The sequence below is a fragment of the Schistocerca piceifrons genome, chromosome X (genome assembly GCF_021461385.2).
Source record: "Schistocerca piceifrons isolate TAMUIC-IGC-003096 chromosome X, iqSchPice1.1, whole genome shotgun sequence".
In the NCBI taxonomy this organism is placed as follows: domain Eukaryota; kingdom Metazoa; phylum Arthropoda; class Insecta; order Orthoptera; family Acrididae; genus Schistocerca; species Schistocerca piceifrons.
In genome coordinates this window covers 760,575,475-760,863,832 of record NC_060149.1, presented here as the reverse complement: position 1 = coordinate 760,863,832, position 288,358 = coordinate 760,575,475, and the positions used below count along the sequence as shown (strand labels likewise).

Genomic DNA, 288,358 nt, shown 5'->3' with positions numbered 1-288,358 from the left:
TGAGGTTCTTGCTGTGGATATAATGTTGGTTGTCTTGATGAGGAATATGGTGAATGTTACCTCACCATGCTCATACTGACAAAGACTTTATGTACTACACTACTGGCCATTAACATTGCTACACCATGAAGATGACGTGCTACATACACGAAATTTAACTGACAGGAAGAAGATGCTATGATATGCAAATGATTAGCTTTTCAGAGCATTCACACAAGGTTGGCTCCGGTGGCAACACCTACAATGTGTTGACATGAGGAACGTTTCCAGCCAATTTCTCATACACAAACAGCAGTTGACCGGCGTTACCTGGTGAAACATTGTTGTGATGCCTCGTGTAAGGAGGAAGCCTATCGTGATTGCAGTTTATCATATTGTGACATTGCTGCTCGTGTTGGTCAAGATACAATAACTGTTAGCAGAACATGGGATCGGTGGGTTCAGGAGGGTAATACAGAATGCCGCGCTGGATCTTAACGGCCTTGTATCACTAGTAGTTGAGATGACAGGCATCTTATCCACATGGCTGTAATGGATTGTGCAGCCACATTGAGATCCCAGTGTCAATATATGGGGATGTTTGCAAGACAACAACCATCTGCACGAACAGTTTGACGATGTTTGCAGCAGCATGGACTATCAGCTTGGAGACTGTGGCTGCGGTAACCCTTGACGCTGCATCACAGACAGGAGTGCCTGCGATGGTGTACTCAACGACGAACCTGGGTGCACAAATGGCAAGACGTCATTTTTTTGGATGAATCCAGGTTCTGTTTACAGTATCATGATTTTCGCATAAATGTTTGGCGACATCGCAGTGAACGCACATTGGAAGTATGTATTCATCATAGCCCTACTAGCGTATCACCCGGCGTGATGGTATGGGGTGCCATTGGTTACACATCTCAGTCACCTCTTGTTTGCATTGACGGCACTTTGAACAGTGGACGTTACATTTCAGATGTGTTATGACCCGTGGCTCTAGCCTTCATTTGATCCCTGCGAAACCCTACATTTCAGCAGGATAATGCACGACCGCATGTTGCAGGTCCTGTACGGGCCTTTCTGGGTACAGAAAATGTTCGACTGCGGCCCTGGCCAGCACATTCTCCAGATCTCTCACCAATTGAAAACGTCTGGTCAATGGTGGCCGAACAACTGGCTTGTCACAATAAGCCATCCAGTACTCTTGATGAACTGTTGCATCGTGTTGAAACTGCATGGGCAGCTGTACCTGTACAAGCCATCCAACCTCTTTTTGACTGAATGCCCAGGCTTATCATGGCCGTTATTACGGCCAGAGGTGGTTGTTCTGGGTACTGATTTCTCAGGATCTATGCACCCAAACTGCATGGAAATGTAATCACATGTCAGTTCTAGTATAATATATTTGTCCAATGAATACCCGTTTATCATCTGCATTTCTTCTTGGTGTAGCAATTTTAATAGCCAGTAGTGTAGATATTTCAGTCTCACAGTGAGTGTGCCCTATATGTTCCTTGGATGCTTGTCATGCCAAAGTTAACATTAAAATAATAAGGCACAGCAAGATATGCAGTCAAGTTAGTCATATTTTAGAAGCATTTCAGCATTGTAGTTTGACATTTTCTTCAGTTTTATAATTTAAAAAATGTAATAAGATTATTCTTGGTGTGCAGTCATAAACAATGAACGATTCAGAAAGCACTGCTGCAGCAGAGACTACAGTGTTCAATAGTTCTTCAGTTGCACCTGTTTACTTGGAACCTCAGATATAATTTACACATGATCATTACAAATGATAACTGACTCTTGCGGTAGCATTCTAGCTTCCCGAGCTCGGGGTCCCGGGTCCCGGCGGGTTCAGGGATTTTCCCTGCTTCGAGATGACTGGGTGTTGTTGTGTCATCTTCATCATCATCATTCATCCTCATTATGGTTGGAGGAATGCAATGGCAAACCACCTCCACTAGGACCTTGCCTAGTACGGTGGTCTCCCGCATCGTTCCCCTACACGCAAGACTTCGACTTACCAACTTCATATATCCTGGAGCACCAGACTCTGAGAAATGAGAAACATGTTCTTAACTCTTGTACCTCCTACTTTCTCTTCTACTGCATATTATGATTAATTTTATAGCTATGAAGAAGGAAATTTCATAAAGTGCTCCAAGTGTGCATTTCAGTAAGCTGTACAATCATTTGATCCAATACTCAGCTGAGTTGATAATGTCAGAGATTTCCAGAAAACCGTAGATAATCTTAGGCCAGTTTAAAAATCTGAAACTTATAACAAGGCTTTATTCAGCAATATTTGGTTCATTGAATCTCCACTTCAGTCTTGTCACTTAGTAAAAATTTATATGTCTGTATGGCATGTTTAAGTGAACAACAGCAAGGTATTGCAACACCAAATTCATATTTCTCTTCTCTTCTAAGGTGGTTCTAGTTTGTAAATAGGTATTCATTTCTAGAATAGAAGTAGAGGAAGCAATTTCAGTTTATATTGACACTTGATATACCTGTTGTTCTGGTGTAAGTGGTGAAATAGTTTTATGGCAGCATATTTCAAACATTTCTGAAATGTTGAAAGCTTTAGCTGTCAGTAATAAAGTTGTACTGCTTCTAGTGGTGATGAAGATCTGAGTATTAATATCCTTCCCAACAGTGGTGGATTACTGAAGACAGATGTCATTAGTGAATATATGTTATGAAGAGATACCAACAAAATGACAGTTTGTGATCATCATGTATTATATTCACCATTTGCATTAAAGTAATAAACACTTTTATTCTTAAGATATAACTCCGTGTGACATGAGTGCAAAAAATGAAAGATTGTTTATTAAAACACGTGCCCCATGTGCTTTGTTAATTTGGAAACAGTATACACTACCTGACAGAAGGTGTAAAGCACCCAGAATGGGAGAAAGAAACAAAATAAAACTTCAAAAAACCTGTTACATCCTCTCCTGGGGATGACTGGACAACAGTTGTAACTAGCCTTTGGTATCGTTGATACTGGAACTGGTATGGAACTGATGTCCAAGCTGATCCCACACTTGTTCATTGGGGAGAGATCTGGAATCTTGCTGGCCAAAAGAGTAGCCTACCTCAACATCATGCAGACAGTTCATTGAGACATATTCCATGTGTGAGTGGTGAATGTCCTGTTGAAAATGGGCACCACAATAGTGTTGCCTGAGAAATAACACATGAAGAGGCAGGAAGTTCTTGATGAAATATTGTGACATAAGAATTCCCTCACTTACTACCAGCTGTAACCAGAAGTCATACCTAATGGCCCTCCAGACCGTGATGCAAGGAATAACACTGCTGTGGCTCTATAAAACATCATAAGAAAATGACCTCTCTCCGGGTTGCCACCATACTCAGTAACAGTGATAATCTAGGTTAGTGCAGAACCACAATTCATTGCTGAACACAATGCAATGCCATTCATCAGTACTCCAGTCTTCCTGTGCACAGCATCATTCCAAATGCAGCTGTTTGTGTTGTTATGTTTATTGATAGCCTAAAAATGGGACAGTAATTGCCTAATCCAGCTGCTACTAGTCTCTGATCAATGGTGCAGGATAACACAGGATGTTGTAGGTAGGCACTTGTTTTGTTCTCAAATGGCAGGTGCAAATGTGACAGGGTTATGAAGTGCTTCATGTACAATATGGTGATATTCCCTTGTGGTGGTCACATGCGGTTGACAGGAACCTTGATGATGAGTATGCTTTCCCTTACACTCCCATGCAGTGCAACAATGGCCCATTGCAACATCCAAATGCCCCACAAATCTGGATTCTGCTCAGTTCACTGAGCTGGCTGGATGAGAACCCACATTGAGATCACTTTCTAACTCTGTCAGGTGCTGACAATTCTGTCTCATGTAAGTGGCATCTCCATGTCCTTCACAGGAATAACTAAACATCTGATGCTGTTCACTCCCACGTATATACCCTACCAGTCAAAGTAACAACGCTAAACGTGACAAAAACTAATGCACTCTAATGGCCTTTCTGCCTATTACAGAGAACTTCAACTCTTATCACTTACATACCTGCCAATGGTGTCTGCGCATATGAAATTACATTTACATCTGACCATATCCTCTGGGTGCTTCACTTTTGTTTTGTCAGACTGGGTATTTGGTCCACTGTTGCTTTATTCATTTCAAGGTGAATTGAGATCTGTGTCACTGTGGTCACATCGCTGGATTCATATTTAGTAGAAGTGCCATTCATATGCTAGTCAATCTAACCTAGTTTAGGTTTATCTAATTTACTTTTCAGGATTGTCAAGATATTCCTTTCAGTGAGGCAACTGCTGATTCCTCCTTTCTTTTTGTCCTGTCTAGCATGCGTATCCAGTGACTCTTATGTTGTTAGGCATTAACATAGAGTGATATTTTTTTGTTGTTGCTGTTTTTTTTGTATTATTAGAATCTGCAAAATAAATCATCTTGCTTGGAACTGCAAGGTTACCATTTACAACCCAGTTTATAATTTTAATTTCTGGAAACAATGTTATTGTGGTCTTACAATAAAATATTCATAATGCAATTCAATAGCAATTCTCCGGCAAATTATTTCTACGTAGTTTGTCAGGAAAGAAGTGACAGTTAACTAAACATAATTCAAATAGTTGTCTGACTGGTAATATTCACTATGATTCACAGTAAAATCAAGAAGAAAGATGATTTAATATTAATTGGGCATCAAATATTGTCTATCATAATTATTTCTCTGTTTATCAGCCTCCTGCTTTTTTGAAATAGAGCTCAAAACCTAATGCATATTTCTATAAACTATCCTCCTTTGGCTTTCATTTGCCAAATTGCTTCTTAAGCTATGCTAGTTTGAGTAAACTAGGAAACCTTAATATGCAAAATGTTTTCAAGAGTGGGTTCCAACTATTGTGAACCCCCATTCCTACTTTTGCTCACCAGGCTATAGGACCACCTGTTTGAAAATGGAAGAGCACATATTGGATTATCTTTTGTAAGTGGATTTAAGTTAAAAGTAAGATAAAAGTTTAGAATTTATTGGAAAATTGTTACACATTTCCATAAATAGAGGAGCTTAATTATGTCAGAATTATGTAAAACAAATTTAAGAGCTAGTTATTCAGACAGAAAGTACATGTGTAGCATTTCCATTCACTATTCACTGCATCACAAAATTTGTGATTGTAGTTGAAACACAAAGAGCACATAAGTCATTGTTCTCCAGTGAAATTGTCAGAAAACTGCTTATGACAAAATGCACAAATAGTATCCACAGAATCGTTATCAAGAAACAGATTGATATCATCTTCGGTGTCTACTTGTGAAGGTTCATGAGCAAAATCATTGTTAGAACTTGAGCTTTTACACATTCTTTTAACTTTCATTTTAGTGTTGGCAGAATTACTCTTTCATGTTGCTCCACATCTTGAAGCCTCATTTGAATTGTTTGTGCCTTTAGAAGCGTAAAAGTTTTCCAGCTTTTTCTTACAAGAAGAATTATTCAACACCATATTCTCGGGACCCTCCAGTTTTGAGACACTGATTGAAATTTTGACACAGCTATTACATCCTTGGGCAAGTTTATAGGATAGAGCGATGGCATCAGATGTGGAATGCAACGTGGGTTGAGGTTGATACTCACCAATAGACTGAATCTGGCTGTCAGTGCTATGTGATATAATCCTAAGTGCTAGGTCAACTGTGTCTGTATTTGCAAGTATTTAAGGCCCACATTGAGCTTCAGAAATAGGCAAATAGGCTTTGGTTGGTTATCATTCAGTTCATGAACACAGTCAGTTTCAGTAAATATTGAGTCATTATAAGGACAGATACCATTGTCCTGAAAACCATTCAGTGCATTTCTCACAATTGCTGCTCTAATGTATGCTTTGCCCATGAGTTCAGCTACTTCACACTGTGTCACAACTCTACCCTAATTACTGTAAATCCACCTCTCAATTTCTTGAATTTAAAGTTGTAAATGGCTTCATGAAAGCAATATCTAGAGGCTACCTCCTATGCATGCTATGAGTTGTAATACAGATATGGACAAAATTTTGGGATAGCTCCAGGAGGAACTCCCTTCATTAGCTTCAAGTCCTGCTTTTTTCTGGAGAAAGCTATATTGGAGTGACATACTAGCTGGCACCTGACATGACAGTGTTCAGATATCCCCTTTCTGCCAATGAAAGATTGTAAATAGCCCATTTTCCTTTCACACAAATAAGTTTCACATTTTTGCTTTGGACAGTTGTGATTCCAGTTTTGTGTATGTTAAATGTTCTAGTAAGGTTGAACTTGATTTTAGCAGCTCTGCTTTTAGAATACAGAAAAATGACTTCACATTATCTTGAATAAAGCCTACTTTACCAGCTCTTGTCAATGATTGTGATGTTCCTATTGTTAGCTGGGAACAATTTCTTTTCAAAAACAAGTTAATCCACTTTTAATGTGCCATATTTTCTGGTTCAGAAGAGGGGTGAGGCAGATTGTTCCTTAAGGCAATCTCAAACACCATCTGCTTTAACTACTTATGTGCCAAGCCAAAAATAATCTTTTCCCCTTCTGTATAGTACTAGATCAGTCCTTTCTCTACCTCACATGTTGGCATATGTTTCCTTCCAAGTGTCCACCCCCATTAGCTGAGTGGTCAATGCGGTGGAATGCCATGCCAGGGAGCCCGGGTTTCATTCCTGGCTGCGGCTGGAGATTTTTCTCCACTCAGGGACTGTGTGTTGTGTTATCTTCATCATCATTTCATCCCCATCTCTGTCACACGAGTTGCCCAGTGTGGCATCAAATGCAATGAGTACTTGCCCTCTGCAGCTGAACTTCCCCGAATGGGGGACTCCCGGACCACAATGCTGTGTGCTCATTTCCATTTTTCCTTCCAAGTTTCTGTCTTACAACTGTAGTATCCTTTTCAGTTTGTCCTTTTGAACATCTTTCAATGTACTCTCAACTTGTTGATCTGTGTACTTCATACATCTTCAATTCTCTCATCATTCCCATTTCTTTTTTTCTGGACAGCCAGACAGAAGTAACTATGTCATTTATTGGTTAACAAAGTAAAACAATTGATCCTAATATCGCCTGGAGGTAATATCAGTATCCATTTGATGGGTGATATTGGGAACACAATTCATTAACACCAATATACACATGACAGCTCTTCAAAACACTTTTCCTGATTTTTAATAATATGACTGGAATCCTTATTTAATATACTTTCCAATGGTTTAAATGAAATGTAAATATTTACCTAGTAGTTTCCTTTTTTTATTGCAGTCAATAAAAGTGTTGGACACAGCTTCAAACACTAAAGATGCCATACTGTTTCCTCAATCACTCTGTGGAAGCTTGCAACTAGCACTGGCCATTGCAAAATTGCAGAAATTCAAGGTTATCACAGAAACTCACAGATGACATGTGTAGGAGCTTCAAAATACAAGTAGGTGATAGTGGCGTAGGGGCTATATCATTTAACTTTAGACTGTTACAGGTATCTTATTCATAACATTAATTGAACACTACTGTCAGTATTTCATGAAATGATACCATAAATTATATAAGATAATTATTTATCCATGATATGTGTGTGTTGCAGACTAACTAAGTACTTCTAAACAGTGACAGGCTACACATTGTACAGTACTTCATCCAATACTTGAAACTCCATACTCACCCTTAATACATATGTGGTTCTAGGCGCTTCAGTCCGGAATCGCGTGACTGCTATGGTCACCGGTTCAAATCCTGCTTCGGGCATGGATGTGTGTGTCATCCTTAGGTTAGTTAGGTTTAAGTAGTTCCAAGTTCTAGGGGACTGATGACCTCAGATGTTAAGTCCCATAGTGCTCAGAGCCATTTTGAACCCTTGACACACAACATACCTTCTCATTTGACAAACATAGAAATAAAACTGCAAGAAATGCCCTACGCCGATGTAAATTTAAATTTTCAAAATGGCTACAGAATATTCACATATCATTGTTACTTATAGCGCTATGTATCATTGACTCTTACATAAAAATTTCTGAAAATTGCATCATCATAAAGGATGGAGACGCTGAAATGGACGTTATGCTATAGATTATCAAAACACCATAAATCAACAGTTATGGGTACATGATTATACATTCTGTTTCACTTATAGAATTCATATACTGAGAAGCCTTCACTTATTGCAGTCAAGACCTTTAAATATTGTAGTACAAATGAAAGAGGACTTTGATATGGTCCTAGCGTAGAGAATCTCCCTCCAGAGTTTGGTACATAATTGTATTCAAAACAATATTCATTCAAAGATAACAGCAGATGTTTCACTTTCTTTACGTAGCTTCATAATTCTATGAGTAATATAGCTTATTGATATTATGGAAAACATTCCCCACAACTCAGGTGGTGCGCAAATTTTTATTTTCTTTTAAAATATATGTGAAACTGTTGATGCAAAGAATTGTTGATCTTTAAACAGTGGAATATCCAGGATGGAGTGTAACAATATTATGAAAAGGATAGTCGGTACTCACCTTATAGTGGAGATGCTGAGTCGCAGATAGGCACAGCAAAGAGACTGCCTGAAAGTGAGCTTTCAGCAGATTAGGCCTTCAATGGAAACAGACAACATGAACACACAGACCCTAACCTCTGCCAGAGTCTGGCTTCAGTAGTCAGAGACTGCAGTAATGTATGTGTGAGTTGCAAATGCCTATCTGCGACTCAGCATCTCAGCTGAATGGGGTGTAGCAACTAACCTTTTCAGTTACTAATCTTTCTTACACAGTCAGTAAAAATGAAGAGTTTACAGAAATGCATTGCCTTGATTAGGAGCAGTTGTTATGTGTAGTAAGAGAAGTAATAGTTTTGATCTAATGAAACTATGTGGTTCCAGAGACCATTTCAATTCTCAGTCATCTATCAAATAATGAAACTCCAGGTTGGAACATCAACAATTTTAGGAAAAGTACAGATTGCTACTTGCTGTTAAGATGACCCATTCAGTTCCAGACAGACACAACAACACACCACTGCTTTTGGCCAAAGCCTTCTTCATCAAAGTAAACACACACAACCACACTCCCACAAGCAAGCACACCATATACACACATGACCACTACCACCACCAGCACCTCACACCAGAATCACATCTATGAAATTCATATACATACCGAAGTGACAAATGAAAATTTGTACTGAGGCCAGGATTCAAACCTGGGTCTCCTCCTCACTATGCAGATGTACTTACCGCTACACCACACTGGTACAGTGCCTTTGCACAGCTGCTCACCCAACCCTTGTGTGCCTCCCTCCTCAATCGCAAATCTCTTTCATGCCTCAGACCACTTAGTGTTCCCCCGAAACTAGGAAAACCAAGTTAGCTGAGGAGTGAACGGGAATTTGGATTGAGGAGGGAGGCTTGCAGGGTTGTCCACACAGTTGGGTGAGCTCACTGTGCCAGGGTGGTGAAGTGGTAGCATGTCTGCCTAGTGAGCAGGTGATCTGGGTTCAAATCTGCGCCTTGGTACAAATGAATTAATATATTTTTAGAGTAAGAAAGAAAATTATAATTAGGTGACTTATCTTTCAAATGAACCAGTATGTGCAGTGTGGCACTTAATAGTCATATTCTTCTGTGCAGTATGCTTACCCTAAGACAGCAGATTTCTAGAGGGAGGGGGGGAAGGGGGGGGGGGGAGGAAAGACAAAGAGAGATAAGAAATGCAAAAGCATAGTATTCTATAACAACAAATTCAATGAGTAACAACTGAAACCACTCACATATATGAGGGAATACAGACTGTATACAGAGAAGGACAGCATGAATTGGGACAGGTATTTTTGACTTACATGAGAGAATCATAAAAAGTTCTTAAAATTAAACTTAAACAGTTTTGATCCCAATAGAACATTTATTAAAAGACTGCAACTCATTTCAGCCAAAAAATGAGCATCTTCAGACCACATACACTGATACGTAAGTACAATTCAGACATAGAAGGAAATATACATTGTGCTTATCTTATTGTATCTGTAGGTGATTGCTATTTGACCGGAACTGTCTGAAATTTGTTAGTAAATGTTCAGTTATGATCTAAACTGTTTTAATTTTAATTTTAAAGTGCTCCATGAAGATCACTGTTCTATTCTCCATTAAGATGCTTTCTAAAGTTACATAATAGAAATGCTGTAAAACCTGACCTGACAGATGCCTGAAGATAGACATCAACTATCCTATAAAAGCCTACTTATCATGTTTCAGGCAACAGTATTAAATGAAAAATGTAGAGATATAGTTCAGGGCCTTTGTATTGTTCCTGTGGGGCTCTATAGCCCAAATGAGACTTATTACAGAGCAGACAGAGACATAAGTGAATGGAATCCTAGGAGAATCTAGTACGGGGAATATAGGAGTACCTTCTGGTATGCTCTTTGCACACACACACACACACACACACACACACACACATACATACACACACACACACACACATCTGCACATATACAGACACAAGCATACATATGTAAAGGCAAAGGCAAACTCTTTGCCTTTGCCTTTACATATGTCAGCTTGTGCCTGTATATGTGCCTTTGCCTTTACATATGTATGCTTGTGTCTGTATATGTGCAGATGGATATGTGTGTGTGTGTGAGTGTATACCTGACCCTTTTTCCCCCTAATGTAAGTTATTCCACTCCCGGGATTCGAATGACTCCTTACCCTCTCCCTTAAAACCCACATCCTTTCATCTTTCCCTCTCCTTCCCTCTTTCCTGATAAAGCAACCATGGGTTGTGAAGGCTTGAAATTTGTGTGTGTGTTTGTGTGTTTTTTATTGTGTGTATCAGCCAGCGCTTTCTTGTTTAGAAGGAAACATTCCACGTGGGAAAAATTATATATAAAAACAAAGATGAGGTGACTTACCGAACGAAAGCGCTGGCAGGTCGATAGACACACAAACAAACACAAACATACACACAAAATTCAAGCTTTCGCAACAAACTGTTGCCTCATCAGGAAAGAGGGAAGGAGAGGGGAAGACGAAAGGAAGTGGGTTTTAAGGGAGAGGGTAAGGAGTCATTCCAATCCCGGGAGCGGAAAGACTTACCTTTGGGGGAAAAAAGGACAGGTATACACTCGCACACACGCACATATCCATCCACACATACAGACACAAGCAGACATATTTAAAGACAAACAGTTTGGGCAGAGATGTCAGTCGAAGCAGAAGTGTAGAGGCAAAGAAGTTGTTGAAAGACAGGTGACGTATGAGTGGCGGCAACTTGAAATTAGCGGAGATTGAGGCCTGGCGGATGACGAGAAGAGAGGATATACTGAAGGGCAAGTTCCCATCTCCGGAGTTCGGATAGGTTGGTGTTGGTGGGAGGTATCCAGATAACCCGGGCGGTGTAACACTGTGCCAAGATGTGCTGGCTGTGCACCAAGGCATGTTTAGCCACAGGGTGATCCTCATTACCAACAAACACTGTCTGCCTGTGTCCATTCATGCGAATGGACAGTTTGTTGCTGGTCATTCCCACATAGAATGCATCACAGTGTAGGCAGGTCAGTTGGTAAATCACGTGGGTGCTTTCACACGTGGCTCTGCCTTTGATCGTGTACACCTTCCGGGTTACAGGACTGGAGTAGGTGGTGGTGGGAGGGTGCATGGGACAGGTTTTGCATCGGGGGCAGTTACAAGGATAGGAGCCAGAGGGTAGGGAAGGTGGTTTGGGGATTTCATAGGGATGAACTAACAGGTTACGAAGGTTAGGTGGACGGCGGAAAGACACTCTTGGCGGAGTGGGGAGGATGTCATGAAGGATGGATCTTGTTTCAGGGCAGGATTTGAGGAAGTCGTATCCCTGCTGGAGAGCCACATTCAGAGTCTGGTCCAGTCCCGGAAAGTATCCTGTCACAAGTGGGGCACTTTTGTGGTTCTTCTGTGGGGGATTCTGGGTTCGAGGGGACGAGGAAGTGGCTCTGGTTATTTGCTTCTGTACCAGGTCGGGAGGGTAGTTGCGGGATGCGAAAGCTGTTTTCAGGTTGTTGGTGTAATGATTCAGGGATTCCGGACTGGAGCAGATTCGTTTGCCACGAAGACCTAGGCTGTAGGGAAGGGACCGTTTGATGTGGAATGGGTGGCAGCTGTCATAATGGAGGTACTGTTGCTTGTTGGTGGGTTTGATGTGGACGGACGTGTGAAGTTGGCCATTGGACAGGTGGAGGTCAACGTCAAGGAAAGTGGCATGGGATTTGGAGTAGGACCAGGTGAATCTGATGGAACCAAAGGAGTTGAGATTGGAGAGGAAATTCTGGAGTTCTTCTTCACTGTGAGTCCAGATCATGAAGATGTCATCAATAAATCTGTACCAAACTTTGGGTTGGCAGACTTGGGTAACCAAGAAGGCTTCCTCTAAGCGACCCTTGAATAGGTTGGCGTACGAGGGGGCCATCGTGATACCCATGGCTGTTCCCTTTAATTGTTGGTATGTCTGGCCTTCAAAAGTGAAGAAGTTGTGGGTCAGGATGAAGCTGGCTAAGGTAATTAGGAAAGAGGTTTTAGGTAGGGTGGCAGGTGATCAGCGTGAAAGGAAATGCTCCAGCGCAGCGAGGCCCTGGACGTGCAGAATATTAGTGTATAAGGACGTGGCATCAATGGTTACAAGGATGGTTTCCGGGGCTGACAGATTGGGTAAGGATTCCAGGCGTTCAAGGAAGTGGTTGGTGTCTTTGATGAAGGATGGGAGACTGCATGTAATGGGTTGAAGGTGTTGATCTACGTAGGCAGAGATACGTTCTGTGGGGGCTTGGTAACCAGCTACAATGGGGCGGCCGGGATGATTGGATTTGTGGATTTTCGGAAGAAGGTAGAAGGTAGGGGTGCTGGGTGTCAGTGGGGTCAGGAGGTTGGTGGAGTCAGGTGAAAGGTTTTGCAGGGGGCCTAAGGTTCTGAGGATTCCTTGAAGCTCTGCCTGGACATCGGGAATGGGGTTACCTTGGCAAACTTTGTATGTGGTGTTGTCTGAAAGCTGACGCAGTCCCTCAGCCACATACTCCTGACAATCAAGTACCACGGTCGTGGAACCCTTGTCCGCCGGAAGAATGACGATGGATTGGTCAGCCTTCAGATCACGGATAGCCTGGGCTTCAGCAGTGGTGATGTTGGGTGTAGGATTAAGGTTTTTTAAGAAGGATTGAGATGCAAGGCTGGAAGTCAGAAATTCCTGGAAGGTTTGGAGAGGGTGATTTTGGGGAAGAGGAGGTGGGTCCCGCTGTGACGGAGGACGGAACTGTTACAGGCAGGGTTCAATTTGGATGGTGTCTTGAGGAGTTGGATCATTAGGAGTAGGATTAGGATCATTTTTCTTCGTGGCAAAGTGATACTTCCAGCAGAGAGTACGAGTGTAGGACAGTAAATCTTTGATGAGGGCTGTTTGGTTGAATCTGGGAGTGGGGCTGAAGGTGAGGCCTTTGGATAGGACAGAGGTTTCGGATTGGGAGAGAGGTTTGGAGGAAAGGTTAACTACTGAATTAGGGTGTTGTGGTTCCAGATTGTGTTGCTTGGAATTTTGAGGTTTTGGAGGGAGTGGTGCTGGAAGTGGGAGATTGAGTAGATGGGAGAGACTGGGTTTGTGTGCAATGAGAGGAGGTTGAGGTTTGCTGGAAAGGTTGTGAAGGGTGAGTGAGTTGCCTTTCCGGAGGTGGGAAACCAGGAGATTGGATAGTTTTTTGAGGTGGAGGGTGGCATGCTGTTCTAATTTACGGTTGGCCTGTAGGAGGATGCTCTGAACAGCCGGTGTGGATGTGGGAGAGGAAAGATTAAGGACTTTTATTAAGGATAGGAGTTGACGGGTGTGTTCATTGGCTGAGTTGATGTGTAGGTGAAGGATTAGGTGGGTGAGGGCAATGGATTGTTCAGTTTGGAACTGGTATAGGGACTGGTGGAAGGAAGGGTTGCAGCCAGAGATGGGAACTTTAAGTGTGAGGCCTTTGGGGGTGATGCCAAATGTCAGACAAGCTTGAGAAAATAGAATATGGGAGCGTAATCTGGCTAGGGCGAAGGCATGTTTGCGGAGGGAATGTAAATAAAACTTAATGGGGTCGTTGTGGGGGTGTTGTGAGGGTGACATGGTATTAGAAGGTGGAAAGTGTAACATGAGGTGAAATGAAAATGAAAATAAAAATATATGGGGAGAGATAAAAGTGAACCGGAAAGTAACTGGAGATCTGGAATGAAAAAAGGCGGAAAGGTGTTGGTTACAGCTGGGCTATGTTGGACTTGGGTTGGTAGACAACGATGTGCATAAAGGTTAGGTGGTTGTGTTGCCGCCAAAACACGTTAAAGGACGGAGAAATTCGGGAAAATTTCGAAAAAACTGCGTGTAGTATATTAAAAGGAGTGGTATTGTGGTGGCAGATTATGAAAATGAGGCTAACAATTGTCTGACGAAGAAATAATGGCGTTAAAACCCGTGGGAAGCGGCTAAAAATGATCAGTGATGTGGGAAAAACGGAAATGGAAATAAAGCGAAAGTTATTAGAACTGGCCGAAATGGTTGTTTAAAAGGTGAAAGGAGCTGTTTGTGAACTAGAAACGGTGGATATTATAGCGGCGGTAGTGCTGAAAGCGGCAAAAAAAAAATTTTTTTTGGTTATGGTTTGGAAGTGGGTTACGTATTATTGAGTATATATATATATAGGCGGGATAAAATAGTATAGCAGATTACGGTAAAAAGGAGAAGATGAATACAAAGTGAAACTACTGGCAAAAACAGAAAGAGGAAAATAAGACGACAGAAAAGATTTCGAAATGCAACAGTGACAATAACAAACGTAATTGTTGGATTCAAATTAATGATATCAATATAATAGAAGGAAACATTCCACGTGGGAAAAATTATATATAAAAACAAAGATGAGGTGACTTACCGAACGAAAGCGCTGGCAGGTCGATAGACACACAAACAAACACAAACATACACACAAAATTCAAGCTTTCGCAACAAACTGTTGCCTCATCAGGAAAGAGGGAAGGAGAGGGGAAGACGAAAGGAAGTGGGTTTTAAGGGAGAGGGTAAGGAGTCATTCCAATCCCGGGAGCGGAAAGACTTACCTTTGGGGGAAAAAAGGACAGGTATACGCTCGCACACACGCACATATCCATCCACACATACAGACACAAGCAGACATATTTAAAGACAAACAGTTTGGGCAGAGATGTCAGTCGAGGCAGAAGTGTAGAGGCAAAGAAGTTGTTGAAAGACAGGTGACGTATGAGTGGCGGCAACTTGAAATTAGCGGAGATTGAGGCCTGGCGGATGACGAGAAGAGAGGATATACTGAAGGGCAAGTTCCCATCTCCGGAGTTCGGATAGGTTGGTGTTGGTGGGAGGTATCCAGATAACCCGGGCGGTGTAACACTGTGCCAAGATGTGCTGGCTGTGCACCAAGGCATGTTTAGCCACAGGGTGATCCTCATTACCAACAAACACTGTCTGCCTGTGTCCATTCATGCGAATGGACAGTTTGTTGCTGGTCATTCCCACATAGAATGCATCACAGTGTAGGCAGGTCAGTTGGTAAATCACGTGGGTGCTTTCACACGTGGCTCTGCCTTTGATCGTGTACACCTTCCGGGTTACAGGACTGGAGTAGGTGGTGGTGGGAGGGTGCATGGGACAGGTTTTGCATCGGGGGCGGTTACAAGGATAGGAGCCAGAGGGTAGGAAAGGTGGTTTGGGGATTTCATAGGGATGAACTAACAGGTTACGAAAATTAGGTGGACGGCGGAAAGACACTCTTGGCGGAGTGGGGAGGATTTCATGAAGGATGGATCTCGTTTCAGGGCAGGATTTGAGGAAGTCGTATCCCTGCTGGAGAGCCACATTCAGAGTCTGGTCCAGTCCCGGAAAGTATCCTGTCACAAGTGGGGCACTTTTGTGGTTCTTCTGTGGGCGATTCTGGGTTCGAGGGGACGAGGAAGTGGCTCTGGTTATTTGCTTCTGTACCAGGTCGGGAGGGTAGTTGCGGGATGCGAAAGCTGTTTTCAGATTGTTGGTGTAATGATTCAGGGATTCCGGACTGGAGCAGATTCGTTTGCCACGAAGACCTAGGCTGTAGGGAAGGGACTGTTTGATGTGGAATGGGTGGCAGCTGTCATAATGGAGGTACTGTTGCTTGTTGGTGGGTTTGATGTGGACGGACGTGTGAAGTTGGCCATTGGACAGGTGGAGGTCAATGTCAAGGAAAGTGGCATGGGATTTGGAGTAGGACCAGGTGAATCTGATGGAACCAAAGGAGTTGAGGTTGGAGAGGAAATTCTGGAGTTCTTCTTCACTGTGAGTCCATATCATGAAGATGTCATCAATAAATCTGTACCAAATTTTGGGTTGGCAGACTTGGGTAACCAAGAAGGCTTCCTCTAAGTGACCTTACTGAAATTATGCTGGCTGAAGTAAATTAGCCAAAGAATTATACAGTCACTATTAATTCTGTAGACCATGAGCACTGGAGAAGAGCAATGTGCTCATTTCTTCCTCCATTACCCTTCCCCAGCGTTCATGGTCTGCAGAATTAATAGCCTCTGTATCATACTTTGACTCATTTATTTTAGGCAGTATAATTTCAATAAGGTGCTCTGGTTTCTTCAGTTGTTGCCTTTTCTCAATTCTTGTGTTTCTAAAAATGAAATATAGAACAAGTGCTTTGTGTATGAGAAAGTTCCAATATTGTTTCATGTTTCAGGTACACAGCAAGCTATCTACTTACTGGTGGATTAGTACAGGTCAACAGTTCAATGGCAAAGAGATTCCCCTTGATGTCATTTCTTTGTAATTTGTGTTGAAAGGTGGTTTAATGTTATGTAAAGAAAATGTATTAATTAAATAAATGAGTTTGTCATAAGGACAATGTCAATTCATTGAATGATGATTTCACTGTGTGGAGTATCAGTGGTTTGTTATAATCAGAACATTCAGCATTTCAAATTGTAACACTTAAATATAATTATGTGACATATAGTTGTTCATCCTATGCTTATGAAATTTCTCTATGGCTTCTTTGTCAGGAAGCTGATTAAGGTTTACATTGCAAACAAAATAATTTCCTTCAGCTATTCATATCTACATCACTTGTTGTTACCCATCATTCCTTTATAAAATTTAAAAGAGAACTGTGTATAATATACATTTTCTTCACAGGGTCTACACACACACACACACACACACACACACACAAAAATTCTCTGTATAATTAACACACATGAATTCCAGATGAGAATTGTAATGATACTGTGTACCATATCCCACATTTGATACTGTACCTCGCAGAGTGCTGAGTAGAAAACCATGTTACCATAAACTGTGAAGACTCGTCTTAGATTTTGAACCCGCTACTGAATACGAGTTTGGTATTGTGTTATGAGTAATATGACAGCTGGTTTCGAATGACCATTTTTAGAGGTAGTGATGAATGCAGCTTTTATTACTAGAAATTCTGATGCTGTGAGACTTTCCTCATCATCCATTGCTGTGCATAGCTGAGTGCCCCACAAAGTCCACTTTATAGTTTTTCAGACATTAGTAATCATGCAAAGTGATTAAAAAAATAATACAGAGTGATTTTGAGCATATTTCTTAGTAATTGTAAATTTATACATTATACGAGTAATTAGTTACATTATATCAATGTGTTTGTGTCACTATGTGCTTTCCCAGTATAAGAGAAGCAACAGTTTGTATGTGAACTATAATGTTTTGTATATATCTGTTGAGTAAAAGGAACTGTTTACAGTTCCATACTACTCAATTAGTCACAGCATTATCATCAGTAATATAACCAGCTCTGTTGTACATCTCACTGCTGAATTGGTACAATTCACTGTCTGCATGGCACTGTGATTCACTGTTACGTGTGCACTGGATGAGATGAAAAGAAGTCATTCTGCATTTAGTGAAGATGCTCGTTGTTATGGCATAAATTTAGTGCCAGCGCATCAGTCTGAAATGACAGAGAAGAGAAGGCTCTGAGAAGAGGTCAGCCAATCGCATGCTGACTGACCTCACTCTAGGAAGACAACGCAACAGCTGCGGCTCCTAGGTGAAGAAAACATAAGCGCCGCACCTGACTGGTGTCAACTACTTTGATAGCAGCTTCAACATTAGCCACTTCGGAGGCCATCACAATGTAGCCTCTTTATTAGCAGACTCTGTGTAGCACAGTTAGAGATCAGCAGTCACTACAAGCATTCTCAGATCAAAGTTAAGTATTTGTACTTGTCTTGTTGTAAATAAAATTCATTAATACGAGTTGTCTGATTGTTTGTCTAGTGAACCGAATATGCAGGATCACTAGACACAACACTCGTAACATGTAACTCTGTCACTGTGCATGCCAGAGTTAGATTTAATTGAAGTACTCTTGCTGCTCGTCTTACAGAAGGAACATCTGGATGAACTATACTTCTGCCCAAACTCTACTTAATCAAATTTTATTCCCTCGATATTCTCTCTGAACAAGTGGATGCAGTATGAGAAGAAGAGCAGGTTCCTTCTGGTTTCCAACTGCATTTTGTGATTGAAAACTTACAGTATGTTCTGTTATATGCCCTTGTTGTTACTGTCAAAACATTTTAAGAGGACAGTAATGTGATAACTGATACTTTTTTCCAACTGTTCAGATTTCAGATTAGTCATTTGGGATAAGTATTATTTCATGTAACTGTGCAGCATTTTCTTTAACAGTTTTATTGGCATTCTTTGCGTTTAGAGAAAGTGGTTAATGAACTGTTTCAGTTGCCATAAGAATTCTGCTGTTGTTACACATTGCTAATATTTTCTGCGGTAAGAGTAGAGATGTACATGATCTGCCACTGTACTCATGTCTTTCAATTGTTACATTTATGTTAGGTAGTTCAGGATACATGTAATTAACACTCCCAAGATGTATAAATTGATCACTATTAAGATTTTATATTAATGAACAAAATCATACACTTTATAATATTATCAGCCCTTGTCATTACTCTGACTGTCTTATTCCGAATTATAAGAATATCAATTACTTTTTTGCTGTATGCCAAGAGCATGATAAAAAAAATCAGCTCCTCAGCCAGGCTCTGGGGTCCAAAGGATATTAACCAGCTTCTGTAACTGTCTCTGTAATGCAGTGTCATGTGGATGCTGTGCAGACAGGCATGCAATTAGCATTACTGCCCTCTCTGCCAGTTTGCTGACTTTCCAGACTGTTGTAACTGACAATTACAAAGTTTTTCGTGAGTCTACATGGAAATGACTGAATAACAATGAAAAGTCACAATCACAAAGGCAGCAAGTATTTCCTATTAGACGCAACAAAAGATATCTTCTAAGTATTCTACAAGAGTCCGCGGTTACAAACATACAGTTAGTTCCAAGTCCTGTTCCAATGGAGAAGACGTAGTCTTCCATGGAGACATTCTTGAGGTCAGTATTCAGTGCGAACTGATGCCTGGTGCTCGTTCTAGCCTTTAAATAGTATTGACCAGCCAATCAGATGTTAGTGTAGTAATACTTGCTGCAGGCCATCTTGAACTCCCTCTGCAGGATGTAGTATGCGGAATGTCTGTTTCCAAAACAGCCAATGTTTACCACTGCTTACCCCTTGGGCATAGACAACCTCAGTCCTGTGTGGTGTTAGATGTGTTGCCAGCCTGCACAGGCTACCTTGGCGACGGCGTAACACCCCTCCCCCCTTGGAAGGTCTGGAGTGGCACGGGCGACTATTGGGGAGAGAGCAACAATGTAGCCTGGTGCCGTAGGCTGATTGGCAGCTAAGTTGTCCTGAAGGAGGTAGTGAAAACCGGCCACTGGTCAGTAGGGCGCCGCCTTCCACATGATGCGGAGGGAACGTCAAAGCAGTGGTGGTCGCGAGGCGTCAGTGGGTTGGGCAAGTGGCATGGGAACGTCTGTGTTATCCAACCAGGATGGTGCCGAAGAGGGGCTGGGAAGTGGATCCCGAGTTGGGGTGACGCAAAACCACCCTGTCATCCAGACAGACATCAAACAGTTGTCGACTACAATGCCAGAGAATGACCTCCGGCAGCCAGCGGGGCTGGGACCCGAAACCGCCCTCCCACGCCTTGGAGCTGGATGAATATCTGGAAGCGCCAGGTCTGGTGCGAGGCAGGAGGAGATGGAGTAGGGTCCGTGGCTGGTGACAATGGAACAGTTCAGCTGGACTGTCATCACCCACCGGCGTTGTCGTGATGTTAGTGTAGTAATACTTGCTGCAGGCCATCTTGAACTCCCTCTGCAGGATGTAGTATGCGGAATGTCTGTTTCCAAAACAGCCAATGTTTACCACTGCTTACACCTTGGGCATAGACAACCTCAGTCCTGTGTGGTGTTAGATGTGTTGCCAGCCTGCACAGGCTACCTTGGCGACGGCGTAACGCCCCTCCCCCCTTGGAAGGTCTGGAGTGGCACGGGCGACTATTGGGGAGAGAGCAACAATGTAGCCTGGTGCCGTAGGCTGATTGGCAGCTAAGTTGTCCTGAAGGAGGTAGTGAAAACTGGCCACTGGTCAGTAGGGCGCCGCCTTCCACATGATGCGGAGGGAACGTCAAAGCAGTGGCGGTCGCGAGGCGTCAGTGGGTTGGGCAAGTGGCATGGGAACGTCTGTGTTATCCAACCAGGACGGTGCCGAAGAGGGGCTGGGAAGTGGATCCCGGGGATGGTGAGAGCATGGGGCTAACATTCGGTGGCTGTTGGCCATTTCCTCAAAGATCGTCCACTAACTGAGGAGAGGGCAGCAACATAGGCCTCACAGAAGGGGCCGGCAATGGGAGAGAGAGAGAAGCGGACAATTGGGGCTGTGGCTGGTCGAGGAAACGAGGACGGAATTGGTTGGAGTGACGCAAAACCACCCTGTCATCCAGACAGACATCAAACAGTTGTCGACTACAATGCCAGAGAATGACCTCCGGCAGCCAGCGGGGCTGGGACCCGAAACCGCCCTCTCACGCTTTGGAGCTGGATGAATATCTGGAAGCGCCAGGTCTGGTGCGAGGCAGGAGGAGATGGAGTAGGGTCCGTGGCTGGTGACAATGGAACAGTTCAGCTGGACTGTCATCACCCACCGGCGTTGTCCTGTAGGAACTGAGAAATAACGTATGAGCGTCTTCCGGAGAACGGTCCTCCATGTTCTTCTGCATCTGAGTTTAAAGGTGCGAAAAAGGTGCTCTGCCCGCCTTTGGTTTGTGGATTAAAAGCGAGGTAAAGACGTGGTGGGTACCATTATCGTGGCAGAATCTGTCGAATTCTTGACTGCGAAATTGCGGGCCGTTATCAGTAACCAAGGTGACTGGTAGGCCTTCAATGGGAAATATTTTGGACAGGGCCATGATAGTAGTCTCTGTGGTGATAGAGGAGCATTGGACAGTGAAAGGTAAGTGGGAGTAGACATCCGTGACGAGCACCCAGTAAACACCGAGGAAGGGTCACGCAAAATCTACATGGATGCATTCCCATGGGAGGGAAGCTGCAGGTCAGGATTGGAAGGACTAGTGCAGAGCGGGAAGGACCTTGGTACACTGCTGACAACCCCAAACGATGCGCTCCACGTCCGCTGTCATGCCGACCCAGAAGACACGGTGGGGTGTTAGGGTTTTCGTTTGGGCAATACCCCATTGACCTTGATGTAAGACACTGAGAATCTGGGACTGCAGGGATGTTGATACGATGACTCATGGATTGGTGTCATGTTCCACATGGAGGAGCACCCCATCGATGGCTACCAATTGATGGCGGTTGGATTAAAAGAATTGGAGGTCAGCCTGGGCACAAGTCGCAGGAAGCATAGGCCGGCCGCAGAAAATATAGCGGTGCACCAGTTGCAGGAGCGAATTTGCGGCCGTCGCTGTGGCCACCTGCGCAGCTGTGACGGGCAATGCCGCCAACGCTGCCTGTATGTCTTCATCAACCTCAGCGATACACCATAGGTGCAACCACAACGGAGGGGTATCTGTTGAGAGGCCAGACAAACATGTGGTTCCTGAAGAGGGGCAGCAGCCTTTTCAGTAGTTGCAGGGGCAACAGTCTGGATGATTGACTGATCTGGCCTTGCAACATTAACCAAAACGGCCTTGCTGTGCTGGTACTGCGAACGGCTGAAAGCAAGGGGAAACTACAGCCGTATTTTTCCCCGAGGACATGCAGCTTTACTGTATGATTAAATGATGATGGCGTCCTCTTGGGTAAAATATTCCGGAGGTAAAATAGTCCCCCATTTGGATCTCCGGGCGGGGACTACTCAGGAGTACGTCGTTATCAGGAGAAAGAAAACTGGCGTTCTACGGATCGGAGCGTGGAATGTCAGATCCCTTAATCGGGCAGGTAGGTTAGAAAATTTAAAATGGGAAATGGATAGGTTAAAGTTAGATATAGTGGGAATTAGTGAAGTTCGGTGGCAGGAGGGATAAGACTTTTGGTCTGGTGATTACAGGGTTATAAATACAAAATCAAATAGGGGTAATGCAGGAGTAAGTTTAATAATGAATAAAAAAAATAGGAGTCCGGGTTAGCTACTACAAACAGCATAGTGAACGCATTATTGTGGCCAAGTTGGACACGAAGCCCACGCCCACTACAGTAGTACAAGTTTATATGCCAACTAGCTCTGCAGATGATGAAGAAATAGATGAAATGTATGACAAGGTAAAAGAAATTATTCAGGTAGTGAAGGGAGACCAAAATTTAATAGTCATGAGTGACTGGAATTCGTCAGTAGGAAAAGGGAGAGAAGGAAACATAGTAGGTGAATATGGATTGGGGGGAAGAAATGAAAGAGGAAGCCACCTTGTAGAATTTTGCACAGAGCATAACTTAATCATAACTAACACTTGGTTCAAGAATCATAAAAGAAGGTTGTATACCTGGAAGAATCCTGGAGATACTAAAAGGTATCAGATAGATTATATAGTGGCAAGACAGAGATTTAGGAACCAGGTTTTAAATTGTAAGACATTTCCAGGGGCAGATGTGGATTCTGACCACAATCTATTGGTTATGAACTGCAGATTGAAACTGAAGAAACTGCAAAAAGGTGGGAATTTAAGGAGATGCGACCTGGATAAACTGAAAGAACCAGAGGTTGTAGAGAGTTTCAGGGAGAGCATAAGGGAACAATTGACAGGAATGGGGGAAAGAAATACAGTAGAAGAAGAATGGGTAGCTTTGAGGGATGAAGTAGTGAAGGCAGCAGACGATCAAGTCGGTAAAAAGACGAGGGCTAATAGAAATCTTTGGGTAACAGAAGAAATATTGAATTTAATTGATGAAAGGAGAAAATATAAAAATGCAGTAAATGAAGCAGGCAAAAAGGAATACAAACGTCTCAAAAATGAGATCGACAGGAAGTGCAAAATGGCTAAGCAGGGATGGCTAGAGGACAAATGTAAGGATGTAGAGTCTTGTCTCACTGGGGGTAAGATAGATACTGCCTACAGGAAAATTAAAGAGACCTTTGGAGAGAAGAGAACCACTTGTATGAATATCAAGAGCTCAGATGGCAACCCAGTTCTGAGCAAAGAAGGGAAGGCAGAAAGGTGGAAGGAGTATATAGAGGGTTTATACAAGGGCAATGTACTTGAGGACAATATTATGGAAATGGAAGAGGATGTAGATGAAGATGAAATGGGAGATATGATACTGCGTGAAGAGTTTGACAGAACGCTGAAAGATCTGAGTCGAAACAAGGCCCCAGGAGTAGACAACATTCCATTAGAATTACAAATGGCCTTGGGAGAGCCAGTCATGGCAAAACTCTACCATCTGGTGAGCAAGATGTATGAGACAGGCGAAATACCCTCAGACTTCAAGAAGAATATAATAATTCCAATCTTAAAGAAAGCAGGTGTTGACAGATGTGAAAATTACCGAACTATCAGTTTAATAAGTCACAGCTGCAAAATACTAACGCGAATTCTTTACAGACGAATGGAAAAACTGGTAGAAGCGGACCTCGGGGAAGATCAGTTTGGATTCCGTAGAAATGTTGGAACACGTGAGGCAATACTAACCTTACGACTTATCTTAGAAGAAAGATTAAGAATAGGCAAACCTACGTTTCTAGCATTTGTAGACTTAGAGAAAGCTTTTTACATTGTTAACTGGAATACTCTCTTTCAAATTCTGAAGGTGGCAGGGGTAAAATACAGGGAGTGAAAGGTTATTTACAATTTGTACAGGAACCAGAGGGCAGTTATAAGAGTCGAGGGGCATGAAAGGGAAGTAGTGGTTGGAAAGGGAGTGAGACAGGGTTGTAGCCTCTCCCGATGTTATTCAATCTGTATATTGAGCAAGCAGTAAAGGAAACAAAAGAAAAATTCGGAGTAGGCATTAAAATTCACGGAGAAGAAGTAAAAACTTTGAGGTTCGCCGATGACATTGTAATTCTGTCAGAGACAGCAAAGGACTTCGAAGAGCAGTTGAACAGAATGGACAGTGTCTTGAAAGGAGGATATAAGATGAACATCAACAAAAGCAAAACGAGGATAATGGAATGTAGTCAAATTAAATCGGGTGATGCTGAGGCAATTAGATTAGGAAATGAGACACTTAAAGTAGTAAAGGAGTTTAGCTATTTAGGGAGTAAAATAACTGATGATGGTCAAAGTAGAGAGGATATAAAATGTACACTGGCAATGGCAAGGAAATCGTTTCTGAAGAAGAAAAATTTGTTAACATCGAGTATAGATTTAAGTGCCAGGAAGTCGTTTCTGAAAGTACTTGTATGGAGTGTAGCCATGTATGGAAGTGAAACATGGACGATAAATAGTTCAGACAGGAGGAGAATAGAAGCTTTCGAAATGTGGTGCTACAGAAGAATGCTGAAGATTAGATGGGTAGATCACATAACTAATGAGGAGGTATTGAATAGAATTGGGGAGAACAGGAGTTTGTGGCACAACTTGACGAGAAGAAGGGACAGGTTGGTAGGACATGTTCTGAGGCATCAAGGGATCACAAATTTAGCATTGGAGGGCAGCGTGGGGGGTAAAAATCGTAGAGGGAGACCAAGAGATGAATACACTAAGCAGATTCAGAAGGATGTAGGTTGCAGTAGGTACTGGGAGATGAAGAAGCTTGCACAGGATAGAGTAGCATGGAGAGCTGCATCAAACCAGTCTCAGGACTGAAGACCACAACAACAACAACAACCTAAAATGTGAAAGGAATAGGGCCCATCGCTGCAGGTGGTGGGAACTCTTCGTGGGTAACGGGGCTGCTGGTGAAAATAAGGCCAGGGGGGGTTTATGGTCAGTGATTAAACGACAAGACGTACCATAAAGGTACAGGAGGAATTTGGTACAGGCAAACAGGATAACGAGGGCCTCCTCCTCAATTTGGGAATATTTGGTTTGGGCCTTGGTGAGGGATTTAGATATGTACGCAACCGGGTGTTCCAATCCAGCAGTGGAGGGAATGAACTCTCGATAGTACACAATTTTACCTAGGAAAGACCACAATTGGTGGATGTTGCTTGGACAAGGAAGGGCCTCTATAGTGGCGACATGGGAGGAGGTAGGCGATATTCCATTTCGGAAAATGGTGTGAGCCAGGCAGGAGATACCAGGTTGAAAAAAGGAGCATTTAACAATGTTGCATTTTATGCCCGCAGTCCACAGGTGCAGGAACAATTGTCACAAATGACTGTGATGCTCATCCGCAGTACAGCCGGTGACGATGATGTCGAGGTTTTTGATACATCTGGGCACATCTCGCAAGAGCTGTTCCAAGTAAAGCTGAAAGATGGCCGTTGCACTAGTGATGCCATACATGAGGCGGTTCAACCGGAACAGTCCAAATGGTGTGTTGACGACGGCCAAGTGAGTAGAAGGCTCATAAAAAGCTATTTGGAAGTAGGCCTTGGCAAGATTGATCTTCGAAAAACGTTGTCCCCCAGCGAGCTTGGAGAACAGGTCCTTGGGATGGGTAAGGGGATAATCATCAACCTGTAGCTGAGGGTTTAGCGTAGCCTTGAAGTCGCAACAAACCCGAACATGCCCATCTAGTTTCTTGAGGACGACCAAGGGCGTCGCCCAGGAACTGCAACGGACCGGAGTGACGACTCCCTCCGTGGTGAGACGGTCCAGTTCCTGTTTAAGAGGATGCTGGAGAGCGAGGGAAAATTGCCGAGCCTGGAAGTACTTTTGGTGGGCAGACGGTTTCAGCTGGAGTGACACCTGAAAATCTTGAGCACAGCTGACTCCCAGTGAGAAGAGGTCCAGGAATTCTGTGCGCAAGGTATCGAGTGCCGGAAACGAAACCTGGGAAGGCACCAGATGATCACTGTCGTCGATTGCGAAGCCAAAGGCACTGAAGGCTTCCAACCCAAAGAGGTCTGCAGTGGCTGCATTGTTGACCACAAGGAAGGTAACTTCCTGGCGAACCAATTTAAATAGGACGGAAGCTGTGAACTGACCCAAGAGAGCAATCAGTTGCTTATTATAAGTAAGGAGGCGTCGAGGTATGGGCGCCAGGGGGGATGCCCAGTCTTTGCATAAGAGGAATAGTTGATCAGTGAGACCACTGCTCCGGTATCCACCTGCATGTGCAAGAGCCGACCGTTGATCTGAACGTTGATCATCAGCTTGGAAGAACCAAAGAATACACCTGGTTATGTCCATGGGTAGCGGCCCCCACAGTCATTGGCCGGAGGAGGAGGAGGATGCTGGCGAGAGTGGCAGACCGTACCCACATGTCTGTTACGGGTACACAACTGTACAATATGCCCACCTAGCAGGGCAGTCTTCCCGTGCATGGTCCTGAAAGCATGCTGGGCATGACGGAATCCAGAGGGGCTGGTGGTACTGGCGAGGGCACAGGGGCCTCTGTGTACCAACAGTCTGCACTGGACCCGCGGAGCCAGCCGAGGGTGCGAAGTCCTGGATGGGCGGCTGCCCTGCCGACGCTGTGCTGAACCTGGAGGCCGGCGCCAGTCATCGGAACGGACGTCAGCAACGTCTTCGACCTCCGCCAGCTGTGCGACGAGCTCCGATGCTTCGTGGTCTCAGAGGGACGCCACTTCCGCCCAGGATTCCAAACGCTTGTCGGCTACCGTAGGGACTTCGCACTTGAATACCAAATCAATGATATGGTCCAGAGTAGGATCGTCGAGTCTGAGGGCGTCGCATCGGAAAGTAGCGTCAGGGGCGGCCTGGATGAGGTGGTAGGACTCTTTGGAGACCCGTGTGGTGAATTGACACTTCCGGCTGAGACCTTGCAGTTCCGCTGTCCACTGGCGATAAGATTGTCCTGCCTTCTTGCGACACTGGTAAAATTCGACCTGGGCAGCCAACAAGTGGAACCCTCGTCGGTAGCAGGCCACAAGAAACTCACAAACGTGTGAGGAAGTCAAAGAATCCGGAGGTCGAGGTTGTAGTTTCCTCAAGAGAACATACACTTTTGACTGGTTCCAGGACAAAAAGTAGGAACGACGAGCAGCCTCTTGGACAACCTGATGGATGTGAAAATGCTGCAGGAGCTGCTTCTTGTATGTTTCCCAGTCTTCAGTATCATCGTTGAAAGCGGGAAACGGAGGGGGAGGCGGAACCGGTTGGTTTTTCAAGAGATTCTTAAAGCAACGTTCCTGTGTATCCTGAGATTTCTGGCAAAACTATTGAAAACCTTGTAGTAAGTCGTGCACACTTTGAATTAGCTGCTGAAGCACTATTTACGCCATGATGAAGACACACACTGGTACAAACTCGTCGCCACTTGTGTTGTAACTGACAATTCGAAAGTTCTTACAAAACAACTTTTATTAACGTGAGTCTGCATGGAAATGACTGAATAACAACGAAAAGTCACAATCACAAAGCCAGTAAGAATTTCCTACTAAAGGCAATAAAAGGTAACTTCTAAGTTTCCCACAAGAGTCCGCGGTTACAAACATACAGTTAATTCCAAGTCCTATTCCGATTGCGAAGACGCAGTCTTCCGTGGAGACGTTCTTGAGGTCGGTATTTGGCGTGAACTGATGTTCGGTGCTGTTTCTATCCTTTAAATAATATTGACCAGCCAGTCAGATGTTGGTGTAGTAATACTTGCTGCAGGCCATCTCGAACTCCCTCTGCAGGACGTAGCCCGCGGAATGTCTGTTTTCAAAACAGCTTTGGTTTACCATTGCTCACGTCTTGGGCATAGACAACCTCGGTCCTGTGTGGTGTTAGATGTGTTGCCGGTCCGCAGGTGCTACCTTGGCGACGGCATAACACAGACCTTATAGTCGTAACTATCCATTGAAGTAGCTCCTGAATTGGCATCACATACAGTGTGTACCCCATACCAGTTCCCGTACTAAGGAATTGAACCTGGGTCCACAACAAGGCAGACATATAATGCACATTGATGTGGCTACTTTCCTTCATACTTGTCGAGCAGAGCCGGAAAATGAGTTCCTGAAATCATCAGTGCCAAGGGGTATCCTGCGATCAGGTGCACAGCTGTTCTGTGCTGTGAGATGACACCCCTCCACCCCCATCCCCCCCCCCCCCCCCCATGACCCCCAAAAAAGTAATACAGAGAAAAGGATTAACGAAAACTGGGGGAAAGATACTGTAGTAGAAAGCTATGCGTCGAAGAAAATTGACATCCAAAACATTTAATAAATATTTGTGAACGTGTCTCAGTATATACCTTTAGGAATTTATGGTCAATTTTGACTCTTTCACCACAGATTCTGAAAACCCACCCAGTGTCAGGTACACTTGACGAAAAAGATCCAAAAATTCATCAGAAAACATGATGTTGTCAAATGTCAGATTTTAGTAACAAAAAAGAGAAATCAACATGAACGAAAAATAATCGTCGTTGTTTTAAAGCATTTTAACCGTTTTTTGAACATTTTCACTGTTTTCTAATGCATTTTCATTTCTTTTTCGAATATTTATTGTATGTGTCTGTGAAAAAAATATTTCTGCATATCATTATAAGAATAATTTAAAACAAAATTAAAGTAATGAACATTCGAAGATATATTGGAAAATATTGTTGTTGATGAACTATAATGACAATGTAGAGAAAACACACTGGTTGTAAAATGTATTAATTGCAAAGAAATTAAAAACTGAAATTATTTTCATCAAAATGTTGTGCAAAGAGAAACATTGAGGAAAATGTAAAAAGTTTACAGAATAATACATCGGAAATAAAAATTTTGGTGATAAAAATAGCTGCTTTAGCCTAACAAAAAATCTATCTTTTTCTTGAACTCAGCTCATTTTCTTAACTTCAAATAAACTGTATTTATCTTGAACACATTTAAATTTATCTTCAATTTCAACTCTCTAAATTTATCATATATTCATTTCAGTTTCAATAATTTTTTAATTCTTTGTTTTTTATTTTTTTATTTTCTAACTTTGCACTTATTTATACATTATTACCTTAATTTTCTATCATAATTACTTTTCATTTACTTTATTAAAGTTGTTTTTCCTATAAATGGAGACAAATTGTGATGCCTGACTACCATTAATGCTCATGATTATTGTGAATTAAATCTATTTACTGGGTAGAGTAATTCTGTAAAAGAATTATTAATTGCTTTATTAAACATCTTAATATGAAGTTCATTATTTCGAAACAGTAACCTTATTTTGAACTTGAAAATGACGATAATTTGTTAAAAATGATGAAAAGAAGCATATTGAAGAAATGTTTCTATTTTCTACTAATTTATAACAGAAACAGAAAATACGGAAACAGTTAATTAATATCTAGTTAACAAAGCATTTGAAAACAGATTATATATTACAAATTTAGAGAACAATCCAAACTTGCTTGGTCCAAATTTTTGTTAATGTTTCGAAACAAGAAATTATGGAAGCAGTGAAGAAAAATTTAAAATTACATAAGGGGTTGTTAGTAAATTTTCTAATTTTTGTGGTTATATGAGGAAATAATCTGATTCTGAAGAGACAATGGGTACTAAATTTCAACACATAATTATAGAACAATGAATGATAGTGATTTGATTAAACGTTATGAAGCTGGAAAAAAAGAATTTACATAATGAATGTCTGAATTTCAAACTCAATGATCTGGTTGGAGTCTGGATCACATTTTTGGATTACAGTTAGCAATTAACAAGGTTTATCTTACATCGAATTACCAAAAAAATAAAAAATAAGTGTTTGTGTTAATGTTCAAAATGATTATCAAAACTATATTTTGTTGCCAATAAAATTAGTATTATATCCTGTAGATAAAAATGTAGAGGTTGTAAAAAATATAAAAATGTAGAAGTCATTATTGATGATAAATTTCACAAATTTACATTTCCAACTGCAGCTGAAGGTATTTATAATACTGGGAGTAAAATTAATGTATCTATTAACGTTTACTCGTCTGATGAAAAGTATTAGATGTCTCCATTAAAAGTTGCTAGTCGTCAGAAAGAAAAACATATTACTCTATCAGATTTTAAAGATAAAAGTAACTGTAACAGGCTGGGAACTATGTTCACATAATAGTTAGATTAAAGATTCATCTTGGCTCAGTTCAGTTGAGATCTCAAAACATAAAGAAATGAAATATTTTGTGATATGTGTTCATTAGATTTTAACTATAAAGAAAAATTAAATATCCACATTCCAAACTGTTTGGCAAATATGCCTCTAAAAGTGGAATTACCAGAGAAAAATTGATATATAAGTTTTAAAAGCTATCAATAGACAATGAAAGTTTCTTCTGTTCTTATGCTGATTTTGGAAGGTTACTTATTAAAAACTGATAACTGTGAGCCTGATCCACAGAAGTCATATAAAGTCAAAAATCAAAAAACATGAATGAAGAAGTTTCTGTTATTACATAATCATATGAATTGATATAATAGAAATGTATAGAGAGGACCAAATTGTCATAAAAATTTATCGAATGTAAGTAAAAAGAAGTTGAAGAAATTGGTAGTTTATATCCTGAAGCAGAAGAAATGATATCATAACATTTGAAGAACAATCAAGACATAAAAAATAAGTTCATTATGTAGAAGCCATTATTCACAATAAAACCAAAAGTTCATCCTCATCATCATTTAACTGGAAAGTATATAAATCTGTTATCTAATAATCGTGATTAACAACTGAAACTTCCATGTGCACCAGCTTATTTACATAACCTCTCGGAATATGATACTCATTTGTTCATAAAAGAACTCAGTTCTGAGGAAAAAGAAATAGATTTGATATGTAACAATGAAGATACATATACTAGTTTTGGTAAAAAGAGAGCAAAATTGAAAATGAGGTTATGATATATTTAAATTAAGGCTTCTTCACATGATAATTTATCATCAAAAGTAAGAAAGAGTCGTACAAAAAAGTTAGAAAACTTTTACAAAAGACCTACTAAATTTTGTAATTAAAATGATGTTTATGCTCATGACTGTATGGATAGTTCAAAAAATTTAAAGAAAGATTTCTTCCAGGAAAACAAACATTTTATTATAAGTTAAATGAATGTGCTATTACTGATGAAGATTACAAATGTACTGAATTAATTTGGAGAAATTTAATGCAAAAAAATCTTGCTGACTATCGTGATATATATATTAAAACTAGTGTTTCGTTTCTGTGTGACATTTTTGAAAATTTTATGAAAATTTGTATAAAACTTATGATTTGAATCCATCTTGGTGTTTTACAGTGTTAGTTTTAAATTGGAATTCGATTTTAATGTGAAAAAAATTATTTACCGTTCCTAGCTGATTATGACATGATACTAATGTTTTGAAGAAGGTATCAGAGGCGGTATACCTGAATACAGGAGTGAGAAATAAAGCGACAAATGATACTAAAAACGAAACCGATATGTTAAACCTTATGAATAATTCAGTATTTGGAAAATCGATTGAAAATATTAGAAACAGCATACATGTAAAATTAATTACTGATGCAAATAGAGTGTGAAAAACTTTTAACAAAACAGAATTTCACAGAAAGAACAATATTTTGTTGTGTGTTGAGAGGGAGTAAGAGTGATATTCGCTGCATGAGACAGAGGAACTTATCTCAGTCGGCGATTCTGATGAGACATTCGTTGTGAGCCGCGTACTGTAGCCGCAACCTTGGCTGAAAACTAAACTATTCACTAGTGTAGAGTGTGGAACTGGGTAGGAATCTGGTCAGTTAGCGGTTACAAGTCATCTACTCGTAGACAAGTAGTTATTTCCCAGGAAGTACCTCAAAAATGGTTCGAATGGCTCTGAGCACTATGGGACTTACCATGTATGGTCATCAGTCCCCTAGAACATAGAACTACTTAAACCTGACTAACCTAAGGACATCACACTCATCCATGCCCGAGGTAAGATTCGAACGTGCTACCGTAGTGGTCTCGCGGTTCCAGACTGAAGCACCTAGAACAGCTCGGCCACTCGCCCGGCCATCTATTATACAATGACATGGTCAGCTTGCAACCTTACATGTGCACCATAACCCATACACCTACTTAAGAGATTAAATCTACAAGTCCCTCCCACAATGATGTTGCTGAGTGGTGTATCATTACATAGTCTGGATACTTTCGTTTAATATGATGTATTTAAGATTGCATTCTTGAACTGGTTGTAACGTAAGAGCTTCACATCGCTCGTGATCGTTAAGTGGTCAATAGGGGGAAATATTGTTTACAGATGTGTTTTCTCATCGTGACTCTTTTACAAGGTAACTAATCACTAGACAGTTGCGCATACTGTCGCTTCATTTCATCTATTATGAGGAATTCCTTCTACCGGCATCGGTGGCCGAGCGGTTCTATGAGCTTCAGTCTGGACCGCTCGATTGCTACGGTCACAGGTTCGAATCCTGCCTCGGGCATGGATGTGTGTGATGTCGTTAGGTTAGTTAGGTTTGAATAGTTCTAGATGCTAAGGGACTGATGACCTCAGATGTTAAGTCCCATACTGCTCAGAGCCATTTGAACCATTTGAATTCCTTCTCTGGTACTATATAAGAGAATAATGTCTTCACCAGACCGTACTCAGTTGGTAGTGGCCATACCTTATACAGTGTATATACATAACTATCAACAGAAAGTGCATTTAATAGATAATTTAAGGTGTCACCTGCTAAAAATACGTCTAAATCTATTATTCCTAACAACAGGTATCCTTGACCTTCGTGAGTTCCACAGGACACCTTTTGTGTTTTAGTTCTCCTTTGATTAGTTCCAAATACTTAACTACCTGCACATAATTTATCAACTGCGGTTCTAGGAGACCCTTCTGCCCATTCATTATGGCGGAAATCAAGAAGTCATACTCTCGCTCTAATATATTAAACGTGGCCCTAAGTTGCTCTAACTCTTCCGTGATGGTTATCACAATCAAGGCCTGTTGTACCTTTCTGTACGTTTCGCTATTCTATCTGCAATAATTTGAGCTTTCTTAATTACCCTGTTTAGTGTCTGATTAATCCCTGTCAATGACGCCCTGACTATCGTCAATTACTCCTTGGACAATCGCAACAGCTCTCTCTGTTAATCCTCTAATGCGTCTATTTTTGCACTGAAAATGTCGCATCATCTTCGTCTAGTGTGCCAAATAGTATCTTTCTAGTCTCCACATTAAAGTATAATATAACCCATTTAGGTCTGGGTGTTTCATGCCAGGCTAACTGCTCAAATAAACCTCTTGTCTCTGTAATTTTTCCAACATGCCATGGTGTTGTCTTTTGAACGTTCTCACACTCCTCAACGTTCACCTTTGCCTGGTGCAACCTATGGAGGCAATGCGCTACTTCGCTATCAGCTAATGCTTGCGTCTGCCCGAAATTTTCGTGTAGTTCCTTCAATCGAAAACAACTTACAATTCTTGCCACTGACTGTCCAGCTTCTGACTGCGTCCTCTTCGCACGCTTCTATCATACAACAACATCCAGTCATGCCTTCTAAATTCTTTTGGGTTCTGCGTCCGGTCATAGTTAACCTTTTTCTTCTCCTTGCTTTCGTGGGTCGCCTCGCGGGCAGCTTGATGCAGCAGTTGCATCCGTCGTCGAACCTCAGTCACGTAATCCTCGTACTTATAAACTACGTTTGCTGATTTCCTCAGTAACCACCCCAAAAAAATTCGAAAAGTGTGTACGCAGACGTACAGTGCGGAGTTGTGTATTACACAAATGTCACAAAAGAAATCCATTGGTCCCAATCGTCCTGAACTCGGCTAATGTAGTGCCATAACATTTCGGTTAGCGCACGATGTGAACGCTCCAGTGAACCATTTGTTTGTAGATGGTAAGCTGTCGTCTGTATTTTATATATTCTCAATAGTTTACATAAACGCTTCGTAGTATAGTTTATAAAATTACTTCCCATTTCACTAAGTAAACTGCAGGGATCCGAAACTTCAGAATTATGTTATCTACCAACTTACGCGCGACAGTGTCAGTGGCTTGGCGGTCAATTGGCTCGGCTATAACAAACTTTGTGATTACCGAACTGGATTAATGGTGAGGGACCTATGATGTCAATAACGCATCTTTCAAAAATAAACTCTGGGATTGGTGTTAATTCCATTGGCTGCTTCGTCTTTATCTACGGTATTTTGTTTTTATGGCATTTCCTTATGAAATTCTCTATGTCTAACTTCATCCCAGGCCAAGTACAGTATTGTTTTACTAATCATATATCCTCCCCATTCCCTGATTTCCGCCGAAAGTGGATATGTGCATTTGCCTTAGCACTGCCAGCTTTTCTTTGGTACTCGCTTGTTTCCAGTGATTCTTCTCCTACGTCACTGGTTTGTTCTTCAGCGCTCTGTGTCGGAGCCGTTATCTCTGCTCTAGCTAGCTCGGCTTGCGTCTCCACGGACGTGGCCTCGGCCGGCTTATCTTTACTCTTGTCACTGTTCCTGGCTGGCTCCTCACAAGGGAACCTCCCCATAGCACCCCCCTCAGATTTAGTTATAAGTTGGTACAGTGAATAGGCCTTGAAAAACTGAACACAGATCAATCGAGAAAACAGGAAGAAGTTGTGTGGAACTATGAAAAAAATAAGCAAAATGTACAAACTGAGTAGTCCATGCGCAATATAGGCAACATCAAGGAGGGTGCGAGGTCATGAGCGCCTTGGTCACGTGATTAGCGTGAGCAGCTGTGATACGCGAAGTCCTTAGTTCAAGTCTTCCCTCGAGTGAAAAGTTTAATTTTTTATTTTCAGACAATTATTATCTGTCCGTCCGTCTGTCCGATGCGAAGTAACTGCGCCGTAGTATGGGGACGCTAGACACGGAAAAATTTGAAAACGTTAAAACCATATGTTTTGACAGAGCACAGGCAAAACTGTGCGACTTTGAAACTGTTGCATTCATTAGTTGCAGTTTATGTGACAAACTCTTATGTTTTCATCACTTTTTTGGGAGTAATTATCAGATCCACAAGAAAACCTAAATGGGGAAAGATAGAAGAATCTTTTTATCCATTCGCCAAGTGTACAAGTTAGGTGGGTCGACAACATATTCCTGTCATGTGACGCACATGCCGTCACCAGTGTCGTATAGAATATATGAGACGTGTTTTCCTGTGGAGGAATCGGTTAACCTATGACCTTGCGATCAAATGTTTTCGGTTCCCATTGGAGAGGCACGTCCTTTCGTCTACTAATCGCACGATTTTGCGGTGCGGTCGCAAAACACAGACGCTAAACTTATTACAGTGAACAGAGACATCAGTGAACGAACGGACTTTGCGAAAATAAGGGAAGTAAACATTTCACTCGAGGGAAGACTTGAACCAAGGACCTCTCGTTCCCCAGCGGCTCACGCTAACCACGGGACCACGGCGCTCATGAACTCAGACTTTCCTTGATGTTGCTTATCTTACCCACGGACTACTCAGTTTGTATATTTTGCTTATTTTTTCATAGTTCCACATAACTTCTTCCTGTTTTCTCGATTGATCTGTGTTCAGTTTTTCAAGGCCTATCCACTGTGCCAACTTATAACTAAATCTGAGGGGGGTGCGATGTGGAGGTTCCCTTGTCAGTACTCTCTGTTGTGCGTCCCCACCTAACACGCTACGGATACAGGAAAGCGCATTGGCTAGTCGATTCTGTTTACCTTCTTTGTACAGTATCTGGTAGTCATACTCCTCTAGCTTTAGGCGGAGTTTTAACAACCTAGACGACGGATCAGATATACTGCCCAACAACACCAGTGGTTTATGCCCCATGATTATCTTAAATTGTCGTCCGAATAAGTATGGCCGAAAATATGTGACAGCCCATACTACTGTCAGAAACTCACGCTCTACTGTACTGAACTGTATTGTAATAATCGAGAGGTCGGTTCGTGCACAAGATCCTGCACAGGTATCACTTCCGCGTTTATGGACGGCTATAAAGGCAATGTGGATCAATATTTCTGCAGGGGGCTTCCAACGACTTGTTGAGTTCACGTTATTTGGAGTGGCTGCTCTACGCTGGGCGAAAGGAGGTCTCACACAATATCTGGAAATATCCCACGGCCTTTGTCACTCAGTGTAGCCAGTGCCGCTAGGAAATAAACTCCAGTGTACAGGGGATAGGCAAAATAATGTGAACACCTGTACCTACTTGGGAATGGTTTATTAACAAGGTATTGTACCCCATTTGCCTGTAATACAGCTGTGATCCTTCTTGTATTACTGGGATATAATGATTAATCTCCAGTGGAATGTTATGCCACTCTTTGATCAGAACCTCTTCTAACTATCTGCGCTCCAATGCCGCCCACAAGGGTTCGATAATGTTCAAGTTCGGGAACTGTGCTGGCCCAGGAAGACTCTTCAGTTCAGTTGCAGGCTCCTCATACCACGATTGTACTGTCCTGGCTGTGTGAATGGGTGCATTATAGTCCTGAAAAATGGCGTCACTGTTGGGGAACAACATCTGCATCATGAGGAGCACCTAATCACCTAAAATGTTCATATAATCGTTGGCTGTAACAGGGCCTTTGAGAATAGTGACAGGACCAGTAGAATACCATAATATAGCTGCCCACACTATCACACTTCCACATCCATGCTAAACGGCTGGAATCAAGCAATCAGGACTGTAGGCTTCTTTTGGCGTTCTGCAGACATAAACCCATTCCGATGTTGGAAATAACGAATGCTGACTCGTCAGACCATACGATTTGTTTCTACTGATCAGCCATCCAGGATTTATGCTCCTGACGCCATGCTTTACGCTTCTTTGCGTTGTTTGTCGTCTCTGATGGTTTCGTTATTACAGCTCGTCCGTGAATATTCACTTTATCAAGTTCTCGGCAGAAAGTGTCGATAGTATGGAGTCCCGAGGAAGGCTATTGAGCTCTGCAGTCACCTAGCCGCCGCAGTTTTATGTTGTTTTGACACAATTCGTGTTAGGGTACAATGATCTCTGTCGTTTGGTTTTAATTTGCGCCCACTATTACGTTTACACGATGATGTCTTTCCATGTTTCGTGTAGGCTGTCATGACTGTTGAAACAGTTGCCCTTGAAACACTCAATAATTTCGCTATCTTGGCTGCTGATACCCCAGCTAATCAGGCCCCCACAATCTACCCTCTTTGGAACTCTATTAGGTCTTTCATTGCACGTCGAACTCGGCCTCTGAATGCAAATACGAAGTGTGCATTATTCGTAAACAACCTGCACTGATGCATAGCCGGTACTGAACAAGCACAGTTCAGTGTGACAGGTGCCTTACATGTGTTGTTGACCGTCAAACAAAACCATCTAATTACTACCACTGTTCACATTATTTTGCCTATACCCTGTAGCCCCATTGCACACTTTCACCGGCAAAGACGACTACCAGTATTGTGATTAGCCAGCAGCTACGAGGAAAACTGTCCATAGTCGGGAACTTCTTTCACATCGCCAGCGGTGGCCAGGCTGGTCGAAGAAATCTCTGAGCAAAGATAGGTGAGCGTCATAATTATTGATATGTGCACTCGCATGGATCATTATTCGTCGTCTTATAATGCTGCTAGTATTACATACTGATAGTATCAATATCGCATTATAGTAATTTGGAACCTTTTTATCAATGAGCATGAAAAATTTCGCTTTAAAAATCATTTTTTTTTTTTTGCAATGGGAAATAAACCGACGCTATCCGTCGACGCTTGGCATCACATGGTTGATGTGATGAGCAGAATTTTTTGTGCTGAGTCCAGCTACACATTGCCAAAATGAAATAGCAAATATCCCCCAAAGCGCCGTAGACAATGTGTCTGACAACTATTAGGAGGGACACATAGTACCCATTAGTGCTAACAAAGATATTTAGGTAGCTGTTTGCTATAGACATTGTTATGTCGTATTAACGAACTCAACTATTTCCCAAAACAGGGAAACATAGCACCACAGAGAAATGTAGCTTGGCAACGCCAACACTTTCACATAAATAGCCCTACTCTAAATACGACCTAATCCTTACTATGTAACTAGCTTCTTCAGCAAATTCTATGAACTCTAAAATATTGAGGCACCCAAAAACGCCATAATTTCATTGATATGTCATAGATATTACGTAAATTGAAGGTGGATGGGGAAGAACGGAAAGAAAAGGTGACGAGCCACTGATGTCACCTGCATCAGGACTTCATACGGAATCAGTAGCAACGAATGAAGACATGTGCCAGATCAGGATTTGAACCTGTGCTCTCTTGATTATGAGGTAGTTTCATTAACCACTGCACCAACCAGACACACTGTTTAACACAACTGTACGGACTGTCTCGCCATGCCTCCCATCTGACCAAAACCCCTGCCCATGTCTGAAAGAACAGACACCATGCGGAATATGCCGCTATGATACATATTATGTAAACTGAAGGTAGAGGGAGAGGAAGGGAAAGGAAAGGAAAGGAACTATTGATGTCAGCTGCACCGGGAGTTCATGCAGAATCGGCAGCGACAAGTGAAAATGTGTGTCACACCGAGATTCGATCAGGGATCTACTGTTTGCTAGGAAGTTGCATTAACCACTGCACCACCTGTACACAGTGTTTCTGGCAACTGGGCGAACTATCTTGCCCCCCTCCCCCTCCACCGCGACTGACCCACACTCGCACCAGAACAATCCTATCAGAAGTCACTGTTTGTGTCCTCCACACTCTCTATCTCTACTTTGAGATTTTTGCAGGACAAATGTAATTGTGCATCCACACTGAAGATGTGGATTCATTCTCCATTGAGGTAAATAAGTTAAACGAATGTATGGTGTCTATTCTTTTGGCATCTGTATAATTGATTCACCTTGATGGGCAACCAATTCACCACATTCAGAGCAGATGCACAATTATGTTCAAGCTTCTGCAGGAATCTCAAGGTAATGAGCATGGAGGATATGATGGGCTGTGGATAGATGTGTGTGTGGGTTAGCTATGAGATATTGTGAGATAGTCATGATGCTGCAATAAACACTGTGATAAACACTTTGTCCAGGTGTTCAGTGGCAACCAACAGTAGACGTCTCATCCAAATGATCAGGGCTATCCTCGTGGACCACTGGTTTAGATTCCTCGACATTGTACAGCATGGGAAGTATGTAAATGTTTACCATGCCTCACGCATCCCCCATGTGGCACAAGTGTTCCTGGTCCTGATTACCCTCACACGTCATAAGTTGATGGTGATGGGATCCTTTGTCTGTATAAGGATGTTATTTAAAGTTCAGTATCCCTCCTTGACCTCCCACAGGAGCATGGTGGAGTGGGCTTATTCCATGTGCCAGACAGAGTTATGGCACTTTTTGTTAACTCCCGACTGAAAGTCTGGCATCGCTGCCTGACGAGCCTGACGTTACTACTTTTGCATGTATGCACACTGGTCTCCATGTCAGCCCCAGTCATGTTATCAGACATTCCACCCCCTTTTATCACTTTCGGCACTTTATTCTTGAATTAAGTTACACCCTACACTCCTTACCCCTTTTACGTATACTCCGGACAAAGACTGTGGACGACACATTACAAATTTGTCGATCCCCCAATTTCATTGAACACATTTCCCCAGATCACGTGGCGTAGTGTGTGGTAAGCACAACATGCTGGTTATCTTGATATCAGCGTCCAGTCCACCTGGTATATCACCATCAATGGCAAACAGGTCAACCAGTTTCATTTGCACCACATCCGCCTCACTGCACACCCACCTGCGTTCACTGTGGTGTGGAGGACACAGACGCTCATCAGTTCTCATGTGGTCCATTGTCTGATGTCTGGAGGCTCGTGCAGCATATATTAGCTTTCCTTACCCAACAGACACCTGCTCAGATCATTTTCCTGATGCTTTTATTCCTGGATGTGATTCACTACCCTGCACCAAACTCCAAAAACTATTGCTGTGAATTGGATACACAGCCATTCGGACCGCTACCTTTTTGGCCCCGACGAGGAAACAGAACTAGGTTACTGGACGTACCTTAACGATCGACACTGTACACATGTTTACAACCCCAGATACAAGCAGTTCTTTTCCAGTTTTCTAGAGAGCGCTTTTCATGACCCGCCTTCCAGCTGAAACGTCCAAGCCATGAGATACTGATACCTTTTTCCCGACATGATGTTCTGAAACCACTACAAACAGAATCTCCATTAAATTTTCGAGAAGACACATGTGGACGTTCCGCCAATCAGAAGGCGTTAGTGACTTCTGGAATGCTGGTACATACCAATTTAAGATAAAAAATTTAAAAATTAAAAAAAAATAGTAAATAAGTAAAAGAAAATAAAAATATATATACAGGGTTTTCCATTGATCGTGATCGGTCCAAATATCTCACGAAATAAGCGTCAAACGAAACAACTACACAGAACGAAACTTGTCTAGCTTGAAGGGAGAAACCAGATGCACTATGGTTGGCCCACTAGATGACGCTGCCATAGGTGAAACGGATATCAACTGCGTTTGTTTAAATAGGAACCCCCATTATTTTATTACATATTCGTGTAGTATGTAAAGAGATATGAATGTTTTAGTTGGACGACTTTTTTCGCTTTGTGATAGATGGTGCTGTAATAGTCACAAACATATGGCTCACAATTTTAGACGAACAGTTGATAACAGGTAGGTTTTTTAAATTAAAATACATAACGTAGGTACGTTTGAACATTTTATTTCGGTTGTTCCAATGTGATACATGTACCTTTGCAAACTTATCGTTTCTGAGAATGCATGCTGTTACAGCGTAATTACATATAAATATCACATTAATGCAATAAATCTTCAAAATGATGTCTATCAACCTCAATGCATTGGGAATACGTGTAACGACATTCCTCTCAACAGCGAGTAGTTCGCCTTCCGTAATTTTCGCACATGCATTGACAATGCGCTGACGCATGTTGTCAGGCGTTAACGGTGGATAACGATAGCAAATACCCTTCAACTTTCCCCACAGAATGAAATCCGGGGACGTCAGATCTGGTGAACGTGCGGGCCATGGTATGGTGCTTCGACGACCAATTGACCTGTCATGAAATATGTTATTCAATACCACTTCAATCGCACGCGAGCTATGTGCCGGACATCCATCATGTTGGAAGTACATCGTCATTCTGTCATGCAGTGAAACATCTTGTAGTAACATCGGTAGAACATTATATAGGAAATCAGCATAAATTGCACCATTTAGATTGCCATCGATAAAATAGGGGCCAATTATCCTTCCTCCCATAATGCCACACCATACATTAACCCGCCAAGGTCACTAATGTTCCACTTGTCACAGCCATCGTGGATTTTCTGTTGCCCAGTAGTGTATATTATGCCGATTTACGTTACCTCTGTTGGTGAATGACGCTTCGTCGCTAAATAGAACGCGTGCAAAAAATCTGTCATCGTCCCGTAATTTCTCTTGTACCCAGTTGCAGAACTGTACACGACGTTCAAAGTCGTCACCAGGCAATTCCTGGTGCACAGAAATATGGTACGGGTGCAATCGATGTTGATGTAGCATTCTCAACACCGACGTTTTTGAGATTCCCGATTCTCGCGCAATTTGTCTGCTACTCATGTGCAGATTAGCAAAATCACTCTGAGCACTATGGGACTTAACTTCTGAGGTCATCAGTCCCCTAGAACTTAGAACTACTTAAACCTAACTAACCTAAGGACACCACACGCATCCATGCCTGAAGCAGGATTCGAACCTGCGACCGTAGCGGTTGCGCGGCTCCAGACTGTAGCACCTAGAACTACTCTGCCAACTCGGCCGGCGCGGATTAGCCACAACAGCAGCTAAAACACCTACTTGGGCATCATAATTTATTGCAGGTCGTGATTGACGTTTCACATGTGGCTGAACACTTCCTGTTTCAAAAAATGGTTCAAATGGCTCTGAATACTATGAGGCTTAATTTCTGAGGTCATCAGTCGCCTAGAACTTAGAACTACTTAAACCTAACTAACCTAAGGACATCACACACATCCATGCCCGGGGCAGGATTCGAACCTGCGACCGTAGCGGTCGCGCGGTTCCAGACTGAAGCGCCTAGAACCGCTCGGTACTTCCTCTTTCCTTAAATAACGTAACTATCCGGCGAACGGTCCGGACACTTGGATGAAGTCGTCCAGGATACTGAGCAGTATACATAGCACACGCCCGTTGGGCATTTTGTTCACAAAAGCTATACATCAACACGATATCGACCTTTTCTGCAATTGGTAAACGGTCCACTTCAACGCGGGTAATGTATCACGAAGCAAATACCGTACACACTGGCAGAATGTTATGTGATACCATGTACTCATACATTTGTAACTATTACAATGCCATCTATCACAAAGCGAATAAAGTGGTCCAACTAAAACATTCGTAATTCCTTATGTACTACACGAATATGTAATAAAAATGGGGGTTCCTATTTAAAAAAAATAAACGCAGTTGATATCCGTTTGACCTAGGGCAGCACCATCTAGCGGGCCAACCATAGCGCCACCTGGTTTCCCCCTTCAAGCTAGACGAGTTTCGTTCTTTGTAGTTTTTTCGTTTGACGCTTATTTCGTGAGATATTTGGCCCAGTCACTATCAATGGACCACCCTGTATATAAACGCAAAGAAAACCAAAAAAAAACATAAAAATGCAATAAAAGAAACTAAACAAAAACAAGCCCATACACAACTACTTTCATTTTCATCGCTACTCTCTATGTTCATCCCCCTTACTTTCTTCTTTTCCTACACCCTTCTAAGAATAGGTTAGCTGTTTTGGGATAGGCCTAGATAGGCGCCAACGCCTGAAGAGGTGCATTTTTTTATTTTTTTTATTTTATTTTTTTTTATTTTTTATTAGGACACAAGTGGCGATGGCAAGTAGATTTTTTTTGTAGTTTTCCCTTTCTTGTCTAGGGGCGAAAAAGAAAGCAAAAAAGAAGGTGGCCCAGTTGTTACCACAACAGCCTAGTAAGCAGGAGATCCATTGTCGAATCTCAGTCTGGCACACATTTTTGCTCATTGCCTCTGATTCCACATAAAGTCCCAATTCAGCTGACAACAATAGCTCCTTTCCTTTTCTTTCTTTCTACCCCCTCCACCTTCAGTTTACATAATATTTGTCACAGCTGCGGATTCCACTTAGTGTCTGTCATCTTTGTCATTTCTGAATGAACAGACACCATGCGTTCATATAACTGATTCGCATCCATCACCTTCAGTGCACATACACAATTACGCTCAACCTTCTGCAGGAATCTCAAAATAGCGAGCGTGGAGGACATGGACGGGGACTGCATATAGGTGGCACTGGGTGGGAGTGTGGTTTGGCCAGAAGGTGTGCCGAGATAGTCTGTGCAGCTGTGATAAACACAGTGTGTGTGGGGTGCAGTTGTTAATGCACCTGCCTAGTAAGCAGGACATTCCATGTTGAACTTTTCAGCACACATTTTCGCTCATCGCCTCTGATTCCACATAAATTCCCAATGCAGCTGACATCAATAGTTCCTCATTTTCCTTTTTGTTCTCCTCCCTTTACCTTCAATTCCCGCTTGGTGTCTGTCGTTTTCAATGTGACCGACAGAATGGACACTATGCATTCATCATTCATATAACTGACTCACTTGATGCATAATGAATCTTCTACCTTCAGTGTGGATGCACAATTACGTTCAACCTTCTGCAGAAATCTAAGAGTAGTGAGCATGGATGACATGGAGGAGGACTGCAGTAAGGTAGCACTCCATGGCAGTGTGGGTCAGCCAGTATATGTGCTGAAACAGCCAGGCAATCGCGATGAACAATGTGTCTGGGTGGCGCAATTTCTAAAGCAAGAGCCTAGTAAGCAATAGATCCTGTGTTTGAGTCTTGGATTGGCACACATTTTCTTTCATCACTGCTAATTCCGCATAAAGCCCTAATGCAGCTGCCACCAATAGTTCCTTTCCTTTCTCTTCTACATAATGTGTATCACAGCGGCGAATCCTATGTGGTGTCAGTTCTTTCAGACATGTCCAAAGGAACAGACACCACTCATTCATATTAACGTCGTACATATCCGTAACGAAAAATGTGACACTAAATGACAGATTGTGTACCGATAATTCTAATTTTCGGTTGCGGGATAAAATTTGCGCCGTATCATTACTGCATGATGATTTGAGTCTTGTTTCATGAATTACGGCTACAGTGCTGTATGTGACATTTGATTCATATTCATGTGGGACAATTGTGCATGAATTAAAGCTGAATGGCCATGGAAGCAAGCTGTATAGACAAAACAGCTGCTTCAGGAAGATGGCTACAATTACTATGTTACCGGTACATCAAAAGAGAGATGGGTCTGCACTAATAAAACAATTAATTGCTCCATGTTCGGAAGATGTGCTGAATCCGCAACCCTCTTCCTTTTTTAATGAAGATCGCTCAAGTTGGCATTGAGAACTTTATTGCGTCCACTACCGGTTTCGTATTTTGCATCAGGCCATTTTTAAGTTCTTCGGAAAAATTTTGTGCAGTGCGGCAACGTGGACGCAATAGTTTCCAATAGCAACTGGAGTGGTTTTCATTAAATGAATAAGAAAACTGTATTTTCTTTCGAGTCCAACCATCGCGCAAAATGTTTTTACTTCTCTGACCCTTCACTATCGCAGACTGCTGTCAACTGTTTCAAAATTCCAACCGACATTCACCACTCCAGCGGTAGGCCTTAGGTACTCGTGCTGGGACAGGTGCTACTTACGTAACGTAGAATCATGTTTATGGAAATAACTATGTACGCAATGGCTTTGTTTGTCACTGCTTGGGGAGTTTTCTTCTCGCGCAGAAGATTTAAAATCGTTCTCCAATATTTCTTGGGTCAGCCAAGGGACCAAAAGCCTCAAGAAGACACACATCCAAATGAAGAAGAAAAAAGGGAATGAGTTTTTCCTTTACTACTATGCTATGCAAGGTACGTAGGTCTATAAAAAACCGCACAATTGACGCAGTCCTATCAGTAAAGCATTCTCTGCTGTAATTCTCACCCACATTCAAGTTCTCTTCCTATTTGAAATAGGGCCAGGTAAGTTCACCTAGTTGCAGAAGCGTCAAGGATATGTATTTATGGGATTTCTGTTTACTGCAGTTGTTTATGTGTAGTCCCATCATGTATTCGTCATGATCTTGGAAGCAGTTTATGACACTAACATTCTTGAGTAAAAGTTGGAATCCGTGAATTCATACAAATACTTGGGTATAGCTCTTTGTAGGTACATGAAATTAAACGATCACATAAGCTCAGTCATGGGTAAAGCGGGTGGCAGACTTTTGGTTATTGGTAGAATACTAGGGAAATGCAGTCAGTCTACAAAGGAAACACTAATAGCTTGTAAAGTACTCGTGCAACCCATCACAGAATATTACTCATGTGTATGGAACCTGTATACCAAACAGGACTAACAGGCGATAGTGAATGTATACAGATATTGGCAGCAGGAATGGTCACAGATTTGCTTTATCTCTGGACGAATGTCACAGAGATGTTGAAAGGACTGAACTGGCAGATCCTTGAGGATAGACATCAAGTAGCCCACAGAAGTCTGCTTGCAAAGTTTTGAGAAGATGCTTTAAATGATGGCCTGAAGAATATACTAAAATCCCTTGCTTATCACTTGTATAGTGATCGTGAGGAGAAACTTATCGATTAAGCACGGCACACACAGTTGCATTTCAAGAGTCATTCTTCCCACATTACATGTGTGAGTGGAACAGTCAAAAGCCCTAGTAACTGGTGTTGGTATGTTGGGACATACCCTCTGCCATGCAGTTAGCAGTGGCTTACAGAGTATGAATATAGATTTTACTACCATACAATTCCACTGCCCATACCTAGGTGCAAATTTTAATCTAACTACAGATATTAAATACTGTGCCACACTAGGCTCACAGCCAGTTAGATGCAGTGCATCAAAATCAGAAGAGAACATCATGCAGGTGTTTTTACACATATTTGTTTAATTTTTCAGTAATATAAAAAAATTATTTTCATTGCTGTCTCTGACATGGAACTTAATACTATTTGATCGTGCCAACGGCCACTTCTTGTCATAACAGTACTGCTTCCAACACACCAGGATCCTGCTGCCATTATTATTTAAAGTTATGATTTACTTTAACTGCCTTGAAATGTTTTAATTTATTATTGGTATCCAATATCTGTTATGATATTTCATCCCTTATTTACTCTCCAAGCAGTGTGTGAGCTTTACAGAGGTAACCAATATGGATCATCCAGATCAACATACAGGGTATTTTTAGATCATGAGACTCTACCTTCTGTGAGGGGATAAATGTTATATAAAGTTTTCTCTCACCATACACTACCACCACGCATCCTGTCCCAGCTGGCCAATGCGGCTGAGCAGTTCTAAGCACTTCAGTGCGGAACCGCGCTGCTGCTAAGGTCACAGGTCCGAATCCTGCCTCGGGCATGGATGTGTGTGATGTCCTTAGGTTAGTTAGGTTTAAGTAGTTCTGAGATTAGGGGACTGATGGCCTCATATGCTAAGTCCCGTAGTGCTCACAACCATTTGAACTATATTTGAACCATCCAGTCCCACACACTTACAAACAAACACACATATTCATTTCTGTTTAAGAAATACACTTTTACGTGATAACTCCCTGGCAGACACCATCTCTAATATGCACCACCATACCATCCAGAATTGTAACACTCCATTTTAGGAATCTGATATGTGTCATTTACTTCAAAACATTGCTAAAATCGTCTTCAAGAGCGTTTCAGCTAACACTGAGAAGCTAATTTAGCATCCCACTGTCATTGAGTTCATTAGAAAAGGAGTCATGGCTTGGTTGTAGAAGCGTGGAGAAAGGGAAAAACTATAGCTTAGATGAAGGATTTCTCAGTGTGAGATACTGACATAGATGTTTCCCCCTAAGTTTAGCAACAGTTATGTGTTCTGTCATGTTTTAACCACTCGTTGTGGGGAAATGAATGCTAGAAATGCGATTTTATGCCACTCAAAGCTGATAGAAAACCAGATGCTCTCTAATTTGTGTCTTCATAATTGATTTTATAGGCCTAATGGTAATGATAAAGGCTACTTTCAACAATAATAGTAGTGGGAATGAGAGAATTCTAACCAATTTTAGCTATAAGTAGCCTCTAATAAAACCCCATTATTATATACTATTGAACAAGTGCACTTCTGACCTAGTGTAGGTGCTGCTCAAGCAAGTAATGCAATGTGTTGATGACGCTGCCCAAGGAAATGTTCAGAATCTCTGTCAGTTTATTTACTGATCAACAGTTTTAACTTATATATTTTTGATGCGACAGATTAATTAAACCCTGTAAATGGAGTTTTCACTGCAGTTGGGTTACATTCATGCTGCTACACGCTCCTTAAGTAGTCCTTCCTAAATAAACTATTGCTGTGACACAGTTATGTGCCTTTTACGTTTGGGTATGACATTATACTTTAATAGGTGTAGACTTCAACATTTCACTGTAGGAATTATGACGTCTGAATATCTTCCTAACGATAAATGCCCTTCTTTATCCAGCGAAGGGCAGATTATGAAAGAAATGAATGAGTATATGCATCAGTTCAAAGATTAATTAAAATAATTTTATGTTCACATCCCCCACTGATGTGTATTGTGAGGAACTTACGGATGTTATTGGCATATTCAGCGGAAATTAGATTTAGAATTTACTGAAACAGATTTTTTTATAGACAGATAATTGGTCACCTTTTCATGCATCTAGTACTTGATATGTTTTTTTTTCTGCAGGGAAACAAAAGTATCACAACTAAAACAACCTTTCTTCCCATTTCATCTATCCATTGTCAGCCTCATCTGGATACATTGGACACTCTGCATTAACCTGGTAGAGGCTTCATTATAATTTTCTGAGCAACTTTTCTAATGAAGGATGTTAAAGTAAATAAAAACTGCTTTACAACTTTTAATATGAACATGACGAATTTGAGAGTGTATAAAATGCTGCAGATTCTTCAAAACTTTCACAAGTACATAGGTTTTCATCATTTCTTTTAACTGTGACTGACCGTAGAAAACCAACTTTATGTGTCAACTTAAAGTAAGTTATTTCGTTTTTATTGGTACTCCAAATTGAGAGTCATTTTTATGAAGTGTTCAGTTGAAGTGCGTCCTATGATGGAAGTTACTTTTACAGTAGTGGATTTTGTTAGGCACCCATTTTGTAAGTAAATTGACATTACTGACATATACTGATCAGTCAGAACATTATGACCACCTACATAAAAGCCGGTATGTCCACTTTTGGCACTGATAACAACAATGATGCATTGTGGTACGGAATCAACGAGGCCTTGCTAGATCGTTGGAGGGAGCTGACACCATGTCTGCACACACAAGTCACCTAATTCCCATAAATTACTGGGAGGGGGTGGGGTGATGTCCTCCGATGCCACATTCAATAATATCCTGGATGTCTTTGTTCCGGCTCAGATCTGGCAAGTTGGGGGCCGGCATGCTAACTGGAAATCGCTATGTGTTCCTCAGACAACTCTGTCACACTCCTAGCTTTGTGACATGGCACATTATCGTGCTGCAAGATGCCACTGCTGTCAGGAAACATGATCCTTATCAATCAGTGTGCATGGTCTGCAACCAGTGTACGTTAATCTTTGGCCATCATGGACCCATGGATGGCCACGTGAATGTTCCCCGGAGCATAATGGAGCTGTCACCGCCCTGTCTTGATCCTGCAATACAGCTGTCAAGAAGCTGTTCCCCTGGAAGATGACTGATTTGCACCCTCCTTTGACATGATGAAGAAGGTATCAGGATTCATCAGCATCAGACCTTGTGGCACCCTGCCACTGCCCCTCCATCCAGTACCAATGATCCCTTATCTATTTCAGTTTCAATTGTCGACATCATGATGTTAACATTGGCACATGTATGTGTCGTTGCCTGCAGACTCCCATCATTAGGAGTGTCCAGTCCACTGTGTGTTCAGACACACTTGTATTCTGCCCAGTATTAAAGTCTGATGTTAGTTCCACCACAGTCCACCATGTGTCCTATTTTCCCAGTATGCCACTGCTGTCAGGAAACATGATCCTTATCAATCAGTGCGCATGGTCTGCAACCAGTGTACTTTAATCTTTGGCCATCATGGACCCATGGATGCCCACGTGAATGTTCCCCTGCAGACTCCCATCATTAGGAGTGTCCAGTCCACTGTGTGTTCAGACACACTTGTATTCTGCCCAGTATTAAAGTCTGATGTTAGTTCCGCCACAGTCCACCATGTGTCCTATTTTCCCAGTATGCCACTGCTGTCAGGAAACATGATCCTTATCAATCAGTGTGCATGGTCTGCAACCAGCGTACGTTAATCTTTGGCCATCATGGACCCATGGATGCCCATGAAGTCTGACACCTGTAATGAGGGGTGGTCGCACAACCACACAGTGTCTGGACGTGAATTTACCTTGGTTTTGCCACATTTTGAAGCACTCCTCAAACACCTGGCAAGTTATGCAGTTTCTGAAAGGCTCATGCTGAGCTTCCAGGCTATCACAATCTGCCCTTGGTCAAACTCAGACAGGTGGTGTGCCTTACTCAGTCTGAACATATTCAGCACACTCACTGATACTACATGAACTGTGTGTATGTCTGACTAGTAGTCTTTCCTTGCACATCACTCTGCTGTCACCTGGAAGGGTTTATATAGATAGTGGGTTATTGGTCATAATGTTCTGGCTAATCAGTGTTAAGGAATTATGTAAACGTTATTCTGGTGCACCATTTGCACTCAATACTTGATAAAAAAATAGATTTTTAACTGCAGAAGAATAATGAAAGTATTTTATGACTAGCGTTTCCCCTGTGGCCTTGACCATATACGCATTTTACACATACAGGGTGATACAAAAAGGTACAGCCAAACTTTCAGGAAACATTTCTCACACACAAATAAAGGAAAGATGTTATGTGGACACATGTCCGGAATCGCTTGATTTCCATGTTAGAGCTCATTTTAGTTTCGTCCACCTACGCTCAATGGAGCACGTTATCATGATTTCATACGGGGTTACTCTACCTATGCTGCTAGAACATGTGCCTTTACAAGTACGACACAACATGTGGTTCATGCACGATGGAGCTCTTGCACATTTCAGTCGAAGTGTTCGTACGCTTCTCAACAACAGATTCGGTGACCGATGGATTGGTAGAGGTGGACCAATCCCATGGACTCCATGCTCTTCTGACCTCAACCCTCTTGACTTTCATTTATGGGGGAAATTTAAAAGCTCTTGTCTACGCAACCCCGGTACCAAATGTAGAGACTCTTCGTGCTCGTATTGTGGACGGCTGTGATACAATCCGCCATTCTCCAGGGCTGCATCAGCGCATCAGGGATTCCATGCGATGGAGGGTGGATGCTTGTATCCTCGCTAACGGAGGACATTTTGAACATTTCCTGCAACAGAGTGTTTGAAGTCACACTGGTACGTTTTGTTGCTGCGTGTTTCCATTCCATGATTAATGTGATTTGAAGAGAAGTAATAAATTGAGCTCTAACATGGAAAGTAAGCGTTTCCGGACACATGTCAACATAACATATTTTCTTTCTTTGTGTGTGAGGAATGTTTCCTGAAAGTTTGGCTGTACCTTTTTGTAACACCCTGTATATTGTATATATTTCTTCCACCTCCCTTCCCATCTCTAACTCTTCATCCTGCTGTCCTTGTGTCCACCTCATTCTCCCTTCCTGCTCACTCTGTCCTTACCTATTCTCTCCTGCTATCTATCTCTGTCCATCTCCTGCTCTATTCATTTCAACATTCCCTCATGTGTGCCCATACGCCTGTATGGCTCCTGTATAACAGGTCAAAAAAGCAGGTCAATACTACTCCCACAAAACACTTCTCACGTGTGAGTGAGACAGCCTACATATCTGGGGCTTGGGAAACCTTTTCTTGCCTCTGACTTATAGGCTGTCATGAAAATGATGTTGATAACACAGGCCAAAATTACCCCTACACAACATGCCTGTCTTGCAGGGTAGCCTGTAAGGCATAGTCTAAAAAATAGTAGATTAGACTGAAAAACATTCGTGGAGAATCGCTGTTATTCATCTTCTGGTCTGGTTGGACCAGATCTGTAGCATTATTAGTCTCTTGAGCGAGCTGACAAGAATAGTCGAAGGTGTTACATAAGGAGCAAGCATGAGGGAGAACCACAGCAGAAGTATCACTTATCTCCTAGCTCATATGGAATTCTTCAAATTTACCCTTATTTTCATGGAACTGGAAATCAAATTATTTGATGGTAATAATAGTAGCTTATGCACCACTCCCTCTTCTCCACTATATATATAAAATGATAATTAAATAGACACCCTAGCTGCAAGCAGGCGTTGATACACTTCATTGCAGCTAGGGTGTCTATTTAATTATCATTTCATTTCTAGCAAAGCTGCATGGTCATCCACGGTAACTGTTCTTTCGGGAACAGATACTACCGTCATATATATAGTTATATATATAAAAAAAGATGTAAACATTTTCTTTTCTTACAGCATTGTATTACATTCTCGAGTAACACTTAATTTAACAACATCTGAGAACTCTATGTTCCGTTAGATTATAAATCTTGTCAGGCCAAATTTCCAAAACATACCCACCGCACATTATGGCATAGACCTACACACAAAACCTGTGATTTCCAGTGCCTACCAGGCTACTCTGGACACTGCAATATTTCTCATGATGGCACACCTGGAGCTCTAATGTGGTTCTGGGATGAACCTTGGATACCCCTTAACCAATTAGATCAAGAACTGAGAGAAAAACTTAGGAATTCCATTAATGTACAAAAGTTTTTTGTGAAATTTTCATGTTGTATGAATATTGTAAATCGAAATCAAAACTGGAAAGGGAAGTAGTATATTCATTAGCAAGAAAATGGAACGGATATTTGTAAGAGTTATTACTTTTTGCTGCTTGTATTTAACAAAAAGAAAAAGTGAGACTAACCTTTAATTAATGCTCCAGGGTGGAAATCTTTCTACTACTCACGCTGAAAAATTCTGCAGCTGCAAATTCACAGAATCATACTTATTTCATCTTATTAACTGACAGTGAGTTTCTTTTCAACATTGCTGTAATAACAATAAAATTAATGAAATATGAGCAGTAAGCACATCATGTAAAAAATATGACGTAACTGTACATTCATATCACAACATCTGAGCATATCGTGGGTAGTAGATAACAGTATGTGTTAGATCAGTGTATATTGTGTTGTACATAGAGGTGACTAAAGTCATGGGATAGTGATATGGAAATGTAAAGATGGCAGTAGAATCGTGTACACAAGGTATAAAAGGGCAGTATATTGGTGGAGTTGTCATATGTACTCAGGTAATTCGAATGAAAAGGTTTCCGACATGATTATGGCTGAATGATTGGATTTAAGAGACTGAACATAGAACAGTAGTTAGAGCTAGACTCATAGGATATTCCATTTCAGAAATCATTATGGACTTCAATATTCCAAGATCCGCAGTGTCAAGCGTTTGCTGGCAATACCAAATTTCAGGCATCACCTTTCACAACAGACAATTCAATTTCCAATGGCCTTCACTTAATGACGGAGAGCAGTGGCATTTGGGTAGAGTGTCAGTGCTAACCTGACAAGCAACACTGCATTAAAAAAAAAAAAAAAAAAAAAAAAAAAACAACGCAGAAATCAATGTGGAGTATATGACGAACATATCTGTTAGGACAGTGTGATGAAATTTGCTATTATTGGGCTGTGGGAGAGATGACAAATGCGAATACCTTTGCTGACAGCACTAAATCACCTGCAGTGCCTCTTCTGAGCTCTTAATCACATCGTTTGGACACTATATGACTGGAAAACCAAGGCTTGGTCAGATAAGTCCCAATTTTACTTTTTAAGAGCTGATGGTAGGGATCGAGTGTGTCACAGACTCCACAAAGCCATGGACCAAAGTTGTCAACATGGCACTGTGCAAGCTGTTGGCAGCTCCATAAAGGTGTGGGCTGGGTGTACATGGAACGGACTGGGTCCTCTGATACAACTGAACCAGTTATTGAATGTAAATGGTTTTGTTTGGCTATTTGGAGACCATTTGCAGCCATTTATGGACTTCATGTTCCCAAACAATGATAAAATTTTTATGGATGAAAATGCACCATGTCACTGGGCCCCAGTTGTTTGTGATTCATTTGAAGATCATTATGGATGATTTGACCAAATCATTTAGCCACCCAGACTGCCTGACATGAAACCTGTCAAACATTTATGGGACATAATTGAGAGGTCAGTTCATGTACAAAAATCCTGCATCAGCAACTCTTTCACAATTAAGAATGGATATAGAGGCAGGATGGCTCAGTATTTCTGCATGCGACTTCCAATGACTTGTTGAATACCTATCCTCAGTGCTGGCAATTTTCTGGAGGGAAAACTATGTTCTTGTCATGAAACAATTATTGAAAAAAAATTAGAGAATAAGCCCCTGTGACAGACCACAGAACAATTTTACTGCCACAATAAAGATCATAAAGAGAAGAAAAAAGAAATTAGTGCTCAGATTTAAGCAAACAGACAGTCATTTCTCCCTTCTTTGTTTTGTGAGTGGGATAGGAAAGGGAATTATTAGTTGTGGTACAAGGTACCTTCCACCATAGTGGATTGTGAAATAAAAGTAGATGTAGAAGGTTAGAAAGTAAACACAGGTCACTATGACCTGATGATGAGGATCTCCTACAGGTGAATTAATCTGATGTTGGGGCCTGGGTGAACTGCCTTCCTTTTTTACCTTCAGTGCCCAAATCTGTCTCTCTTCCTGGAGTTTGCTATAACACTTGGTTTTATTTTGGTTTTGAATGCCAGAAGACAAAATAATGTATTTCTGACAACTTATACACTAGAGTAAAATGTTAGAGAAGAATCAGACAAAGTATATTTGGAAATTGTGTTTGTGTTTAATTTCATGATTCATAAAACTGTGTTATTTCAGAAACTAATTTCTTTATTAACTCTATATTTTGTTGAAGATAAATGCACAAGCACCTAAATGTTGAATGTTAATGTCTCTTTTAGCTCACTTAAATGTATCAAAGGCAACAACCTCATCAACCTTAGGATCCAACAAATATGATCAAAGTGCAAGTAAATACTTATTCTGTCTAATATTATGGGATAAACAAAAAGAAAAACTGGAATTACTTTTTAGAAACTATATATTTTCAAATTGGGTACAAAATAACCTGATCCCTTATAAAATACTTTCCATTATAACTAATACTTTTCTCCCACTGTCGCTTCCAATGTTCGAAACATTTTTTGTAGTCATCTTTAGAAATGGCTGACAGCTCCTACCCCCTTCTTTGACTTCTTTAATGTTGTCAGATTGGTGTCTTTCATGCGCCTTTTCATGCGTGGAAATAAGAAAAAGTTGAAGAGAACCAAGTCAGGTGAGTAAGGTGCAAGCTGTTTTTACCCAAAAACTGTCTAACAGAGATGGCTGTGTGTGCAGGTGCATTGTCGTGTTGGAAGAACCATTTCCTTTCTTCCACAAATCAAGTCTTTTTTGACAAACACTTTTGTGTTTAAAACTTAGAAGTAAAGGTTTAATTGATGGTCTGACCTGATGGCATAAACTATCATTGATTTGGGCAGTTGACTGATGTCCAGAAAAAGGTTTAACATCAATTGACATGTAACCAGTTTTAAATTGAGCAAACTACTTGTACGCATGACTTTTTCCCATAGCTTCATCTTGGTAAACTGTTTTCAACATTAAAACACTTTCAGCAACATATTTACCAAGTAGAAAATAAAATTTCATATTTATTTATTTAGTCCTTCAAATCCTATATGTATAGAATATATACAAGGATATTGGACATGGTTAGGTATTTACAAGATAAAATACCGTTTGTATTGTAATCCTATGGACTAGATACTGAAGTTATGTAGCACAGATTCATAAATACAACAAACATTACAGGCAACATACAAAGTAGAATATTAATAATGCATCTTTATTTTTGTTGTTTGGCTTTTATATATTCTGTCAGACTGTAAAAGCAATGATCAATTAAATATGCCTTTACTTCAGCCTTAAAACTACAGAGTTTACCTATTGATTTAATATGTTTAGGTAGGTTATTGAAATTCTTTATCTCAGTATGTAGTGTGCCTTTTTGGCACAATGATGTTCTCACCTGTTTCACATGAAGGTCAGATTTTTGCCTTGTATTGTGTGCATGTATATCTTAATTTTTTAATAAGATATCTGGGTGTATATCGATATATTGTTTGATGAAAACTGATGTTTCGTAGATAAAAATGCGAGGAAGAGGAAGAACTGACAGTTTTTATAATATGGGACTGCACAATTTCGTGTTGTTTACCCCTTCAATAATTCTTAGTATTCTCTTTTTCATCCTGAAAAGTTTAATATTTGTTGTAGTATTGCCCCAGAAGATTATGCCATATTTAATTACAGAATGCACATAGGAGTAGTATACATTTAACAGGCTGGCTTTGCTGCAACAAGTTTCTAAGATCTGTATCATGTAACAGGTTTTGCTTAGTTTTCTTTGCAAATATTCAATATGTACCTCCCATTTTGTGTTGTTCTGGAGCCAGAGTCCCAGAAATTTAGTGCTGTCAACAGTTTCAAGAACTCTGTCCCTAAGTTCTATTTCTATGTTTGGGTGGTGTCAGCATTTTACATTATAGAAGTTCAGTGCTACTGTCTTTTCTTTGTTTATAATTAGCTTGTTGTAGCTGAACCACTGTTCTACAGTGTTCATTGTTTGCATAGCGGAGTCTTTTAGTTTTTCTTCTGTTTTACCACTAATAAGGAATCTTGTATCGTCTGCAAACTGGAGGGTAGTTTGGCAATACTTGTTGTACATAAGATCATTGACATAGAGGAGAAACAGAATGGGTCCTAATATTGAACCTTGAGGGATACCATATTTCACATTTTCATATCCCGTATAGTAGTAGCTGATTTTGTTATGGTCAGTATATTGCACTTCAACCACCTGTTTGCGACCACATAGGTATGTCTTGAGCCACTCATTGGATATACCTCTAATTCCTAACTGGTCAAGCTTCTGCAGTAGGGCAGTATGGTCAATGACGTCAAAAGCTTTAGATAAATCAAGACATATGCCTGTCACATACTCACTTGCATCCATTTTAGTATAGATTTCATTAAGAAGTTCAAATATTGCACTTTCAGTTGAATAGCCTTTCCTGAAGCCATGCTGTGAAGGAGAGAGAATTTTATTTTTATTTAGGAAATCAGACAATCTCTTATAAAAAACTTTTTCTAAAATTTTAGAAAATACAGGCAGTAGGGCTATTGGTCTATAATTTGAAAGACATTCTGGATTTCCTTTTTTGAACAGTGGTTTCAGCTTTGCTGTTTTTAAGCACGAAGGGAAGGTTCCTGATGCCAGTGAGCTGTTGCACAAATGTGTCAAGGGTTCAGCTAAGGCAAGACAGCATTTTTTAATAATTGCATCTGGTATTCCATCAATTCCACATGAGTACCCTGTTTTCAAGGTTTTTATATCTGATAAAACTTCTTCAGAATTTGTGGGTGAAAGGAACAAAGATGTAGACACATTTCTCACACTATTGCATGGTGGAGGTGATATTTTGTTGTGTTCTTCCAGTCCACTTACCAACTGTTCACTTACGTTTGCAAAATATTTGTTGAAGTTCCCTGCAATTTCTGTTGGGCAAGAAATCATTTGTCCTTCATAACATAAGTTCATATTTTTATATTCTTTAGTTTCACTTGTTGTTTGATTTTTTATAACTTCACATATAGCTTTAGATTTGTTTTTTGAATTTTCAATGTATTTGTCATTTGCCATTGTTTTAGCTTTCCTTACAACATTTTTGAGGATCCTCTTGTAATTCTTCAGGTACAAATGAAACTCATGAGGCATGTTCTGTGTCTTTGCTATATCGTGTAATCTTCTTTTCTCTGCACAAGATATTCTATTACCTGTTGTAATCCATTTGTTCTTTTTGAAGTTAGGTTGACATTTTTGCTTTTTTAATGGAAATGCAGCTTCAAAGTATGACATGAAGATTTCCATGAATTTTTCAAACTTTTTGATAGTATTTTCACAAGTATACACTTCATACCAAGTTTCTTCACTTAGTCTCTGTACAAAAAGGTTTATTTGTTTGTTAGTGAATTTCCTTGCTTCTTTTACAAGTTCCTCTTTCTCAGTTGTTTCACTTGGGGTGTGCAAAGCAATAAACTGTGCATAGTGATCACTGAAGCCAGTATTAAGATTTCTAGCACAGAAATTGTGATTTACATTTGTGTTTATTAATATCTGATCAATTGTTGAGCTAGTTGTTGGTGTAACTCTTGTAGGAGAGTCTATGGTGGCTTTTATGTTATATGTTTCCAGTAGGGTCATCAAGCTTTGCTGGTCTTTTGAGATTTCTTGAAAATCAATATTAAAATCTCCACATATGATCACTGGTTTGTTGATGTTTTTTATAGTATTTAAAGCTGCTTCTAGTTGGTGACAGAAATCATTTAAGTTCCCATCAGGGCTCCAATATACACAGATGATTATTAATTTTAATGCAGAGAGTTCATCTGCGGATACTTCAAAAATTTTCTCTTCAGCTAACAGTTCAATGGGTTTTATGTTACAATAATCAATGCCACTTTTAACAAACATACATGACCCTCCATGACTGAATGTAATTCTAGAAAATGATGAAGAAAGATTGAAGTCTGGAAGTTTTGTGACTGACATTGCATCTTTAGGCAGCCAGTGTTCAGTTATACACACTACAGAAACGTTTTTAGCTCATCAGCACATAAAATTTCAACTTCACTTAATTTGTTTAGCAATGATTGGACATTTTGATGAATCAGCATGAAATTAAAGGGTTTGTTAGGCTTTGGCATATTGTTAGACTCTGGCATATTTAATTGATCACTTACCTTTACCTTGTCAATAAAAAATCATTCAGGTGTGCTGGAAGTACTGCTTTTCTTTTCCCGACTGCACCTATTCTTCTATTATCATCTGCAGCAGAATTTTCTTCTGTGTCTGGCTCCCCTGGTAGTTGTTCAGCTGCTGCTCCTACTGTTGATAATATTGCTGCTGGTGTTAGAGCTGGGTCTGCAATTGGTAGAGCTGTTACTGCATTCATTGTGCCTGAATATTGGAGGCACCTAGTTCCTTCTTTTGTTGTTGATGTTGGTGAGTGAGGTCTTTCTGGCATTGTTTCCTTCGAATATTTGGGGGGCCAATCCAGGATGATTTTGCTTTTTAGTGTTTGCTGCCTCTTGGTGATAATTTCTTCAATTTTTCCGACGAGCAGTTTTTTCCCCATGTTGTTAACGTGCAATCCATGTAATGTGTGGAATCTACGCCCAATATTATTAACATTTACGAGTTCTACATTTCTGAAATGATTGCAAAGTGTTGTTCACTTAAACTTGTCATCATAAAAATAAAACAAGAACAAAACAGTACCAGCAAAAACAATCACTGCAGATGAACAGAACAAGCCAAATGACAACACAGGTAGTACTGAACTGGCAATAAGCTCCACTATACATGCCTATTGGCAGAAATACATACTACACAAGGTCCACCCACAGCAACATTATTCTGATATTTAAGGGATCCCCTCGTATACCCATGAGTGTGAGCACTCATTTGCATGACATGATGTAAAACTCCAACTGTGCAAGAATGATAGCTGTAGTACTGTAACACAGAATTTTCTCTAGTCAAATGTTCACTATCCCAATTCTTGCTAAAATTTATAAAGGAAAGCTACTTGATCACTTTTTCTCCTTGAACTCTCTTAAAATTTCACAAATTAATAGAAATATAGGTTTTTTGTTGTGTAGCCCGTAATGTCTGATACCAGAAATGCCCATATCCTAACTCTCTTAATTGTTGTCATCCACCCGAATAGAATGGGATACTTACAAAATCACAGTTGGGATCTCAAAAGAATCACTCTACTGATAAAGTTGATAATATCTTCACTTAAAATTTTTAAACGGTAAAGGATCATCAGTTGAAAATGTCTCTGAGTTATTAAAGACATTTTATTGTTCAACCACAATGTACCGTAAGAGAAATTAAGTTTTTATGGGATAGCTTGTTCAGCACATGCCAGATTTAGTTCCTATTTATGAATCAGGATGAAAAATTTTACACTAGGCTTGTGGGTAATACAAAGAGGGACATAAGTTTCCAGCATGCTGGGTTGTTGAAGGGCCAGCAACTTGTGATACCATTTCCATATGACAAACAGCTAAAGTTGTAAAATGCTCTTTTTATTACTTGATGATTACCAGTTTTAGGTTTTTATTCATAACTCATTCTCAGATCATCCATCCAAGCAGAACGAATACCACTCCACAGAGCAACGAATCATGACAATTATTAGCAAAATGGAGTACAGTGCAAATGATCATGAAACATGTATCCAGTTTTCATTGTACTCCTGTGCAAACTGACTGTAATGAGTTTTTGGTGTCTTGAGTAACATTTATTCTGATTGGATGCATGATTTGACGATGGGTTATGCATAAAAACCCAAAACTAGCCATGATCAAGTAACAGAGATATTTTGCAATTTTGGTTATTTGTTGTATTGAAATTGCAAAGAGGGACAGCATATCACCTTCATGGGGAGAAATTACACTGATTAATCCAAAGACTTCTATTATGGGCCCATTGCTCTTCATGTTCAATGTTAGTGATTAATCAGTTTATCCCAGGATAACTCTCCACTTAGGCAAAAAGTATTCTCTACACAAAAGGAAGTAATTAGAATTAAATGTGAGGACAACACATTCAAATTTTTGAGGAATCTGTTAAGTAATAGGGAATTTTAAACACATCCTTCCAGCACATTTATTCACTCATTATATTTGTTCTCAACTCACTGTAGTTTGGAAGTAACAGAGATATTCGCCAATACAATCCTAGAATAAAAAGTGAGCTGCACTTCCCTTTGGTGAATCTAACTGTGTCACAGGAAGGAATGCAATTCTCAGCCATAAAACTCTTTGATATTCTATCCAAACATATAAAATGTCTGGCAGATAGCATAAGTGTTCTTAGATATATATTACAGTTGTTTATCCATAAAAACCCATTGTATACCACATTGATTTTCTTTTAAATGTGTAGGACTTTTTTTGTACATCATATGACATCCTGGCACCAGACATGTTCTGATTAGGAATGGCTCCAGTGACATAACATGAGGACTCTTTCAGAGTATCTTTTAGATGGGAATTGAAGAAGTATTTTGTAGTTATTTGCATGTTCTGGGAGTATATTGGTGACCATTTCCAATTATGTAGAAAGAGAAGTAGGTTTGTATAGTCGAAATATTGCTATATGCTCATCATTTACATAAGTCAATATTTACTTCAGGCTCAGTTATATGTGGTGTAGCAGAAGATTCCAAGTGAAAAATGAGTTTAATGTCTATTTCAGTCATTCATTAGCTGCCAGCACATTTCATTCAAAAAGGACTCTCTGATATATTTCTAGGGCTGTGCATTTCCCTCCTTCTGTCCTAGAGTAGGCAAATTTGCTTATAATAAGTGCTACTGGTACTTTTGATCCTACATTTATATTTAAGAATGCTGCCAATTTTTTTCCCAAAAGTGTTACTGGTTCCTCATACCAAACTTCATATGAGAGAGCAAATGTGTTGAGAGGGTGCCGTTAGTCTGCCCTATTTTCTTAAATGGTTTTATATACAAGCTAAAGTATGGAAACTGGCTAAAAATCATAGCCAGAATAGCCCATAAACCCCATTATTAATCTATGAGGTGGATTTGACATTTAGGTGATGTGCCTTCCTGTGTCCTGGAAGTGAGTGCTTTAACATGCTCATTTATCTCGACAGGTTACAGTGCTCTGAAATGTATTTTAAATGAGCTGTTTGAAGTTATGAAAACACTTTCTTATGTCTCACAACATAGTTTACCACTATCACTATCTGAAATCAAATTACTAACAAAATTTTAAGATTTCATTTAATTTATAGAATACTGACAATGCTTTAGACATTGTCTATTAATTCAGGATCCTTAACTATTTACAATAATGCAGTAGTTGTGCCAAATTTGTTGTAAGTAATAATTGCCACTTTAAGATTAATATCATAATAATATGTTAAAATAAAAGAAAACTGTTTTTTCTGGTTTTCTGATACAGAATAATAAACTGCATGTGGCAAGTATATTTTATCGTCTTCATGATAAAATTCTACAGCATTGTGACACTACTGTTTGCATTTTTTTCAGATGCAGTTTTCTTCTATTTTGTGTAAAGTTTCTTCTGTTTACTGATTAATGGACAGTCTAAGTATGAACCACTATGCAACAGAGGCCAGGCAAAACAAATTATTAAATGTAATGAGAAGAAAATTTTTAATTGAGTTCAGCTGCGTAGTGTATAAATTGTCACAACTTGCTATGTGAACATTGTATATTTTTCCAACTGTAAGGGCTTCACATTGCTCACATGTTCCCACTGAACAAATCACTACTCTACTCTTTAAGTGCTGAGACTGAGGATCCATTAGTGCTTTACATGGAGTAATACGTAAAATGTCAGAGTCTCTTATTGTTAGCACTACAGCACCACAAACTATACAGCTGCTAGATCTGTTTAGCAAGGAAGCCATTGGGAAAGAAACATTGATAAAGAAAAGTATGTACATAGAGGAGTCACTAAGTGACACACAAGCACAATGGGAAAGACTGCTAAAATATTAAGCTTTCAGACTGAGTCCATCTTCTGAAATAAAAACCAGGCACACTACCACAAGATTAGCGGAAGGCACAGACTGGGGAGGAGGAGAGATTGCAAGGAAAGGTTGGGGAAAGACACTTTGCTACCTGTAGGAGAGTGCAGGGATGTGGTGGGGACAGGATAGGGCTGCTAGCGTTTTGTGGCTGTGCTTTGTCAGGGGTGGGGGAGAGTGAGAGGGAAGAGTATGGCGAGAAATAGGGAAGGGGAAAAGACTGGAAGCTGCATTGGTGGATTAGGAAGCATGTGCAGTATTGGATTGGAAGCGGAGAAGTTAATTGCTAGGTTTAGGACAGGGACTACTGGAGACAGAGGCCAAGGAGTTTACGTGGAAAAGGGATATGTTTTAGGGGGAGGTTATGCTGCACAGTTCCAAAAAGCTGGAGTACGTGGAAATAATTCAAATGGTGCCAGCTGTGAAGTAGTCATTAAAGAAAAGAACATCATACTGAGTAGAACACTCAGCAGCTAAGTGATCCAGCTGCACCTTAGCCACAGATTGGCAGGGCCATTCATGCAGACAACTTGGTAGTTTCACGCCCATGCAGATAGCCGCAGAGTGGTTGCAGCATAGTTTGTAGATGACATGGGTGCTTTTACAAGTAGTCCTTACTTTTATGATGCAGAAGATGCCTGTGACCTGATTGGAGTAGGTTGTAGTGGGTGGATTTATGGGATAGGTTTTGCATTTAGGTCTATTGCAGGGATATGATCCTTGATGCAAGTGTTTGTGACAAGGGACGGAGTAGGGATGGGCAGAAGTACTGCGTGGGGTTGGCGGGCAGCAGGGTACCACTGTGCAAGGGGTGGTGAGTACAGTAGGTAGGCCATTTCTACTTTCCAGTCATGGCTAGAGGTATTCAGAACACTGGCAGAGAATGTGATTGACTTGCTCCAGCCCTTACTGGTATTGAGCCTCGAGGATAGCTCTCCATTATGGCCAGACAGTGGATATTTTTGTCTTCATAATTATAGTATATTACCTGAAAAACTCAAACAAGGCACACAAATCACATTTACTTCAATAGCAATATATTTATTAACTATGTATTTCTAGTACTTAATTCTTTTAGTACCACAACTAAATCTGCTAATAAAAAAACTGCAAAAAAATCTCTTAATGAGTTACCCAAAAAAATATACTACTTTAAACCCTACTGAATTTGTTGTCTGTTAATTAATTTATTTTGATGTGCTTAAGTTCTAGATGGTTATTTCCCACTATGGGATCCATCCTCTTATACAGTAGATATGTGTGAGATGTTATGTAAGTGGACAGACAACATATGGGAGATCTGTTTCTGGGCGAGGTTGAGAGATTAATTTCAGTCTGTGAAGACCTCAGTGAGATTCTTGGCATATTTGGAGAGGGACTGTATGACACAAAAATTGTGATGACCATTGGTACTGAAGCTGTATGGAAGGGACTTCTTGGTATGAAATGGATGTCAGCTGTCAGAATGGAGGTATTGTTTATCTGATGGAGACAGAAGTACTGATGTATCCTTGAGGTGAAGGTCAACATCAAGGAAGTTGGCATGTTGCATTGAGGAGGACCAGGTGAATGGACTGTACACTATACATTGTTGAATTTCTTTATACAATCCTTGGAATAATCAGACTTATCAGTCATGAAAGCTCAACAAAAATGTTCCATTCTTTAATGGAGATTTACCTGTCTTATCAAAAGACCCTCGTACTTAGTAGTTACCCGTCATATATATGACCAGAATGAAAAGGAACAGTTTACAGTGTTACTGAATCTGGTTTACGTAACACCTACTGTGATGGTGTTAGGGATGGTGACTTTCATGTAGTAAGCTTTTTTCTGAAATTAGTTATTTTATTCAAATTGCTAGTTACTTTTCAAATCTATGTTTGATGTCTCCTCAGGCAATGACAGGCTGTTAATTTTGTTATTTATTTCAATCACAAATGCTCCTTCAGTTTTTAGTCTCTTGTATAAGGCAAGACTCTGAGAAATGAGAAACATGTTCTTAACTCTTGTACCTCCTACTTTCTCTTCTACTGCATGTTACGATTAGTTTTAATGCTATTAAGAAGGAAATTTCATAAAGTGCTTCAAGTGTGCATTTCAGTAAGCTGTACAATCATTTGATCCAATACTCAGCTGAGTTGATAATGTCAGAAATTACCAGAAAACCTAAGATAATCTTAGGCCAGTTTCAAAATCTGAAACTTATAACAAGGCCTTATTCAGCAATATTTGGTTCATTGTATCTCCATTTCAGCCTCGTCACTTAGTAAAAATTTATATGTCTGTATGGCATGTTTAAGTGAACAACAGCAAGGTATTGCAACACCAAATTCATGTTTCTCTTGTCTTCTATGGTGGTTCTAGTTTGTAAATAGGTATTCATTTCTAGAATAGAAGGAGAAGAAACAATTTAAGTTTATATTGACACTTGATATACCTGTTGTTATGGAGTAATTGGTGAAATAGTTTTATGGCAGCATATTTCAAACGTTTCTGAGCTGTTGAAAGCTTTAACTGTCAGTAATAAAGTTATACAGTTTCTTGCAGTGATAAAGATGTCAGTTTTAATATTCATTTGAAACAGTGATGGATTACTTAAGACAGATGACATTAGTGAATATATGTTACAAGAGATACCAACAAAATGACAGTTTGTGATCATGTCATATTATATTCACCATTTGCATTAGAGTAATAAACACTTTTATTCTTAAGATATCACTCTGTGTGACATGAGTGCAAAAAATTAAAGATTGTTTATTAAAACACATGGCCCATGCGCTTTGTTAATTTGGAAACATTATACAATACCTGACAAAAAGTGTAAAGCACCCAGAATGGGAGAAAGAAACAAAATGAAACTTCATGGATTGATACAGTATGTGACGTTATTTCAGATATTACAATATGAGTTCAAATTGATTTTGAACTTGGCAGCATCAGCTCACTAATCAATATGATCTTATATCTCTTCTGGCCTGCATGTATGACTATGTTGAGAATAGTGCATAAAACCTGTTATATCCTCTCCTGGGGAGGGCTGGAAAACAGTTGTAACTAGCCTTTGGTATCATTGATACTGGAATTGGTGTGGGGCTGATGTCCAAGCTGATCCCACACTTGTTCGTTGGGGGAGATCTGGAATCTTGCTGGCCAAAAGAGTAGCCTACCTCAACATCATGCAGACAGTTCATTGAGACATGTTCCATGTGTGAGTGATGAGTGTCCTGTGGAAAATTGGCACCACAATAGTGTTGCCTGAGAAGTAACATATGAAGAGGCACTAAGTTCTTGATGAAATATTGTGACATCAGAAGTCCCTCACTGACTACCAGCTGTAACCAGAAGTCATACCTGGTGGCTCTCCAGACTGTGATGGCAGGAATAACACTGAAGTGGCTCTATAAAACATCGAAAGAATGTGACCTCTCTCCAGGTTGCCACCATACACAGTAACAGTGATCGTTTAGGTTAGTGCAGAACCACAATTCATTGTTGAACACAATGCAATGCCATTCATCAGTACTCCAGTCTTCCTGTGCACAGCATCATTCAAAATGTAGCTGTTTGTGTTGTGATGTTTAGTGATAGCCTAAAAAGGGACAGCAATTGCCTAATCCAACTGCTACTAGTCTCTGATCAATGGTGCAGGATAACACAGGATGTTGTAGGTAGGCCCTTGTTTGTTCTTAAATGGCAGGTGCAAATGTGGCAGGGTTATGAAGTGCTTCATGTACAATATGGTGATACTCCCTTGTGGTGGTTACATGTGGTTGACAGGAACCCTGATGCTGAGTATGCTTTCCCTTACACTCCCATGCAGTGCAACAATGGCCTATTGCCACATCCAAATGCCCCACAAATCTGGATACTGCTCAGCTCACTGAGCTGGCTGGATGAGAACCCACAATGAGATTACTTTCTAGCTCTATCAGGTACTGACAATTCTGTCTCGTGTAAGTGGCATCTCCAAGTCCTTCACAGGAATAACTAAACATCTGATACAGTTCACTCCCCTTATATACCCTACCAGTCCTGGTAACAACACTAAACGTGACAAAAAGTAATGCACTCTAATGGCCTTTCTGCCTGTTACAGAAAACTGCAACTCTGGTCACTTATGTACCTGCCAATGGTGTCTGCGCATATGAAATTACATTTACATTTGACCATACCCTCTGAGTGCTTCACTTTTGTTTTGTCAGATTGAGTATTTGGTCCACTGCCAATTTATTCATTTCAAGCTGAATTGAGATATGTGTCACTGTGGTCACATCACTGGATTCATATTTAGTAGAAGTGCAGTTCATATGCCAGTCGTTCCAAACCTTTCAGGAATTGTCAAGACGTTCCTTTCAGTGAGGCAATTGCTGATTCCTCCTTTCTTTTTGTCCTGCCTAGCATGGATATCCAGTGACTTTTATGTTGTTAGACATTAACCTATAGTGATCTTTTTTTAGTTGTTGCTGTTTATTGTTGTATTATTAGAACCCGCAAAATAAATCATCTTGCTTCGAACTGCAATGTTAGCATTCAAAACCCAGTTTATAAATTTAATTTCTGGAAACAATGTTATTGTTGTCTTACAATAAAATATTCATAATGCAATTCAAAAGCAATTCTCCGGCAAATTATTTCTACATAGCTTGTCAGGGAAGAAGTGACAGTAAACTAAACATCATTCAAATAGTTGTCTGACTGGTAATATTCACTATGATTCACAGTAAAATCAAGAAGAAAGAATATTTAAAAATGTAATGGGCCTCAAATATTGTCTATCATAAATATTTCTCTGTTTATCAGCCTCCTGGTTTGTGAAATAGACCTCGAAACCTAATGCATATTTCTATAAACGATGCTCCTTTGGCTTGAATTTGCCAAATTGATTCTTAAGCTATGCTAGTTTGAGTAAACTAGGAAACCTTAATAAGCGAAAATTTTTCAAGAGTGGGTTCAAAATATTGTGAATCCCCATTCCTACTTTTGCTCACCAGGCAATACAACCTCCTGTTTGAAAATGGAAGAGCACATATTGGATTAGCTTTTGTAACTGGATTTAAATTAAAAGGAAGTTAAAAGTTTAGAATTTGTTGGAAAATTGTTACACGTTTCCATATTTAGATGAGCTTATTTGTCAGAATTATGTAAAACAAATTTAAGAGCTAGTTATTCAGACAGAAAGAACTTCTTATGGCAAAATGTACAGATAGCAACCACCGAATAGTAATCAAGATCCAGATTGATATCACCTTTGGTGTCTACTTGTCAAGGTTCGTGAGCAAAATCATTGTTAGAACTTGAGCTTTTATACTTTCTTTTAACTTTCCTCTTAGTGTTGGCTGAATTACTCTTTCATGTTGCTCCACGTCTTGAAGCCTCATTTGAAGTGTTTGTGCCTTTAGAAGCATAAAAGGTTTTCAGGTTTTTCTTACAAGAAGTACTAGTCAACACCATTTTCTCAGGACTCCTCAGTTTTGAGACACTGGCTGAAATTTTGGCACATCTTTTACATCCATGGGCAAGTTTATAGGATATAGTGATGGCATCAGATGTAGAATGTGACATGATTTGAGGTTGATCTTCATCAATAGACTGAACCTGGCTGTCAGTGCAATGTGATACAGGCCTAAGTGCTAGATCAGCTGTGACTATATTTGCAAGTAGTTAAGGCCCACAATGATCTTCAGAAATAGGCTTTGGTTGGTTATCATTCAGTTCATGAATACAGTCAACTTCAGTAAATTCTGAGTCATTATAAGGACAGTTACCAGTGCCATGAGAACCATTCAGTGCATTTCTCACGATTGCTGCTCCATCGTATGCTTTGTCCATGAGTTCAGCTACTTCACACTGTGTCCCAACTCTACCCTAGTTACTGTAAATCCACGTCTCAATTTCTTGAATATAAAGTTTTAAATGGCTTCATGAAAGCAATATCTAGAGGGTGCATCCTATGCATGCTATGAGTTGTAATACAGACATGGACAAAATCTTGGAATAGCTCCTGGAGGAACTCCCGTCATTAGCTTCAAGTCCTGCTTTTTTCTGGGGTAAGCTATATTGGAGTGACATACTAGCTGGCACCTGACATGGTGTTCAGATATCCCCTCTCGGCCAATGACACTGCAAATTGCCAATTTTCCTTACACACAAATAAGTTTCACATTTTTGCTTTGGACAGTTGTGATTCCAGTTTTGTGTATGTTAAATGTTCTGGTAGGGTTGAACTTGATTTTAGCTGATCTGCTTTTAGAATACAGGAAAATGACTTCACATTGTCTTGAATAAAGCCTAAGTTTCCAGCTCTTGTCAATGATTGTGGTGTTCCTGTTGTTAACTGGGAACAATTTCTTTTCAAAAATAAGTTAATCCAATTTTAATGTGCCATATTTACTGGTATATAAGAGGGGTGAGGCAGATTGTTCTTTAAGGCAAGCTCAAACCCTATCTGCTTTAACTCCTTACACGTCAAACCAAAAATAATCTTTTCCCCTTCTGTATAGTACTAGATCAGTTCTTTCTCTACTTCACATGTCATCATGTGTTTCCTTCCAAGTGTCCACCCCCGTTAGCTGAGTGGTCAGTGTGGTGGAATGCCATACCAAGGGGCCCGGATTTGATTCCCGGCTGGGGTAGGAGATTTTTCTCTACTCAGGGTCTGGGTGTTGTGTTGTCTTCATCATCATTTCATTCCCATCTCTGACGCACAAGTTGCCCAGTGTGGCATCAAATGCAATAAGTACTTACCCTCTTTGCCGAACTTCCCCAAGTGAGGGACTCCTGGCCCACAATGCTGTATGCTCATTTCCATACTTCCTACCAAGTTTCTATCATACAACTGAGTTTCCTTTTCAGTTTGTCCTTTTGCATGTCTTACAATGTACTCTCAAATTGTTGATCTGGGTACTTCATACATCTTCAATGCTCTCATCATTCCCATTTCTTTTTTTCTGGACAGCCAGACAGAAGTAACTATGTCATTTATTGGTTACAAATTAAAACAATTGATCCTAATATCGCCTGGTGGTAATATCAGTATCCATTTGATGGATGATATTGGGAATGCAATTCATTCAACTCCAATATACACATGACAGATTTTCAAACACCTTTCCTGATTTTTAATAATATGACTGGAATCCTTATTTACTATAATTTCCAATGGTTTAAATGAAATGTAAACATGTACCTAGTAGTTTCCTTGATTTATTGCACTCAGTAAAAGTGCTTGACACAGCCTCAAACACTATAGATGCCATACTGTTTCCTCCATCACTCTTATAAAGCTTGCAACTAACATTGGCTATTGCAAAATTGCAGAAATTCAAGGTTATCACAAAACTCACAGATGACATGAGTAGCAGCTTCAAAATACAAGTAGGTGATAGTGGTGTAGGGGCAATACCATTTATCACCAGACTGTTACTGGTATCTTATTCATAACATTAATTAAACACTATTGTCAGTATTTCATGAAATGATAATATAAATTGTATGAGATAATTATTTATCCATGATATGTATGTGTTGCAGTCTGATTAAGTACTTCTAAACAGTTACAGGCTACACATTGTACAGTACTTCATCCTATACTTGAAACTTCATACTCACCCATAACACATAACATAACTTCTAATTCGACAAACATAGAAATAAAACTGCAAGAAATTTACAAAATGGCTGCAGTATATTCACATATCACTGTTCCTTATAGCACTATGTATCATTGACTGTTACATAAAAATTTGTGGAAATTACATCATCGTAAAGGATGGAAGGGCTGAAATGGACATTATGCTATAGATTATGTAAACCACCATAAATCAGCAGTTCTGGTTACATGATTATACATTCTATTTCACTTATAGAATTCATACACTGTGAAGCCTTCACTTATTGCAGTCAAGACCTTTAAATATTGTAGTACAAATGAAAGAGGACTTTGAAATAGTCGTACTGTAGAGAATCTCCCTCCAGAGTTTGGCACATAATTGTATTCAAAACAATATCCATTCAAAGATAATAGCAAATGTTTCACTTTCTTTACATAGCTTAATAATTCTATGAGTAACATAGCTTCTTGATATTATGAAAAACATTCCCCACAACACAGCTGATGTGCAAATTTTTATTTTCTTTTAAAATATATGTGGAACTGTTGATACAAATAATTGTTGATCTTTAAACAGTGGAATGTCCAGGATGGAATGTAACAATATTAGGAAAAGGATAGTCAGTACTCACCTTATAGTTGAGATGCTGAATCGCAGATAGGCACAGCAAAGAGACTGTCTGAAAGTGAGCTTTCAGCTGATTAGGCCTTCAATGGAAACAAACATGCACACACAGACCCTAACGTCTGCCAGCGTCTGGCTTCAGTAGCCAGAGACTGTGGTCATGTGTGTGTGTGAGTTGCAATTTCATAAGTGTGTGTGTGTGTATGTTTTCTATTTCCAACAAAGGGCTAGTTGTCCGAAAGCTCACTTCCTGACAGTCTTCTTCTTGTGCCTATCTGCGACTCGGCATCTCAGCTGAATGGGGTGCAAAAAATAACCTTTTCAGTTATTAATCTTTCTTACACAGTCAGTAAAAATGAAGAGTTTACAGAAATGCATTGCCTTGATTAGGGGCAGTTATTATGTGTAGTAAGAGAAGTAACAGTTTTGATCTAATGAAACTATGTGGTTCCAGAGACCATTTCAATTCTCAAACATCTATCAAACAATGAAACTCCAGGTTGGAATATCAACAATTGTAGGAAAAGTACTGATTGCTACTTGCTGTTAAGATGACCCATTCAGTTCCAGACAGACACAACAACACACCACTGCTTTTGGCCAAAGCCTTCTTCATCAAAGTAAACACACACAACCACACTCCCACAAGCAAGCACACCATATACACACATGACCACTACCACCACCAGCACCTCACACCAGAATAACATCTATGATATTCATATACATACCGAAGTGACAAATGAAAACTTCTCCTGAGGAAAGGGTTCGAACCTGGATCTCCTCCTCACTATGCAGATGTACTAAACACTATGCCACACTAGTACAGTGGCTTTGCACAACTACTCACCCAACCCTGGCATGCCTCCCTCCTCAATCCCAATTCTCTTTCATGCCTCAGCCCACTTAGTATTCCCCCTAAACTAGGAATGCCAAGTTAGCTGAGGAGTGAACAGGAATTTGGATCGAGGAGGGAGGCTTGCAGGTTTGTCCACGCAGTTGGGTAATCTCACTGTGCCAAGATGGTGAAGTGGTAGCATGTCTGCCTAGTGAGCAGTTGATCTGGGTTCGAATCTGCACCTTGGTACAAATGAATTAATATATTTTCAAATGAACCAGTATGTGCAGTGTGGCCCTTAATTGTCATTTTCTTCTGTGCAGTCTGCTTACCTTGAGACAGCAGCTTTCTAGGAGGAGAGGGGGTGGGGGAAGGAAAGAGAAAGAGAGATAAGAAATGCAAAAGCATAGTATCCTATAACAACAAATTCAATGAGTAACAACTGAGATCACTCACATATATGAGGGAATGCAGACTGTATACAGAGAAGGACAGCATGTATTTGGACAGGTATTTTTGACTTACAAGAGGAAATCATAAAAAGTTCTTAAAATTAAAGTTAAAACAGTTTTGATCCCAATAGAACATTGATTAAAAGACTGCAACTGATTTCAGCCAAAAAATGACCATCTTCAGACCATATACACTGATAGGTAAGTACAATTCCAATATGGAAGGAAATATACCTTGTACTTATCTTATTGTATCTGAAGGTGATTGCTATTTGTCTGAAACTGGTTGAAATTTGTTAGAAAATGTTCAGTTATGACCAAACTGTTTTAATTTTAATTTTAAAGTGCTCCATGAAGATTACTGTTCTATTCTCCTTATAATGCTTTCTAAAATTACATAATGAAATGCTGTAAAACCTGACCTGACAGATGCCTGAAGGTAGACATCAACTATCCTATAAAAGCCCACTTCTCATGGTTCAGGCAACAGTATTAAATGAAAAATGTAGAGATATAGTTCAGGGCCTGTGTATTGTTCCTGTGGGGCTCTATAGCCCAAATGAGACTTATTACAGAGCAGACAGACACATATGTGAAAGGAATGGTAGGAGAACCTAATATGGGGCATAATGGGAGTACCCTCTAGTATGTACTTCACAGTATTTTGGGGAGTGAGGTTATAGATGTAGAAATAGATCTCTTTATTTTAAAAACAATTGTTCGCCTTTAGTCTCATGCTTTCAGTTGCATAGTGTTTCAAAAAGATATTCCTGAGCCCATACCGTGAGAAGCTAACTACACTAAGGTGACAAAAGTCATGGGATACCTCCTAATATTGTGTTGGACCTCCATTTTCCCTGTTTAGTGCAGCAACTGAACACAACATTGAACTCAACAACTCGTAGGAAGTCCCCTGCAGAAATATTGAGCCTTGCTGCCTCTATAGCCATCCATATTATGATAATGTTGCCAGTGGAGGGCCTTATGCATGGTCTGCCCTCTTGATGATGTCCCATAAATATTTGATGGGATTAATGTTGAGGCATTGGGGTGGCAAAACCATTTGCTCAAATTGTCCAGAGTGTTCTTCCAACCAGTTGTGAGCAACTGTGGCCCAATTACATCGTGCATTATTACCCATAAAAATTCGGCCACAAATGGCAGAAAATGGCCTCCAAATAGCCAAACATAACCATTTACAGTGAATGATCAGTTCAGCTGTCCCAGAGGACACTGTCCATTCCATGTAAACACAGCACACATAATTGTGGAGTCGCCTCCAGCTTGCACAGTGCTTCATTGAGAACGGGGATCCATGGCTTCCATGGGATCTGTGCCACACTCAAACCCTACCATGAGCTCTTACCAACTTAAACCAGGACTCATCTGACCAGGTCATAGTTTTTATATTATCAGATGTGGTCACGAGCCAAGGAAAGGCACTGCAAGGGATGTCATGCTGTTAGCAAAGGCCCTCGCTTTGGTCGTCTGTTGCCATAATCCATTAGTGCCAAAATTCACTGCACTGTTCTAACAGATAAGTTTGTTGTACATGCCACAAACATTTCTGCAGTTATTTCACAGAGTGTTGCCTGTCTGTTAGCACTGACAACTGTAAGCAAACACTGCTGTTCTTGATTATTAAGTGAAGGCCGTGTTACCTTCAAGAAGAGCTTTCAGTTGCTGAATTTTGTATAGTTTCATGTGTAAACATCAACACAACACACGCTAGATGGACATTGGGGGCTGAAACTATGGGGGATGTGTTCGACATCTGTCTCAAACAATTGTGGATGGCCCAGCGATTTACCTTTACACAAACAACCTGTTCCTTGGAATTGTTCATGCCATCATCTAATGCTGTGTACTGTAGGAGGATTCACACCATCCCAGTACAAAAGTCATGCTGAACCATTATTATTGAACTGCACTGCATAAAACATAGAACAGGAAACCCTTTCTGTTGTTCTGACACCATTTCTGCAAGAACTAGACAGGGTGCACCCAGCTGGTACCTAGCAGGAATCATGTAAAACTCGAGAATTTGCTCCTTTCAACAGTACGTTGTTCATGCATACATCTCAAATAACATAAATCGGATGATTCTTTTTGACACATCCTGTATAATTTAAAACATCGGTAGACCATAGAATGTCTGCTTGTAGATCTGAAAAGGAAAGTTGCATTACATTGCTTCCTGGAGAAGATATATGTCTTTCAAATGACAGCAGCAAAGCACTGTGAATTATGGTACGATATGCTTATGATAATACATTTCACATCAACAGAGTCATGATAGTCAAGTATTTTATGTTAGAGGATGGTGCTTTAATTATTGAAACTAGTCATTTGCACCTTTTTAATTAATGTCAATATTGCAGTCACTACATGCCAGTGATGATACTATTTCAAAATCTCACACCTTTGACAGTGTGACAGCTTATGTTATATGGAACTATAGCCTGCACCCATCATTAACATTATTTCACTTTTTACCTTGACTTTGAACAAAACTCTGGAGACAATAGCTATACAGGCATGTAAATAATTGGAATGCTGCTTCTTTCATTTGTTACCGGTGTGTTCTCTCTCTCTCTCTCTCTCTCTCTTTCTCCCCCCCCCCCCCCCCCCCCCCCACGCCCTCCCACTCATCTATCACTCAGAGGAGCACCTTTCCCTTTCTGTCTTGCCTTCCTTACTTTCCTCCACAGTTTGCTCGCTCTGCTTCTGTGCTAACAAACCATGTCAGGTTTGATGTTGGCACCATTTACAGTCACTTAGTGAATGGGCCTCTTTATCCAGCTGGACCTCCCCCCATGAACCATAGACCTTGCCATTGGTGGGGAGCCTTGCGTGCCCCAGCGATACAGATAGCCGTACCGTAGGTGCAACCACAACGGAGGGGTATCTGTTGAGAGGCTAGACAAACATATGGTTCCTGAAGAGGGGCAGCAGCTTTTTCAGTAGTTGCAGGGGCAACAGTCTGGATGACTGACTGATCTGGCCTTGTGACACTAACCAAAACGGTCTTGCTGTGCTGGTACTGCGAACGGCTGAAAGCAAGGGGAAACTACGGTCATAATTTTTTCTCGAGGACATGCAGCTTTACTGTATGGATAAATGATGATGGCATCCTCTTGGGTAAAATATTCCGGAGGTAAAATAGTCCCCCATTCGGATCTCCAGGCGGGGACTACTCAGGAGGACATCGTTATCAGGAGAAAGAAAACTGGCATTCTACGGATCGGAACGTGGAATGTCAGATCCCTTAATCGGCAGGTAGGTTAGAAAATTTAAAAAGGGAAATGGATAGATTAAAGTTGGATATAGTGGAAATTAATGAAGTTCGGTGGCAGGAGGAACAAGACTTTTGGTCAGGTGAATACAGGGTTATAAATACAAAATCAAATAGGGGTAATGCAGGAGTAGGTTTAATATTGAATAAAGCAATAGGAATGCGGGTAAGCTACTACAAACAGCACAGCGAACGCATTGTTGTGGCCAAGATAGACACGAAGCTCACACCTACGACAGTAGCACAAATCTATATGCCTCCTAGCCCTGCAGATGCCGAAGAAATTGAAGAAATGTATGATGAGACAAAAGAAATTATTCAGATAGTGAAGGGAGACGAAAATTTAATAGTCATGGGTGACTGGAATTCGAGAGTAGGAAAAGGATGAGAAGGAAACGGAGTAGGTGAATATGGATTGGGGTTAAGAAATGAAAGAGGAAGCCGCCTGGTGGAATTTCGCACAGAGCACAACTTAATCATAGCTAACACTTGGTTCAAGAATCATAAAAGAAGGTTGTATACATGGAAGAAGCCTGGAGATACTGACAGGTTTCAGATAGATTATGTAATGGTAAGACAGAGATTTAGGAACCAGGTTTTAAATTGTGAGGTATTTCCAGGGGCAGATGTGGACTCTGACCACAATCTATTGGTTATAAACTGTAGATTAAAACTGAAGAAACTGCAAAAAGGTGGGAATCTAAGGAGATGGGACCTGGATAAACTGACTAAATCAGGGGTTGTACAGAGTTTCAGGGAGAGCATAAGGGAACAATTGACAAGAATGGGGGAAAGAAATACAGTAGAAGAAGAATGGGTAGCTTTGAAGGATGAAGTAGTGAAGGCAGCAGAGGATCAAGTAGGTAAAAAGACGAGGGCTAGTAGAAATCCTTGGGTGACAGAAGAAATATTGAATTTAATTGATCAAAGGAGAAAATAAAAAATGCAGTAAATCAAACAGACAAAAAGGAATACAAACGTCTCAAAAATGAGATCGACAGGAGGTGCAAAATGGCTTAGCAGGGATGGCTAGAGGACAAATGTAAGGATGTAGAAGCTTATCTCACTAGGGGTAAGATAGATACTGCCTACAGGAAAATTAAAGTGACCTTTGGAGAAAAGAGAATCACTTGTATGAATATCAAGAGCTCAGATGGAAACCCAGTTCTAAGCAAAGAAGGGAAAGCAGAAAGGTGGAAGGAGTATATAGAGTGTCTATACAAGGGCGATGTACTTGAGGGCAATGTTATAGAAATGGAAGAGGATGTAGATGAGGATGAAATGGGAGATATCACACTGCGTGAAGAATTTGATAGAGCACTGAAAGACCTAAGTCGAAACAAGGCCCCGGGAGTAGACAACATTCCATTAGAATTACTGACAGCCTTAGGAGAGCCAGTCCTGACAAAACTCTACCATCTGGTGAGCAAAATGTATGAGGCAGGCGAAATACCCTCGGACTTCAAGAAGAATATAATAATTCCAATCCCAAAGAAAGCAGGCGTTGACAGATGTGAAAATTACCGAACTATCAGTTTAATAAGTCACGGCTGCAAAATACTAATGCAAATTCTTTACAGGCGAATGGAAAAACTGGTAGGAGCTCACCTCAGGGAAGATCAGTTTGGATTCCGTAGAAATATGGGAACACATGATGCAATACTGACCCTACGATTTATCTTAGAAGCTAGATTAAGGAAGGGCAAACCTACGTTCCTAGCATTTGTAGACTTAGAGAAAGCTTTTGACAATGTTGACTGGAATACTCTCTTTCAAATCCTGAAGGTGGCAGGTGTAAAATACAGGGAGCGAAAGGCCATTTACAATTTGTACAGAAACCAGATGGCAGTTATAAGAGTCGAGGGACATGAAAGGGAAGCAGTGGTTGGAAAGGGAGTGAGACAGGGTTGTAGCCTCTCCCCGATGTTGTTCAATCTGTATATTGAGCAAGCAGTAAAAGAAACATAAGAAAAATTCGGAGTAGGTATTAAAATCGATGGAGAAGAAATAAAAAATTTGAGGTTCACTGATGACATTGTAATTCTGTCAGAGACAACAAAGGAGTTGGAAGAGCAGTTGAACGGAATGGACAGTGTCTTGAAAGGAGGATATAAGATGAACATCAACAAAAGCAAAACAAGGATAATGGAATGTAGTCAAATTAAGTTGGGTGATGCTGAGGGAATTAGATTGGGAAATGAGACACTTAAAGTAGTAAAGGAGCTTTGCTATTTGGAAAGCAAAATAACTGATAATGGTCAAAGTAGAGGGGATATAAAATGTAGAGTGGCAATGGCAAGGAAAGTGTTTTGAAGAAGAGAAATTTGTTAACATCGAGTGTAGATTTAAGTGTCAGGAAGTCGTTTCTGAAAGTATTTGTATGGAGTGTAGCCATGTATGGAAGTGAAACATGGACGATAAATAGTTTAGACAAGAAGAGAATAGAAGCTTTCGAAATATAGTGCTACAGAAGAATGCTGAAGATTAGATGGATAGATCACATAACTAATGAGGAAGTATTGAATAGAATTGGGGAGAAGAGGAATTTGTGGCACAACTTGACTAGAAAAAGGGATCGGTTGGTAGGACATGTTCTGAGGCATCAAAGGATCACCAATTTAATATTGGAGGGCAGCGTGGAGGGTAAAAATCGTAGAGGGAGACCAAGATTCAGATTCAGAAGGATGTAGGTTGCAGTATGTACTGGGAGATGAAAAAGCTTGCACAGGATAGAGTAGCATGGAGAGCTGCTTCAAACCAGTCTCAGGACTGAAGACCACACAACAACATCCAGCTGGAATGTTTTCTGCATCTGGTCAGACACCCATCCCATCTCTATAGGCTAGCAACAAAAGAGCAGCCTGTGTTAAATGTAGCTTGTTATTCGGTAGGCTTATTTGTCATTTTCATGGTGCTTGGTTGTCATTCTACTGTCTTCCCTGAAATTCACTGAGAAATTAAGAAATTAGTGTGTGTAAAAATATAAATGCTTTTACCAAACTATTTGTTGTTTGGGGGGGGGGGGGGGGGGGGGGATTTCATGATCTTATGATATTGTCTCACTTGGATCTGCAGCTACTAGACATTAGGAGAATGTTTGCCAAAGGTGTGCTACACAGACTACAAATCCATTGTTTATATACTCTTGATTACAGAGAAGAAAAATTTCTAAAGGTACAAAGCAGCAAATTTTCAAAACTCATTCTTGTGGATAGATAAAATCCGCATGGTACAGTAACACTAGATACCGATAGTAGTTTAAATTTAATGTGTGGATTGGAATTTTAAGTGCCTCTTTGATACATCCAAATTTCTAACTGGCACGTATTACAGATACTGTGTATACAATGTGTTTTTAAAAATAAAATATAGAACCACTGCTTTGTGTATGAGAAAGCTCCAATATTGTTTCAGGTACACAGGAACCTATCTGCAATTACTGGTGGACTAGTACAGACAAATCAGTTCCGTGGAAAACAGATTCCCCTTGACATCATTTCTTTTCAATATGTGTTGAAAGCCAGTTTAAACCTATGTAACAAAAATGTATTAATTAAATAAATGAGTTTTTCATAAGGACAATGTCAATTCATTGAATAATGATTATTGTATCACTGGGTGGAGTAGTAGTGTTTGCTATAATCAGAACACTCAACATTTCAAATTGTAACTCCTAAATATAATTATGTGATATATAGTTGTTCAACATGTGCTTCTGAAATTTCTCTATGGCTTCTTTGTCAGGAAGCTGATTAAGGTTTACATTGCAATCAAAATAACATTCCTTCAGCTACTCATATCTTCTTCACTTGTTGTTACCCGTCATTCCCTTGTAAAATTTAAAAGAGAACTGTGTATAATATACATTTTCTTCACAGGCTCTGATAAGGAATGGTAAAAGCAAGGTGAGTTCATCATACTCTTAAGATTGCTAATTCTTTTCTATGAGAGGACATCATAATATACAATGAACAGCCCACCCTCCCCTGACACACACACACCAGGGTGCGATTTATGCTTTAACAGTGGGGGAGGGGGGGGGGGGGGTTAGTAGAATTATATTTGTTACTAGCTTGGACTATGGCATTACGCATGGTTCAACAGCTATTTATAAACAGATGTTAATGCCGAAACTCACTATTCACGCGTATGCACTATCAGAAAAGCCATCCCTTGTTATTTCTTTAAAAGTACATTATAGATAAAGCTTATTTACAAAATCATCTACATACAGGTATACAAGGGGAATTCAGAAAGTAGAGGCAAATTTGTGAAATGCTGTACTTATTCTGATGATAGAAAACTGAAACATATTAATAGTATTAATAGTAAGACTTATTAAAAACTTTCAGTGTTCGGCTCCACAAATTTAAATTATATGTAAAGTTTTACTACAGTGTGTGGGAAACAAACATCCCAGGTTGGGATGCATAAACTAAAACCAGAGGAGGGGATGGTCTGATGCAGAGGGGGGGAAATCCCCCCCAACCCCTCCCCCCTGCAAATCGCAGACTGACACACACACACACACACACACACACACACACACACACACACACACACACACACACACATACATACAATCAGTAATGTGTAAGAAATGCTACACCGAATTTACCAACATTAGTGAATCCTTGTAAAGCTACAAGGAACAACTGGTAACTCTGTGTATAATTAACACACATAAGTGCAGAAGAGAATTGTAATGATACTGTGTACCATATCCCACATTCCATACTGTACCCTGCAGAGTGCTGAGTGGAAAACCATGTTACCATGAACTGTGAAGGCTGGTCTTAGAATTTGTCCCCTCTGCTGAATATGAGTTCAGTATTGTGTTATACTCAATGAATAATATATTAGCTCTTTTCAAATGACCATTTTTTTCAGAGATAGTGATCAATGCAGCTTTGATTACTAGAAATTCTGATGCTGTGAGACTTTCCTCATCATGCTTTGCTGTGGGTAGCTGAGGGCTCCGCAAAGTTACTTTAGTTTATAGTCTTTCAGACATTAGTAATCCTGCAAAGTGATTAATAAGATAATACAGAGCAATTTTGAGCATCTCTCTTAGTGATTGTTAATTTGATCATTATGCAAGTAATTAGTTATATTATGTCAATGTGTCTGTGTCACTATACGCTTTCCCAGTCAAAGAGAAGCAACAGTTTGTATGTGTGCTATAATGTCTTGTATATTTCTGTGGAGTAGGAGGAACTGTTTACAATTCCATACTACTCAATTAGTCACAGCATTGTCACCAGTAACGTATCCAGCTCTGTTGTGCATCTCACTGCATAATTGGTACAATTCATTATCTGCATGGCACTGTGATTTACTGTTATAATTGTGATTCACTGTTATATGTGCACTAGATGAGATGAAAATAAGCCATTCTACATTTAGAGAAGATGATCATTGCTATGGCATAAAGACAGTGATAGCATGCCAGTCGGAAACGACAGAGAAGAGAAGGCTGTGAGAAGAGGTCAGCCAATCGCATGCTGACTGACCTCCATCCAGGACGACAATGTGACAGCAGTGGCCCCTAGGTGAAGACAACATAAGTGCTGCACCCGACTGATGGCAACTACATTGATAGCAGCTTCAACATTAGCCACTTTGTTAACCATCGCATTGTAGCCTCTTCATCAGCAAACCCTGTGTAGCTCAGTTAGAGATCAGCAGTCACTACAAGAATTCTCAGACCAAAGTTAAGTATTTGTACTTGTCTTGTTGTAAATAACACTCATTGATATGAGTTGTTTGATTGTTTGTCTACCGAACCGAGTATGCAGGATTTCTAGACACAACACTCGTAACATGTAACCCTGTCACTGTGCATGCCAGAGTAAGATTTAAATGAAGTACTCTTGCTGCTTGTCTTACAAAAGGAACACCTGGGTGAACTATACTTCTGCCCAAACTCTACTTAATCAAATTTTGTTCCCTCTGTATAATTATCTCTGAACATACGGGCGCAGTACGAGAAGAACAGTAGGTTCCTTCGGGTTTCCAACTCAATTTAGTGAATGGAAACTTACAGTATGTTCTGTTATATGCCTTTGTTGTTACTCTCAGAACATTTAAGAAGACAGTAATGTGATAACTGATACTTTTTTCCAACTATTCAGATTACAGATTAGTCATTTGGAATAAGTATGATTTCATCTAAATGCTTGAAATATTAATTCTTTTTAATGCAGAGTTTTATGTAAATAGTTTGATGTGGTTATGTTCTATTGGGCATTTCTTGGAATTCTTCTAATGAATAGAGTGGAGTTCCTAACGAGAAACTGCGCAGCATTTTCTTTAACACTTGTTTTGTCATACTTTGTATTAAGAAAATGTGTTTTATGCACTATTTCAGTTGTCACATGAACCGTGCTGTTGTTAGGTCTTGCTAATATTTTCTATGGTGAGAGTAGAGATGTACATGATCTGCCACTGTACTCTTGTATTTGAATTACTAAAATTATGTTAGGTAATTCAGGACATATGTAGTTAACACTGCCCCAGGACATATGTAGTTAACACTGCCAAAATGTATAGATTGATTTCATATTAATGAACAAAATCATTCACTTTATAATATTATCAGCCCTTGTTGTTACTCTGACTCTCTTATTCTGAATTAGTAAACTATCAAATACTTTTTTGCTGGATGTCAAGAGCATGATAAAAAACAGCTCATCATCCAAGCCCTGGGAGCCAATGGAAATTGACCAGCTTCTGTAACAGTCTCTGTAATGCAGTGTCATGTGGATGCAGTACAGACAATCATGCATTCAGCAGAACTGCTCTCCCTGCTGGTTTTCTGACTTTCCAGACCTTATAGTCCTAAATTCCCATTGAGGAATTGGCATCACAAGGCAGAGTATACCCCATACCAGTTCCCCTACTGAGGAGAAATTCTTGCTAGTACAAGGAATTGAACCCGTGTCCACAACATGGCAGATATTTATGCACATTGATGTGGCTACTTTCCTTCATACTTGTCGAGCAGTGCTGGAAAAGGAGCTTCCTGAAATCATAACTGCCAAGGTGTATCCTGCCACCAGGTGCACAGCAGTTCTGTGCTGTGAGATGACACCCCCCCCCCCCCCCCATCCCCTCCATGCCACAAAGAAGACAGTATTAGTACAGAGAAAAGGATTAATGAAATCTGGGGGAAAGATGCTGTAGTAGAAAGCTATGTTTATAAGAAAAATGACTTCCAATACATTTAGTAAACACTTGTGAACGTTTATCAGTAGATACGTTTGGGGTTCCTGGTCTATTTTGGCTCTTTCATCACAAATTTTGAAAAGATCTAAAAATTCATAAAAAAAAACGAATTTGACTAATGTCAGATTTTGGTAACAAAAAACGTGAAATCGGCATGAACGAATAACAATCGCCATTGTTTTAGTGCATTTTAACCATTTTTCTGTATATATTTACTAGTTTATAGTGCATTTTGATCTCTTTTTCAAGTATTTATTGTTTGTGTATGAGAAAAAAACATATCTACATATTTTTATAAGAATAATTTAAATCGAAATTAAAGTGATGAACATTCGAAGATATATTTGAAAATATTACTGTTGTTGAAATACAATGACAATGATGAAAACAAACTGGATGTAAAATGTATTAATTGTAAAACAATTAAAGATTGAAGTTGTTTTTATCAAAATGTCATCCAAAGATAAAAATTGAGGCAAATGTAAAAAATGTACAGAATAATTTGTCGGAAACAAAAATTCTGTCGATAAAAAAATCTTCTTAAACCTGACTAAAAATCTGTCTTTATCTTGTACTCAGTTCATTTTCTTAACTTTAAATAAACTGCAACTATCTTGAACACAGTTAAATTTATCTTCAATTTGAACTCTCTAAATTTATCATATATTCATTTAAGTTTTAATAATTTCTTGATTCTTTTTTTGTATTTTTAAAATTTTTCTAACTTTGCCCTAATTTATACATTTTAACTTAATTTTCTGTCATAATTAATTTTCATGTACTTTAGTAAACTTATTTTTCTTATAAATGGAGACAAAATTGTGACGGATGAATATAATTAATGTTCATGATTATTGTAAAATTGTTAATTTACTAGGTACAGTAATTTCAGCAAAATAATTTCAATTGCATTTATTATTAAACATGTTAATATGAAGTTAATTATGTCAAAACATTTGCCTGAGTTTGAACTTGAAATGATGATAATTTGTTAAGGATGATGAAAATAAACATTTGAAAGAAATATTTCCATTTTCTGCTAATTTATTAGAGAAACAAAAAAATAAAGAAACAGTTAATTAACATCTAGTTAATAAAGCATTTGGAAACAGGTTATATATTATAAATTTAGAGAACAATCCAAACATGCTTGGTCCAAATTTTTTTAATGTATCAAAATGAGAAATTGTGGAAACAGTGATGAAAACTTTAAAATTACATAATGGTTCGAAAGTCAATTTTGTAATTTTTGTGATTATATGATGAAATAATCAGATTCTGAAGAGACAATGGATATTAAATTGCTACACATAATTATAGAACAATGAATGAAAGAGATTTGATTAAATGTTATGAATTTGGAAAAAAGAATTTACATGATGAATGTCTGAATTTCAAATTCAAGGATCTGGTTGGAGTCTGGATCATGTTATTGAATTACAGTTAGCGATTAATAAATATATTGAATTAAGAGGTTCAACTTACATCGAATTACCAGAAAAATATAAAAAGGCTTCTGTTTATGTTCAAAATTATGATCAAAAATATTTTTTGTTGCCAATAAAACCAGTATTATATCCTGTAGATAAAAATGTAGAGGCAGTTACAAAATATAAAAATGTTCAACTCATTATTGATCATATCTCAAAACATAAATAAATGAAATTTATTTGTGATATGTGTTCTTTACATTTTAACTATAAACAAATTTTAGATAGTCATATTTCAAACTGTTTAGTAAATATACCTCTAAAAGTGGAATTACCAGAGAAAAAGTCATATATAAGTTTTAAAAATTATCAATATACAATGAAAGTTTCTGATTTTGGAAGATTACTTTTTAAAAATGGATAACTGTGAGCCTGATCTAGAAAAGTCATATACGGTCAAATATCAAAAAAGTGAACCAATAGGTTTCTGTTATTACATTAAACATATGAATTGATATAATATGAGTACATAGAGAGGGCCAAATTGTCATAAAAATTTATCGAATGTAAGTAAAAATAAGTTGAAGAAATTGGAAGTTCATATTCTGAAATTGAAGAAATGAAATCGTTAGCATTTCAAAAACAATCAAGACATAACAAATTAAAAAAATATGTTCATTATGTAGAAGCCACTATTCACAATAAAGCAAAAAGTACATCCTCATCATCATTTAATTGGAAAGTACATAAAGCTGGTATCTAATAACTGTAATTGACAACAGAAACATCCATGTTTTGCACCAGCTTATTTACATAACCTCTTGGGATATGATACTGATTTGTCCATAAAGGAACTCAGTTGTGAGGAAAAAGAAGTAGATTTGATACATAACAATGAAGATAGATACATTAGTTTTGATAAAAAAAGAGCAAATTTGAAAATGAGGTTGTTCATATATTCAAATTTAAGGCTACTTCAACTGATATATTATCATCAAATTTAAGAAAGGATCAGGTGAAAGAAGTTACAAAACCTTTACAAAAGATCTACTAAATTTTGTAATTAAAATGGTGTTTATACTCATGACTGTATGGATAGTTCAAAAACTTTAAAGAAAGACTTCTTCCATGAAAACAAACATTCCATTATAAGTTAAATGAATGTGTTATTACTGATGAAGATTACGAATTTGCAGAATTAATTTGGGAAAAATTTAATACAAAAAGTCTTGCTGAATATCATGATATATATACTAAAACTATTGTATTGTTTTTGTCTATAGAGTTTTGAAAATTTTATGGAACTTTTTATAAAACTTATGATTTAAACCCATCTTGATGTTTTACAGCATTAGGTTTAGGTTGGAATTCGAGTTTAAAATGACAAAAGTTATATACAATTGTTAGCTGATTATGACATGATACTAATGGTTTGAAAAAGGTATCAGAGGCGGTATACCTCAATACAGAAATGAGAAATAAAGCAACAAATGATACTAAAAAGGTAACAATTTTTTCGTCTTCATGAATAAGTCAGTATCTGGAAAATCATTGAAAATATTAGAAACAGGATGGATATAAAATTAATTACTGATGCAAAAGTGTGAAGAACTTTTAAGAAAACTGAATTTCACAGGGAGAACAATATTTTGTCATGTAACGAGAGGGAGTAAGACCGACACTCACTGTGCAAGACAGAGTAACTTACCTCATTTGGCGATTCCGGCTACTTTCAATCAGGTACTGGAAGGTTTCTTGGGGAATGGCAGCCCATTCTTCATAGAGTGCTGCACTAAGGAGAGGTACTGATGTCGGTCAGTGAGACCTGGAAAGAAGTTGGTGCCAAAACATCCAAAAGGTGTTCTATTGGATTCAGGTCAGGCCTCTGTTTAGGCCAGGCCTCTACAGGGTTATTATTGTCATGTAACCACTCCACAGGCTGTGCATTATAAACAAATGCTCGATCATGCTGAAAGATGCAATCACCATCCTCGAATTGCTCCTCAACAGTGGGAAGCAAGAAGGTGCTTAAAACATCATTGAAGGCCTGTGCTGCGATAGTGCCATGCAAAACAAAGGCTGCAATCCCCCTCTATGAAGAACACGACCACACCATAACAGCACTACCTCCGAACTTTACTGTTGGAACTAGACACTCTGGCAGATGATGTTTGCTGGGCATTCGCCATACCCATACCCTGCCATTGGATCGCCACATTGTGTACCATGATTCGTCATTCCACACAATGTTTTCCCACCGTTAAATTGTCCAATGTTTTCACTCCGTACACCAAGCTAGGTGTCGTTTGACATCTACCAGCGTGATGTGTGGCTTATGAGCAGCCACTCAACCATGAAATCCAAGTTTTCTCACCTCCGGCCTAACTGTCATAGTACTTGCAGTGGATCCGGATGCAGTTTGGAATTCCTATGTGATGGTCTGGATAGATATCTGCCTATTATACATTACAATCCTCTTCAACTATCAGCAGTCTCTGTTAGTCAACAGACAAGGTTGGGCTGTACACTTTTGTGTTGTACATGTCCCTTCATGTTTCCACTTCGCTATCACATCAGAAACAGTAGATCTAGGAATGTTTAGGAGTGTGGAAATCTCGCGTACAGATGTATGACGTAAGTGACAACTAATCACCTGACCACGTTCGAAGTCCATGAGTTCTGCGGAGCACCCCATTTTGCTGTCTCACAACGTCTAATGACTACTGAGGTTGCTGATATGGAGTACCTGCCAGTAGGTGGCAGCATAATGCACCTAATATGAAAAATGGTTGTTTCTGGTGTGTCCGGATACTTTTGATCACATAGTGTACCTTGTTTCCTTGTACATCTATCACCACTGTGTTCATCAGTCACTGAAACATAGATGGAGCCGTCTTCAAGCCCATCACCATCATGTTCATAATGGCCTGATGGTGTACTGAACACAGTCTTCTCCCGGTCTTTATTGTCTATCAGTACTTGATAGTATCCTTTGGCAAGGTCTGACATGGAGAAGTACTTCACCTTTCCTATGCTGCTGAGTATCTAATCTGTTCTGGGTAATGGATATACCATAAATCTTGATATATCATTTAGTGTCCTGTGACCTGCCACTACCCACAATTCTGTTTGCTGCCCACATGTGGTTTTTTTGGTAAAACGATGAGAGCAAAATTCCAAGCAATGATGCTCACCGATATTATGGCCTTGGCTAATATCCCCTCTATTATGGTTCCTTCCGCTTCTGGGATTAGTGGGATCTTGTGTGTTACCAGTGTGATGTGCATGAGCATGTCTCCTAGTAAGTGGAATACATCGTTGTAAGCGACACGTAACTCTTCTGTTGCCCCTGATTCTTCGCCATTCAAATGCATGGTGCACACATTTTCTTTTAGCAAATTCTGCTATGATTTTACTTCCTCTTTCCGTGTGGGCATGGTGTGTCAGACTTTATAACCGCTCAGAGATGGAACCTTCTCTGCAAACACTTCAGGTGTGGGAAACCATACATCCTGTTCTCTGGTGTTCACTATACTTGTGATACACATCCTGTCCTTGACTGTTGCTGGTGCTACCAGTATGTAGACCACTGGTCTAATTTCTTGTCATGGAATTTTTACCAATGAGCCTAGACGGTGTGTCACCCGGACTATAGAATATTTTCTTCCCATGCTTTGTTGACTACTAATATTTCGGGTTGATTCCGGTTATTCCAGGACCATTAGTGCTCGGCTCCTGTTTGGATAATTTATCGTTGCTTCTGGAGCACATAGTTCATTGGCAGCTCCCTGTTCTCAGCTCACACAAGACGGCAAGTGATAGTAACTTCTGTGTTTGTTCAGTTACGGGACTCACTTGCTTGCTCTTAACTAAGACTCGTGGCGCGGTGTTACCTGTTGCCAGCTGCATTGCTACTGCTTCGGGTTCTGTGTGTCTCCTGTGACTTGCCTTTCCTTTGAAAGACATTGCCATACTTTCATTACAACTCGTTTTCGTTACCGCTGAACACTTTGGTTGTTTGGCCCCCTGGTTCCTGTTAGTTTGCACTGTAATTTGACCTATATTCACATCTTCCCTGGCTTCCCTTAATGCGATTCGTTCTCCATGTATCCACATTTTGCAGTGTGCATAGTTTAGTATGATCTTGTTCTTTTTCCAGAAATTCTCGCCCCAACAGTCCGTCAAACAGTAAATCGATCTGAGTGCCTACTGCTTGGAATTGAGAGATCCATTTGGCCCCTGTCTTTGTCTGGAGCCGTATAGATACTTGCCCTTCTGTTCGGATTTGTTCGTTCGGAATACTTTTTATAACTGCCATTCTGGTGTCCCATTGTACATGCTCTTCCAAGACCTTCGCCTTTATGAGATTCACATGAGCACGGCTATCAATTAATACCGTTGTTTCTGTTCCATTTACATCCCTACTTTGCAAACACACATAATCACTCTTTCCGGTGCAGTCAGTGGTTCGTACTATCCCTGACGCAGCATAATGAGACTGCTGCATTATGCCTGTTTTGCGTTTCTGTCTTGTTCCTTCTATGTATATTTGCCCACTTACTCTCTTCTCATTCCCAGGCAAAATGTCTGAACTGGTGACACATGAAGGATTCCACAGGCTTTGCCTTGAGGTACAGTGCAGAGTGTCCCATTACATTACACTGTGAACATTGTGCCAGTGCAGGACAATGGGATCATGACTCATTTCACTTGAATTCTTAAACATCTATCTCTTTAACTGGCAGCCTACCGTGATCAGGTCTATGTGGAGCTTCTTTTACTGTATCTGCCTTATGAACAGTATGCTTCTGTCTACAGTCTCACGCTATATGGTCCAGTCCTGCTGCAGTTGAGACATTTAGCAGCTACTTTTCATTCTAGCCAGGGCATGCCTACCACCTGGTGCTTCTTCTTGTCAGACAGAATAGTGCATTCTTCCAATGCCACCAAATCAGTGGCCTCCGATACAGTCAACTTTTTCCCTTGAGCCTTATTACTGTCTTTTTCTTGTCATCATAAAATCCTGGAACAAAGACTGCCTTGCTTAGTTTCCCAATTACATTGTTACTGCCTACCATTCCTCGTCCTTCAATACTCATTGTGCTGCCTTCCTGAAATGGAATTACATTGTGTCCACGTGAGAACCCCACTGAACAACACCTTCCTCTTTCCGTTGCCGACTGTTAAACATTTGACATGCAAAGAAATCGATAGTATGTTTATTCTCATAATTCTCTAATAACACAGCCCTCACTTTGGACCAAGTTTCTGTGTGATCTCTTACTAAGAGTTTACTGCAGGCAGACCCAGTTATCTGTCCAATGATATGTTTTGAGAATACTGTCCTACCATTAGGTTCTTTTAAAATATAGGCATTATCGCAGTTGTCTATAAATTCAGATAATTGGTCCCTATCTCCATCAAATTTTCTCAGAACTAATTTAGCTGCTTCACTGTACCTTAGGTACTCCTGACCCCTCTCAGTTGCTGAAGCACTATCAAGATAATTTTCATCTGTCACTTCCCTGCCAGTTGTGCTACTGGGATAAGCAATGTCTTCCACTGTCACTAACCTTGTCGATTGCGGTTGGTGGGATGGAATCAGTGATCACGTTGCTGGCGCGATGTGTGTCCTCTGCTGTGGCTAGCCGCCTGCTCAGTCATGTGATCGTGCCGGCGTGAAGCGATACCCCGGCAGCAGCGCAGTTCAGTGCCCTCTCACAGCTGCGCTGGCATGCTGCGACACCCCTGTGGTTCAGGGATGCTCGGCGACATCGCTATCGATTCTGTGATGGAGTGTTGCGGCACTCCTGTTATACCTATTCCTCCATTCTGAATTGCCTCTATTATTGATCAATTAACTAGTCACCACACATCTGACACCAAAATTTTTGCATCTCATCTTGGCCTGAGAGGGAGTAAGAGCAACACTCGCTGCGAAAGACAGGGGATCTTACGTCAGTTGGTGATTCTGATGAGGCACTGCTTGTGGGCCGCCATTTTTAGCCCCTACCTCAGCTGAAAAGTAGACTATTGACTAGTGCAGAGTGTGGGACTCCGTAGTAATCTGATCATTTAGCAGATGCAAGTCATTTACTCATAGACAAGTAGCTACTTTTCCTGGAAGTACCCCCTTGGCACATTCCATAACTATATAACATTACTATGTTCCAGTATCATAAGTATGTGACGTTAACATCCTGACTGCTGCGGAGAGGTGAGTGGAGTTTTACTAAGTACTTTCTTCTATGGATTATGACAACTGCTACTCCTGATACTGACCAACACAGAGGTAGTGTCCCTGATGTCTACCCAAATGCACTCCTCCTCCAGTTGGTGGGTCACCTGTTTATAAGGGGTGGTTGCACTTGACACCACTCTTCTGGAATTTTCCATGAGAGCTGTTTCATTCGTGAGCGTAATGAAGCTAACACATCATGTCTTGCTGCTACCATGTGATATTGCCCAATGTCTTCTGTAAGTGTTCCCCTTGTGCAAGTGCCTGTGCCGTCCAAGGATCAGGCGGTTGTGCTTTCTACAAATCTCATGGTGCTCCAGGGTAAACTCCTTGTTAGCAGAACAAGCTTTGCATAGCAGCTTCAAGCATATCAGACAAATATTTCACAGGCCTCTCGCTCAGCAGCAGTTTCTAAACTGTCTCTCTGATAAGATCTGAATACTTTCCACTTATCCATTTTGCTATTCTTAGGAGTGAATATTTTACTATATACAACAATTTAATGATAATCATTTTGCAATTAACACGAATAAAACTAAAATCAAGATATTGACTATTACATTTATAATATACAAATGCAAGATTTTTATGAAGATATGAATAAAATGTTTGATAAATTTGAAACAAGTGCTTATCCAAAAGATAATATTTACATTACTCAACTAAATAAAATGCATTAGGTAAATTGAAAGATGAATGTAATGGAAAAATAATGGAGGAATTTTGTGGCTTAAGAAAAAAATGCATGCTTATAATATTGGTGCTACTGGGGAGAAAAAAATCTAGAGGAATTAAGCCTTTAGTCTAGAGATTAGAAATTAAGGTGCTATTTTGTGCTTAAGAGATTCCCATTTTGATCAATCAAAAGAAAAAGTAACAAGATTCAGGCAACCTCTTTATTATTTTTTATCTTTCTCTTTGCAAGTGAACATTTCACCCCTACTATAATAACTAAAATGTCCCCAAGCAGCCCCCTCTGAAAGAGACTGTCAGAGTTTTGCCCGCCCACCCTGTTCTGCAATGCTGGCCTCGCTTAATTAATTCTTAGGTCTAACCAGTGTTTTATTGATTTTACTTTGATTATGTTATTTATGTGTTATGACATGGCTAGTGGTTGGACAGCAGGTCTACTCTCAGTACTAGTACAGTTAATTCCAAATAAGGGCATTATTTTATTGAGTAACTCTCTCATTTGAACATTGCTACTACAAAATTGTGAACTAGTGCACTCTGCCTGTCAAAATCAGCTGGTGCTGTCAACCAGGGAGCTGCACACGTGGCGGACATTGTGTAGAAGGGCGGAGACACATATCTGACACTGCAGTACCTCCACGCCCCTCCACCGACGCACGGCGACTCACTAGCCACGCACAGCTGTCGCCGCCCGAGGCCCCCCTTCCCCCTCCTGACCGTCTATCTGTTCACCATCTGCTGATCTTTCTTCCGCCGTTAGATTACGATACACAAACTAGAACCATCTTCGCTATCAATGCATAGCACAGAAAGGCACCACCTTTTTTTAAGCAATACCTATTTTAAACGTAACTTCTTCCATCCTTCCACCTCACTGCCTGAGTAACTTCAACCCATAAATTTATTTGCATTCCTAAGCCTCTAACATATCTCCTAATCAGGCTATACCTCCAAGGGAAGTTTAGAAACAAACGACCTCCAGCTGATGGATCGTGAAGCGGAAACACACCACAATAATGAATCACGCCGTTAAAGGGGTGCCTTCCAGTACATCAACATTTGGTTTGGTGGCGCTTTGTGGTTACATACCTCCCCTGAAGAATAGTATCACCCTCCCACCCTCCATTTAGTCTCACATACCTTCATAACCGACTACCTACTCTTTTTCCAAATTCATAGATGGCTTCACTATTATGTGCTCCTCACAGACTATTCGACCCTTCTTTATCATTTCATTGGTCAATACTATTCCCAGCAATCACTAAATATGCTATAATCTTACTAATTTTTATGGACTACATTTTGCAACTGGTTAGTTACAATGCAACACTCCTGGCTAGGCCAGTGTTACGCGTGCTTCGCAGCTGTTCCTCTATCTAAGCACTACACGTACGCAATGCTGCAGTCTCAGCACTAACTTGAAACCTGCTTCTGTGTCCTCTGTCTGTTTCTGCCTCCAGCCAGTTTCATAATGCTACCTGTTTTCCCCAGTACAGAGTCAGATAAATTGCATCACCACTCTGTATTCTATGCCTTTTGTATGCTTAACAGTGTTGAGTGAAGTCCGACCCACTACACATTGTCAGTTGATAGCTAGTTAATAATTGGTACCAATAACTTATATTTTTCTTTTATTTTTATTCCCTTATCGTTTTATGTTGGGATTAAACATTACATCATCATTTTACTGCGCAGGAATGGCCTTGATGTCCCATATGTTTTTACTTGCATGTATTTTTATAGTTTATGTGTTGTATAATATGTACTTGTACCTTACACCGCCAACCCCAGTATGTAAAGACCCACCACAGCCTGGATTTTATATATATTGCACTACAACAATACTCCCATAATGTAAGACTGCCCCTAAAGTCGTGATACATGACTTTTTTGAGTTATGGGTTCTGAAATCCTATTATGTGCCATGTTTGTGACCAGAGCCGGACTGGTATGTTTAGAAGTGAGTAAAGCACCTGAGTTATATAAAATACCCAATAGAGATGAGTTGAATGCGCCCTTGAAGTTGAAAAGAAGTACACAACCCTCTCACTGTAGAGCGGTAAGCAAGATAGAAATTGTGGTAGGAGAGATGTGAATAAGTTTCACTCAAGTAAATGAAGAATATCAGTTAGCATCCCACATGTGTGTTGCACATTTAAGAGTTCAGCCAGATGAATTAAGGTTTCGTTATTATTCACCCTACTTCTTACGAAGTAATTGATTGAGGAAGTGAAGTTGTTACAAGTGAGCATGAAAATCGACACTACTACCTTTTGGGTACAGTGCCCCACCATGCACTTAGGAAGTGAGAGACACCCGTTTGTTTATTCAAACACGCCCATGATGTTCCAAGATGGAAGCTCCCGTTGAAATAAGTACTTGTTTGTTAATGATTAGTGCCAATGACATGATGTCGTCACCCAAGAGCGGTAACATGCTATCTAGTTGAAAATATATTGTACACTATAGTAGATTATTGACCACTATTGCAGTACTTCACACCCCTCTTTTCATAACTCACCCTGTTACTTCAGCGAACTTATGTATTTTGTAGTAATTAACCCTCCCCCCCCTCCCCCCCCCCCCCCCTCCGAGATGTAATCACCCCATGTCTTCCTTGCCCATGTTTTGCACCGGGTTCCTACCTTTGCTTTGAGTTGCTCTTTCCCACCTCGACCATTACTTTCTACCTCCCTCCTCCAGGCCCGTGTGGCTTACACATTGCAGTTAGTGCCCACAGAGTGCCCAACTGATCAGTTTATTCTTTCAGTTTTCGGTTTTGCAAACCAATCGTCTACCTATCTCTTTCACCTGTTAGTCATTGTCTCCCCCCAGAGGAAGGAGAAAGGAAGCCTTTTACATTCCAATACAAGTACTACAGTTAGAATTTTGCTGTTGTTTCCGCGTTCAGCCTCCTGCTCCTCTAGCAGCATTCGTCCTGCACCCTACCTACTTTTAGGCTATTCACCACTGAATCAATTTTATTCTGAAACCCATTACCTGAGCCTGTTCCCTATTAAACTCAATTCCTTACTCTTTAATGTGAACACCTTCCCGGTTTGCCATGGGTTGGCCTCTCGGCCTAACTGGCAGTATGTCTTGTGACCTGGCATTGCAATTGCGGACGGCTGTACACAAATATATCCAGAACAAACTCCGCATTAATGCAACACACTTTTTCCCATTGGTCAAATCTCTTTTTTTCCCCAACATCCAATACTAAAGCTTCTGATTCAGCGAATCATTTATGAAACCACTACATACAGTGAATTCCACCTACAGATTGATTGCAGCCATTTATTAATGCAACCCCTCATTGTTGCACCCTTTCTGAGCTAGATGACAAGTAAGCACGACCATACTCCCCTCAGCACCTTATTACCCCATTGCTACTAATGTAGTTCTTTGGAATCTTCCCCAACCATTTATTCTTTTTCTGTCCATGCCTTCTGTTTTTTGTAAGTGGTAGTTCCTTGATTGGTTAACTCAATGCACGACACTATCAGATGACTTCTGGTTGTTGACCCCCAGAGGGCAGTGAAGTTTTGTTGGTGATGGAAAAGAATTGATTTGTTTTACTCCTGTAAGTTGATTTGTGTACAGGCAATAGTTCCTGTGTGTGTTGTTGTAGGTGATAAATGGTCTGTTTTATGCTGCCACCCTGAGGTCAGAGCAAAACCATTAGCCATGATTCACTTTACCATGCAGCAAGTTTCCAGTTGATACAAAGCTTTGGAGGCATTTAAATTGCATGTTATGCTACCAGTGAACGTTTACTCTAAGCAGAGCATGATGCAAACATGCGGACTGGCAGAGCTATCAACTTGCGTTAAGCCAGTCACGTCCCCGAACTCTACCACCTCCTCCTTATTCTTCGTCTTGTCTGCTGTAATTAATTCTAACTTTCATATGATTTATTCCTCATTCATTACATAAGTTTTGAGTGACAATCTACGGAGAGTGTTATATAGAGTACAACTCTGTTACGAATACTTTTGAGCAACCCAGCCCTACCGTGTGGTACTTAATGGTAGCAGTTCACTATTTAATAGCTCTCTCTGTAATATCACTTCCCTTCCTGAGGAGGTGTTGGCACACTTGTCCTAGTTCTGTATATACCCCTTTATAAATTATCTTTATTGGTTTATCACTATTAGTATCATTTAGAAAAGGACTTTTTGCGTGACTTCGATCACCCCCTTCTGTTGTCCCTGAAGAGCAATCTCCTGGGGAATGCCATGTTAAGTTGTGTAATGGGAGCAAGAGTTTTCCTTGCTGCCCCCATACCGTAGTAGTCAGTAAAAGGTAGTGGTGAGTAGAAAGGAATAGCAAATAAGTAAAATCTACCCAAAAGAAAAGGCATGGGCCGCCTTTACATGTGAGTAATGAAATATGTGTGTGAAGTGCTCCACCAGTGTTAACCACTTCCAGCCTCCCACTCTTGATCTGTGCATGGACCCTTCTGCAACCCACCGCTTATACACTCCGGTGGAAGTTGCGTGCTGCTGCCTGCCGCAGTCAGTGGCCTCTGCCACTGCCACTGCAAACAGCACACTACTCGCAGCTTCCCACACCACTGCTGCACAGTCCGCCGTCGTCCAAATTTTGTGGGGCAAGTATTCATCACCTAATTATTGTCATTTTTTAATACAAATTAACACAAAAACACAAATAATCAAGATGTATTGTTAAAAGTATGTAAGGCCTTCCTTTGCAGGAGCCCCTTAGTAACCGTCAATTTACCATCCCCCCATGCTTCACTCCTGTGGAGGGGAAAAGAGTGTACAGTGGGGGTCGTTACTGAATGTGTTTACTAGTATAAAAATTTGATTTTTATTTTTCACTTGATGTTTGTCTGTGCCTTCTCCCTGGCGGTAAGTTGCAGCGTCTCATTTACGTTGCCCAAAACTGGATAGTACCAACCTGAAACTCACGTGTTGAGCCATCAGCAGCTAAACTCACATGTTGCAGGTGAGGTAACACTACAGAACAAGTGGGGGTGGAACCACGGCTAGCTGCCGGGAGTAGACACACCATTCACTCTCTTCTGCTGGCAGCTTCCAAACCAACCAGATGCCCTCCTCTCCTGCCCTGCAGTCTCAGTTGTTTCTCGAGGCCTGCCTGTTTACAGCATTAAACTTTCATGCATGTAAAAATATTTTTTCTTTATGGGTGCCTACAGCTTTCCCCTCCTGGCCAATCCTGACGCTTTAACAGTTCTTATTTTATGAAGGAAGTTATTTTTTTGTTGATGATAAATTCATTGTGATGCACTGATGACTTTACATAAAATTTTACTGCACAAGTTTAATGTTATTAAACCCTGTCAACATTTGTGACACCACTGGTTAATTTCTTAGAAAAGAAGTTTTTAAAGTAGCCTATGATTATGTTACAGAACACATCATATTTTTCATGAATGGCAAGCAGCACATATTTCCAGTCTACATTACACAAGTTTTCCTTAAATTCCTCAATTCCTTTTTCATGTATCATGGCTGACAGATAAGTGAATCACCCAGAAGGGGATGAGAAAAAGGAACAAAACTTCATGGGCTGAGAGAGTTCATCATTTTATTGCAGTGATTCCAAGAAAAATTTTTTTTGCAGAACAAATCTGCCAGAAAGTTTCATACCAGCACACACTCCACTGCAGGGTGAAAATCTCATTCTGCAAACATCCCCCAGGCTGTGGCTAAGCCATGTCTCCACAATATCCTTTCTTTCAGGAGTGCTAGTTCTGCAAGGTTCGCAGGAGACCTTCTGTAAAGTTTGGAAGGTAGGAGATAAGGTACTGGCAGAAGTAAAGCTGTGAGGGCAGGGCGTGAGTTGTGCTTGGGTAGCTCAGTCAGTAGAGCACTCGCCCGCGAAAGGCAATGGTCCCAATTTCGAGTCTCGGTCTGGCACACAGTTTTAATCTGCCATGAAGTTTTATTCCATGATGTCTTAACAGATGTTCCATCATCTTGTCCATTCTTCTTGTCAGTGTTTTCCATATATTCCTCTCCTCACTAATTTTTTGGATAACCTCCTCATTCCTTATCTTACCAGCCCACCTAATTTATAATGTTCTTCTATAACAAAACATTTGAACTGCTTTGATGCTTTTCTGTTCCAGTTTTCCCACAGTCCATGTTTCACTACCATACAACACTGTGCTCCAAAAATACAGTCTCAGAAATTTATCCTTCAAATTAAGACCTATGTTTGATACTAGTAGATTTCTCTTAGCCAGGAATGTCCTTCATATAAGTGCCAGTCTGCTTTTTATGTCCTCATTGCTCAACCCATCATGGGTTATTAAATATGTTTCTGTTCTTATATAACTTACACTGTTCTTCTGCAGATAACATTGGTTCTTGTCACACTCTGAGTGTAAAACCATCTGAATCTGACACTTTGTCTACTACGATGGTCACTCCAAAAGAAAAGTGCCTGTACAACAAATGCACAGAGGAATAAGATTCAAAGAGCTAATAGCAGCATAAATAATTGTGGCCATATTTCACTAACAATATGTAGGGAGAAAATCTGCAGTGAGTGTAGTTTCTGATATCTAATGTGAGTTGTCACAAAGAAATTAAACCTACAGTGGCACAAGGGATATTAAAACAAACTATTGTAACTGACCAGGAATTATAATTATTATTAACTGCTGTGTGATTCTTCACTTTTCATGAAAAGCAACTTGTATTTATACATTATGGTTTGCATTGGGCTTAGTCGTTGTATTAAAGACTTTAAAAGGTTGATTATGAAATAGGTTCTGCTGGCTGGCACTTAATCAAACTCCATCAATTACACAATTACTCTTAGAGTCTAAATAATGAACAAGAATTATGCGAACATTTCAAGTAAGAAAGTCGATCCTACAATATATGGTTCTTGTCTAACAAATTTGTCTTTCACCCAGATAACATTATCTTAATGTGCTGCTCCAACTCTGTTTATAAGCAGACATTATGAAGTAGCTATGCTCAGCTTTGAAGGACAGACAGAGTACTGATTATTTACTCAATCAATGGTGGTGGAGTTAAATGTTCCGCTGCATGAGATGTATAGATCCATTCTAACAAAAGTCATTACTGTACAACATAGCAAAAGTGGTATTGACACACTCGTATATGATCACTATTAATCAATAAGCACATTAATACCTGAGGGATAAAAAATAAGTGTTTGCTAGAGTAAAATTTTTATCTTATCATGGTACTGAGAGAAATCCTTAGCATAGGTCCAAGCTGTTTAGAAATTTGTAGAAGTTCATTGACTGAACACTAATTTATGACATTCAGTCCTCCAGAATTAACTTCCCAACTTATTTATGTAAATAGCATTTAACTATTTAAGTATAGTATTGCAGTTTTAAGTGATGAATCTTAGAAAAGGGTGCAAATTCTGTGTAGGTACTATTTCTTCATTTTGCACTGCCATTCTGTATGTCATGTTTTCTCAAGAAGTAATGGTTTCAATTAGCTACAAGTGACCATATTAGTGAAAGATATTCTGATATGAATAATCACAATCTCCCAGATGTCTCACCAGCTGTGCATGAATATTTGCAAGTGACTTCACACAACTACTACTTACCATAGATTAAATTTAATTAATTAATACTGCATTATAAGGTTAAGTTATCCTGTTTATCTTGGAAACCTATCAGAAACTGTAATTCATTAGCAACAATTCAATTATAAGTCAATCTTTACTACAGCTACAGTTATCTAATAAGGACAGTGCATATATGTCTTATTCATTCCAGCCACCTTCCTTGTCTACAGAATTGTGTAATTCTAGAGAGGCTTCAACCTTGTTTTGCAGTACTTTTTTATGCTGCATTTAAATTTCAGATCAAAGCTGTATTATACATCTATGTTGACATAGCTGGTCCATTGGAAAGATTTTCTTTAAATGTAGAAGGAAAAGCTGGAGTGTTGAATGGTTACAATAGAGCACCAGTTATCCAACTAAAACCCCCTAAAGTATTTTAGAAAAAATTCCACTTTGGTATCTTAGAACAACCTGCTGTTCTTCACATACTACTTCCATGGCATTAAAGAGAATAAATTAGAGAGGGTAAAATTTGTTTAAGTAAAATTTCAAAATTTGAGTTAGGACCTTATGGGATCAAAATGCTGAGGTCATCAGTCTCTATGTTTAAGTAAAGTTTAGGCAGGAGCGTACATGCATCTTCCACCCATAAATGAAGTGCAAAGAACATATCATGTCAACCTAATTCAGGCATGTATATTTAAGTGATTCACAGATGTGATGTAGGCAGGGTCGCCCCTTGCATAGTTTGACCACCACACTTCTGTCTATGTTTAGGGGGTCAGGTGTGGCCCCTGCTCACCTACGAGGTTGTTAGTAAATGGAAGAGGAAAGGCACTGTATACAGTCCAGCTGCCACCAACTGCCACAGCATCCAGGGTCACCAGTTTCACCACTATATGACATGTCAGTTGTAACAGACAGTGCTGCAATCAGTGGTCACTATCTTACATCTGCATGTTCATATTCTCATGTGATACCATGCTGTATCCTTCCCCAGGTAGCTACATAGGTCTGTGCTCCACCCAGAGGAAGCCAGACGTGTCCCTGACTTTGACAGATTAAGGACTGCCTCATGTTGCCACAACAGATCCTGTCTGCCATGAATGCTCCCTCTCTACCTGCGCATTTTGACCCACATCCACTGCTGCATTTCCATCATCCACTTACGAGACATTGCTTCACCTTGAAGGACCATGCAGAATTCCCTACACTGCTCCTTGGGATATTGTCCAGGATAGACAGTTTTCCGTCATCAAGATGAGAAGATATTCTCTCTCAGATTTTTTAGTTAGTGTGGCAAACAGTTGTATCGTAAAAGTTTGTTTCATAACTCCTCAGCAGAGTATAGGATTACTAAGTTCCAAGAATCCTCACTAAATATAGAATGACTACTTTTCTTTCATGCAGTGTCCACACAACAAAGAATCAGTCCCATGAGGAAAACTGATTGAGAATGCAGTAATATCTTCCTGCAGATGAGATACACAACAGTCAGATGCATGAATAATGAGAGTTATGTAGCTAATTGAGTAGTATAGGATTAACTCCACAAAAATATATGGAATTTTGCAGCATACAAACATACCTTTAAAGCTTACAATCCCAATGACACAACCACATTGATAATAAAACCAATTAATAGTATAAAGACAGCCAAATTCACAACCACTAACAGAGATATTGAAAAGCGTCCAGTATTATGTGTTTTACCAATTTGCAGAATTACTAATGCCTGAAAGGAAGTAAGTAAGAATGGATCACAGTGAGACTTTCAGCTAACTGCAGCTGCAGCATCAAAACTGCTAGTAATAATCTCAGAAAACTGTCATTTGAAAACAAACTCAAAGTTACCTGTTGGATCACAGTGAATGTAAAAGTAATGTGAAAGCTATGAAACTGCCTTCTGACATAATGTCCCACACACCTCCCTTGTAAATGCTGTTTGAATGTATTAAGTTACAAAATCATGTTCTACATCTATCTCCTTGGCACACTTCTAATGCACATTCAGCCACTGCCAGTGGGAGAGGTGGTGCAATAACCAGGTTACGGGACTCATGTTTAGGAACTGGATCATAGTGCTTTATGTTTATATGGCTTTCAGTTCTATACCCTGCAAGATATTGTTTAGAGTATGGGATGTTGTGCATGATACCATCATAATTCTCTTTTATCTCTCCTGTGTATTAATTATATACACAGAATTAGTGACTATTCGTAGTAACTTTACATAGATTCACTATTGTTTATGATTTCAGTGTAGCTTGCCTAATGCATAATGGACTTTTGTGTGTGCGTGTGTATTTTGGGAGGAAGGAGGGGTGTTCTTACAGTCTCAAGAATATCTCTTACCATATTCAATGGAGAATATGTACACTAAATGCAGTCCACCTTGGAAACATAAGGGGGCGGGGGGGGGGGGGGGGGGGGGGGAGGCAACAACAGGTGAAGCTGCTACGAATAATCCAAGGAATTATGTTTATCATACAACGTACATCTCTGTTCAGCTTACAATGTACCCTTCAGCCAGCTTCCTGTGGAGAAAGTCATAGTGAAGTTCCATAATTACCATACATGATGAATAACAACATGCTGCTTACAGCTCTCACTGAGTAACAAGTAAATTATGAGTGACTTTTATCTCTCTTTAATGTCTCTCATAACACTCATTGCTATGCTATATCTGGTAAAAAATTTCAATTTATATTTACTAAGCTGGTCATGTCAGTCATTTCACACACAGTAATTTTAAAGTAGCATAACACTAAACGCTGAAAGTATCAGATGAAATCATAACCATCAATCATTCCTGCATCCAGTGATATAAGAATCACAATTTGAGGAAATGGGGTTGTTCATATGATAAACTGATTTACATTCTCACCACATAACATTAAAGACTCATTCATACATTGAAAATAAAAAGTTAATAATACCAAAGATATTTATACGGCAGTTTCTTAACAGAAGTTTATTTGTATTTTATTTACTAGTGAAATTTAACTTCATACAAATATATCCCTTGTATATGAACACCTGCATATACAATGAAGCAAATACAGTGGATGGATTCTAAGAAATATGTACTATATGTATTGATTTAATATATTTTCTATATTATGTAGGCTAATTCTGTAATTTATATGAATATTTCCTGTATATATAAGCATGCAAACATGCATTGAATGCAAACACAACAACCATTTTGAAGGATATACGTGCTAGACTGAGGAATGAAAATTAATTGTAGAGTGTTCAAGAGTTAGTAGTGCAAAATATACCTTACGTTTTACTTTATATGAACACTAAATTTGTATAAGGACACATACACAAGTACTGAATGCAAATACAGTATAACAATGTAGAAGAAAAATGCATTAAATACATAATTTATTTGTTCTACATAGAATAGTTAAATGAATATCATAGTATTTCATATGAACATTTCATTTATACATAAACATGTAAATATGCACTGAATGCAAATGCAACGACCATTGTAAAGGAAATATATGCTACATTCAGCAGTGAATCTTTTGTTAACTACATCTCAAGTTTGTTTTATACGAACATTTCTTTTATATATGAATATATATATATATAGCCACTATATTTTGCATTTTATATGAAAGTGGTGTTAGAAGTGCTAATTTGATCTATTTGTAGCATAAGCATTAGTAAAAACTGCAATGCTGTACTTCATAATAACATTTTGTATATATGTAAACTCATAAATAGAAACTAAATGGAATCACAGTCAACATCTCATAAGAAACATGTGCTTGATTCAGCAGCAAAATTTGTTTATAGTGCATCCAGCAGTTAAATGTTTAACCCATATGGTATTTAAAGAAACAACTTCCTTTGCTCGCAGTAAACTGTTGTATTCTCTGCATTAGCCTGAAGTCCCTTCTGGCTACATTAATCACCCATACAGACATTTTGTAGGACAGGTTTTCTGAAATAAGGAAGGATGTCACCACATTTTATTTTTAAAGGATATTGCAAAGAACAAAATAATAATTTTTTTTTAGAAAATAACACTTACCAGGAAATAAAATTATTGATTAACATATTCAGCTCAAAACAGAAAATGGATCAGAGCATTTATCTTCTCAGTGTAGAAAATTATTTATGATGGCAGTTTGAAGAATCATTTAGTTCATTACATACTGGAATTAATACAGTCCAAACACGTAATCTGAAGAATGAGTATTGCCTGAGAAAAAATGGGAGGAGGATAAAAAATGAAACTTTATGAGTTACGAGAGCATGTGAAATTATTTTAGTGACTATGAAAATGAGTCAAATTTACAAAGAACTTTGCGGTATGAGCCCCCTTATCAGTATGATAGTTCAGCTCCTTTGACCTGGCTGCATGCACTGATTCAGTTGGGAAGGTGTCATAAAACCATTCTACCTCTTCAATGGCAAGCTGGCTCACAACTGTTCTATGTGGTCATTGATATCCTGAATACTGGCATGGGGAAAAATTAATGGCCGAGCTGGTCCCATACAGGGGTTCCTGCTGTCCATGCGAGTACCTCAGCATCACACAGACAGTACCTTGAGGCCTGTGTAATTTGTGGATAAGCATTATTCTGCCAAAGAACTGGTATTGTGATACCGTCACATGAGACGTAACACATGATCTCACAGGATATCCACGACATACCGTACTGACAGAGTTCCCTCGATCACTAACAGCTATGACCTGAAGTCATAACAATGGCTTCCCACATAATGACACCAGAAGTAACACTGTTGTGCCTCTCCAAGGCATGGAAGAAAGATATCCCTCCCCACATCATTACAATATTCACCGACAATGGGAATCCAGGATAATGCAGAACCGCAATTCATCACTGAACACAATGTGACACCATTTGTTAGTAGTCTGTGCTCCCTGAACACAGTGACACTCTACACATCAGATTTTTGTGGTATTAACAGCGGCTTATGGCAAAATAATTCCGTAGTGTGGCTAGTAAAAACCTCCACACAATGGTGTGGGATGACAAAGAAAGTCACACACAGTTCATTTCCTGCTGTCAGATGGTAGGTACAGATGTGAAAGGATTATGATGCGCTTGGTGCACTATGCAGCTATCCTCTTCTGTGGTTGTTAGATATGGTCACATGAAACCTCGCTGATGAGTGTGGCTGCCCCCACATTTTCATACAGTCTAACATTGGGCCATTGTCACATTCAAATGCCCCACAAACCTTTGATGATTGCACAATTCAACTAGCTGGCCAAATGGACTTCCACAGTAAGGTCCTTTTCAAACTGTGTGAAGTACTGATAATGCTGTCTCAGATGAGTATGCAGCATCCCTGTACCCTTCACAGTGATCAATCAACTATTTAAAGTGTTCATACCCTAACAGTCATACTAACAACATTAAACATGAGAACATTAATGCACTCCAGAGGACATGAGAGTATTGCTGTGCTAATAATTTACATACCTGGTGATGGCATGAACATGTACAAAGTTACACTGACATCTGACCATGTCTTTTGAGTGCTTTACTTGTTTTGTCACCCATTTTATGGTTATGCAGACAGAGATCAAATTCAGTCATTTGTAATGTGCAGTGCAGGCAACAAGTAAAGTGATTCTGTACCTAAAATGTTATCAGATACTATATATTACTCTCAAATACGATTTTTTTCATCATGGTCTTCACTTTGAAGACTGTTTTGATGCAGCTTCTATCGAGCACAAGTATTTTCATCTTTGCATAGCTATTGCAACCTACTTCCACTTGAATCAGTTAATTGTAGTCAAGCCTTGGTCTTCTTCTATAATTTTTACCTCCTTTACTTCCCTCCATAACGAAATTGACTATTCCTTGATGCCTGAGGAAGAGTTTTGTTAGCTGATGCTTTCTTTTAGTCATTACATATTTTCCCTCCTGATTTAATGACGTACACCTTCGATATTTATCTGATGTTTTTATCATCTAGTGAAAGAAGCCTTGGATTGAACGCAAAACATACAGCAGATAGGAGTGATAAACTGAGACATCAGCCTCACAGTTTGCTGACCTTTCACAGTACTGTCATCACCCCTCATCCAATACGCATATTGCACGAAGAAAAATAAAACATAATAAAGTGAATAGAACCAAATTCTATTGTATTATTCACAGAAAATGTGTAAAGTGCTCAAGAATGTAACTGTATCAATAAATGTTCCTTTATTATATGCGATGCAGTATAAAATATAGATCCATACAACATTGTCTCATTTCAGGAATGTGTGTCAATTTTTACCTCTCTGCCTACATTATTCAGTGAATTACTGCATTTTCGAGAGGTAACGGACTTTTGGGTCACCCTGTGTATCTATGAACCCAACTGTTCACTGGGAGCTGGCGGCTCATACAAGCGGCTCAGACACTTAAGAACAATACTTCTGTTCATCCATGATGACACAGCAAACGGTAAGATTTAAAAGGCCGAGTAATAATGAAATGGATACACAAAAAACTTAAGAGCAATAATTTTGCGTAATTATTATACAAATCACATCGCGGATGAGGCCTAAGTCACGAGGAAAGCCGAAAACGTAGCCAACTGAAACGTCGCTCATGTAGCTTTTCTCTTGTAATCACACAAAATGCTTGCAGCTTTCGATCTTGAGTATGAGATGCTATTCCACATAGTACGCTTCATAGCCAGATGCACTCCAGTTTATATAGTAGCTTCTTATACGTACCTCGGAAATAAACAAGCAACGTATTAATTCCTCTTTGCCTCACACAAATACTTAATTCGGAGCACTTTGTATTGAATTTTCCTCGCTATCTTGTAGTTCCTGAATAATACAAAATAGCAGTATATGGTCCCAAAAATAAGCAGCGTAGTGAACAAAGTAGCACAAAATTCTTTCAGATTTCTACGAGTTTTTGGACCTCTGTGAGGCCTCCGAACTTTAGTGGTAAACGCGCGGGCGTTTTAGTTTGAATACCGAAACAACTGATAGCGGCAACCAACAGTATCAATCATTGCAATCAGAGATACGAAAATGAAAGATGTATGATCGGCGTTTTTTAATTGAACGATAGTTTGATTACAGTATTGGAACTAAGGTATATTGTATCTATCGATGTAATATGGAGCTAGTTGTTGAATGTGAAATGACGAAAAATTTACGCAGTCGTCTGTAAATGAAGACTATTTTTTGCAATTATATTGTTGTTTGAAACAATATTGGAGCTCAGATAGCTTATAACATTCTAGTAGATTTGAAATTACTTTCGTTGTCTCCTAATCCTATGTTGCTACTATGGCTTTTTGGTACCCTGTTTTTGTGTAAGCGCTGTTTGCGCGATTAACGTCACAATATAACCAATTACGAAAATGTTACTTCTAAGTAACTTAATAACTTCGTTTTTGAGAACTTTGAAATATTTATTTTTGTTTAGAACTTAATACTGGAGTATTATTAAATCAATTAATTACAGTATAACACTACACGCTAGGCAAAAAAAATCTGCCCTGCGTTCTTTGAATTACAATACCGTTGTTTCTGGAATAGAAGGCGACGGCGAAAAAATTAACGATATAAGTTCGGTTGTACTACAACTACCGATACGTCACTCATGAAACAACGGATATTTCACGGCACTACCCAATGCTAAAGAAAGCCCTAATGTTAAAGCGTCGAATCCTATAGGTATCTTACGTGTCTTCGGATCCTGTTTGCCTCAATATTTGGATGTTCCTTGAATATGATTTCAGGATACACATACAGTACGTACATTCGTAAAGAGACATGATCTCCCACGTTTCTAGTCAATGACATGTCAGTCCAACGGACAAATTAGGGGAGAAATGGAGTCTGCTGTACATCGAGAAAGGATTCATTCTTCTTTGGATGTTATCATTTCTAGCTAAGAGCGATCGTCCTGCAACTTCAGACGTAGCAACTGCTGACAAGAAAATCAGCAGTCCGTAGTAGCCGAAACCGCCTATGATATCCGAAGACACACTGCACCTTTGCGCTTGCCATATTTGTGGTACGACGATATAGAAGGACTCATAGAGACTGGTAATGCTATGAACCGCAATACGCATTGGTACCAACATCAGCTCTGTAGGATGCCGTGTTCAACAATGGTGCGCAGTTTAGAAGAGGTCAGTGTTTCTGCTGCACCCTGTAAAATTGCTCACATACATAGCTGAATAACGAAGTCACGTCGGGCTAGTTTTACTTGCTAACAGTATTTTATTCTGAGGGTATTAATTCGACGTGACTTAAAACGAGCTGAGTAACGCTGCAGTAAAGAAAGTTACATTCGTGCTATAAAACATGGGAACTGAGAGATGTCTGAAAGACACGTCGCAGACTCCAAATTGTGACAGGTTCCCCACTATGTGAGATACACAAAAGAAACTGAGCCAGTTACAGAATGTAATAAAGTACTTGGTGTCTATGTTGTCATACATTGAACACTGTCATAAGGGAATTCTTTTAAGATTTAATGTAAAAAACACTGGGTTATCGATTCTGCGAATGAAACCAAGCTCAGAAGTTCAATAACTATATAACGATTCATGTTGGCGATACACGGACAAGTACGTTTAAATTGTGTTGCTTCATAGATTCAGTTGTCACAGATTCGGTCTTTCACTATTTGGAATCAAACAACTATGGACGAAATATATTTTATGGTTACGACAGTAGCGACTCGTGTGTGGTACACACTATGGTGTCAACGCATTAGAAAGATTAGAGTAGTTGTGAATTCAATACACAAAGAACCCTATGTGACATCGCCAATGTAGTCGAGCATACGAAATCGGAATTAAAGCAAACAGCAAACGTTTTAGTTCTATTAGGAGGGCAACTATACCCCATAACATCAAGTTTTGATACCGATACGACAAAATTGGCAGTCCATAGCACCGACGCACCTATTGAAGTTCGACATTGGTTTGAACTGTTTAGTGTGTATCGGTGGACCATTCTCTGTCATACCAGCCTGAAGCGCGAAAAAAGAAATCTGTCTTTACTTTTCTAAATAAGATCTTAGTGGAGGTGGTTTGCAATTACTTCGTTCCGAACTGTAACAAATCGTGAAATGTGTATGCGTCGTTTGGATAACGATGAAGACTCCTTGGCGCATCTATTCGCTCCTGAAATGTAAAGGAAGCAATCCGCGCCGTGGCTCCAATCGATTGAATGGCTCCTGCTACCCGCTACGCGGCAGACGGCGCTAGAGTGCCGGTTTGGGTCGATCTGGGCCGAAGGTAACCGAAGTTTGTTGGCGCGCGCTAACTCGGGAACTACGAACGATGCGCAGTAATTGACGCAAAGTGAATCGACACCAAACCGTTTATTTACGGTTCAGAAGAGAACATGTGATATGATTTCTCAGAAAACAACTCACGGCAGTCACTAGCACTCTTCGTGGAGGCGGTGCGAGTGCGTATAAGAATATTATCAACAGATCGACATACAGATTAGGAGATTTTAGTGTCGTCAAATAGCTCTTTGACCTTTAAAGATAACAGCCGAAGTCCGGTGCAACAGAAATGAAGCTTTATAATAAGATCCTGACTAATAGTTTTCTCGTTTGCTCCTTACGCTTCTACAGTATCACAATTTAAGTCAGTGACTTTATTACTGCCAGCCAGTGAATTACTGGCAAAATAGATTTTTGGATCTGGACGTTCCATACAGCAATTACTGAAACAGGAATGGACAACAGATGATGAACAACAGAGATAATAGTAGGAGAAAATGGTGGATTTTCGTGTTTATTAGCCCTTTCAACGCTGAGTGCGTCATGACAGTGAGCGCATCCGTGTGCGGTAGGGAAGCTCCCAACGGCAACGCCCGCTTGGGCACTATACGGCGCTGAGCACTGCTGCGCTTAGTCGTTATCATCGCAGGTTCTTCCGTATTTATTCTCACCAATAAGTTCTTAAAACAAATTGTGATCTGAATATTCCTTATCGTCGATGTTCCTAATACTGGACAACAGTACAACGAAACACATACCAGAAAGATTTTTCGTGTAATATAGGCATATTTCGAAATAGACGCAAAATAGAGTCCCACGGCAAATTGTTTACAGCAGTAACGCAATTCCTTTCCTTTTTAGTTCTTGCTGCATATAAGGCATCTCCTTACAAGTCAGTGTTGTTTACTGACGGTGCTTGGAAAGTGTCTTTCTCGAAGAAAAAGGTTCAAATGGCTCTAAGCACTATGGGACTTAACATCTGAGGTCATCAGTCCCCTAGACTTACAACCACTTAAACCTAACTAACCTAAGGAAAGGCCAGGCCTTTCTCGAAGCCTCAGTAGACTTTCTTCGTCTGATCTACGACCTCCTGATGCTTTCTTTTCTTGGTGGTATGCCTCCAAAATCTCAAGAAAGCGGCCGAGTTGAAATTCGGTGACTGAAGTATGTTTCCGGCATGAATGTTGTAAATAACGCCAAATTTAGCACTCGCAGAAGTGAAAAAAGAGTTTTTCTACTATTTCAGTGTTTTGCGAGCAAATTCCGTTGAGTTAAGTAGTATGTCATATTTGTCCACTACACCCATAGACTAGTTGCAATTCAGCAACAGCACTGCTTAGGCGAGCGTTCTGATATACTCTCGGAGACATTCAGGACAACCACAGTAAACACGCTTGGGGGAAGCCACGCTTGCTGATTACAAGGTCTGCAGTTTTTCTGGATCCGAACTGCTAAGCCTGGACAGTCCTCTAGGACAACTCAGCTGAGTTAAACAAATAACAGGTAAAATGTATTAGTATACTCGGCGCAGAACTGTTCTCGAGTCCAGCTAGCGGTTTAGACGTACTGCACAAGAGGCACGAGTTCTGCCTGTTAGAGACGAATGGAGAAGACTAGCTGGATGGAACACGGAACTCATAGTTTAGGAATCTCCGACTGGGTGATGAAGGAAATTAATTTGTTGAAATGACATATACCTTACACATACAACATCTTATTGTAATCTCTGTAGGACAGTTCTTATGATAATTTTTTAATAATGTATATTGTAGTATCAACGAAACAGTTCCTTGTTTATTCCCCGTACTCGCCACAGTAAAGCTAAGTGTTGTTTGAAAGACGACAACAAACATTTTCCTTCCACCAGGCAAAACTGACAAAAGAAAAATTAATGCTTTCAGACACGTCACAGTAATTATTAGTTTTATTTAGAAAGAACCGAGGCAGAGTAAGCAACAGTCCTGGCGGGTCCGCAGCTCGTGGTCGTGCGGTAGCGTTCTCGCTCCCACGCCCGAGTTCCCGGGTTCGATTCCCGGCGGGGGCAGGCATTTTCTCTGCCTCGTGATGACTGGGTGTTGTGTGATGTCCTTAGGTTAGTTAGGTTTAAGTAGTTCTAAGTTCTAGGGGACTGATGACCATAGATGTTAAGTCCCATAGTGCTCAGAGCCATTTTTTTAGTCCTGGCAGTTGTTCTGCTTATTGTATTGTATACCGAGCATAGTTTTTACTACCGCATACTAATATGCCTTGAGGTCCCTGAAGACAGATATAAACTTGCGGAAAAGTTAATACACTCATACTTATCAGTGTCATTGTCGTATATAAATCTGTCGTAGCATTAATCGATTGGACAACAGACACTGTCTTTTTTCACCTCGAAATGATTAAGTGCAATTTGTTCACATTTCTTTCACGGAACGTGACTGTCAGCGTCAGACACAGCAGATATGGCGGTAACGCCAAGCTTCGTCTTCACGTCAGCTACGAATTAATGGCACCTCCTCTATACATTTACATGTAGTAAGGTTCAAATGGTTCTGAGCACTATGGGACTTAACATCTGTGGTCATCAGTCCCCTAGAACTTAGAACTACTTAAACCTAGCTAACCTAAGGACATCACACACATCCATGCCCGAGGCAGGATTCGAACCTGCGACCGTAGCAGGAGCGCGGTTCCGGACTGAGCGCCTGAACCGCTAGACCACCGCGGCCGGCACATGTAGTAAGGTTCATGGTCTTGTGACTTCCTATACTATGATTTTTTGATTCTGCTTAAACAGGTCGGAGAAGACCTGAAATCAGCAATGTTCATCTCAGCAGCGATTCGGAGGGCCCTGTCTCATAGATCTCCTCGGGTGACGAGCAGCTCTACATCGTTAGTATTTCTAGAAAACTCTTCTAAGCAAATGCTGTTCATGTTATTTATTCAACTTTAGGGGTTTATATTGTTATGAATGTGTGTGTGTGTGTGGTGGGGGGGGGGGGGGGGGATAACGCGGCTTTGTGGCCGCACTTAACAGTAAATCTTTCGGATAGGTTTCTTTTCACAGTTTTTCGAATTTCATTTTGGCGCGTATTTATTACTTCGTGTAAGTCTTTCTTCGATCTGCACAGTTCACAGTTAAATTTTACGAACCATCAAGGGATTTGCACACTGATTAACATTAAGAGTTAAACACAAAGAATATTTATTCAGTTTCATCTCCATTGTTAACACTTGTGCTAGCAAAAAAGCAACTGAGAATTATTATGGCCGGCCGGGGTGGCCGCGCGCTTCTAGTCGCTACAGTGTGGAACCGCGCGACCGCTACGGTTGCAGGTTCGAATCCTGCCTCGGGAATGGATGTGTGTGATGTCCTTAGGTTAGTTAGGTTTAAGTAGGTCTAAGTTCTAGGGGACTGATGACCTCCGAACTTAAGTCCCATAGTGCTTAGAGCCATTTGAACCAATTATTATGGATATTAAGTGAGTTGTAAATATGAGCGAACAATGACTGAAGACAATTATTTCAGAGAAACTATCAACAAAAACTAAAATTCGCTTTACAAATAACCATCGCGCCGAGTCGTGTTATCTGTTTACGGATACGCTGTCAACCAGCGCCTGCCGTGACGCGGATCGCAGTCCGCTACAGCCCCAGTAGTCGCCTGACGAACTACGAATTTGGCAGTTCCTCAGCATGTGTCCAGATTTCAAACTTTCCGGTTAAGACATGGTACGCAGATGTAATTGGAAGGCTAGGCGAGAGTGGCACAGCTCGGTTCGCGAGACGTGCCGACAAGCGATTGCTCGTAGCCACGGCATTGAAGCAACGTGTAAAGAACGCCGTGCGTGTTCTGACTCTTCCTGCTATGGGACTTACCATATCTGGCACCCAGAACATGACAACATATTGTGTGCAGCACCTTGGCTGTGCAGCTCTTCTAAAATAGATGGAGTATCACAATCCCCAAGCGTTTGGTCTCTCATACCAGTTCTACAGGATAACACCCCAGTTGCCTACCCGTAATTTTTTTTTGTGCCCAAAACTGCGGCTAGCGTCACTCTTATTACTGGATATTAGTTTCATTCTAATCAGTATTAATCGTAGTTTAATTAACTGGATGGTGACTATTAAAGATTACGACTCAAATGTCCAAGAAAGTTGAAGCTTAGACATGTCGATTTAATAAATGACGAAGTTCAATGAAAATCATCTTTTAACAAAACAACATGAAAGACAATACTATATATCGCACTAGAAGTACTTCCCTGACTAATACACTATATCAGATTTTAAAGTCAGCATCACTTTTAGAAACGCCAGTGATTTTGATTTTCTACCGCCTCGGTAGCAACTGCAGTCGTAATGTTATCGGCGGGTACGGATTTCGCAGGCGTGCTATTATTCTGCAGTGTTATGCCTGCCTAGGCGTACATTATCAGAGAATGAAATAAGCAATAAATAAAAGCTTCTGTAAGCATGTCTTGCACACAACAGCCTCAAATGCCCTAGAATGTGCAAATCCAGCATTCAAAGTCGACCGGAACCTGTTGCAAACCTGATTACCATTTTGCAGTGCCTTCACGTAAATCAAACGCAACTTGTGCTTCTTTTCAATATAAACAGCCACCGTTTAGTCTTGCCCTTTTGTCTGGAATATTGACCAGTCTTCTGTTCCAGACATTCTCATTAGACTTCACACAATGTGTTGCAACACGTCCCTCAATTACGTAAGTAGAGATTTGAGTTGATCTGTGGAATACTTTTGTTTTCTAGCCTTTTTTTAAGCAGTCGTATTGAGTGAGTTTCGTTCAAATGGACGAACTGGAATGCAGAGCATTCAGAATGTCTATCTCTCTTTTTTTCTAGAGACTGCTCCTACTGAACATGATTTACTAATACTCTCCGAAAATGGTAACCATAAAAGAAAACAATGAGGAAGTGAACGATATATTATTCGATGGCCGGCAATTAAAGATGAATGAAATTGCTGACACTATAGACCTATCAAAAGAAAGAGTGACATATATTTTACATGAAGAAATACCAACAAGAAAAATGTGTGGAAAGAAATTAGTAGCACATTTGTTCAAATGGTTCATATGGCTCTAAGCACTATGGGACCTAACATCTGAGGTCATCAGTCCCCTAGACTTAGAATTACTTAAACCTAACTAACCTACGGACATCACACATGTCCATGTCCGAGGCAGGATTCGAACCTGCGACCACTGCAGCCGCGTGGTTCCGGACTGAAGAGCCTAGAACCGCTCGGCCACAGCGGCCGGCAGCACATTTGTTGAATTATGGCTAAAAGTGTTCCGGCGTAACGACAGACGCCTGCACGAAGATGAAGAACGCAAGAGCAGAGAAGGCTGTGAGACGATGTCAGCCAATAGCCCGCTGACAAAAACCGCACCACGACAGGAGCGGCCTCTACAAGAAGAGAATATAAGCGCCGCCACTGCCATCCTCGGCCGGGCAATAGCAGACCCGGAGTAGGAACCGCGAGGTAGAAGACGCACGCTAGTAGAGCTGTCATCCTAACTGTTATACTGAGACCTGTGCCTTATATTAATAGCTTGTATGGACATTGTATTTAGAGGACACTGACTGTTTGCATGTCGCAAATCGCTTGCGACATGTTCTTGTAAACCAAAGTTAAGTATTCTAAATCTACACTACTAGACATTAAAATTGCTGCACCAAGAAGAAATGCAGGTGATAAACTGGTATTCATTGGAGAAATATATCATACTGGAACTGACATGTGATTACATTTTCACGCAATTTGGGTGCATAGGTCCTGAGAAATCAGTACGCAGAACAACCACCTCTGACCGTAATAACGGCATTGGTACGCCTGGGCATTGAGTCAAACAGAGCTTGGATGGCGTGGACAGGTACAGCTGCCCATGCGGCTTTAACACGGTACCACAGTTCATCAAGAGTAGTGACTGACGTATTGTGACGAGCCAGCTCCTCGGCCACCATTGACCAGACGTTTTCAGTTGGTGAGAAATCTGGAGAACGTGCTGGCCAGGGCAGCAGTCGAACATTTTCTGTATCCAGAAAGGACCGTACAGGACCTGCAACATGCGATCGTGCATTATCCCGCTGAAATGTAGGGTTTCGCAGGGATCGAATGAAGAGTACAGCCAAGGGTCGTAACACACCTGAAAAGTAACGTCCACTGTTCAAAGTGCCGTCAATGCGAACAAGAGGTGACCGAGACGTGTAACCAATGGCAGCCCATACCATCACGCCGGGTGATACGGCAGTATGGCGATGACGAATACACGCTTCCAATGTGCGTTCACCGCGGTGTCACCAAACACGGATGCGACCATCATGATGCTGTAAACAGAACCTGGATTCATCCGAAAAAATGACGTTCTGCCATTCGTGCACCCAGGATCGTCGTTGGGAACACCATCGCAGGCGCTCCTGTCTGTGATGCAGCGTCAAGGGTAGCCGCAGCCATGGTCCCTGAGCTGATAGTCCATTCTGTTGCAAACGTCGTCAAACTGTTCGTGCAGATGGATGTTGTCTTGCAAACGTCCCCATCTGTTGACTCAAGGATCGAGACGTGGCTGCACGATCCGTTACAGCCATGCGGATAAGAGGCCTGTCATCTCGACTGCTAGTGATACGAGGCTGTTGAGTTCGAGCATGGCGTTCCGTATTACCTCCTGAACCCACCGATTCAATATTCTGCTGACAGTCACTGGATCTCGACCAACGGGAGCAGCAATGTCGCGATACGATAAACCACAATCGTGATAGGCTACAATCCGACCTTTATCAAAGTCGGAAACGTGATGGTACGCATTTCTCCTCCTTAAACGAGGCGTGACAACAACATTTCACCAAGCAACGCCGGTCATCTGCTGTTTGTGTATGAGAAATCGGTTGCAAACTTTCCTCATGTCATCACGTTGTAGGTGTCGCCACCGGCGCCAGCCTTGTGTGAATGCTCTGAAAAGTTAATCATTTGCATATCACAGCATCTTCTTCCTGTTGGTAAAATTTCGCGTCTGTAGCACGTCATCTTCGTGGTGTATCAATTTTAATGGCCAGTGGTGTACTTTATTGTAATAAAAAACATTAATGTAATTTTTTTGAATCGTTGTGTAGCTATCCGAGTAAGTAGTATCCTTTAGGCACCCTATAGGAGACTAGTGGGCAGGATCCCACAAAAAGCGAATATGAAAACTAATTTTCCAGCAATGCCTGAAGCGTTTCAAACAGAGTCCAACTGATTTTGTATACCAGTTTATTGCTATGAGTGAGTTGCAGTTCCACCAGTTCAGAATCGAAACAATAATCACAGCTATGTGTCGAAGCCTGTGATCGGGCATAAAAACGGAATTAGATTTCATATGCCAGAAAAATTATGCAGAGTGGCATCTGGGATGTTTCTTGTTGATTACCTTTCAAAAGTGTTGAATAGGAGAATAGTATACTTGGTGCAGCTAGAAAAATTCAAAAGTTGTTTCCCTGAAATACTGGAGGCAGAGCAGCAAGGGTCAACAGCCAGGCGGAATACTAGCAAGAAGGGATCACCGATGGGGCAGCTGCAAAAACGGGAGCTATTTTGACAACCGGACTCTGACCACAATTTATTGGTTATGAATTAAAACTGAAGAAACTGCAAACAGGTGGGAATTTAAGGATATGGGACCTGGATAAACTGAAAGAACCAGAGGTTGTACAGAGTTTCAGGGAGAGCATAAGGGAACAATTGACAGGAATGGGGGAAAGAAATACAGTAGAAGAAGAATGGGAAGCTTTGAGGGATGAAGTAGTGAAGGCAACAGAGGATCAAGTAGGTAAAAAGACGAGGGCTAGTAGAAATCGTTGGGTAACAGAAGAAATATTGAATTTAATTGATGAAAGGAGAAAATATAAAAATGCAGTAAATGAAGCAGGCAAAAAGGAATACAAACGTCTCAAAAAAGAGATCGTCAGGAAGTGCAAAATGGCTAAGCAGGGATGGCTAGAGGACAAATGTAAGGATGTAGAGGCTTATCTCACTACGGGTAAGATAGATACTGCCTACAGGAAAATTAAAGAGACCTTTGGAGATAAGAGAACCACTTGTATGAACATCAAGAGTTCAGATGGAAACCCAGTTCTAAGCAAAGAAGGGAAAGCAGAAAGGTGGAAGGAGTATATAGAGGGTCTATACAAGGGCGATGAACTTGAGGACAATATTATGGAAATGGAAGAGGATGTAGATGAAGATGAAATGCGAGATATGATACTGCGTGAAGAGTTTGACAGAGCACTGAAAGACCTGAATCGAAACAAGGCCCCCGGAGTAGACAACATTCCATTAGAACTACTGACAGCCTTGGGAGCGCCAGTCCTGACAAAACTCTACCATCTGGTGAGCAAGATGTATGAAACAGGCGAAATACCCTCAGACTTCAAGAAGAATATAATAATTCCAATCCCAAAGAAAGCAGGTGTTGACAGATGTGAAAATTACCAAACTATCAGTTTAATAAGTCAGAGCTGCAAAATACTAACGCGAGTTCTTTGCAGACGAATGGAAAAACTAGTAGAAGCCGACCTTGGGGAAGATCAGTTTGGATTCCGTAGAAATGTTGGAACACGTGAAGCAATACTGACCCTACGACTTATCTTAGAAGCTAGATTAAGGAAGGGCAAACCTATGTTTCTAGCATTTGTAGACTTAGAGAAAGCTTTTGACAATGTTGACTGGAATACTCTCTTTCAAATTCTGAAGGTGGCACGGGTAAAATACAGGGAGCGAAAGGCTATTTACAATTTGTATAGAAACCAGATGGCAGTTATAAGAGTCGAGGGACATGAAAGGGAAGCAGTGGTTGGGAAGGGAGTGAGACAGGGTTGTAGTCTCTCCCCGATGTTATTCAATCTGTATATTGAGCAAGCAGTGAAGGAAACAAAAGAAAAATCGGTGTAGGTATTAAAATCCATGGAGAAGAAATAAAAACTTTGAGGTTCGCCGATGACATTATAATTCTGTCATAGACAGCAAAGGACTTGGAAGAGCAGTTGAACCCAATGGATAGTGTCTTGAAAGGAGGATATAAGATGAACATCAACAAAAGCAAAACGAGGATAGTGGAATGCAGTCGAATTAAGTCGGGTGATGTTGAGGGAATTAGATTAGGAAATGAGACACTTAAAGTAGTAAAGGAGTTTTGCTATTTGGGGAGCAAAATAACTGATGATGGTCGAAGTAGAGAGGATATAAAATGTAGACTGGCAATGGCAAGGAAAGCGTTTCTGAAGAAGAGAAATTTGTTAACATCGGGTACAGATTTAAGTGTCAGGAAATCATTCCTGAAAGTATTTGTATGGAGTGTAGCGATGTATGGAAGTGAAACATGGACGATAAATAGCTTGGACAAGAAGAGAATAGAAGCTTTCGAAATGTGATGCTACAGAAGAATGCTGAAGATTGGATGGGTAAATCACATAACTAATGAGGAAGTATTGAATAGGATTGGGGAGAAGAGAAGTTTGTGGCGCAACTTGACCAGAAGAAGGGATCGGTTGGTAGGACATGTTCTGAGGCATCAAGGGATCACCAATCTAGTATTAAAGGGCAGTGTGGAGGGTAAAAATCGTAGAGGGAGACCAAGAGATGAATACACTAAGCAGATTCAGAAGGATGTAGGTTGCAGTAGGTACTGGGATATGAAGAAGCTTGTACAGGATAGAGTAGCATGGAGAGCTGCATCAAACCAGTCTCAGGACTGAAGACCATAACAGCAATGAGCAGAGCACCTGATCTAGCAACTTAGCAAAATGACGTCATGTCGACATTTGATATCGTGACTGCATAAAGTGTCGCATGAAAGCTTACGTTGGGTACATGAGTAATTATTCACATTCCTGACACAGCAGAAAGAACATCTAAAAGCTGAAGTTGGGATATCCTGAAGTGACCAAGAGAGCTGACCAAACAGGAAAACTAGGATGTCATTGTTGCCCCATCATAGCAGCTCATATAAGCCTTTATACAAAGGCAATGCCACTCACGTGTGGTACTTGTAGAATGGTGGGCCATGAAAGAGAGCGACGTATTGAACCTCGGTGGACCATGATAAAACGTAAATATTTTTTTTTCTAGTCTCTCTGGATGTATGCTTATATTAGTAGTACCTCATCATATGTGTCAGATGGAGGCTACACAAATGACAGAAATATGTGCGCCAGACAATGCACGAAGCATTCGAGTATTTGAAGGGACAAGTAGTTGCATTGTCAGAAAGTAATGCCACGCTAGAGAACTACAGGTAGAAACCTTAGGAGCCATTGGTAGTCAAATACAATCCATCCGTGTCATTAGAGGCATAAACTTTGTTGAATGTATCCATCCCTTCTGTAGATGCTGCAGCAGGCAGTCTAGCGATTCTCTTTTCTGGAAAAACAACGGAAGATGTGTCTGTATTTATTAATTATTTGAAGGCAATCGCTAAATTAGGTCATAGGGCAGATGAAACTTGCTCGAATATGGCTCACTTACGGTTGAGTGGTGAGGTAAAAGCATATATCATTTACTACTAAGGATTAAATAAAGCACAGACTTTTGAACAGCTTGCTAACTACTCCGAGACGTTAACTGAAGTGATATATACAGCACTCATGGCATGAATGCAAAATACAACACTTTTATTGATAAAGTACTTACTGTATTTGAATACTGTTGTCTCCCAAAACTAACCCAGATTAGACCAAAGTCTACAAAGAAGCCACGGATTATTCAAGGAATAAAGGTATCTTGTAAAACAAACAGGAAACTGTATCTGTCAGTCAGTAACAGCTCTGATGTTGATGCTATAGCACATTACAAGACATACTGCAATACATTAAAGAGAGTAACATGGACATCAAAGCAAATACATTACAAGAAAAGGTTATCAAATGAGATAACAAAATAAAGACAAAATGGGATATAATGAAGGAGGAGCCTGCTAGAACCAGATACGAAGAGGGGCAGACAGCACTAAGAGTAAATGATGCATTGGTAATAGATGTGTGCAGTGTTGTAAAACTTTTTAACAAGTGTTTCGTAACTGTTACTGAAAAGATGGGATTTTCAGGTTCAGTAGATGCTGACGAAACTGACTCTCACTACCCCAGTAGAAGTAATGTCTGTCATAAAACCCTTAAAATAAAATAAAAATTTCTAGGGATTATGACAAAATATCAACGAAGTCGATTGAAGGGTGCGCTCCTGAGTTTAGTAATATATCAAACTATCTGTGTACCTAATCGTTCACCAGTGAAACATTTCCTGAATGGTTGAAATATGCTGAACTTAAGCTTGTGTTTAATGAAAGAAGGTAATGAAATACCATGAAATTTCTGTCCACTTTCACTTTTGCCAGCATTTTCAAAAATTTTAGAAAAGGATCTATACAATCGACTTCTTAACCATCTGACGACAAATAATGTATTGTCAGATTTACAGTCTGGATTTCTAAAGGATTCTGATACAGAGAAAGCTATCTGTTAAGATTATTTATTTAGAACAGACTACGAAGTGCATATGATTGACAAAAAGGTGGTTCCTCATAGATAACCGTTACACACACATACAAAGTTTCAGTTTTGTGACAAAGACGAGCACCCTCCATTCTACTGTCCAAAGATTCAATTGTACACATATAAGAAAGATAGCCGGCCGTTGTGGGCGAGCGGTTCTAGGCGCTTCAGTCTGGAACCGCGCGACCGCTACGGTCGCAGGTTCGAACCCTACATCGGGCATGGATGAGTGTGATGTCCTAAGATTTGTTAGGTTTAAGTAGTTGTAAGTTCTAGGGGACTGATGACCTCAGAAGTTAAGTCCCATAGTGCTCAGAGCCATTTGAACCATTTTTGATGCTGAAATAATAAGCAGGAATATTATGCCGTACAAGAAACAATAATACATTAACCATTTGAATAAATATCAAGGATATAAAAGGTGTTTTATACATAAGAATATTTTCTTATTCATTCACAAAAACTCAAATTTATCGAGCAGATTGGCTGAAGAACAGGAACCTGAAGTTTGCTCTTGAATTTATTCAACTTTCCATTTTAAGGTTCGCTCTACTTCCATGATTTCTCTTTGTCTTTCTATTAATAACATTTTTGTATTGTATTCTTCTGGTATTAAACACTTTTTTAAGGAGTGAAGAATGAACTTCGTCTGCTTTATTCACCAACTCTCGGTTCTTCACTGTAACCGCATGTTCTCTCCCTCTTTTGCTGGGCGCGTCTTCTGATAAGCTCCGACAGGAGAATGCAGGCCGAGGTTCATGACTATGGGATAAAATTCCACCATCAGCCATTTCATTGCTACCTCCAAAGCAGTTAGCATCATCGAAGTTGCTTGAAAGTATCACATTATCTTCAGATGTGTCATTGTTAACTCCAGCTATCCCCTCGAAAACTTGTGGGATCATATCAACAACCATTTGGCTTATATCGTCGATCTTCGTCTCACCTACTCTACTGCCGGTTTGAAATTATTCTCGATTACATTTAGCTTTCATTTTCTTTGCTTTCGCTTTCATGACCTACCAAATTACTTTAAGCTGCTCTTGTGATCTTTGTGTAAGAGCTTCTGCGTTGTATGCAACGTGTATTTTTTCCCAAGCATTCTTTTTCTTCCTTGCTCCAACTCTGTCCCTTATGCAAGCAGTTAATGCGTTTGGCATCCATTGACGGAGTTTGTTGCATGTCCTCCTGAGGGACATCGTGCCACGTAAATCAATGTAATTACTTTTCTACTACGGATGTAAAAGTGGTTATCATCAGTTGGAAGTACGAGGATGTACTGAAAAATAATGCCTCTGAATTTTTTGTGTGAAAGGTCTTAAAGCCTGTTAACTAAAACGAACGTTATTAACATTCTACTACATTATTCTTCATGTTTACTTGTTTACTTCTCAACATAGTCACCCAACGGCGAACACATTTCTCCCAATCAGAGGCAGTTTTGTAGATACCGTCACTATAGAACGTTTGACTTTGTTGACGGAGCCACAGCCTCACCTCTGCTTGCACCAATTCATCACTCTCTTCATATACATCTACGTTTATACTCCGCAAGCCACCCAACGGTGAGTGGCGGAGGGCACTTTACGTGCCAATGTCATTACCTCCCTTTCCTGTTCCAGTCGCGTATGGTTCGCGGGAGGAACGACTGCCGGAAAGCCTTCGTGAGCGCTCGAATCTCTCTAATTTTACATGCGTGATCTCCTCGGGAGGTATAAGTAGGGGGAAGCAATATATTCGATACCTCATCCAGAAACGCACCCTCTCGAAACCTGGACAGCAAGCTACATCGCGATGCAGAGCGGCTCTCTTGCAGAGTCTGCCACTTGAGTTTGCTAAACATCTCTGTAACGGTATCACGCTTACCAAATAACCCTGTAACGAAACGTGCCGCTCTTCTTTGGATCTTGTCTATCTCCTTTGGCAACCCGACCTGGTACGGATCCCATACTGATGAGCAATACCCAAGTATAGGTCGAGCGAGTGTTTTGTAAGCCACCTCCTTTGTTGATGGACTACGTTTTCTAAGGGCTCTCCCAATGAACCTCAACCAGGCACCCGCCTTACCAACAATTAATTTTATGTGATCATTCCACTTCAAATCGTTCGGTACGCATACTACCAGATATTTTACAGAAGTAACTGCTACCAGTGTTTGTTCCGCTATCATATAATCATACAACACTGATCCTTCTCTCTACGTATTCGCAATACATTACATTTGTCTATGTTAAGAGTCAGTTGCCACTCCATGCACCAAGTGCCTATCCGCTGCAGATCTTCCTGCTTTTCGCTGCAATTTTCTAATGCTGCAACTTCTCTGTATACCACAGCTTCATCTGCGAAAAGCCGCATGGAACTTCCGACACTATCTACTAGGTCATTTGTGTATATTGTGAAAAGCAATGGTCCCATAACACTCCCCTGTGGCACGCCAGAGGTTGCTTTAAAGTCTGTAGACGTCTCTCCATTGAGAACAACATGCTGTGCTCTGTTTGCTGAAAACTCTTCAATCCAGCCACACAGCTGGTCTGATATTACGTAGGCTCTTGCTTTTTTAATCAGGTGACAGTGCGGAACTGAATCCCACGAATTCTGGACGTCAAGGAAAATGGCATCTACCTGGGAGCCTGTATCTAATATTTTCTGGGTCTCATGAACAAATAAAGCGGGTTGGGTCTCACACGATCGCTGTTTCCGGAATCCATGTTGATTCCTACAGAGTAGATTATTGGATTCCAGAAATAGCACGAATCGCGAGCAAAAAACATGTTCTAAAATTCTACAACAGATCGATGTCAGAGATATAGGCCTATAGTTTTGTGCATCTGCTAGACGACCTTTCTCGAAAACTGGAACTACCTGTACTCTTTTCCAATCAAAGTGAGGTCCTCGAAGGTGTTCTTTAAGTTTTGGGAACAGATTAAAATCGGATGTGGCCAAGTCGGGACTGTGTGGAGGACGATCGAAGACAGTAAACGCAAGGCGTCGTATTGCTGGATATTTCGCAGCGCTCGTTTGTGTTCTAGCATTGCCATGCTGACGGAGAGGGTGCTCTATATATCAGGACGAATTCTTCGAAATCGAAACTCGATTACAGCGTGCTGTTTCTCGCACACCGACATTGTTACGCTGCACACCGCCTGTTACGCGCTTTCACTCCTCTAGGAGCAAAGGGCTACAAGATGCAGTCATGAAGTATAGAGATGTAAAACGTTAGTAACGTTTGTTTTATTTAAAAAAACTCTAAGAGTTTTCACATAAAAAATTCGGAGGCATTACTTTTCAGCACGCTCTCGTAGTATACTGTGTTAATTGTAGTGTTAGGCACGGGCAGATTGTTGTGAAAATCCATATATATGGCTTCTTTAACCATGCTGTATCGGCTTTCCTTCGTAGGTTTATTCTTCCTCTTATAAAACGTGGTGGCTTGTAATGTGTGAAAATTGTTTCAAGTCTTCAAATTCTTCCATTCAGACTAAGCACCTTTTTATTTTTTCTAGTTCACTGCACTTTTTAGATATGTCTCTGCGTGGTTTATAAGACGCCTTAATTTTGGGTAAACCTCTTTAAATAAAACGAGCGTTTTGCTTATATCAAGTTCCTGAGGGAGGTGTACTTCAGTTGCATCATTTAACTTATAATGACTACTTCTATTCAGAAAGGAAGCGATATACTGTTTAACCACTTGATTTCCAGTGCTTGTTCCCGTTTTTTCCTCTGTTATAAATAGGGGCATTCCCGGTTGTTCGGAGAACAAAAGTGATGTGACTAAATATTGGATCTTATTTTTTAACACGCCGTGCACTGCCATAAAGGTCTTACGACAAACTCTGGCTTCTTTCACTCCCTCCCCTATTTATCCTCAAACTCTGTACTTGGAGGCTGTACTCTTAAATCTTTACTTCACAGTCACCTTTCATAGACAATCTGCGCTGTGTTGGAAGTACAGAAATAAAGCCACATAGATAAGGATGCTGCAAATTTACGGATTCCTGTAAGTTGAATTCTTTTAAAATACTTCGTCTTGTCTCTTCAGATACGTTTTCAAAACATTGTAACGTACAAAGCAGTTTTCTCGCATCTCATGAGACATCAGTTAATCCTTCTGTTTACCTGACATAAGTGACCATTTTTTTTTCTATTCCTCTTAATGTGATGACCTCCTTCCATACTTTCACTACAGGCGCCAGTCAGTGGCTCACCTTCCATACCAGTTTTCTCACAAAATTCCCGAAACGTTAGTGCGTTAATAAGGACCTGCACACAAAGCTTAGTGTGGCAACTGTGCACAGAATATATACAATGTTTGACCACAACTCTTTGTCAGGGCTGCAACCTATATCAATACTTACTTTAAAGACCGGCACTTAATGTATGAAACATTTTTTTCCTGTGTTTGATATGGACTGAGCTCTGTCTTTCCTTGTACAGTTTTTTTTTCAAAGCTCATTGGCAGTATGACTGACCTTGTTTTTCCCACTTACTATCGTAGAAAATAGTAGAATACTGCGTCTATTCAGTTAAAATGGCCTTAGCTCTTTCATTTTATGGACCCTTCAATAATTGTAAGATGGTTTAGACAAGATACACTATGTGATCAAAAGTATCCGGACACCTGGCTGAAAATGACTTACAAGTTCGTGGCGCCCTCCGTCGGTAATGCTGGAATTCAATATGGTGTTGGTCCACCCTTAACCTTGATGACAGCATACGTTCAGTCAGGTGCTGGAAGGTCGCTTGAGGAATGACAGCCCATTCTTCACGAAGTGCTGCACTGAGGAAGGGTATCGATGTCGGTCGGTGAGGCCTGGCACGTTGTCGACGTTCCAAAACATCCTTCTATAGGATTCATATCAGGACTCTGTGCAGGCCAGTCCATTACAGGGATGTTATTGTCGTGTAAGCGCTCCGCCACGGGCCGTGCATTATGAACAGGGGCTCGATCCGTGTTGAAAGATGCAATCGCCATCCCCGAATCGCTCTTCAACAGTGGGAAGCAAGAAGGTGCTTAAAGGCCCGTGCTGTGATAGTGCCAAGCAAAACAAGGAGGGGTGCAAGCCCCCTCCATGAAAAACACGATCACACCGTAACACCACCGCCTCTGTATTTTACTGTTGGCTCTACACACGCTGGCAGATGACGTTCACCAGGCATTCGCGATACCCACACCCTGCCATCGGATCGTCACATTGTGTACCGTGATTCGTCACTCAACACAACGTTTTTCCACTGTCCAGTCGTCCAATGTTTACGCTCCTTAAACCAAGCGGGGCGTCGTTTGGCATTTACTGGCGTGATGTGTGGCTTATGAGCAGCCGCTCGACCATGAAATCCAAGTTGTCTCACCTCCCGCCTAACTGTTATAGTAGTTGCAGTGGATTCTGATGCAGTTTGGGATTCCTGTGTGATGGTCTGGACAGATGTCTGCCTATTACACATTACGACCCTCTTCAACTGTCAGCGGTCTCTGTCAGACAACAGACGAGGTCAGCGTGTAGGCTTTTGTACTGTACGTGTCCCTTCACATTGCCACTTCACTATCACATCGGAAACAGTGGACCTAGGGATGTTTAGGAGTGTGGAAATCTTGCGTACAGACGTATGACACAAGTGACACCCAATCACCTGACCACGTTCGAAGTCCATGAGTTTCGCAGAGCGCCCTATTCTGCTCTCTCACGATGTCTAATGACTACTGAGGTCGCTGAAATGGAGTACCTGGAAGCACGATGCATCTAATGTGAAAAACGTATGTTTTTGAGGGTGTCCGGATGCTTTTGATCTCATAGTGTATCTGTATGGTTTGAAAAGTGGCAATTGACTCTACCTATCGGAAGTGTGAAGCCATCCACGTAAGTACTAAAAGTAATCCGCTAAAATTCTGTTACACGATAAATCACAATACTCTAAAGGCTGTATATTCAACTAAATATAGTAGTTGAGGGTTACAATTACGAATGACTTACACTGGGACGATCATATATTTCATGTTGCGGAAAAAGCTAAGCAAACACTGCCACTTACTGGCAGAACACACTACGCCTGTCCAATCTCCTCTGGAGTATTGCTGTGCAGTATGGCATCCGCACCAGATAGAATTGACGAAGCATCACATGGACAATGTTCAATGAAGGTCAATTCGTTTTGTATTATCGTGAAATAAGGGAGAAAGTTTAATGAATATGATACGTCATCTGGGGTGAAAATCACTAAAACAAACGCGTTTTTCGTTGCGGGAGATATTTTCACAAAATTAGTTAGGTGTTGGTTTTTCCCGCACACTGTTCGATAGTGGACAGGTAGAGGAATAGCTGGAAGGTGGTTCGGTGAATCCCATGCCAGGAGCTTAACTGTGAATTGCAGAGTAGTCACGTAGACGTAGATGAAAAACTTTATTTATGTAAAAATTAAACGGTAAAGGAGATAAAATTCCATAAATGTGGAAATTAAATGTCGCAGTACATATTGTGTATGTTATGTTGCAGTAAGTGCAAAAATGTGCAAAGTTTTAATTTCAGATTCTGAGGTTTGCATAGTTAGGTATTAACAATACACAACACTAAGGAAAATAATACATAGTTGTACCACGAGGAAACCTTAGGGAGAAAATCAAACTAACACCATCAAAAACTAGAACTGTTTTTTTTAAGAAAAAAAGAGAAACTAAATTACATTAAAAATAATATACAGCAGACCAGCAGTATCCCATGTGGAAATTATGGGGAGAAATATAGGGCAAATATAAATACCGTTACTTCCATGTGAAGAAAGTCTAGGAGAGAAAGGAACTACTTTCCCTACATTATTTTACTAGAAGGCCACGAAATATTAGTGACTGCAGTATGCCCGCACATATAATAAGATGTGACGTAGCGGATTATTCGTCTTAGTTCGAGTCCTCATCTACGACCAGAAGCATAATACAAACAATTGTGTGTGTGTGTTTGTGTGAGAGAGAGATTATCATTTCTCTCCTTGCTCTACGAACATCTACTTCGCAATTTATGATGACTGGTTTTGAAACATGCGGTGCTAACATAGTTCAAATACTGTGCAGATTAAGATATTGACATAGTGTGAAGATGTCGCTAACATAAAGACGAGACCGCCGTAGCAGTGAGGCTGTGTGACCAATCTAGCACATCCACTTCAAATATATTATGGATACTCTAACTTCTAAAGCTGACAGAATTACCTCCATTATTACTGTTTTTGTTTTATTTTTCAGTAACAATACCATCGCCAAAGATATCTTTCGTTTACAACTAGCTGACTGCGCTAAGTTTTCAGCGTTTCACGATCAAACCGACAATTAAAGATCTCGTATCGAAAGGAACGGTGCAGCGCCAGTAAGCGAGCTGACGTTCCACTGCGGACCCTCCAATCACACAGCAGAGTTAACATCTCTGAGATGCGATGTCCAACACTATCACAGGCGGCTACCAATTGTTTCAACACGTCGGCATATCTCACTGAGTTACCAGACGAATAAGGAAGAGGGCCTGTCATGGAAGATTATACTGCAATAGAAGCAGCTCTAGCTCTTCTTCGTTTCATTGTGAAAATGTGGCTCCTATTAAAAATTCTACAGAATGTATACCACTTTCTTATGGACCCTGGGCCGAGAAGAAACAGAAGGTGACAGGTACGTAAAGAAAATTGTATGTGCTGACGCACTGCTGCCATCGAAGCACAGTTGCATAATTAGAAAATACTGAAGGCTGTAGGAAATTTGGCTCATTAAAAATGATGATCGATATGAGAGTTCGTTCCATTATGCTACAGCTTGGGTTTACCTCGTCACTTACAGATCTGACAATGAAAAATTTGCTGATAATTCAGTCGAAATAATTAACTGAAATGTCTATTGCCTCTTTATATTCACTCGACTTTTACGGTCAGCCACTTCAACGCCACTCCCAGTACTGATGAAAATTTGTATCTAGCGCCATGTCCCAAATGTACAGTTCAAGTTCCTGGTAATTATTACGAAATTGCGTAAATGTGATGAAAACTGAATGTAAGGGAGGTTTTAGCCCATTGCTTTCGCCCACTGCTGTCTCCTATTTAGCGATGTGTAGACATGTTATAAGTGGAATGACCGGGTGTTATATATACCAACTTAATTTTTCGGGTTTTATGTATAGGAATACTCCCTGCATAACGCTCTAGTGTTTAGGTTACAGTGTGAAATCATTATTACAGCGTATTTATCGCATTTAATATACTTATTATTCATATGGAAATTAGAAATTTTGAAAAAAAAACACATCTCTTTGGAGGTTTTCCAGTCTCCCTTTTAAATCTGTATTTGTCGTGTGTTGGTTGTTTTTGACACAGAAATAAGGATGAATTTCACGAAATTATTGTTTACTCTTGTAATTTCAGTGTGGTAGTGTTTTTATTTTGTTGCGACTTGTCACTCTCCATCCGTCAAGGCGAAATGATTTTGGGATTTTACAACAAATGATTGTGGTTACACTTGCTGTTAGTAAGCAACCATTATATACTTTTCTTCCAACTGGCATTGTATTGATACGTCCGCCTGTGTGTCCAGGTAGGGTTTGATCCCGTTTTGTGAAGATACCGAAATTCTTTTCCTTGGTGGTGAAGAGTGTTCAGCTGCCATTCCTGCCCTCACCCCACTCTGCTCGATACGCCAATGCTCTCCTCCCGAGCGAAAACAGTTGCATCATAGGACAGCAAATTTCCACAGCTTATTTTACTTCCTCCTTTTGTCTGTCCATGTGTACAACAAGTGGCCATCTTTGGCACACAAAATTATTTTGGTAAGCTTGCTCGCTGCTGTACTGTATTACCTTGACAGATGTCACCTCTTAAGATAAAGGTTATGTTTTAGACAGACACTGCAGCCTTACTAATATACAGCAGATGTAGTTATGTGCTGGCTTGTGTCAGTGATTCTCCATTAGTGGAACTTTTAACAACAATAATTTGCAATCATTCACTTGTGAAGAAGATGCAACAATCCCACATCTTGCTAGAAAGCAGAGTTTAGCACTGCTGATATCTACTAGAAGAATGGCAGTACCGTGCTGAAGATGAATCAATGTTAATACTTCAAGAAATCACAGAGACAATAAACCAGTTTTTGGTACCCATTTGACCAGAGGGAGCAGGAAAATTTAGGTAGACCTTAACATCCCAGATTGTAGATGATGTTCAAGAGCCTCTGATTGGGCAAGATTTGGAAGGGAAATTGTCACTGTACAACACAAAGGTATCATCTTAGTATATGTCTTAGGTGATGTAGGGAATCCTCTGAAAATTTAAATCACTATGGCTGGAGAGAGATTTTAACTTAACTCTTCTCAAATGCCGGTTGTATATGTTACTAACTCTGTAACTGTGCTTGTGTATGCCTTATGAGATCATAGCTATAAGTATTGTTTGGATACCAGTATTTGTTCAGAAGAATTTTTGATAGTCCTTTGTATTATCTTTCTCCTAGTTTATTTCTAAAGTCTTCCCTTTTCCTCACGTAACTTGAAAAGTAGAGAAATGTTTATCATAGTATTACCCACAGAACACTGCCATCTTAATGTTTTAACTCTAGTTCCAACGTTCTGCAATATTTACACATCATTTACCACTTTATTCAGAAGTTTGCTCAGCTGTATATGACTGTCCAGCCACGTCACACACCATGAGTCAGGAAATGGTCTGTTTCTAGCAAAACAAGTATCCATGCAGGCAGTCTGATGTCATCCTCTCATCACAGACAGTCAAAATGGCAAGCATTGTTGCAGCTTTCCTCAGTGTCATAACAAAGAGAAGTGCATGAAATGACAACACTGTACATAATAGTGTAACCACATGGCTCTGCATACAACATTATGATAGATGTTTCTGTGTGTGAAGACTCTGAGGAGACATTCCCAGACTGCATTCATCATCATCACATGGACTCAGAAACTTGTGTGATGGTAGTGGTTGCCATTGGGCACAAACATGATCACCTCTAGTTCCTGTAGCTGGTAATTTTGACAGCAGTCATTAAATTTTTGACTTGTTAAGACTTGTCAGTGTGCTCTATTTTTGATGCTTCGATGGCATTATTTTTCAACTGAGTAAAACAAAACTGCATATTGCCCATTCTGCCTCAATATGTAAGGTGGTTGACTGTTGCCATGGCCAGGATATGCTCTTAGATTTCTCACCCATTAAAAACATCTGGTTACCAGTTGCCAAGAGCTTGGCATGACACCACTTACCAGCCACTACAGTTAATGAATTGTGGTACAGACCTGAAGCTGCATGGATCAGCATACCCTTACCTGTCATCCAGGATCAGTTCAACCTGATGCCCTGCTACATTAGAAACACTGTAGCTGTGAAATGTAGCAGCTCTGTATAATAAATTGTGACACTGTATTCCTCCAAAATACCAATAAATTTAATCAAGTGTTCTTTGTACTATCTTTACTGCAAACACACAGTAAGCATCCTCACCAGCAGCATAATTTAAGCTCTTAACAGCTCTATATTAGCAATTGCTACAGTATTTACACAGAGTTGAAGCTGCATGGAACAAGATACTCACATCTGTCATCCAGCATTATTTCAAATTGATACCCAGCCACATTAGAGAAGGTGTAGCTGTGAGGTAAATATTCGACATTCCCTTTTGTGTGTAAAATTTTATTTGGTGATGTTTTCATTTGGGGTACCTCCTGAGGCAAAAATAATTTTATCCTACTGATACATGTGTCATTACAGCTATAAGGAGAGGAATAAACTATTTCAATATTTTGTTCATTTTTTCAATTTAGTTTGTTGTATTACATTTACAATACAAGCATGAATACCTGTACGACTATTAGTGTCCGACAACTGTGGGAACTGTTTCACTAGGGAGTCTAAAAGATTAGAAGAATTTTTAACTCTACCAGGTATTAATGTCATTGGGAGCAAATCTCACTGAAATATGTAAATTACTTGATGAATTTGTGATAAAATAAAGTAGAATGATAACAGAGACTCAACTGTAGTTAAAGCAGGTGGGAAATTTTAGATTTTTGGTGGGTACTGGTAAAATACTATCAATATGTAATGTAGATTACGTACACTTGTGCATCATAGCCTAGAATATTGTTGAAGTGTGTGTGACATAACAAATAGGACTAAGAAGGAATTATGCGTACAAAGAAATACAACACCAATTGTCACTAGTTTGTTTGGCTCAAGGGAGAGTATCACAGAAATTTTGAAAAACCTGGAAGACTCTTGATGTCAACTATCTCAATAAAACCTAGTTTCAAATTGTACAAAAACTGTGATAAACATAGGAAAATACCTCATCCCACTACATATCTCTCTGATAGGGACTGAAAACATAAGATAACATTAATGACAATGCACACAGGGTATTTAGGCAGTCATTTATTGTGGCTCTAATATTTTTACATGTGTTTCATAATAGTTTGTACAGTGCGAAAGTGGACATTAACATAGATGCAGAACTCACTTTTTTGAAAACCTAAGAACTATATATTAGTTCATCAGATGCAGTTATCCTTGCGGCACCATGTATTAATTGTCTGTCAGATAAGGAATTCCATTGTGCGATACTGGATCTGCTTCTTGCTTAGGCCAGCTTCTGCCATCGAGTAATGTTGGGACTTTGAACCAGTTGTTGCTCATGCTTTAATCATGGTACTATTCAATATGAAGAATGCAGATATGCTAATGTCTGTACTGTCATAAGAAAATATTACTCTCACTTTTCCTAAGTGAGATGGACGAAATGACTGTAGCACATTTTCAGATCTTTCACATAAGACTTACATGTGCAAAATTTGAAACCTAGTAAAATCCATTTGTCTGTGACCTGCTTTGAGTAATGATATATGTTCTTAAGCTATGTTTTGTTACACAGAATTGTACTGTGATGATATGTCATGTAGCATTTAACTGTATCTGTATTCTTTACATACATTTCACATGGCAATGAAAATTTTACAGCACTTTTTAAGGCACAGCAGTGGCTTTCATCATGCTCACACATCACTGCACAAGTTACTGAAGTTTCTTCTTTATTAATTGTCACAACTGGTCTATTAATTGTTAGACAATTTGTATGCATTACTCTCACATTTTATGACAATTATATGGCAATTAATAACTAGTTTTTGTTTATGATATTAAACCACTTGACGCCATTTTTCACTAAATGTATATGGAATGAAGTACAGTTTTATAAAGAAAAGTAGGAAAGCATATATAAAAATAATGAATTTCACAATAAAAACAAATATCAGAGGTGTGCAGCATCAACAATAGAATACCTTTTGACAAGCAAAATAAAAATTAAGTGGCTTTTTAATGTATTGTTGTATGATTTAGATATCTACTTTCTTCCAATAAGTGCTTTATATTTTAATATTTAAATATACCAATTTATATTTCTAGGCCACCATAGTTCTAGTCTTTATTTTATGATACGCCGAATGTTGTCTTCTTTCAGTAACTCTGTAAAACTGTATACTGAGTTTGCCAGTAGTATTTTAAAAGAAAAGGATAACTCATTACAGTTGACATTTATAATTTATATACCAAGTAACTAAGGAATGAACAACATTAATCATACATCAGTTTTGTTGTTGTTGTGGTCTTCAGTCCTGAGACTGGTTTGATGCAGCTCTCCATGCTAATCTATCCAGTGCAAGCTTTTTCATCTCCCAGTACGTACTGCAGCCTACATCCTTCTGAATCTGCTTAGTGTATTCATCTCTAGGTACTCTCCCTCTACAATTTTTACCCTCCACGCTGCCCTCCAGTACCGAATTGGTGACCCCTTGATGCCTCAGAACATGTCCTACCAATCGATCCTTTCTTCTAGTCAAGTTGTGCCACAAACTCCTCTTCTCCCCAATTCTATTCAATACCTCCTCATTAGTTATATGATCTACCCATCTAATCTTCAGCATTCTTCTGTAGCACCACATTTCAAAAGCTTCTATTCTCTTCTTGTCCAAACTATTTACCGTCCATGTTTCACTTCCATACATCGCTACACTCCATACAAATACTTACAGAAACGACTTCCTGACATTTAAATCTACACTCAGTGTTAACAAATTTCTCTTCTTCAGAAACACTTTCCTTGCCATTGCCAGTCTATATTTTATATCCTCTCTACTTCAACCATCATCAGTTATTTTGCTCCCCAAATAGCAAAACTCCTTTACTACTTTAAGTGTCTCATTTCCTAATCTAATTCCCTCAGCATCACCCAATTTAATTCGACTGCATTCCATTATCCTCGTTTAGCTTTTGTTGATGTTAATCTTATACCCTCCTTTCAAGACACTGTCCATTCCGTTCAACTGCTCTTCCAAGCCCTTTACTGTCTCTGAAAGAATTACAATGTTATCGGCAAACCTCAAAGTTTTTATTTCTTCTCCATGGATTTTGATACCTACTCCTAATTTTTCTTTTGTTTCCTTTACTACTTGCTCAATATACAGATTGAGTAACATTGGGGAGAGGCTACAAGCCTGTCTCACTCCCTTCCCTACCACTGCTTCCCTTTCATGTCCCTCGACTCTTAATACTGCCATCTGGTTTCTGTACAAATTGTAAATGGCCTTTCGCTCCCTGTATTTTACACCTGCCACCTTCAGAATTTGAAAGAGAGTATTCCAGTCAACATTGTCAAAAGCTTTCTCTAAGTCTACAAATACTAGAAATTTAGGTTTGCCTTTTCTTAATCTAGCTTCTAAGATGAGTCGTAGGGTCAGTATTGCCTCACGTGTTCCAACATTTCTACGGAATCCAAACTGATCTTCCCTGAGGTCGGCTTCTACCAGTTTCTCCATTAAACTATAAAGAATTCGCGTTAGTATTTTGCAGCTGTGACTTATTAAACTGATAGTTCGGTAATTTTCACATCTGTCAACACCTGCTTTCTTTGGGATTGGAATTATTATATTCTTCTTGAAGTCTGAGGGTATTTCGCTGTCTCATACATTTTTCTCACCAGATGGTAGAGTTTTGTCAGGACTGGCTCTCCCAAGGCTGTCAGTAGCTGTAATGGAATGTTGTCTACTCCCGGGGCCTTGTTTCGACTAGGGTCCTTCAGTGCTCTGTCAAACTCTTCACGCAGTATCATATATCCCATTTCGTCTTCATCTACATTCTCTTCCATTTTAATAATATTGTCCTCAAGTACATCATCCTTGTATAGACCCTCTATATACTCCTTCCACCTTTCTGCTTTCCCTTCTTTGCTTAGAACTGGGTTTCCATCTGTGCTCTTGATATTCATGCAAGTGATTCTCTTTTCTCCAAAGGTCTCTTTAATTTTCCTGTAGACAGTATCTGTCCTACCCCTAGTGAGATAAGCCTCTACATCCTTACATTTGTCCTCTAGCCGTGCCTGCTTAGCCATTTTGCACTTCCTGTCGATCTTATTTTTGAGATGTTTTTATTCCTTTTTGCCTGCTTCATTTACTGCATTTTTATATTTTCTTCTTTCATCAATTAAATTCAATATTTCTATCAGCCTTCGTTTTTTTTACCTACTTGATCCTCTGTTGCCTTCACTACTTCGTCCCTCAAATCTACCCATTCCTCTTCTACTGTATTTTTTTCCACCATTCTTGTCAATTGTTCCCTTACGTTCTCCCTGAAACTCTCTACAACCTCTGCTTTACTCAGTTTATCCAGGTCCCATCTCCTTAAATTCCCACCTTTTTGCAGTTTCTTCAGTTTTAATCTACAGTAACCAATAGATGGTGGTCAGAGTCCACATCTGCCCCTGGAAATGTCTTACGGCTTAAAACCTGGTTAGTAAATCTCTGTCTTACCATTATATAGTATATCTGAAACCTGTCAGTGTCTCCAGGCTTCCTCCATTTATACAATCTTCTTTTATGATTCTTGAACCAAGTGTTAGTTATGATTAAGTTATGCTCTGTGCAAAATTCTACCAGGCGGCTTCCTCTTTCATTTCTTCCCCCCAATCCGTTTTTACCTACTACGTTTCCTTCTCTTCCTTTTCCTGCTATCGAATTCCAGTCACCCATGACTATTAAATTTTCGTCTCCCTTCACTATCTGAATAATCTCTTTTATCTCATCAACATTTCTTCAATTTCTTCATCATCTGCAGAGCTAGTTGGCATATAAACTTGTACTACTGTAGTAGGCGTGGGCTTTGTGTCTATCTTGGCCACAATAATGCGTTCACTATGCTGTTTGTAGTAGCTTACCCGCACTCCTATTTTTTTATTCATTATTAAACCTACTCCTGCATTACCCCTGTTTGTTTTAGTAATTATTCACCTGACCAAAAGTCTTGTTTCTCCTGCCACCAAACTTTGCTAATTCCCATTATAGCTAACTTTAACCTATCCATTTCCCTTTTTAAATTTTCTAACCTACGTGCTCGATTAAGGGATCTGACATTCCATGCTCCAATCTGTAGAACACCAGTTTTCTTTCTCCTGAAAACGATGTCCTCTTGAGCAGTCCCCACCCAGAGATCCGAATAGGGGACTATTTTACCTCCGGAATATTGTACCCAAGAGGATGCCATCATCATTTAACCATACAGTAAAGCTGCAAGCCCTCATGAAAAATTATGACTGTAGTTTCCCCTTGGTTTCAGCCGTTCGCAGTACCAGCACAGCAAGGCCGTTTTGCTTAGTGTTACAAGGCCAGATCATTCAATCATCCAGACTGTTTTCCCTGCAACTACTGGAAAGGCTGCTGCCCCTCTTCAGGAACCATATGTTTTTCTGGTCGGTTCTGATGAGAACAAGCCTGTCACTGAACTGTTCACAGTAGTTCGCTGTCCTACCTTCCACTTCATAATTTATCCTCTTCACATTATATATCCAATTGATACAGTTGGAAGCCTGAGAAACCTTTACTAGCTACTGCCCATGCATTTAATTTCACCGATGGCTGTTTTGACTTTTCCGTACGCTGAATTAATCCTCCTGATGATCATTTCTTTTTCGATTTTTTTCACATGTTTCCTACAGCCATTCTCCTTGTCTTCCATGCACTTCCTATTTATTTAATTCCTTCTGTCTTTCACCGAACATTTTTTACTTCTTCCTTTTGTCAATCAACTGAAGTGTTTCTTTTTTTACTCTATGTTTCTACACACTTACCTCCATTGTACAAATGTTTGCTCTTTTTAGACATACCCACTCATCTTTAACTGAATTACCTACTCTGGTATTTCTTATTGCAGAATCTACTTCTACATCGAACTTCAAACGAGTCTCATCATGTCTCACCACTTCAGTATCCCATTTCCGTCCAGAATGAGTCCTGATTAATCTCTTAACTTCTACCTACTCTGCATCAGTGTTATAGTTCATGAAAGCTATTTCTTACAATCATAAGTGTATAATATTAAGACAGTATAAAAATTATTGCGTGCCATGACACAACAGAGTTATTTATTTATTTTCTAGGATTTGTTCACTGCTTGATAGTGTGCTTGCACGCACAAATATGAAATAGATAGTTTACAAAGACATGGCTAATTACAAAGCTTGAGTGTCATACAGCACTATAAACACAGATTTGGAGTCAGTTTGAAATTATGTTGCACTAAGTTTCATTTGGAAATAAATACAGAATTTGAATGTAAACACACTATATGATCACAAAAAAATTATGTTCCTCTGGATACCAATATTAAAAAAACATGACCAGACACATCTGTTGACTGTGTTCCTTATGCCAATCAGTATGTGATCTTAAATGGTAAGTTTTGGATGTTCTTTGAGTCAAAGCTTTATATGAGACTGTGTAAATATGTTTACAGCTTTGTGAAATGATCCTGCCCCCTCCACTTAGAAGTTAGTTTTGATTTTCTTATGTTCATTGATTCACTTGGCTTGTGGAGTTAGGCTAATATGCATTTTCTTATCATTTATAAATGAGAATGAGTTGCTCTCAGATTTCTGTTCACTATTGTAGTCATAGGTCTATAGTGACTTTAACAATTATCAGTACTGTTTATTTATGAATGTGGGCATTAGATAATTCTGCAAGTGTCATATGATTCATTTACAGTTTTGCTTTGCTGATACAGTTGGGAGTGAGTAGTATACACAACATAGTATATTCTACCTAGTTTACTGCCACTGCAGTAGAGAATGAGCCACTAATGTGCAGTGTAAAATTGTTTGTGTATGCAGTAATATTTCATCCTTATTGATGACATTAATCATGACTCCTGGTTTGGACATGTAGGATATAAATGGTTTCAATATACCATTTATGTATTCAATGTGAACAGTAACCAAAAAGTCAGTTTGAAACCACACAACTTCATGTATCATGATATGGTTTTTTTAAGTTCTAGGTCATTGCCTTGTTCTGACTTGATAAGCAGCTCAAATGTGAGAACTAAAAGTTTATTGTGAAAACAAGAGAAAATTATTACTGTATCATTTCACTTACACAGATCATTCAAAAGGGTGAAAATGACCTTATTAAGCAGAAAATATTATGAGTGCTTTGTATACCTCATATGATACATTAAAATTATTCTCATACAGGTTTCATATCTTTTACACATGTTTTCATTGTCTCCAGACTGTACAAACTCAATAAATTTCAGACATCAGAAAACTTGTAGTGTATTTCATATCCTGAGCTGCATAAATACCTTATATGTTTCTTGTGGTATTATGAAATAAGGGGTGATCAAGAAGTTTCTGTTCTAATGACATGTAGTCTGGAATTGATATGCCATTCAGGCAAAACCACCCTGAGGACTGAGGCAATCATCCTACCAGTGCACCATGCTGAAGATACCTGTTTGGTAAAACACCATGTCATGCTGTGTGGAGAAGTCTGTAACTGCCTGCTACGCGTCCTCATTTGGCAGGAACCACTGAACCCTTCTAGGCCTTTATTAAGGGACCACGGGTATTATAATCACATGAGGAGAGGACAGGACTATAGGGCAAGTGCATGTGCTCCACACTTAAGTAGGAGTAAATTCTGCATTATCACATTTGAAATATAGGGATGTGTGTTTAAATGAAGCAGCATCATGTAATATGGTGCAGCATTCCACAATAGTGGTTTTCCACAGACATGCTGCCCCATACACATTCGTTATCCTCTGATGGATGTCCTCTGGTGTTTGTACTTTGGCAGCTAAGAAAAGAATAACAACTAATTGGAAATACTTGGACACATTTGGTAATAATGTAACCGCAGTTCATGTTTCTGCATTTACTGCATGCACATCAGAAAGAAACACTAATCCCTTGCCTACATTTTGTACTCATATATCTGCATCATAGTCTTGCTATGTTGCATATACCCTAGAGCAATGCCCTCAAATGGAAACTTTTTGATTACCCCTTATATCTTTCAAAAATTACTTTAGTTTCAAGAAACCAACAAATAACCACTAGTCAAAAGTGAAATACCTGCAAGGATTTTTACAGTATACCACACAAGTATGACAAATAGAGCTACAATGGTTTTGTTAATAGATAAAACAGTCCACATAGTAAGAAATGTGTATTTCTTTTTGCCCAATTCTAGTGAGCATGTCTCACCATCTTGTAAACATAGCCATGTGCTCAAATGGACTGCATGTTGGTTTGTCAGTTAAGAATGAAATGGGTAAACAAAATACTTTTATTTGATTATCACAGATTAATACTAGTTCTATAGTCTCACAAATGGCTGTAGTAGCAGAGATATTTCAGAGAACATCTTATTTATATAGATACTGAAAATATAAAGAAACAGCATATGAATGACAACCATGGAGACCAATATAATTGTGATAATCAAGATACACTCTGGGTTCAGTAACAAGAATATATTATCAGGTGAAACATTGTGGAAATACAGACTATCCAATACATCAATAATAGTCCCACCAATTTAACTCTAACACCTATCTACTGCACTCTGAGAGATGTGGGCTACTCAACCAGACACCAATTCTGTCATACAGCAGTGCTGCACTTTTACAGAAAAGGCAATGGGAACTTTAGGTATGGAGTGCCCTGGGGTCAGAACACTGCTCTCTCCACTGTTGTCAGCTTTCCACACCTTGAATTGTTCCACAGCAATACCCAGAATTGAACCTGAGTCCTTCACATCACACACACACACACACACACACACACACACACACACACACACACACACACACACTCACACTCATGCTCACACTGCCCAATCAGTTGCAGATGCAGACTTATAACGCCACTATCACAATGGGTTATTGCTACATGAAATGTGAAAGGAGAATTGGGTAAGGTTCTTTTGTTTTTTAATAACTTAGTGGTCTGATCCAGGTCTTTTTCATATGCTTAATACAACCATTATCTCTGACAGTATTCTTTGTCATACTCAAAGTGGCATGATGTACAGCGGTGTAGATTCCATTACAAAAGTTGTATCGGAGCAAACTGGACAAACTGATTCACAGGTCAGAAATGTCAGAGACATTTTGCATCCAGTAGACCCCACATCTAAAGAATTACTGTTTATTTCAAACCAAACTTCTGATTAAAAGTTGCATACCAATGCCGTATGTTGCACTGGCCGACGCTAGTGGGAGGGGTTAGCGACTGACCCCACAACCATCACACATTCTCTACCTAGTATAAATCACATTACTTATGTATTTCCACAATTTTGGCAGATTAGAAGATTAAAATGTTGATTATTATTACTGGGAAAGAGTTTCTGGTACATTTTTAGTAAAAATTAAATAGCTTTTTTACATTTATTTGTACTAATTTCACAATTTCAAGGATTACTCAGATTCACATTAAGAACACTTTACAATATGAAGTACTTCTTCTTTCTTGGTGTATGCAGGGCAGATATACTTCCTGCAAGAAGTGCAAGCCTTCATGTACTTACTGTCTTTGCTTCTGGAGCATAAGTAACAGCGTCCTTTTTTTCACAGATTCTGCACAGCTGCACGTGTTACTTTCTGTCGCGGCTCTGTAACGTTGTTTCCTCTGCTCACAGCACCTTGATTTTGATTACACTCAGACCCAAAAGTTGATAACACTGTAGTGTATTTTGAGTGTATGCCTACAGCATTTTGAGCGTGTCTTTTCATGTTGATGTCACAAAGTTCACGAGCAAGATGTTTCAAGTACTTCTTTCGTCCAGAACTCTTTGTTGGGTAATTCTTTGTCCATTCCTTGTGTGTATCTTGAAATACACACATGAATTGTATGCTGTAATGTCAATCAAGTTGAAAAACACCAATATTGGCCATCGATGCAGCTGTACATTCTTACACGCTTATCGAATGTATCCAATCCTGACTTTGTACAATTGTAGAGTAGGATGATGTCTGGCTTCTCTTCCGTCACAGTCATATCATGATGTTGGGTTGACAAGACTGTAACAACCTTTCCTTTCTTAGGCACATATCTGGCTAAAGTGTCATCATCACTAAAGGCAAATCAGATTGTTCGTGGTGTAGCTTTTTTAGAGAAACAGGACGGAGTTTGTCACTTTGAATTGTACCAACTGTAGTTATTTTCTCTTTCAAAAGATCAGATGCGAGTGGAACAAAAGTGAACTTTCTGTCCATGGTAACATTTCTTCCAGATTGATTCAAGTCAGACATTTCAATTAATCTTCTAACTATTTCAGGGCCACTGTTGTGGTTCATTAACGTGCTTCCCAGCAAAGCAGTATTTCATATTTGAATCACATAACAGTCTCACCTCTATTCCACATTTTCCTGGTTTTGTTGGAATATATATCCTTGTGGTTATTCCTGATATGCGGAGCGGCAGCGATCATTAAATAACAAACCAACATACATTAATACAACTTTATTATGCGAGAATATTTACATCTTATACAGTCGGCAGCACACAACAGAATGGAAAGCAATATGGCGGCGCACAATAAGTCCGCATGGGTCAGAGAGCCTGCCATGGCAGAAATTTATCACTCGTAGAGTCGATAGTCGATAGTCGCCACAGAGCCCCCCCCCCCCCCCCCCCCTTGCAGTGCGGAGGACAGTGGTGCGTCAGGTCCTGTGCCAGCCCGGTGGGGGTGGGACACTTGATGATCACAAAAGCACTTGTCCATGGTGAAATCACATGCACAACACTTGGGAGTAGGTGTAGAAAGCTCGATTGAAGCTAGGACATAATCACTCTGCCAACGGGGTGGAACAACGGGTCGTCCGGCCCGTGATGTAGGCTGCAAGGGGGGAGAAAGGGGGGAGGGGTGGTGGGCCCGTCCAAATCGTGATGGGATTCCTGGGAAGGAGGGCAGGTGTCGTGTACGTCGGGGTCACTTGCAGTGTGCTCCTGCTAGGTCCACGCAGGTGTCACCCGGTGGAGTGAAACAGTTACTGGTTTGCCGTTGTTAAGTATCGACAATGTGGATGGGCCTCGGGACAAGACTTTAAATGGACCAGTGTAGGGAGGCTGCAGGGTTGTCCGTACTGTGTCGTCACGTAACATGATAAATTCACATGTGGCCAGTTCCTTATGCATGAACACACAAGGCCTACAGTGGGCCCATAAGTGCGGCTTTAAGCGTGCGATGCCAATGCTCTACAAGTCCATTGGCCTGGGGGTGATAAGCGATTGTGTGAAACTTTGCGACGCCACAGTACGAACAGAGGGAGGCGAACAGCTGTGATTCAAACTGCCTACCTTGGTCGGTGATCAGTGAGGTAGGGCTTCTGAATCGGGAAATCCAAGTGGCAACAAAGAACCGAGCCACAGACTCAGCCGAAATATCTTCCAAAGGAACTGCCTCAACCCATCTAGTGACCCTATCAATAACGGACAGCATATATCGAAAGCCCTTGGAGGAAGGGAGGGGATCTACAATATCAATATGGGCATGTCGTAGACGTCCTTTAGGTACGTCGAAAGTGCCTAGCGGAGGAAGTGCATGGCGGCCCACTTTAGCTCTCTGACACGGTATGCAGGCGCAAGCCCACATCCTACAATCATGTTTAACACCGGACCAGATGTACCTTTCTGTGACCAATCTGGTGGAGGCTTTGATGCCTGGGTGAGCTAGGTTGTGGAGTGCATCAAAAACAGAGCGGCGGAGAGCTGCGGGTACAAGAGGGCGGGGGCTACCAGTGGAAACATCGCACCAGACCGGTTCTGTGGTGCCGGGGAATGCACGTTGATCCAGTTTTAGGGAAGAGGTTGTGTCTTGTTGCAAGGCACGAATATCGGGGTCTTCGGTTTGCCGGCGGGGCAGGTCAGTAAGGTCAAGTGGGGTAGTGACGATGTTGACGCGAGACAGGTAGTAAGCAACTATGTTGTCAGTGCCTCGTATATATGTTGTGCATCAGTGGAATATTGGGATATGAAATCCATAAGGTGGAAGCGTCGTGGGGGGAGATCGCATGAGGGGTTACGGATTGCATCTGCCAAGGGTCTGTGATCTGTATAAATCGTGAACAGGCGACCCTCGACATCGGCTCTGAAATATTTGACCGCCTCGTACAAGGTGAGGAGTGCATGGTCGAAAGCGGGATTTGGTTAATTTCTTGGAGAAGAAATGGAGGGGATGGGAGGTATCCAATACATGTTGCCGAAGGAGCACACCAATTGCAGTGTCACTCGCATCAGCTGTAATAGAAATGGGTGCATCAGGAGTGGGGTGAGCGAGTGTGACAGCTTTAGAGAGGGCGATTTTGAGATTTTTGAATGAGTCGGCCATCTCCAGTGTCCAAACGAGTTTGCGTTTGCCTTTAGTATCCTTACCCGCCAGAGCGTCGATCAGAGGGATCTGGATAGACGTAGCATGGGGCAGGTGGCGCCTGTGGAAGTTCACCATGCCTAGAAAACGGCGAAGTTCAGCAAAGTCCTCTGGGGAAGGGAGGCTAAGTATGAGTTCAACCCGAGAGGAGGTAGGGCGGACGCCCTCGGCTGTGACTGTGTGACCTAAGAAGGCGACCTCACGACTGCTAAGCTGAGACTTCTCGTGGTTGATCTCCACTGCATTAGCAGCGAGCAGTGCAAGGACTCTGGAAAGATGAAGAGCGTGTTCCTCAGGTGAGGGAGAGAAAATCAGTATATTGTCTAAGTAGGCATAGGCGAAAGGGAGGTCAAACAACAGTGCGTCGATGAAGTGTTGCCATGTCTGTGCGGCGTTTTTGAGACCATATGGCATGGAACAGTACTCGAAGAGGTCAAATGGAGTGATTATGGATGTCTTGGGGATGTCATCGGGGAACATGGGAATCTGATGACATGCTTTGCTACAATCAAGAATGGAGAAGATTTAGGAACCATTCAACATCTGGGTGAAATCTTGAATGTGAGGGATAGGTTAGTTATCGATGGTAGTGCGTGCGTTAAGAGCATGGTAGTCACCACAGAGGCGGAAAGCACCGACCTTCTTTGGCTCGAGATGGACTGGTGACGACCAATTACTATCAGATTGACGGAGAATGTTGGAATCCAAAAGATCTTTAGCAATGTCTTTAGCACGGCGAAGTTTCTGCGTGTTTAGGTGGCGCGCCTTATGCCGCACAGGGAGTCCTTCAGTTGTGTTTATTCTGTGGCATGTGCCACTGGCAATTGCACGCAGGATCGTGGGAGAAGCAGAGAGGGTAGGGGCAGGGGGGATAATGGCAGGAGGGGATAGGGGCAGGGGGGTTGGGGAAGGGGGCGTAGTGGCAGGTTGGGTAGGGGCAAGAGGGGTAGGGGCAGAGACTGGCCAAACCGTTAATGGGATCACAGCTGCAGAACAATGACCAGGCTGAGGAGGCGTGTCCACGATTGCAAGAGTGGGTGTGCAGAGTTCTAGAAGCTGCTGTTGTGTCTGCAACAGTTGTGCATAGACTTCGTCAATGCAAACACGCAGGTCGACATTCTGAGTGCGCAACGCATCGATGTCTGAACGCTCGCGCAAGAAAGCTGAGAGAGCAGAAGAAAGGTTTCCAGCAAGTGACATACACTCTGAAAGGGCAGAGTGTGAACAGTCAGTAGAAACTTCTAGCTGAGGGGCGGAATGTTGTGACGCACCAGGAACACTCGAACCGGAGACGTGAGTCAGACAGCCGACTTGCAGATTAGGGGAGAGGGCATAGTGATGAAGAAAATCGAGGACCAGTACAGGTGCATCAACTTCCGCGACGTAAAATGTCCAGGGGAAAACCTGATCTGGGGCAAATTTAAGCAGGAGATGTGAGGAACCTAGCACTGGATTCGGGGAATTGTTAGCAGCTATCAGTGGCGCTGCAGATAAGGGATCTATGTTAGGGGCAAGGAAGGGCGGGATAACACTAATGTCGACTCCAGTGTCCACTAGGAAACGAAGTTCGGTGTTGGTGTCATTGACGAAGAGGTGCGAAGCAGATGACAGTGCAGCAGGTGTCGGACGAGATGCCAGTAGGCGCCGTGAGGCAGTGCGGTAGGACGTGGTGCCTAGATGTGCCCGCCATAAGTGTTTGGGAAAGCGCACGGGGTTTGCAGTTGTGAGCCACTTCGCCAAAGTTAGCGTGGAACCAGCAATAAGGAGAGCCAGCTTGTGGTGCAGAAGCGGTGGGGTGGGCAACTGCGCGGCTGGAGTGTACTCAGGTGGCTTGGCCGTCTCCGGTGACCTTTGGGGCGGCAACGTAAAAGTAGGTAGTGCAGTCGGGCGACCACGGGGTGGCTGGGCCGTTGCTTGCGCTGACAGCGAGGTGCGTGTCTTGACGCGGCCGAATGTAGGCTTGGCTTCTGTTACTGCATAATGCGTGGGGACGGCGGATGCCGGACTCAAATGCTGGAGGTACCGGTGTTGAATGATGCTATAGGCACGGTCGGCGATGCGCAGGCGTGCTTCAAGGGGCTCAGAGACATGGGACAATAGCTGCAGGTGTAGCTCAGAAGGAAGTTTAAGCAACCAAATTGTCCAACGTGCGACGTCTGGTAGAAAGTCTGTGTCCACAAGGGCACGTAAGTGGCGCCGCAGCTGTGATGGCGTACAGTCATCGACGTTTTCCTCATGGATAATGCGTTGGATCGACTCAACAGGAGGACGGGATAAGCGTTCAACGATACAAGCTTTAGCAAATTCGTACTTATTCTACACGGGAGGCGAAAGCAGCAGGTCACTAATAAGATCTGTGTGATCGTGCAGGTGCCTAAGAAGGCACACAAATCAGGCTCCATCGTCTAGGACGCCGTGAATGTCCAACATTTTATCCACTAATGCAAATCATGTCTTAGGGTTCTCCGTTTGTAGGTCTGGCAGTTTTGGGAATCTGCTAGGCGCGAGGTACTGAGGAACGGTCGGTGCAGCGAACACACTACTTGGAGGTGCAGACGGTGCAGCAGTGTAGAGTGGTGCCACATTGGGACTGTAGGCACCAGGAGACTGGCACACAGTAACTGTACTAATCTGGTTATTAGCAACAAAACCACACGATTTACAAGCAGCAGGAGTGCAAGAAGAGAATTCAGTCTTGACATGTGAGTTCAGTTGCATAGTGTAGGCAGGTACAGTTGCTGGGGCTCCGGCTGGTGGGGGCACGGTTGGGTGCGGAAGACTCTCCAGTACCGTGGAAACAGGTGCAGTTCGGACTGGTGAGCACGCGACCGGTGTTTGCCAGCGAAAGAACCCAGCGCGTAAGTCGATGGAACGTTGTGGACCGGCGCGGGTGGGGCGGCTGGTGCCGCCGGGAGTGCGGGCAGTAGGCATGCGGGAGCTGTTAACTACGGGTTCGGGAGTGTAGCGGGCGCTATTGAAACCGACACGGCAGAGACGTACGAAACCGTTGGGAAAACGTGCGGAAGACAAACATGAGCTGGGATGGCGCGCGGGAGACGCGGCTGCATCATGCATCTACATCTACATCTACATCTACATTTATACTCCGCAAGCCACCCAACGGTGTGTGGCGGAGGGCACTTTACGTGCCACTGTCATTACCTCCATTTTCTGTTCCAGTCGCGTATGGTTCGTGGGAAGAACAACTGTCTGAAACCCTCCGTGCGTGCTCGAATCTCTCTAATTTTACATTCGTGATCTCCTCGGGAGGTATAAGTAGGGGGAAGCAATATATTCGATACCTCATCCAGAAACGCACCCTGTCGAAACTTAGCGAGCAAGCTACACCGCAATGCAGAGCGCCTCTCTTGCAGAGTCTGCCACTTGAGTTTGCTAAACATCTCCATAACGCTGTCACAGTTACCAAATAACCCTGTGACGAAACGCGCCGCTCTTCTTTGGATCTTCTCTATCTCCTCTGGCAACCCGATCTGGTACGGATCCCACACTGATGAGCAATACTGAAGTATAGGTCGAACAAGTGTTTTGTAAGCCACCTCCTTTGTTGATGGACTACATTTTCTAAGGATTCTCCCAATGAATCTCAACCTGGTACCGGCCTCACCAACAATTAATTTTATGTGATCATTCCACTTCAAATCGTTCCGCACACATACTCCCAGATATTTTACAGAAGTAACTGCTACCATAGTTTGTTCCCCTATCATACAATAAAGGATCCTTCTTTCTATGTATTCGAAATACATTACATTTATCTATGTTAAGGGTCAGTTGCCACTTCCTGCACCAAGTGGCTAACCTCTGCAGATCTTCCTGCATGTCACTACAATTTTCTAATGCTGCAACTTCTCTCTATACTACAGCATCATCCGCGAAAAGCCGCATGGAACTTCCGACACTATCTGCTAGGTCATTTATATATATTGTGAAAAGCAATGGTCCCATAACACTCCCCTGTGGCACGCCAGAGGTTACCTTAACGTCTGTAGACGTCTCTCCATTGATAACAACATGCTGTGTTCTGTTTGCTAAAAACTCTACAATCCAGCCACACAGCTGGTCTCATATTCCGTAGGCTCTTACTTTGTTTATCAGGCGACAGTGCGGAACTGTATCGAATGCCTTCCGGAAGTCAAGGAAAATAGCATCTACCTGGGAGCCTGTATCTAATATTTTCTGGGTCTCATGAACAAATAAAGCGAGTTGGGTCTCACACGATCGCTGTTTCCGGAATCCATGTTGATTCCTACATAGTAGAATCTGGGTTTCCAAAAACGAAATAATACGTGAGCAAAAAATATGTTCTAAAATTCTACAACAGAGATATAGGTCTTTATAGGTTTGCGCACGTGCTCGATGACCCTTCTTGAAGACTGGGACTACCTGTGCTCTTTTCCAATCATTTGGAACCTTCCGTTCCTCTAGAGACTTGCAGTACACGGCTGTTAGAAGGGGGGGCAAGTTCTTTCGCATACTCTGTGTAGAATCGAATTGGTATCCCGTCAGGTCCAGTGGACTTTCCTCTGTTGAGTGATTCCAGTTGCTTTTCTATTCCTTGGACACTTATTTTGATGTCAGCCATTTTTTCGTTTGTGAGAGTATTTAGAGAAGGAACTGAGCGGTTGTAAGATGTCCGTGGAGAGTTACGTAGTCTGTGGCTGTAGAGCAGGCATCATCTATTGGTGCAGCAGATGAGCGGGAACGGCAGGCGCTGGCAGTGCTGGGGTGTCAATAAGCAGAATGCAGTCCGACGGTCGCAAGGCAGCCGTAGGCGCGGGAACATGCTGCGGCAGCCAACCGGGAACCGTTGAGTTTATCTTGGGGCCACGTCGGTTAAAATCCGGTTGACAGTGGAGTTTGCTTTGGCACTGAAACTGCGGCGTGATTTCTGGAATGGATTCGTTTTCCACTTTGAAAAACTGCGTCTGAGAAGTCGCATCACAGGGACTGAACGATTGTTGAAACATTGATCATAGCACAATACAAATCACTCGTGAATTGAACTAAAACAGATCGGGGTCACCAATGTGGTTATTCCTGATATGCGGAGCGGTGGCGATCATTAAATAACACACCAACTTACATTAATACAACTTTATTATGTAACTTCTTTGCTTTTATGTAACCGAAGCAATCACTTTTGATGTAAGTACAGTTTACATGTATAAACATAAAGGAATGATATAATTATTGTGGTTACATTGTACTCAATAGAATGTTCTTCACCATGATCAAAGGCAAGAGTTTTCTGTTATTACTGAGATGTGTGAATGTCGTTGATGAATATCAACTTGATCAAGTGTTGGAAAAATGTTTAATATGGTTCTCTTTTGTGTTTCTTTTTCTAAGTTTATATTTTTTCAGAAATTGCATTTCCTATCATTATATGATAAATCTGTATTTTTTTAAATTTTTACAATGACATCTCTCTGTTTCTCACTACATATCAACAATTTTTGGATAAAACCAGAATTAAACATTGACAGTTTCAGATTTGCTATAAATACTGTTTGTTTGTAAGTAGACAGGAGGATAACTATGGAGAACAAAAATGTTGCATAGGTTATGTGGCCCTTTATGTGTCCTCACTCAGTTTCTAGAGGTTCACTGCTTTCAGTTCCTAGGGGAAACTAGCAATGGATTGATAACATATGCAAACAAAGTGATCAAAATCAAATGATGCCCAATGCATATACAACATATCTAACATGCAGTGTAAATGTTTATTGCATTAAGTGACCAAAGCTACTAGGAAAACTACCATAGTCTATATTTACTTATGATAGTCCAAGGTAGCTTATGACAGTTTTATAACTCTATTTACCATGTGTTTCCTTCATTCCCTTTACAAGAGGCCATTATAGTTTTAAATAATTTTGCAGTTTAATCATCACTGACAAAAACAAAAAAGATGGATCAAGTCAATATCAGTTTGAAGAAGCTCGGAATGTGTACTTTGTGCTGACTAGTAACAAGTTTAACCCAAGCCATTTTTAATAATATCTGAAAACTGTTATGCCATTAATTATATGTACAATGTACGTTTCTCTATCCCAGGACTCAGGTCCTGGGTATGCCCTTTGGCAAAACCTACCTGCCATTAACCTGGAATTGATTGTGTCCATCCCACACATCAAATAAACAAGTTTATCGTAACAAATTTTTATGCCCATTCCATCTGCTTGTACTGTGAAATGTTCACCCCTTTGAATGCACACATTTTCCAACTAATTATACTCTATTCCCGTAAAAAATTTCATATTAATACTCCCACTTTGTATTACAAAAGCAAGTTAAATTTCCTTTCTTCACTTGAAGGTGCTCTTGTCTAATCTCATTACCAATCAACTCTGCACTGCAGACCTATTCCTCTGCAAAAGATTGGTGACTAACCTAGGGGGGTAAAGGTTCCTTAACTAAAGAATCCAAATGAGATAATACACCAGAAATATTGTCTGCCAATTACCTGTATGTTTATTATTATTTAATCTGCAACTCTTGTCTCTGATGTTAGGAATATGTGCTGTGTATATGATTTTTTGTGAAGAGAATTCTCAAATCTAGTACAATTTTTTAGAGGAATACTGAACGCGATTTGACAAAAGAAGAAAATATGTAGACAGTTCATTGAAGAATCAAGACTCTTGATTAAATAATAAATAGAGCCTATACTCAAGATGGTGAACAGAAGAACCTGCGTTGATGTTAAAGAAAATATAATGTGAATTTCCTTAAATCTATAAAATATTAGAAACAAAATGTTCATTGTGAAATAGTTTAAACAGATATTTCCTTTCACATCAGAATACTTAATGTTTTGTGCTATGTAAAAATCTTAAAAATATTATCCACAATTTTTGAATAACATGTGAGGAAATGGGTTGACAAACCATTCAAACAAGCACTTTCATATTCTAGCATACTCCCATGCATGTTTTTTTTTTTTGGGGGGGGGGGGGGGAGACATATTGAAGTATATATGGGATGAGGGATATGATCTTACACATGTATGACTCAATACATGCGATCACACAAAAAGAATCTTTTCATTCAATATATTTTACAACAAATAAAAGTACTTCTTTACAGTTTATTTCTAGTGTAGTGAATATACTTAAAGTGTAGGCTACCAGTAAAAGGTTTGTCATCTCATCATTATTTTATTTTTGAAAAAAGATGGTACTTTGAAGTAAAAGAAAGAACTACTTATTTATTGCACACTGCAGCTTTCTGTTACACAATCTATGTAATATGTAAGGAAAGATACAAAAATTTCCAAAATGGTGAAGATTTTATGTAAATTCTTTTATTTAAATTTAGTTCTTAATATCCTGAATGCAGCAGTGTACTTAGTTTCATTGAAAATATGTTATTTAAAGAGAGATCATGAAATTGTGATCTAGACAAAGTAGACATTATGTCAGATTTCTGGATGGACAAAAGTTACTTTGATTAATTTTTACATACCTCAGTTTATCATTCTGTTATCAACTTGCAAAAGAAAAAAATATATTGACTAAAAAGCTATAAAGGAAAGAAAGTTTCCAATTCTAGTGCCTTTGATAATAAATTTGAAAATAATTTAAATAACAATTTCTTCTTTGATTTTTTAAAAATCACTAATACTGGATGGCTCTGTTTGGTGAAAGAGGACCATTATTTCTGCTTCCAGTCACAACCCAACCCCTACCACACATGCAGTGAGAAACTGAAGCACAATGAAGACTGAGATAAAATTTGAGTACAGTATTTATTGCAGACTCACATGCTAACACACAGTATGCTGTACTTTATTTATGAATAATATTTTATAAAATTAGTTTATCTGTAGCATACAGTTCAATTTCCTTGTGCAGAATACTGTAATAAATGATGTTTTGAATTACATGACTGTATTACAAGAACATATAATGGCATAAGGGAATAAGTGCTTCACTGTAAATCGAAAGTCTGGTGATCTATATCCAGTCAGTCCTTTAATTTTTTGTCACTTATAATTTGTTTCACCTAGGCAATGATTTGGTAAAAGCAACTTGCATAATGGTTTCAAGGCTATTTTAAATTGTAGGGCCCCTTATAGATGAGTAGTAAACTTATTTCAACAATCATGACTAGTGAAACAGTGCAATCTTCTAGCTGAGCTAGCTTTAAAATCTTAATGGCATTGTATCTCCACTCACTCTCACATAATACAGTTTATCCAATAACAACAAAGAATTGGCAAATCAAGAACGTGATGACATATACATAAAAATCAAGAATACTATTACACATCATACATAATTTTAACAACATAGATTCATATGGCTTTCCTTTAAGCCATACCAAAACACACTATTGATAACGGCTCTTAAACCTTAAGATATCTATAACTGTATAACTGTGAACTGTAAAATAATACAGCCCAGACAGTGACGTATATCACATTCAGTTTCTGATTATATTACTTCATTCTAACATAATTACTCAGAGGAATAACAAAATTAACTGCCAGTGGGCATTGATGTAAAGCAATGTGCAAAGTTGAAAATTTGTGCCAGACTGGAATTCAAACCTGAATTTTTCAGTTTCTTGCAAACAGTCTCCTTGAAACCCTCTGCCATCCAGACAATGTCACTGACAGATCCAAATTTCCAATGTAGCCACTGATGTAGTGTCCCTGCCTATTTGCCTCACTGCTCACAGTGATCACTGATTTCCATAGCAATTCAGGCTTGTTTGTGGAACTGCTCTGAAAAGATCATTGGGCCATCTCATCCTAGATGTGTATCTGGTGTCCGTTCTTTCAGACATGTGTAAAAGAACAGATACCACATATCTTTATCCAGGGCAATACAGCCCAATGATCCTTTCAGTGTGGGTACACAAACAAGATTGGATTTTTGATGTGTCCAAAAGAGAAGACACCTCATATTCAAGGTGTTTAAAAAGTGGTAGTCAATATTCAGAGATATGACAGGAATGATCATTCGAAACAAAAAAGTCAAGTAAACATGGGCCCAAACGCATACCTTAAGAGCTATCTATGAGCAATTCTTGATCTTCGACACTGTGAAACAAATCTCTTCTACTGCAAGCTCTTTGCTTTCTGTGGTAGTATGGATTAAAAAAAGAAAAAAAGTCCAGTAAATATGTGCCCTAAAATACTTACCTTAAGAGCTATGAGCATTTGTTCATTTTCGCTCTTTGCAACACAACTCTTCTAATGAACAAGAACTCATGACTTTTAAGGTACGCATTTTAGAACACATATGCATTTTTTTTCTTGTTTTGGTCCATACTACCACTTCCCAATACAGGGAAAGCAGAGAGCTAGCAGTAATAGATTTGTTTCACAGTGTCGAAGGTGAAGAATTGCTTGTAGCTCTTAAGGTATGCATTTTAGACACTATGTTTTGTTGACTTTTTTGTTTCGAATAATCATTCTTGTCATATTCCTGAATATTGACCAGCAGTTTTGAAACACCCTGTATACAACTAGCATAAGACAGACCGATGATACTTTCAGTGCAAATGCACAGGCAACTCTGAACAACTATGGCAATCAGTGATCACTGTGAGTAGTGAAGGTAATGGGCAGGGGCACTACATCAGCAGTGTGTGGCTAAGTTAGAAAACTGGGTCGGTTAAGGATTGTGTCCGGATGGCTGAGATGATCAGAGCAATTGTTTGTACGAACCAGAGAAATCTGGACTCAAGTCCCAGTCCCGCTCAAATTTTCAATTTTCTCCATTGATTTATATCAATGCCTACTAACAGTTAATGTTGTTACTCCTTTTATTGATTGTCATATAAGGCTTCTGCATGAAATACGGCATCTGTTTTTTCACACATGTCCAAAAGAGCAGACACGACATATATAAATTCTAACAAAGTTGCATCTAAAATTATGCTTGTCATTTACTGGTACAGCTGTATAACTTAAAGAAATTTATCAGGTGTTTCTTGAATTTTGACATGTGATATTGCTTTACAATACGTTTCCTTCATTCCCTTTACAAGAAATCATTGTGGTTTTGAATGATTTTACAGTCTAATCAGTGCCAGATGCACAAATGTATTAACACAATATTAGTTTGAAGAAGTCCAGAATGTAACAAATGTAACCCAAGCCATTTTAATGATATATGAAAACTAGTGGGTCGTTCATCATATGTACAACATGTGTTTCCCCACCCGAGAGTTCAGAAGATCTTGGGTATGCTCTGTAACTCCCACTACTCTGGAATTGACCATGTCAGTCCCACCCATCAATAAACCAATTTAAAAATGGCTTGAGTTACAATTGTTACTAGTCAGTACACATTACACCTTCTGGCATTATTCAAACTGATACTTAGTTGATACATTTGTATGTTTGGCATGGCAGGATGTGAATTCATTTTGTGAAGGCCTTTTTTCTGGGAGAGGGCAAAGGCAGCTGCCCTTGTATGTTCCTCACTGAATAAACCCTTAGTTTTCCCTAAAACTTGTAGAAGTAATTGGGTGCGGATCATTTGTGTGTGTTAATGAAGTGTTGATGACTGCAATTTGGGACATTTTTAAAGCGCTTTTTTTCCTTACTTGCTGTAAGGAAAGGGGGAATGGTTCCTTGAATTTTTGGCTTAAATTTTCATTACATACAAGGCTCTATAAGGTACAGTACATTTGTACTCGGATTTGGAAAGGCTGAACTTTGTACCGGTATCTGGAATGAGAAATCATGATGTCATTGGTGATATGATGATAACTGGGTGATGAAGATTCTAAGAAAATGTGGACAACAAATGTGGTACATGGTTCTTAGGGCTGCATACAGCTTTTGCTGTATATGTGTCAGGGGTGGATTCTAGGTCCTCTTTAGGTTCATCTGCTGTGATATCTGCATCAACCTGCTTAATGTGTGTGGTGAGGATTAGTAGGATTTGATGTTTGTGCTTGTTAGGGATGTGGAGAATTAAGAGACAGGACAAAATGTTTTTGCACATAATTTATGATAGGAGAAAGTGGAAATAAGGACTTAAGGAAGTTCTGGATTATAGAATCTTTTAGGAGCATAGGGTTGGATGTGTTTAGGTTGGGGGCATATTTTCTTATTTCAGAATATGGGAGTTTGGGGTTTTGGAATATAGTATCAGGTCAGAATCATATAAAAGTGTGGTTTGTGATGCACTACAATGAAATTTCATGTATTCATATGCATGCATTTTACACAGCAGCTTAGAGCAATGTCATTCTTGGGGTTATATTTGGGATTAGGTTGTGTGTGGTTGTTGACTGGGCTGTTGTGTGGGTTTTGCTGCAGTGAGATGTCTCATGTGAAGTGTGGTCAGTGCCATAAGATGATGATGATGTTAGTTCAGTTAAGTTTGATACTGATAAGACTGGTAAGTATGCTGAGGTTCAAATCATGGGCATACAGAAGGGGGCAGGATGGGTTTAGTGTTCAGACTACCTCTGAAATATTCTAAGCATATGGCACAGGCATCTACACATACATCTATATTTATACTCCGCAAGCCACCCAACAATGTGTGGCGGAGGGCTCCTTACATGCCAGTCATTACTTCCCTTTCCTGTTCCAGTTGCGTATGGGAAGAACGACTGCCAGAAAGCCACAGTGTGTGCTCAAATCTCTCTAATTTTACATTCATGATCTCCTCTGGATGTATAAGTAGGGGGAAGAAATATATTCGATACCTCATCCAGAAACGCACCCTCACGAAACCTGGACAGGAAGCTACACCGCGATGCAGAGCGCTCCTCTTGCAGAGTCTGCCACTTGAGTTTGCTAAACATATCCATAACGCTATCACTCTTTCCAAATAACCCTGTGATGAAACGTGCCGCTATTCTTTGAATATTCTCTATCTCCTCTGTCAACACGACCTGGTATGGATCCCACAATGATGAGCAATACTCAAGTATAGGTCGAACAAGTGTTTTGTAAGCCACCTCCTTTGTTGGTGGACTACATTTTCTAAGGACTATCCCAATGAATATCAACCTGCCACCCGCCTTACAAACAATTAATTTTATATGATCATTCCACTTCAAATCGTTTCATACGCATACTCCCAGATATTTTACAGAAGTGACTGCTACCAGTGTTTGTTCCGCTATCATATAATCATACAATAAAGGATCCTTCTTTCTATGTATTCGCAATACATTACATTTGTCTATGTTAAGGGTCAGTTGCCACTCCCTGCACCAAGTGCCTATCTACTGCAGATTCTATGCATTTTGCTGCAATTTTCTAACTTCTCTGTATACTACAGCATCATCCACAAAAAGCCACATGGAACTTCTGATACTATCTACTAGGTCATTTATATATATTGTGAAAAGCAATAGTCCCATAGCACTCCCCTGCAGCACACCAAAGGGTACTTTGACATCTGCAGATGTCTCTCCATTGAGAACAACATGCTGTGTTCTATTTGCTAAAAACTCTTCAATCCAGCCACACAGCTGGTCTGATATTCCGTACTTTGTTTATCAGGTGATAGTGCGGAACTATATCGAACACCTTCTAGAAGTCAAGGAAAATGACATCTGCCTGGGAGCCTGTATCTAATATTTTCTGCGTCTCATGAACAAATTAATCCAGTTGGGTCTCACACGATCGCTGTTTTCGGAATCCATGTTCATTCCTACAGAGTAGATTCTGGGTTTCCAGAAATGACATGATACGTGAGCAGAAAACATATTCTAAAATTCTACAACAGATCTATATCAGAGATGTAGGCCTATAATTTTGCGCGTCTGCTTGACGACCCTTCTTGAAAACTGGAACTACCTGTGCTCTTTTCCAATCATCTACATTGGCCTATGTGCAGACTGGCACGTTGAATCCCTGGATCCCTTGTGTTCCCATACTTACTGTATTTTGCACAGCTTCTAATACATTCCTTACACAGTTAGTTCCTTATAGCCATGATATTCCCTGAACTGATGCATAGGGTGGCTCATTCTGGAGAAGCTGTTTAAAGGAAAAGTACCATAAATTTTTCTGTAACATTGGTTAAAAAAGGGTTCATTCTGTCAGGTCTGAGTGAAGCTATTAAATAAAAGAAGTTCTTGGTTAAAATGCTTCTGATGTGGTGTTACTTTAGTAATATGCATTCTACTATGAAGTCTGCCCTAACACATAGTTCCTGATGTGAAAGTGTATACTTGCTCATATTTTTTACTATTCTGTTGATTCTCTCTCTAGTGTAGAACTGGTGACCTGCTGTCCAAAGTATCATAAATATTATGAGTCAGTAAACAGTAAGAAACTTGACACTATGCCCATCAGTTTACTATTCTCACACAATAATGAACGGTTACCCAATACTCAGTAATCTGAAGTTTCTGAAATGTGACTACATATCACGGATGCCATGTGGAATTCTGAGGCCTATCGATAGAAAGTCACAGTTTTTGCAAAAATCCAGAAACTTCAGAAACATAATTTACAACAGACCTTATCAGTTTCCAAACCACTAATTATATGAGCAAGAGCAAATTACAACATTTTTACGAAATTAATTGTGCACAGAACAACAGGTCATCACAATACTAAACCTCAGTCATGACTCTTTGAGATGCGCGAACGCAAATTTCTCCTGCTTCCAAAGAAGATTGGTTTCCTCTCTGAAAGGTTGTAATAAATTAGTGGCAGTCAAATGAAAGAAAGACAATTGGTAAACAGTAAGTAAACTGTTTATTGTCATATTTCAAATGTAATTGCAATAACCGTTAATACATTTACCCCAGTGGGAGGTGAGATGGTCAACGCCTTCCTGGTAAAATATTTTTCGAAGTCTATAGAACTGTGATTGTACCCAGGTGTGCACCTCTTCAAACAATTGGCTCTGAGCACTATGGGACTTAACTTCTGAGGTCATCAGTCCCCCAGAACTTAGAACTACATAAACCTAACTAACCTAAGGACATCACACACATCCATGCCCAAGGCAGGATTCGAACCTGCGACCATAGCGGTTCCAGACTGAAGCGCCTAGAACCGCTCGGCCACTCCGGTCAGCGCACTTATTCATCTGAAGCAAATTGACAGCCATGAATGTCTTTCTTCAGTGCTACAAAAATACAGAAATCGCATGGGGAGAGATTGGGACTGAATGGAGGACGGGCAGTCCACAAGTTACCAAAGTTGTTTTGACTACACTACAGGAGTTTCACTGGGATGCTCTTACACATCCTCCATTCAGTCACTATCTCTCCCCGTGTGGTTTGCATATTTTTGGAGGCCTGAAGAAACACATTTCTGCCCTTCAATTTTCTTTGGATGAAGACGTGCGCGTACGGATACTGTCATGGTTCTGTCGGCAACCAAAAACATTTCTCCATAAGAGCACTTACCATCTTGTCTCATGGTAAGATAAATGTATTAACAGCTACTTCTGAAATAACAAACAGTTTCCTTATTTTTATTCCCTCTGTTCCGTTTTCATTTGATTGCTTTTCTAGATAGCACAATTATTTTTTTGCTTAACGAATTTGCAACTCTGAATTTCATCTACTGGTACGTATTTCCCCAACTTTATGTTTTCCAAAAAGGAAATAAACTGGAAACAACCCCAGCTTTACCTGTCTTGTGGATAGAAGTAAAGATGTAGTTCCCAGACTTCTTAAAATGGTTTTTTCCAATAAGTATTTCATCTATGTAGTCTATATGACACATTGTAAGATTACGCTACCGGTATGTTTTTCACACGCTCATCCATCTATTTTTAACAAGAGTCATACTGTCACGTAAGAGATGTGTGAGAAAAGTAATGAGACTGATAATGCGGTGAGCGATCTGGCAATGCTGTGTTGTTCTGCTTCTGTAGATCGGTGTATACGTCCCTTCCAGATGCTCAGTCCCAGGTTCAGCCCCATACAGCCTTCATGTGATTTTTGAGAGCGCTATCAGTGAAACTGCGTTTTTATTTTGTGTTACAAAAATGGAACAGCGGACTTTGGAGCAACGTTATACGATGAAGTTTTGTGTTAAACTTGGGGAATCCTTGAGTGTGAGCTTTGGAAAGTTGAAACAGCCCTATGGAGAACATTCCTTATAAAGACCACATGTTTTTCGCTGGCACAAATCATTCTGGAAGGCTGAGAATGCATTGAGAATGAACTTCGCTCAGGGAGATCTTCAACTCCAAAAACCGACAAAAACTCGAACTTGTGCATGCTCTTATGACATCAGACCGACTTTTAACAATAAGGATGATAGGTGACCTGTTAAATTCAAATAATTTCACCTTACATAAATTTTTGACCAAAGTTTGGCACGTGAGACAGGTTTGTGCCAAAATGGTCCCGAAAAACCTCACAACTGAGCAGAAGGACTGTCGAAGAAATGTGTTCGTTGATCTTCTTGAAAGGACTGCCAATTACAACGAATGCTACAGTCTTGTGATACACAATTACACTCCGATGCACCACTGCAGGCTTACTGTAACCCTTGGACCTTCACATTGACGATGAAATACAGAAATTGAAATGGGATTGAATATACAAAAATTACAATGCCAGCTTATGTCTACGGGGTGTAATGCTTCAAACAGTCTCTGCTTGAACCTTACCTGGGAGTCCAGAAGTAGTTTCTGATGCACCACTGCAGGTTTACTGTAACCCTTGGACCTTCACATTGACAATGAAACACAGAAATATTACCAGGATGGAGTACAAAAAGGCACAATGCCGACTTCTGTCCAGGGGGAGTAACGTTTCAAACAGAGTGTCCTTTTAAACTTTCCTGGGAATCCAGTATTAGATTCTGATGCATCACTGCTGCTTTACTGTAAACCTTCTACCTTCATACTGACGATGAAACACAGAAATTACATCGGAACTGAATACAAAATATCACACTGCAGACTTCTGTCCAGGGGGAGTAATGCTTCGAAGAGAATGTGCTTTTTCCTGGGAGTACATTAGTAGATTTCAATGCACCACTGCATGATTACTGTTACCCTAGGAACTTAACATTGATGATGAAACACAGAAATTGCATCGGCATTGAATACAAAAAGCACAATGTTGGCTTCTGGCAAGGGGGAGTTACGCTTCAAACAGCTGTGCGTTGAACATTTATTGAGAGTCCAGTAGTACATTCTGATGCACCACAGCAGGCTTACTGTCACCCTTCGGCGTTCACATTGACGATGAAACACAGAAATTGCATCGGGATTGAATACAAAAAGAACAATCCCGAATTCCATCCAGAATGAGCAACGCTTCAAACAGTATGTGCTTTGGACCTTTCCTGGGAGTCCAGTATTAGATTACAATGCACCATTGCTCCACTAATGTAACCCTTGTCCCTTCACATTGACGATGAATCATAGATATTGCATCAGGATTGAATACATAATGCACAATGATGACTTCCGTCCAGAGTGAGTAATGCTTTAAATAGTCTGTGTTTGAATCTTTCCTGGGAGTCCAGTAGTACAAAATGGTTCAAATGGCTCTGAGCACTATGCGACTTAACTTCTGAGGTCATCAGTCGCCTAGAACTTAGAACTAATTAAACCTAACTAACCTAAGGACATCACACACATCCATACCCGAGGCAGGATTCGAACCTGGGACTGTAGCGGTCGCTCGGCTCCAGACTGTAGCACCTACAACCACATTGCCACTCCGGCCGGCTCCAGTAGTACATTCTGATGCACCACTGCAGTCTTACTGTAAACCTTGGACCTTCACATTGACGATGAAACACAGAAATTGCATCGGGAATGAATGCAAAAGACACAATGAAAACTTTATTCCAGGCGGAGTCACATTTAAAACAGTCCGTGGTTTGAACCATTCCTGGGAGCCCAATAGTAGATTCCGATGCACCACTGTAGGCTTACTGTAACCCTTGGACCTTAACATTGACGATGAAACACAGAAATTGTATCGAGATTGAATACAAAAGGCACAGTGCTGACTTCCGCCCAGAGTGAGTAACGCTACAAACAATTGTGCTTGAAACTTTCCTGGTAGTCCAGTAATAGATTCCAATGCACCATTGCAACATTACTGTAACTCTTGGACCTTCACATTGATGATGAAACACAGAAATTGTATCGTGGTTGAATACAAAATGCACAAAACACACTTGTGTCCAGGGGGGGGGGGGGGGGGGGGTGACACTTCAAACAGTCTGTGTTAAAAACAATCCTGGAAGACCAGTATTAGATTGTGATTCACCACGACATGTTTATTGTAATCCTTGGGACTTCACATGGACAATGAAACACAGAAATTGCATTGGAATTGAATACAAAATGCACAATGACGACTTTTGTCCAGGTGGAGTAATGCTTCATACGGTCTGTGATATGGAATTCTCCTGGGAGACCAGTATTAGATTCCGATGCACCAGAGCAGTCTTACTGTGTCCCTTGGACGCTCACACTGACGATGTTACACAGAAGTCACATCGGGATTCAATGCTAAAGGCACAATGCCGACTTGTGTCCAGGGGGAGTGACGCATCAAACTGTTTGTGCTTTGAACCTTTCTTGGGAGTCTCGTAGTAGAATCCGATTCACCACTGCAGGTTTACTGAAACCCATGGACTTTCTTATTGACGATAAATCACAGAGATTACATCGTGATTGTATACAAAAGGGACATTGCCGACTTCAGTCCAGGGGGATTGACGCTTCCAACAGTCTGTGTTAAAAACATTCCTGGGCGACCAGTATTAGATTATGATCAACCAAGTAATGTCTGCTGTAACCCTTGGGATTTCGCGTTGACTTTGAAGCACCAAAATTGCAACGGGACTGAATACAAAATGCACCATGACGACTTCTGTCCAGTTGGGGTAACGCTTCATACAGTCAGTGACATGAAACTTTCCTGGGAGACCAGTGTTAGATTCCGTGCATCATAGCAGTCTTATTGTGTCCCTTGGACATTCACTCTGACGATGTAACACAGAAATTACATCAGGATTGAATGCAAAAGGCACAATGCCGACTTCTGTCCAGAGGGAGTGACAATTCAAACAGTCTGTGCATTGAACCTTTCCTGGGAGTCGAGTATTAGATTCTGATGCACCTCTGCAGCTTTACTGTAACCCTTGGACCTTCACATTGACGATGAAACACAGAAATAACATTAGGATTGAATACAAAAGTCACAAAACACACTTGTGTCCAGGGGGGGAAAACGCATCAAACAGTCAGTGTTAAAAACTATCCTGGGAGACCAGTATTAGATTATGATTCACCACATGTTTATTGCAACCCTTAAGCCTTCACATTGATAATGAAACACAGAAATGGCATCGGGATTGAATATAAAATGGACAATGACTACTTCTGTCCAGGGGAAATAACGATTCATACAGTCTGTGATATGAAACTTTCCTGGGGGTCAGCACTACATTCCGATGCACCACTGCAGGCTTACTGCATCCCTTGGACGCTCACACTGACGATGGAACACAAAAAATTGCATCCGGATTGAATGCAAAAGGCTCAATTCCGACTTCTGTCCAGGGGGAGTAACGTTTCAAACAGTCTGTGCTTTTTCCTGGGAGTACAACACTAGATTTCTATGCGCCACTGCATGTTAACTCTTGCCCTTTGACCTTCACATTGACGATGAAACACACAAATTGCATCGTGATTGAATACAAAAGGCAGAATGCCGGCTTCTGTAAACGGGGAGTGACGCTTCAAGCAGTCTGTGTTTGAACCTTTCCTGGTAGTCCAGTAGTAGATTCCGATGCACCACTGCAGGTTTACTGTAACCCACGGACCTTCTTACTGACGATAAATCACAGAGATTGCATCGTGAATGTATAGAAAAAGCACAATGCCGACTTCTGTCCAGGGGGATAGATGCTTCAAATAGTCGGTGCTTTCAACCTTTCCTGTGAGTCCTGTGAGTGTAATAGATTCTGATGCATCTCTGCAGCTTTACTGTAACCCTTGGAATTTCACATTGACAATGAAACACAAAAATTGCATTAGGGTTGAATACAAAAGGCACAATACACACTTGTGTCCAGGGGGAGTAACGCTTCAAACAGCCTGTGTTAAAAACTTCCCTGGTAGACCAGTATTAGATTATGATTAACCACGACATGCTTACTGTAACCCTTGGGCCTTCATATTGACTTTGAATAACGGAAATTGCATCGGGATTGAATACAAAATGCACAATGACGACTTCTGTCCAGGTGGAGTAACGCTTCATACAGTCTGTGATATGAAAATTTCCTGGTAGACCAGTATTAGATTCCGATGCACCACAGCAGGTTTACTGTGTCCCTTGGACTTTCACACTGACGATGTAACACATAAATTTCATCGAAATTGAATGCAAAAGGCACAATCCCGACTTCTGTCCAGGAGGAGTAATTTTCAGTGTGTAATTTGAAACTTTCCTGGGAATCCAATATTAGATTCCGATGCACCACTGCAGGTTTACTGTAAACCTTCGACATTCATACTGACGATGATACACAGAAACTGCATCGTGATTGAGTACAAAAGGTGCAATGCAAACCTTTGTCCAGGAGGAGTAGGCTTAACGCTTCAAACAGCCTGTGCTTTGAAACTTTACTGGGAGTCCAGAAGTAGATTCCATTGCACCACCGCAAGTTTACTGTAACCCTTGGACGTTCACATTGATGATGAAATACAGATATTGCACCGGGATTGAATACAAAAGGCACTATACACACTTGTGTGCTGGGGGAGTAACGCTTCAAACGGTCTGTGTTAAAAACTTACCTGGGAAACCAGTATTAGATTATAATTAACCACGACATGTTTACTGTAACCCTTGGGCCTTTACATTGAGTTTGAAACACCAAAAATGCATCGGGATTGAATACAAAATGCACAATGCCGACTTCTGTCCAGGGGGAGAAACGCTTCAAAAAGTCTGTGCTTTTTCCTGGGAGTACAATAGTGGATTCCTGGGCACCACCGCAGGTTTACTGTAACCCTTGGACGTTCACACTGACGATGAAACACAGATATTGGATCTGGATTGATTACAAAAGGCGCAACGCACATATGTGTCCAGGGGGAGTATCGTTTCAAACAGACTTTGCCTTTTCCTCGGAGTACAATAGTAGATTTCGATGCACCACTGCAGCTTTACTGTTACCCTTGGACACTCACATTGATGATGAAAGACACAAACTGCATCCGGATTGAATACAAAAGGCACAATGGCAACTTTTGTGCAGGGGGAGTAACGCTTCAAACAGTCTGTGCTTTGAGCCTTACCTGGGAGTCCAGTAGTAGATTCCGATGCACCACTGCTGGGTTACTGTAACCATTAAATGCTCACATTGACGATGAAACACAGAAACTGCATCGCGATTGAATACAAAATTAACAATGTCAACTTATGTCCAGGAGGAGTAACGCTTCAAACAGTCTGTGCTTTGAACTTTACCTGGGAGTCCAGTAGTAGATTCCAATGCACCACTGCAGGCTTACCGTAACCGTTGGACCTTCACATTGACGATGAAACACAGAAATTGCATCGGGATTGCATACTAAAGGCACAATGGTGCCTTCTGTCCAGGGGGAGTAACGCCTCAAACAGTCTGTGTTTTGAACCTTACCAGGGAGTCCAGTAGTAGATTCCGATGCACCACTTCAGGTTTACCGTAACTCTTGGACCTTCGTATTGATGATTAAAGACGTTTTATTGTTCAATCATAATGAACTGTAAGAGAAATTAAGTTTTCATGGGATAGCTTTTTCAGCACATGCCAGGTTTAGTTCCTACTTATGAATCAGGATGAAGAATGTTACACTAGGCTGTGTGAGTGATACAAAGAGGGACACAGGTTTCCAGCATGCTGGGTTGTTGAAGGGCCAGCAACTTGTGATACCATTTCAATATGACAAACAGCTAAAGTTGCAAAATGCTCTTTTTGTTACTCGATGGTGACCAGTTTCAGGTTTTTATTGATAACCCATTCTTAGATCATCCATCCAAGCACAACAAATATTATTCCTCACAGCAAGATATCATGACAGTTATTAGCAAAGTTGAGTATAGTGCAAATGATCATGAAACATATCCAGTTTTGTGATCACTTTCATTGTACTCCTGTGCATACTGATTGTAATGGATTTTTGGTGTGTGGAGTAACATTTATTCTGATAGGATGGATGATGTGAGGATGGGATGTAAATAAAAACTCAAAACTAGACACCATCAAGTAATAGAAAGAGATATTTTCCAACTTTTGTTACTTGTCATTTTGAAATTGCAAAGAGGGACACCATATCACCTTCATGGGGAGAAATTACACTGATTAATCCAAAGAGTTCTATTATGGGCATATTGCTGTTCATGTCTAATGTTAGTGATCGATCAGTTTCTCCTAGGATAACTCTCCACTTAGGCAAAAACTATTCACTACACAAAACGAAGTAATTAGAATTAATTATGGTGTCAACACATATAAATCTTCCAGAAATCTGTTAAGCAATATGGAATATTAAACACATCCTTGCAGCACATTTATTCACTCATTAAATTCATTTTCAACACATTGTAGTTTGAAAGTAACAGAGATATTCGCCAATACAACACTAGAATAAAAAGTGATTTGCACTTAAATTTGGTGAATCTAACTGTGCCACAGAAAGGAATGCAATTCTCAGCTATAAAACTCTTTGATATTCTATCCAAAGATATAAAATATCTGACAGATAGCATAAATGTTCTCAGATATACAGGGTGGTCCATTGATAGTGACCGGGCCAAATATCGCACGAAATAAGCATCAAATGAAAAAACTACAAAGAACTAAACTCATCTAGCTTGAAGGGGGAAACCAGATGGAGCTATGGTTGGCCCGCTAGATGGCGCCACCATAGGTCAAATGGATATCAACTGCATTTTTAAAAATGGGAACCCCCACTTTCCATTACATATGCATGTAGTATGTAAAGAAGTATGAATGTTTTAGTGGTATTCATTTCTAGATTAGAAGTAGAGGAAACAACTTCAGTTTATATTGACACTTGATATACCTGTTGTTCTGAAGTAAGTGGTGAAATAGTTTTATGGCAGCATATTTCAAATGTTTCTGAGCTGTTGTAAGCTTTAGCTGTCAGTAATAAAGTTGTACTGTTCCTTTTGGTGATGCAGATCTGAGTATTAATATTCATTTCAAACAGTGATGGATTACTTAAGACAGATGCCATTAGTGAATATATGTTAGAAGAGATACCAAGAAAATGACAATTTGTTATGATGGCATATTATATTCACCATTTGCATTTGCATAATAAACACTTCTATTCTTAAAATATAGCTCTGTGTGTCATGAGTGCAAAAAATCAAAGGTTGTTTATTAAAATACATGGCCAATGCACTTTGTTAATTTGGAAACAGTATACACTACCTGACAAAATGTGTAAAGCACCCAGAATGCTAGAAAAAAACAAAATGAAACTTCATGGATTGATACAGTATGTATTTTAGCTATTACAATATCAATTAAAATTGGTATAGAACTTGGCAGTATGAGCCCACTAATCAGTATGACGTCATATCTCTTCTGGCCTGCATGCATGCACTGACTATGTTTGGAATAATGCCATAAAAACTGTCATATCCTCTCCATATGCAAGCTGGACAACAGTTGTAACTAGCCTTTGGTATCTTTGATACTGGAACTGGGATGGAACTGATGTCCACACTGTTCCCACACTTGTTCTGTTGGGGGAGATCTGGAATCTTGCTGGCCAAAAGAGTAGCCTACCTCAGCATCATGCAGGCAGTTCATAGAGACATCTACCATGTCTGAGTGATGAGTGTCCTGTTGAAAATTGGCACCACAAAACTGTTGCCTGAGAAGTAACATATGAAGAGGCACTAAGTTCTTGATGAAATATTGTGACATCAGAATTCCTTCACTGACTACCAGCTGTAATCAAAAGTCATACCTAATGGCTCCCCAGACAGTGATGCCAGGAATTACACTGCTGTGGCTCTATAAAACATTGAGAGAATGTGACCTCTCTCCAGGTTGCCACCATATTCACTAACAGTGATCATCTAGGTTAGTGGAGAACCACAATTCATTGTTGAACACAATGCAATGCCATTCATCAGTGCTCCAGTCTTCCTGCACGCAGCATCATTCCAAATGCATATGTTTGTGTTGCGATGTTTACTGACAGCCTAAAAATGGGACAGTAATTGCCTAATCCAGCTGCTACTAGTCTCTGATCAATGGTGCGGGATAACACACGATGGTGCAGGTAGGCCCTTGCTTGTTCTCAAATGGCAGGTGCAAATGTGACAGGGTTATAAAGTTCTTCACGTACAATATGGTGATACACCCTTGTGGTGGTTAAATGTGGTTGACAGGAACCTTGATGATGAGTATGCACTCCCTTACAATCCTAGGCAGTCCAACAATGGCCCATTGCCACATCCAAATGCCCCACAAATCTGGATAATGTTCAGCTTATTGTGCTGGCTGAAAGAGATCCCACAATGAGACCACATTCTAACTCTGTCAGGTGCTAATAATTCTGTCTTATGTAAGTGGCATCTCCATGTCCTTCACAGTAATAACTAAACATCTGATGCTGTTCACTCCCCATATATATCCTAGCAGCCTAGGTAACAACACTGAATCTGACAAAACTACTGCACTCTGTTGGCCTTTTTGCCTATTACAGAGAACTACAACTCTAATCACTTGCATAACTGCCAATGGTGTTTGCGCATATGAAATTACATTTATATTTGGCCATATCCTCTGGGTGCTGCAGTTTTGTTCGATCAGACTGGGCATTTGGTCGACTGCCACTTTATTTATTTAAAGCTGAATTGAGATCTGTGTTACTGTGGTCACATCACTGGATTCATAATTAGTAGAGCTGCAGTTCATATGCCAGCCATTCTAAGCTAGTTTAGGTTTATCTAACTTACTTTCATGGTTTGTCAAGATATTCCTTTCAGTGAGGCAAATGCTCATTCCTCCATTCTTTTTGTCCTGCCTAGCGTGCATGTCCAGTGACTTTTATGTTGTTAGACATTAACCTATAGTGATCTTTTTTATTTGTTGCTGTTTTTGTTGTATTATTAGAACCTGCAAAATAAATCATCTTGCTTGGAACTTCAATGTTACCATTCACAGCCCAGTTTATAAATTTAATTTGTGGAAACAATGTTACTGTCGTCTTATAATAAAATATTCATAATGCAATTCAGTAGCAATTCTCTGGCAAATTATTTCTACATAGTTTGTCAGGGAAGAAGTGACTGTAAATTAAACATCACTCAGGTAGTTGTCTGACTGGAAATAGTCACTATGATTCACAGTAAAATCAAGAAGAAAGATGATTTAGAAGTGTATTGAGCCTCAAATGTTGTCTACCATAATTATTACACTGCTTATCAGCCTCCTGTTTTGTGAAATAGAGCTTAAAAACTTAATGCATATTTCTATAAATTATCCTCATTTGGCTTGCATTAGCCAAATTCCTTCTTAAGCTATGCTAGTTTGAATAAACTAGGAAACCTTAATAACCAAAAATTTTTGAAGATTTGGTTCTAAATATTGTGAACACCCATTCCTACTTTTGCTCACCAGGCAATAGGACCACTTGTTTGAAAATGGAAGAGCACATATTCAATTAGCTTTTGTAAGTGGATTTAAATAAAAAATAAGACAAAACCTCAGAATTTATTGGAAAATTAATACATGGTTCCATAACCACATGAGCTTATTTATGTCAGAATTATGTAAAACAGATTTAAGAGCTAGTTATTCAGACAGAAATAACATGTGTACCATCTCCATTCACTATTCACTGCATCACAAAATTTTTGATTCCAGTTGAAACACAAATTACACATAAGCCATTGTTCTCCACTGAAATTGACAGAAAACTTGTTATGGCACAGCATCCACAGAATCGTCATCAAGGTCCAGATTGATATCATCTTTAATGTCTACTTGTGAAGGTTCGCTAGCCACATTATTGTCAGAACTAGAGATTTTATATTTTCTTTTAAATTTTCTCTTAGTCTTGGTGGTCTGGTACCGAGTGCCATGGGTTTATTATCCACACCAGATGGCATTTAACTTGATGACCACTAGAGGTCTCTGCAGCAGTCGCACCGTAAGCAATATCTTTGCGTGTTCCTGGCCCGAATCTAACGTGAGTGCACCACCATGGAGCCCGTGGTCCCAGCGGCCAATATCAACATAACGTGCTGTGTATTTAGGTGGCTTCCTTTCACTTAGTGAGGCAGCCTGGTATATGCCTTGAATCAGTTGATATCTCGCTTACAGACATCGTGATAATGTTGCGTGTGCTTACTTCCCATTTACGAGTGGGCATTGCTTTGATTTTGTGAGTTTATCTCTTGTGACCCCATTGCTTACTACTATGTTCTTGATCTTGGTGTCGTGCTTGGTTGTCTGTCATCGTGTTTGTCCTTCCATTCCCGTTCGTACATCTTCTTTGTTCGCGGGCCACTCCCGTTCCGTCCTGCTGCGTTTTTGTTAGCTGCACCCCCGCAACCATTCCTGTCACAATACAACAGGTAGCATTACTCTTTCATGTTGCTTCATATTTTGAAGCCTCATTTGAACGGTTTGTGCCATTAGAAGCATAAAAGATTTCCAACTTTTTCTTATAAGAAATACTAGTCAACACCATACTCTCAGGATCTTTCATTTTTGAGGCACTGGTTGAAATTTTTGTACAGCTTTTACATCCTTAGGAAAGTTTATAGGATATAGTGATGGCATCAGATGTGGAATGTGACATGATTTGAGGCTGATCTTCACAAATAGACTGAAACTGTCTCTCAGTGCAATGTGATACAGGCCTAAGTCCTAGATCAACTGTGACGATATTTGCAAGTAGTTAAGGCCCACATTGATCTTCAGAAATAGGCTTTGGTTGGTTATCATTCAGTTCATGAATACAGTCAGCTTCAGTAAATACTGAGTCATTATAAGGACAGATACTAGTGACATGAAAACCACTCAGTGCATTAATCACGATTGCTGCTCTAACACATGCTTTGCCCATGAGTTCAGCTACTTCACACTTTGTCACAACTCTACCCTAATTACAGTAAATCCAACTCTCAATTTGTTGAATATAAAGTTTTAAATGGCTTCATGAAAGCAATATCTAGAGGCTGCATCCTATCCATACCATGAGGTGTATTGCAGACGTGGGCAAAATGTTGGAATGAAAACCATATTGGAGTGACATACTAGCGGGCACCTGACATACCAGTGTTCAGATATCCCCTCTCTGCCAATGACTGTTTGTAAATTGCCAATATTCCTTTCACACAAATAAATTTCACATTTTAGCTTTGGACGGTTGTGATTACAGTTTTGTGTACGTTAAATGTTCTGGTAGGGTTGAACTTGATTTTAGCAGCTCTGATTTTAGACTACAGAAAAATGGCTTCAAATTGTCTTGAGTAAAGCCCAAGTTTCTAGCTCTTGTCAATGATTGTGGTGTTCCTGCTTTTAATTGGGAACAACTTCTCCTAAAAAACAAGTTCATCCACTTTTAATCTGCCATATTTGCTGGTTTAGAAGAGAGGTGAGGCAGATTGTTCTTTAAGGCAAGCTCAAACACAATCTGCTTTAAGTCCTTACGTGTCAAACCAAAAACATCCTTTTCTGCTTCTGTATAGTACTGGATCAGATCTTTCTCTGCCTCACATGTAAGCACAGGTTTCCTTCAAAGTGTCCGCCCCCATTAGCTGAGTGGTCAACACAGCAAAATGCCATTAAAAAGAGGCCTTGGTTTGATTCCCAGCTGTGGCTGGAGATTTTTCTCCACTCAGGGACTGGGTGTTATGTTGTCCTCATCATCATTTCATCCCCATCCCCAATGCACAAGTCGCCCAATGTGGTGTTGAATGAAATAAATACTTGCCCTCGGCGGCTGAACTTCCCCAAATGGTGGACTCCTCTCCCACAATGCTATATACTCATTTCCCTTTTTCCTTCCATGTTTCCATGTTAAAACTGTAGTTTCCTTTTCAGTTTGTCCTTTTGCACATCTTTCAACGTACTCTCATATTGTTGATTTGGGTATTTCATACATCTTTGATGCTCTCAACATTCCCATTTCTTTTTTTCTGGACAGCCAGACAGAAGTAACTATGAGATTGATTGGTCAAAAAATTAAAACAATTCCTTCTCATATCGCCTAGTGGTAGTATCAGTAGCCATTTGATGGGTGATTTTGGGAACACAGTTCATTCAACACAAATATACTCATGACATCTCTTCAAAACACCTTTCCTGATTTTTAATAATATGACTGAAATCCTTATGTAATATACTTTCCAGTGGTTTAAACAAAATATAAACACTTACCTAGTAGTTTCCTTGATTTATTGTGGTCAGTAAAAGTGTTGGACACAGCCTCAAACATTATAGATGCCATACTGTTTCCTCCATCACTCTTAGGAAGGTTGCAACTAGCACTGGCTATTGCAAGATTGCAGAAACTCAAAGTTATCACAGAAACCCACAGTTGACATGAGTAGGAGCTTCAAAATAAAAGTAGGTGATAGTGGTGTAGGGGCAATATCATTTAACACCAGACTGTTACAGGTATCTTATTCATACTGTAAATAAAACACAACTGTCAGTATTTCATGAAATGATATAAATTGTATGAGATAATTATTTATCCATTATATGTGTGCGTCGCAAACTAACTAAGTACTCCTAAACAGTGAAAGGCTACACATTGTACAGTAATTCATCCTATACTTGAAACTCAATACTCATCCTTAACACATAACATAACTTCTCTTTTGACAGACATAGAAATAAAACTGCAAGAAATGGCCTCCATAGACGTAAATGTAAATTTTCAAAATGGCTACAGTATATTCACATATCACTGTTACTTGTAGAGCTATGTATCATTGACTGTTAAATAAAAATTTGTGAAAATTGCATTATCATAATGGATGGAAGGGACTGAAATGAACATTATGCTATAGATTATGTAAACCACCATAAATCAGCAGTTATGGCTACATGATTATACATCCTGTTTCACTTATAGCATTCATACACTGTGAAGCCTTCACATATTGCAATCAAGACCTTTAAATATTGAAGTACAAATGAAAGACAACTTTGATATAGTCCTACTGACGAAAATCTCCCTCCACAGTTTGGCACATAACTGTATTCAAAACAATGTTTAATCAAAATAATAACAGATGTTTCACTTTTTTTACATAGCTTCATAATTCTATGCCTAATATAGTTTATTAGTATTACCAAAAAAATTTCCCACAACACAGGTGGTGTGCTAATTTTTATTTTCTTATAAAATATATGTGGAACTGTTGATGCAAATAATTGTTGTTCTTTAAACAGTGGAGTATCCATGATGGAATGTAATAATATTCTGAAAAAGATAGTCAGTACTCACCTTACAGTGGAGATGCTTAGCCGCAGATAGGCACAGCAAAAAGACTGTCAGAATGTGAGCGTTCAGCCGATTAGGCCTTCAATGGAATCAGACAACATGCACACACAAACTCATGCACCACATTAAGATGACCCATGATGCTTCAAACAGGCACAACAGAAAGTCTGTTACACGTTACAATTGTTGGCCAAAGCATTCTTCAGCAAGGTAATCACATACAACCACACTCACACAAGCAAGCACACCACATACACACATGGCCACTACCACCAGGAGCTCAGACCAGATTCACATCTATGGTGTACATATACATACTGAAGTGACAAATGAATATTTGTACTGAGGTCGGGATTCGAACCTGGGTCTCCCCCTCACTATGCAGATGTACTTACCGCTATGCCACACTGGTACAGTGCCTTTGCACAGCTGCTCACCCAACCCCGGCGTGCCTTCCTCCTCAGTCTCAGTTCCGTATCATGCCTCAGCCCATTTAGTATTCCCCTAAAATAGGAACACCAAGGTGATTGAGGAGTGAATTGGGACTGAGGAGGGAGGCTTGCAGGTTTGCCCAAGCAATTGGGTAAACTCACTGTGCCAAGGTGGTGAAGTGGTGGTATGTCTGCCTAGTGAGCAGGTGACCTGGGTTTGAATCCCAGCCTTGGTACAAGTGAATTACGATATTTGTAAAGTAGGAAAGAAAATTATAGTTAGGTGACTGATTTGTCATATGAACCAGTATGTGTAGTGTGGCTCTTAATTGTCATTTTATTCTGTCCAGCCTGCTTAGCCTGAAACAGCAAATTTCTGGTGGGATGTGTTGAGGGGGGGGGGGGGGGGGGGGGAAGGAAAGAGAAGGAGAGATAAGAAATGCAAAAGCATAGTATCCTATAAAAACAAATTCAATGAGTCACAACTGAAATCACTCACATATATAAGGGAATGCTGATTGTTTACAGAGAAGGACGGCATTAATTGTGCCAGGTATTTTTGACTTACAAGAGAGAATCACAAAAAAGTTCTTAAAATTAAACTTAAAACTGTTTTGGTCAGAATAGAACATTTATTAAAAGACTGCAACTGATTTCTGTTGAAAGTGACTGAAAGAAAGACAGTCTGACGACCATATACACTGATATGTAAGTACAAGTCAGATATAGAAGGAAATATACTGTCTACCTATTTTATTGTATCTGAAGGTGATTGCTATATGACTGAAACTGGTTGAAATTTGTTAGAAAATGTTTGGTTATGATCAAAACTGTTTTAATGTGCTCCATGAAGATCACTGTTCTATTCTCCATTAAAATGTTTTCTAAAACTACATAATGGAAATGTTGTAAAACCTGACCTGACAGATGCCTGAAGATAGACATCAACTATCCTATAAAAGCCTACTTAATATGTTTCAGGCAAAAGTATTAAGTGAAAAATGTAGAGAGATAGTTCAGGGCCTGTTTATTGTTCCTGTGGGGCTCTATAGCCAAAATGAGACTTATTACAGAGCAGACAGACACATATGTGAAAGGAATGGTAGGAGATCCTAATACAGGGCATACTGGGAGTACCCTCTGGTATGTACTTCACAGTATTTTGGGGAGAGAGGTTATAGATTTAGCAATAGATCTCTTTATTAAAAAAAAAAAGTTGTGCGCATTTAGTCTCATGCTTTCAGCTGCATTGTGTTTCAAAAAGATATTCCTGAACCCATACTGTGAGAAGCTAACTACGCTGAGGTGACAAAAGTCATAGGATACCTCCTAATATTGTGTTGGACCTCCTTCTGCCCTGCATAGTGCAGCAACTCAACATGACATAGAACTCAACAACTCATAGGAAGTCCCCTGCAGAAATATTGAGCCCTACTGCATCTATAGCCATCCATAATTGTGACAATGTAGCCTGTGTAGGACTTTATGTGTAGTCTGACCTCTCAATGATCCCCATAAATCTTTGATGGGATTAATGTTGAGGCATTGGAGTGGCCAAACCATTTGCTCAAATTGTCCAGAATGTTCTTCAAACGATTTGTGAACAAATGTTGCATTGTTACCCACAAAAATTCGACCACAAATGGCAAAATAGACCTCCAAGTAGCCAAACATAACCATTTCCAGTGAATGATCAGTTCAGTTGTACCAGAGGACCCAATCCATTCCATGTAAACACAGCCCACAGAATTATCGAGTCACCTCCAGCTTGCACAGTGCCTTATTGAGAACTTGGATCCATGGTTTCTGTGGGATCTATGCCACACTCAAACACTACCCTCAGCTCTTACCAACTGAAACTGGGACTCATCTGATCAGATCGTAGTTCTCCAATAATCTGATGTGGTCACGAGCCAAAGAGAGGCACTGCAGGCGATGTCTTGCAGTTAGCAAAGGCACTCGCATGGGTCGTCTGTCACCTTAACCCATGAATGCCAAATTTTGCTGCACTGTCCTAACAGATAAGTTTGTTGTATAACCCACAAACATATCTGCAGTTATTTCACACATTGTTGCCTGTCTGCTACCACTGACAACTATAAACAAACAATGCTGTTCTCGATCGTTAGGTAAAGGCCTTGTCACCTTAAAGATGGGCTTGTAGTTGCTGCATTTTGTATAGTTTCATGTGTTAACATCAACGTAACACATGCCAGATGGACATTGGGGGCATGTTGAGCTGTTGAGGTACAAGGCGAACTGATTTCTATGAACTCCTTGTGAAACTATCGCGGATGTGTTCATATCTGTCTCACACACTTGGTGATGTCCAGCGATTTACCGTTACACAAACAGTTTCTTCCTTGGAATTGTTCATGCCATCATCTAATGCTCTGTACTGTAGGAGGATCCCCACCATACCTAATATGAAAGTCCCGCTGAACCGTTATTATTGACCAGCACCGCACAAATCATAGAACAGAAAACCCTTTCTGTTGTCCTGACACCATTTTTACAAGAAATGGTGGGGGAGGGGGGGGGGTTCACCCTGTTGCTATCTATCAAGAACTATGAAAGACTCGAGAATTTTCCCCTTTTACTGGTATGTTGTTCATGTTTACATCTCAAATAACATAACAGTCATGTTTTTTTTAATCGGATTATTCTTTTTGTCTCACCCTGTATAATTTAAAACATAGGAAGGCCAAAGTTTGCATGCAGATTTGAAAAGGAAGCTGCCTTTACTTTTGTTCCTGAAGAAGATATATGTCTTTCACACGACGGAAACAAAGCAATGTGAATCATAGTATGATATGCATATCATACTACATTTAACATCGACAGGGTACTGATAGTCAAGTGTTTTATGTCAGAGGATGGTGCTTTAATTATTGAAACTAGTAATATGTTAATAAAAATGCTTTGTATTTCAGGTAGTACCTTTTTAATTAATATCAATATTGCTGTCACTACATGCCAGTGATGATACAATTTCAAAATCTTACAACTTTGACAGTGTGGTATTTTATTTAATATGGAACTATAGCCTGCACCCACCATTAACATTATTTCACTTAGCACCTTGACTTTGAACAAAACTCTGGAGACTATAGCTATACAGGCATGTAAATAATTCAAATGCTGCTTCTTTCATTTGTTCCAATATGTTCTCTCTCTCTCTCTCTCTCTCTCTCTCTCTCTCTCTCTCTCTCTCTCTCTGTCTGTCTCTCTCACACACACACTCAGAGGAGCACCTTTCCATTTCCGTCTTGCCTTCCTTACTTTCCTGCAGTTCGCTGGCTCTACTTGTGTGCTAATGAACCATGTCGGGTTTGGTGTTAGCACCAGGTAAAGTCAGTTTGTGAATGGGCCTGTTCATCCTGCTGGAATGTCCTCTGCTTCTGGTCAAATTCCCATCCCATCTCTATAGGCTAGCAACAAAAGAGAAGTCTGTGTTAAATGCAGCTTGTCATTCCCTAGGCATATTTGTCATTTTCAAGGTGCTTGGTTGTCATTCTAATTTATTCTCTGAAAGTTTCCTGAGAAATTTAGAAATTAGTATATGTAAAAATATAAATGTTTTTACCAAACCATTTTTTGTTTGGGTGTTATGATATTGTCTCACTTGGATCTGCAGCAACTAGACAATAGGAGAACGTTTGCCAAAGGTTTGCTACACAAACTGAAAATCCATTGTTTGTATAGTCCAACTTGATTACAGAGAAGGAAAATTTCTAAAGATATAAAGCAGCAAATTTTCAAAACTCATTATTGTGGATAGATTAAAACCTGCATGGTACAGTGACACTAGATACCAACAGTAGTTTAAATTTAATGTGTGGATTGGAAATTTTCCAAATTTCTAACTGGCACGTATTACAGGTACTGTGTACAGTATTGCAGAAACTTCAAGAAAGAACTAAAGGCCACAACATAAGGCATACACATGACATAGTTGCTATAACAAGACACATGTATTTTATTTTATGACACCAACCAAAGGCATAGATATAGTACATAGCAGAGAGAGTAATATAAACCTTTCACTTGAACATGTAGTGCATGTGAACATCAATATGCTTTGACCTCTTGTGAAATTCAGAATTTTTGGTCAGTTTAATAGCTCTTGCATTATCAGCAAGAAGAACTGGAACACCCTCCAGTCGTGAAATTTCTTCATAGAGCTTAGATACCCATATTCGTCCTCTTCCCCTTTCATTGGTAGCCACATACTCCGGCTATGTTGTTGATAGTGATATGCAACCACTCCACTAACTGAGCGTCGGGTTGCTGTATCACTGGCATAATCAGCATCAGTATATATCTCTAGCCTTCTGTTTGCATGTCTAGCATCATATTTTAGACCCAACAACACTGAACTTTTTATATACTTTAGGATTCTTTCTACCACAGACCAGTGATTTTCTCAAGGAGTCTCTAAAAATTTTGACACATAGCTCACTGCAAATGCTATATCAGGCCTTGTACCAACAGATAAATACATAACACAGCCAACTGTTTCTTGATATGGAGCATTAGTTGGTTTATCACTGGTTAACTCATTTGGCTGCAGATACTGCTAAATTGGAGTTGTCACAGGATTTCCCTCTGTCATGTTAAACTGTCGAAGAATATCTTTAGCATAACTTTCTTGATTAATCTCTATTGATCCATTATCATGACATACAACATTAATATTTTTTAAATACCCTACTGGCTCAACAGTAATTTTAAACTCATGTTGAATTTCTCTTAGGAAAACTTGCATATCCTTCTTCTTACTTGCAGATATTAATCCATCATCAACATACAGAACTACCACCAACTTGTCATTGCAGTTTTCTCAATAGAACAAACACAGGTCTGCCTTACTTTCTTTTGTGGCGATGTTCGTAGCGACAAACACTTGGCTGTAGAAATGGTTTACGAAGTCACCGCCACACTTTTAATAGCGGGCCGACCGGTCCGCTGGAACAGTAAACAGGAAGATGAAACCCCAAACACTCTGATTAAATAAAAGTCGGTACTTATCTTTATTGATGAAGATACAGAAACACAATAGTGAACTCGGTGTCTACAGAAATCTGTCTAGTTCGAGTCGGAGCGGCTAGGTCAGCGTCGGCTGACGACAAACAACAACTCTGCTGCGATGAACACACAACTGACTAGCAAGTACACAATTCGGTGGCGAGTATACAACTGAGCGGCGAATACAGAACTGTCCTAGCGCTCGCGACTCCAGCGCTTAAGAAGCCAGAAGCCAGCGGTGGCGCGCGCAGACTTGCGGCGATTTGCTGTCTCGCTGGCGCTGCTTATGCGCACGGCGTCCGGACTTTGATGCTGCCGACCTTTTGGCAGCGGGCTCGGGTGGCATTACTGGCTAGGACATAACACTTTCCACAAGCCCAAGATTTATTAGGACATCCTTGAACTGTTGGTTCCTGCACCTTGTAGATTGTTTTAGTCCATATAAAATTTTATGAAGTTTGGATACCCGATTTGGTCCATCACTAAATCCCTCAGGCTGCTCCATATATATTTCTTCTTTCAAGAAGTCATTCAAAAAAGCAGATTTTACATTGAATTGTGCCAACTGAAGATGCTCACTACCAGAAACACTCAAAATTGCTCTAATTGTATTGTATCTAGCAACAGAACTGAATGTTTCATTATAGTCAATTTTACCATCAGCCTTATGCTTAATGCTATAAACTGAATGTTTGTAATGGGATTATGATCTGGTGGCAGAGGTTCCGAAGTCCACGTAGCATTTTCTTTCAATGAAGTCATTTCTTCCTCCATAGCTTTTCTCCAGTGCTCATGGTCATCAGAATTAATAGCCTCTGTATAATTCCTTCTCTCATTTATTTCGGCCAGCATAATATGAATAAGGCGCTGCGGTTTCTTCAGTTGTTGCTTATTTCTCAATTCTCTTTCACTAGAAATTTCTTTTGTAGGTTTCTTAAACATGCTTGTGTCTTCATGATTCTTCAATCCTTCATTGCCTGCTTGACTTGGGAGTAACACCATTGTCCTACCAGTTTTCCCAGGTTCAGAAACAACATCCTTACTCCAAAAATGGTTCAAATGGCTCTGGCCACTGTGGGACTTAACATCTGAGGTCATCAGTCCCCTAGAACTTAGAACTACCTAAACCTAACTAACCTAAGGACATCACACACATCCATGCCCAAGGCAGGATTCGAACCTGGGGCTGTAGCGGTCGTGTGGTTCCAGACTGAAACGCCTAGGACCACACGGCCACACCGGCCGGCATCCTTACACCAAATAATCCATTTTTCTGATTGAATCCGCACTCAAAAGCCATCAATGCCATCAGAATAAACAACAAAGTTTCCTGGTTTTCCCTTTGGATCCCATTTCTTTAGCTTTTCCTTCGGAATATGAACAAAACACTTCATTCCACAAATATGAAGTTTATTTAGCTGTATCATCTTTCCATTGAATACATCATAAGGTGTTTTGCCATCCACATGACTTGTACGAGTTTTGTTTAACACATAAACAGTTGTTTTTACTGCTTCTGTCCACAAAAACTAAGGCAGGCCCTTAAGTTGAAACACGGTTCGAGGAAGTTCCACAACTGTTCTGTTACTGTGCTCAGCACCTCCATTCTGCTCTGGAGTATAAGTATTTGTGATGATGGGTTGTATGCCATTTAATTTCATCAAATCTTTAACCTCAGTATTATCAAATTCTCGTCCACCATCACATTGAAATGCTTTTTAGAGTTGACCACAAAAATTCTTCACAATACTCACCATTTCTGCAATCTTCTCTGCAGTCTCAGACTTCTGCTTGTGGAAATATATCACGTGTAATCTTGAAAAGTCACAAGTGAAGCAAAGAAAATATTCTGCTTCTACCAGCAATTTACACTCCATAGGTCCATGCAGATCAGCATGAACCACTTCTCCAGGTTGTGTGGCACGCTGCTGTCCTAACTGAAAATTGCTGCAAATGTTTTAGTGTTTGTTGATCTTCAGATCTTGCCCTCCACGACTGACACAAACTTCCATAACTGTCAGGCAGTGTGTCTAGTAGTCGAACCATTAACGATGATTCATCAAGTTTCACATTAAAAGTTTTCAAAACAAGTGACATGTGTCACCACATCACCGCCTGAACTCATGTAAAAATTGAGGAATTCTGACTGAACAGAATATGCAGCTTGCTTTGTCTTCTGTTCAAACATGGCATGTAGCTTGTCCCGTGCACTCTCACATGCAATCAACAACGCCATGAGATTTGCTTCCACAGTTCTAACAATAATCTGATTCACTGCACGAGCAGCTTTGTCCCATGTTTTTAGCACAGCATTAAACGCATCTATTTGTGCCAATGTTGCATCCACTGGCAAAGCCAATACACACATCGTATGCACCGTCTGATGCATGTAACAAATTTCGTACTGAGAACTTCCAAATAGTCCAATTTTGAGCCGCACATAGCTTCTCTATACCATGAAAATCCATTGCAGTCCTGTAAGACAGTCTACATCTACATCTACATCTACATCCATACTCCGCAAGCCACCTGACGGTGTGTGGCGGAGGGTACCTTGAGTACCTCTATTGGTTCTCCCTTCTATTCCAGTCTCGTATTGTTCATGGAAAGAAGGATTGTCGGTATGCATCTGTGTGGGCTCTAATCTCTCTGATTTTATCCTCATGGTCTCTTCGCGAGATATACGTAGGAGGGAGCAATATACTGCTTGACTCTTCGGTGAAGGTATGTTCTCGAAACTTTGAAAAAAGCCCGTACCGAGCTACTGAGTGTCTCTCCTGCAGAGTCTTCCACTGGAGTTTATCTATCATCTCCGTAACGCTTTCGCGATTACTAAATGATCCTGTAACGAAGCGCGCTGCTCTCCGTTGGATCTTCTCTATATCTTCTATCAACCCTATCTGGTACGGTTCCCACACTGCTGAGCAGTATTCAAGCAGTGGGCGAACAAGCATACTGTAACCTACTTCCTTTGTTTTCGGATTGCATTTCCTTAGGATTCTTCCAATGAATCTCAGTCTGGCATCTGCTTTACCGACGATCAACATTATATGATCATTCCATTTTAAATCACTCCTAATGCGTACTCCCAGATAATTTATGGTATTAACTGCTTCCAGTTGCTGACCTGCTATTTTGTAGCTAAATGATAAAGGATCTATCTTTCTGTGTATTCGCAGCACATTACACTTGTCTACATGGAGATTCAATTGCCATTCCCTGCACCATGCGTCAATTCGCTGCAGATCCTCCTGCATTTCAGTACAATTTTCCATTGTTACAACCTCTCGATACACCACAGCATCATCTGCAAAAAGCCTCAGTGAACTTCCAATGTCATCCACAAGGTCATTTATGTATATTGTGAATAGCAACGGTCCTATGACACTCCCCTGCGGCACACCTGAAATCACTCTTACTTCGGAAGACTTCTCTCCATTGAGAATGACATGCTGCATCCTGTTATCTAGGAACTCCTCAATCCAATCACACAATTGGTCTGATAGTCCATATGCTCTTACTTTGTTCATTAAACGACTGTGGGGAACTGTATTGAATGCCTTGCGGAAGTCAAGAAACACGGCATCTACCTGTGAACCCGTGTCTATGGCCCTCTGAGTCTCGTGGACGAATAGCGCGAGCTGGGTTTCACATGACCGTCTTTTTCAGAACCCATGCTGATTCCTACAGAGTAGATTTCTAGTCTCCATAAAAGTAGTTATACTCGAACACAATACGTGTTCCAAAATTCTACAACTGATCGACGTTAGAGATATAGGTCTATAGTTCTGCACATCTGCTCGACGTCCCTTCTTGAAAACGGGGATGACCTGTGCCCTTTTCCACAGATTTACAACCACAAAAATTCCACAAGAGAACCATGCAGCAATTATTCACGTATATACAATACGAGCCATGCGTAGCACACAACACACGCTAACACGTTTCTCACATCATGAAATGTAAAATCATAATACCTAATTCCTTTCTCGAATTGTGTACTGGGCTCATAACTTATTGCAGAAATTTCAGGAAAGAACTAAAGGACACTACATAAAGCATACACACGACATAGTTGCTATAAAAAGACATATGTACTGTATTTTATGACACCTACCAAAGACATATATATAGTACACAGCTGAGAGATTAATATAAGCAATTCACTTCAACAAAAGAAAGTTCTAGTGAAAGAGAATTGAGAAATAGGCAACAACTAAAGAAGCCAAAGCACCTAACTGAAATTATGCTGGCTGAAGTAAATGAGCCAAAAAATTGTACAGAGTCTATTAATTCTGTAGACCATGAACACTGGAGAAGAGCAATGAAGTCATTTCTTCCTCCACTGCTCTTCTCCAGCGTTCATGGTCTACAGAATTAATAGCCTGTGTATAATTCTTTGACTCATTTATTTCAGCCAGCATAACTTCAATAAGGTGCTCTGGTTTATCAGTTGTTGCCTATTTCTCAATTCTTGTGTTTTTGAAAATAAAATATAGAACAAGTGCTTTGTGTATGAGAAAGCTGCAATATTGTTTCATGTTTCAGGTACACAGGAAGCTATCTTCACTTACTGGTGGATTAGTAGGGGTCAATCAGTTCACCGGCAAACTGATTCCCCTCGATGTCATTTCTTTGTAATGTGTGTTGAAAGGTGGTTTAATGTTATGTAAAGAAAATGTATTAATTAAATAAATGAGGTTGTCATAAGGACAATGTCATTTCATTGAATGATGATTATTATATCACTGTGTGGAGTATCAGTAGTTTGCTATAGTCAGAACATTCAACATTTCAAATTGTAACTCTTAAATATAATTATGTGATATATAGTTGTTCATCCAATGCTTATGAAATTTTTCTATGGCTTCTTTGTCAGGAAGCTGATTGAGGTTTACATTGCAATCAGATTAACATTCCTTCAGCTATTCATATCTTCATCATTTGTTGTTACCCCTCATTGCCTTGTAAAATTTAAAAGACAACTGTGTATAATATACATTTTCTTCACAGGGTGTGATAAGAAATGGTAAAAGAAAGTTGAGTTCCTGATACTGTTAAGATAGCTAATTCTTTTCTATGGGAGGATATCACAATATATTACAAACAGACCCCCACCCATCCTCTTACACACACACACACACACACACACACACACACGTACACACACACACACACACACACACACACACACACACACACACACAGATCCATACATACTAACGTACATACATACATACATACATAATCTGTAATGTATAAGAAATGCTACACAGAATTTACCAACATTAGTGAACCCTTGTAAAGATACAAGGAACAACTGCTGATTCTGTGTCTGTGTATAATTATACATATGAGTGCCAGAAGAGAATTATAATGATACTGTGTACCATATCCCACATTCGTACTGTACCTTGCAGAGTGCTGAGTAGAAAACCATGTTACCATGAACTGTGAAGGCTGGTCTTAGATTTGTACTGAATATGAGTTAGGTATTGTGTTATACTCAATGAATAATATGTCAGTTGTTTTCAAATGATCATTTTTCAGAGATGATTGCAGCTTTGATTACTAGAAATTCTGATGCTGTGAGACTTTCGTCATCATCCTTTGCTGTGCATAGCTGAGGGCACCACAAGGTCCACTTTAGTTTATAGTCTTTCAGACATTAGTAATCCTGCAAAAAAATAATACAGAGTGATATTGATCATTTTTCTTAGTAATTGTAAATCTGATCATTATGCAAGTAATTAGTTATATTATATCAATTTGTTTGTGTCACTATGCACTTTCCCAGTCTAAGAGAAGCAACAGTTTGTATGTGAACTATAACGTTTTGTATATATCTGTGGAGTAAAAGGAACTGTTTACAGTTCCATACTACTCAATTAGTCACAGCATTATCATCAGTAATGTAACCAGCTCTGTTGTACATCTTACTTCAGAATTGGTACAATTCACTATCTGCATGGCACTGTGATTCACTGTTATGTGTGCACTGAATGAGATGAAAAGAACTCATTCTGCATTTAGTGAAGATGCTTGTTGTTATGGCATAAATCCAGTGCCAGCATGCCTGTCTGAAACGACAGAGAAGAGAAGGCTCTGAGAAGAGGTCAGCCAATCGCATGCTGACTGACCTCCCTCCAGGACGACAATGCGACAGCAGACAGGCATGCAATCAGCCCTGCTCTCCCTGCCAGTTTGCTGACTTTCCAGACTGTTGTAACTGACAACTCTAAAGTTTTTACAACACAACTTTTGTTTACGTGAGTCTACAAGGAAATGACTGAATAACAATGAAAAGTGACATTCACAAAGCCAGTAAGAATTTCTTACTAGAGGCAACAAAAGATAACTTCGAAGTTTCCCACAAAAGTCTGTGGTAACAAACATACAGTTAATTCCAAGTTCTATTCCGATGGCAAAGACATAGTCTTCCGTGGAGACATGCTTGATGCTGGTGTTCAGCACGAACTGTTGTCCGGTGCTGGTTCTAGCCTTTAAATGGTATTGACCAGCCAATCAGATGTTGGTGTAGTAATACTTGCTGCAGGTCATCTCGAACTCCCTCTGCAGGATGTTGTTTGTGGAATGTCTGTTTCCAAAACAGCAAATGTTTACCATTGCTTACGCCTTGGGCATACACAACTTCAGTCCTGTGTGGTGTTAGGTATGCTGCCGAGCTGCATGGGCTACCATGGCGACAGCGTACGTCCCTCCCCCATTCGAAGATCTGGAGCGGCACGGGCGACTGTGGGGGAGAGAGCACCAATATAGCCTGGTGCCATAGGCTGATTGGCAGCTAAGTCATCCTGAAGAAGGCGGTGAAAACCAGCCGCTGCTGAGTAGGGCGCCGCCTTCCACATGATGCGAAGGGAACGTCGAAGTGGTGGTGGTTGCAAGGCGCCAGTGGGCTGGCCAAGTGGCGTGGGAACGTTCGTGTTGTCCAACCAGGGTGGCGGCAAAGAGGGGCCGAGAAGTGGATCCCGGGGATGGTCCCGAGGTTGCCCCAGGTCCAGAGGTGGCAGAGGCAGTGTGGGGCTAGCAGCTGGCTGTTGGCCATTTCCTCAAAGATCCCCCACTAACTGAGGAGAGGGCAGCAACATAGGCCTCAGGGAAGGGGCCGGCAATTGGAGAGAGAGAGAAGCCGACAACTGGGGCTGCGGCTGGTCAAGGAAACGAGGACGGAATTGGTAGCGGTGACACAAAACCACCCTGTCGTCCCGACAGACATCAAATAGTTGTCGATTACGAGGCCAGAGAATGACCCCTGGCAGCCAGCGGGGGCTGGGACCCAAAACCACGCGCCCACACCTTGGATCCGGATGAATATCTGGAAGTGTCGGGTCAGGTGCGACGCAGGAGGAGGGTCCATATTTGGTGGCTATGAAGCAGTTTGGCTGGACTCTTGTCACTCACCGGCATGGTCATGTAGGAACTGAGAAATAATGTAAGAGCATCTTCTGGAGAACGGTCCTCCGTGTACTTCTGCATCTGAGTTTTAAAGGTGCGAAAAATGGGCTCTGCCCTGCCATTGAAAATCTGGGACCGCAGGGGTGTTGGTATGAGGACTCGTGGATTGGTGTCATGTTCCACATGGAGGAGCACCCCGTCAATGGCTACCAGTTGATGGTGGATGGAGAAAAAGAATCAGAGGTCAGTCTGTCCGAGAGGTGGAGAAAGCATTGGGCAGCCGCAAAGAATATAGTGGTGCACCATTTGCAGGAGCGAATCTGCGTCCGACGTGGCAGCCACCTGCGCAACTGTGACAAGGAATGCCGCCAACACCACCTGTATGTCTTCATCGACCTGAAAAATTTGGATGTATAATTAATTGAATGCCGAATCCTGGGTGGAGGGGAGCCGAGACAAGGCATAGATGATGGCATGCTGGGCAGTGGGTGGATATGGATGATGTACCTAAAAAGTGAAAGGAGTAGGGCCCATCGCTGCAGGCAGTGGGAACTCTTCGTGGGTAACTGGGCTGCTGGTGAAAATAAGGCCACGAGGGGCTTATGGTCAGTGATTAAATGAAAAGACGTACCATAAAGTTACAGGAGGAATTTGGTACAGGCAAACAGGATGGCGAAGGCCCCCTCCTCAATCTGGGAATATTTGCTTTGGAACTCGGTAAGGGATTTAGGTATGTATGCCACCGGGTGTTGCGATACATCCGGTAGATGGTGCGAAAAGACAGACCCAATACCTTAGTGTGCGGTGTCCATAGCTAAGAGAAGAGGAAGAGAGGGTGTATACAGCATGAGACACTCCGCCAAGTGCAATCCCTGCTTTAAGGTTCGGAAAACCGATACAAGCCGGGGACCAATGAAAAGGCATGGTCTTTTGGCATAGGCGATAGAGGGGCGCCCCAATGTGAGCAGTGGAGGGAATGAACTTTCGATAGTACACAGTTTTACCCAGGATAGACCGCAATTGGTGGACATCGCTAGCACAAGGAAGGGCCTCTATAGTGGCAATGTGGGAGGAGGTAGGAGATATACCATTTCAGGAAATGATGTGAGTCAGGTAGGAGATAGCAGGTTGAAAAAAGGAGCATTTAACAAAGTTGCATTTTAGGCCTGCAGTCCACAGGCGCAGGAACAATTGTCGCAGATGACTGTGATATTCATCCGCAGTACAGCTGGTGAAGATGATGTCACTGAGGTAGTTGATACATCTCGGCGCATCCTGCAAGAGCTGTTCCAAGTAAAGCTGAAAGATGGCTGGAGCACTAGTGATGCCATACATGAGGCAGTTCAACCAGAACAGCCCAAAGGGTGTGTTGACGATGGCCAAGTGAGTAGAAGACTCATCAAAAGGTATTTGGAAGTAGGCCTTGGCAAGACTGATCTTAAAAAAAAATTGCAACCTAGCGAGCTTGGAGAACAGGTCCCTGGGACAGGGAAGCGGATAATCTTCAACATGTAGCTGAGGGTTTAGCATAGCCTTGAAGTCCCCACAAAACCAAAGACAGCCATCTGGTCTCTTGAGGATGACCAAGGGTGTGGCCCAGGAACTGTAACGGACGGGAGTGACGACTCCCTCCTTGGTGAGACAGTACAGTACCTGTTTAAGAGGATACTGGAGGGCAAGGGAAACATGCTGAGTCCGGAAGTACTTCGTGTGGGTCGACGGTTTCAGCTGGAGCGACACCTGAAAATCTTGAGCACAGCCGACTCCTGGCAAGAAGAAGTCCTAGGATTCCATGCACTAGGTATCGACTGCCAGGAACGGAACCTTGGAAGACACCAGATGAACACTGTCGTCGATGATGAAGCCAAAGGCACGAGAGGCATTCAACCCAAAGAGGTCCACTGTGGCTGCATTGTTGACCACAAGGAAGGTAACTTCCCGGTGAACCAATTTATACAGGACGGAAACCGTGAACTGACCCAGGAGAGCGATCACTTGCTTAATATAAGTAAGGAGGCACCGAGGTGTGGGCACCAGAGTGGGGTGCTCAGTCTTCGCATAAGAGGAATAGTTGATCAGTGAGACCACTACTCCGGTACCCACCTGCATCTGCAGCGGCCGACCGTTGACCTGAACATTGATCATCAGCATGGAAGATCCCGAAGACTGCACCTGGTTGACGTCCATGGGTAGTGGTCCCCAATAGTCATTGGCCGAAGGAGGAGGAGGATGCTGCCGAAAGTGGCAGACCGTACCAACATGTCTGTTATGGGTACACATTGTACAATATGCTCACCTGTCAGGGCATTCTTCCCGTGCATGGTCCTGAAAGTATCCTGGGCAGGACGGAAGCTGGAGGGGCCTTTGGTGCTCGGGCCTCTGTGCGTGGGGGCCTCTGTGTACCAACGGTCTGCACCGGACCCGGGGAGCCAGCCGAGTGTGCGAAGTCCTGGACGGGTGGCTGCCCTGCCAATGCTGTGCTGAACCTGGAGGCCGGCGCCAGTCATCATAACGGACAGCAGCAACGTCTTCGACCTCCTCCAGTGGTGCAACGGACTCCGAGACATCGTGGTCTCAGAGGGACGCCACTTCCGCTCAGGATTCCAAACACTTTTCGGCTGCCGTAGAGACTTCGTAATTGAATGCCAAGTCAATGATCTGGTCCAGAGTTGGATCGACGAGTCTGAGGGCGTCGTGTTGGAAAGTCTCGTCAGAGGCGGCCTGTATGTGGTGGTCACGGACCATCTCGTCTGCATAGGACTCTTTGGAGACCCGTGTGGTGAATTGACAATTCCGGCTGAGACCTTGTAGTTCCACTGCCCACCGGCGATAAGATTGACCTGCCTTCTTGCGACACTGGTAGAATTCGACCTGGGCAGCCAACATGTCGAATCCTCACCGGTAGTAAGCCGCAAGAACCTCACAAATCTGTGAGAAAGTCAAAGAATCCCGGGGTCGAGGTTGTAGTTTCGTCAAGAGGACATACACTTTTGACTCGTCCCAGGACAAAAAGTAGGAACGATGAGCAGCCTCTTGGAGAAACTGGTGGATGTGGAAATGCTGCAGGAGCCGCTTCTCGTATGTTTCCCAGTCTTCAGTATCCTCGTTGAAAGTGGGAAACGGAGGGGGATGCGGAACCGGTTGGTTTTTCCAGAGATCCTTAAAGCAACGTTCCTGTGTATCCTGCGATTTCTGGCAAAACTGTTGAAAACCTTGTAGTAAATCGTGCACACCTTGGATCAGCTGCTGAAGCACTATTTTCGCCATTATGAACACACACAGGCACAAACTCGTCGCCACTTGTGTTGTAACTGACAATTCGAAAGTTCTTACAACACAACTTTTATTTACGTGAGTCTACTTGGAAATGACTGAATAACAACGAAAAGTCACAATCACAAAGCCAGTAAGAATTTCCACTAGAGGCAACAAAAGATAACCTCGAAGTTTCCCACAAGAGTCCGCGGTAACAAACTTACAGTTAATTCCAAGTCCTATTTCGATGTGCGAAGACGTAGTCTTTCGTGGAGACGTCCTTGAGGTCGGTATTCGGCTTGAACTGACGTCCGGTGCTGGTTCTAGCCTTTAAATAATGTTGGCCAACCACTCAGATGTTGATGTAGTAATACTTCCTGCAGGCCATCTAGAATTCCCTCTGCAGTATGTAGGACGCGGAATGTCTGTTTCCAAAACAGCTGAGGTTTACCATTGCTCACGCCTTGGGCATAAACAACCTCGGTCCTGTGTGGTGTTAGATGTGTTGCCGGCCTGCAGAGGATGGATATAAAATTTATTAGAAAGAGGATGGATATAAAATTAATTACTGATGCAAATAAAGTGTGAAAAACTTTTAACAAAACCTAATTTCACAGGAAGAAAAATATTTTGTTGTGTCCTGAGAGGGCGTAAGACCGACATTCACTGTGTGACACCGAGGAACTTACCCCAGTCGGCGATTCCGATTAGACATTCGTTGTGAGCCGCCTACTGTAGCCGCAACCTTCACTGAAAAGTAGATTCACTAGTGTAGGGTGTGGAACTGGGTAGGAATCTGGTCAGTTAGCGGTTACAAGTCAGCTACTCGTAGACAAGTAGTTCCCTGGTACATTCCGTAACTATACAGAAGTTAGTATGTACAGGTATCATAAGTATGAGTCGTTAACATCTCGACTGCTGCACAGAGGCGAAAGGAGTTTTACTAAGTACGAGGGTTGAATGAAAAGTAATGCCTCCACCTTCATTAATAGGGTTTGGATGCGAATAGTTAAGTTATTCAAATGCAGAAATATTCTTAGAATGTGATCTTTAATTACCAATGGTCCACTTTTCCACATAATCACCAGCCAATTGGATACATTTCTGCCAACATTGAACAAGTTTTCTGAAGTCGTCATGGAAGAAGTTGACACTCTGTTTCTGGAACCACAGTCGCACAGTTCTCTCGGTGTCTTCATCAGAAGCATCTCCATTTCACAATTGAATGGAGAAAGGAGTCTCCTTCATTCTCGTAATGTAAGAGGAGTTCCTGGCAAATTTCAAGTCTGTGTGCTTTCATTTCAGCCAAGAAAAGCAATAATGTGACCCACACGTTCTTGCAGTTTCACTCTGAGTGATACGACGATCATCCTGAATCAATCTGTCAACATTTTGCTTGAGAAACTCGGTGGTTTCTGTGACACTACGTCCAATTCTTTGTTTGTCATGCAAGTCAGATGTTCCAACCTCACCATCTTTAAACATACTCCCCGAACGACTCACATCACAAAATCACCGTAAGTTGTTGTTGTTGTGGTCTTCAGTCCTGAGGTGGTTTGATGCAGCTCTCCATGCTACTCTATCCTGTTCAAGCTTCTTCATCTCCCAGTACGTACTGCAACCTACAATCTTCTGAATCTGCTTAGTATATTCATCTCTTAGTCTCCCTCCACGATTTTTAACCTCCACGCTGCCCACCAATGCTAAATTTGCGATCCTTTGATGCGTCAGAACACGTCCTACCAACCGGTCCCTTCTTCTTGTTAAGTTGTGCCACAAACTCCTCTTCTCCCCAATTCTCTTCAATACCTCCTCATTAGTTATGTTATCTACCCATCTAATATTCAGCATTCTTCTGTAGCCCCACATTTCGAAAGCTTCTATTCTCTTCTTGTCCAAACTATCTATCGTCCATGTTTCACTTCCATACATGGCTACACTCCATACAAATACTTTCAGTGAGAAACGACTTCCTGACACTTAAATCTATACTTCTTCAGAAACGCTTTCCTTGCCATTGCCAGTCTACATTTTATATCCTCTCTACTTCGACCATCAACAGTTATTTTGCTCCGCAAATAGCAAAACTCCTTTACTACTTTAAGTGTCTCATTTCTAATCTAATTCCCTCAGCATCACCCGATTTAATTCGACTACATTCCATTATCCTCGTTTTGCTTTTGTTGATGTTCATCTTATATCCTCCTTTCAAGACACTGTCCATTCCGTTCAGCTGCTCTTGCAAGTCCTTTGCTGTCTCTGACAGAATTACAATGTCATCGGTGAACCTCAGATGTTTTTATTTCTTCTCCATTGATATCAATACCTACTCCGAATTTTTCTTTTGTTTCCTTTACTGCTTGCTCAATATACAGATTGAATAACATCGGGGAGAGGCTACAACCCTGTCTCACCCCCTTCCCAACCACTGCTTCCCTTTCATGTCCCTCCACTCTTATTACTGCCATCTGGTTTCTGTACAAATTGTAAATAGCCTTTCACTCCCTGTATTTTAACCCTGCCACCCTTAGAATTTGAAAGAGAGTATTCCAGTCAACATCGTCAAAAGCTTTCTCTAAGTCTACTAATGCTAGGAACGTAGGTTTGCCATTCCTTAGTCTTTCTTCTAAGATAAGTCGTAAGGTCAGTATTGCCTCACGTGCTCCAATATTTCTATGGAATCCAATCTGATCTTCCCCAAGGTCGTCTTCTACCAGTTTTTCCATTCGTCTGCAAAGAATTCGTGTTAGTACTTTGCAGCTGTGACTTATTAAACTGATAGTTCGATAATTTTCACATCTGTCAACACCTGTTTTCTTTGGGTTGGAATTATTGTATTCTTCTTGAAGATTGAGGGTATTTCACCTGTCTCATACATCTTGATATTCATACAAGTGGTTCTCTTTATTCCAAAGGTCTCTTTAATTTTCCTGTAGGCAGTATCTATCTTATCCCTAGTGAGATAAGCCTCTACATCCTTACATTTATCCTCTAGCCATCCCTGCTTAGCCATTTTGCACTTCCTGTCGATCTCATTTTTGAGACGTTTGTATTCCGTTTTGCCTGCTTCATTTACTGCATTTTTATATTTTCTCCTTTCATCAATTAAATTCAATATTTCTTCTGTTACCCACGGATTTCTACTAGCCCTCGTCTTTTTACCTACTTGATGCTCTGCTGCCTTCACTACTTCATCCCTCAAAGCTACCCATTCTTCTTCTATTGTATTTCTTTCCTCCATTCCTGTCAATTGTTCCCTTATGCTCTCCCTGAAACTCAGTACAACCTCTGGTTTAGTCAGTTTATCCAGGTCCCATCTCCTTAAATTCCCACCTTTTTGCAGTTTCTTCTGTTTTATTTTACAGTTCATAACCAATAGATTGTGGTCATAAACCACATCTGCCCCCGGAAATGTCTTACAATTTAAAACCTGGTTCCTACGTCTCTGTCTTACCATTATATAATCTATCTGATACCTTCTAGTATCTCCAGGATTCTTCCATGTATACAACCTTCTTTTATGATTCTTGAACCAAACTACTTTCATTCTCTGATGAATCTCCTTTGGGGTGATTGCACTTTGTTTAAATAGCATTGACCGACCGTCTGCGCAGGGTTCTGTACCTTACACTGTAACAGTACGACCGTTCAATGCTAAGGCTTCTAGCCATCTGGAGCGGTAGAGAAGAGGCTACGGAACAAGCCGGTACCTGCCGCATAACAATGCCGCCAACTATTGAACAGTTGAGAAGGTGGAGGCATTACTTTTCAGTCTACTCTCTTCTTCTGCTATGGATTATGACAAGTCCTGCTCCTGATCCCGACTGACACAGAGATAGCGTCCCTGACGTCTACCCATCTGTGCTCCCCATCCAGTCGACGGGTCGCCTTGCAATCAATACCACCCTTCTGGAGCGTTCCATGAAGGCTCATTCATTCGTGACCATCATTAGGCTAACGCATCACTTCTTGCTGCTAGCACGTAATATTGCTCAATGTCTCTTGTAAGTTTTCCCCTTGTGCTGGTGCCTGTGCCGTCGAAGTGTCAGGCGGCTGTGCTTGCTACAAACCTCGTGATGCTCCAGGGTCCGGTCCTTGGCAGAGAACAAGCTTTGCATAGCGGCTTCCTGCGTGTCAGACAAATATTTCACAGGCCTCTCGCTCAGCAACGGTTTCTAAACTTTCATTCTGGCTAACCCTATATACTTCCCTCTTAGTTATTTTACTATTCTTACGACTGTTGCTACTCTAATACAGTTATTTTTGCCTTGAAAGTGCCGCATCATCTTCGTCTATGTGCCAAATAGTATCTTTCTAGTCTCCCCAATAATGTATAATATAACCCATTTAGTTCTGGCTGTCTCATGCCGGGCTAACTGCTCAAATAAACCCCCTGTCTCTGTAATTTTTCCAACATGCCATGGTGTTGTCTTTTGAACGTTCTCACACTCCTCAACATTCACCTTGGCCTGGTGCAACCTATGGAGGCAATGCGCTACTTCTCTATCAGCCAATGCTTGCGTCTGCCCGAAATTTTCGTGTAGTTCCTTCAATTCTTGCCACTGACTGTCCAGCTTCTTATTGCGTCCTCTTTGCACGCTTTCAGCATACAACAACATCCAGTCATGCCTTCTAAATTCTTTTGGGTACTGCGTCCGGTCATAATTAACCTTATTCTTCCCCTTGCTTTCCTGGGTCGCCTCGTGGGCGGTTTGATGCAGCAGGTGCATCCGTTGTCGCACCTTAGTGACGTAATCCTCGTAGGTATGAACTACGTTTGCTGCTTTTCTCAGTAACCACCCCAAAAGATTCGAAAAATGTGTACCCAGTTGTACGGAGCGGAGTTGTGTGGTACACAAATGTCACAAAAGAAATTCAGTGGTCCCAATCGTCCTGATCTCGGCTAATGCAGTGCCGTAACATTTCAGTTAGCGTATGATGTGAACCCTCCAGTGAACCATTTGTTTGTAGATGGTAAGCTGTCGTCTGTATTTTATCTATTCTCAATAGTTTACATAAACGCTTCATAGTATAGCTTATAAAATCACTCCCCAAGTCACTAAGTAAAGTTGCAAACCTCAGAATTATGTTATCTACCAACTTATGCGCGATCGTGTCAGCGGCTTGGCGGTCAATTGGCCTGGCTATAACAAATTTTGTGATTACCGAACTGGGTTAGTCGTGAAGGAACAGCGATGTTAATATTGCATCTTTCAAAAATAAACTCTGGGGTTGGTGTTAATTCCATTGGCTACTTCGTCTTTATCTGCGTTATTTTGTTTTTCTGGCTACTCTTGCACTTCTTTATGAAATTCTCTACGTCTGCCTTCATCCCAGGCCAAGCACAGTATTGTTTTACTGCTCATATGTCCTCCCCATCCCCTGATTTCCGCAGATAGTGAATATGTGCATTTGCCTTAGCACTGCCAGCTTTTCTTCGGTACTCGCTTGTTTCCAGTGTTTCTTCTCGTACATCACTGGCTTGTTCTTCAGTGCTCTGTGTCGGAGCCGTTATCTCTGCTCCAGCTGACTCGGCTTGCGTCTCCACGGACGTGGCCTCGGCCGGCTTATCTTTACACTTGTCATTGTTCCTGGCTGGCTCCACAGTACTCTGTTTCTGTTGTGCGTCCCCACCTAACACGCTACGGATACAGGAAAGCGCATTGGCTACTCGATTCTGTTTACCTTCTTTGTACAGTACCTGGTAGTCATACTACTCTAGCGTTAGTCGGAGTTTTAACAATCTAAACGACGGATCAGATATACTACCCAACCACCCCAGTGGTTTATGCTCCATGATTATCTTAAATCAACGTCCGAATAAGTATGACCGAAAATATTTGACAGCCCATACTATTGTCAGAAACTCACACTCTACTGTACTGTACTGAACTGTATTGTAATAATCGAGAGGTCGGTTCGTGCACAAGATCCTGCACTGGTATCACTTCCGTGTTTATGTACGGCTAAAAAGGCAATGTGGATCAATATTTCTGCAGGGGGCTTCCAACGACTTGCTGAGTCTACGCCATGATGAGTGGCTCCACTACACTTTGCGAAAGGAGGTCTCACACAATATTCGGAAATATCCCACGACCTTCGTCACTCAGGGTAGCCAGTGAGGCTAGAAAATAAACACCAATCTGCAGGGGATAGGCAAAATAACATGAACACCTGTACCTACTTGGGAATGGTTTATTAACAAGGGATTGTGCCCCATGTGCCCGTAATACAGCTGTGATCTTCTTGTAACACTGAGATATAATGATTAATCTCCAGTGGAATGTTATCCCACTCTTTGATCAGAACCTCTTCTAACTCTCTGCGCTCTAATGCCGCCAACAAGTGTTCGATAATGTTCAAGTTCGGGAACTGTGCTGGCTTGGGAAGACTCTGCAGTTCAGTTGCGTGCTCCTCATACCACGATTGTACTGTACTGGCTGTGTGAATGGGTGCATTATAGTCCTGAAAAATGGCGTCATTGTTGGGGAACAACATCTGAATCATGGGATGCACCTAATCACATAAAATGTTCATATAATCGTTGGCTGTAACAGGGCCTTTGAGAATAATGATAGGACCAGTAGAACACCATGATATGGCTGCTCACACCATTACACTTCCACCACCATGCTTAAACGTTGGAATCGAGCAACCAGGATTGTAGGCTTCTTTAGGCGTTCTGTAGACATAAACCCATTCCGATGTTGGAAACAACGAAAATGCTGACTCGTCAGACCACACGATGTGTTTCTACTGATCAGCCATTCAGGATTTATGCTCCTGACGCCATACTTTACGCTTCTTTGCGTTGGTTGTCGTCACTAATGGTTTCGGCATAGCAGCTCATCCATGAATATTCACTTTATGAAGTTCTCGGCAGAAAGCGCCCATAGTATGGGGTCTCTAGGAAGGCTATTGAGCTCTACAGTCACTTTAGTCGCTGTAGTTTTGTGTTGTTTCGACACAATTCGTGTTAGAGTACAATGATCTCTGTCGTTTAGTTTGATTTGCGACCACTATTACTTTTACAAGATGATGTCTTTCCATGTTTTGTGTAGGCTGTCATGCCTGTTGACACAGTTGCCCTTGAAACATTCAATAATTTCGCTGTCTTGGGTGCTGCTGCCCCAGCTACTCAGACCCCCACAATCTACCCTCTTTGGAACTCTGTTAGGTCTTTCACTGCACGTCGACCTCGGCCTCTGAATGCAAATACGAAGTGCGCACTATTCGTAAACAACCTGCACTGATGCCTAGGCCGTACTGAACGCGCACAGTCCAGTGTGACACGTGCCCTACCTGTGTTGTTGACCGTCAAACAAAACCATCTAATTACTACCACTGTTCACAATATTTTGCCCATACCCTGTAGACCCAAGTCTATTGTGCCCCCTCGCACACTTTCACCTGCAAAGACGACTACCAGTATTGTGATTAGCTAGCAGCTACGAGGAAAACTGTCCATAGTCGGGAACTTCTTTCTCATCGCCAGCGGAGCCCCTTAAAGTGCGTCACCTGATTATGGCTCTCCAGGGGCTGGCCAGGCTAGTCGAAGAAATCTCTGAGCAAAGATAGGTGAGCGTCATAATTATTTATATGCGCACTCGCATGGATAATTATTCGTCGTCTTATAATGTTGCTAATATTAAATACTGATAGTATCAATATCGCATTAGAGTAATTTGGAACCTTTCTATCAATGAGCATGAAAAATTTCGCTTTAAAAATCATTTTATCTGCAATGGGAAATAAACCGACGCTATCCGTCGTCGCTTGGCATCACATGGAAAATGTGATGAGCAGAATTTTTTTGTGCTGATTCCAGCTACACATTGCCAAAATGAAATAGCAGATTTCTCCCAAAGCACCGAAGAAAATGTGTCTGACAACTATTAGGAGGGACACATAGTACCCATTAGTGCTAATAAAGATGTTTAGGCAGCTGTCTGCTATAGACATTATTATGTCGTATTAACGAACTCAACTATTTCCCAAAACAGGGAAACATAGCACCACAGAGAAATGTAACATGACAACACCAAGACTTTCACATAAATAGCCCTACTCTAAATACGACCTAAACCTTACTATGTAATTTACTTCTTCAGCAAATTCTATAAGCTCTAAAATATTGAGGTACCCAAAAACTTCATAATTTCATTGATATGTCATAGATATTATGTAAATTGAAGGTGGATGGGGAAGAACGGAAAGAAAAGGTGACGAGCCACTGATGTCACCTGTATGAGGACTTCATGCGGAATCAGTAGCAACGAATGAAGACATGTGCCAGATCAGGATTTGAACCTGTGCTCTCTTGGTTATGAGGTAGTTGCATTAACCACTGCACCAACCAGACACACTGTTTACCACAATTGTATGGACTGTCTCGCCATGCCTCCCATCTGACCAAAACTCCCGCCCATGTCTGAAAGAACAGACACCATGCGGAATATGCCGCTATGATACATACTATGTAAACTGAAGGTAGAGGGAGAGGAAAGGAAAGGGAAGGAATTATTGATGTCAGCTGCATCGGGAGTTCATGTAGAATCAGCAGTGACAAGTGAAAATGTGTGTCCCACCGAGATTCGATCAGGGATCTACTGTTTACTAGGAAGTTGCATTAACCACTGCACCACCTGTACACAGTTTTATGGCAACTGGGCGAACCATCTTGCGCCTCTCCCCCTCCACCACAGCTGACCCACACTCCCACCAGAACAAGCCTGTCAGGAGTCACTGTTCGTGTCCTCCACACTCTCTATCTCTACTTTGAGATTTCTGCAGGACAAATGTAATTGTGCGTCCACACTGAAGATGTGGATTCATTCTCCATTGAGGTAAATAAGTTAAACGAATGTATGGTGTCTATTCTTTTGGCATCTGTATAATTGATTCACCTTGATGGGCAACCAATTCACCACATTCAGAGCAGATGCACAATTATGTTCAAGCTTCTGCAGGAATCTCAAGGTAATGAGCATGGAGGATATGATGGGGACTGTGGATAGGTGGCACTAGATGTGTGTGTGGGTTAGCTATGAGATATTGTGAGATAGTCATGCAGCTGCAATAAACACTGCGATAAACACTTTGTCCAGGTGTTCAGCGGCAACCAACAGTAGACGTCTCCTCCAAATGATGAGGGCTAGCCTTGTGGACCACTGGTTAGATCCCTCGTCATTGTACAGCATGGGCAGAATGTAAATGTTTACCACGCCTCACGCATCCCCCATGTGGCACAAGTGTTCCTGGTCCCGATTACCCTCACACGTCATAAGTTGATGGCGATGGGATCCTTTGTCTGTATCAGGATGTTATTTAAAGTTCAGTATCCCTCCTTGACCTCCCACAGGAGCATGGTGGAGTGGGCTTATTCCATGTGCCAGACAGAGTTATGGCACTTTTTGTTAACTCCCGACTGAAAGTCTGGCATCGCTGCCTGACGAGCCTGACGTTACTACTTTTGCATGTATGCACACTGGTCTCCATGTCAGCCCCAGTCATGTTATCAAACATTCCACCCCTTATTCTCACTTTCGGCACTTCATTCTTGAATTAAGTTACACTCTACACTTACCCCTTTCACATATACTCCAGACAAAGACTGTAGACGACACATTACAAATCTGTCAATCCCCCAACATCATTGAACACGTTTCCCCAGATCACATGGCGTCGTGTGTGGTAAGCGCAACATATGGTTATCTTGATATCAGCGCCCAGTCCACCTGGTATATCACCATCAATGGCAAACAGGTCAACCAGTTTCATTTGCACCACATCCGCCTCACTGCACACCTACCTGCGTTCACTGTGGTGTGGAGCACACAGACGCTCATCAGTTCTCATGTGGTCCATTGTCTGACGTCTGGAGGCTCGTGCAGCATATCTTAGCTTTCCTTACCCAACAGACACCTGCTCAGATCATTTTCCTGATGCTTTTATTCCTGGATGTGATTCACTACCCTGCACCAAACTCCAAAAACTATTGCTGTGAATTGGATACACAGCCATTCGGTCCGCTACCTTTTTGGCCCCGACGAGGAAACAGAACTAGGTTACTGGACGTACCTTAACGATCGACACTGTACACTTGTTTACAACCTCAGAAACAAGCAGTTCTTTTCCAGTTTTCTAGAGAGTGCTTTTCATGACCCGCCTTCCAGCTGAAACGTCCAAGCCATGAGATGCTGATACCTTTTCCCGACATGATGTTCTGAAGCCACTACAAACAGAATCTCCATTAAATTTTCGAGAAGACACATGTGGACGTTCCGCCAATCAGAAGGCGATAGTGACTCCTGGAATGCTGGTACATAGACTAATTCAAGATAAAAAATTTAAAAATTAAAAAAAATAGTAAATAAGTAAAAGAAAATAAAAATATATATATACAGGGTTTTCCATTGATCGTGATCGGTCCAAATATCTCACGAAATAAGCGTCAAACGAAACAACTACACAGAACGAAACTTGTCTACCTTGAAGGAGGAAACCAGATGCACTATGGTTGGCCCACTAGATGCCGCTGCCATAGGTCAAACGGATATCAACTGCGTTTGTTTAAATAGGAACCCCCATTATTTTATTACATATTCGTGTAGTGTGTAAAGAGATATGAATGTTTTAGTTGGACGACTTTTTTCGCTTTATGATGGATGGTGTTGTAATAGTCACAAAAATATGGCTCACAATTTTAGACGAACAGTTGATAACAGGTAGATTTTTTAAATTAAAATACATAACATAGGTACGTTTGAACATTTTATTTCGGTTGTTCCAATGTGATACATCTACCTTTGTAAACTTATCATTTCTGAGAATGCATGCTGTTACAGCGTAATTACATATAAATACCACATTAATGCAATAAATCTTCAAAATGATGTCCATCAACCTCAATGCATTAGGAATACGTGTAACGACATTCCTCTCAACAGCGAGTAGTTCGCCTTCCGTAATTTTCGCACATGCATTGACAATGCGCTGACGCATGTTGTCAGGCGTTAACGGTGGATCACTATAGCAAATATCCTTCAACTTTTCCCACAGAAAGAAATCCGAGGACGTCAGATCTGGTGAACGTGCGGGCCATGGTATGGTGCTTCGACGACCAATTGACCTGTCATGAAATATGTTGTTCAATACCACTTCAACCGCACGCAAGCTATGTGCCGGACATCCATCATGTTGGAAGTACATCGCCATTCTGTCATGCAGTGAAACATCTTGTAGTAACATCGGTAGAACATTATATAGGAACTCCATATACATTGCACGATTTAAATTGCCATCGATAAAATAGGGGCCAATTATACTTCCTCCAATAATGCCACACCATACATTAACCCGCCAAGGTCACTAATGTTCCACTTGTCACAGCCATCGTGGATTTTCCGTTTCCCAGTAGTGCATAGTATGCCGATTTACGTTACCTCTGTTGGTGAATGACGCTTCGTCGCTAAATAGAACGCGTGCAAAAATCTGTCATCGTCCCGAAATTTCTCTTGTGCCCAGTTGCAAAACTGTACACGACGTTCAGAGTCATCACCATGCAATTCCTGGTGCATAGATATATGGTACGAGTACAATCGATGTTGATGTAGGATTCTCAACACCGACGTTTTTGAGAGTCCCGATTCTCGCGCAATTTGTCTGCTACTCCTGTGCGGATTAGCAAAATGGCTCTGAGCACTATGGGACTTAACTTCTGAGGTCATCAGTCCCCTAGAACTCAGAACTACTTAAACCTAACTAACCTAAGGACACCACACACATCCATGCCCGAGCAGGATTCGAACCTGCGATGGTAGCGGTTGCGCGGCTCCAGACTGTAGTGCCCAGAACCGCTCGGCCACGCCGTCCGGCGCGGATTAGCCACAACAGTAGCTAAAACACCTACTTGGGCATCATAATTTATTGCAGGTCGTGATTGACGTTTCACATGTGGCTGAACACTTCCTGTTTCAAAAAATGGTTCAAATGGCTCTGAGCACTATGGGGCTTAATTTATGAGGTCATCAGTCCCCTAGAACATAGAACTACTTAAACCTAACTAACCTAAGGACATCACACACATCCATGTCCGGGGCAGGATTCGAACCTGCGACCGTAGCGGTCGCGCGGTTCCAGACTGAAGCGCCTAGAACCGCTCGGCACTTCCTGTTTCCTTAAATAACGTAACTATCCAGCGAACGGTCCAGACACTTGGATGAAGTCGTCCAGGATACTGAGCAGTATACATAGCACACGCCCATTGGGCATTTTGTTCACAAAAGCCATACATCAACACGATATCGACCTTTTCTGCAATTGGTAAACGGTCCATTTCAACGCGGGTAATGTATCACGAAGCAAATACTGTCCACGATGGAAGAATGTTATGTGATACCACCTACTTATACGTTTGTGACTACTACAATGCCATCTATCACAAAGTGAAACAAGTGGTCCAACTAAAACATTCATAATTCTTTATGTACTACACGAATTTAAAAAAAAAACGCAGTTGATATCCGTTTGACCTAGGGCAGCGCCATCTAGCGGGCCAACCATAGCGCCATCTGGTTTCCCCCTTCAAGCTAGACGAGTTTCGTTCTTTGTAGTTTTTTCGTTTGACGCTTATTTCGTGAGGTATTTGGCCCAGTCACTATCAATTGACCACCCTGTATATAAACGCAAAGAAAACAAAAAAATAACATAAAAATGCAATAAAATAAAATAAGCAAAAACAAGCCAATACACAACTACTTTCATTTTCATTGCTACTCTCTATGTTCATCCCCCTTACTTTCTTCTTTTCCTACACCCTTCTAGTAATAGGTTAGTTGTTTTGGGATAGGCCTAGATAGGCGTCAACGCCTGAAGAGGTGCATTTTTTTTTTTTTTTTTGGTTCGGACACAAATGGCGATGGCAAGTAGATTTTTTTTTGTAGTTTTCCCTTTCTTGTCTAGGGGCGAAAAAGAAAGCAAAAAAGAAGGTGGCCCAGTTGTTACCACAACAGCCCAGTAAGCAGGAGATCCCTTGTCGAATCCCAGCCTGGCACACATTTTCGCTCATTGCCGCTGATTCCACATAAAGTCCCAATTCAGCTAACATCAATAGTTCCTTTCCTTTTCTTTCTTTCTACCCCCTCCACTTTCAGTTTACATAATATTTGTCACAGCTGCGGATTCCACTTAGTGCCTGTCATATTTGTCATTTCTGAATGAACAGACACTATGCATTCATATAACTGATTCGTATCCATCAACTTCAGTGCAGATGCACAATCATGCTCAACCTTCTGCAAGTATCTCAAAATAGCGAGCATGGAGGACATGGACGGGGACTGCACATAGGTGGCACTGGGTGGGAGTGTGGTTTGGCCAGAAAGTGTGCCGAGATAGTCTGTACAGCTGTGATAAACACTGTGTGTGTGGGGTACAGTTGTTAATGCACCTGCCTAGTAAGCAGGACATTCCATGTTGAATTTTTCAGTACACATTTTCGCTCATCGCCTCTGATTCCACATAAATTCCCAATGCAGCTGACATCAATAGTTCCTCATTTTCGTTTTTGTTCTCCTCCCTTTACCTTCAATTTCCATATCGTGTTTTACAGATTGGCACACATTTTCTTTCATCACTGCTGATTCCGCATAAAGCCCTAATGGCCCGCATCTCTTGGTCGTGCGGTAGCGTTCTCGCTTCCCACGCCCGGGTTCCCGGATTCGATTCCCGGCGGGGTCAGGGATTTTCTCTGCCTCGTGATGGCTGGGTGTTGTGTGCTGTCCTTAGGTTAGTTAAGTTTAAGTAGTTCTAAGTTCTAGGGGACTGATGACCATAGATGTTAAGTCCCATAGTGCTCAGAGCCAACCAAAGCCCTAATGCAGCTGACACCAATAGTTCCTTTCCTTTCTCTTCTACATAATGTGTATCACAGCTGCGAATCCTATGTGGTGTTAGTTCTTTCAGACTTGTCCAAAGGAACAGACACCACTCATTCATATTAACGTCGTACATATCCGTAACGAAAAATGTGACACTAAATGACAGATTGTGTACCGATAATTCTAATTTTCGGTTGCGGGCTAAAATTTGCGCCGTATCATTACTGGATGATGATTTGAGTCTTGTTTCATGAATTACGGCTACAGCGCTGTATGTGACATTTGATTCATATTCATGTGGGACAATTGTGCATGAATTCAAGCTGAATGGCCATGGAAGCAAGCTGTATAGACAAAACAGCTGTTTCAGGAAGATGGCTACAATTACTATGTTACCGGTACATCAAAAGAGAGATGGGTCTGCACTAATAAAACAATTAATTGCTCCATGTTCGGAAGATGTGCTGAATCCGCAACCCTCTTCCCTTTTTAATGACGATCGCTCAAATTGGCATTGAGAACTTTATTGCGTCCACTACCGGTTTCGTATTTTGCAACAGACAATTATTAAGTTCTTTGAAAAATTTTTGTGCAGAGGGACAACGTGGACGTAGTAGTTTCCAACAGCATCTGGAGTGGTTTTCATTAAATGAATAAGAAAACTGTATTTTCTTTCGAGTCCAACGATCGCACAAAATGTTTTTACTTCTCTGACCCTTCACTATCGCAGACTGCTGTCAACTGTTTCAAAATTCCAACCGACATGCACCACTCCAGCGGTAGGCCTTAGGTACTCGTGCTGGGACAGGTGCTACTTACGTAACGTAGAATCATGTTTATGGAAATAACTATGTACGCAATGGCTTTGTTTGTCACTGCTTGGGGAGTTTTCTTTTCGTGCAGAAGATTTAAAATCATTCTCCAATATTTCTTGGGTCAGCCAAGGGACCAAAAGCCTCAAGAAGACACACATCCAATTGAAGAAGAAAAAAGGGAATGAGTTTTTCTTTTACTACTACATTATACAAGGTACGTAGGTCTATAAAAACCGTACAATTCACACAGTCCTGTCAGTAAAGCATTCTCTGGTGTACTTCTCACCCACATTCAAGTACTCTTCCTATTTGAAATAGGGCCAGGTAAGTTCACCTAGTTGCAGAAGCGTCAAGGATATGTGTTTATGGGATCTCTGTTTACTGCAGATGTTTATGTGTAGTTTCATCATGTATTCATCATGATCTTGGAAGCAGTTTATGACACTAACATCTATGAGTCACAGTTGGAATCAATCAATTCATACAAATACTTGGGTGTAACTCTTTTTAGGGACATGAAATTAAACGATCACATAAACTCAGTCAAGGGTAAAGCAGGTGGCAGACTTTTGTTTATTGGTAGAATACTAGGGAAATGCAGTCAGTCTACAAAGGAAACACTAATAGCTTATGAAGCACTCGTGCAACCCATCATAGAATATTACTCATGTGTATGGAACCTGTATACCAAACAGGACTAACAGGCAGTAATGAACATATACAGATCATGGCAGCAGGAAATGTCACAGATTTGCTTTATCTCTGGACGAATGTCACAGAGATGTTGAAAGAACTGAACTGGCAGATCCTTGAGTATAGACATCAAGTAGCCCACAGAAGTCTGCTTACAAAGTTTTGAGAAGAGGCTTTAAATGATGGCCTGAAGAATATACTACAATCCCTTGCTTATTACTCGTATAGTGATCGTGAGGAGAAACTTATCAATTAAGTACGGCACACACAGTGGCATTTCAAGAGTCATTCTTCCCACATTACATGTGTGAGTGGAACAGTCAAAAGCCCTAGTGACCGGTGTTGGTATGATAGGACATACCCTCTTCCATGCAGTTAGCAGTGGTTTACAGAGTAGGAATATAGATTTTAGTACCATACAATTCCGCTGCCCATTATATAGGTGCAAATATTAATGTAACTACAGATATTAAATACTACGCCACACCAGGCTCACAGCCAGTAAGCTGCAGTGCATCAAAAGCAGGAGAGAACTTCATGCAGATGTTTTTACACTTATTTGTTTAATTGTTCAGTAATATAAAAAATTATTTTCATTACTGTCTCTGATATGGAACTTAATACTATTTGATTGTGTCAATAGCCACTTCTTGTCATAACAGTACTGGTTCCAACACCCCAGGATCCTGCTGCCATTATTTTTTAAAGTTATGATTTTCTTAAACTGCCTTGAAAAGTATTAATTTATTATTGGTATCCAATATCTGTTATGATATTTCGTCTCTTATTTACTCTGCAAGCAGTGTGTGATCTTTACAGAGGTAGCCAATGGAGTTAGAGCAAATATGAATCATCCAGGTATTTTAAGATCATGAGAATCTACCTTCAGTGAGGGGATAAATGGCATATAAAGTTTTCTCTCACCACATACTACCACCACTCATCCTGTCTCGGCTGGCCACTGTGGCCGAGCAGTTCTAAGCGCTTCAGTCCGGAACCGCGCTGCTGCTAAGGTCAGAGGTTCGAATCCTGCCTCGGGCATGGATATGTGTGATGTCCTTAGGTTAGTTAGGTTTAAGTAGTTCTAAGTTTAGTGGACTGATGGCCTCATATGTTAAGTCCCATAGTGCTCAGAACCATTTGAACTATTTTTGAACCATCCAGTCCCACACACTTACAAACAAACACACATATTCATTTCTGTTTAAGAAATACACTTTTACGTGATAACTCCCTGGCAGACACCATCTCTAATATGCACCACCATACCATCCAGAATTGTAACTCTCCATTTTAGGAATTTGATATGTGTCATTTACTTCAAAACGTTGCTAAAATCGTCTTCAAGAGCGTTTCAGCTACAACTGGGAAGCTAATTTAGCATCCCACTGTCATTGAGTTCATTAGAAAAGGAGTCAGCTTAGTTGTAGAATCGTGGAGAAAGGGAACAACTATAGCTTAGATGAAGGATTTCTCAATGTGAGATACTGACATAGATGTTTCCTCCTAAGTTTTGCCACAGTTACATGTTCTGTCATATTTTAACCAATGGTTGTGGGGAAATGAATGCTAGAAATGCAATTTTATGCCACTCAAAGCTGATGGAAAATCAGATGCTGTCTAATTTGTGTCTTCACAACTGATTTTATAGGCCTAATGGTAATGATAAAGGCTACTTTCAACACTAATAGTAGTGGGAGTGAGAGAATTCTAACCAATTTCAGCTATAAGTAGCCTGTAATCAAACCCCATTCTTATCTACTATTGAACAAGTGCGCTTCTGACTTAGTGTAGGTGCTGCTAAAGCAATTAATGCAATGTGTTCATGACACTGCCCAAGGAAATGTTCAGAATCTTTGTCAGTTTATTTAATGATCAACAGTTTTAACTTATTTATTTTTGATGAGACAGATTGATTAAACCCTGTAAATGGAGATTTCACTGCAGTTCTGTTACAGTCATGATGCTACATGTTCCTTAAGTAGTCCTTCCTAAATAAACTATTGGTGTGACACAGTTATGTGCCTTTTACATATGTGTGTGACATTGTTCTTTTATTGGTGTAGACTTTAACACTTCACTGTATGAATTATGATGTCTGATTATCTTCCTAATAATATGTGTCCTTCTTTATCCATTCAAGGGCAGATTATGAAAGAAATGAATGATAATACACATCAGTTCAAAGTTTAACTGAAATAATTTTATGTTCACATCCCCCACTAATGTGTAATGTGCGAAACTTTAGGATATTCTTGGCATATTCAGTGAAAATTAGTTTTAGAATTTACCAAAACAGATTTAATATAGACAAATAATTGGTCACATTTTCATGCATCTACTACTAGACATGATTTTTTTTGCAGGGAAACAAAAGCATCACCACTAAAACAACCTATTTTCCCATTTCATCTATCCATTATCAGCCTCATCTGGATAATTGTACACTGTGCATTAATCCGGTAGTGGTTTCATTATCATTTTCTTAGCAATTTTTCTAATGAAGGATGTTAAAGTATATAAAATCTGATTTACATCTTTTAATATTAACATGACTAATTTGAGAGTGTAGAAATTGCTGCAGATTCTCCAAAACTTTCACAAGTACATAGGTTTTCATCATTTCTTTTAACTGTGACTGACATTAGAAAACCAACTTTATGTGTCAACCTACAGTGAGTTATTTTGTTTTTATTGGTACTCCAAATTGAGAGTCATTTTTATGAAGAGTTCAGCTGAAGTGCATCCTATGATGGAAGTTACTTTTACAGTAGTGGATTTTGTTAGGCACCCATTTTGGAAGTAAATTGACATTACTGACATATACTGATCAGTCAGAACATTATGACCACCTGCCTTAAAGCCGGTATGTCCACCTTTGGCATTGATAACAACAATGATGCATTGTGGTGTGGAATCAATCAGGCCTTGCTAGATGGCTGGAGGGAGCAGGCACCACGTCTGCACACGCAAGTCACCTAATTCCCGTAAATTACTGGGATGGGGTGGGGCGATGTCCTTCGACGCCACGTCCAATCACATCCCGGATGTGTTTGATCGGGCTCAGATCTGGCAAGCTGGCAAGTTGGTGAGGAGGGCGGGGAGGGGGGGGGGGGGGGCAGCATGCTAAATGAAAATCGCTACTGTGTTCCTCAGACAACAGACAACTCTGTTACACTCCTGGCATTGTGACATGGCACATTATCTTGCTGGAAAATGCCACTGCTATCAGGAAATATGATCCTCATCAAGCAGTGTGCATGGTCTGCAAACAGTGTACATTAATCCTTGGTCATCATGCACCAGTTCAACTGGACCCATGGATGCCTACATGAATGTAAGCCAGAGCATAATGGAGCTGTCACTGCCCTGTCCTTATCCTACGGTACAGCTGTCAAGAAGCTGTTCCCCTGGAAGATGACTGATTTGCACCCTCCAATTGGCATGATGAAAAAGGCATCAGGATTCATCAGCATCAGACCTTGTGGCACTCTGCTACTGCCCCACCATCCAGTACCAATGGTCACGTATCTATATCAGTTTCAGTCGTAGGCATCATGATTTTAACATTGGCACATGTATGTGTCGTCGGCTGCAGACTCCCATCGTTAGGAGTGTCCAGTGCACTGTGTGTTCAGGCACACTTGTATTCTGCCCAGTATTAAAGTCCGCTGTTAGTTACACCACAGTCCACCATGTGTCCTATTTTACCAGTATGCCCAGCCTATGACATCTGACACCTGTAAACTATTCATTTCGACATTCTCCCATGTGTGCCCATCCGCATGTATGGCTCCTGTATAATAGGTCAAAAAAGCAGGTCGATACCACTGCACAGTGTCTGGACGTGGTTTTACCTTGGTTTTGCCACGTGTTGAAGACACTCACCACAGAACTCCTCAAACACCCGGCAAGTTATGAAGTTTCTGAAATGCTCATGCTGAACTTCCAGGCTCTCACAATCTGCCCTTGGTCAAACTCGGACAGGTGGTTTGTCTTACTCATTCTGAACATGGTCAGGACACTCACTGATACTACATGCACTGTGTGTGTGTCTGACTAGTAGCCATTCCTTGCACATCACTCTGCTGTCACCTGGAAGGGTTTATATTGATAGTGGGTTATTGGTCATAATGTTCTGGCTGATTAGTGTTAAGGAATTATGTAATTGTTACTCTGGTGCACCATTTGCACCCAATACTTGATGAAACTCCTGCTATCTCTCTCTGTCCATCTCCTGCTCTATTCATTTTGACATTCTCCCATGTGACCGAGCGAGGTGGCGCAGTGGTTAGCACACTGGACTCGCATTTGGGAGGACGACGGTTCAATCCCATCTCCGGCCATCCTGATTTAGGTTTTCCGTGATTTCCCTAAATCGCTTCAGGCAAATGCCGGGATAGTTCCTTTGAAAGGGCATGGCCGATTTCCTTCCCCATCCTTCCCTCACCCGAGCTTGCGCTCCGTCTCTAATGACCTCGTTGTCGACGGGACGTTAAACAATAATCTCCTCCTCCTCCTCTCCCATGTGTGCCCATCCGCATGTATGGCTCCTGTATAACAGGTCAAAAAAGCAGGTCGATACTACTCCCACAACACACCTATCATATGTGAGTGAGACAGCCTACAAATCTGGGGCTTGGGAAACCTTTTCTTGTCTCTGACTAATAGCCTGCCATGAAAATTGTGTTGATAACACAGGCCAAAATTACCCCTACACAACATGCTTGTCTTGCAGGGCAGCCTGTAAGGCACAGTCTAAAAAATAGTAGTTTGGACTGAAAAACGTTCCTGGAGAATCGCTGTTATTCGTCTTCTGGTCTGGTTGGACCAGATCTGTAGCATTATCAGTCTCTTGAGCGAGCTGACAAGAATAGTCGAAGGTGTTACATAAGGAGCAAGCATGAGGGAGAACCACAGTAGAAGTATCACTTATCTTCCAGCTCATATGGAATTCTTCAAATTTACCCTTAGTTTCATGGAATTGGAAATCAAATTATTTGAGGGTAATAATAGTAGCTTATGCACCACTCCCTCTTCTCCATTATATAAAAAAAGATGTAAACATTTTCTTTTCTTACAGCATTGTATTACATTCTTGAGTAACACTTAATTTAACAACATCTGAGAACTCTATGTTCTGGTAGATTATAAGTCTCGTCAGGCCAAATTTTTGAAACATACCCACCATACATTATGGCATAGACCTACACAAAAAACCTGTGATTTCCAGTGCCTATCAGGCTACTCTGGACACTGCAATATTTCTCATGATGGCACACCTGGAGCTCTGTTGTGGTTCTGGGATGAGCCTTGGATACCCCTCAAACAAGTAGATCAAGAACTGAGAGAAAAATTTAGAAATACCATTAATGTACAAAAGTTTTTATGTGAAATTTTCATGTTGTATGAATACTGTAAATCGAATACAAAACTGGAAAGGGAAGTAGCATATTCACGAGCAAGCGAATTGAACAGATATTTGTAAGAGATATTACTTTTTGCTAGTTGAATTTAACACAAAGAAAAAGTGCTACTAACTTTTAATTAATGCTCCAGGGTGGAAATCTTTCTACTACTCACGCTGAAAAATTCTGCAGCTGCAAATTCGCAGAATCATATTTATTTCATCTTATTAACTGACAGTGAGTCTATCTTCGACATTGCTGTAATAACAATAAAATTAATGAAATATGAGCAGTAAGCACATCATGTAAAAAATATGATGTAGCTGTACATTCATATCACAACATCTGAGCATATCGTGGGTAGTAGATAACAGTATGTGTTAGATCAGTGAATATTGTGTTGTACATTGAGGTGACTAAAGTCAAGGGATAGTGATATGGAAATGTAAAGATGGCAGTAGAAATGTGGACACGAGGTAATTCAAATCAAAACTTTCCGACATGATTATGGCTGAATGACTGGATTTAAGAGACTGAACATAGAACAGTAGTTGGAGCTGGACTCGTAGGATATTCCATTTCAGAAATCATTATGGACTTTAATATTCCAAAATCCACAGTGTTAAGCATTTGCTGACAATACCAAATTTCTGGCATCACCTTTCAGAAAATGCAATTTCCAAGGGCCTTCACTTAATGACGGAGAGCAGTGGCATTTGGGCAGAGTGTCAGTGCTAATCAGACAAGCAACACTGCATTAAAAAAAAAAATGCAGAAATCAATGTGGAATATATGACAAACGTATCTGTGAGGACAGTGTGGTGAAATTTGCTATTATTGGGCTGTGGCAGAGATGACCAATGTGAATACCTTTGCTCACAGCACTAAATCACCTGCAGTGCCTCGTCTGAGCTCGTAATCATATCGTTTCAACACTAGATGGCTGGAAAACCAAGGCTTGGTCAGATGAGTCCTAATTTCACTTTGTAAGAGCTGATGGTTGGGATCGAGTGTGTCACAGACCCCTCGAAGCCATGGACCATGTTGTCAACAAGGCACTGTGCAAGCTGTTGGCGGCTCCATAATTGTTTGGGGTGGGTGTACATGGAACGGACTGGGTCCTCTGGTACAACTGAATGAATTATTGAATGTAAATGGTTTTGTTTGGCTATTTTGAGAGCATTTGCAGCCATTCATGGAGTTCATGTTCCCAAACAATGATAAAATTTTTATGGATGAAAGTGCACCATGTCACTGGGCCACAGTTGTTTGTATTTGAAGAACATTCTGGATGATTTGACCAAATGATCTGGCCACCCAGACTGCCTGATATGAATCCTGTCAAACATTTATGGGATATAATTGAGAGGTCAATTCATGTACAAAAATCCTGCATCAGCAACTCTTTCACAATTAAAAATGGGAATAGAGGCAGGATGGCTCAGTATTTCTGCATGTGACTTCCAATGACTTGTTGAATTCATATCCTCAATGCTGGCAATTTTCTGGAGGGAAGTTTATGTTCTTGTCATGAAACACCTATTGAAAAAAATTAGAGAATAAGCCCCTGTGACAGACCACAGAACAACTTTATTGCCGCAGTAAAGGTCATGAAAAGAAGAAAAAAGAAATTAGTGTTCATATTTAAGCAAACAGACATTTATATCTCCATTGTTCAATTTGTGAGTGAGATAGGAAAGGGAATTATTAGTTGTGGTACAAGGTACCTTCCACCATAGTGGATTGTGAAATAAAAGTAGATGTAGAAGGTTAGAAAGTAGAGGCAGGTCACTATGACCTCTTGATGAGGATCTCCTACAGGTGAATTAATCTGATGTTGGGGCCTGGGTGGACTGCCTTCCTTTTTTAACCTTCAGCACTCAAAATCTCTCTCTCTTCCTGGAGTTTGCTATAACATATGGTTTTATTTTGGTTCTGAATGCCAGAAGACAAAATAATGTATTTCTGACAACTTATACACTAGTGACTAGAGTAAAATGTTAGAGAAGAATGAGACAAAATATATTTGGAAATTGTGTTTGTGTTTAATTTCATGATTCATAAAACTGTGTTATTTCAGAAACTTAATTTCCTTATTAGCTCTATATTTTGTTGAAGATAAATGCACAAATACTTGAATGTTGGATGTTAATGTCTCTTTCAACTCACTTAAATGTATCAAAGACAACAACCTCATCAATCTTAGGATCCAACAAATATGATCAAAGTGCAAGTTAATACTTATTCCGTCTAATATTATGGGATACCCAACAAGAAAAACTGGAATTATTTTTTAGAAGCTATATATTTTCAAACTATGTACAAAATAACCTGATCCCCTTGAAAATACTTTCCATTATTACTAATACTTTTCTCGCACTGGCACTTCCAATGTTCAAAACATTTTTTGTAGTCATCTTTAGAAATAACCGAAGCTTCTACCTCCTTTTTTGACTTCTTTAATGTTGTCAGATTGGTGTCCTTTCATGCACCTTTTTATGCATGGAAATAAGAAAAAGTCGAAGAGAGCCAAGTCAAGTGAGTAAGGTGCATGCCATTTTTACCCAAAAACTGTCTAACAGAGATGGCTGTGTGTGCAGGTGCATTGTCGTGTTGGACGAACCATTTCCTGTCTTCCACAAATAAAGTCCTTTTTGATAATCACTGTTGTGTTTAAAACTTCCAAGTAAAGGTTTAATTGATGGTCTGACACAATGGTACAAACTATAATTGATTTGGGCAGTTGATTGATGTCCAGAAAAAGGTTTAACATCAATTGACATGTTGCCAGTTTTAAATTAAGCAAACTACTTGTATGCTTGAGTTTTTCCCATAGCTTTGTCTTGGTAAGCTGTTTTCAACATTAAAACAGTTTCAGCAACATATTTACCAAGTAGAAAATAAAATTTCACAGCTAGGTGTTGTTCACTTAAACTTGTCATCATAAAAGTGAAACGAGAACAAAACAGTACCAGCAAGAACAATCACTGCAGATGAACAGAACAAGCCAAATGACAACACAGGTGCACTGTACTAGCAATAAGTTGCTCTATACGTGCCTAGTGGCAGAAATACATATGACACAAGATCTGCCCACAGTATTGTTATTCTGGTATTTAAGGGACACCCTCGTATACCCATCAGTGTGAGCACTCATTTGCATGACATGTTGTGAAACTCCAACTGTGCAAGAATGATAGCTGTAGTACTGTAACCCAGAATTTTCTCTAGTCAAATGTTCACTACCAAATCCTAATTCTTGCCAAAATTCATAAAGGAAAGCTACTTGATTACTTTTTCTCCTTGACTCTCCTAAAATTTCACAAATTATTATAAATATAGGTTTTCTGTTGCATAGCCCTTACTGTCTGATACCAGAAATGCCCATACCCTTTCCTAGAATGTGGTTAATCTGTTATTGAACACATGAACAAATCTCATTTACAGTTGCCATCCATACCATCAGTGTGATTGTTTCATTTGGTGAGTGTTTTCTCTTTGTATTAATCATATGTTTCTGATCCATTGTGTATTGTGTACATAATTCAGTTTTGTGGCTGCAGTTATTTGATTAGCTCAGAGTGAACTTTCTCATACATGTTAATGTACACCATTGTTGGGCATATTTTATAAGAAAGCTGACTTCACAGATGTTACTAAATATTGACATCTCTTACCTCTTACGTAACTTTCTTCATTATTGTCATCCCTCTGAATAGTAATGGGATACTTACAAAATCATCGTTGGGATCTCAAAAGAATCACTCTACTGATAAAGCTGATAATGCCTTCACTTAACAGATAGTAAAATTTTTAAATGGTGAAAGATCATCAGCTGGAATTGTCTCTGACTTATTAAAGAGTTTTTATTGTTCAATCACAATGTACCATAAGAGAAAATAAGTTTTTTTTGGGATAGCTAGTACAGCGCATGCCAGATTTAGTTCCTATTTATGAATCAGGATGAAAAATGTTACACTAGGCTTGTGGGTAATACAAAGAGGGAGACAGGTTTCCAGCATGCTAGGTTGTTGAAGGGCCAGCAACCTGTGATACCATTTCCATATGACAAACAGCTAAAGTTGCAAAATGCTCTTTTTATTACTTGATGATGACCAGTTTTAGGTTTTTATTCATAACTCATTCTCAGATCATCCATCCAAGCAGAAAGAATATTATTCCACACAGCAAAAAATCATGACAATTATTAGCAAAATGGAGTACAGTGCAAATGATCATGAAATGTGTATCCAGTTTTGTGATCACTTTCTTTGTACTTCTGTGCAAACTGACTGTAATGAATTTTTGGTGTCTGGAGTAACATTTATTCTGATTGGATAGATGATTTGAGGATGGGTTATGAATAAAAACCCGAAACTAGACATGATCAAGTAATAGAGATATTTTGCAATTTTGGTTATTTGTTGTATTGAAATTGCAACGAGGGACACCATATCACCTTCATGGGGAGAAATTATACTGATTAATCCAAAGAGTTCTATTATGGGTCCATTGCTGCTCATGTCGAATGTTAGTGGTTAATCAGTTTATCCCAGGATAACTCACCACTTAGGCAAAAAGTATTCTCTGCAGAAAAGGAAGTAATTAGAATTAAATGTGATGAGAACACATACAAATTTTTGAGGAATCTGTTAAGCAATAGGGAATTTTAAACACATCCTTGCAGCACATTTATTCACTCATTACATTCATTCTCGACACTCTGTAGTTTGAAAGTAACAGAGATATTCTCCAATACAATGGCAGTATAAAAAGAGATCTGCACTTCCCCTTGGTGAATCTGTGGCACAGAAAGGAATGCAATTCTCAGCCATAAAACTCTTTGATGTTCTATCCAGAGATATAAAATGTCTGACAGATAGCATAAGTGTTCTTAGATATATATTAGAGTTGTTTATCCATAAAAATCCATTGTATACCACAGAGGAATTCCCACTACATTGATTTTCTTCTAAATGTGTAGGAATTTTTTTGTACATCATATGACGTCCTGGCACCAGACATGTTCTGATTAGGAAGGGCTCCAGTGACATAACATGAGTGTTCACTCAGAGCATCATTTAGATGGTTATTGAAGAAGTATTTTGTAGTTATTTGCAGGTTCTGGGAGTATATTGGTGACCATTTCCAATTATGTAGAAAGAGAAATAGGTTTGTATAGTCAAAATATTGCTATATGCTCATCATTTACATAAGTCAATCTTTACCTCAATCTCAGTTATATGTGGTATAGGAGAAGATTCCAAGTGAAAAATGAGTTTAATGTCTATTTCAGTCTTTCATTCGATGCCAGTGCATTTAACTCACAAAGGACTCTCTCAGATATTTTTAGGGCTGTGCATTCCCTCCCTCTGTCCTTGAGTAGACAAATTTGCTTATAATAAGTGCTTCCGGTACTTTTGATCCTGCACTTATATTTAAGAATGCTGCCAATTTTTTTCCCAAAAGTGTTACTGGTTCCTCATACCAAACTTCATATGAGAGAGTAAATGTGTTGAGAGGATGCTGTTAGTCTGCCCTATCTTCTTAAATGGTTTTATATACAAGGTAAAGTATGGAAACTGGCTAAAAATCATAGCCAGAATAGCCCATAAACCGCATTATTAATATATGAGGTGGATTTGACATTTAGCTGATGTGCCTTTATGTGTCCTGGAAGTGAGTGCTTTAACATGCTCTTTTATCTGGACAGGTTACAGTGCTCTGAAATGTATTTTAAATGAGCTGTTTGAAGTTATGAAAACACTTTATTATGTCTCACAACATAGTTTACTACTATCACTATCTGAAATCAAATTACAACCAAAATTTTAAGATTTCATTTAATTTATAGAATACTGACAATACTTAAGACATTGCCTATTAATTCAGGATATTTAACTGTCTACAATAATGCAGTAGTTGTGCCAAATTTGTTGTCAGTAATAACTGCCACTTTAAGAATAATATTATAATATTATGTTAAAATAGAAGAAAACTGGTTTTTTCTTGTTCTTCTGATACAGAATAATAAAGTGCATGTGGCAAGTGTATTGCATTGTCTTCATGATAAAATTCTACAGCATTTTGACACTACTGTTTGCAATGTTTTCAAATGCAGTTTATTTCTATCTTGTGTAAAGTTTCTTCTGTTTACTGATTAATGGACAGTCTAAGTATGAACCACTATGCAACAGAGCCCAGGCAAAACAAATTATTAAATGTAATGAGAAGAAAATTTTTAGTTGGCTTCAGCTGCATAGTGTATAAATTGTCACAACCGGTTATGTGAACATTATTTATTTTTCCAACTGTAAGGACTTCACATAGCCCACATGTTCCCACTGAACAAATCACTACTCTACTCTTAAGTTCCTGAGACTGAGGATCCATTAGTGCTTTACGTGGAGTGATACCTAAAATGTCAGAGTCTCTTCTTGTTAGCACTACAGCACCACAAACAAATGGAAGCTGCATTGGTGGATTAGTAAGCATGTGCAGTATCGGAGGGGAAGCGGAGAAGTTAATTGCTAGGTTTAGGACAGGGACTACTGGAGACAGGCCAAGGACTTTACGTGGAAAAGGTATATGTTTTAGGGGGAGGTTATGCTGCACAGTTCCAAAAATCTGTAGTAGGTGGAAATAATTCAGAGGGTGCCAGCTGTGAAGTAGTCATTAGAGTAAAGCACATCATACTGAGCAGAATACTCAGCAACAAAGTGATCCAGCTGTACATTAGCCACTGATTGGCGGTGGCCATTCATGCAGACTACTTGGTAGTTTCATGCCCATGCAGATAGCCGCAGAGTGGTTGCAGCATAGTTTGTAATGACATGGCTCCTTTTACAAGTAGTCCTTACTTTTACGATGCAGAAGATGCCTGTGACAGGACTGAAGTAGGTGGAGGGTTTATGGGATAGGTTTTGCATTTAGGTCTATTGTAGGGATATGATCCTTGATGCAAGTGTTTGTGACAAGGGACGGAGTAGGGATGGGCAGAAATACTGCGTGGGGTTGGCGGGCAGCAGGGTACCACTGTGGAAGGGGTGGCGAGTACAGTAGGTAGGATATTTCTACTTTCCAGTCATAGCTAGAGGTATTCAGAACACTGGCAGAGAATGTGATTGACTTGCTCCAGCCCTTAGTGGTACTGAGCCTCGAGGATAGCTCTCCATTATGGCCAGACAGTGGATATTTTTTTCTTCATAATTACAGTATATTACCTGAAAAACTTAAACAAGGCACACAAATCACATTTACTTCAATAGCAATATATTTATTAACTATGTATTTCTAGTACTTAATTCTTTTAGTACCACAACTAAATCTGCTAATAAAAAAACTGCAAAAAAATCTCTTAATGAGTTACCCAACAACTAATACTACTTTAAACCCTACAGAATCTGTTGTCTGTTAGTTAATTTATTTTGATGTGCTTAAGTTGTAGATGGTTATTTCCACTATGGGATCCATCCTCATACACAATGGATGTGTGAGAGACGTTAGGTAAGGTGAGAGACGACATATGGGAGATCTGTTTCTGGGTGAGGTTGAGAGATTAATTTCGATCTGTGAAGGCCTCAGTGAGATTCTTGGCATATTTGGAGAGGGACTGTATGACACTAAAGATGTGAGGACCAGTGGTACTGAAGCTGTATGGAAGGGACTTCTTGGTATGAAATGGATGTCAGCTGTCAGAATGGACGCATTATTTGTGGTTGACACATCTAATGGAGACAGAGGTACTGATTTATCCTTGAGGTGACGGTCATCATCAAGGAAGTTGGCATGTTGCATTGAGGAGGAGCAAGTGAAATGATTGGAGAGGTGGCGTTGAGATTCTGGAAGCATGTGAACAGGGTTTTTTTCACCCTTGGTCCAGATCACAAAAATATCATCGGTTAATCTGAACCAGGTGACTGTTTTTAGATTCTCAGGGGTTAGGATGCACTCGCCTTGATAGTCTGTGAATAGGTTGGCATAGAATGCTTACTTGTGGTTGCTCATTGCTGTACAATAGGTTCATTTGTAGTTGATCCCTTCAAAGGAGTAATAATTGAGGGTGGGAATAAAATTGATCACGGTGACCAGAAAGGACATTGCTGGTTTGGAGTTGGTTTGGCATTCTTAAAATCAATGTTCAATGGTAGCAGGGCCATTGTTATTTGGGATGTTAGTGTAGAGGGAGGTGGCATTGATGGAGATGAGCAGGGCTCTGAGTGGTAAAGGAAAAGAAACTGTGCAGAGTCGGCAGTGGATGTGGTTAGTGTCTTTTGTATTAGAGGGTAGATTATAGGTTATAGCCTGCATGTAGTGCTGCACAAGAGGAGAGGTGCCCTCAGTGTGGCAGTAGGGCATCCTGAGTGGTTGGGTTTATGGACTTCAGAAAGCATGTAGAAGGTAGCACTGTGGGGAGTGGTGGTGTTGAGGAGAGAGACAGACTCAACGGAGAGCCTCTGAGATGGACTTAAGGATATGAGGAGGGACTAGTGATCATGCTGGATTTCTGGAATAGACTCTTTGTAACAGGGTTTTTAGGTGGGTATATCAGAAAGCTGGTGGAACCCCTCTGCTAGGTAATCCCTGCAGTTCGTAACCAGAGTGGTGGAGCTTTTGTTGGCTGGTAGAATCATAAGCTTGGGATCAGATATTAAGTGATGGAGTGAGGTTGTTGCTGTGGATATAATGTTGGTTTCCTTGATGAGGGATATGGCGAATGTTGCCTCACCATGCTCGTACTGATAAATACTTGATGTACTACACTACTGGCCATTAAAATTGCTACACCATGAAGATGATGTGCTACAGACACGAAATTTATTTGACAGGATGAAGATGCTGTGATATGCAAATGATTAGATTTTCAGAGCATTCACACAAGGTTGGCGCCGGTGGTGAAACCTACAATGTGCTGACATCAGGAAAGTTTGCAACCGATTTCTCATACACAAACAGCAGTTAACCGGAGTTAACTGGTGAAATGTTGTTGTGATGCCTCATGTAAGGAGGAGAAATGCATACCATCTGGTTTTCGACTTTGATAAAGGTCGGATTGTAGCCTATCGTGATTGTGGTTTATCGTATCGTGACATTGCTGCTCGCGTTGGTCGAGATCCAACAACTGTTAGCAGAATATGGAATCCGTGGGTTCAGGAGGGTAATACAAAATGCCGTGCTGGATCCCAATGGCCTTGTATCACTAGCAGTCGAGATGACAGGCAACTTATCTGCAAGGCTGTAACGGATCATGCAGCCACATCTCGATCCCAAAGTCTATAGATGGGGACGTTTGCAAGACAACAACCATCTGCACGAAGAGTTCGACGATGTTTGCAGCAGCATGAACTATCAGCTCGGAGACTGTGGCTGCGGTTACCCTTGACGCTGCATCACAGACAGGAGTGCCTGCGATGGTGTACTCAACGACGAACCTGGGTGCACAAATGGCAAGACATTTTTTCGGATGAATCCAGGTTCTGTTTACAGCATCATGATTTTCGTATAAATGTTTGGCGACATCACAGTGAACGCACATTGGAAGTATGTATTCGTCATAGCCCTACTGGCATATCACCCGGTGTGATGGTATGGGGTGCCATTGGTTACATGTCTCAGTCACCTCTTGTTCGCATTGACAGCACTTTGAACAGTGGACATTACATTTCAGATGTGTTACGACCCGTGGCACTACCCTTCATTCGATCCCTGCGAAACCGTACATTTCAGCAGGATAACGCACGAATGCATGTTGCATGTCCTGTATGGGCCTTTCTGGATACAGAAAATGTTCGACTGCTGCCCTGGCAAGCACATACTCCAGATCTCTCACCAATTGAAAACGTCTGGACAATGGTGGCCGAGCAACTGGCTCATCACAATACGCCAGTCACTATTCCTGATGAACTGTGGTATCGTGTTGAAGCAGCATGGGCAGCTGTACCTGTACACGCCATCCAAGCTCTGTTTGACTGAATTGCCAGACGTATCAAGACCGTTATTACAGCCAGAGGTGGTTGTTCTGGGTACTGATTTCTCAGTATCTTTGCACCCAAACTGTGTGAAAATGTAATCACATGTCAGTTCTAGTATAATATATTTGTCCAATGAATACCCATCTATCATCTGCATTTCTTCTTGGTGTTGCAATTTTAATGGCCAGTAGTGTAGATATTTCAGTCTCATAGTGAGTGTGGGCCCTATATGTTCCTTGGATGCTTGTCGTGCCACAGTTAACATTAAAATAATAAGGTACAGCAAGATATGCAGTCAAGTTACTCATATTTTAGAAGCATTTCAGCAGTGTAGTTTGTCATTTTCTTCAGTTTTATAATTTAAAAAATGTAATAAGACTATTCTTGGTGTGCAGTCATAAACAATGAATGATTGAGAAAGCACTGGAGCAGCAGAGACTACAATGTTCAATAGTTCTTCAATTGCACCTGTTTACTTGGAGCCTCAGATATAATTTACACATCATCATGGCAAATGATAACTGGAGACTATTATTCTTATAAAATGCTAAGTGTTAATGAGGTAAACTGCTGTGTACAAGTAGAAAAGGTAATTGTGGAAAATAAAATAACTACCAAATATTAAAACCAGCCTGCTGAAAAAACAATGTTGTTTATTATACTTAACACATTCCTACGGGATAGTGTATCATGAGGAACGCTGAGATTAAGGGCACTGTGAGATATACTCCACAAGGAACTCCTGTTAGCAATGGTTAAGGTACATCTACTTCTGTTTATGTTTTAACAACCCAACAGGACCATTATACAAGTGTAGGATCCACATTTGAGGATATGTCAAAGGGCTGTCATCTGAACTATAGAACTGTTCCAAAATAATCTGATAAGAAGGATGTAGCACTACACCCTAATAGACTTCATCATGTTACAAAATATGAAAAGAATCTGAGATGGTGTTTTGGTATGTCTGGTAAAAAATTGAGAAAAAATGTTTGTTTCATGAGCAACTCACTTTACTTCTGGACTTAGTCTCCTTTGATGGATATACACTAGGTCCAGTGATCCTCCAACTTTTTCATTCCATAATAAAAATATGTAGACTTCAGTAGTAGACTATGTACTAGTGGATAGGCAGATGATGAGCAGCCTCACAGATGTTAAGGTCATACCATCTGAGGCCTTAGACAGTGACCATCAGCTGTTGGTAGCCACCCTGAGAGAGGAAAAAGATAGGAGGGCAACAGATATACAGGAGAAAAGGTTGAAGACATGGATGCTGAAAGAGGATGAACGGAGGACCCAGTACCAGACACTGATCAGGAAGAAGCTGCCAAAGGAAGATCAGAGAACAGTGGAAGAAGAATGGGGCGATTTTAAGAGGGCTCTAGTTGAGGCAGCTGAGACTGTGTGCGGAAGAACTAGCACAAAGAGGAGAAGTAGGGAAACCCCATGGTGGAACAACATATGTAAAGAGGCAGTACTTCGAAAGAACAAAGCCTTCAGAGAATGGTTCCAGACCCGAACAGAGGAAGCTAGGGTAAAATATAAGGAAAGCAAGAAAGCGGCACAGACCATAGTAAGGGCGGAGAAGAAGAAGTGGATGGAAAAATGGACAAGAATGTTAGAAGAGGACAGGGAAGGGAACAAAAAAGTACTTTACACCATGGTAAGAAATAAGAGGAACGACAGAAGCGAGTGCCTGAGGATCATGGATAATAATGGAAGAGTTGTGGAGGAAATGCATGAGCTCAAAAAGATTTGGAAGGAGTACTTTGAAGATCTGTTGAATGCCGCCAAGCGGGTAACTAACAGCGATGGAGAGCCTAAGGCAGCAGACGATTATAATAGTGGGGAAATTGATGATCTAACTTGGAATGAAGTGGAAGAAGCCATAAAGAGGATGAAAGGGGGCAAGGCACCAGGTTGGGATGAAGTAACAGTGGATATGATACGAGCAGCAGGAGAAGTAGGAACCCAGTGGCTATACAGTGCTGAGGGTGGTGTGGAAGGAGAACAGAATTCCTGAGGATTGGAAGAAAGGAATTATAGTCCCGATCTTCAAGAAAGGGGATAAAAGGAGATGTGAGAACTACAGAGGAATCACCCTGCTATGCCACTGTGGAAAAATCTATGAAAAGATGCTGGAGAAGAGAATAAGAAGCAGTATTGAAAGTAGACTGCAAGAGGAGCAGTACGGTTTCAGACCGGGAAGATCAACAACGGACCTCATATTTGCGGTAAGGCAACTGAAGGCAAGGCACTATGAGTACGGGAAGGACTTAATCACGGCCTTTTTGGATATTGAGAAGGCGTATGACAGTATCTGTAGGGACAAGCTCTGGGATGTGCTGAACGCAAAAGGGATAGATGAAGAGATAACACGAAAAGTCAGAAAAATGTATGAGGGAAGTGAGAGTTGTGTGAAAGTGGGGAGGGAACGTACTGCATGGTTCAAGCTGGAAAATGGGCTGCGACAGTGAAGTGCACTTTCGCCTTTATTGTTTATTATTGTTATGGATGAAATCCTACAGCAAGTATCAGATGCAATTGGAGATCATAAAATGAAAGCAGTGCTTTTTGCCGATGACCTGATGTTATGGGGAAATTGCGTGAAGGAGGTGCAAGAGCAGTTAGATGCATGGGAGGCAACGGCAGCACAATATGGAATGCATTTCTCTGCAAAGAAAAGTGAAATAATCGTCACAACAAGGAAGAAGAATAGGCCAAATGTGGATATAACTTGTGGAGGGGAAAAACTACAAGTGGTAGAGAATTTCAAGTACCTGGGAAGCGTGATTGAAAGTAAGGGGGGAAACGCAATGGAAATAAATGAAAGGTGCAGAAAAGCAGGGCAGTTCTACAAATGCATTAGGGGGCTTATTTGGAGCAAGGAGGTGCCACAGAAATCCAAGGGAATTATATACCGAACCTACTTTGTCCCCATATTGACATACGGAAGTGAGACATGGGTAATGCACAAAAGCGACAAAAGTAGAATACAGGCTAGTGAAATGAAGTTCCAGAGGAGCAGGTTGGGTGTAACAAGACGAGACAGATTGCGAAATTTGTATGTGAGGGAAAGACTAAAGGAGGAACCAGTACAGGACAGGATAGAAAAATCAAGACTGCAGTGGTATGGACACATGAAGAGAATGGATGAGGGAAGAATTCCAAAGAGGATGTTTGATCTGCAACTGGAGGGGAAGAGGCCCAGAGGAAGACCAAGAGATAGATGGGTGAAGGGAGTGAAGGAATGTGTGATGAGAAGAGGAGAGAAATGGACGAAGGTGGAAGAGGGGGAATGGTGGAAAGACAGAACACGATGGAGAGGCTTGTGTTCCCGACAGACCCAGCCAGTGGCTGGAAACTGTCCAAGATGATGTAATAAAAATATGTTTTGTCAAAATCTGCAAATTACTCATTGACGACAACTATCACTTCTTCAGTTGAAGACAATTTGTCCCTAGCAACCCAAAGTTGCAAGTTAGGGAATAGGAAGAAGTCACTTGTAGCTAAGTCTGGTGAACAGGGTGGATGAGGAATTATGTCAAAGCCCAATTCACGCACTTGCGCTATTGTTACCATTGATGTGTTGGATGGTGCATTATCCTGGTGAAACACCACTATTGTGCATGCCAACCTCGTTTTTTTTTTTTTTTTTTTTTCAGCCTCTACAAGACTCAAATGGTCCAGCAATGAATCATAATAGGGTCTAGTTATGGTAATGCCTTTTTCCATTTAATCTATAAGGATTATTCCTTGGTAATCCCATAAAACAGTGGCGATCATCATACAAGCTGTCAAAATTGTTTTTGCTTTTATTGACGCACTTTCACCAGCCTTCATTCATTGTTTTGATGGTGTGTAAAGTGGGATCCAGGTTACATAAACAGTCACAAATCAACACAAAAGGTCTTGCAGACATCACCAGACATTGTGTTGAGATGTTGTGGCAAATGCAATTTTGCTCAACTGTGAACAATTGCGGAGTCCACTTCACACACAGCTTCTTCATAGGTAATTCTCTGTACAGAACATTATGCACTTGCTCAGTTGAGATGCCTAAAAGCTCAGAAAGCTTACAAATTTTTAGTTGTTGGTCTTGCATTACCATACCATGGCTTTTATCAATGTCTTCCTTTGTTGAGACCTCCATTAGACAGCAGGAATGTACTTCATATTCAGTGCTTATTCGAACACATTTAAGATCATTAATCCAAAAATAAATTGTCTCCTATGATGGTGCAGAGACTACATGACTTAATCCAATCCCGTTTTGATTTGTGTGGGAGTCCATCTCATCAAATGGAAGTGTTTAATAGCAGCACAAAACTCAGTGTTCTCCATTTTTAATTATAGTCGACGCACTGACCAATTTAGACAGATGTCAACAATGTACTGTACACTGTACATTGTTGAATTTCTTTATACAATCCTTGGAATAATCAGGCTTATCAGTCATGAAAGCTCAACAAAAATGTTCCATTCTTTCATGGAGATTTGCCTGTCTTGTCAGAAGACCCTCACACTTAGTAGTTATCCGTCATATATATGACCAGAATGAAAAGGAACAATTTACAGTGTTACTGAATCTGGTTTACATAATACCTACTGTGATGGTGTTAGGGATGGTGACTTTCATGTAGTAAACTTTTTTCTGAAATTAGTTATTTTCAACATTAAGTGTATAATTTAATTTAAATTGCTAGTTACTTTTCAGATCTATGTTTGATGCCTCCTCAGGCAATGACAGGCTGTTAATTTTTTTATTTATTTCGATCACAAATACTCCTTCAGTTTTTAGTCTCTTGTATAAGGCAAGACTCTGACTTACCAACTTCATATATCCTGGAGTACCAGAGTCTGAGAAATGAGAAACATGTTCTTAACTCTTGTACCTCCTACTTTCTCTTCTAGTGCATGTTATGATTAATTTTAATGCTGTGAAGAAGGAAATTGTGAAAAGTGCATCAAGTGTGCATTTCAGTAAGCTGTACAGTCATTTGATCCTTTACTCAGCTGAGTTGATAATGTCAGAAATTTCCAGAAAACCTAAGATACTATCAGGCCAGTTTAAAAATCTGAAACTTATAACAAGGCCTTATTCAGCAATATTTGGTTCATTGTATCTCCATTTCAGCCTTGTCACTTAGTAAGTTAGTTTAAGTGAACAACAGCAATGTATTGCAACACCTAATTCATATTTCTCTTCTCTTCTAATGTGGTTCTAGTTTGTAAATAGGTATTCATTTCTAGAATAGAAGGAGAAGAAACAATTTAAGTTTATATTGACACTTGATATACCTGTTGTTCTGGTGTAAGTGGTAAAATAGTTTTATGGTATCATATTTCAAATGTTTCTGAGCTGTTGAAAACTTTAGCTGTCAGTAAAAAAGTTGTACTGTTTCTTGTGGTGATGAAGATCTGAGTATTAATATCCATTTCAAACAGTGATGGATTACTTAAGACAGATGTCATTAGTGAATATATGTTATGAAGAGATACCAACAAAATGACGAAAAAATGGTTCAAATGGCTCTGAGCACTATTGGACTTAGCATCTGAGGTCATCAGTCCCCTAGAAGTTAGAACTACTTAATCCTAACTAACCTAAGGACAGCACACACATCCATGCCCGAGGCAGGATTCGAACCTGCGAACGTAGCGGTCGTGCGGTTCCAGACTGAAGTGCCTAGAACCGTACGGCCACATCAGCTGGCTAACAAAAGGACAGTTTGTGATCATGATGTATTATATTCACCATTTGCATTAAAGTAATAAACACTTTTATTCTTAACATATAACTCTGACATGAGTGCAAAAAATGAAAGATTGTTTATTAAAACACTTGGCCCATGTGCTTTTTTAATTTGCAAACAGTATACACTACCTGAGAAAAAGTGTAAAGCACCCAGAATGAGAGAAAGAAACAAAATGAAACTTCATGGATTAATACAGTAAGTGATGTTATTTCAGATATTACAATAGGAGTTCAAATTGGTATAGAGCTCACTAATCAGTATGATGTTATATCTCTTCTGGCTTGCATGTATGCATTGACTATGTTTAGAATAGTGCATACAACCTGTTATATCCTCTCCTGGGAAGGGCTGGACAACAGTTGTAACTAGCCTTTGGTATCGTTGATACTGGAACTGGTATGGAACTGATGTCCGACCTGATCCCACACTTGTTCGTCGGGCAGAGATCTGGAATCTTGCAGGCCAAAAGAGTAGCCTACCTCAACATTATGCAGACAGTTCATTGAGAAATGTTTCATGTGTGAGTGACGAGTGTCCTGTTGAAAATTGGCACCACAGTAGTATCGCCTGAGAAGTAACACATGAAGAGGCGGGATGTTCTTGCTGAAATATTGTGAAATCAGAATTCCCTCACTGACTACCAGCTGTAACCAGAGGTCATACCTAATGGCTCTCCAGACTGTGATGCCAGGAATAACAGTGCTGTGGCTCTATACGAGTAAAACACTTAAAGAAAGTGACCTCTCTCCAGGTTGCCATTATACTCAGTAACAGTGATCATCTAGATTAGTGCAGAACCACAATTCATTGTTGAACACAATTCAATGTCATTCATCAGCACTCCAATCTTCCTGTGCACAGCATCATTCGAACTCTGTCAGGTGCTAATAATTCTGTCTTATATAAGTGGCATCTCCATGTCCTTTACAGGAATAACTAAATCTCTGATGCTGTTCACTCCCCATATATATCCTAGCAGTGTAGGTAACAACACTGAATGTGACAAAACTAATGCACTCTATTGGCCTTTCTGCCTGTTACAGAGAACTACAACTCTAATCACTTACATACCAGCCAATGGTGTTTGCGCGTATGAAATTACATTTATATTTGACCATATCCTGTGGGTGCTTCACATTTGTTTTATCAAAAAATGGTTCAAATGGCTCTGAGCACTATGGGACTCAACTGCTGAGGTCATCAGTCCCCTAGAACTTAGAACTTCTTAAACCTAACTAACCTAAGGACATCACACACATCCATGCCCGAGGCAGGATTCGAACCTGCGACTGTAGCACCTAGAACCACTCGGACACCCATGCCAGCTTTGTTTTATCAGACTGGATATTTGGTCGACTGCCACTTTATTTATTTCAATCTGAATTGAGATCTGTGTTACTGTGGTCACATCACTGGATTCATATTTAGTAGCGGTGCAGTTCATATGCCAGCCGTTCTAACCTAGTTTAGGTTTATCTAACTTACTTTCAGGGTTTGTCAAGACATTCCTTTCAGTGAGGCAAATGCTCATTCCTCCTTTCTTTTTGTCCTGCCTAACATGCATATCCAGTGACTCTTATGTTGTTAGACATTAACCTATAGTGATCTTTTTTAATTGTTGCTGTTTTTTGTTGTATTATTAGAACCTGCAAAATAAATCATCTTGCCTGGAACTGCAATGTTACGATTTAGTTTCTGGAAACAATGTTACTGTGGTCTTACAACAAAATATTTATAATGCAATTCAGTAGCAATTCTCTGGCAAATTATTTCTACATAGTTTGTCAGGGAGGAAGTGACAGTAAACTAAACATCATTCAGATAGTTGTCTGACTGGAAATAGTCACTATGATTCACAGTAAAATCAAGAAGAAAGTTGATTTAAAAGTGTATTGAGCCTCAAATATTGTCTACCATAATTATTACTCTGTTTATCAGCCTCCTGTTTTGTGAAATAGAGCTTAAAAACTTAATGCATATTTCTATAAATTTTCCTCCTTTGGATTGCATTAGCCATATTCCTTCTTAAGCTATGCTAGTTTGAATAAACTAGGAAACCTTAATAACCAAAAATTTTTCAAGATTGGCTTCTAAATATTGTGAATGCACATTCCTACTTTTGCTCCAGGCAATAGGAGCACCTGTTTGAAAATGGAAGAGCACATTTTCAATTAGCTTTTGTAAGTGGATTTAAATAAAAAATAAGACAAAATCTTAGAATTTATTGGAAAATTGATACACGGTTCCTTAATCAGATGAGCTTATTTATGCCAGAATTATGTAAAACAAATTTAAGAGCTAGTTATTCAGACAGAAATAACATGTGTACCATCTCCATTCACTATTCACTGCATCACAAAGTGTGTGATTCCAGTTGAAACACAAATAGCATATAATCCATTGTTCTCCACTGAAAGTGTCAGAAAACTTCTTGTGGCAAAGTGCACAGATAACATCCACAGAATCGTCATCAAGATCCAGATTGATATCATCTTTGGTGTCTACTTGTGAAGGTTCACTAGCCACGTCATTGTCAGAACTAGAGATTTTATACTTTCTTTTAAATTTCCTCTTAGTGTTGGTGATCTGGTACCGAAAGCCATGGGTTTCGAATCCACTCCAGATGGCATTTAACTCAATGCCCACTAGAGGTCTCTGCAGAAGTCTTACCGTAAGCCATGGCTGTGCGTGTTCCTGGCCGACTGTAATGTGAGGGTGCCACTGTGGAGCCCGTGGTCCCAGCGGCCAATAGCAACATAACCCGTTGTGTATTTCACTTAGTGAGGCAGCGTGGTATACACCTTGAGTTGGTTGATATCTCACTTACAGACATCGTGTTAATGTTGCGTGTGCTTACTTCCCATTTAGGAGTGGGCATTGCTTTGATTTTGTGAGTTTATCTCTTGTGACCCCATTGCTTACTACTGTGTTCTTGATCTTGGTGTCTTGCTTGGTTGTCTGTCACCGTGTTTGTCCTTCCATTCCCGTTCGTACATCTTCTTTGTTCGTGGGCCACTCCCGTTCTGTCCTGCCGCGTTTTTGTTAGCTGCACCCCCGCAACGGTTCCTGTCACAATACAACAGGTAGCATTACTCTTCCATGTTGCTCCATATTTTGAAGCCTCATTTGAACTGTTTGTGCCTTTAGAAGCATAAAAGATTTCCAACTTTTTCTTATAAGAAAAACTAGTCAACACCATACTCTCAGGACCTTTCATTTTTGAGACACTGGTTGAAATTTTTGTACAGCTTTTACATCCTTAGGAAAGTTTATAGGATATAGCGATGCTATCAGACGTGGAATGTGACATGATTTGAGGTTGAAAATCTGTACTGAGGCCGGGAATCGAACCTGGGTCTCCTCTTCACTATGCAGATGTACTTACCGCTATGCCACACTGCTACAGTGCCTTTGCACAGCTGCTCACCCAATCCTGGCGTGCCTCCCTCCTCAATCCCAGTTCCCTATCATGCCTCAGCACATGTAATATTCCCCCTAAACTAGGAACACCAAGGTGGTTGAGGAGTGAACGGGAATTAGGATTGAGGATGGAGCTTGCAGGGTTGCCCACGCAGTTGTGTAAACTCACTGTGCCAAGGTGGTGAAGCGGTAGCATGTCTGCCTAGTGAGCAGGTGACCTGGGTTCTAATCCCAGCCTTGGTACAAGTGAATTACAGTATTTTGAAGTAGGAAAGAAAATTATAATTAGGTGACTTATTTTTCAAATGAACCAGTATGTGCAGTGTGGCTCTTAATTGTCATATTATTCTGTGCAGCCTGCTTAGCCTCTGAAAAAGCAAAAATTTCTGGCGGGATATGTTGAGGAGGTGGGGGGGGGGGGGGGGGGGGGGAAGGAAAGAGAAGGAGAGATGAGAAATGCAAAAGCATAGTATCCTATAAAAACAAATTCAATGAGTCACAACTGAAATCACTCACATATATAAGGGAATGCTGATTGTTTACAGAGAAGGACGGCATTAATTGTGCCAGGTATTTTTGACTTACAAGAGAGAATCACAAAAAAGTTCTTAAAATTAAACTTAAAACTGTTTTGGTCAGAATAGAACATTTATTAAAAGACCAGTTGATGTCATGCTGTTAGCAAAGGCACTCGTGTTGTTTGTCTGTCGCCATAACCCATTAACACCAAATTTTCCTGCACTGTCCTAACAGATAAGTTTGTTGTACATCCCACAAGCATTACTGCAGTTATTTTGCGCAGTGTTGCTTGTCTGCTAGCACTGACAACTATAAGCAAACAATGCTGTTCTTGATCGTTAAGTAAATGCCTTGTCACCATCAAGAAGGGCTTGTACTTTGCTGAATTTTGTGTGGTTTCATGCGTAAACATCAACGCAACACATGCCAAATGGACACTGGGGGCATGTCGAGCTGTTAAGGTACAAGGTGAACTGATTTCTATGAACTCCTTGTGAAACTATGACAGATGTGTTCGAGATCTGTCTCAAACACTTGGGGATGTCCAGTGATTTACCTTTACACAAACAGTTTGTTCCTTGGAATTGTTCGTGCTATCATCAAATGCTCTGTACTGTAGGAGGATCCACACCATACATAATACAAAAGTCATGCTGAACCGTTATTATTGACCGGCACTGCACAAATCATAGGACAGAAAACACTTGCTGTTGTCGTGACAACATTTTTACAAGAACTGTGGGTGGGGGGGGGGGGGGGGGGCACCCTGTTGCTACCTAGCAGAAATTGTGTGAAACTCAAGAATTTGCTCCTTTAAATGGTAAGTTGTTCATGCATGCATCTCAAATAACATAACAGTCATGGTTTTTTTAATTGGATTATTTTTTATTACTCACCCTGTATAATTTAAAACATAGGTAGGCCAAAGTTTGCTTGTAGACCTGAAAAGGAAGCTTGCTGGAGAAAATATATGTCTTTCACATGACAGAAGCAAAGCAATGTGAATTATAGTATGATATGCATATTATACTACAGTTCACGTTGACGGGATACTGATAGTCAAGTATTTTATGTCAGAGGATGGTGCTTTAATTATTGAAACCAGTCATACGTTAATAAAAATGCTTTGTATTTCAGGTGGTAGCTTTTTAATTAAAATCAATATTGCTGTCACTACATGCCAGTGATGATGTTATTTCAAAATCTCACAACTTTAACAGTGTGATATTTTATGTAATATGAAACTATAGCCTGTACCCACCATTAACAGTATTTCACTTAGCACCTTGACTTTGAACAAAACTCTCGAGACTATAGCTATACAGGCATGTAAATAATTGGAATGCTGCTTCTTTCATTTGTTTCAATATGTTCTCTCTCTCGCTCTCTCTCTCTCTCTCTCTCTCTCTCTCTCTCTCTCTCTCTCTCTCTCTCTCTCTCTCTCTCTCTCTCTGTCTGTCTGTCTCTCTCACACACACACTCAGAGGAGCACCTTTCCATTTCTGTCTTGCCTTCCTTACTTTCCTGCAGTTTGCTGGCTCTACTTGTGTGCTAACAAACCATGTAAGGTTTGATCTTGGCACCAGGTAAAGTCTTTTTGTGAACGGGCCTGTTTATCCAACTGGAATGTTCTCTGCTTCTGGTCAAACCCACATCCCTTTTCTATAGGCTAGCAACAAAAGAACAGTCTGTGTTAAATGAAGCTTGTCATTCCCTAGCCTTATTTGTCATTTTCAAGGTGCTTGATTGTCATTCTAATTTATTCCCTGAAAGTTTCCCTAGAAATTTAGAAATTAGTATAGGTAAAAATATAAATGTCTCTACTGGACTATTTTTTGTGTGTGTGTGGGGGGGGGGGGGAGGGGGGGGGGGTTTATGACCTTATGATATTGTCTCACTTGGACCTGCAGCAACTAGACTATAGGAGAACATTTGCCTAAGGTTTGCTACAAAAGTGAAAATCCATTGTTTGTATACTCCAACTTGATAGCAGACAAGGAAAATTTCTAAAGATATAAAGCAGCAAATTTTCAAAACTCATTATTGTGGATAGATTAAAACCTCCATGGTACAGTGACACTAGATACCAACAGTAGTTTAAATTTAATGTGCGGGTTGGAAATTTTCCAAATTTCTAACTGGTGTATATTACAGATACTGTGTACAGTATTGTAGAAACTTCAAGAAAGAACTAAAGGGCACAACATAAAGCATACGCATGACATAGTTGCTATAACAAGACACATGTATTTTATTATATGACACCAACCAAAGACATAGTACACAGAAGAGAGATTAATATAAACCTTTCACTTCAACACTTCCCTTAAATGTTTTTCTTGCTAAATGCCATACTTAACGCATTACAAATAATGATCTTAAATATTTAAGCTGAACATGTGGCAATGGTTTGGTGGAAATATCTGCAGCTTGCTGATTGCCTGGTTCATACTCAATGGCTAGCTGGCCTTCTAGAATTTTCTGATGGATGTATTGCACGTGAATGTCAATATGCTTTGACCTCTTGTGAAATTCAGAATTTTTGGCCAGTTTAGTAGTTCTTGCATTATCAACAGGAAGAACAGGAACACTCTCCAGTGGTGAAATTTCTTCATAGAGCTTAGATAGCCATATTCCTTCTCTTGCCCCTTCATTGGCAGCCACATACTCTGCCTATGTTGTTGACATTGATATGCGATGTTGCCCAGGCAACTCCTCCTTTGCAAAATCTTGCAACCACTCCACTAACTGAACGTCAGGTTGTTGGATCACTGGCATAATCAGCATCAGTATATATCTCCAGCTTCTGTTTGCATGGCAAGCATCACATGTTATACCCAGTGTCACTGAAATTTTATATACTTTAGGATTATTTTTACCACAGACCAGTGATTTTCTCAAGGAGTCTCTAAAAATTTTGACACATAGCTCACTGCAAATGCTATATCGGGCCTTGTACCAACAGATAAATACAATAGACAGCCAACTGCTTCTCGATATGGAGTGTTAGTTGGTTTATCAGTGGTTAACTCATTTGGCTGCAGATACTGCTCAATTGGAGTTGTCACAGGATTTCCCTCTGTCATGTTAAACCGTCTAAGAATATATTTAGCATAACTTTCTTGATTAATCTCTATTGATCCATTATCATGACATACAACATTAATATTTTTGAAATACCCTACTGGCTCAACAGTAATTTTAAACTCATGTTGAATTTCTGTTAGGAAAACTTCAGTATCCTTCTTCTTACTTGCAGATATTAATCCATCATCAAGATACAGAACTACCATCAACTTGTCATTGCAGTTTTCTCAATATAACAATCACAGGTCTGCCTTACTTTCCACAAGCCTACGATTTATTAGGAAGTCCTTGAACTGTTGGTTCCAGCACCTTGGAGATTGTTTGAGTTCATAAAAACTTTTATGAAATTTGCATACCTGATTTGGTCCATCACTAAATCCGTCAGGCTGCTCCATATATATTTCTTCTTTTAAGAAGTCATTCAAAAAAGCAGATTTTACATTGAATTGCGCCAACTGAAGTTGCTCACTAGCAGAAACACTCAAAATTGTCTAATTGTATTGTATCTAGCAACAGGAATGTACATTTCATTATAGTCAATTTTACCAACCGCCTTATGCTTAATTCTATAAACCGAATGGTTTGTAATTGGCTTATGGTGTGGTGGCAGAGGTTCCAAAGTCCAAGTAGCATTTTCCTTCAATGAAGGTATTTCTTCCTCCATAGCTTTTCTCCAGTGTTCATGGTCTACGGAATTAATTGTCTCTGTATAATTCTTTGGCTCATTTATTTCAGCCAGCATAATTTCAATAAGACACTCTGGTTTCTACAGTTGTTGCTTGTTTCTCAATTTTCTTTCACTAGAACTTTCTTTTGTAGGTTCCTTAAACACACTTGTGACTTCATGATTCTTCAGTCCTTCATTGCTTGCTTCACTTTGGAGTAACACCATTGTCTTACCAGTTTTCTCAGGTTCAGAAACAACATCCTTACTCCAAAAATGGATCAAATGGCTATGAGCACTATGGGACTCAACAACTGAGGTTATCAGTCCCCAGAACTTAGATCTACTTAAACCTAACTAACCTAAGGACATCACACACATCCATGCCCAAGGCAGGATTTCAACCTGTGACTGTAGCGGTCGCGCAGTTCCAGACTGAAGTGCCTAGAACTGTTCGGCCACACCGGCCAGCATTCTTACTCCAAATAATCCGTTTTTCTGATTCAATTCACACTCAGAAACCATCAATGCCATCAGAATAACCAACAAAGATTCCTGGTTTTCCCTTTGGATTCCATTTCTTTAGCTTTTCTATCAGAATATGAACAAAACGCTTCATTCTACAAATATGAAGTTTATTTAGCTGTATTGTCTTTCCAGTGAATACCTCATAAGGTGCTATGCCATGCACATGACTTGTGCCAGTTTTGCTTAACACAGAAACAACAGTTTTTACTGCTTCTGCCCACAAAAACTAAGGTAGGCCCTGAGCTTGCAACACGGTTCGAGCCAGTTCGACAACTGTTCTGTTAGTGTGCTCAGCACATCCATTCTGCTCTGGAGTATAAGGATTTGTGATGATGATTTGTATGCCATATAATTTCATCAAATCTTAAATTCAGTTTTATCAAATTCTCGTCCACCATCACATTGAAATGCTTTAGGTAGTCGACCACAAAAATTTTTCACAATGCTCACCATTTCTGCAATCTTCTCTGCAGTCTCAGACTTCTGCTTGAGAAAATATATCATGCATAATCTTGAAAAGTCACAAGTGAAGCAAAGAAAATATTGTGCTCCTCCCAGCGATTTACACTCCATAGGTCCACACAGATCAGCATGAATCACTTCACCAGGTTGTGTGGCATTCTGCTGTCCTAACTGAGAATTTCTGTGATGCTGCTTCCCCTTAACACATGCCTCAGAAAATTCTTCACCAACATCTTCAGCTTCAACACCACACTGCTTCAAGAATTGTTGACATTTGTTTCGATGACCCAAGTGTTCATGCCAAATTTGCAGAGAGTCCTTTGATGCAAGACTTACCCCAGGATCACAAGGCTGAATTTGTTTTGTCACTTGAATCAACTTCTTCAATAGGTTGCCACTACGTATGCCACATGCATTTACAATGCCATTGTTTTGGAACTCACACTTGTCTTTCGATGAATAAAAGTCCAATTCCTTGTCCACAGCAGATGATACAGAAAAGAGATTTCTTCACCCGTCTGGGGTATACAAAACATTATCCATATGGCACAACTTCCATTTTCCATTGACAAAGTCTTCAAAATATATAGTCCCTTTTCCTAGTGTGTTCATAGTTGAATATTTGCCCATGCATATCTGCTGTGGTGTTGCAAACTTAGTGAACGATGTATACCACTCAATTTTCTTAGCATGTGATTCGTCACTCCACAATCAGCGATCCATGAGCCCTCACCCTATTCTGCACTTATTACTTCACCAATCAAAGCCTAGTTAGACAAATCACTTTTATTTTGGTTGTGGATGAATTTTTTTTTTTTTTTTTTTTTTGCCCCCCCCCCATTTGGACAAATTTTTTTAATATTGCGAAATCCACAACTGAAACATTGAGCTTCTTTTTGTTTGTAGACTTTTCGTATTTGTTTGACAAAGTAACATTCCTCATAATGGTGCAGTCTGCATTTTTAATGTTTGCTTTTGTAACAGAAAGTGCAACTACCTTGTCTCATTTCTCCCTCCAACAAGCACGACGACTGTCATCAGAAGTTAACATGTCCATCAAATGTTTTAGTGTTTGTTGATCTTCAGATCTTGTTCAACATGACTGTCATAGACTTTCATAACTGTCAGGCAGTGTGTCAAGTAGTCAAACCATTAACAATGATTCATCAGGTTTCACATTGTGTTGTTGCATTCAAAGAACCAAGTTTTCATAACAAGTGAGATGTGTCACCATGTCATCACCTGAACTCATGTAAAAATTTATTAATTCTGACTGAACAGAATACGCAGCTTGCTTTGTTTTCCGTTCAAACATGGGATGTAGCTTGTCCCATGCAGTCTCACGTGCAACCAACAATGCCATGACTTTTTCTTCCACAGTTCTAACAATAATCTGTTTCGCTGCATGTTTTTAGTGCAGCATTAAACACATCTATCTGTGCTGATGTTGCATCCATTGGCAAAGTCAATACACACTTTGTATGTGCTGTCTGATGCACAAAACAAATTTTGAACTGTGAACCTCCAAATAGTCGAATTTTCAGCTCCACACAGCTTCTCTATACCATGAAAATCCTTTGCAGTCCCTTAAAACAGTTCAGATTTACAAGCACAAAAATTCCACAAGAGGAAAATGCAGCAGTTGTTCTTGTATATACAATACAAACTATTTATAGCACACAACACACGCTAACACATTTCTCACGTCACGAAATGTAAAATTGTAATACCCAATTCCTTTCTTGAATCATGTACTGGGCCCATAACCTGCTGCAGAAACTTCAGGAAAGAACTAAAGTATGACTGATGACCATAGATCTTAAGTCCCATAGTGCTCAGAGCCAAGAACTAAAGTACACTACATAAAGCATACACATGACGTAGTTGCTATAATAAGACTCATGTATTTTATTTTATGACACCATTCAAAGACACAGATATAGTACACAGCCGAGAGATTAATATAAACAATTCACTTCAACAAAGGAAAGTTGTAGTGAAGGAGAATTGAGAAATAGGCAACTGAAAAAACCAGAGCGCCTTACTGAAATGATACTGGCTGAAATAAATGAGCCAAAGAATTATACAGGGGCTCTTAATTCTGTAGACCATGAACACTGGAGAAGAGCAATGAACTCATTTCTTCCAACATTGCTCTTCTCCAGTGTTCATGCTCTAAGGAATTAATAGCCTCTATGTAATACTTTGACTCATTTATCTTATCCAGTATCATTTCAGTAAGGCGCTCTGGTTTCTTCAGTTGTTGCCTATTTCCCAACTCTTGTGTTTTTAAAAATGAAATATAGAACAAGTGCTTTGTGTATGAGAAAGCTCCAATATTGCTTCGTGTTTCAGGTACACAGGAAGCTATCTACTTACTGATGGATTAGTATGGGTCAATCAGTTCGACGGCAAAGAGATTTCCCTTGATGTCAATTCTGTGTAATGTGTGTTGAAAGGTGGTTTAATGTTATGTAAAGAAAATGTAATAATTAAATAAGTGAGTTTGCCATAAGGACAATGTCAATTCATTGAATAATGATTATTATATCACTGTGTGGAGTATCAGTGGTTTGTTATAATCAGAACATTCAAAATTTTAAATTGAAACTCTTAAATATAATTATGTGATGTATAGTTGTTCATCCTATGCTTATGGATTCTCTCTATGGCTTCTTTGTCAGGAAGCTGATTGAGGTTTAAATTGCAATCAGAATAACATTCCTTCAGCTATTCATATCTTCATCACTTGTTGTTACCTGTCATTCCCCCACAAAATTTAAAAGAGAACTGTGTATAATATACACTTTCTTCACAAGGTCTGATAAGAAATGGTAAAAGAAAGGTGAGTTCATGATACTGTTATGATTGCTTACTCTTTTCTACTATGAACAACCCCCCACCCCTTTACACACACCCACACACACACACACAACACACACACACACACACACACACACACACACACACACATATGCACTCACGCACGCACGCACGCACACCCACCCACACACACAAACACACACACACACATACATAATCCGTAATGTATAAGAAATGCTACACAGAATTTACCAACATTAGTGAACCCTTGTGAAGATACAAGGAACAACTGCTAATTCTGTGTCTGTGTATAATTATACATATGAGTGCCAGAAGAGAATTATAATGATACTGTGTACCATATCCCACATTCGTACTGTACCTTGCAGAGTGCTGAGTAGAAAATCATGTTACCATAAACTGTAAAGACTGGTCTTAGATTTTGATCCCTCTACTGAATATGAGTTTGGTATTGTGTTATACTCAATGAATAATATGTCAGCTGTTTTCAAATGACCATTTTTCAGAGATAGTGAGGAATGCAGCTTTGATTAGTAGAAATTCTGATGCTGTGAGACTTTCCTCATCATCCTTTGCTGTGCATAGCTGAGGGCCCCGCAAAGTCCACCTTAGCTTATAGTCTTTCAGACATTAGTAATCAGCAAAGTGATTAAAAAAATAATACAGAGTGATATTGAGCATCTTTCTTAGTAATTTAAAAACCTGATCATTATGCACGTATATAGTTACATTATATCAATGTATTAGTGTCACTATGTGCTTTCCCAGTCTGAGAGAAGCAACAGTTTGTATGTGAACTATAATGTTTTGTATATATCTGTGGAGTAAAAGGAACTGTTTACAGTTCCATACTACTCAATTAGTCACAGCATTATCATCAGTAACGTATCCACCTCGGTTGAACATCTTTCTGCAGAATTGGTACAATTCACTCTCTGCATGGCACTGTGATTCACTGCTATGTGTGCACTGGATGAGATGAAAAGAAGTCATTCTGCATTTAGTGAATATGCTCATTGTTATGGTGTAAATTCAGTGCCAGTCTGAAACGACAATGAAGGGAAGGCTCTGAGAAGAGGTCAGCCAATCTCGCCAATCTCATGCTGACTGACCTCCCTCCAGGACGACAATACAACAACAGCGGCTGCTAGGTGAAGACAACATAAGTGCCGCACCCTACTGGTGGCAACTACTATAATAGTAGCTTCAACATTAGCCACTTTGTTAGCCATCACATTGTAGCCTCTTTATTAGCAAACTCTGTGTCGCACAGATAGAGATCAGCAGTCACTACAAGAATTCTCAGATCAAAGTTAAGTATTTGTACTTGTCTTGTTGTAGATAAAACTCATTAATACAAGTTGTTTGACTGTTTGTCTAGTGAACCGAATATGCAGGATTACTAGACACAACACTCATAACATGTAACTCTGTCACTGTGCATGCCAGAGTAAGATTTACCTGAAGTACTCTTGCTGCTCGTCTTACAAAAGGAACATCTGGACGAATTATACTTCTGCCCAAACTCTACTCACTCAAATTTTATTCCCTCGATATTCTTCTCTCTGAACATATGGGTGCAGTATGAGAAGAGGAGGTGGTCCCTTCGGGTTTCCAACTGAATTTAGTGAATGAAAACTTACAGTATGTTCTGTTATATGCCCTTGCTGTTACTCTCAAAACATTTAAGAGGACAGTAATGTGATAACTGATACTTTTTTCCAACTATTCAGATTTCAGGTTAGTCATTTGGAATAAGTACGGTTTCATGTAAATGCTTGAAATATTAAATCTTTTTAATGCAAAATTTTATGTACATAGTTTGATGTGGTTATGTTCTATTGGGCATTTCTTAGAATTCTTCTGGTGAATAGAATGAGGTTTCTAATGAGAGACAGTGTAGCATTTTCTTTAACAGTTTTATTGCCATTCTTTGTATTTAGAAAAAGTGTTTTATGGACTATTTCAGTTGCCATATACACTCTGCTGTTGTTAGGTCTTGCTAATATTTTCTGCGGTAAGAGTAGAGATGTACATGATCTGCCACTGTACTCATGTCTTTGAATTATGTTCGGTAGTTCAAGACATATGTAATTAAAACTCCCAAAATGTATGAATTGATCACTTCTAAGATTTTATATTAACGAACAAAATCATACACTTTATAGTTTTATCAGCCCTTGTCATTACTCTGACTGTCTTATTCCAAATTACAAGAATATCAATTACTTTTTTGTTGTATGCCAAGAGCATGATAAAAAAAATCAGCTCCTCAGCCAGGCCCTGGTTTCCAAAGGACATTGACCAGCTTCTGTAACTGTCTCTGTAATGCAGTTTCATGTGGATGCAGTGCAGACAGGCATGCAATCAGCAATACTGCTCTCCCTGCCAGTTTGCTGACTTTTCTACATCTACATCTACATTTATACTCTGCAAGCCACCAAACGGCGTGTAGCGGAGGGCTTTTTACGTGCCACTGTCATTACCTCCCTTTCCAGTTCGAGTTGCATATGGTTCAAAGGAAAAACGACTGCCAGAAAGCCTCTGTGCGTGCTCGAATCTCTCTGATTTTACATTTGTGATCTCCTCGGGATGTATAAGTTGGGGGAAGCAATATATTCGATACCTTATCCAGAAACGCACCCTCTCGAAACCTGCACAGCAAGCTACACCTCGATGCAGAGCGCCTCTCTTACAGAGTATGCCACTTGATTTTGCTAAGCATCTCCGTAATGCTATCACACTTACCAGATAACCCTGTGACAAAACGCACCACTCTTCTTTGGATCTTCTCCATCTCCTCTGTCAACCCGACCTGGTACGGATCCCATACTGATGAGCAATACTCAAGTATAATTCGAACGAGTGTTTCGTAAGCCACCTCCTTTATTGATGGACTACCTTTTCTAAGGACTCTCCCTATCAATGAATCTCAACCTGGCACCTGCCTTACCAATAATTAATTTTATATGATCATTCCACATTAAATCGTACCGTACGCATACTCCCAGATATTTTACAGAAGTAACTGCTACCATTGTTTGTTCCGCTATCATATAATCATACAATAAAGGATCCTTCTTTCTATGTATTCTTAATACACTACATTTGTCTACGTTAAGGGTCAGTTGCCACTCCCTGCACCAAGTGCCAATCCGCTGCAGATCTTCCTGCATTTTGCTGCAATTTTCTAATGCTCCAACTTCTCTGTATACTACATCATCATCCGCTTTTCAGACTGTTGTAACTGACAATTCAAAAGTTCTTACAACACATCTTTTATTTATGTGAGTCTACATGGAAATGACTGAGTAACAGCTAAAAGACACAATCACAGCCAATGTTTACCATTGCTTACGCCTTGGGCATAGACAACCTCAGTCCTGTGTGGTGTTAGAAGTGTTGCCGGCCCTCACGGGCTACCGTGACAATGGCGTAACACCCGTCCCCCCTTGAAAGATCTGGTGCAGCAGGGGTGATTGTGCGGGAGAGAGCACCAATGTGGCCTGGTGCCATAGGCTGATCGGCAGTAAAATCGTCCTGACAGAGGCAGTGAAAACCGAGTGCTGGTGAGTAGGACGCTGCCTTCCATATGATGTGGAGGGAATGTCGAAGAGGTGGCAGTTGTGAGGCAACAGTGGCCTGGGCAGGCAGCATGGGAACGTCTGTGTTGTCCAACCAGGGCGGCGCTGAAGAGGGGCCAGGAAGTGGATCCCGGGGATGGTCTCGGGGTTGTCCCAGGTCCAGAGGAGGCGGTGGCAATGTGGGGCTAGCAGCCGGCGGCTGTTGGCCATTTCTTCAAAGATCTCCCACTAACTGAGGAGAGGGCAGCAACATATGCCTCACGGAAGAGGACGGCAATGGGAGAGAGAGAGAATCCGGTGATTGGGGCTGCGGCTGGTCGAGGAAATGAGGACGGAATTGGTTGCAGTGATGCAAAACCACCCTGTGGTCCAGACAGACATCGAACAGTTGTCGACTACAGGTCCAGAGAATGACCACTGGCAGCCAGCAGGGCCGGGACCCGAAACCATGCGCCCATACCTTGGAGGCGGATGAATATCTGGAAGCGTTTGGTCGGGTGCGAGGCAGGAGGAGATGGAGTAGGGTTCATGGCTGGTGACCATGGAGCAGTAGGCTAGACTCTTCTCACTCACCAGCGTGGTCCTGTAGAAACTGAGAAATATCGTAAGAGCGTCTTCCGGAGATTGGTCCTCCGTGTACTTCTGCATCTGAGTTTTAAAGGTGTGAAAAAGGCTATCTACCCTGCTTATGGATTGTGGATGAAAAGGCGGGGTAAAGACGTGGTGGATACCATTATCGTGACAGAATTTGGCGAACTCTTGACTGCGAAATTGCGGGCCATTATCAGTGATCAAGGTGACTGGTAGGCCTTCAGTGTAAAATATTTAGGACAGGTCCATGATAGTAGTCTCCGTGATGATAGAGGAGCATCGGACAATGAAAGGGAAGTGGGCGTAGGCATCCATGATGAGCAACCAGTAAGCGCCGAGGAAGTGTCTCGCAAGATCCACATGGATGCGTTATCATGTGAGGGAAGCTGCAGGCCAGTATTGGAATAACTAGCACGGACCAGGAAGGGCCTTGGTACATTGCTGACAACCCCAGACCATGCGCTCCATGACTACTGTCATGCCGACCCAGAAGACATTGCAAGGTGCGAGGGTTTTCGTCCGGACAATACCCCATTCACCTTGACGTAAGATGTTGAGAATCTGGGACCACACGGATGTTGGTACGATGACTCGTGGATAGGTGTCATGTTCCACATGGAGGAGCATGGCTACCGGTTGATGGCAGATGAAGAAAAAGAATCAGAGGTCAGCCTGGGCGTGAGGCAGAGGAAGCGTCAGCCAGCCGCAGAGAATATAACTCTGCACCAGTTGCAGGAGCGAATCTGTGGCCGCCATGGGGGCCACCTGTGCAACTGTGACGGGGAATGCCGCCAACACTGCCTGTATGTCTTCATCGACTTGAAAAATTCGGATGTCCAATGAATCGAACGTCGAATCCTGGCTGGAGGGTAGCCGAGACAAGGCTTCGACGTTGGCATGCTGGGCAGTGGGCTTGAAGTGGATGGTGTACCTACAACATGAAAGGAATAGGACCCATCGCTGCAGACGGTGGGAACTCTTCGTGGGTAACTGGGCTGCTGGTGAAAATAAGGCCACAAGGGGCTTATGGTCAATGATGAAACGAAAATAGGTACCATAAAAGGACAGGCAGAATTTGGTACAGGCAAACAGGATGGCGAGGGCCTCCTCCTCAATTTGGGAATATTTGCTTTGGGCCTCGGTAAGGGATTTAGATATGTATGCCACCGAGCATTCTGATCCATCCGGTAGATGGTGCGAAAGGACAGCCCCAATACCAAAGTCTGAGGTGTCCATAGCCAAGAGAAGAGGAAGAGAGGGGGTATACGGCATGGAACACTCTGCCGAGTGCAATCCTCACTTTAAGGTTCAGAAAGCCGACACAAGCCAAAGACCAATGAAAAGGTATGGTATTTCAGCATAGGCGATAGAGGGTCGCCGCAATGTGAACAGTGGAGGGAATGAACTTTCGGTAGTACACAATTTTACGCAGGAAAGACCACAATTGGTGGACATCACTCGGACAAGGAAGGGCCTCTATAGTGGCGACGTAGCAGGAGGTAGGAGATATGCCATTCTGGGAAATGATGTGAGCCAGGTAGGACATAGCAGGTTGAAAAAAGGAGCATTTAACAAGGTTGCATTTTAGGCCTGCAGTCCACAGGCGCAGGAATAATTGTCGCAGATGACTGTGATGTTCATCTGCAGTACAGCCGGTGACGATGATGTTGTTGAGGTAGTTCATACATCTGGGAACATCCCGCAAGTGCTGTTCCAAGTAAAGCTGAAAGATGAGCAGTGCACTAGTGATGCCATACATGAGGCGGTTCAACCGCAACAGACCCAACTTTGTGTTGAAATAAGTGTTCACACTGTCTGAATTGCCTGCTTTCCCAGTTCCACAACATCCTACTGCATGTAATTACATATGGATAAGGGGGATGGGAGTAGGGTAATATGCCCTCTAGTACAGTCATTTTTTTAATTCGGAAGAGAACTGTAAGAGCAAGGTAACATGCTAGCCAAACAGATCCTTGCGAGCCCCTGTTTCAAAAGTTGTCAATCCTCCCACTCCTATCTATGTATATACTAGAAACTTGTAAATATATCAGAAGGAATTTGTAACAAATAAGTAAATATTTTAATATCTATGAACATAATACAAGGCAGTAAAAAAGGTTTTGTGTTGAGTCAGTAAGGAGATCAGCTTTTAAAACTTCCATTAGATAATAATTCTTTGTAAAACCATAAGAACAATGTTATTAGATCACTCCCATTCAGCAGCAGAATTTTTGGCATACTTGAAATACAGGAAACTTGAAACAAGACTATGAAAGGTGTGCCACTGAAAGCTCTCGTAATCCTCACTTTTAAGCCAGCAACATTTATTGAGCACAAGCGCCTTGTGTTACAAGAGGAATTATTATAAGCCATAGTTCCAAATAGAAATTAATATGTGATTTATCATAACTGAAATTAAAATAAATCCAAGTACTATTAATTTTACTGCATATACAATCTGTAAGTATGATATTCAACAAAATTCCATGAAGCCTGGTGGTGGTGTAAAACCACATGTTCATAAGAAAAGCACTATGTAACATAAATCTAAATCAGTCCAAGTAAACATCAGTAGTGGTCATAGTTCACCTGCGTGAGCAAAGTCTGGTAACAGCAACTGAGAAAAAATCTGTGGTCAGGAGGCCTTACATGTGTCTTGTCAGGAAATCCGTGTAACTAGCTTGTGATATCATCAGTTTTCACATCACAGGCACCACTGCTGGACATGGGCAATGTTACACATATCAGTATGTCTGTCTGTTCCATTCACACATCTTGTGGGGTTACTGAACAAGTATTTAAATAGTTTATCCAACAATCTGAAAAGACATTTTGAATGAATAAATAAAAAATAAATGTAAAAGGTGCGGCTTGATGAGGAACTGGGTAAGTGTCAGAGGTGAAGCTCCAAGGTTCAAACTTCTGCTGGTACTCAGGATTTTTCTGTTGCTTGCCTCATTTTTAATCTCTGGCAATGAAATGTACATACAAAAATTGCCAAGTTGCAATGTGTTTTGAAGTCAGTATTGTACTGCAGGTCCCCCTATAACATACTAAGTCAGTTTAAAGGTCAGAGGAAGGTAGCAGTTCTAATAGTACCATATTTACCCAGCAAAACACTGTGCTGTTCAAATCAGTTTTCAGATTGATGACATATTGAATTTTTTTCTAATAAAACATAGGAAAATTTTCCAATTCATGCTAATTCTAAGAAGAAATATATCAGTTGAATTACCTATTATTTATTAATTTATATAATAGAGCTTCAAACAGGTGGTCAATTGCAAATTCATCTTCAGACTCAAGATTTTCAGTCCTCAGATTCAGCTCGCTCTGTTCATTCTTGAAATCCAGAAGATAGTAGTTAATAGTGCTGAGGTTCGTGCCATGTTTCTTAACCTAATAGTTAAACATGAGGCTGTTTGCAGATAACATACTTGTACACACAGAAATGATATTGTTACGAATTTATTAGACCTATAGATGGTAAGAGATTGATGCCAAGATTATCAGTTGAGTCTCAACGTGAATGAAGCATACTACATGTAAATATGTGAAATATATTGGATACTGTTCCAGTATGAGACTGACATTTAGTCTCTAGAATCAGTCAGAGCCATCAGGTGTTTAGGAATACCTCCCTAGAACAGTTTTACTAAACTGTTTAGTCATTGTATTCACATTCATATTTAGACTGAAATTCTTTGCAAACTCCCTGAATCAATTAAGATGAATGCTCAGATGATGACAAGCTAGTAGTATATCTATCCTTCAAATCAATGAGGCAGGTAAACCACCACTTTATCGTTAGGTTGCAACTTCATATAGTATGACAAACATACAGGATGTATTCTATACTCCAGGAACCTACACACTGCACAACTACGAATGAAGCCTGTTTCATGTACTGTTTATATACAACATCAGTTGTAAACAGTCCTTTCACTGCTATAGCCTGAGTGAAACACTGAAAGTCTGCTAATAATGACATTCCTAACTTATAGTATGCCTACAGGTTAACAACTGAAATTGTCAACCCTGCTCAGTTAAAAAATTTATTGGCACTTCATTAACTTGAAGAGTTACAGTTAGCAACTTTTTATTGACAGAAAAAATTGAATTCAAGTGACATTCTGTACGTGAAAGTTTTAGAATTTGCACATTTGGTTGTGAACAGTACTTGATTGCTATTAGCTACTGCAGCATGCTTGATTTGACGTGATGGACCATCAAAAGCTAGACTATTGCATAAAGTGTATTATCTTTTCTGTTTTGTGTTCTTTGAGACTGGATTATGGACACACTATTACATGGGTGCCTCATGTGTGATGTTTTCTGTATCAGTGTATTTAGTGAGTAATTAAATTGTTTCAGTCTCAGTATAGTTGTGTGCATACTTCGAATGAATAGTATACCCCTAGAATGCACAAGTGGTACCATACCTAACACGGTGTCACAGTGGCTAGCACACTGAACTCAGGAGGACAACGGTTCATCCGGCCATTGTGGCCGAGCAGTTCTGGGCACTTCAGTCTGGAACCATACGACTGCTATGGTCGTAGTTTCGGATCCTGCCTCGGGAACGGATGTGTGTGTTGCTCTTAGGTTAGGTTTAAGTAGTTCTAAGTCTAGGGGACTGATGATCTCAGATGTCAATTCCCATAATGCTTAGAGCCATTTGAACCATTTGAATAACGGTTCAAACCTCCATTGGGCCATCCAGATTTGGGTTTCCCACAATTTCACTAAATCATTCCAGGCAAAATCCAGGATGGTTCCTTTAAAAGGGCATGGCTGATTTCCTTCGCCATCTTTGACACAATCTGAGCTTGTGCACCATCTCTAATGAGGACAAAGACTACAGAACCTTAATCCTAATTTTCCTTCCTCCCACAAGTGGTGACCCCAAGTTCAACAGTTTACTCTCTACATGTATTCCGATACATACTGTGCACCACTGTGGAGCCCACCATCTCTATTAAAGAAGAGTCTGCCAGCCGGAGTGGCCGTGCGGTTCTAGGCGCTACAGTCTGGAACTGCGTGACTGCTACGATCGCAAGTTTGAATCCTGCCTCGGACATGGATGTGTGTGATGTCCTTAGGTTATTAGGTTTAAGTAGTTTTAAGTTCTAGGGGACTGATGACCACAGCAGTTAAGTCCCATAGTGCTCAGAGCCATTTGAACCATATTTTTGAAAGAAGAGCCTCAGACCTCACAATAGGGATTAACTCAGCCACCAGTTATAGTTGTTGATAACAGTATTCCCATGAGAATCAGGAATATAAAAATTCCACTTTCCTGGCTAAACATCGCACAGTTGTGCTTAATGCAAGTCACCGCCATATTTTGCTTCTGTGGTGTCGATTCCGACATGCAGAAATTTATAATTGTTATTTGGCAAGTAGATCTTATGATTATATAGTGAACAACTGGCGGATGTATTTGACAAATGATCTTTTGCCTTTTTTCAGGATGCTAATTTGGAACATTTTATGCCATCTGCAGAATTGCGTTTCACAAAAAAACACGGAGAGTGAGGTAGTAGCTGGTACTTACCCCTTCAAAGTGCTCTGTTCCCTACACACATTGGCAGGACAAGGCCTGAAATCTCAACAATCACTGAAGCCTCTTGGGTTCCAGTATTTGCCTCCACATGTTCGGATAATATTATCAGCATTTCCCTGACCTTCCCATTGGTGAATTAGCGTGAAAAGCAGACTCTGTGGCGATTGCTTATGCAGAACCAGCTTGTGTGAATGAACTCTGAAGTTATGGTGGGCAGCCCTGTACCAAGTATTGTGGCCTCATTTGTTTCAAGGGGCACTGTTTCTCCGCTGCTATCCACTCTGATGCTGTCTATGGCCCATCTCATCACTGAACTCGCCGGTCTTAACGCCTAGTTGCAGCGACATGAAGATACCACTCACCCACCTTCTAATAATAGCTGTGTATGCAGGCGGTGCTGGTTTCACAAATGGTTCAGAAAAGCAACTCGACATTGTACCAAACCATATGATTACCCAAACTTCCCAGACGAATGCCAGTAGGTGCACATACTTCTCGAGGCCAGTTAAAGCACCTGCAAGTCAAACACGACGGAACAGTATCCTAGGTGACAGGATCACAAAGACTTTTCGTAACGGTCAGGTGCACTGGAGACACTTTCTTGATGGATTCAGGCTCTGAAATTAGCGTTTAGCACAAGTCACATACTGTGTGCCATTCTAGTGAACATGTAACTATTCTCACAGCAGCTAATGGCTGACACATTGCTACATTTGAAAAAGTGCAGTTGACTTTGGATTTCGGCGGTAAGCTACAGTCTGCAGCTCGTGGTCGTGCGGCAGCGTTCTCGCTTCCCGCGTCCGGGTTCCCGGGTTCGATTCCCGGCGGGGTCAGGGATTTTCTCTGCCTCGTGATGACTGGGTGTTGTGTGCTGTCCTTAGGTTAGTTAGGTTTAGGTAGTTCTAAGTTCTAGGGGACTGATGACCATAGATGTTAAGTCCCATAGTGCTCAGAGCCATTTGGACATTTTGGTAAGCTACAATCCACATGGACTTTTGTGGTTGCTGATGTCATAGACGCAATCTTAGGCCCGGGTTTTTAGCGTCATTTTTCTGTCATTCTAGATGTAGTGCATCAATGTCCCTACAAAGTGTCGTACTCTCCTCCTACCTCTGCCAAGTCAGATTGCATTGTTGAGTGATACCACCAAACCCCATCACTCGAAGACAACCACAACAACCGCACCAGACTTAGTGCATCAACAGGATTCATTACCGTTTCCATATCCACTCAGACCACACATGCGCATGGCATGCAGGAAGGTGTCGATTCGTTCTTCCACTGAGACAACAAAGCTACAGAAGGGCTGTCATATGTGAGTAGCTCAAATATCTGAAATATAATCCCACAGCAATGCCATAGTGAGTGCCAGGGCTAGCTTGCGCGACAGTAATGCAGAATTACACTGCGAATTGCCTGCCATGGCTGAAGACTTATCGACCACGCACGCCTCAATTCATGACCTTCAGCGAGCAACCGATATGAGGATCCCTTGCTCCGCTGTCCCTCCCTCACTTGCCCGTGCTCTGGAGGCCAACGATCTTGGTGTACAGCTGCTAAGCAAGTATCCTGTGCTTAATGATCCAGCGCTGGCCTGAAAAAACTGCTGCCACTCTACACGATATTTCAATCCTTCGACTACCGGGCATCGAGTGGCCGCAAATCCATGATGCCTACCTCCTGATAAAGATTTTGGAATCATGGTAAATCTGGATAAACGTTTTTTTGCCAAGCAAGAGCTACCAATCCTGGGATACAATGTCTCAAAAGCTGTATTATGTATGAGTGGGAGGTGCGGCTACCTCATGCTTGCAGAAGCCAAGCAGGGGCTGTGCGTGGTTTGACATCTGAGGTATACGTCACTTATCACTACCTCCTGTGTACTCAATGGACTGGGGGCTGTGGACTGTCCTTGCATGTGTTGATTGCATTATTTCAGGAATGGGTCTGTAGGCCTTCATATGCGCTATTTGAATAGTTTACGAGTACTTAGCGTGTCTACACATCATTGTGCTGTATTATTTCAGAGCAGTTTGCAGGTCTGCACTGAAATTATTTCTGAAAATTAAGAGTTGTTTGGCTATTTGGACGTAAATGTTTTACATTATTTACGAGCAGTTCGCATGTCTGTAGGCTGTGCGATGCGTTTATTTTTAAGTGTTTACAATTAGCAAGCGTATGTATAGAGCATTTTACATGAGTTATGTAGGAGTGGTTTGCAGGTCTGTATGGTGTAGGACACGTCAGTGCACGTGTTCTGTGATACATCTACTCCATCCATAAATAAAGTACATTTGTTCGACCATCCATGGGCCTAGTGCAGGCTGAGTCCTTTTACCAGAAACCCTTGGGAGAGGTTGCGTCCTGGAGGCTTAGTTTAGTGGTGATGAGCTTTGTTTGCAACAATTTTCTTAGGTTGGTGGCAGAAGAGAAAGTGACCTTTCTTTACTGGCAGAATTCAAACTTGGCGCTGGTTCCTAGGCGGAAGTGGCGGTGGGTGGCTGAGGTTAGTACAAGTGTCCCTTCTTTCCAACAATTTTCTTAGGTTGGTAGAGAAAGTGCGAGTGACCTTTCTTTCCTGCAAGAATTCAAACTCAGCGCTGGTTCCTAGGAAGAGGAGACGGTCTGGACCTTGAAAAGTAGTTGAACGCCTTTTCATACTTATATGAATCTGTAAATTGAATTATTTAATATGATTAAAACTGAAATGCAATTAAGTACTTAGGCAATTGATAGCTTAGATGCATGATGTGAGTGTTAGCATATTTACAGAAGACTATGTCTGGCGCGTGTATGGAGGCGGCAACCGATGGTGTGTGACGTAAGCGGTTGGACGCCTGTGGAGTGCCGGCGCGGCAGGTGTATGGTTATAATGCGCACGCGAGAGAGAGGGAGAAGATGATCTCGAGTCAGTTAACTTAGCGAGAGCCTTCTTTGTTGAGCACTCCACGTGGTGGACCAGTGGTTGTGTGACGTCTGGGTAGATTCCACTCTCCAGCAAACAACTTTGGCGCCAAGAGTGTTCTTTGTCAGCCATGCAACCACATGGTGGATCGCTAACCGACCACTGTGATGTCGTCATTGGCAGGTTCAAACCTGTTCAGGAAAACAATTTTTGCGCCATAATTGTGGCAGGGCGTTCTTTTGTCCACCAAGTGCTGGACCAACAGACTGACCGTTATGTGACATTGGGGGAGATTCCACTCTTGGGTGACCAATTTTGGCGCGAAACATGTGAGAGGGACGAATACACTTGATGAACGGACAACCTACCATTGTGACGTCAGAATCGGCAGGTTCGAACGAGCAGAACATTTTTACGCCGCTGGACCCACGCTGTCCTAGTGGCCACTTGACCAGTGACATGCTCGTGGGCTTCCGCCGACTGGTGGCGCCAGGGGTAGCCTCCTCTCCTGGCGACGATTTGAACTAAGTCAGTTGGAGTTTGGACCTAGTGGCAAGCGTACTGGATGTTGGCATCTCAAAGAAGTGTACTAAGTCTGTTGGAGGACAAGTGATGACAGTACTGCTTGAAATAAAGACATCAGTCCTTTTTCCCTGTAAAATCAGAGGATGTGAATTACGTTAGTACAAGTACAGTTTATTATTTGACGCGATTTTGATAGGTTAGCATTGAAAAACATAAGTGACGGTCAAAGTTCGTAGGATGTGGACTATTTCGTAAGCGTGATCGATGATGGTGTTGGAGATTTTTGTTATAGATGTAAGGCAAATGGCTTTCTTCACGCCGAAATTGGACATCTTAAGTAAATAATAAATGATAATAATAGTAAATAGAAGCACAGTTTTCCAGACATTATTATGTTGGAATTTGAATTTGGCCCAATTTTCTAGTGGAGGTAGACCAATAATAATAATAAATAATAAATGATAATAAACGATAATGAATAATAACGAATAATAATAAAGATAAGTATGGTTTTGCAGCCATTATCCAGTTGGAATTTGAATCTGCCACAAATTTTTTCTGGAGGATTTGGTTAGTGGACAGAGGACAATTGACCTACTTTCCCGCCAAAATTCAAATTACGCACCAGTTTTGTGGGGGTTAGGTTAGTGGATGTAGCCCAATTGGCCTATTTTCCCTGCCAATATCCGCCATCTTGAATAACATCACGGCAGCGCTCTCTGGTGGCAGGGGTATGAACTAACACAGTTGGACTTTGATCCTCGTAGTGAACACACGTGCATGGTGTAAATAATAATAATAAATGATAATAAATGATAATGAATAATAATGAACGATAACAAATGATGATAAATGATAATGGATAATAGTAAAGACAACTATGGTTTTGCCGCCATTATCATGTTGGAATTTTGAGCCAATTTTTGCTACCTTAGTGGACATAACCCAATTGACCTATTTTACCACCCAAGCGAGGTGGCACAGTGGTCAGCACACTGGACTCGCATTCGGGAGAACGACAGTTCATCCTGATTTAGGTTTTCCATGATTTCCCTAAATCGTTTCAGGCAAATGCCGGAATGGTTCCTTTGAAAGGGCACGGCCGATTACCTTCCCCATTCCTCCCTAACCCAAGCTTGTGCTCCGTCTCTAATGACCTCGTTGTTGACGGGACGTTAAACAACACTAACCTAACCTAACTTAACCTATTTTACCACCAAAATTCATATTTCTCGCAATTTTTCTGGGGTTTAGGTTACTGGAAATACCACAATTGACCTATTTTCCCGCCAAAATCCACCATCTTGAATGACGTCATGCACTATTACCAAGTCTACACGCCACCATATTGGATGACGTCATCGTCGCCATCTTGAATAAATTTGGCAACAGTGCAGAGTGGAACAGAACGAAGGTAGTCCCACTACTGGCACAGTCCTTCCAACGTTCGTGGCAGGGGAAGCTGTTGGCTGCAATTCACTTTTCTGGACAGAGTTATGATTACAACTTTTGAGACATTCTATCCCAGGATTGGTAGCTCTTGCTTGGCAAAAAAACGTTTATCCAGATTTACCATGATTCCAAAATCTTTATCAGGAGGTAGGCATCATGGGTTTGCGGCCACTCGATGCCCAGTAGTCGAAGGATTGAAATGTCGTGTAGAGTGGCAGCAGTTTTTTCAGGCCAGCGCTGGATCATTAAGCACAGGATACTTGCTTAGCAGCTGTACACCAAGATCGTTGGCCTCCAGAGCACGGGCAAGTGAGGGAGGGACAGCGGAGCAAGGGATCCTCATATCGGTTGCTCGCTGAAGGTCATGAATTGAGGCGTGTGTGGTCGATAAGTCTTCAGCCATGGCAGGCAATTCGCAGTGTAATTCTGCATTACTGTTGCGCAAGCTAGCCCTGGCACTCACTATGGCATTGCTGTGGGATTATATTTCAGATATTTGAGCTACTCACATATGACAGCCCTTCTGTAGCTTTGTTGTCTCAGTGGAAGAACGAATCGACACCTTCCTGCATGCCATGTGCATGTGTGGTCTGAGTGGATATGGAAACGGTAATGAATCCTGTTGATGCACTAAGTCTGGTGCGGTTGTTGTGGTTGTCTTCGAGTGATGGGGTTTGGTGGTATCACTCAACAATGCAATCTGACTTGGCAGAGGTAGGAGGAGAGTATGACACTTTGTAGAGACATTGATGCACTACATCTAGAATGACAGAAAAATGACGCTAAAAACCCGGGCCTAAGATTGCGTCTATGACATCAGCAACCACAAAAGTCCAGGTGGATTGTAGCTTACCAAAATGTCCAAATGGCTCTGAGCACTATGGGACTTAACATCTATGGTCATCAGTCCCCTAGAACTTAGAACTACCTAAACCTAACTAACCTAAGGACAGCACACAACACCCAGTCATCACGAGGCAGAGAAAATCCCTGACCCCGCCGGGAATCGAACCCGGGAACCCGGACGCGGGAAGCGAGAACGCTGCCGCACGACCACGAGCTGCAGACTGTAGCTTACCGCCGAAATCCAAAGTCAACTGCACTTTTTCAAATGTAGCAATGTGTCAGCCATTAGCTGCTGTGAGAATAGGTACATGTTCACTAGAATGGCACACAGTATGTGACTTGTGCTAAACGCTAATTTCAGAGCCTGAATCCATCAAGAAAGTGTCTCCAGTGCACCTGACCGTTACGAAAAGTCTTTGTGATCCTGTCACCTAGGATACTGTTCCGTCGTGTTTGACTTGCAGGTGCTTTAACTGGCCTCGAGAAGTATGTGCACCTACCGGCATTCGTCTGGGAAGTTTGGGTAATCATATGGTTTGGTACAATGTCGAGTTGCTTTTCTGAACCATTTGTGAAACCAGCACCGCCTGCATACACAGCTATTATTAGAAGGTGGGTGAGTGGTATCATCATGTCGCTGCAACTAGGCGTTAAGACCGGCGAGTTCAGTGATGAGATGGGCCATAGACAGCATCAGAGTGGATAGCAGTGGAGAAACAGTGCCCCTTGAAACAAATGAGGCCACAATGCTTGGTTCAGGGCTGCCCACCATAACTTCAGAGTTCATTCACACAAGCTGGTTCTGCATAAGCAATCGCCACAGAGTCTGCTTTTCACGCTAATTCACCAATGGGAAGGTCAGGGAAATGCTGATAATATTATCCGAACATGTGGAGGAAAATACTGGAACCCAAGAGGCTTCAGTGATTGTTGAGATTTCAGGCCTTGTCCTGCCAATGTGTGTAGGGAACAGAGCACTTTGAAGGGGTAAGTACCAGCTACTACCTCACTCTCCATGTTTTTTTGTGAAACGCAATTCTGCAGATGGCGTAAAATGTTCCAAATTAGCATCCTGAAAAAAGGCAAAAGATCGTTTGTCAAATACATCCGCCAGTTGTTCACTATATAATCATAAGATCTACTTGCCAAATAACAATTATAAATTTCTGCATGTCGGAATCGACACCGCAGAAGCAAAATATGGCGGTGACTTGCATTAAGCACAACTGTGCGATGTTTAGCCAGGAAAGTGGAATTTTTATATTCCTGATTCTCATGGGAATACTGTTATCAACAACTATAACTGGTGGCTGAGTTAATCCCTATTGTGAGGTCTGAGGCTCTTCTTTCAAAAATATGGTTCAAATGGCTCTGAGCACTATGGGACTTAACTGCTGTGGTCATCAGTCCCCTAGAACTTAAAACTACTTAAACCTAATAACCTAAGGACATCACACACATCCATGTCCGAGGCAGGATTCAAACTTGCGATCGTAGCAGTCACGCAGTTCCAGACTGTAGCGCCTAGAACCGCACGGCCACTCCGGCTGGCAGGCTCTTCTTTAATAGAGATGGTGGGCTCCACAGTGGTGCACAGTATGTATTGGAATACATGTAGAGAGTAAACTGTTGAACTTGGGGTCACCACTTGTGGGAGGAAGGAAAATTAGGATTAAGGTTCTGTAGTCTTTGTCCTCATTAGAGATGGTGCACAAGCTCAGATTGTGTCAAAGATGGCGAAGGAAATCAGCCATGCCCTTTTAAAGGAACCATCCTGGATTTTGCCTGGAATGATTTAGTGAAATTGTGGGAAACCCAAATCTGGATGGCCCAATGGAGGTTTGAACCGTTATTCAAATGGTTCAAATGGCTCTAAGCATTATGGGAATTAACATCTGAGATCATCAGTCCCCTAGACTTAGAACTACTTAAACCTACCCTAAGAGCAACATGCACATCAGTTCCCGAGACAGGATCCGAACCTACGACTGTAGCAATCGTGTGGTTCCGGACTGAAGTGCCTAGAACCGCTCAGCCACAAAGGCTGGCTGAACCGTTGTTCTCCTGAGTTCAGTGTGCTAGCCACTGTGACACCTCGTTAGGTACGGTACCACTTGTGCGTTCCAGTGGTATACTATTCATTCGAAGTATGCACACAAACAATTTAATTACTCACTAAATACACTGATACAGAATACACCACACATGAGACACCCATGTAATAGTGTGTCCATAATCCAGTCTCAAAGAACACAAAACAGAAAAGATAATACACTTTATGCAATAGTCTAGCTTTTGATGGTCCATCACGTCAAATCAAGCATGCTGCAGTAGCTAATAGCAATCATCAAGTACTGTTCACAACAAAATGTGCAAATTTTAAAACTTTCACGTACAGAATGTCACTTGAATTCAATTTTTTCTGTCAATAACAAGTTGCTAACTGTAACTCTTCAAGTTAATGAAGTGCCAATAAATTTTTAAACTGAGGGGGGTTGGCAATTTTAATTGTTAGCCTGTAGGCATACTATAAGTTAGGAATGTCATTATTAGCAGACTTTCAGTGTTTCACTCAGGCTATAGCAGTGAAAGGACTGTTTACAACTGATGTTGTATATAAACAGTACATGAAACAGGCTTCATTCGTAGTTGTACAATGTGTAGTTTCCTGGAGTATAGAATACATCTTGTATGTTTGTCATACTATATGAAGTTGCAACCTAACGATAAAGTGGTGGTTTACCTGCCTCATTGATTTGAAGGATAGATATACTACTAGCTTGTCATCATCTGAGCATTCATCTTAATTGATTCAGGGAGTTTGCAAAGAATTTCAGTCTAAATATGAATGTGAATACAATGACTAAACAGTTTAGTAAAACTGTTCTAGGGAGGTACTCCTAAACACCTGATGGCTCTGACTGATTCTAGAGACTAAATGTCAGTCTCATACTGGAACAGTATCCAATATATTTCACATATTTACATGTAGTATGCTTCATTCACGTTGAGACTCAACTGATAATCTTGGCATCAATCTCTTACCATCTATAGGTCTAATAAATTCGTAACAATATCATTTCTGTGTGTACAAGTATGTTATCTGCAAACAGCCTCATGTTTAACTATTAGGTTAAGAAACATGGCACGAACCTCAGCACTATTAACTACTATCTTCTGGATTTCAAGAATGAACAGAGCGAGCTGAATCTGAGGACTGAAAATCTTGAGTCTGAAGATGAATTTGCAATTGACCACCTGTTTGAAGCTCTATTATATAAATTAATAAATAATAGGTAATTCAACTGATATATTTCTTCTTAGAATTAGCATGAATTGGAAAATTTTCCTATGTTTTATTAGAAAAAAATTCAATATGTCATCAATCTGAAAACTGATTTGAACAGCACAGTGTTTTGCTGGGTAAATATGGTACTATTAGAACTGCTACCTTCCTCTGACCTTTAAACTGACTTAGTATGTTATAGGGGGACCTGCAGTACAATACTGACTTCAAAACACATTGCAACTTGGCAATTTTTGTATGTACATTTCATTGCCAGAGATTAAAAATGAGGCAAGCAACAGAAAAAACCTGAGTACCAGCAGAAGTTTGAACCTTGGAGCTTCACCTCTGACACTTACCCAGTTCCTCATCAAGCCGCACCTTTTACATTTATTTTTTATTTATTCATTCAAAATGTCTTTTCAGATTGTTGGATAAACTATTTAAATACTTGTTCAGTAACCCCACAAGATCTGTGAATGGAACAGACAGACATACTGATATGTGTAACATTGCCCATGTCCAGCAGTGGTGCCTGTGATGTGAAAACTGATGATATCACAAGCTAGTTACACGGATTTCCTGACAAGACACATGTAAGGCCTCCTGACCACAGATTTTTTTCTCAGTTGCTGTTACCAGACTTTGCTCACACAGGTGAACTATGACCACTACTGATGTTTACTTGGACTGATTTAGATTTATGTTACATAGTGCTTTTCTTATGAACATGTGGTTTTACACCACCACCAGGCTTCATGGAATTTTGTTGAATATCATACTTACAGAATGTATATGCAGTAAAATTAATAGTACTTGGATTTATTTTAATTTCAGTTATGATAAATCACATATTAATTTCTATTTGGAACTATGGCTTATAATAATTTCTCTTGTAACACAAGGCGCTTGTGCTCAATAAATGTTGCTGGCTTAAAAGTGAGGATTACGAGAGCTTTCAGTGGCACACCTTTCATAGTCTTGTTTCAAGTTTCCTGTATTTCAAGTATGCCAAAAATTCTGCTGCTGAATGGGAGTGATCTAATAACATTGTTCTTATGGTTTTACAAAGAATTATTATCTAATGGAAGTTTTAAAAGCTGATCTCCTTACTGACTCAACACAAAACCTTTTTTACTGCCTTGTATTATGTTCATAGATATTAAAATATTTACTTATTTGTTACAAATTCCTTCTGATATATTTACAAGTTTCTAGTATATACATAGATAGGAGTGGGAGGATTGACAACTTTTGAAACAGGGGCTCGCAAGGATCTGTTTGGCTAGCATGTTACCTTGCTCTTACATTTCTCTTCCGAATTAAAAAAATGACTGTACTAGAGGGCATATTACCCTACTCCCATCCCCCTTATCCATACGTAATTACATGCAGTAGGATGTTGTGGAACTGGGAAAGCAGGCAATTCAGACAGTGTGAACACTTATTTCAACACAAAGTTGGGGCTGTTGCGGTTGAACCGCCTCATGTATGGCATCACTAGTGCACTGCTCATCTTTCAGCTTTACTTGGAACAGCACTTGCGGGATGTTCCCAGATGTATGAACTACCTCAACAACATCATCGTCACCGGCTGTACTGCAGATGAACATCACAGTCATCTGCTACAATTATTCCTGCGCCTGTGGACTGCAGGCCTAAAATGCAACCTTGTTAAATGCTCCTTTTTTCAACCTGCTATGTCCTACCAGGCTCACATCATTTCCCAGAATGGCATGTCTCCTACCCCCTGCTATGTCGCCACTATAGAGGCCCTTCCTTGTCCGAGTGATGTCCACCAATTGTGGTCTTTCCTGCGTAAAATTGTGTACTATCGAAAGTTCATTCCCTCCACTGTTCACATTGCGGTGACCCTCTATCGCCTATGCTGAAATACCATTCCTTTTCATTGGTCTTTGGCTTGTGTTGGCTTTCTGAACCTTAAAGTGAGGATTGCACTCGGCAGAGTGTCTCATGCCGTATACCCCCTCTCTTCCTCTTCTCTTGGCTATGGACACCTCAGACTTTGGTATTGGGGCTGTCCTTTCGCACCATCTACCGGATGGATCAGAATGCTCGGTGGCATACATATCTAAATCCCTTACCGAGGCCCAAAGCAAATATTCCCAAATTGAGGAGGAGGCCCTCGCCATCCTGTTTGCCTGTACCAAATTCTGCCTGTCCTTTTATGGTACCTATTTTCGTTTCATCATTGACCATAAGCCCCTTGTGGCCTTATTTTCACCAGCAGCCCAGTTACCCACAAAGAGTTCCCACCGTCTGCAGCGATGGGTCCTATTCCTTTCATGTTGTAGGTACACCATCCACTTCAAGCCCACTGCCCAGCATGCCAACGTCGAAGCCTTGTCTCGGCTACCCTCCAGCCAGGATTCGACGTTCGATTCATTGGACATCCGAATTTTTCAAGTCGATGAAGACATACAGGCAGTGTTGGCGGCATTCCCCATCACAGCTGCACAGGTGGCCCCCACAGCGGCCACAGATTCGCTCCTGCAACTGGTGCAGAGTTATATTCTCTGCGGCTGGCTGACGCTTCCTCTGCCTCACGCCCAGGCTGACATCTGATTCTTTTTCTTCATCTGCCATCAACCGGTAGCCATGCTCCTCCATGTGGAACATGACACCTATCCACGAGTCATCGTACCAACATCCGTGTGGTCCCAGATTCTCAACATCTTACGTCAAGGTGAATGGGGTATTGTCCGGACGAAAACCCTAGCACCTTGCAATGTCTTCTGGGTCGGCATGACAGTAGTCATGGAGCGCATGGTCTGGGGTTGTCAGCAATGTACCAAGGCCCTTCCTGGTCCGTGCTAGTTATTCCAATACTGGCCTGCAGCTTCCCTCACATGATAACGCATCCATGTGGATCTTGCGAGACACTTCCTCGGCGCTTACTGGTTGCTCATCACGGATGCCTACGCCCACTTCCCTTTCATTGTCCGATGCTCCTCTATCATCACGGAGACTACTATCATGGCCCTGTCCTAAATATTTTACACTGAAGGCCTACCAGTCACCTTGATCACTGATAATGGCCCGCAATTTCGCAGTCAAGAGTTCGCCAAATTCTGTCACGATAATGGTATCCACCACGTCTTTACCCCGCCTTTTCATCCACAATCCATAAGCAGGGTAGATAGCCTTTTTCACACCTTTAAAACTCAGATGCAGAAGTACACGGAGGACCAATCTCCAGAAGACGCTCTTACGATATTTCTCAGTTTCTACAGGACCACGTTGGTGAGTGAGAAGAGTCTAGCCTACTGCTCCATGGTCACCAGCCATGAACCCTACTCCATCTCCTCCTGCCTCGCGCCCGACCAAACGCTTCCAGATATTCATCCGCCTCCAAGGTATGGGCGCATGGTTTTGGGTCCCGGCCCTGCTGGCTGCCAGTGGTCATTCTCTGGACCTGTAGTCAACAACTGTTCGATGTCTGTCTGGACCACAGGGTGGTTTTGCATCACCACAACCAATTCCGTCCTCATTTCCTTGACCAGCCGCAGCCCCTATCACCGGATTCTCTCTCTCTCCCATTGCCGTCCTCTTCCGTGAGGCATATGTTGCTGCCCTCTCCTCAGTTAGTGGGAGATCTTTGAAGAAATGGCCAACAGCCGCCGGCTGCTAGCCCCACATTGCCACCGCCTCCTCTGGACCTGGGACAACCCCGAGACCATCCCCGGGATCCACTTCCTGGCCCCTCTTCAGCGCCGCCCTGGTTGGACAACACAGACGTTCCTATGCTGCCTGCCCAGGCCACTGTTGCCTCACAACTGCCACCTCTTCAACGTTCCCTCCGCATCATATGGAAGGCGGCGTCCTACTCACCAGCACTCGGTTTTCACTGCCTCCGTCAGGACGAATTTACTGCCGATTAGCCTATGGCACCAGGCCACATTGGTGCTCTCTCCCGCACAATCACCCCTGCTGCACCAGATCTTTCAAGGGGGGACGGGTGTTACGCCATTGTCAATGTAGCCCGTGTGGGCCGGCAACACTTTTAACACCACACAGGACTGAGGTTGTCTATGCCCAAGGCGTAAGCAATGGTAAACATTGGCTGTGATTGTGTCTTTTAGCTGTTACTCAGTCATTTCCATGTAGACTCACATAAATAAAAGATGTGTTGTAAGAACTTTTGAATTGTCAGTTACAACAGTCTGAAAAGCGGATGATGATGTAGTATACAGAGAAGTTGGAGCATTAGAAAATTACAGCAAAATGCAGGAAGATCTGCAGCGGATTGGCACTTGGTGCAGGGAGTGGCAACTGGCCCTTAACATAGACAAATGTAGTGTATTAAGAATACATAGAAAGAAGGATCCTTTATTGTATGATTATATGATAGCGGAACAAACAATGGTAGCAGTTACTTCTGTAAAATATCTGGGAGTATGCGTACGGTAAGATTTAATGTGGAATGATCATATAAAATTAATTGTTGGTAAGGCAGGTGCCAGGTTGAGATTCATTGATAGGGAGAGTCCTTAGAAAAGGTAGTCCATCAATAAAGGAGGTGGCTTACGAAACACTCGTTCGAACTATACTTGAGTATTGCTCATCAGTATGGGATCCGTACCAGGTTGGGTTGACAAAGGAGATGGAGAAGATCCAAAGAAGAGTGGTGCATTTTGTCACAGGGTTATTTGGTAAGTGTGATAGCATTACCGAAATGCTTAGCAAAATCAAGTGGCATACTCTGTAAGAGAGGCGCTCTGCATCGAGGTGTAGCTTGCTGTGCAGGTTTCGAGAGGGTGCGTTTCTGGATAAGGTATCGAATATATTGCTTCCCCCAACTTATACATCCCGAGGAGATCACGAATGTAAAATTAGAGAGATTCGAGCACGCACAGAGGCGTTCTGGCAGTCGTTTTTCCTTTGAACCATATGCAACTCGAACTGGAAAGGGAGGTAATGACAGTGGCACGTAAAAAGCCCTCTGCTGCACACCGTTTGGTGGCTTGCAGAGTATAAATGTAGATGTAGATGTAGAAAAGTAAGCAAACTGGCAGGGATAGCAGTATTGTTGATTGCATGCCTGTCTGCACTGCATCCACATGAAACTGCATTACAGAGACAGTTACAGAAGCTGGTCAATGTCCTTTGGAAACCAGGGCCTGGCTGAGGAGCTGATTTTTTTTATCATGCTCTTGGCATACAACAAAAAAGTAATTGATATTCTTGTAATTTGGAATAAGACAGTCAGAGTAATGACAAGGGCTGATAAAACTATAAAGTGTATGATTTTGTTCGTTAATATAAAATCTTAGAAGTGATCAATTCATACATTTTGGGAGTTTTAATTACATATGTCTTGAACTACCGAACATAATTCAAAGACATGAGTACAGTGGCAGATCATGTACATCTCTACTCTTACCGCAGAAAATATTAGCAAGACCTAACAACAGCAGAGTGTATATGGCAACTGAAATAGTCCATAAAACACTTTTTCTAAATACAAAGAATGGCAATAAAACTGTTAAAGAAAATGCTACACTGTCTCTCATTAGAAACCTCATTCTATTCACCAGAAGAATTCTAAGAAATGCCCAATAGAACATAACCACATCAAACTATGTACATAAAATTTTGCATTAAAAAGATTTAATATTTCAAGCATTTAGATGAAACCGTACTTATTCCAAATGACTAACCTGAAATCTGAATAGTTGGAAAAAAGTATCAGTTATCACATTACTGTCCTCTTAAATGTTTTGAGAGTAACAGCAAGGGCATATAACAGAACATACTGTAAGTTTTCATTCACTAAATTCAGTTGGAAACCCGAAGGAACCACCTCCTCTTCTCATACTGCACCCATATGTTCAGAGAGAAGAATATCGAGGGAATAAAATTTGAGTGAGTAGAGTTTGGGCAGAAGTATAATTCGTCCAGATGTTCCTTTTGTAAGACGAGCAGCAAGAGTACTTCAGGTAAATCTTACTCTGGCATGCACAGTGACAGAGTTACATGTTATGTGTGTTGTGTCTAGTAATCCTGCATATTCGGTTCACTAGACAAACAGTCAAACAACTTGTATTAATGAGTTTTATCTACAACAAGACAAGTACAAATACTTAACTTTGATCTGAGAATTCTTGTAGTGACTGCTGATCTCTATCTGTGCGACACAGAGTTTGCTAATAAAGAGGCTACAATGTGATGGCTAACAAAGTGGCTAATGTTGAAGCTACTATTAAAGTAGTTGCCACCAGTAGGGTGCGGCACTTATGTTGTCTTCACCTAGCAGCCGCTGTTGTTGTATTGTCGTCCTGGAGGGAGGTCAGTCAGCATGAGATTGGCGAGATTGGCTGACCTCTTCTCAGAGCCTTCCCTTCATTGTCGTTTCAGACTGGCACTGAATTTACACCATAACAATGAGCATATTCACTAAATGCAGAATGACTTCTTTTCATCTCATCCAGTGCACACATAGCAGTGAATCACAGTGCCATGCAGAGAGTGAATTGTACCAATTCTGCAGTAAGATGTTCAACCAAGGTGGATACGTTACTGATGATAATGCTGTGACTAATTGAGTAGTATGGAACTGTAAACAGTTCCTTTTACTCCACAGATATATACAAAACATTATAGTTCACATACAAACTGTTGCTTCTCTCAGACTGGGAAAGCACATAGTGACACTAATACATTGATATAATGTAACTATATACTTGCATAATGATCAGGTTTTTAAATTACTAAGAAAGATGCTCAATATCACTCTGTATTATTTTTTTAATCACTTTGCTGATTACTAATGTCTGAAAGACTATAAGCTAAGGTGGACTTTGTGGGGCCCTCAGCTATGCACAGCAAAGGATGATGAGGAAAGTCTCACAGCATCAGAATTTCTACTAATCAAAGCTGCATTCCTCACTATCTCTGAAAAATGGTCATTTGAAAACAGCTGACATATTATTCATTGAGTATAACACAATACCAAACTCATATTCAGTAGAGGGATCAAAATCTAAGACCAGTCTTTACAGTTTATGGTAACATGATTTTCTACTCAGCACTCTGCAAGGTACAGTACGAATGTGGGATATGGTACACAGTATCATTATAACTCTCTTCTGGCACTCATATGTATAATTATACACAGACACAGAATTAGCAGTTGTTCCTTGTATCTTCACAAGGGTTCACTAATGTTGGTAAATTCTGTGTAGCATTTCTTATACATTACGGATTATGTATGTGTGTGTGTGTGTGTGTTTGTGTGTGTGGGTGGGTGTGCGTGCGTGCGTGAGTGCATGTGTGTGTTTGTGTGTGTGTGTGTGTGTGTGTGTGTGTGTGTGTGTGTGTGTGTGTGTGTGTGTGTGTAAAGGGGTGGGGGGTTGTTCATAGTAGAAAAGAGTAAGCAATCATAACAGTATCATGAACTCACCTTTCTTTTACCATTTCTTATCAGACCTTGTGAAGAAAGTGTATATTATACACAGTTCTCTTTTAAATTTTATGGGGGAATGACAGATAACAACAAGTGATGAAGATATGAATAGCTGAAGGAATGTTATTCTGATTGCAATTTAAATCTCAATCAGCTTCCTGACAAAGAAGCCATAGAGAGAATCCATAAGCATAGGATGAACAACTATACATCACATAATTATATTTAAGAGTTTCAATTTGAAATTTTGAATGTTCTGATTATAACAAACCACTGATACTCCACACAGTGATATAATAATCATTATTCAATGAATTGACATTGTCCTTATGGCAAACTCACTTATTTAATTATTACATTTTCTTTACATAACATTAAACCACCTTTCAACACACATTACAAAGAATTGACATCAAGGGAATTCTTTCTACAGATGCTACACTCAGTGGTAATAAACTATTTTACACTGATCACCATTTTGCACCGACAACTAAACATGGGAAATTTGTCTACAAGTCATCAAATAGGTACTATACTAGCAAGAATACTGGAGCGTCAAAACGAGCTCCAACCAGGGAATATATCACCGAGTACCATCTTGATCTAGTAAACATGCAATTCATATCCCCAACCATATCAAACAACCCCCTTTACACCAGCGAACTTAAGGCACTCTCAGAACTGACGTTCAAAGACATGCTCATTTCCCCTTGGCATAAACGCTCTACTCATTCTGCTTTCTTGCTCGCATTTCTACAGTCATCTCCAGACTAGTCGATTACAATAACACCAGTATTTTAGCCATAATGTTATACAATTTCCACCATTCTTCTCGATATCAAGCACACAGCACTAGCCACCCGATCGCTAACGCAACATAATGCGCCAGATGTAGACTGTAAATTATTTCTCCATAAACACCAAACATTAGCGAGGCGCAGTGTGCTGTAAACCATTGACTAACTAGAAACAAGTAGAGTAAACTGATATTCGCACTCTCATATACCAAAGTCAGTGATTTAACAGATCCCACATGATCAATTTTGTTTACAAACTAATTATGGTCTTTCCCACATCTAGAGAACAGGCAAACGTGTGTCCAACATACCACAATCCATATTCCCTCAACTAAATAAAGGCAACAAATGTGCAGAAGCAGTCGACTGAACAATTTACTTTAGAGGGAATAACGCTCCACCCCAAACGCGCCATCTTCTCAAAGTTACACTTGATCATGAAAGCATCCTCGCACATACTTAGTTCGCTATTCAGTCATCTAGAACATCGTAAAGTTAACTATCATACATTCCTACACTCCAACAGGCCTCTGCATCGGAAGACCCCTATCATTAACGTGGGAACACGAATCAGTACCACCACAGACTTGGCATACATGAACAGATTCTATAAAATGCCTCACATATTTCTTCTATCATTATACTTACAATTAAATCTTATGATCTAGGTCTCAAATGTACGGTATTCAGCAATGAACGAAGTATTGGAAATACTCTCTGTTGAATGCTGTGGCTCTGGAAATACCTGTACCTTCCTTAGCACTAGACATACTCTTGCCATCGTTATCACAGTACCCCAAGTCAAATCCACACCCTCCCTACAACAGCACATAGACATTTCCTTTATGCAAACAGATATACTTTATAAACCTGATCCTCAAATGTGGACATATCACACTCCCGCCCGATGAATTTTGAAAGTCTTTCGGCTAAGGAACGCAGTATGTGACCAGTATTTGCAACTCCCTCACGCCGCTAGATATTTATCCAGTATGTGTAACGTATTCTGCCTCGATACCATGTCAGATGTTCCGTTATATATATCCACTGAGTTAAACGCGATGACTCATTGAGAAGGATCACAGCCACAATTGAATCATATCTCGAAATGAGCCACCTTTCTCGAACCTATCTGCTGCAGTAAAAATCCAACATGGTCTTAGTTAGTCCCTACACATCTTGCAACTGCTCCCATTTATACAGCTTTGCGCATGTGATCATGCCATTTTAAGTCGGAACTGAGCATAAGTCGGACAAAGCCATATCCGCCACCTTCTGCAGCCTGTCTAGAAACAGAGTGAACTGAGTTACTGTGACAGGACTGTGTTTTGACCATGCGGCGGATATGCTTGCATTGTTGTGCTTTCCCAAACTACATACAAGTACTACCGATCCACGTCCATCATTCAAATCTATAAACCCAACATCCCATCATCGTTATTCTCTATCACTTTCAGTTTTGAGAAACTCCTCTCTCCACTCACTACTGTCATTGGGAGTGTTAGGAGAATTCTCAGAGCAATGTTAACATTAGGGCAAAAATTATGTCTTCCTATAAACTTTAGAGTCTCTTTTGGACCTATTCCAGGTTTCAACAATGCTGAAAGCACTTTTAGTTCTTCCCTCAACTCCAGTGCATCAATGTCGCTTGACTCATGATCTTGCAAATTCGCCGTTAGGTTTCTACACCTTGTGTCCAGGCTGTCAGTAGGTGCATTCTTCAGCTCGCCGATGTCGTAGAGAAAATCAAAATAATCACGATGAGATTTCAGTTGATTGAACCTTTCATCCAAAGATGTGGTTACTATATCTAAAAGATAATAGTGGAATTCAATCTTGTAACGTTTTGTTGGGTCATCTATTGTCTCATGCCTTCCTTCATAGGTAAAGTGTATTGACTTCTTACTTCATCGCCAGGAAACACTTATCCGTCGTAATGTTAGATCATCTAGCTCTAACTCTGTAGCCAATTCTTTGGAGTCCGTCAAGAAAGACACAAACTTTACTTCTGTTCTGCAGGTTTCAAAATATGCTTTCGTTTTTTCAAGTTCAGGTTAACTAGTGTGTAAGCTTAGGGACTGATGACCCTAGCAGTTAAGTCCCATAAGATTTCACACACATTTGAACATTTTTGTAAATGCACAAGGCTTATTAAAATAACCTAGATTTCTTGAATCAGGTTTGACTCCATTTTTGAACTAGTGCCCAGCGACTGTTTTGTACAAATCTGTAGAGAATGTCACCAATCAGTCGCAATTTTTGTTTTTATTTTCCAGATCTACATAGATTTCGGGCACAGTGTGGCTATTCACAATGCTTTAAGTTATGTTTACATCTATACTGTCATGCTGAACGTAACTGTCAACATGACAGTTTGTATGTAAGCACATATTAAAAGGTTTGAGACTGGCCACTGCCGGCCGGTGTGGCCCGTGCAGTTAAAGGCGCTTCAGTCTGGAACCGCGTGACCGCTACGGTCGCAGGTTCGAATCCTGCCTCGGGCATGGATGTGTGTGATGTCCTTAGGTTAGTTAGGTTTAATTAGTTCTAAGTTCTAGGCGACTGATGACCTCAGAAGTTAAATCGCATGGTGCTCAGAGCCATTTGAACCATTTTTAGACTGGCCACTCAGTGGCCGAAACCTAGGTAGATCTGAAAAGTACAAACAAAAATTGCTATTGATTGCTGACATCTCCTACAGATTTGTTTAAATAAAATTCCACACACGTTTTGTAAAAAAGAAAAAAAAACGGGGGGGTGGGGGGGGGGGGGGGGGGGGCGGCAATTTAGCAGCTCGCACGGAGCGGCACTTGGGCTTGCGTCGGCCCTGCTGAGATCTAACCATGCCTTCTGGGTGCTTCACTATTTTTGTCAGGAATTTTATTTTATGTAACAGTTGTCATCTATCTTGTTATTTGGCAGATCTATAAAGAAACTTATCTTTAGGTGAAGAGTGCCATTTATTATGTCCTAAAAAGTGGTCACTTCGAGGACAGTATCGTGTAACAGTTAGAACAGCAACAAAAACAATGGAACAAGTAAAGCAACAGTTGCAACACCGGGAACAACTGTACGGCAACAGCAGCTGCTACTGTAGGTGCAGCACATGAAGGAGATGGGCACGACACCAGGAACAACTATGAACTTATCTGCAAAAGTTGTTCTAGGGAAGTGCGTGCCCAGGCATCCTGCCTGTTGATCACTCACCAACTGTCAACATCAGTTCTACCAGAGCCACAGTCGTCACCCTGCCTCCACCTGCCTCTGTGGAGATCCGAAAAAATTGAAGGAATTTGATTTGTCCTAGAAAGTCACCATGAACAATATGGAAGATGAGTCTATAATGCCAGGGTTCGTTAAATCTGAAAGTCTGACATGCTGGGACAATATAGAACTGCTACCAACAGAGCTAGTAAGCTGCATAATAACATCTGTCTACAAAACACATAATGCAGACTTCAGTTTCGATGAACCCATTAAATGCAACTCGAAGAGTATCAAGATTGTGTTGGGAGATTTCAATTGCAGGTGCTCAAGCTGGGCTTACAGACAACAATGGAGATGAGCTGGAGAGCTGGGTGGAAAGGGAAAGCCTGAGACTCATACATGACCCGAAATTGAGACCTTCTTTTCGAAGTGGAAGATGGCGCAAGGGCTATAATCCGGATAATGTTTTATCAGTGCGCAAGCAGCTCAACTTTTGGTAACAACAGTCGAGGAATGGAAACCAAAAAAAAAAATGCCATAATCTGTACAGTGGCTGGAGTTATCAGCCCAGAAGAAGTCCCTTTAAATGACAATTCAAATACAGGCCTTAAACCAGACATACTTAGCCTACTTGAGACCTATCAAGATAAATGTGAAAGATATCCACTAGCTGAAAACACCATTCAACAGGTGAAACTGTTGACATATCACAGAAGGTAAAATGGGTCAGATCCTTTAGCTGATCTAGATATGCACCAAAACGGTAGGAGGGCATGGAAACTAATTAAAAATCTAAGCAATGTTCCTAAAAAGTCACTAGAGGAATTCACGAGAGTAATGACGAATGAAATAGCTCATCAACTACTTAAGAATGGTGGAACAGAGATGACATGACAAACGCTAAAAGGTAAGAAGAGCTGCTGCAGAAACCAGAAGAGTGGATTACCTAAGGCAGTGTGTGGTCATAGATGCTGCCACCAATTCCTCTCCTGTGCTAACCTCTTCATCTCAGAGTAGCACTTGCAACCTGCATCCTCAGTTATTTGCTGGATGTATCACAATCTCTGTCTTTCTCTACAGTTTTTGACCTCTACAGCTCCCTCTAGTACCATGGAAGTCATTCCCTCATGTCTTAACGGATGTCCTATCATCCTGTCCCTTCTCCTTATCAGTGTTTTCCACATGTTCCTTTCTTCTCCGATTCTGCGCAGAACCTTATCAGTCCACCTAATTTTCAACATTCGTCTGTAGCACCACATCCCAAATGCTTCGATTCAATTCTGTTCCGGTTTTCCCACCGTACATGTTTCACTACCATACAAGTCTGTACTCCAGACGTACATTCTCAGAAATTTCTTCATCCATTTAAGGCCGATATTTCATACTAGTAGACTTCTCTTGGCCAGGAATACCCTTTTTGCCATTGCTAGTCTGCTTTTGATGTCCTCCTTGCTCCGTCCGTCATTGGTTATTTTACTGCCTAGGTACCAGAATTCCGTAGCTGCATCTACTTCGTGACCATCAATCCTAATGTTAAGTTTCTCGCTATTCTCATTTCTACTACTTCTCATTACCTTCGTCTTTCTTCGATTTACTCTCAAGCCATACTCTGTACTCATTAGACTGTTGAATCTGTTGAGCAGATCAAGTAATTCTTCTTCACTTTCACTCAAGATAACAATGTCATCGGCGAATAGTGTCATTAATATCCTTTCACCTTGAATTTTGATTCCACTCCTGAACCTTTCTTTTATTTCCATCATTGTTTCCTTGATGTACAGATTGAACAGTACAGGCTTTAGGCTACATTCTTGTCTTACACCGTTTTTAATACGAGCACTTCGTTCTTGGTCGTCCACTCTTATTATTCCCTCTTGGCTGTTGTACATATTGTATATGACCCTTCTCTCGCTATAGCTTACCCCTATTTTTTTGAGAATTTCGAACATCTTGTACCATTTTACATTGTCGAACGCTTTTTCCAAGTCGACAAATCCCATGAACATGTCTCGGTTTTTCTTTGGTCTTGCTTCCATTATTAACCACAATGTAAGAATTGCCTCTCTCGTGCCTTTTACCTGTCCTAAATCCAAACTGATCGTCATCTAGCGCATCCTCAATTTTCTTTTCCATTCTAATGTATATTATTCTTGTAAGCAACTTGGATGCATGAGCTGTTAAGCTGAATGTGCGATAATTCTCGCTCTTGTCAGCTCTTACCGTCTTCGTAATTGTGTGAATGATGCTTTTTCGAAAGTCAGACGATATGTCGCCAGACTCATACATTCTACACACCAATGTCAATAGTCGTTTTGTTGTCACTTCCCCCAACGATTTTAAAAATTTTGATGGAATGTTATCTATCCCTTGTGCCTTATTTTATATTAAGTCCTCCAAATCTCTTTTAAATTCTGTTTCTAATACTGAATCCCCTATCTCTTGTAAATCGACTCCTGTTTCTTCTTCTATTACATCAGACAAATCTTCCCCTTCATAGAGGCTTTCAATGTATTCTTCCCACCTATCCGCTCTCTCCTCTGCATTTAACAGTGGAATTTCCATTGCACTCTTAATGTTATGACCCTTGATTTTAATGTCACCGAAGGCTGTTTTGACTTTCCTGTATGCTGAGTCTGTCCTTCCGACAATCATTTCTTTTTCAATGTCTTCACATTTTTCCTGCAGCCATTTCGTCTTAGCATCCCTGCACTTCCTATTTATTTCATTCCTCGGCGACTTGTATTTCTCTATTCCCGAGTTTCCTGGGACATTTTTGTACTTCCTCCTTTCATCGATCAATTGAAGTATTTCTTCTGTTACCCACGGTTTCTTCGCAGTTACCTTCTTTGTACCTCTTCTATTACCCACGGTTTCTTCGCAGTTACCTTCTTTGTACCTATGTTTTCCTTCCCAACTTCTGTGATGGCCCAAGCAGGTGTTGACAGGTGTGAAAATTACCGAACTATCAGTTTAATAAGTCACAGTTGCAAAATACTAGAATAGAATTCTTTGCATACGAATGTAAAAACTGGAAGAAGCTGACCCCGGGGAAGATCAGTTTGGATTCCGTAGAAATCTTGGAACACATGAGGCAATACTGACCCTATGACTTATATTAGAAGATAAATTAAGGAAAGGCAAACCTACGCTTCTAGCTTTTGTAGATTCAGAGAAAGCTTTTGACAATGTTGGCTGGAATACTCTCTTTCAAATTCTGAAGGTATCAGGGGTAAACTACAGGGAGCGAAAGGCTATTTACAATTTGCACAGAAACCAGATGGCAGTTATAAGAGTCAGGGGCCATGAAAATGGAAACAGTGGTTGGGAAGGGAGTGAGAAGGGTTGTAGCCTATCCCCGATGTTATTCAATCAGTATATTGAGCAAACAGTAAAGGAAACAAAAGAAAAATTCGAAGTAGGTATTAAAATCAATGGAGAAGAAATAAAAGAGACAGCAAAGGACCTGGAAGAGCAGTTGAACCGAATGGACAGTGTCTTGAAAAGAGGATATAAGAAGAAACATCAACATAAGCAAAACGAGAATAATGTAATGTAGTCGAATTAAAGCAGGTGATGCTGAGCGAATTAGATTAGGAAATGAGACACTTAAAGTAGTAAATGTGTTTTGCTATTTGGGGAGCAAAATAACTGATGATGGCCGAAGTAGAGAGGATATAAAATGTAGACTGGCAGTGGCAAGGAAAGCGTTTCTGAAGAAGAGAAAGTTGTTAACATCGAGTGTAGATTTAAGTGTAAGGAAGTCATTTATGAAAGTATTTGCATGGAGTGTAGCCATGTATGGACGTGAAACATGAACGATAAATAGTTTGTACAAGAAGAGAATGGAAGCTTTCGAAATGTGGTGCTACAGAAAGTGCTGAAGATTATATGGGTAGATCACATAACTAAATAGGAGATATTGAATAGAATTGGGCAGAAGAGGAGTTTGTGGCACAACTTGACTAGAAGAAGGGATCGGTTGGTAAGACATGTTCTGAGGCATCAAGGTATCACCAATTTAGTATTGGAGGGCAGCGTGGAGGGTAAAAATCGTAGACAGAGACCAAGAGATGGATACACTAAGCAGATTCAGAAGGATGTAGGTTGCAGTACGTACTGGCAGATGAAGAAGCTTGCACAGGCTAGAGTAGCATGGAGAGCTGCATTAAACCAGCCTCAGGACTGAAGACCACAACAACAACATGCACCTAGTCATTGGGTTAAAGGTTTTTCAGTCACATATATTCATTTTGCAGTTGCAATTTCAACAAACGATGGTGTAGGCCTACATTGTGAACCTTAACAATGCTATGATGTGTTCTTCTATCATCCAGTCGCTGGCATCATATACCGTTATGATCTAAAATGAGATAATCTGCACATCACTGTGTCGAATCAGAGGCAACTGAAATGGTTCTTGGATATACTTCTACTTACTCCCTACCACCTACTTCTATCCACGTCCACAGTTCTTTACTTTTAATGTTACAGCTGGCTGACGAGAAAACTGCATAAGATTTAGCTGTCCGACGGACATGCCCGGTAACCCTGTGAGAAGGTACAATTCCGTTTCTGATGTAAAGAAAGAGTGGGAAGTGTAAGAACCATTTTTTAACTCGTCCTTTACAGCTACTTATAGACAACATTACACGATGGGCCGGCCACTGGTGGCCGAGCGGTTCTAGGCGCTTCAGTCTGGAACCGCGTGACTGCTACGGTCGCAGGTTCGAATTCTGCCTCGGGCATGGATGTGTGTGATGTCCTTAGGTTAGTTAGGTTTAAGTAGTTCTAAGTCCTAGGGGACTGATGACCTGAGATGTTAAGTCCCATAGTGCTCAGAGCCATTTGAACCATTTTGAACCATTACACGATGTGAATGCACAAAATGCACATTATTCGTGATAGCATAAATGCAGTCAGTAGCGAAAAGTTGGGAACATGGCAATTTGTCAGACTCATATGGCTTATCTTGTTCTATAATGAGGACCAAATGCACATTAATGGCTGCCATGTTTCTGCATCTACTTTGGAACATCAGACTTGGCGGAGATATGGAGGTGCCATGTCCGTAGGCTCCATAGACACTCTCGGTACTGCTATAAGCTCAGTACTTGGAAGTGTAGAGTGCATACAACCTTCTGATCCACATTTCAACACAACACAGTCCCACCACTTCTTTACCAGAATTGAGACTTCTTTTCTGTACAGCAGGTGACACTGTCGCCTTGCCTGGCTCTTGGACAAACATATCACAGGGTTGGAACATCTGAGATAATGTCACATGTAAATAGTCCTACTCATCTAACCAGGAGTAGCTATCATTGAACTGCGGACTCAAACCAAAATGTCATGATGAATACTTGGTCTACCCCAAAACACTTATCAAACTTTTTTATGGTTTGACGAAAGGAAAGCTCAAAATATTTGGCAAAGGACCCATTAGTTGGATTACTGTTGCTGTATTTGATAAATACCGACTGTTTTTGTATCCCCGTTAGTTACGACTGTCACGAGTATTCTGAGCTTCCCATATGAATTGCGCATCCAACTGATTTTTCCCTCATCACTGTAATGCACCACCATGTTAGATTAATATAAACAGTCTAATATCCATTCCATCAGGGAAATATGGCATTAAGTCAGAACGAACGTTTCTAGTTTAATAGTACCTGAATATTACGACATGGCTAATACATGTAGTCTGATTCTAGTTTCTCAGTTAAAATAAGACACAGATAGACAGTTCTTGTCACTGATGAATCTTTCAATGACTACCATCAGAGCAATAGAGAAGAACGACAGGCAATGTGTAACGTGTACAGTTTTATTTTCTTGTAATAAATAGATACCATTGTTGTCTCATTTTTATATATGCAGTGAAGTTCAAAATAAATCATTAACGTTACTGAGTTGTGGGCTGAAAGAACATTGTCATGTCGTTTGGACTGATAAAGATCAGCTGCTTAACAAGTTTATCTGCATAGCTTATGCAACTCTTAGAATAACTATAGCCTTCCACTTTAAACAGTGCTTAGGACATCTCATTTGAAGATTACGGCGTAAAATTTAGGTATTCCATTGTTGCATTAAGAACTAAACCAGTAACTAATAACCTGTATAAGACACATGGTTTTTCTTCTTTCTTCATTGCTAACGATTACTGACATTTTTTACCATTGATACGGTGCGACTATTGATGGGGACTTTAGCACCAGAAGAAACTTCATGAAACTGATTTGCACAGCTTCCGTACCATACGGAACTGCGTTCATGCTCAGCGTCTTATTATATCACTACAGGAACCAGCTGCGAGTTTTATCTGACATCAGTAGTGACAATGGAGCGGCCATAGGCAAATGGTGTTACATTCAAGTCCACTATTCACGTATCATCAGTTTTAACATCTCTGAGTTGCAGTGACGGTGACCAACATTGCTGTCAATTGTTTCCGTACTCAAATTCAACTGCCGACGGAGCACCTCGCAATATTGTTAGGCGGTTATTGTGTTGAGTTGCTAACTAAAGGAAAGACGATCTTAGAAATTATCGCATTTCTTATGGTGTTGGGCTCCATTTCTGGCCTCCTATACCTGTACTATCAAGTGTTAAAACTTTATTGGTATCTTCATGAGATGAATGACTTACTGGTTGAGATGAAAGATTCTGTCAATGACCAAAAGGAGAAAAGAGAGTGATGCAGTCTTCCTCATTTCCGAGGTAAGTGTTTAAAACTATATAAATGGATGCACTCCAGCCAGAGGAGCACATTTTGCAGATGTAGATGTCATATAAAATATTAAAGATCATAAGGATTCGGACAGACTTCAAACGAAGAGCAAAAGGAGCATTCCCGGTACCGTATTTCCTCATGTTACCGTTCCCTAATTTGCCTTCATCCGTTGCACTTAAAAATTCGCTAACTGACATCTAAAAAAAAAAGTTATTAATATTGTTGGTTTATAGCTTAAGTTTTACTACTCCTGTCACCCAGGTCTGGTTAATGCAAGCAGCTCCTCATTATGAAATGCCATTTTCCAACGAGCAGGACTAATGAGGTCTCTTGTACTAGCTTCCTAAATCAGATTTGAACTGTAATGAGTAACGACAACATATTCCGTGAAAAAATTAGTTCTGCTTAATTTCTACATTTTTTTTCTGTATACAGTTATGACTGGTCCTTTGTTCAAGACAATACGGTGAACATGCTGTGTTTTCTTGACGCAGTTCTACAAGGTAAAAAATGTTCTTAGTGCCATATGTGTACCATTTTATGTTTGACAGTGTTATTTTTCTACAAACTGAATAAAATGAAAATGATAAAAACTAGGCTCCAGTAAAAACTGGGGTTACAAATATAGGGGAGAAACTATTCATGATATTTATCCTTTTATAAGTTCAGCAGTATAATAAATTAATATAGTGCAAAAAATACTAGTGGCTGTAGATCTACCTGCTATACCGTATGACCATAGAGTGGCTGTTTATTACAATAACTGTGCCTCTTAGACAGATTTCTCAACTGTCACCTCATCCTTTTACTGTTACCACAACAGAGGCATTACTGTGATGATTTCTGAAGAAATAAATGACTCTCACTTGTATGCTGTTCTTGGAGCTTTCAACATTACTTTGATGAGTTCTGGTGTCTCTGTAAGTTGCAACAGCTCCAACAATTAGGATCGAAACACCACTTATGATCATTTTAAGGAAAATTCAAGATGGGGTATAAGTTTATTATATGAAAAAGGTTTACAGATCACATAAAATATCGTATCTATTGTTTCAAATCTTTACGAGTATGTAGGAAAAGATGCTCCAAGTTTTATTACAAAAGCAAAACAATATTGAATATGAAATGGCATATTTTCTCAATTTTGTCTGCATTAACTCTAGCTATGGCATGTTATTTACCCACTTTTGGCCACTGTGTATTATTATAAAAATGGGACTTTAAATAATTGTAGATTCAGCTTGCTAGAAAGTAATTTGTCCTTTATGCAAAAAATGTGTGTGAAATCTTATGGGACTTAACTGCTAAGATCATCAGTCCCTAAGATTACACACTACTTAACCTAAATTATCCTAAGGACAAACACACACACCCATGCCTGAGGGAAGACTTGAACCTCCGCCAGGACCAGCCGCACAGTCCTTGACTGCAGCGCCTTAGACCGCTCGGCTAATCCCGCATGGCTTTATACAAGTACATAAGAAAATAAACATGCATAAAGTATATAAAAGTTACAGCAATTGAGTGGAACAGAAAAGTGATTAACAAGAAGTGTTGTAAAGATTGGCAAAGAAAAGAACCTACAGCCAGTTCCCATTTAAGAGCCAGAAAAAGGGGGTTTCACTCATATTAAAAACTCTGTTAAGGTCATTCAACATATCCTTATTAATCAGAGTTTCAGATACTTCCTGGAACAAATTTTTTATTTTTCTTCTCTGTTACGCTGTTATGAAACTTCTAACTACACATCCAGCATCTTTTCGTAAGAAAACTTTGTGTCTCTGAAGAACAGCCAAACTCCTTGTTGGAACAGTCCAGAACAAAGTTTTTTCTTTTCTTTTTTTTTCTTTTTTTTTCTCATAAGTTAGAAGGTGGACACAGTGCTCACAAGGTTCTTGTGGAGATAAGATATTAATGTTCTTTGAGCATTGTAAAACTTACTTGCAGTAGCAGCCTTTATTACCTGAGCAATTGCCTCCAGCACATTTTTAACTTTGCAGTAAAACCTATTAGTCTTTTGATGATCCACAAACCTTGCATTTAAAAAGGTTATATTTTCGTAATTCATGTTGCATGTTTTACTATGCTACAGGTAGAGATAAATATGAGATGCTCAGACAAGATTGTCAATTAGGTTCATCTTGATATAGGAAGTACCAGAAAAATTTAAAATAAACCTACATAAATAAAATTAGCCTAATTAGAATGCAGGAAAATCTTTATTATGGATGTTTGTATAAATTTTTAAGCCACAAGCACGGCTGTAACAGGGAACCAAGGCCAGATTTGGATCTTTTAATGGCCATACAAGTTTGATGGTATGTTTTTGGGTTTCTACCATATTTAACTTGTAAGAATGAAACCATAATACATAACCTTACCTCCCCATAGATTAAGTTTCTTCTGATGTTTTATTTAAATGTGCAGAACATGAAAAACTGATTATATGTTACTTAAAGGAAAGATCTACGAAACTCAGCTTCTTCGACACAGACCTTTTGCCAAACTTATGACTCCAAACAAGAAATGCTTCTATATATAATTGAATAGCACATTTCAAGTTGTTTATAGTAATATATTGCAAATTTGTTGGTATTCAAAAGAAGCTTAAAAATTCACTAATTACCTCAAACTTCCGATAAGTGGGTTACTTGCCAAAAACATAGCCTTTACACTACCAGTTATCATTCATAATCAGTGGCAAACTCCAGCAGAAGAGTGGAGCTTCCAAACAGAAATCAACATTAACATTTAACATATTTACAGGAAGAATGTACTGTATTAATTTGTAGCATTTCTTCTCAGAATCACTGTGAGTGGAGTGAGTAGGCTAAAGCATTGAATACTGTTTGGATCTACCAGCACTCCCATCTACTGCTTAACAATTTTAGCATCCACCCAATACATCTCAAATGTAAGTACACTCATGCTCATAAATTAAGGATAATTCTGATACATGGTGAAACAATGCTCTAGTGGCCGGTTTGTGGGTTTAAATCACCTTGCGGTATGACTGTGTGGTGCATTTGATCTGCAGTCATCGCACGTGGCCTGTGCACATGTGCCCATTGTGATCATATCCCATATTGATGTCGGGGTACATGCACAGGAAACAGTGGCATTTTGTAGCACATGTTCAAATGGTTCAAAGGGCTCTGAGCACAATGGGACTTAACATCTGAGGTCGTCAATCCACTAGAAGTTAAAACTACTTAAACCTGAGTAACCTAAGGACATCACACACATTCATGCACGAGGCAGGATTTGAACCTGTGGCCATAGCGGTCGCGCGGTTCCAGACTGAAGCGACTAGAACCGCTCAGCCACACCAGCCAGCGTAGCACGTTTGTTTCAGGATGGTTTCCTCAACTTATCACCAATACTGTGGACTTACAGATCTGTGTCATGTGTGTTCCCTATGTGCCTATGCTATTAGCTCCAGTTTAATGCACTACCACGTTGTGTGGCAACACATTCTGCAATCATCCTTAAATTATGAACATGAGTGTAGTAATGTAAGGTGCTGGTGAGTCTAAACAGATAAGTGGTCACCATCTCCATCAGCTATGTAGTAATCAGTGATCTCCCTGTGATTTTTAATCATCAGACTGGTTAATTTTTCCCCATAAAGTGATATAACCATGTGACTCCAAACCTGTTCAACATGTGATGTGCCTAGGGTAGCATTCATGTTGCATTATCTTGCAAATTGTTGTGGGAGGTTTCCAAATAAGATCAAAATTTTCAAATGGTGACACTGCTTATACAAGATGTATAAAAAAGAATCGTCTGATTTGGCACATCTATATTTCAGAAATTAATAAACATACACGATGAGTTTTGTTTTTTGATGAATGGGAAACTCAAAAATTTTTTTTCATACCTTTTCATAGGTGTTCAATATGCCTCCCTTGAGGTGCGTGGCATATGTCAGTGCAGTATTCAGATTGTTCCCACACTGCAGCGATCATGTCTTGAGTTACAGCTTTCACCGCTGCTGTTATGTGATGTCTCAATTCATTCATTGTTGTTGATAATGTAGGTACATGAACAGAGTCTTTTGTGAACCCCTGCAAGAAATAATCACATACAGTCAGGTCCAGTGACCTTGGAGGCCAGTAATGTAAGGCTGAAACATTTGGTCCAATGTGACTGGTCCGTCATTCAGCAATCCTTTGAGTTCAGAAACCCCCACACGTCCAGATGCCAGTGTGGCGGTGTTCCATCCCGTTGGTAAATGAAGTTGTTTGAATCAGTCTCCAACTGTGAGAAAAGAAAATTGTCAAGCATGTCGAGATATGTGCTTCCTGTAACAGTGTTCTCAGCAAAGAAAAATGGACTATACACCTTTTCCTGTGAAAATGAACAACACACGTTAAATTTTAAAGAGTCCCTCTCATGTTGAACAATATCATGTTGTTGTTCTGTACCCCATATACTCACATTGTGACAGTTCACCTTTCCATTTAAATGGAATGTTGACTCATCACTAAACACTAAGCATGAAAGAACACTGTCATCCTCCTCTTGCCAAGAACAAAATTACGGAACTCCATACATTGTTGTTTGTCACCTTCACAAAGAGCTTTCTCCCAGTCATTTCCATTTGAGTTCCCAAAGTATCTCTGTAACACTTGCATGTTGTTTGAACCTACTCTGTAACACTTGCATGTTGTTTGAACCTACTGGATTTCTTTATCTCTTCCTTCAAACCAATGTGGTGGGGATTCCAAACACTCAAGTAGTACTCAAAAATGGGTCCCACTAGTGGTCTGTACATGGTCTCCTTTTCAGGTGAACCACACTGTCCTAAAATTCTCCAAATAAACCAAAGTCAATCATTTGCCTTCCCCACTACAGCCCTTAGATGCTCATTCCATCTCATATTGCTGTGTAATGTTATGCCTAGACATTTAATCAATGTGACTGTCTCAAGCAGCACACTACTAATACTGTAGTCAAACATTGTGGGTTTGTTTTTCTTACTCATCTGCATATTTAACAGTTTTCTACAGGGTTGTGTAATAAAAAGTAGCACCCCTCCCATTTGAATGTGAATGCAATATTTCAACTTCTGAAACAGAGTAAACAGCTGCAGCAATGGCCAGTTTTACACAGTAACCAGTTTTTAGCATTCTTCTGTCAGCATTTCAGTTTATTTCAACAGTGAAGTTAGACGTTCCTCTTTTTGCTCTATGAAATGAGATTCTCCATAGAAGAAAGAATTGAAATTGTGGAAGTATATGTGAAAACAGGTTCAGTTAAGGAAACTCATGAAATTTTCAAACTCAAGTATCCAGATAGATGACCACAAGCAAAGAGAGCAATACAGAGGCTGTACAAAAATGAGCACACTATGGATCTGTGCAAAATATATAATGACAAAGAATTACTTCAGTTCATACTATAGAAGTTATTGCAGACATTTGCCAAAGAATTAATCAGAGTCCAAAGAGGTCTACACATAAATTGGCCAATGGGTGCATGGAAGTGGGAGGAGTTGCTAGTGGATATTGGAAAGTTTAATATGAAGTCATATTGTGTGACAGTTATGCAGAAATTACAGGAAGATGACAGAAATTTGCAAATTACTGGAAGTGGCTTTTGAATAACATCAACAACATGAAGTACTGCCCAATGAAGAGTCCTAATGTTGTGTGTAGCATGGTTTCTGACGCACAACATTAGGACTCTTCATTGGGCAGTACTTTGTGTTCTATGAATCCACATGATTAAAAATATCAGTGTTTGATCTGATGCCGGAACGTTCTGGCATCATCAGACTGATAGTTTTTGGCTCTAACCTCAACGTGGTTCCATATACGGATATTTTTGATTCATCTTGGGTTCAACTCACTTAATGTGGAAGATCATACTGCTTCTTCCAACAAGATGAGGCAACATGCCACACACCCAAGGTATCCCTGGAACAAGTTCAAGATAGTGCAGTGGGTCACTTTCAACATCTTCTATAAATGTATTTTTTGCTGTACTTTTCAGTGTAAATAAATGGTAAGTCCATTTCAGTTCTTTGTTTATGTAATTTCACTACATATCCTATACACTTACACAGGCTGCTTTTATCTGTGCCACCCTGTACATTTAGAGCTAACTGTCATTCACCATACCAACTAGAAATTTTGTCTGAGTCATCTTGTATCCTTCTGCAGTCACTCAATGATAACAGATTCCTACACACCACAGCATCATCAGCAAACAGCCGCAGACAGATGCTTACCATGTCCACCACATCATTTATGTATTCACACTGAACTTATCATTACTGTCAAGGCACATTTATATTATTATATTTGTGGTGTCTGTACTGTCATACATGTGTATCAATGGCGAAAAATGAAAAATTTGTGCCTGATGAGGACTCAAACTGGATTTTCCACTTCACACAAGCACCTTGACCATGTGGAAGCACTTCCCCCAACCCAAAATCTCAACTTGTAGCACATTTAACATTTAGCTCCCACTGCCCATTATTCCAGTCGCTCACAGATTTATCTGATTCCCACAAGAGTTTAGAGATGATGTGCACTCAGGTCAGCTTGAACAGTCCCCTGTTGACATGCATGGTACATGGATTCATGAGGTTGTCTCCATACCTGTACACGTCCATCCACTTGGTACAATATGAAACGATAATTGTCTGACTAGGGAAGATGTTTGCTGTCATCAACAGTCTAATGTCAGTGTGGACAGGCCAGGCAAGGTATAAAGCTTTGTGTTGTGCAGTCATCAAGCGTACAAAAGTTGACCTTTGGCTCTGAAAGCCCATGTAGATGATGTTTTGCTGAATGGTTCACATGCTGACAATTACTGATAGTCCAGCATTGAAATCTGCAGCAATTTATGAAAGGGTTGCACTTCATAGCACACTTATGAAATAATCATACAGGAAATTTTCCATTTCATTGCTATCTCAAAGATGCTGTGACCCATCGTGTGTCAACTATAACACCATGTTCAAACTCACTTAAATCTTGATAACCTGCCGTTGTAGCAGCAGTAATTGTCCTGACAACTGTGCCAGACACTCGTTGTCTTATATAGGCATTGCCAACCACAATGCCCTATTTTGCCTCTTTACATATCTCTACATTTGAGTAGGGATGCTTATACACTTGCCTAAAGCAGGAAATCCAAATTTGAGTCTTGGTTCAGCACAAATTTTCACTTGTTGTGATTAAATTTCTTTCAGTGTCCAATTGTGGCTGATATCTATATTTGTTGTAAAGGCCATCTATGGATTATTTATGACAAATTTAACAATCTCTGTCTCTCTTTCTCTCTCCTCTCTCTTCATCTTCCTAAGTGGTGAACAATCTCAGAATATTACCCTGTGAGACGTTAATCTGTGGAGAACTTGTAAGAGGTTGCCTAAGTTTTTTAATGTCTTGGATTTGTGTCACTCAAATAAGTTTGATTTATTTCATAATTTGTCAGTGAATTCCACAGTGTTTAATTGAATAAGACCATTGCTCATTTCTTGTCCAATCTAGAGTTCATCTCCATTGACTTTAAACTTGATGAGTGATTGAAATATAACCTTTTTGTTGCAGGTTGTTACTGTACTTGTTGACATCAGAAATATAAGTTACTCACCTTGGAACGGCAATATTACTGCTCAGAGCCTTATTTATGATTAAAGTTTTTCATCCTAATATTATTTTTGCCTACTATTGAAATATTTGTAACACAAATAAGTACAAAAAGTGAAACAATGAAGTTCCTGGTGTTTTTCATTATCATTACTGTCAGTGTACTGCTATCTGCTGTCCAAGTGCTATTTATCTAATTGAAAATAGTGATATTATGCTACAGAGCTTTTAGTATCTCCAGTCCTCAACATGACAAACTGAAGATATTATTGCTCTCAAGGAAATCACACAATTATATCAATTCAGCATTTGGCTGGCAGATGCATTATACAATATCAAAATTATGCATTCATATGTGTCAAATTCTATGTGTTTTGTGTGTAGATTAATGTCTCTGCAATTTTTCTGCTGCTAAAATTTAAACATTACTGGCACTGCCATAAGTAAATGCAGCACATATGTACTTAGACATATAGCTTATGAGTGAAAATATTGATTAGGATTGTTTCTTGAGTTCACTTGAAGTTTTAATTCATTTAATGTAATTTGATTTGATGTTAGTCACTGTAGTAATGCATTAAATTAGTTGTTTGTAATAAGTATTGCTAAAAGTAATGGTGTTCAAGTTTGGTTTCATTCTCATTTTTCCTTCCCTTTGTGATCACACATTTGTATCCTGTAGATCCAGGTATGAAGGGAAATCTTTGTATAGAACCCCTCAATACAACAAATGAGTAAAAATGGTACAATTGAAATAAACTGTTCCTATGTGATGCAATAACTGTAAATTACAAGTCTTAATGGTAGTTTTATTAGTCCACCACTAAAGAATCTTCTGTCCTGAAAGGAGCAGTGAATGTATATCCTGCTAATGCACATAAAAGCTCTTCTTTTAAAGAAAAGGTTCTGATTTTTAGATAAAATAAGTGAAAGGCTGTGCACCTACTAATGTACAATACAAGTGATTTGTTTAAGTGTGTAATTGAAGATACACAGTAGTGTGTGAAATTCAGTTTAACATTTGACTGTGAGCTACATTACACAATAGGGAAATTATGCATTTGAATCTGTCAAATTCTAATTTTGTGTGTTGAGTTGTTTGCTACTGCTAAAATGTAACACAACTAATACTGTTATAAGGAAATATAGCTACATATGTTCTTAAATATGTTACTTATGGGAGTAAAAATATTAATTAAGATTTCTTTATTGTGTTCACTTAAAATTATAAATCATTTAATGTGATTTGATTACATGTTAGTCACTGTAGTGATGCATTAAATTAGTTGCTTGTATTAAGTATTGCTAAAAGTAATGGTGTTCTCGTTTGGTTCCATCTCCTTTCTCCTTCCCTTTGTGATCACACATTTGTGTTGGGTAGAGCCAAATATGAAGGGAAATCGTTTTATAGAACATCTCAAAATAATGAATTAGTAGAAACAGAACAATTGGCACAAACTGTTCTTATGTGATGAAATAACTGCAAGTTACTAGTCGTAATAATAGTCCTATTAGTTCACCACTAAATGGTCTTCTGTCCTGAAAGTAGCACTCAATGTATATCTTGCCCATGCACAGAAAACCTTTCCTTTTAAAGAAAAGGTTCTGCTTTTTAGATAAAATGGGCGAAAGACTGTGCATCTACTAATGTATGCTACAAGTGATTTATGTAATTGGCTACATGAAGCTACATGTTGGGGTGAAAAATTGCTAATTAGCATGGGAATGAAGGCACTTAATTCTATAAAATATAAACCAGGGTACCAACAGGTGTCAGAAGTTCTAGACAGTCATTCAGTGTACATTCCCATTTGATTTGTGTACAAAATAGGATAAAATGAAGTGACGAAATGAAATGCAATACTGAAACATTTCCCTTTCTGTATTTTCTCTTAAGATCTCATGTCAATACATTACATACTAGCTTCATATTCCAGTTGTGTTTTTAGTTTTCTTATAGCCAAAAACTTCATATCTACAGTTAGTAAAAAACAAAGATTTTTAACAAGCCTTAAATGATGTCTGTCTTCCAACTATTAATAATAAAACACAGTTCATCAAAATGACAGTCCTTGGAAAGATCATGTCAGATGTAGAACTTACATGGCAAGCAGCTGATAGTGAAGCCTCAATGTGAGGCAGCGACTATCATTATCCATGCAGCTGTGCTGACTGAGCTTCCATCGCAAAGTATTTCTTGGAATTATGAGGAAACTTTGCACTGTTTCAAGGTGAGCTGTCTGTTTACATGAGTGCATCTTGAAGTATGCATAATTTTACAAGAAGACAGCAGGTTTGTAAATTGAATGGTACTAATAGACATAATGAGATCAACATGACAATCTTAGCAGACTGGAATCTTTAAATAGTGAACCACAGTATAGCTGTGCAGCTGTAGAATTACTGGACAACTGTGAAACAGTAATTTGTTATAGATATCATATGATTGAGAGGTGCAATAAGTAATGTTATTTTATTGACATCATCGTTTTCCAGATGGATATTAAATGAGTTACAGATTTGAACAAATAGTAGTTGTGAATAATTGCATTAGAGAAACTATCAATGGAAACTGAAATTTCCTTTCCAAATTACAATCATATTGTTAAGTGTTACCTGTTTCCTGATGTGCCATCAACCAAGGATATGTGTCCACCATGTACATGCACTGTGTGTTCCAGCTATGGCCAGGGGTGTACATTTGTCCAGCCACCCACTGAGTTATGAATTTGGCAGTTTTCAACATTCCTTAAAATATACTTTCAGCCATGCCTTAGCAGTAAAATTTTTGACAATGTGTTTCTTTTGGTTGGTTTTCCTGTACAAAAGATCTAAGGGCAGGCTTTGACATGTTGGATCGTATTGTTTCCTTGTCTGCAATGGTTTACTGAAGCAGGTCACCTCTCAGAGTCAACAGTTCAAAATTTACAACTATTGAAGGAACTGGCAACATGCTTGCATCATGGTAGATCTGTTGTCTGAAAACCACAAGTGCCACAGTCTGCAGTCAAATCACATAGAGAAAAATTTCCCAGGAACATGGTGAAGTCCTCTTCACTTCCATGCCACTATGTTTAGTGGGACTAACTGCAAATTCTGTATTCCTGAAAACATACTGAACTGCCACAATAGATAATGTATAGATCCATAATGATAATTATTGTGTACTGTCATTTACATTATCTGTAGTATAAAGCTAATTGCATACAAAAGTCACAAATAGTAGGGTATCAGTCTGTTAGATGTAGCTAGTGTGTGACTTCAGCTGTGAGCATGTGGTAATTATTTTTGAAATTTATGTTGTCATCTAGAGAAAGGTTCAGGTGGAGGCTGCTTGTTACAGCTTTGTTCTTATTTTCTATGTTTGTCAAATGAGTGCCAGCATACAGTAGTGAAAATCAGTAGGCCTATACAGGCATGGATATGTGTGGGAAAATTAACATTGGCATTTGAATAGTTGCACACAGTGTACATATAATAGTATGAGATCCAATATACTGACAAATGCAGTCAAAAGGTATCGCATTCAATGTCAGTAGTACAGTATGTAACAAGATATTAAGAATCCAGGTGACAGACGGTGGAACTCGGTATAGTATAAAGGCAGTCAGCTCTGTGCAGTGTTAGGCGTGTGCGTGTGTGTGTGTGTGTGTGTGTGTGTGTGTGTGTGTGTGTGTGTGTGCGTGCCTTTCCTACAGATAGGAAACCAGCACTGTTAGTGCCAGTGTGTATTGTGTACATTGTGACAGCCATGCAGAACATTTTTATCATGTGATGAAAAAGCAGAAACCAGTGTGTGAAAGGAAATGGGAATCTATAACTGTCAAACTGCCAAGAAGGTGATCCTGTCCAGTAGAATGATGTATAATTCTGTTAGATTCAGTCCACAATATGGACGGATGGAAAATACAGGCACAGTACAAAATTATCTGTGGCTTCAAAATGGTTACTACTACACAAAGCAAGAGCCACAGTCCATTATTCTTCTCAATTATTGATTTACAGTTACCAGTAACTGCCAGATGTGTATGACAAATTTTCTCAAATTAAAACATCTTGCATTCAAGTAATGACTGCAGAAACCTGCACTGTCACACCAAACATAAACAGGGTAGATTGAAGTATGCTGAAAAACATATGACATGGGATAAAGTGATCTTCAATGATGAGAAGAAGTTTAATTTAGATGATCCAGATGGATTTCAATATGACTGACGTGATGTGAGAACAGGAAGCATCTGGTAAGAATGAGCAGAAATGTTGGTAGTGGAAGCATTGTGGTATGGGCAGCATTCTGTACTAAAGTTAAATCACAAATTGCTTGGATGAACACCAGAATGAACTCTAATATATACACTGAAATGCTAGAGAAAGAATGGATTAGAATGTATGAGGATTTAGGGGATGAAAGTTTAATGTTTCAAGATAATGCATCTGTGCAGATTTCTACACAACAAAAAAGTGCTCTGGAGATAAAGATATCAATGTCTTGCCCTGGCCTGTACCTAGCCTGGGTTGGAACACCATGAAAACCTTTGGGGAACACATGCAATGCGTGTTTATCGCAATGGATGGCAATTTGAGGCTGTGAGCTGAAAAGAGCAATACAAGAAGTGTGGCTGACAATTTCACTGCAAGGACTAAAAACCCTAACAAAATCAATGGAGGTAGGATCTATGAGACTGAGCACTCAGAATTACAAGTCAGATGAATATTAAGAATTTCTAGGCTGTTTTAGCCATGTTAAACAGATTCAGAAAATTATATGGGAAAGGAAGTTGCAAAATTATTAAGTCTACCTCAAGTAAACGTGTAGAGGAGACATGATTAATTAGTAATGCTATAGAGAAATTCATATCTGGCGTGAATAAGAAGGTTTGTATAAAGCCAGTAAGACCGGCTTTGTGCAAATCACACTTTATCACTTTGGGTGAAGAAAAGACAGAGTCACTTGCGCAGTCCATGAATGCTGTGACACATTCACATATAATAATGCCAGTGTTAAGTATCAGTGGATAACTGTGCTTGCAACTTTATATTTGTAATTAGATGTACCAAGGCGAATTAAGAGTACAAATATAAAAAAAGAACTGTTCACTTGTAATAATCTTGTAATCTTTGTAGAAAAATATATGGAAAAATGGGAGAGAATCATTTTCAATGTTACGTCCGAAATGTTTTCATATCATTTGCAAAAAATAGTTCATTGCTTTTGTTGGACTCATGGCCTGGACATAATGGCACCTTTTTCTTTAGGAGAATGATGAAAAGACTGTTAATATAATTAGAATTCCACCTGGAACTAGCAGTGTCATTCAGGCTCTCGATAAAAAATTTTTGAACAGTGTAAACCATTTTTTGGAAACTGTCACACAGTGTAACTCCCAACAGATCATTTCAGGTTTATCAGCGGAACAGTATTGTTAAACTTCAGTCATTTGTGCAGTGTCAATTTGCATTACCACACTTTTTACAAATTTGATCAAGTATGCCTACTATACAACATAGTATGCAGAACAATGGCCACAACCATTTCTTACTCCATTCCAGTTCTGTATAAATAAAACTAGTAATTACTGGGAAGTGCTTGAATGCATTAATTTTTCTTTATTAGATGTGCCTGGTATAAGGAAAATGTTTGTTTTTGTCATCCAATAGGCGCTTCAAATTTTTGTGACAATTACACAGAACAGAAAAGGAACTGTTTCATTGATAGTAATATATATATTATTCAAAATTTGTCATAATAACTGTGCTACAGGAATTGTCATGAAACAACAAATTAAATTTTTAGTCAACGGAAGATGCTGGTAGTGTAGCATAATACACTGTTTTTATTTTCTTTCCTCTGCTAGTCACTTGTGTATCAGTTACATCTGCATCAGTGTAGCTGTCAATATGAACTCATCTTATTCAAAAAATTAATGATTTGAGATATTTTTTTGACTTCCCCCCTGTGACACATCGGTCCGGGCTCATCTCATCCGTACAAGCTCGTCTCTGTCGACGACGTTACAAAAAACTACGCGCAAGTGCCTGCTCGAGCTTGAACACATCGCTCGCATACACAAGGAAAACTTTGAGCTCTCCCTCCAGCTATACGAAACACAGCTCCAGCTCTTCGATGCAGCAAAGGAATTACAGACACTACAGCAGGGACATAGCAAGGTCAGTAGGTGTGCCAAATCTGCTTGCAATCCCAGCAATCGAGCCTCCGTGTGTTTACCTCCCACTACCCTTGCAACTGCGCTAATAAGACTGCCATAACGTGTACTGACAGTTCCGCAAGGCCACACCCACCTAACACGGCAGCATTTGACACTTGGCCAGACACAAGTGCGCATGCGCGACAAGCGTCACATGTTCCCGAACTGATGGCTCCTACCCCGCTCCTCGCAGACAGCACCTCAAACTCTCAAACTATGCAACTTCGGCTCCTGCACACTGCCGTGTGACCGCAATTGATGACACAAACAGTGCACTCATGCCAAGCGTTTCACCCGCGACCGTGCTGCCACAGGCCATGCCCTCGGACAATGGACTCACTAACGGCTCACGAGCTCTAACGAGCTAACCCGAACACGGTGCCACTGCTTCGAGCCAGCGGCCATCTTGTCACGTTGAGTCCTGGGACACTTCACCACCTCAGCTCCCGTCGGATCCGTCGAGTGGCTCCGAACACCATGACCATGCCTCACCTACCCCATACCCAACATTGCCGACTTTACCAGTTCCCTCGCATGTGCGACCACGTTCTCTGTCATTGATTGCAAACAGACCTACCACGAGATTCCCATGACACCTGAAGACATCGAGAAGACAGTAATCACCACCCTGATCAGGTTACTTCGGTTTCGATTCATGACCTTTGGTCTGAAAAATGCAACCCAGACCTGGCAACACTTCATCAACGAAGTGCTATTCGACCTAAAATTCTGCTTTGCCTACCTTGATGACATTCTTGTGTTCAGTTCCTCCTTCAAGGACAACAATCGACATGTGCAAACTGTTATGAACACTCTCAAGGCAGCAGGCATCGAGACCAACCAGTAAAATTTCAGCTACATCAACCCACTTTCACTTTTCTTGGTTTTCGGGTCTCTGCCGACGGCATTTCACCACCCCATGAGAAAGTACAAACAATACTATACCTACTCAGACCTTCGTCATTCAAAGAGCTCTGGCGCTTTCTGGGGATGGTTAATTATTATCGCCGACATCTACCTCGTGCTGCAGAGATTCAGGCTCCACTGACAGACGCCTTGGCAGGCACCAACACTTCTGGATCTCGGCCCGTTCCATGGACCCCTGCTATGACTGACTCTTTCACTGCACTCAAAAATCTTCTTACCGAGGCCTGCACCATTGCGCATCCTCATCCCAATGTGCAGCTTTCCATCACCACAGATGTGAGCTATACTGCCATAGGCACTGCCATAGCCAGACAATCGACGGCCAAACTTCGCCTCTGCAGTTCTTCTCGCGCAAGCTCACCAATTCACAATGGAGACATTCCACATTTAACAGGGAGTTGCTTGCGGTCTATGAAGCGATTAAGCATTTTAAGATTGACTGTGTGGGACACCCTTTCTATGTTTTAACGGAGCACAAACCACTGGCTGCAGCCATTACAAACCCACCAGCTGACCCGCTTCTTCACCGCTTCAGATACATGGACTCCATATCTCAGCTCACCACCAATGTCAGACAAATAAAGGGTATTGACAATATAGTTGCTGATTTCCTTTCACAAGTCGACACCATCCATTCGCTGTTAGACCTCTCTGAACTGCCTAACCTCCAACCCACTGATGAGGAAACACGAAATCTGATTTCAGACTCTACTTCTTCACTACACTTCATCTGCACCAGCTTCCCTGGCATTTCTGGTGAGATCTGGTGTGACAACAGTACGGGCACGTTACGCCCCTCATCCCGACCATGCTCCCTCGAGCTGTCTTCAATGCATTGCATAATTTAGCCCACTTCGGTGCTCACGCATCCGCCCACCTCATAGTGGAGTGCTTTGTGTGGAGAAATGTCAACAAGCACTGCCAGCAATAGGCACGCTACTGCGTCACGTGCCAACACTGCGAAGTACACAAGTACACTTAACCCGCCCCCTCCCCCCCCCCCCCCCCCATGCTTGGCGCCTTTTCGATCCTTCCTGGCCGTTTCCAGCATATTCATGTTGACAGTGTTGGCCCTCTCTCCCCCTCTAACGGCTTTTGTTATGTTCTCTCGTCTATCGACTGAACAACTTGCTGGGTCGAGGCTGTCCCCCTCCCCAATACTTTGGCAGAAACTATTGCTCGAGCTTTTGTCAAGTCATGGGTATCGCATTTTGCACGACTGACCAGGGCAGACAATTTGAGTCGGCCCTGGCCAACGAGATTTGTAACATTTGTTGCATCTGGCCCATCCGTACCACAGCATATCACCCGCAAAGTAACAGGCTAGTTGAGTGCTGGCATCACACTTTCAAGGTAGCTCTTCGATGCCACGACTCTCTATGGATGGAGGCTCTTCCCCTTGTGCTACTCGGCATTCGTGTGATCTATAAGGAAGTCATCAAAGGCACAATAGCCGAGTTCGTATATGGCCAGAACATTGTTCTCCCTGGCACACTTGTGAGCCCTTCCGCTTCTCTCCCTCAGTCTGACTTACCTTCCTTCATGGACCACGTCAGACGCCACTTCATCAACCTCCATATCCCTCTGCCCGCCAGCCATTCATGCCCTAAGGTTCATATCCCAAAATCTCTGGACAACTGTGAGTACGTCATGTTCTGAGATGACTGTCCGTGCTCCCCTCCAACCTCCATATACTGGTCCGTACCGAGTACTCCTGTGCTCAGCCAACGCCTATGACATCCATATGAAAAACTCAGCAGTTACAGTCTCTCTCAACAGACTTAAACCTGCTTATGTCGAGCCGTCTTCTACACCCCTTCAGGCCATGACCATGCCACTCACTGTCGTGGCTCATGGCGCTCCGACCACTCCCTCCACATCGGACTTACACACAATCGAGTGACTTCCAGCTCCAATCGTTGAGCTCTCCTCCGACCACGCCCTCTACTCTGGTCTCACACACAATGTCGAGTGACCACATGCTCCCCATGATGAGCTTACCTATGATCACACCCATGCCGCCAGGCCCTTCGCTAGTCCCTTAGACCCTTCCATCTTCATCTGCCTTGCCCTGTCGAGGATTCTCATGCCCCCCCCCCCCCCCTCCCCATCTTGAACATGCCCTCTCTTGAGGTGTTTGTGCCTGTCCCCCCGGACATAATCCACGACATCTCAATAACACTGCGCGATTATACACTGTATGTTGTGTGTTTCTCTTCATCCATCTCATGACACAACC

The 288,358-nt window shown here is 40.6% G+C and overlaps 1 non-coding gene across 1 annotated transcript; it reads left to right on the top strand.

Annotated features, from left to right (window-relative positions):
- Window positions 1-226,529: 226,529 nt before the first annotated feature.
- On the top strand, window positions 226,530-226,600 carry Trnat-agu. Its single transcript has one exon. It is a non-coding gene; the product is annotated as a tRNA-Thr (tRNA).
- Window positions 226,601-288,358: the final 61,758 nt, after the last annotated feature.